Below are 288,358 nucleotides of genomic sequence, written 5' to 3' on the forward strand. Positions count from 1 at the left end.
GGAGAATACACAAAGGAGTGCTCGAGCAAATGGTCTCCCACCTTGGTGAGGAGTGGTTTACAAACAGGGAGTCGAGTTTGCATTCCCTCAATCCCTTCTACAAGTACATGCTGTTCACTAGTTCCTGCACAGGGGGGGTTTTCTGGAATCATTGAAAATGTAGCCCCAGTATCCACCAAGGCTTCAAAGTTTTTGCCACCAACCCTAATAGTTACCATGGGATCTTCTCGGGCTCCAACCCGAAGGGTAGTGGTCTTAGATCCCTGTCCCCTTCATTCTGAATCCTCACCCTTGTCTTCTGCCCGCATGAGGTGACCTCTCGGTTCCCCCTCTCTCTTCTCCTTCAACTTCGGGCATTCCCTCTTCCAGTGTCCTTTCTCCTTGCAATAAGCACAAACATCTGCTCCCACTCTTTCTCCCTTCCTCTTCTGTATCCCAGCCTTTCCAGGGTTCCCTCCAGTTATAGCAGCTGCTAGTGCTGCCATCTGTCACTGAGCCTTTTTATCCTCCTTGCGCTCCTGCACTTGCTCACGATTCCCATACACCTTATATGCAATTTCCACCAGCTCTGAAATCGGTTTCCCAGCACCTCCCTCAGTTTTCTGTAACTTCTTACGGATATCAGCAGCAGATTGACCAATGAACATAAGATTTACCATGCGCTGGTTATCTGGGGCTTCTGGATCCAGATCCGAAAACCTGCGAAACGCCTCATACAGCCTCCCAAGGAAAGCTGAGGGATCCTCCTCTCTTCCCTGTCTCACCTCATACAATTTAGACAGATTGGTAATCCGAGGCACTGCCTTTCCCATTGCTTCCACTATAATTCCCAAATACCGTGCACTCAGCTCTCTGCCCTCTGCAGTATGATTGTCCCATCCTGGCTCTTCTACAGGGTAGGTATCACGCAGAGTACGACCAGCAGCACCCTCTGACTCAACTCTGGCTGCCGCAATACGCTCTGCTGTACCTAACACTAATCTCCTCTCCTCCGGGGTTAGGAGAGTCTGGAGCATCATCTGGACATCAGCCCAAGTGGGTCGATGAGTCTGCCCAATAGATCAAAACAAATCCCTCATCTTTTCAGGGTCTTCACGAAAAGAGGGGCTCTGATTTTTCCAGTTAAATAAATCTGAAGTGCTAAATGGGGTGTAGACAAAAGTTGCAGTGCCTCCTTCCCCAATAACCTCTCGCATCGGACAGTTCAACACCGGCTGTGACTCTACAGGCTTGCGCAAATAATAACCCTTATTTCCTGATTCAAATGAGGCACTTGGCTGAGGCTCACGCTCTAACTCATTAGGTATGCATTGGTACATCGGTGGTGGTCTCTCTAAGGGAGGGGGCGGTGGTGCAGAAGAACTGGATGCCGAGGAGGCGTCTGACTCATCTTTGCTACCCGACAGGGCAACCGGAGCACGGGTCCGGTACTCAGCCAATTCAGAATTCCCCCCCTCATTAGACTCAGGAAGTACAGGCGGCCCCCCCCGAGCCTTTTTCTTAACAAGCATCACATGAGACTTTGCTAAGTAATTCTTAATCCAAGGTGGCTGATTTTGAACCACCCACAACCAACAATCAATATAAGGAAACTGATTCCAATACCCATTTTGCATAACAATTTCATGGATAGCTATCACTTCTTTTAGCACAAACGATCCTTTCGGGGTCCAGTGGACCCCAAATGTTGGCCACTCGAGTTGACAAAACTTAGTTAAATCACCTTTTTTCATTTTTATTCCATAATCGGCCGGCCTTGCAAATTTATTAAAATGACGTAATAAGACTTTTAGAGGGGTATCAATATTGTTTTCTACACGAGAGCTACTCGTACCCATTTGCCCACAAAAATGCGCCCAATGCACACCAAATACCAAAAAGATCTCAACAACAGATGATTTACAATGAGAGCGAAGCCTAGAATTTCTCAGCAAACTTACACATCCTTTGTTTTAGATCCGTACACCAGATTGAGCAAAGGGAATTCGTATACTCACTCAGATACCCCAGAGATCTCGATCCAAATTCCAAAGTGTGTCTGCCTCTCCAGAAACTCAGAATTTACATAGGATACTTCCTTTAACTTCCCGGATATTTGGACTTAAACCTCAAATACCAGGGTGAGTCCAAAGTCGGCTCGGTGTGCACAAATCCCTGGTACCGGAGGTACTCCGTCACTGAATTCCGGGGTAGTCCTCGAGAAGCCCCACGTTGGGCGCCAATTGTTGAATTAAAAAAATCATGGTTCGTTTCTCGGGAGGTGGAAAAAACTTTCAGCTTCAGACACACTTTATTAGCAATACAAAAGGTATATATTTGCAAATAGGGTCAGAGAGAGAGACAAAAGATCAATCACTCTGCCCCCGGGCACAATCATTAGCAGGCTTTTATCCCCTCTCTCCTGACCACGTGTGCAGAAGGAGGAATTTTTACAACTCATTTCCGGTTCATACAAACATATATGTAAACATGTCGCTTCATACGTCCCATGTGCATTACAATTAACTACTTAAGTATGCGGGGCGGGTAGGCTTAATATGCATTAGGTTATCACGCGTGCGTGGATGGGACTCAAGGTTACTCAAGGTTCATCCTGAAGGCAAAAAATGGCATTTGCTCTTATCTTAGCCTTAGGAATGTGGGGTCATGAAAGAAAGTGTGATTTAGTGTGACAAAGAGATAGTAAATTTGCAGGACAGAGAGGGAGTGATACCTTTAGTACAAAGGGCTTTTGGTGGTTTTTCCCTTCAATTTCCAACCCCCCCCTTCCCTCTCCCATTAAGGAGACAAGGATGGGTAGCAGCTGTGTTCTTTTTTTTTTTTCTAAATCTGCTATTGATAATGCATTTTTAATAATATTTCTAACAATAGAATCAAAGTGGGGTGTGACTACATCACTCCTGCTTGGCTCCACCCCTGCTAGAGTCCATCTCTCCCTTTATGCAGCTGCTGGAAGGAAGAGAAAAAAAAGAGGAAGCAGTCATCTCACAGTATTCTCATGCTTCCATTCCACACAGAAAAATCAGTGTTCCCACTTAAGATATGAACTCTAATATTGAGAGGTTAATTTTTGGGGAAAAGGTGAGTGTGGTATGTGAGTAAATATGGTAACTTTATGAGCAACTTCAGCCTCTGGGCTGCAAGAAGGATTTGATCTTCTGATATGCTGTCAAAAGCTTTTTAAAAAGCTTTTGACTGAAAGAAGTATTTATAAACCAACTTTATTTAATAGCAATTCATATTTATCATTTTTATCTCTTGAGAAAATATTTAATAGAATTCATAGACATTAAGGCTGGAAGGGACCTCAGAAGATCATTGGGTCCAGCCCCCTGCCCAGGAAGTCAGCTGGGGTCAAATGATCCCAGCAAGACAGGCATCCAAGTGTTTTTGAAAGTGTCCAGAAGAAAGAAGTTTTTTCTTATGTCCAGTCTAAAATGGTTTGTGACTGTTGGGCCTTGTCCTCCCTTGGAGTGTCCTGGTGAACAGATCCTGATGCACCCCCCTTATGTACTTAGGCTGTCAAAGTATCCCGAGTATCTGAGTTCCAAAGTCTATCCATAAGTTTCTAAAGCATTTAGACTTTTTAAATATGGCTAGCTTATCTATGCTTCATATCATACACAGTGGAGTTTACTAATGGCCTGAATTCCAAGTGGAAAATATAAAATGAAAAGTTGCCTTAAACTGCTAAATTGGTCAGCAGCCTTCAGCTCCTACTGGATTCTTTAATGCTAAACAAATGCTAAAAATGAAATGTGTGTGTGACTGTCTGGAAGACTACATCTAACCATATCATTCAGGTTTGTCAGCAGTGTTCCATACATCTGTCGTTTGTGCAGAGGTGCCTACACAGAACAGAACAAAAGAGAACAGAATCATTAGTGCTGCCTATTGTTAAGGTTGCTTGACACTTCCCGTAAGGCTCTCCTTTTACTTGTGTAACTTAACCAAACATTACTAATTTATGCTTTAATTTTGTATACTGTGGGTCTGCCTTGCAATGATTTTTTTTTTGCTCTGTGTGTGTGTTGGAGAAGGGGGAGGGATGGGGGTGGAGGGATTTCCACAGTCACAGCAATAAGCACCCTTATATTAGAAAATGTCAGAATTGACATTTACTGTGCAACTTGAATTTGGTTCTCTTCTGCATAATCATCATGATACAGTCTTTATTTCCTTGATTACATCCCACTTTTCCACCTTATTCCCATCTCAGTCAGTGCACTGGATGAACCTCTGGGGATGAATCAGGGCTGAATAATAATAGAAAGTTGTCTCTAAGTATTGCCTCATTTGTTGGAGAAACTGGAAGTCATAAAGTGAATGAGATAGAAGATGGCAGGAAGAGAAAGCTCATGATTAAGACAGTTGAATAATGCCTGGAAAATTAGATGCTATTTCTGCCCCTGCCAAAAAACTCCTGTGAGGTCCTAGACAAGTCACTTAAAATAGACTTTGAGAGGCGGTCACTAATTGTACATTTGTCATTTTCTGCCCAACTTGAAACTAGGGGATCTGATTTGCAGAAGTGTTGAGCTGCAAAGGAAGTTAATAGAAACTGTACTGGAAATGTAAAGCACTATGTAAGAAGTCTGAAAAAATTGTTGCATAAGAAGGGACAACTAAAAGTTAAGAGATGTTTCTGACTTCAATTTCTTTGTGCCTCCAAATGCCCAACTATAACAGGGAAGGTATCATCCCCTCACTTCACAGGAACAATGTGAAGATAAACTTATCAGTGTTTGCAAAGAACAATGATACAATATTGACAAAAACCATAGAAAAAGCCCATGAGGAAATTAATGATTCTGTCTTCATAGCAGGGTTTGGACAGCATGTAGTAAATAAGACATGGGGACACATGCTGAGCAATAAGGAGAAAACAAAATATTGAATGTCTGCTCATTATCTGAACGCCCTCCAACCTTTGCAGTGAAATAGGAAGAAGTCCAATACAAAAAAAATAGTAACTGATCCTGGAATTAACAACTGCATCATAATGCACACACACAAAGGCGATGAAGTAAAGTGGCAGTTTGCTGTAGAATTATGGTAGTTCATGTAAGTAATAGAAAAGAACAGTACATCTAGAAATGAAGCTGAGCATCTTATCACAATTCCAACTGAAACAAAATACAGAAACTGATATTTTGCAGCCTAGGTAACTTTGAAATTATCATCCTTATGCCCTGCTTTTTGCATTTGTTCACCAGTTTTTCTCTTGATAAGCAAAATTTTCCATAGGAATGGCTCAATCATTATCCCCAGCCCATGGGATTGGCTAACTTTTCCCTCTACTTTCATTTCCAGTGCCAGTGCATTCCATGAGATCCAGCTGTTACTGAGGCCTGCTTTGGTTCATTCTGCTACCGGGCCTCTTTATGAATTCTATATGCACTAGCCGTGCCAATCTGTACTCCAGCAAAGCCTACAGAAGCCAGTGAGGGTCTCTCATCTCCACACTGGGAAGACAGAAAGAGAGAGAGACTGAAATTGTGATGGGGTACTGTTCCATATAGGTCCCATAACCCTGATCCTGTAAACATTTACATACATGCATTACCCTATAATCATGTGTCAAAAAAATTCAAATGTTCAGTCATGGTGAAGATCCTATCAGGTTAACATAGTTAAAACACTGTATTCTACAGTGTTCTGCATCCCTCTTGAAATGTGGTGGACACAGTACTCCAGCTCCAGCCTAACCAGTGCCACACAGAGAGAGAAAATCACCTCCCTAGACCTATTTGTGAAGCACCTACGGATGCATGACAAGGTGCGATGGGCTCTGCCAACTACTTCATCACACTGACAACTCATGTTCATCCTGGAGTCTACAGTGACTCCAAGATCTCTTTCTGCCTCAGTGGTACTGAGAAGGTCCCCCCCAACCTATAGGTATGGTGGCAGTTCCTTCTCCCTAGATGCAGCACGTTGCACTTTTCCTTATTGAATTTCATCCTGTTGCTCTCTGCCCACTTGCCCAACCTGTCTAGCTCAGCCTAGACCTGGTTCCTTCTCTCTAGGGTGCTAGCTTCACTTCATATTTTTGTGTCATCTATAAATTTGGACAGGGTTCTTCCCACCCCTTCATCCAGATCACTGAAGATGCTGAACAGCACTGGCCCCGGAACTGAGCCCTCCACTGCACACATCTTTCCAGGTTGACGCCAGCCCATTCACCACCACTTTCTGAGTGTGACCCTTGAGCCAGCTTGCTACCCAGTCTACTGTATAGCCACCCAAGGCAAATCTCAGCTTATCTATAAGGATGGTATGAGATACCGTGTCAAAGGCCTTCTTGAAGTCCAGATAGATAACATCCATCTCGACTCCTGCATCTAAACATTTAGTGGCCTTATCATAAAAAGAAACTAAGTTAGTCAGGCAAGACCTGCCTGCTATAAACCCATGTTGGTTATCCTTCTGCATCACATTAGCCAGAGGGCTCCCACAGATGTGTTCCTTGATAATTTTTTCAAGCATTTTCCCAGGGATAGAGGTAAGGCTGATTGCTCTATTGTTCCCCAGATACTTCTTCCTCCCCTTCTTAGTGATTGGGATGACATGGGCCCTCTTCCAATCTTCCAGGACCTGACCCAAGCTCCATGAGTGCTCATATATATTTGCTAGTGGTTCCACACTCACTAATTCCTTCACATTACCCATGGGTGGAGTCCCTCTGGTCCCAGTGGTTTGAATAGGTCCAGTCCCTCCAAATGTCTTTTTACTGTGTTGGCACTGACCGTTGGTCGGCTGATGTTCCCCTTGTTGGTGTCCGTGATGCATATTGAGGGTTCGTCTAGATTCCTATTCAAGAAGACAGAGGCAAAAAACTCATTGAAGAGCTCTGCCTTATCCCTGCTATCTGTCACTAAGCCCCACTGCCTGTCCTGTAGGGGTCCTATGCTACCCTGCACTCTCTTTTTGCTCCCAGTGTACCTAAAGAAGGACTTTTTATTGTCCTTAATCCCTGCCACTAGCTTGAGTTCTAGAGCTGTCTTGGCCTTCCTGGCTGACTCCCTGCAGGCACGGGCCAAAGAAGTGTACTCCTCCTTGCTAGCTACCCCCTGCTTCCACTTCCTGTATGCTTCTTTTTTTGCTCTTAAGGTATCCTGTATGTCCCTGGTTAGCCAAAGAGGCTTCCTGGTCCTTTGCCCCCTTTCCTCTGCCATGGGATTGTCTCACTCTGAGCCCAAAGGATTGTTTTCTTGAAAATGACCACCCATCCTGGACGCCCAGAGCATCTAGGCTCTTGATTCCTAGTACCCCGCTAAACAGTCCCCTGAGGCTATTAAAGTCAGACTTTTTAAAGTTAATACCTGTGTCCTGCTGGGTATAATGCTCGTCCTTCTCTGGATAATGAATTTTATCATTTGGTGATCGCTGTCCCCTAAGTTGCAGGTCCCCCACCAGGTCATCCCCTGTGGCCAATACCAAATCGAGCAAGGTGTTACCCCCAATGGGACTCCTTACCTCCTATGTTAGGTGGAGGTCCTGAATACAGGTTAAGAACCTGTGTGAATGGTTAGATATAGATGACTGTTCCTCCCAGCATATGTCTGGGTAGTTAAGGTCCCCCATGACTACCATATCTCTAGACCACACAGCCTCTGAGAGCTGCCTGGAAAATTTCCAGTCTAGCTCATCCTCCTGTAGTAGACCCCTACCACCAGGTCCCTTTCCCCTCAACTGCCTTGGAACCTAACCCACAGAGTCTCTGCTTGTCCATCCTCTGATCCCATTTTGATTAGGGAGGATGTGTACTGTTCTTTGACATAGAGAGCAACACTCCCTCCTTTTTTCCCTCCTGTATCTCTCCTATACAACCTATAGCCCTCTATTCCTACCACCTAGTCATGAGTAGAATCCCACCAGGTCCCAGTTAGTCCCACTAGATCAAAAGTATTGCTTGTTTCCCATGTTCCTGGTATTTGTATGTATACGCTTAATTCTCCTGGTAGCTGCCCCTGGAACCCCCTTATACTGCTGTCTAGTAGGTTCTTTGATACTTACCTGAGCTGATCTTGTGGGTATCTCATGATTCAGTGTTCCATAGATTCCTCCATCCTCGTCCTCTCCTTTCCCTGACAAACCTAGTTTAAAAGCCTCCAGAGGAGCTCCGCCAACCTGAAAGAGAACACACGCTTACCTTTTCGGGGAGAGATGAAGTCCATCCCATCCGAGCATGTCTCTTGTTCGGAAGTATGGGTCACGGTCCAGAAAGCCAAAGCCCACCTCATAACACCAGCTCTGAAGCCAGAAGTTGACCTCCCTGATGCAGGTCTCATGGCATTGTCCATGTCTGCTCATGAAACTTGCATCAGGGAAGTCAACTTGTGGCTTCAGAGCTGGTGTTACAAGGGGGGCTTTGGCTTATTTCAGCTTTGTGAATGAAGGCAGGCTAAAGAGATAGCTTAGGACTCAGACTCATGCTTGTAGTAATCATGCCACAATCTCTACCGTAATGGAGCCATACACCGTAGTAAAGCTAAACACACACATATGTGGTTACAGAACTAGAACATGAGATAGAAGGGCTTACAAAAGGAGGAAATGACTTCAGTTTTCATCAATATGTAGCAGGCTCACTTTTCAGAGCTTGAGTTGCATTCCAGGCTTGAGATCCTGCTGTTTTGATTGGTGGAGCCCATCCACCAGTCAGGAGGCAGCAAGAGAAATAAAGTCACACCCTTTCCTGTGGGGAGAGGGAGAAGAGCTCCCTCGGACCTGATTGAAGTCTGTAAACTGTCAAGTCCAGAAGACTTCAGGGGCAGAGCCCTGGAGTGTACAAAAGGAGCTGTGTGCCCAGCATGAGGGGCAGGTGCAGTGAAGGACTCAAGAAGAGCAGAGCCATGAAAAGATGGGGAGCTCTCCCCTAGCGGGCAATAGACCCAAGGCTCCTGAAGCTGCCACTGGAGGAACATCCTTGGGAGTGGTGTGAGACCACTCAGGCTACTGATGGTGCACAGGGAAGGTGAGTGGAGACCTGGCTCTGGGAGTGGTGTGAGACTGTTTGGGCCCATCACGGTGTGTGGTTCAGTGCACAGAACCCAGGCTCTGGGAGCTGCAAGTGGCAGCTCAAGCCTGCAACCCCAGAAGGCCAGCAGGCCACACAGTGTGCAGGGGGGCGCACAAGAGAGTGGAGCCAGGGAGCAGTGGGGGCTGTTTGGGTTAGCCACCTGGCATAAGGGCAGATGGCCAGAGCCTGAAGGGTCCAGCCTGTGCAGCAGCTGAGAGGAGCTGAGCCCTCAGTGCCCAGAGTGGGGCACAGGGTGCGGAGGAGCCCATCGGTGCAGGAGAGGCCTGGAGAGGCACTCCAGAAGAGGACACCCCATCAAGCTGCGCCCTGACCACCACCACCTGAGGATGAGTCATTGGGGCCAGGTGTCCCACAGGGGAAAGACGTTTGGGGCAGGCAAACCCAGAGAAGGAGCTGGGTGAGCAGCCCCCCACCTAGTCAAGGCCCTAAGGGGAGGGGCCCCTGGTGCTTCCTTGATACCCCCCAAGGGACCCCTTTGGAAGGAGGACTATCTCTTGCCATGGGTCAAGGACTATGTTAAGGAGTAGGTGTTATTAAGATTGTTCCTGTTTGCACCTTATATTTTGTAATTAAAATGTTGTATTGTGATGTTGTATTGTGTTGATGATGCTGAAATTGTTTTATTGTGATGGGTAAATAGTGTTATTTAGGGTTTGTCCTTGGTTATTGGTTAATGTTCACTGTGTAAATATATGTATATGTTATTTAGTTTTAAGATTATGTACATAACTCAGTAAATTGTATATAGTTAAGAACTTTGGGCTTGCGCTAACTCTATAGAGGAAAGAGGGATCTGCTTCAAATTCTGGCATCCCTCTCACAGCACCCCCTCCTGCCTACCCATCCCATGCAACTGAGAATAGGCCACACACATGGGTGTACTTGGGTTACAAATAGAATTGATTGTTTCCATGTTTGCCAGTGTTTGCCAATTTTATGTTCAAAACTTCCACTGTAGTTACCAAATTAAATCTTGAAAGACAATTTTGCTAAACAAATAATTTTTTTTCTCAATAAAATTTTTGATAAACATTGTGAAAAATATTGAAAATAAGCACATTTTGGTATGTGAAAAAATAAATATTTTGACAATGATAGTGGGGCTTTTTCCTCAAAAAGAATCATTTAAAAGTTAATTTCTGATTAAAAACCTTTAAGCTAAACTGAACACACTAATCTGAAAGATATTTTCCAGCAGGTTTTTTAAAGTTAATTTTACATATTTATAGGCCAGAAGTGCCAGAAGGGAAAAGGAAATAATAGAAAGCTGTGCTTTGCTTTAATAGCTTTTTTAAAGTTAAGTGTCAACAGATGCTTTGAACAGTTTTTATAATAATTACAGAGCACTAATGAATAAAACTACATGTAAGTAGAGAGGTAGTCCAAAACCAAAACCTCAGAACTGAGCAGTCTTGAACTTTGGAAGTTCTGTAATTAATTATTATTATAATTATTACAGAGCACTAATGAATAAATGAATACACAGATCTTATTATAATAATTACAGAGCACTAATGAATGAAACTACATGTAAGGAGAGAGGTAGTCCAATACCAAAACCAAAACCTCAGAACTGAGCAGTCTTGAACTTTGGAAGAAGTTTGCTGAGCTGGCTAGAAATGTGTTTTAAATGCACAGAAATCACAAATTTGTAAAGAATTTTTTAAAAATCCATAGAATATTCATATATAAATGCTCACTCTAGGGCACCTCCCCAAGTATTGTGGACATGCAAGACATACATGGCTACCACCTTCCTGGTCAGCAATATCATAAGCAATCCTATCTATTTCCCCCAAACTTCATAACCCAGCTCTCTTTCTTATTATATTGTACTTTTTCTCCAGTCTCCTGCCTAACTTTTTCCTCTGATGTCATTGATATATCAAGGCACTAGTGTGCACCTCTCCAGAGTGGTATGAATTGAAGATACTCTATTTCCTTTATTCCCTCCAGAGATTTTTTTCACCTTTTTCCACAATGCCTAAATATGTAGAACCCTCTTGATGACTGTCATTAACTCCTTTCTCTACCTACTTAAAATAAATTCCAGGTTTCACAAGAAACAATAATATTTTTGGCAATATCTTTTCTTGGGCCACCTGTATTGTTGGGAGAGATGCTCTATTTATTTTACCATTTGTATGTGGAAGATTAACTATCAGTAGGCAAATTGCCTAACCTGCTAACCTGACTACCTACTCTTTCTACTCAACCCTTGACCCCCTACTTCATAAGGGAATGGCAACAGGCACAGCCAGGGACTCCAAAGCTGCACTGCTCTATTCAGATGGCATTTGGGACTATAGCAATAGACAATGATCCTCTGCAGAAATCCTTTGATGGATATATAGAGAATGTGATTTATTAAAGAAGATCTCAGAGCATCCACACTACTGGATCACATTTCCTGTTAGCTACTCAAGGATACAAAACCTTCTGCACACTGATGAGTTTCTTGGGGGCAGGTAACCTGTGCCATCAAGCTTGTGGCACTTCCTCAGGCAGGTTTTTAGAGCATAATTTAGCTTGGTTTGGATAGGTTTTGGTTTGGATTTACATGCCTGGCACAACAGGGAGCCAGGGGGTCCTGTTTCTTTAAGAGAGAAACTGCAGCAGGTATGTCCCCAGACAGGTGAAGATTCTGGGATGGATGTAGGAGTATAGGCAGCCAGGGACCCAGACGCTGCAAGAGCCTGTTGTGTGGCTAACTGCCTAGCAATTGGACAAGAGGGCAGAGCCCTAGGTAGGCAGCAAGGTAATTACTGCAACTTGGCCGGAAGAACAGCAGTAGACTGCTCTAGAGGCTGAGAGGAACAACAGCAGACCTTCAAGAGAACACCTGACCAGAAGGCAAGGAGCCCAGGAGACATAAGCCTGGGTCCCTGAGGCAGAGGGGCTAGTGCAGCCCTGGACTATCTAAAGAGAAAAGTTTCTGCTGACTTGGCAGAGAGTGAAAGCTGCAAACTGGGTCAGGTATTCCCAGGAGCTAAAGGAGCCAGTAAGTGAGGAGATGACATCAGCGGCTGTGTGGTGACCCAGAAGAGGGAGCTTTGAGTTCTTGTGTTAGAACTGGTTGCTTATATTTTCATTCCAGTTTTAAACTGGAGGACCAGGTGACAAAGAGACCACACAAGGGTGCCTAAGGGACATACCAGGTGTTGAGACTTTTTGGAGGCAAGGGCATGAGACAGAAGCAGGCTGATGTTGAGAGGGACAGAGCTGGACCCTAAGAGTGAGACAGTCATCCAAAGGCCAAGAGGGCCAGAGACTGAGCCCAGAGGGGGAAACACAAGAGGCTGGAGGCTGACAAGAGGCTGGGACTGAAAAGCTAAGCCATAGCGAGTGGGCCTAAGCTATAAGCCTACAACCAGAGTAACCTCAAGGCTAAGGGTAAGAGGACCAAAGCCTAGGCAGGAAAGTAAATGGCAAGAGGGTGATACCCGCAAGGCATGAGCATGGCTATAGGGGAGGCTGGAGATCATGATTCAGTGCCAGCCAGGCAGGAGTAGATCCAGTGGGGTATGAAAGACACCCATGGAAAATCGTGAAGTTTTGGGTTAGTGGGCAGAGACCCTGAGAGGTCAGTTTGATTGCTTAGATGCAATGAGAACATTCCGAAACTCAGGGGCAGCCTTCCAATCTGTATCAAAAGAACATTAAGGCATGGCAGATGAGATAAACAAGGGAGGTTTATATAGAGAACTGGGAGTTTAGGTAGGATTAGGGTGGCCCATAGGGAGCTCCATGGCCACCTTAGGGCCTATAATGTTTCATATGGGCAAAGGCTTGATAAACTAGAAAACAGATTTGTATTCTGGACTTCAGAGGTTTCCTGTAACCAAAGAGATAACATTTCTCATTAGTAGAACCAAGTCAAAACAAAAAGAAAAAGTCAAGCAAAAGGAAATCCAGAAAACAGGGTATCTGTATAGCAGGCCTTGAGGCAAAAACAAAATCAACAGCCAACTGCCGTGGGGAACAGATGCTGGTACTTAAGTATTTTCCTTAGCCTGACACCTGCCTACTACAGTTAGCATCCAAAAAATAGGCCAGATACATGACTCATTGTTTTTAATTTGTAAGAATTGGAGAGATGAACTGAGATGACCATTCGGTTTGAATGTTCAAAGATGAACATTCCCTAGATGCAGGTTGGATGGCTAGATCCAGGTTTTTGCTCTGGCCAATAAGGACAAATTCTGAACCAAGTCTGTATCTGACAATTCCTAGACAATTGTTTCAAACTGGTCCTGATACATATTTATGTCTACTACAAATGCTTTTCATGCTCACCTTTTTTGTTCAAAGTAGAGGTGAAAGCATTTCCATTTATTCATTTCCCTCAGCTCAATAAAATAAATTGGAACTAGTTTCATCATTTATGTTTTCAAGTTAAGAAATCAGCAAAAATAAACAGGGAACTAGGCTGTATGCACTGTATTAACTCAAACTTATGAACAAGTGGTTCAGGTTTTAAATGATCTGTAAAACCATGTTCTTTATCTAGTACCATGAGGATGTAATGACTTTCATTTCTTTTTCACATTACAGTTACTATTATGGATTCTCCAATACTGAAGCTTTTGGGGAAAAATGAGAGCAAACTGTATCCTCTCTTCCTTTCAAATTGCAAAATGCCAAGTCCATTGTGATCAGTTCTGTAGTTAAAAAATGGGACAAAAATCTCATCATGGTTTGCCCTTTTATAGTGTAAAATGTTGTAGTGTTAACATTTGCAAAAGCATTAACCAACTTTATTTATACTAATGGATTGCTCACTCATATTTTTAAATGCTTACTCTGTGTCTTTTGGTTTAAAAAGTCTGCATACTTTACTCAGTACCTTAAGCAGATAGAGCATGCTGAAAAATGAGAAAATGTTCTTATGTAAAAAAACCCTATTTTTTCAGCATTTAGAATAGATCCACTTACGTTATTGTAAAATGTTCTGTGATTTTTTTAAATCAAAATTTAAGTACTTCAACTTTTTTTATTATCAGTAAAATAATATAATATAATAAGAATCAGTAATGTGTTCAATACATTTCTGAAGAAAACTTTGCTAAAAATTGTTAATAATGGGAAGTGTCAATAAAGCAAAGGGTTGTCGGTTGTACCTGTGTTGGTCTAAGGACATACAGACAAGGTTTGTTGGGTAAATGTGATATCTTTTATGACTAACTAAATAGTTGGAAAAATTGTTCTTTGTAAGCTTTTGAGCACAAACACCCTTCTTCAGGCATAGGAAGATTCTGTTGGTGTTTTGTGTGCTCTCCTGGGTGGAATATAATCCAAAATGCAAAATGCAGTTTGTGAAAATGCAAATGTGTGGTAGTAAGGATCAGAGGCCATGTGAAACAGTAGATTTGAGACAGGTAGGCTGTGGGAAGAAGGAGAGAATGTTGACCTGGTGATAGAATGTAGCTGGTAGAATGCATACAGGTTACCTGGGGTAATCAGATGTCAGGCAGGTTATAATGTGCTGTAAATCCAATGTCTATATTTAGTTCATGATTTCTGTATCCAGTAGATTTATGAAATGAAGTTCGTAGGCTTGTCTGTGAAATGTGTTCTGTAAATCCCTTTGAGGATTAGAACTGACAGACTGGAGAGAGAGTGGTTGTCTTGTGAGAAAAGTACACCCACAGATAATAGGATATTTTTGTGAAGGCTCTTCTGAGATTTACAAGGTGATGATTGCAGGTATTCTCAGGGCAAATCTGGTGGTACCAGAGGGCTTGGCTGTGTATTTCCAGAGGACTGAACATCTATAATCCTCTAACTACTACACACAACTCCAAATATGTTTCACAACTATGCAGGAGTACTTAAGAAAAACTTAGAAATCATCTCCTTCATGTAACCTACTCCAAAAGAGATCACCTCAAAAAGGAAATTGACATATGATACAACACCTTAAAAGAGATCAATCCAGATATCTTCCCATACATTATACAATGTATACGAAAAGACTACCGAAGATTTTTTACAACATCCAAAGAAGAAATGGAACCAATTATTATAGGACCAATTTTCCCAGCCACAGAACAACCATCAGAGAAACAACACCAATACCTTACAACATTCTAACCTCATACTCGTTGAAACTGAAGGAAGCAGTCAAAACTCAAATATTATCAATCTCTCCATGCATGCACTTACCAAAGCTGAAAAATCTGTCCTCTCTAAAGGACCTAATTTCTGTCCAGAAAAATACCCTAATTAGATACTACAATGTGGAGAATTAAAAGATTTTTTCTGACACCTCCATTTAAGGAATATTTCCACAACCAAAATCTGTCCACTTTCAACAACACTTCCTTGAGGTTGTCACAGGATAAAAAGATTAACACTAAAAAAATCCAAAAAAAAATCCATCAGATTGGACACCTCACAGTGGACAAAATTCAAAACTTGACTGCTATCTTGACTGCTTCAGGGAAAGAATGTACAGTGAAAGAATCAACAACACCAGCATAACAACCTCTCCCTCTCAGAGAGAAGGGCCATAGAATCACTAAGATCCAACTACCAAATAATAATAAAAACAGTAGATAAAGGAGGAGCTATAGTTATCCTCAACTGTGAAGACTACATATAAGAAGCCAACAGATAACACTCTGACACCAACTACTACAAAAAACTAAAGGAAGATCCAACTCCCCCTTTCACCATAAAACTCAAAACCACCAGCATATCATTTCCATCTGAACTACAAGAAAAAATATAGAACTTGATCCCCTCCACTACCCAACCCAGGGACTTTTTACATGCTCCCTAAAATCCATCATGGATGTTACTAGCTTATACACCAGCATCCCACACTTGGATCGCACCCAAGCCTGCCTTGCATATCTATAAGAGCAAGATTAGAACTCAGAGTACAAACTAAAAGATATTACTGAACACATACACTTCATCCTCACATACAACTTCAGTTTCAATAACCAACACTTCTTCCAGACCATGGGCACAGCTATGGGCATCAAAATGACCCCACAGTATGCCAACCTTTTTATAGGCCATCTGGTAGAAGAATTCCCCAAGAACTGCCCATCAAACCCATGCTATACTTAAGATATATAGATAACATCATCATCATTTGGACTGAAAACCTGCAGTCTCAAATTGATTTCCATCACAAATTCAATAATCATCACCCCTCCATCAGACTCTCTCTTGAATACTCCAGAACCAACTTTTCCTTTTAGACACTGATCAATATCCAAAATGGTAAAATACAAACCATCATATACTAGAAATCCACAGACCAACATACATATCTGCAGAGAACCAGTAATCACCCTAAATGAACCAAGAAAGCACCAAGCCCTTCAGTACCACTGGCTTTGCATTGAGCAGAATATCCATGATCATCATCTCATAAATCTCAAAAGGGCTTTCACCCAACAAGGACACTCCTCCAGAGAGATAGAAAACACTTTTGAAAAAGCCACCCAGATACCAACCATGAAGACTTGCTTCACTACAAAAAGAAAATCCCCATGAATTGCACACCATTACTTATGACAGGCCATCCTTCCCTAGAAATCTATATGGAAAATTCTCAAACATTTGCAACCCATACTAGAAAAAAAACCTGATTCTTAAGGAGATCTTTCCAGAACCACCCATCTTAGCTTTTAAATAACAATTGAACCTTGCCAACCTCATCAGCAAAAGCAAAGTTCTTATGGCACGCAGACCATGCCAAGACAAGAAATGTAAAACCTGCCATCACATCTCCAACACTTCCGCAATATACACACCCTACAACAGAAACATCACCATTCCTGGATCTTACTCCTGCACCTCCAGGATTGTAATTTATCTCATCCAGTGCACTAAATTCCCTGATGAAAAATATGTAGGAGAAACTAAACAATAGCCATGTACAAGAATGAACGCACTTCAAAAATCTATCAAGGACAAAATTTCAATTACCTGTAGGTACACATTTCTCACAAGACAACAACTCTCTCTCCAGTCTCTAAGTTCTAATCTTCAAAGGGAATTTACAAAACACCTTTCATAGATGAGCCTATAAATGTCACTTCATAAATCTACCAGATACAAAAAAATCATGGATGAAATATAGATATTTGATTTATAGCACATTATAACCTGCCTAACATCTGATAACCTCAGGTAACCTGTCTGCATTTTACCAGCTACAGTCTACCACCAAGTCAACATTCTCCCTCCCCTTTCCTACCCCCTCCTACCTATCTCACACCTATTGTCTCCCATAGCCTGGGAACCTAACCACATTGCAACTGCATTTTCTCAGACAGCATTTTGCATTTTGGCTTCTATTCTATCCTAGAGAGCACACAAAACACCAACAAAATCTCCCTATGCCTGAAGAAGAGTGTTTGTGCCCAAAAGCTTGCAAAAAACAGTTTTTCTGTCTATTTACTTTCTTTCTAATGAAAGATATCACATTTACCTGAAGAAGCTTGTCTGTTAATAAAGCCAACAATTTTGTGAAGAATCTTATTTTTGCAAAAAGCCTCTTCCTGAACCAAAATAACTGTTTAAAAAATTCAACGAGCATGATCCAAAGTGGATTTTTGAAAAGACCTGTCTGAGAGGTCTATGTCAATTGGGAGGAAATGCATTTTTTTTCTTTTCCACAATATATACCCAAGCACAGTTTTAGCATATTGCACCATAAAGAAATGTGTGGGGAAGAACGGCTTTCATCATTCAGCAGCATGCTGGTAGCACTAAGTTGTTAGCACTAAGTGATGTAATTAAGTGTTTCTCAGAGTGATCTTCATACATAATTACAGTTCCATTTTGAACTAAGCTTCACTAATAACACTGTACCTGCTCTGTAATTAGGTGACTACCTTGTATTTCTAATGTACATTGTACAGAAAAACTAGTTACACAGCTACACTGTAAAATGCTATCTCTCACTGAGACACAGTAGAACCCATATGGTCAATACAAACTATATTTTAATACCATTTACAGGACTAAAAAGGATTACAAGAACTTCTTTCTGAAAAGTGTAATTATTTTAAATTGCATATGTCCTATTTGGCTTCAAATAAACAATTCTATTTTACCATGCAGTCTTCTATAAATCTACAATCTATCAGCCAATCTTCTTTATTATAGGTACTATGTTATCGCCTAGAGGCCCAAGGGGCCTATTGTGTTAGCCGCTGTATGAATACAGACCAAGGTGTTGCACTCTTCACAGAGAAGGAGTCCAGGTGAGAGCTGGAGTGCAGAAACAGGCATAAGAGATATTTATGTGGGTCTGTATGTTTAATTTGTATTTTGTATCACTCACAGGCTGTAGGTACATTACAGTATTCATGTTAAACCATCTTAATAAATTAGTGAAGAAATGCACTTAGTGAGCCCAGTAACCTTAACTAGAGTTAAAGATAAATTCATGTTCCTCAAATTATTCTGTTCTGTCAAAGGCAAAACATTTAGCAGAACTACATTGATTTTGATTAAATCTTTTACCAGAAATTTTTTGAGTTACAGGGTGTGGCCTATGGTCACGTTGGATGAAACAGAAAGATAGGAAGAAAAACAAATGAGCAACAAACTTTGAAAATATGAAAATGGCAATTTCAACACAAATGTGTTTTTCCCACTGGGCAGGTATAGTTTTTTCTTTTTTTAAAAATTCAGAACAAATTTTCATTCCAATTTTGAAAGGCCGTCATGAAATGAACTGTCACCCTTTAACCATTTCTTTCCCTGGACCATAGTTCTCCACTACCTTACACTTTGTGCTGTCATTTACACCCATACAAATCAGTGGCACATTGCATTGATCACATGCCAGTAAGGTGGCTGAATAAGCAACTGACTGAAGATCAAGGAAGCAGAAATATTTAAGAGAGACCCACATTTGACAATTATGGAATACTGGACTACATGAACAACTGGTACAAATGTCCAGATGAAGACTTCCACTAGCACTAACCCAAGTAAGACTGGAATTGCCAAGTAAAAGAAAGTCTGCAGAAATTGGAGAGCCTAGAAAAAAGATTCTGTGGCTATGCAACAAAACATATTTCACATTCTGAGCTATTATTCCCTAATGTACGGATGCTCAGTGGCAACCCTAATGTGTTCACCCCAATGAAAAAGAACTGCTAGATCTTCTACTTGTACCCGTTGGACTTGACCTTCTGTGGTAAACATACCACAATCTGAATGCCATTTAAGTAATTTGTGTAAGTACCATTAGCACTCAGAGGAGCATTGAACATGAAGACACAGTGCTGCTCACTGGGTAATTATAGGTTTGCCAAGTAATATATTTTCCTCATTAGCATTAGAAGAGTGATTGAGAATTGCTGTAAATGTAAACATATAGATATGGGTGCCTCTTCCCTGATATCAGTGTTTCCTTGTGAGCAGCATAAATCGGAGAAGTGCAAAAAGGGATTTATTTTTAAAACATGTTTTCTGTGAGTTTCTATAGATCTGAAAAAAACAATGGAGAATAAATTTTCAGGAAAACATGAAGTGACCATGTCTATTTTCAAGGAAAGGTTTAGGACAATGAACTAGCCTCTCTCTAACATGCATATTAAATATAACTCCAGGTCCTGTTTCAGTACCAAGACTTCATGGAATCCATACAAGATCACTTGAGTTAAACAGGATGTAAATCACTATAGTATTTACACCCAACTAATTTAAAAACATAAGAACATAAGACTGGGCAAGTCCTCCTGGGTCCATGAGTCAAAGTGCAAGCACCACATCATATGCAATGATTACATTCTGGGAAACCAATCAAACTTTTTTATATTCTGAGGCAGATCCAGAGGCTAAGTTGCTACAGGCTAGGAGAAAAGGCATCATGGACTCAATGAAAAATAAATGATATCCATGCATCATAGATTAAGTGCAAAAAACATCTTTAAGCACAAAGAACGCTTTCAAGAGAAATTTGGATGCTTATCTTGCTTGGATCCTGAGACCCCAGCTGACTTCCTGCCCTTCAGGGAGGGGGCTGGACTCGATGATCCTCCAAGGTCCCTTCCAGCCCTAATGTCTATGGAGTCTATGAAATTTATGAGAACCAGAGCCTTAGTTGATCTGGAACCAGACCAAAGAAGCCAACAAAAAAGTATGAGTAAGCAGGTAAGCTCTACTAGCAATAGCAGAAACAATGGCAGTATCAGGCAAAAGTCCCAAAAGTCCCCTTGCAATATTGGCAATGCATGTCTCTCATCTTTCAGCTGCTGAGGGTTCTCCCTATATCCACTGTATGAAAAAGCAGAACAATGTGCATGTTGAACAGACACATAAACAGGCTACTTCAAGGCAAAAGGGGCAGGAATTTATGATGAGTCAGTTGTTCTGCAGAAATGCCCCATCTACTTATTTCAGGGATCAGTTTCTACTTAAGAGGACTTCTACCATCTTTGATTTCTCCTCAGCCTGACGAAGGGTGCCCAAAAGCTTTCAAAGAAACACATTTTTTGCTACTTTTTAGTTGGTCTAATAAAAGATATCATCTCTGAACCAAGAGTTTTGTTTTTCCCATCTACTTCTTATCCTTTAATAAATGGAAGCTAACCTGTGGTAGCTTAGTTCTGTTTTGCTGGTGAGAGCAAATGAAAGGTTGGCTTTCATTAGTTCAGGGCAAGAAGGCACATGGGTATTTACTGTGGAACAGTTCCTGGGTTGGCAAGCAAGTCAATCGATCAGTCAAAAAATGTCAATTAACTGGTCAATTTACTGCCTGTTATGTGACCTCAGTAAAAAAAAGTCACATATACTATAAATAACATCCTCGTGTAGTTGGCAGCTATCTTTTTATTGCCTCATAGTTCCATCAGTTAACAAAGGGTAGAGGAAGGGCTCCTTGACCCTCAAGACTAGAGGAGTTAGGGGACACACACTCCACTTAGGAGCAGGCACTCTGTGCCTTTTTGTCTCACCTGAGCTTTTTCCCCTTCCTTTCCCTTCTCCCCCATTAAACCATGTGGGGCTGCAGGAGTTATACTGTCCTGAGGAAAAAACCCAAACCAGCAACATAAAAAAAATTCTCCTACTGGCCATCTGCTGTGACTACAGGCATCTCCAAATGCAAACAGCAACATGCTTGAAGAGTTGGCCTCCTGCTTATTTAGCATATCTGCACTTTAATAACTGACTTTTGTCTTTTATACTTGTCATGTGTGTTTTATTTATGTTTGCTTTTCTTTTTGTTATAACTGTACCAGCCAACCCTGGAGTTTTGGTACTGCCATGTACATTGCAATTTATTTGACACTGATAGTTATAAAGTATCAAGTCAGCAAGTCAGCAGCCTGGAGTTGGGATGCCAAGGCCCACATCCCCCCTCCAGTAAGGTGGATGAGATGGGCTGGTGGTGCACCCTCTGTCCATAGTGGCCTTGGGATCATTCCTGGTGGAAGGGGATGGGGACCCCTCTCAGGGAGGAGGAGGAGGAAGAAAAATGAGGAGGGGCAGGGAGGGAGGACAGGAAGGGACTTTGTTACTCTGAAGTCTCTTCTTTTGTATTCTCCTTCCCTCCTGATGATTCCTGATTCGTGGCTATCACTGGTTGGTCCCTGCGTGTGGTTGTTATACATCCACATAGCTTATCCCATGCACACATACTAATTTGGTCTTTCTAGACCTTTTCCTAGTTTGGTCTGTTTCCCCTAAAACCGGGACTCAGGCCCCACTGCTCTGGGGCCTTGTGAGCTGGTGCCACTTTATCTCATGTTATGGGCAGTGTAGTAAATGTCCCCAATTCCCAGATTGTTTTCCATATTATGTGTCCTCGTTGACCTTGTTGTGTTAGACAGCTTGTCTGCTTCCAAGGCGGTGTGAAACCATCTGACTGTGTTACCCAGACTCTTGGAAATCAATTAACCCCTGCTGCCCATCCTGAACCATTCTAATGCATATACATATTCCTATAAGTCAATTCCCCCCAAAAAGCAAACCTTTAAATACCATTTTCTAAACTAACAGTTATATTATTTATTATTTGTATAGTGTTACCAGAGTGTTGGCGTCCCACTGACAAAAATGGCTCTGGAACAAACTGTCTTCTGTAATACCAAATAAAAATGCTTTGAAAACCTGAACAAGACTGACAAAAACTACATTACCAAAAAAAGCTACGTTTTCTTCACTTTGGTTTAGACATCACTCGTGTTGACCAGAGGATCAGGTAGGCAAAAGGACCACGTATAAACTTTTTCCTACCTTTACTAGTCATTATTTTTTCTCCAAAGAGACAGCAGTAATAAGTTTTAAGCACATTTGTAAAGCAATTTTCACCTAAAACTGGTGAAAAAATAAGAAGGGTGATATCTACAATTTTACCCACTGGCTTATTTAACCCCAATATGACTAACAGAAACATTCAGTGGATAAATGTGGATTTGTTATTAAGAAAAAATATAGCTTTTAGTCTGCCTTGGGGAAAAAAAGTGCCACCCACCTGCTGAAGACGAATAGATTGATGCTTTAATAGACACAGCTTCATATGACAAATCAATACCTATGCTTCAGAATAAAGAGGATGAACTGAGGACAGGTGGAAAAGATATCCTTTGATGCTTACTTCATCCTAAATTGAGAATAAATTCTGTTGTGGCCTGGCACTACTGAATGGCTGGAGAGCTTGAGAAGAAAATCCAGACCAAGGCAGTCAATGCGATATATAATCACCCCCTACCTTAACAGATATTTATGCAGTATGCTCAGCCTAAGTAGTGCTTTTGTAGCACCCTAGTATAAATGTTGGTGAGATACTATACTGAATAAATCAAGTGGCTTACAATGGGAACTCCTAGTTGACAGCTCTTAGCAAGGACCCATCATCTGGTAGGAGCTAGAGTTATCATGACAGAGATTCCTTTCTCTTATGGTGATGGGAGGAAAAACTGAGACTCACAGTGACTCCCTCAGATGAACAAAATACTTCCTGTCAGAGAAAAACTGGATTTAAGAATCTGAATTCACTGCTCCTCACTTCTAAAACAGTTCCAAAGGATTACTCTGATACTTCGTAGGAAACAGGTAGAAGAACATGGGATGGGAGGAGGTACAAACGCATTCATCAGAGACCCATTTCTAACAGATCCCTAACTTCCTGAGATTGCACTCCTGCCCAAGAGGCACAGAGCCAATCTAATCCTTTTTCACACCAACCTTGATCTTTCTCAGACTGGATCAGCCCTATGAGGAAGCTAGCTTATGGAATAATGAATGAATAATGAACACCTCTGGTTCCTAAGTGATCATAGGCTAAGACTTGTTCTTATAGCATTTCATCTAAAAACCATGAAAATAAGGCCAAGTATCTGCAAATATCCTAGCAAGTTCATAACCAAAAGCGTACAAGTAGGCCCATAAGCTTCAGTAAGATTATATACATGGTTTAAACTAAGCAGTAATGAAAATGTTTGCAAAATTGGCTTTGTGGCTGGAATCATAAAAACAAAGATACCATGGGTATTATAGCTATCCCCTTTTTCCTAAGAAAGCATTCAGGAAAATCCACAAGTAAGCATGACACAATCATTTAATTCAAATTAAATTTGCATATCTCGATTCTGATAACTATTGAAAGGGTATCTATTGTTTTTAATTTTCTCATAATAATATCATTTCGGCTTCTTCATGAAATTGTTCTGTTCATTAGTGAGCTGAAATATATATAGAAAAATAAAATTTACTGTGCCAATTCATGTAATTCTGTTACTGATTTCCTTCTTTCTGTCCCTTTGAAATGCTGCATTCCCCCGGCATGCACAAGTTTCTGCAAGATGCTTACTAATTAGTAACATTTTACACATACACCCAGAAACAGACAGCTATGGGATGAAACAGCGTGCAGAAAGATTTTGTTGGCATGAGTTTGGGATGGCTGCATAACTCAGACACTTCATCACCATTTGTTTAGATTTGAGGGCAATGATATATTGTTCAGTTCCTGGATTCCTGTGGTCCTATATTCATCAATTAAGTGTGAAATTAGATGAAGTCAAAAGATGTGATTATAAAAAATTAAAAGCAATATGTATCCTGTCAAATTGATATCCAAATCATTCCAAATTAGTTCAAAATACTCTTTATATGTCCTTATTTATATTGTATATGTCCCACATATTCTATACACAGACAATTTTAAGAATAATGGAGCCCTAAAATATTTCAGTAGTGCTATTTTTCATATCCCTCCTTTACTATCATAAGAAAATAGTTTGCTCAAGAACAGAGCAATGTCTTGGGAAAAGAGCATACTGGCCATGTCCACATGAGCCTGGACATTTGGTTCCCCAGGGAATGCCTGTGCCATGTGTGCATGGGTGCATGGCAAGTTACTCTGGGTGGAATAGGAGAGGATGGGGCCAGCACGCAGCCTTACCTGCAATCCTGGGGTCCTCCCAGGGCTGCAGCAGTGGAGCAATTCTGCCATGTGGAGCCTGGCTGGCAGTATGACTCCAGGCAGCCCTCTGGGTGGATATCCAGGGGTCAAAAAAACCCACAGAAAAAAAAATGGAATATCCAACGCAGGGCCAGCACTCCCTTTCAGTACAGAGACCATCTGAATGTGCGGTATGTGGCACCACAGACATGTTTGCAGTGCCACATACTGCACGGCCATGGTCATCTAGATGCAGCCACTGGGAACATCTACATGAGATGCTTTACTGCTAAGTAGTATAGTTTGCATATCTACATTTATGTGCACTGCCCCCTCTGCCTTTTTTCTGTGTGTTTTTTTTTTGACCCTAGGAGATCCTAGGGTCAAAAACCCCCCCCAAATCCTGCACTGTAAGGTAGCAGAATGGGAAATGCCTGAATGTGCAGTTTCTACAACAAGACATACCTTCAGGAGGGAGGACTTCAATGAGGTAAGGAGAATAGTAGGGGAAGCACTGAGGTCATGGAGAGGAGAGGAGTTAGGTATCCAAGAAGAGTGATCGTTCCTTAAGGAGACGATCCTCCAAGCCCAAAGGTATGTAATCCCAACATGGATCAAAGCAGGCAAGTGGATGCAAAAGCCCCCATGGCTCACCAAAAGCATACAGGAATGTTTCCTAGCTAAAAAGGAGGCATACACCCAATGGAAGGGAGGGGCCATCACCAGTGAGGACTATACTTCAGTTGCTCGGGGCTGTAGGGGTGTGGTCAGGAAGGCCAAGGTGGAGGTGGCACTGGGACTAGCTACCCGGATCAAGGACAACAAGAAGTTATTTTTTAAATGCATAAAAAGAAGGTACCTAGTAATGTGGGGCCTCTGCAAGACATGCTAGGAAATCTGGTCATCGCACCAGACAATAAAACTTACCTATTTAACAATTTCTTTGCCTCCATTTTCCTGAGTAAGGACCAGGTCATCCCCCCACACACACACATACTGGGACTCCCGTAGGCCCCAAGGGAGGTGCACCCAGGCCTAGGGTCAGTGAGGATCTAGTCAGGGAACTTCTGGAGGGACTGGATGTATTTAAATCAGCTGGTCCTGATGCTCTCCATCCCAGAGTGCTGAGGGAATTAACAGAAGTCATTGCGGGACCCCTGGTATGGCTTTATGAGCACTCATGGTGCTCTGGTGTGGTCCCAGAGGACTGGAAAAGGGCCAATGTGATTACCATTTTCAAAAAAGGGAGTAAGAAGGACCCAGGAAACTATAAGCCAATTAGTCTTACCTCAATCCTGGGTAATCTTTTTGAGAGAATTATCCTGGTGCATGTCCATGAGGGGCCAGCAGGGGAGATTATGCTTAGGAGCAACCAACATAGGTTCATTAGAGGCAGGTCCTGTCAGACCAACCTGGTAGCCTTCTATGACGAGGTCACAAAATCCTTAGATGCGGGTATAGCAGTGGACATAGTATTTCTGGACTTTAGGAAGGCCTTCGACACTGTCTCTCACCCCATTCTCATTAAAAAACTAGGGGACTGTGGTGTCGACTCCTATAAAGTCAATTGGGTCACTAACTGGCTGGAGCGCCACACCCAGAGAGTGGTGGTGGATGGGTCATTTTCGACCTGGAGGGATGTGGGCAGTGGGGTTCCCCAGGGCTCAGTCCTCGGGCCTGCACTGTTCAACATCTTCATCAGCGACTTGGACAAGGGGGTAAAAAGCAGCCTGTTCAAATTTGCAGATGGCACTAAGATGTGGGGGGACGTGGGCATGTTAGAAGGGAGGAATAGGCTGCAATCGGACCTCGACAGGTTACAGGGGTGGGCGGATGAGAACAGGATGGGTTTCAGCACTGAGAAGTGCAAGGTACTGCACCTGGGAACGAAGAACCAGCACCATACCTACAGGCTGGGGATCTCCCTTCTCATCAGTGCAGAGGCAGAAAAGGATCTTGGAGTCATTATTGATACCAAAATGAACATTGGCCAACAGTGTGGGGATGCGGTCAGGAAGGCCAACCGTACCTTGTCGTGCATCCACAGATGCATCTCGAGCAGGTCCAAGGAGGTGATCCTTCCTCTCTATGCGTCACTGGTCAGACCACAGTTGGAGTACTGCATCCAGCTCTGGGCGCCGCACTTCAGGAGGGATGTGGACAACATGGAGAGGGTCCAAAGGAGGGCCACTCACATGATAAGGGGGCAGCAGGGCAGGCCCTACGAGGACGAGCTATGGGACTTGAATCTGTTCAGCATCCACAAGAGAAGGCTGAGGGGGATCTAGTGGCCGTTTACAAACTAGTCAGAGGGGACCAGGAGGCATTGGGGGAGTCCCTGAGCACTACCAGGAGCGACTAGAAATAACAGTCACAAGCTGGCAGAGGGTAGATTCAAACTAGACATCAAGAGGCGCTACTTCACTGTCAGGGCAGCTAGGATCTGGAACCAACTTCCAAGAGAAGTGGTGATGGCTCCTACCCTGGGGGTCTTTAAGAGGAGGCTGGATGAACACCTTGCTGGGGTTATTTGACCCCAGTATTCTTTCCTGCCATGGCAGGGGGTCGGACTAGATGATCTGCTCAGGTCCCTTCCAACCCTACCAACTATGAAACTATGGCCATGCTTGTCTGGATGTGGCCATTAGCTTCAAAGAGCTACGTCAAATTACAGCACCTGAGAAGCACCTGTACTTTCTTTATCTCAGTTTGAATTCAGTGTATATCCTTAAGGTTTTGGAGGTGCTTCAAACATTCAGGCCACAGTAGGATTTGTACCTACATTATCCATGACTGAGGAAGGTCATTGCCCATTGTGATTTTCAATATTTCCCATTGGATGTCCTCTTTCTTTACAGAAGTTATAGAGTGGCCTTGCTTCAATAAATTCTTAATGCTGACAAAGTTACTAACTCCTAACCTGTACCAAGTATCCTTCACTCTCATTCACTCTTTTCTTTTCTTTCTTTCTTTCTTGTTTTTTTTTTTTTTTTTTTTTTGAGAAAGATGGCTAAATTTGTGGTAGGGCAGGTCTAGTGGATTCTGGTGCCCTCAGGGGTCAGTCCAGGATTCTGGTGCCCTCAGGGGTGAAAGATAGATGAAGGGGAATGGACATAAAAATCTCAAAGGTAATTAAAGTGCCTGAAGGCCTGGATAAACACCTAGTAAGGTAATTGGAAAAGTTGAACTACACCCACAAAATAAACCACAGTTTCTCATTTTAATATGAACTGGTTAATTTCCTTTATTTCTCACCTGCCACAACTTTGATGGAATAAGGTAGAGAAATAAACACAGTCCCGAGAAATGAAGAAGATATCGTGTCTGTGGTTCAGCAAAATAACTCTTCTTCACAGTTATTATGTCCCTCTTAGACAACTAACATCTTAGATATATTTAGTTTCCTCTCTCTTCGGGAACGCTCACTGTCTTGATTGCTTGCCCAGTTCTCCTCTGTATGAATCTCAAGCAACACAGGGTCACCCTTGTCACAAGTTTTGCTTGTCCGCAGCTTGAGGTGCAGTTTCCCCCAAACCCCTGCACCGATGTTCTTGAAACTTGACAGGCTTTTTGGTGTTACCAGGAGCTACCACCCCTGTAGTTTTGACCCCCCTGTGTTGTAACACATAGACGTGACATGAGTTTTGCTTTCAAGAATTTGGGGTACAGTTCCCCCCAAACCTCTGCACCAATCTTCTTGAAGCTTGGCAAACTTCATGATCTTATCAGAGGCTACCATCCCTGCAAGTTTAATCCAAATCAGATAAAAAACAACAAAGTTATAGATATTTCATTGATCCCCCATTATACCCTTTGGCTGAATCTCCGAGGCGGCTCCAAAGCTTCGCAGCAGCTTCAGCCAGATTGACGCAGAACCCCAGTCTGGAGCTCCAGATCAGATCCCTGGCATCTGAAGTGACTGGATCTGAAGCCAGATCAAACAGCTGCCGACTCGCACAGGCCTAGTTACCCATGTCCTCCTCCTTCACTTCCTTAAAGTTGGGCAGTATATTTTATCATTTCCAGTCATCCAGGACCTCATCTAACTTCCATGAGTTCTCAAAGAGGATGGCCAATGGCTCCAAAATTACCTCAGCCAATTCCTTCAATACTGTAGGGTTCAGCTTGCCTGCATGCCCATAGAATACACTTATACTCTTCCCTTGTACCATGACAAAGTTACCACTTCTTACAGGATTCCTTTTTGAGTTTCAACTCATTGACAAGATTGCTGTTTAGCCAGGCTTGTCTCCTATTGCACTTCTTATTCTTCTGTTACATCAAGATAGCTCGCTTCTGTACCCTAAGAGGGTCTCCTCAAAGTAGAGCCAGCTCTTCTGAACTCCTTCCCTTTCAGACGTGCCTTCCAAGGAATATTGCCACCAGTTTGTTAAAGTTTGCTTTTTCAAGTCCAGTGTCCTTGTTCTGGTGCTCTCCTTCCTTGTTCCCCATAGTATCTTGAACTCTACCATTTCATGGTTACTGGCCATGTCTACATGGCCTACTACTGCATAGTGGTTACTATACCTGTGTTTAGTACTTGTATAAACAAATACTAAATATGTACTAATGTACAAGTAATAAACAAGTACTAAATATGTGTGCAGTAACCGGAGTTACTGTGCAGTAGCACCAGCAAATGCTTTTTTTGTGACACTACTCCACAGTAGCCTAATACTACTACGCAGTAGCATTGTGTCATGGTTTTTGTCATGTGACGATACTATGCAGTAGTATCAGACTACTCAAGGTCCACTGTCATCCAAGTTACCTTCCACCTTCACTTTCTCAGCCTGCAATAAGTCAAGAAGAAATTCACCCTCATTCCTCCATTTGTATCAAAAAGTCATCCCAGTGCACTCCAGGAATATGCTGGACTGCTTGTGTAATGCTGTGTTGCCTTCCCAGCGGGTATCCTGATAATTAAAGCCCCCCATGAGAACCAAGTCCTGTGATTTGGAAGTTTCTATCAGTTCTATCAACTGACTGTCTCTGTCTTGGGGTAGTTGATTGTCTGTATTGATTATTTCCTCTCCTTAGTCTCTGCCTTTGTAGGTGTTAATTGATGGTAATTAACTGGTTACATTAGCTAGGTACTATGTATTGAACTGGTCCCTGAGTGAATCATGATTGATTGGTAACTGGTAACATAGTAGCTTAGGAGCGAGGCCTGCAGTAGTGTCTCCCACTCTGCAAGACAGAGACAGTCAGTTGCACAAGCACCCATGTCATGAGTTTTGTCTGTCAGCAGCTAGGGATGCAGGGCCCCCAAAGCCAGAACCCCTGCACCGATCTCCTCAACAGCTCGCAGGCTTTATGGCAGCAGCAGGGGCTACCATCCCTGCAGCTTTCACCCTGCTGCACCTTAACACACACAGTGTCACTCATGGCATGAATTTTGCCTGCCAGCAGCTTGAGGTGCAGTTCCCTCCAAAACCCTGCACCGATCTTCTTGAAACTTGGCAGGATTTGTGGCCTCATCCAGGGCCACCACTCCTGCAGTTTTCACCCCCTTGTAATGTAACACATACACATGACATCAGTTTTGCTTTCAAGAATTCGGGGTGCAATTCCCCCTGAGCACCTATACTGATCTTCTTGAATCTTGACAGGCTTCATGCTCCCAGCAAAGACTATAATCCCAGCAAGTTTCATCCAAAGCAGACAAAAAACAACAAAGTTATAGATATATCATTGTTTCCCCATTATACCCTGCGGCTCCGAAGATTTTATGAAGCACTTTGGAAGCTCTGAAGCACTTCAGAAAGCCTAACAAAGCCAGCACTTTGATCCAGACATGCTGCTTTGGACACAGAAGCATCCAAAGCTTCTCCGGATCTGGAGCTCTGTCCAAAGCCTCACACAGCCCTACTGACTACAGACCAGTCAGCCTGACCTCAATGCCTGGAAAGATCACAGAGCAGGTCCTCAAGAAATCTACAGTATTGTGAAGCACGTAGAGAAGAATAAGATGATTAGGAACAGCCGGCATGATACACCAAGAGCAGGTCATACCCGACCAATCTATTTTCCTTCTATGATAAAGTAACAGGCTCTGTGGACAGGCAGAGAGCAGTGAGTGTGATATACATTGACTTTAGCAAAGCATAATATGGGATGGAAGAACTATATAAATATTAAAAAAATAAAGTCTTGCATGAATACTAAAATACTAGAGAATACTAAAAATATAAACTCTTGTATGAACCAAAGGATCCACAACTTATGACATGTCAGCACAGTCATGCCTGAACTCAAATGAATTTCAATTCAACCTCCAACCCATAACATAACTTTAAGTTAAACTTAATCCCATTTCAAACCCTGACTCCCATTTCTATTTGATTAAGGATTGCACTCAGGGGTAAATGAGGCATAAATAATATCTGACTAGAACACCTGCCATTCATGAAAGTAGACTTACTAAGTGACATGGACTTTTTATGTGGAAGTTCCATTAGAAGACAGTACTATAACAAGTACATCAAGGTTCCCCAACCTTATTCAGTAGGAAGTGAAAAGAGAATAGGGATGATTTTCCTTTGGCAAAACATTTCTCAACTGCCAGATCGAACAGTGAGTATAATGTACTGACAGACTATAAACAAAGAATGGATGAAAAAGTCCCTCAAAATTTTTTTTTATGTCTAAACAGGGAACTATTCTTCATCCTTTTACCTTCATTCTCTTACAAAGGTGAAGGTCTTGCTTTGTAGAATAATCTACAATTATTGAGGAAAAATTGATGCCAACTCTTTTAGGTCATGAAGAATATCTCAGTCTATTTGTAAGCCATTTTGAATGAGAATAAATGGCATTTAGTTTTGCATTTTGTATGGTCTTCAGCACTATTTTATTTTCTCGAGATAAATGTAGATCTGGTTTTCAACTGTTATACAGTAAACTCTCTGGTAACCAGCATCTTACAAGCCAGCATGTTCTGTTAACCAGAATGCCGGCTTGTAAGGAAAAGTGAAACCGGAAGTGCCCACTGTAGCACTTCCAGTTTCTCCAAGCCCCCATGGCCTGGGGTAAAGCAGCCTGTGCTGCTAAGCCCCCACAGCCCAGGGGCATAACAGGCTGTGCACGGCTGTGCAGAGCCTACCTCCTTGTCCTGTAGGGCCTGCAGGAGGGGTGGTGATGCTGCAGGACGGATGGAGGGACACCCCAGACACAGCGGGAGAAGCATAAGCCAGGGGCCGCAAAATTAACCGGCATATATCGTTATCTGGCATCCCCCGTTCCTGGGGGATGCCAGATAACAGAGCTTTTACTGTACCACCAGAAAAGTGTTCTGAGGAGTTTCTATTAAAAATTAAGTAGAAAGCTTTAGGCTTCTGTACACCACTGGAAATTCCTCTTTGGCTATCAAGAATGTTAAATTTATGTATATATCCCAGTCCTTCTAGGACACATGTCGGTGGTCTTCTGTGCCTACATAGGCCACATTCACACATGTGCTTGTAGCAGTTCAAATAGCAGCAGCACAAATTTGTGCCAGAGATTTGTGCCTCAGCACACGTGCCTGAACACGCACTTTGGTGTGGGACAAATCGTGCTATTTGGGGCAAAATGACCCCGCCCACCTATTCCCGGATCTGCAGTTAGGGGGAGCTAAAGTGAGCACCTGTGCTGGCCCCAGCAGTTAAAAAAGCTAACCTGGTGAACAGCTCAGGGCTACTTGTCCTCAAGAGCTTCTGAGGCATGGTTAGTTGATATATGGAGACACTACTCCCCTGTGCTAGCTAGATGGCTGCAGCAGCCCTGACCTAGAGTGGCCCCTGAACTCTCTAACCACTACAGAAGTCTGGCAGCAGGGGCTGCTGCCTGGCTGTGACCTGTGACAGCATCTGGCCCCTTGGAACTGCAGCCCCATGTCTGTGTGCCTGCCAGACCTGGACAGGGACCGCACAGCTGTCTGGGCTGTGATATGGGCACTGCAGCAGAGCCACCTGCACCTCTGGCCCAGCTGCCAGTGGGTCGTGGTTGCACAGCTGGTCTTCATGCAGGTCTACTACCATGTGTGCCCCCAACCTGCCATTTGGGCACATATTGCCTGGAAGATGTGCTCATTGTGGTGGCCTGCTTTGCACTGTTAAAGTATGTCCTTCTGGCCCCAAATGGCCAGGAGGTCAGCCACTTCATTTGCCCTCCAGCTGGGTCCCCAGTGCCATTCCTGGGCAGGCACCTTTGCCTGGGTCCCACCATTTGCCTCACTAGCAAGAATCCTGGTGTTCCCTGTTTAAAAACTGCAAATTCTCTGATAAAAAATAACAAATTTTGTTATTGCATATTTTGAATCATAGTTTCATAGTTTTACTATGAAACTATGAAACTATGAAATTCACTAATTAAAATACCCCAAAAATCCTTGTTCTTCCATGATTAAAATGAAACTCCACTATATATACAGAGAGAGAGAGAGAAAGAAATCAGTTGGGTAATGTTTTATTGACGTATTTACACTTTTAAAACAATTGGGAAGTCTACTAGTGCTTCTATCATCATACAACCCCCACCCCCCACCATAAACCCCACAGTTCCCCTACCCTCACGTCCCTCCTTACTGGGGACACAGCCTGGGTCTGAGCCGCTGCTGCAGCCTTGCCCCGCTTCTGCTTCTTCAAGCACGTTGAGCCAGAGTGCTGTAGCAGCAGGGGCATATGGTAGCCATAGAGACACTCTGGTGGGTGCTAAAGCATCTCCTTGAAGGACGCAGCCTCTGGTTGCTTCAGGGCATGCTTTAGGAGTGTGCCCTGCACTGCTTCATTCTAGGGTGGGTTTTTTTATACCGGGATTTCTTTAATTAGAATGGGTCCAAGATCCACTTTAATTAAGGCACCAGGAGTGTTTTGTGTATCAGTGTCCCCACACTTAAAAATGTTGGCAAGGGAGCTTTATGTAAAGCTTATCAAACAAGTTTTAAATAACCCCACCACTATTTTTAAGCATGGAGATGCTGGAGGCTGCTGGAATGCAGTAATTACCACACTCCAGCAGACTCAATTAATTGAGTCTGCTCTGACGTGTTGTAATTACAGCACATCAGAGCAGACTTGCTGCACGTGTTTAGGTGCCCACAGATTTCTGGGGAAGCCAATAAAAATTCTCCTCTTATTGATGCTAATTAATCTGTTATTCAATGCAGTTTGTATTATATTGTAACTACAATTTTACTTACTACTGGTCCAATGCAAGACATTAGAAGTTGTCCACATGTTTCTTGAATCTCTGTAAATTGTTTGCAATATCAATAATTCACAGAGAACAAGTATTTTAGGATGACTATTACACTAAAAGGTTTTAGTCACATAGTTGCTAACTCTGTCTTCCGACAAAGAAACGTAAAGAGAAATGTAAAGTGCTCCACCTTGGAACGAGCAACCCCCAACACACCTATAGACTCGGTGTCACCAAACTAACTAGCACCACGAATGGAAGGGACCTGGGGGTAATAATAGACAACAGTATGAATATGAGCCAGCAGTGCGATGCTGAAGCCAGTAGGGAAAATAATACTCTGGCATGCATCAATCGATGGAGGACAGTCCTCAAGGAGAACTATGCGTTAGTGGCCAGCACTTGTAGGGAAATGATCAGGAAAGCTAAGGCAGCAACTGTGTTTAGGTTAGCCGTGGGAGTCAAGGACAATAACAAGTCCTTATTTAGGTATTTAGGCAGTAGAAGAAACCTTGAATGATCCTTAATACTTCTGCAACAGGGATGTAAAATGCCATTGCTTATGTTAGTGAGAGGAGCATTTTTACTTAACCATTACTCAACACTAAGTGTGCACTGGTGCAAATGGCTACATTATAATATATGGCAGTGGAGAGTCAGGCCCTCTATGTCAAGTATTAAGGAAGATGATGAACCTTGAAATATCAATAATATAGTGTCACTAGATGTGTGTTTCGTTTGGGGTTTTTTTTAACCAATCACAGTGGGCCAAGCACTGCAATTCCTCTTCCTACAATATTAACACTAACTTCATGGTGTACGAAGAAGTAGCAGAAATAATTTTTTGACAGGACTATGTAAAAAGTCATTAAAAGAAATTGAGAAGAACATTTACAGCTAGCCTGTGGATGGGGATGAAATTTACACAACAAAATGAACAGATGCCTGAGAGAGATAGATTCCATGGAAATATTTTCCCAAAGACACGTCACACATTTTTAGGAAAAATACGTATATAATTAGAACCATTACTAATATATAGACATCTTGCTGCAGTGTTGTCTATATATGTAAATCTGTTGTATTCTGAAAAGCTACTAAATAGTACAATCCTTTCTAGTACCAGACGTATGGACAAAGCCAAATGTGAGTAGTAGAGTAGTCCAAGCAGAATACTTCTAACCAGAAAAATTAAACTACAAGCAGGGGAAGAGAGGTACAAAGTCTTAATGTTGGCTTCACAAATTCCTTCAGTAGGCAAGGACTAGGATTCATCAGTGTTTACAACCAGAGCCAGATTTTCAAAAGCTTTCAAAATATCAGATGCTGAGATTTCTTAGCTCTCTATAGATTGGTGTCTTAATGGGAGCCTCTGGGTGTTAAGTACTTTGGCAAATCTGTCCTTCATTTATATTCCCAAGTGAGAGCTAAGTTCTTTGGAAAATCAGCTGCAACTGTGGGTGCTGACTACTTGAAAAGCTATTTGAAAATGAATTCATTAGGTCTCTAAAGTAACTCTGTACACACACAAACATATCCAAAAAGTATCATTAGCACTTATTTCACAGCTACCAGAGACTTTGTCACTAAAAAGAACCCTGGTTAATAGTCTCTGAGAAGTAGACAGATAAATGATCTTTCTCTCTATAATCCACTAGTCTATGTGGCTCTAGATTGAAGCATACTGGTAGAAAAGGTGAAGAAGCTACAGCAAAGTGGCATAACTATACTAGCTATCCTACCATGTGTGTCAGTGAAGAGCTTCGGGGATCACTGGATTTAAGTGATAAGTAATATTAATTTAAGGTCTGTGGACAACAAAATTCACTCTCTAGGATTGTCAGTCTGACACATTTCATCAACATAAACTCCCTTCATTTTTTTAAAGCAAGGACAGAAGGGAGGACCATTGGCATTGTGCATGAATTACAAATTACAGTGGTAAGGACTTGGATTGAAAGAATTTGACTACAGTTTGATGTAATGTACTTTGTTGGATAAGAGAGAGCCTAGCTAATAAAGTGCTAAACTCATACTGTTAGAAGCTGGGCAGCCTCAATCCCAAATAACTTCAGTGGAAACAAATCTATTCAGTCTCTCACAGGGATGGCCTTGCAGAACTTTCCATTTTCTAATCCCTCCCCCACTTCCCCTTTCAGCCCCATTCCTGTCTGCTTGTACCTTCATTCTCTTACAAAGGTGAAGGTCTTGCTTTGTATAGAAATAGTGTGTGTTGAATATAATATGAAATAAATAAGCAAGCTAAAATTTTCCACTAAGTGCTGCTGATAAATTAGAAGGAGAAGAGTAGGAGACAGGGGCCACTGTTGACATCAGAACCATTAACAGAGCTAGAACTACCTCCAGAAAAAGGATGGGAAGGAGATATCAATGGGGCAACAGAATCAGAGAGCTTGCACAAGGTAGTAGAGAACTACAGCAAAGGGAACAGACCAGAAGAGGGATAGATGTCAAAGTCTCTGTTGGAGCAGCAATGGTCTTCTTCCTCGCATGTCTCTACACCACATTTGACCATTTTGTTACACATGCTTATGCTTGTTTATTGTACTTTGCAAGATTTTTCATTATATGTGCACCGTCAAACATCGGGCATTGCAGCAGGTGTTGCATAGTCTGAAGCTCTATGTCACAGTCACAGGTGGTTGAGCCAATAGTATAGCCCCATTTCTTCATTAGTTCTTTGGAGCATCCAGTTCCAGTACACAGGCAGCTGAGACATTGCCTCCTTTGTCATGGCTTGTTAGCCCCTGGTGGTAAGTGTTTAGCCACTGGAATGTCCATTTTTTCCAGTGTCAGTTATTTTCTTCATCCTCTCATTCCACATCTGTAGTCATGTCCCCTTGGGTGTGGCATTGAGAGGTTGGGTGCTGGTGGGGAAGCTCTTGAGTGACTTCAGATGTTTGTATGCTGCAGGATGGTTGTACAGTGGATACCTCACATCTTCAGTTTGCCTTGATCATTATATCCTGATGGCCACTGCTGTTCTGATATCAGATGGAGTGATGCCAGCCAGCAGGTATATACTGTTTAGGCTGGTAGGCTTCAGACATCCTGTGATGCATTGGCATCTAGCATTCAGAATGGGATCAAGGCACTCAGCATGGATGGATCTCTCCCACACAGGGCATGCATACTCAGCAGAGGAGAAGCTAAGAGCCAGAGCAGTGGGTCAGATGGCTGAGGGGCTAGCTCCCCATTTCAAGTTGGAGAGCTTGTATAGAATGTTGTTATGAGTGCTCACCTTTGCTTTTGTCTTCAAGATGTGTTCTTTGTATAAGGGGATTCAATCGAGGGTGAATCCAAAGTAAATGGGATTTGGACAGTGAGATAGTGGGGTCCCGGACCATATAATGTTGAGCTGGCTGTTAGCCTTGTGGTTTTTCAGATGGAAGGCACATATTTGTGTTTTTTCTGGGTTGGCATGTAATTGGTTTTCAGTGTAGTATGAGGTTAGGCCAAACAGTGCCTCGCTTGGCCAATTAGTGCATTGCTTCCCTTTCCAATGGTCAGAGTCAGTGTTCTGGGCTGCTATGCACAGGTCATCTAAATAGATGAAACGTTTTGTTTCCAGATAACTGGTTGGTCGTTCATATAGATATTATATAACAGCAGTGCAAATACGCTTCCTTGGGGGAGGCCATTAATCTGTTGCTTCCATCGGCTTTGTTTCCCATCCAAGTCAAGCCAAGTCAAGTCAGTCTTGAGGCCACTGCAACCATTGGGGCACCTTAAATGCTGTAAGGTGGTGCTCCTAGGTTAGGTGAGTTGCTTTGCATTATTGGTTATTCTTCGGAGTGACCTGGTATGCTTATCTCCTTCCCAGGTATAGATGGTTGTTGGCTTGCAGGGAACTCATCTGCCTTTTGACAGGTCTTGCTTTTAGTCCTGCTTGGTGTCTACATACCCCGCTTACCCAGGCTAGCCCAAGTGGAGGGGGCACGATTTAGTCATGGACATCCTGACCATGGAACAGGCTGTATTGGTTTACATGGTACCAGAAAGTGAACCAAGAGAGGCCTGATCTGATGAGGACTTCCCATCCAGTTTGATAAAATAAATCTGGTTTTGAGCAGGGTTCATATCACCTCTGTATAGATCTTCTGTCATTTCCAGGGTCTTGTGGAGGACTCCTCAGTGGTTAATTGTATTGTTGTTAGGTCAGCAAACACAGCTCCTGTTATTTGGCCTCTTTCAAAAGTGGCAGCAATGGTGATGATTTAAATTTCTCTGATTTACCACCATAGATGCAACCTCAGAAGACATTCTAGAAGCCATGTTGAATAATAGGCAAGCATGTGGAAGGAATAGTACAGGAAGATTTGGGGCACAAAAGTTAAGGAAAAAGATATTAAAATGATCCTTCTTCAAAAAAGAAGACAGTACCTCATATTCAATATAAATCATAACAAGTAAATATTTCCCGGAGCATTTTCCCTTATAAAGCAGTTACGGCAGGCATGGGGAGTTACTGTGTTTAGAAGGGGACAGGCCATTCTAGGAAAAAGTTGGGCAACTCCTGATTAGCAGCAACTTTTCAACATTCTCTCAGGTCAGAATGACCCTGCCATGATTTGCTTTGATTTCCCCTTGAAAATCCTGTTCTGTACATACAGCTTTTTGTGCCTGTGTAGCCAAGACTTGGGTGATGATTTGTGATTGCAGCCTCATAACAACACCTACATGGCGTTCATTATCTCAGGCACTATTTCATGCAATGATTTTTGGCAATAATCTCCATCATACTCATGGTGTTAGAAAAAAGCCAAAGACATATCACAACTGGAACTTTATTAAGGAAGATTCATAGACTCTGGGCAGCTTCCTAAATGTCAAAGATGTTTGCTTCCTCTGCTGTTCTTATGCTAGCAAACATAGAATCAATTTTACATTATTTCTGTTTACTTGAAAATAAATATACAATAATAAACTCACCTGACCCTCTCTATATACTATAGCTTCCTTAGTTACTGCCACTATCAGGGCACAATAGGAATAAACGACACATAAATTGATCATCACAGGTGCAGCCTAAAAAAATACAGTGCAACAGGAAATGATTATTGGCTTCATATAACCTTGCCTATTCTGGCACTCAGTTAAAATTCCCCCACTTCTAATATTCTGTATCTTGCTGGCTCATTTCTTCTGTTAGTTTTTCACTCCTCTGGAACTACTGTTTTGAAATGTTTTCCCATCACTGCAGGTTCACAAAACTTTCTTCACCTCTTTTTTCACTTGCATCCTCTAAGGACTTTTGTCATCCTAGTCACAGAATATATTTTTCAAGAAGATACTGATGCTCAGGTTGTTCATTTTAGCCTGGAACCAAGCACCTTATTGTCACATATTTGTTTCCAGAAATAGGATGAGAACAGATGAAAGTTCTCACCTGTTTGTGGCAGCCCACCAAACTCTACAAGCCATCTATAATTTACCATCCTGAAATAGAAAATGATTTCTGACAAATAAAAATAAATAATGCATACCTTCAGGGAAAAGGTTGATGGGACGAGACGCACTGCTTTTGCAACAAGTCGTAAACACTGCTGCCCAATTAAGAGGCTGTAGATACCATGCGCTGTTTGGTATAATAGACTCAAAGGCTGGATCCAGACATGCAGCCATGTGTGTTTTGTGGTGCTGCAAACCTCTTTGCAGCACCACAAACCACATGAGTTGCACATTTATCAGTGTGCGTCACTGCTAATTTGCAGTGCCAGGGCAAAATTTGCTACCCAGTAGCATTTCCCAGTAGCTACCCAGGATTTCTCAATAGCAAAAAAAATGGTGCAACCCACACCAAAGTGGTGAGCACTGGGACAAATGCAAAAGTGGTGTTGTACATTTTCATTGTACCTTGGGAGTGTGCAGGTTGAACACATGCAGTTTCCTGGGCTCTAATAACAAACTGGATGACCAGAGAGTAGAATGTCTCAGAACTGATTGAATTAAAGTGCCCCCCCCCCTCCACCCCAGAGCATGTGTATAAATAATTAATAAATTAATAAAATAATTTGGGAACTTTGTCACAGAAGGCTGATGCAAATTGACAGGATTAGGCACCTAGAATCCCTGAACAGTAGATGCGGAGAATTAGGTGGTTCTCAAGGATGATGCTGAGCAAGGAGATGCCTGAAGGTAGCTATTAGGAAATGCCAGGCACAGGAGAATGTCTGAACTCCTGCTCCTCTTCAGCAGTGAAACATGATAGGTGCCTCCAGCCCATTAGGTGCCAGAGTGTCCTGCAGGGAGTCACCAACCTGAACCCAGATTCCTAACTTATAGCAACATTATTTTCAGTATATGACACAGCACTCCTGTTCACTCTTGAACACAATTCATGACTAGAACCCAGGATTCCCCCTCTCTCACGGGAGGATCCTTTTCATTTGGCTACAGTCATGCTCCATTTTATTTGCATTATAATGATCTTATGAACTCCCCACTCTTGGCTATCCAGGAGCCCTACTTCACCAGGGGAAGTTGACGGAGCTCTACTTAGATGAACCTCTAACTTCATGGTTAAAGTCCTCTCCTGAAAATTAGAACTTCTTGAGTTTAAGTGTCCTCCAGCGAGGCATAAGGCCTACATCTCACATTCCTGGGCAAGTGCTGTAATCACAAGGTTATTAGGCAAAAGCTGGGCACCACTAGCACTCTCATGTAATGAACTGCATACATTACATGAGTACTGACAAGTATGCACATGTGGTTTGCAGTGGCTCAAACCCATTTAAGGCACTGCCAATTGCACATGGCACATGTGCACTCATTTGCAACACTGCAGATTGTCAAATCCCAGTTTTTAAAAAAAAGTCTCAAAAAGCCAGAGCCACACTCAGGATGCCATCTAGGCTCGAAGCAGCCAAATCACCACTGCTGCTGCCTTGGGAGGCCTGCAGCACCACAGGTAAGGGTGCAGGGGCAGGCACAGGTTATGGTTTCAGCCTCCCCTACCTCACCAAAAAAAATTTGCCCTGCATTAACCCCATATGGAAGGGCATGCAAAGTGGCAAAAAGCAGTGGAACAAATTTGGGCTGCGGCTATTTTTGCCATGGCAAGTGCTTGCCCCTGCATGGGGGGGTGGAAAACCCATGCTGTCCATGCTAGGCATAGTTTGTAGCTGCCTAAAGACTGGGCTTTATGTGGACTATATACACCTTCCAGAACCTGTAACTTCATTAGAGACACTTAAGTATCTTTTAAGGTGAAATGGAGGATCTTAACAAATCTGGACAACTAAGTTGCTTTGCCAGTACTGAAGAGGAGTATGTGTGTGGGGCGGGGGGGTAGGGGGTCAATCTGGATCACTTTTTTTTACATAGGCACTCACATTCTGCCCAAGTCCCCAGGCACCTGCAGGGTTGTTTTAAATCTGGTCCTAGACATAAATCTTGGGGAGATTCATGTGATATGGAGGAAAGTAGAATGCCAGGGATTGTACTTCAGAATTAGTTAGAAGTCCAGGGACTGAAGAGGTAGTAAGTAGAATAGTTTTTATCACAGAAAGGCCCCAGCTTAAAGAAAGAAATAGATAAAACAAAGGGCTTGTGTGCATGCCACTTTAAAGTGGGCTAAATGCTTTTGCACCACTTCAGTGGTATTGGTGTTTGCATGCCTCAGCGGTGTATTGCACATTAATTCCAGCCGCTGTAGGAAAATCGGAAGCATAATTTGCCTTAAATGACTTGGGGCACAGCAAACTAAAACTCCTTTGAGGAGTTTTATTTTGCTGCCCCTACAGCCACAGAGCAAAGTACCGGACTCCATGCAGCTCCACAGCTCTGCAGGAAGCCCTGCAGGCAGCCTGGCAGCAGCCCGGGAAAAAAGCCTCTGCCCAAGAAAAGCAGGGAGCCTGATCACCACCCTTGCCAGAGCCTGCCTGCTTGCCTGAGCTGCCCAGGAGCACAGTGCTTCCCTCCGCAGCTGCGGTGCCCACAGGGACTGCCTGAGCCGGGTGCCTGCGGGCGGGTGGCACCTGGAGGGGATGCTGCTGTCACGGAGGAAAGCACTAGCCCCATCACAGCCCAGGGACTGCTCCACCTGCCAGCAGCTCATCCTCGCCTCCCCACTGGAGAGGCAGGTAAAGTGCGTGCACAACATGGGGGTTTAATCAGCCCTAAATAGAAGTGGTGTTTTTTAAAACCCACTGCTTCAATTTAGGACCCCTGTTTCATCTACACATGCCCATATATTGTAGTAGAGTGCATAGGTCTTAGAAAGAAGATTGCAATGTGCACAGGTGTTTGCTGGTGCCATTTTACCCAGACCTAGATTAAATTTTTAAGGCACCAAGTCACAGCCAGATTTTTCAATCTCAAGTCCAGGCTACTCATTAGTGGTTAGATCTGTGCAACCAAGTGCAACTGACTGTTACTTTCCTCCCGGCCATTGTGAATTATTAATTGCTATTTATTTCTGAATATGTAGCTCCTTGGAGAGTTTCCTTAAAACAAGTGTCACAGTAGGAAAAGATCCTTGAGCCACCAAGTTTCTATTTCCAAGCTTGTCATTCAAACACATCTGTTCACATGTAACATAATTTCATTGGCAATTAAGCTGTCTACAAGATCAACTTTACAAATATGATTCTCTATGACAATAGCAATTCACAGATGTGATACAAAATGTATTTAGCCATAAAAAGAATCCATACTCAGAACCAGGTTTTCAAAGACATCAGCTCTCAGTTAGACAACAAAATAGAGAGTTAAGTTGTCCAAAGAGTTCCTTATTTCAGGTGTGGATGTTTTCTGAAAATCACAGTAACAATCTGTATGTCAAGTACTTTTGAAAAACCCAGTTATTTCAGCACCTGAACTGGAGTTGGGTTCTTTGTAAAATCTGGCTTTATCTATGGGCGCTGATCATTTGAATATCTGGCTTGTTGCATGAAAACCCCTTTCCACTCTCCTAGAATTAGGAGTAACACTTTGAGAATAAGATTCTATTCACCCAGTACGATTTCTCCTGGTTGAATTCATGGCTGTTTGTACCTCTAGAAGGTGATTAACATGAAGCACTGAAATAATGAAATGCTATCCCTTTTCTAGACACATTCCAAACAAATCAATTTATGTCCAGGAAGTCAATATAATTTATTTCAATTAATATATTAATATAATTTAATCTTCCCAGATGAAATAGAGATGCCTCAGCAAAACAGAATGATTATAGTTTAACATATGACTCTCTCATTAGAAAAGAGAATATTAATAGTAGTTCATTTGTGATTTATAGTCAATGAACGATGTTTTGAAAAATACAAGACACTAATTTCTTTATCATGTAAGTCCCATAGGGTGTGTCTATGTGAGACATTTTACTGTGCTGTAGTGTAGTTTACTGCAAAGTAAGTGTGTCCACCTACACATGCATACACTTAGTTGCACAGTAACATTTGCTAATCACAAGTAAATTTACTACCTGCAAATGCAACTAGCAAATTTACTTGTGATTACTAGCTGTGCAGTTGTGCTCACATAGACACCTGATGAGGATCAAATCTGTTTCCGATCAGCTGACCTTTGGGGGCCAGGGATTGCTCCCCACTTGTGGGAGCTGCCTGCTGTGGGGCATGCTCTGCCACTGAATGCCAGGTGGGGATTATGACCCCCTGCCCTAGCACCAGGGAGCTCCAAGCCCCCCACTCTGAAATTGCGATCTGGGACCTGGGAGATCCTTATCAACCAGCCCCTGCTTTACCATCATGATCATGGAGTTGGGGCTGGAAGTTCCTTATCTCCCATCCTGAGCTCCGCAGCTGTGGAGCTCAGGCTGGGGGATAAGGAAGCAGGCTGCCTGCAGCCAGCATCCAGTGGCCCACCTGCTTCAGGGGATTAAGTAGAGATGATGGGCTTGCCTGGCAGCTGCCTGGGCTTGGGTACCTGTGCACACCAAACCCCTAATCTGAGGCTTTGCAGTGCACGTCCCCTGGTACAGAGCATCTTATCTCAGAAATGTTGCAAACTCTTACAAATAGCTGCACATGGGGGAGAGGCCACAGTTGGCAGCCAGGATACAAGCTCAGGGTTGCTGCTGCCCACAGCCAGGGCCCTGTGGATGTGCTGGCTTCGCCAGAAAAGAACCCAGAACTACATCATCCTTCTGGAACAGCTGGTGATGGTATTGGAGGACCATCTGATGGATGCATGAGTCTGGTGGGCAGAGGACAAGGTCTGGTGGGCCCACAAGGAGGCGTGGGATTAGTGCAAGAAGGTGCAGGACTAGGTGGATCAGGAGTTCTAAGCTCAACTCCTGGCCCATGAGCATGAATAGGTAGAGACCCTATGGAAGCAAAACATGGTCCTGAGCAAGGCAGTGCAGGCCACAATGACTGCTGGGTGTTGGACACCATCCAGGCCTGGTGATTGACTTCATGCTGCCTGCTGCCCAGCCCCTGAGCCTAGCCCCATTTGCCCCCTAGCAGCTACCCCCTCCCAGCAACAGGTTTCCCCATGGGCCTGGACAGAGGTCCAGTGCTATCTCCATCAGCCAGGAGTCCCTGTCTTGGCCCCCACCTTGGGTGCCCCCACCATCCCCTCCCACCTGGGACCAGGCCCACTGCTTGCCCTGGCTGACTGCAGTGGGGACAGAACCACACATTGACCCTACTGGCCCTGAACACCGGCTGCTGGAGGGGAAGCCACCCATGTCAAAGGACCACTGGCTGCCCTAGCTCCTGGGAAAGTCCCTCACCCACTGGGCTCACCATGGCATGCACACCCATACGGGAATGGCCATAGGATGGGGTTCTAGCTGCCTGTTCCCAGGCTTTTCCCCTTAGGTGCCCACACCCCACAGCCTCCCACCCTGGGACAGCACACAAATCACATTGTAAATAGTTTGCATAGGGAAGAGGATGCTTTATTTGTTGGTGGGTGTAGTAAATTGTGGAGGGGCTTTGTTTGTTGGGGAGGGAGTGGGGATGGGGGGCACAGTTGATGTGAGGGGAGTCAAAACTGTTCTTCTGAAACATGTCTGCAGAGAGAATTGGGGTAGATGGGAGGACTGGGGGTCCATGGGCAGCTCTCCAGGTAGGCTACAGTGGGGAGTGCAAGAGGAGGTGGTCGGCCAGCACCTCTCACACCTAGTACCCTGGCCCCAGGGACAGGTGTACAGCTCATGTAGGACCCTGACAGGTGGGAGCCCACCACTGCCACGGCTGCCACAAGTGATGCTCCCCCCCCTGCCAGGCATCCTCTGCCCACACCTCCTTCACCAAGGCCTTCTAGAAGAGCTCCCCCCAGGCCTCACAGATATGCAGCATGCAGGTTGCAACAATTACCTGGGGATTGTTGTTCTCAGTGAAATCACTATGGATGGTGAGGGTGCATCAGCATCTGTGAGGTGGATGAAGGCATGCTCCATCAGGGTACAGGTCTGACCGAGGCACCAGTTAAAGTGAGCCTGGTAGGGGTCCAGCTGGCCTGTGTAAGGTCGCATTAGCGAGAGCAGCAGTGGGTAGATGGGGTCTCTGATAAGGAGGGGTGGGACCACCACAGCTGCAGGTCCTATGCCCCCAGCATGAAGCAGCTGCTCTCCATCAGGACTGGCCACAGGACCTAGAGTGTCTTGCCAATATAGGTGTGGCTGGAGCAGCTCTAGGAGATCCCAGACAGTGGCCCAGATCATCTGGAATGCCTCCAACCACTGATTCTCATCCCAGGTGGTTTGGACAATGTGCAGCCACCAGCCCTGGCTGGCTCAGCAGGTCAAGAGGCAGCAGGGCTGGAGATCCAGGAGGCCAAGGGCAGCCCTGGTGGTGGTATTCAGCAGCCCATTGTCGGCATCCCTGCTGGGGTCTAGCCAGTTCACAGGGTTCAAGTGGCAGCTACGCAGTGGTGGCACTGGTGGTCCTGGTGTGCTGCAGCCTGGCAAGTGGTTGCTGCACTTAGGGGAGCTGGAGAGTTCAGATGAACATGGGAACACTTGCTTGCCTTTACACTAATGCCAGAAGCCTGGGCAACAAGCAGGAGGAGCTCATCCTCCTGCTCAGTGCAAAGAATTATGACGTCACTGGGATAACGGAGACCTGGTGGGACTCCACCCATGACTGGACCACGGGGATAGAGGGCTATACCCTGTACAGGAGGGATCGTGCTGACAAAAGGGGCGGGGGTGTAGCTCTCTATGTGAAGGAAAGCTACATGGCCCTGCAAACTGATGTTGGCAACCAGCATGGACAGCTAGAGACCCTCTGGGTAAAAATTCATGGGGAATACGGTGGGAGTCTACTACAGACCTCCCACTCAAAGTCCTGAGCTTGACCAGGAGTTCGCCCGGGAACTGACTGAGGCTGCTTGCTCCAGGGCCTTGGTTGTCATGGGTGACTTCAATTACACGGACATCTCGTGGGAAGATCACTCAGCAAAATCCAAGCGGTCGCAAAGCTTTCTCTCATGCGTGGATGACCTCTACCTGACTCAACAAGTCTATGGGCCAACGAGAGGCAAAGCGCTGCTCGACCTGGTACTGACTATGGGGGATGACCTAATCGGCGACCTAGTGGTTGATGGGAAGCTGGGTGACAGCGACCATGAGCTGATCACCTTCACCATCTGCCGTAAAGCTGGCAAGTCAGTCAGCAACACAGAAGTCCTTGACTTCAGAAAAGCTGACTTTGACAAGCTCAAGAGGCTTGTCGGTCAGGCCCTCAGGGACCGTGACCCCAGAGAGAGGGGAGTTCAAGAAGAGTGGCTGCTTCTCAAGGAAGCGATCCTCAATGCACCAGCTAAATCTATTCCAACATGGAGGAAAGGCAGCAAGAAGGCATAGCAGCCCTCCTGGCTCTCCAGGGACCTAGCGGACCTCCTGTGGCTAAAAAGGAAAGCCTACAAAGGATGGAGGATGGGATTCACCTCCAAAGAGGATTATTCTGCGCTGGCCTGGTCCTGCAGGGAACAAACCAGGAAAGCCAAGGCTGCAACTGAACTCCAACTAGCTTCAAGCATCAAGGACAACAAAAAGTCCTTTTTCAGATATGTGGGGAGCCGGAGGAAAAGCAAGGGCAATGTTGGACCCCTGCTAAACCAGATGGGGCAACTGACAACTGATGCCCAGGAAAAAGCCAACCTATTAAATAGGTACTTTGCGTCAGTCTTTCATCAGTCACACGGGACGCCCATGCCTGCTATGGGACAGGGAGATCCGGGTGCTGGGGATCCCCTACCCTCCATAAATGCTGACCTCGTGAAGGAACACCTTGAAAAGCTGGATACCTTCAAGTCAGCTGGCCCTGACAATCTGCACCCCAGGGTACTCAAGGAGCTGGCGAGCGTCAGAGCCCAGCCCCTGGCACGGATCTTTGAAAACTCCTGGCGCTCTGGTGTAGTGCCCAAAGACTGGAAGAAGGCCAATGTGGTGCCGATCTTCAAGAAAGGGAAGAGAGTGGATCCGGCTAACTACAGGCCCATTAGCCTGACTTCTATCCTGGGGAAGATCCTAGAAAAGTTTATTAAGGAGGCCATCTTTGATGGACTGGCCCAGGCTAACATTCTAAGGGATAGCCAGCACGGGTTTGTTGTGGGTAGGTCTTGTTTGACCAATCTCATTTCCTTCTATGACCAGGTGACCTATCACCTGGACGAGGGAGAAGAGATTGATGTCATATATCTTGACTTCAAAAAAGCTTTTGATGTGGTATCCCATGATCACCTGTTGGCCAAACTGCCCAGTTGTGGCCTTGGCTCCACCACGTTCCGCTGGCTGGGAAACTGGCTCTATGGTCGGACCCAGAGGGTTGTGATTGATGGCAGTCACTCATCGTGGTGCCCTGTGACCAGTGGGGTCCCTCAAGGCTCTGTCCTTGGACCCATACTGTTCAACATCTTCATTAATGATGTGGACATTGGAGTCAGGAGTGGACTGGCCAAGTTGGCCGATGGCACCAAACTTTGGGGCAAAGGATCCACGCCAGAAGATAGGCGGGTGATCCAGGCTGACCTGGACAAGCTCAGCAAATGGGCGGACAAGAACCTGATGATGTTTAACACCGAAAAATGCAAGGTTCTCCACCTTGGGAGGAAAAACCTGCAGCACCCCTATAGGCTCAGCAGTGCTCCAGAAGAAAGAGCACTACAGAAGAAAGAGACTTGGGGGTCATCACTGACCACAAGATGAACACGAGCCTCCAATGCGATGCTGCGGCTAGTAAAGTGACCAAAATGCTGGCTTGCATCCATAGATGCTCCTCAAGCAAATCCCGGGACGTCATTCTCCCCTTGTACTCGGCCTTGGTGAGGCCGCAGCTGGAGTCCTGCGTCCAGTTTTGGGCTCCACAATTCAAAAAGGATGTGGAGAAGCTTGGGAGAGTCCAGAGGAGAGCCACGCGCATGATCAGAGGTCAGGAAAACAGATCTTACGATGACAGGCTGAGAGCCATGGGACTCTTTAGCCTGTAAAAGCGTAGGCTCAGGGGTGATCTGATGGCCACCTAGAAGTTTATTAAGGGTGACCACCAGGATCTGGGGGAACGTTTGTTCACCAGAGTGCCCCAAGGGATGACGAGGTCGAACAGTCACAAACTTCTGCAAGACCGTTTCAGGCTGGACATAAGGAAGAATTTCTTTACTGTCCGAGCCCCCAAGGTCTGGAACAGTCTGCCAGTGGAGGTGGTTCAAGCACCTACATTGAACACCTTCAAGAGTAAATTGGATGCTTATCTTGCTGGGATCCTATGACCCCAGCTGACTTCCTGCCCTTTGGGCAGGGGGCTGGACTCGATGATCTCCCGAGGTCCCTTCCAGCCCTAATGTCTATGAAATCTATGAAATCTATGGGCCAGCAGAGCCAGTTCTGTAGTCAGCAGGAGCCTGGGATGCTGGTCATCACTGCCAGGGTAATGGGCTGGAGCAACCATAGTATGGGGAGGCAGAGGCAACAAGGAGAGAGCTGCTACATACTGCCTCTGTGCTGTGCACACTGCTTCTGGCCAGGAAAGTGGTTGGCCAGGGAGCAGAGAGCAGGACTGGCTTTTCAAGATGGCTGCTGGCAGCTGCAGCCACTGCCTCAAGCTCCCTCCAGTGGCAGCAAGGGCCCATTGCAGGGCCACAGGAACTGACACCAGTTTGCTGCTAAGAGCAGGAAATCTGCTGCCATGTCCCTGCATACGTAGATGCCTGCCTGGAAGCATCTCGCAGGTAAACTGATCTTGAAACAAATGCATATGTAGATGTGCCAGGTATGTGTCAGTGGCTAAGTAAACCTTAAAAATGTACTTCAAGGTGCGTTATCAGAAAAGTAGTCAGAACAATTCTAATCCAGTACCATATGATCCTTAAAAACTACTATATAAGATATCAGATCACAATTACTTTAGATTCCCTTTGCCCCAGTTATGCCCCAGTAATACAGTTATGTTGCTGTGATGAGATTACCAAAGCAATCAGGTAACACTATGAATGCTGAAATTATACTAATTTCACTGTGGCTTTATGATCTTAAATTGTGTTTTATACAATTCAATAGAAGGCGGTTTCCTCAAGATATCCAAGGAGATAGCTACTAATTAAATCCTATCTGTGGTAAAAACGTTTTATACATGCTGTGTCTTACCATATCTTAGACAATTCTACTAGAAGTCCTGCTTGCAACCGATATGATGTGCATGAATAAGCACCTATATTAAGCATACAAATTTGTATCTTCACCTCTAACATGGAAATACGTGGGGGATGGAAAGGGTTCTTCTGTGCAGCATACTTCCCTTGAAATCCATCAAAGAATTCTTTGTGGAGTCATTGCCTTTTCAGGAAAAGGGGTGTGGCCTGACAAGAAGTAAAACAAACAGAAGCATTAGCCATAGGGCAGATAGACCATAACTGCTTTGTAATGCTCTGGTGGAGTGGGCCATGGAGTTGATGGCATGCCAGTAGCATAGCCCATGGGAAGAGACAAAGCCAGACTACTAAAGATTTCTCACCTGTCTCAGCTACCAATTACAGCTACTTGTGGTGCAGTTGGACATAACTCAGAGCATCTCTGAAGATGTGTTAATTGTTTTGGTCCCAGGAACAAGGAAGTATTAAAGTATCGGGCACAAGAAAGTTGCACTTAAATCAGCTTTCAAAGATGTAGTCAAGCCAGGGGTTTTCAACCTTGTTTAACAAGTGTACCCCTTTATCTTACAATTATTTTTCCCTCTCTCCTGCCCTGCCATCAGGTAAGTCTGTGGGGGAGGGGAAAATGTTGTGGTGGGGTGGTGAAGATTGAGTCCCCTGCGGTGACAGAGGGAGTGGGGCACAAGCTGGGGCAGCAGCTAGAGTGAATGGGGCCCTGGCCAGGCCAGGTCATGGGACGATCAGAGCCCAGGCAGCTCATTCAGGGGCACAGGGTGTGTGTGTGGGGGGAGCTTTCACTGCTGCATACAGAGGTCCAGGGGGCATATGCCGCCTCAATCTGTGCATGGGACAGAGGTGGCTACCACTGTGCACTGCCCTTTGTGCACTGCTGCAGCTATGCTGGGAGGGGTGCAACACCACATGTATCGTACCACTGGGTGGGCAAGGGGCAATGCAGCCTGGCAGCGGCAGGCATGTGGCATCACACTGCTCCTGGGGCAGCTGCAGCAGCACACAAAGCCCAGCAGCCACCTCCACCCCAGGGGGAGGCACATTTCCCACGGACCTCTGCCAGGATGCACAGAGTGGTGAGAGACCTCCTGTAATCCGTATGACCTTTTTAGGTACCTCTAGAGGTACGCATACCCCCTTTTGACAAACACTGAGTTACACTATTACAAAAGGATGCATGGACCATCTAATTTTGCTTTTAGAGTAGCTTGTTTCAATTCATCTTAAACCATTTTGTAATCAGCTCCCACTAAACTCAAATAAGCCACTCCTAAGCTTGTACAAAACATTTAAAAGTAATTTAATTTTGTAATTTTAAATTCTCCTATCAGTTTATTTTGATGCAAAGGCTTGTCAACTTGAGCACAGCAGCTTAAACAGGCTCTTTGGAAATGGAAGAATTAAAAAAACAAACTTCCACTGCAAAAATGTTCTATAAAGAAAAATTCTCTAATCATTGTTCAAACTGTCCTGGGTTGATCAAAGGTAAATCTATTCATAAGTCATTCATAGTATGCAGTATGCTATGACAGAAAGAATGAGTCCTAGCAGCGATGTGTAACTTGTAAAGGGTTCTTGTGGCCAGAACTAAACTGAAGGAACCTCTAAAGTATTTAAGTTGCTGAGGCGTGTTAAGGAGGGAAGATGAAAAAGCAGGATTTGGCAGACATTTTAATGAGAAGGATAGCTCAACAGTGTCTTTTGACTACATGGTTATAAAGCATATGACGAAAAGGAAATAAAAATTTTTAGACTTTTTCACATTACCCAATTAAAAAAGAGATCAAATGACAACACCTGGTTCAGATTATCTATTGTACTACAGATTCTTTGGACCATTCAGGCCATGCAAAACCCAGCCATAAATGCACAGTAGAGAATGACAATCTTAAAACTTTCTGCTGGCCCAAGTGTACCATAGCCATATCTTGCGCTTGTGGCCTCACCCTGATTGTCCCACATTGGAAGTGTACGAAGCTCCACTGTACCAAGCCTTTTAGCACCCTGTGTTAATGGTGTATCCTTGAACAACGCCAACACTACTCTAATTCAAGTCAAGATTTGGGCTGGCCCTGAGACTTAGGGGGCCATACTAGTTTTATCATACTTCCCAACCCTCTGGTTCTGAAGCAGGATTTAATAAGATAATTTTTCTCTATTCCACATAAATAAAGTGATGCACTTTTTATTCTTGAAAAAGATAAGCTGAGCTATTCTGTAAATAATGAATAGGGGTAATCAGTCATAGCAGGAGAAAGATGATGTAACCACAGAAATAATGAGAAGAGCACAAGAAATCTGTCATTTTTAAAACTCAGAATCACTTCAGCAAGAGAAGTTTCTTGAAAACAGGAGTAATACTTTGGACTTCTATAGTACTTTGCCTGTGAAGAAATCTCTGGGCTGTTGGGGAGTGTTTTACTACAAGCATTGTGGCCCCAATTTTGTCTCTACTATCAGTTCTGCATGGGCATGGACATACAACACTTAAAACAGTTTACAAATGGTTGGAACCTGAAGGGGACAAGCATACAAGCCTGATAAAAGATTTTAAAGCAGCCTGGAATCATTCAAAGCGTACCTGGAAAATCAAGTACTATTTTGACCCAGTTTGTGATGAACCAATTCTGTGTTATATGCAGACACACAGCATTCTGGGACATGGATCTGGTCAGTCCTGCAGGCATCCCACACTGCATCACTTCTCTCCCTCCTGCTCCCCACCACCTCTGCAATCAGAAACCGACTTTTTCCCCATTTTTTGGCATTTTTTAAATCAATGAGCTGCCCTTCACTGCTTCTTCAATAAAAACTAACTGCCTACTTGACTGCAGCCCCTCATCGTGCCCCCAAACCAGCCTCTGGGAATTAAAATGTTTTCAAAAAATCACCCCTCCCCCACAGTCAGGCAAGCACATTATAGACTTTGGTCATTTGTAGGTTATTGAAGTTTATTTTACTCATGTTTAGGAGAGAAGAGAATGCAGAAAAGGAAAAATTCTGGGGCCCCAAAACAAGGGTGCAAGCACAACCCCACCACTACAAGGCTTGCTGGGCTGCATCCCCTGGAATCAGAGCCTTATCTCTTCACATGACTATGAGCTAGTTAGTTCCCAATCAGTGACATTAGGGAACAATTCAGTTGTTACATGTGCCTGCATTCTGTTCTGCAACCATTGTAAACTGGTTCTTAATCCTCAACATTTGAGAATGGCTCAATTTGTTACATGTATCTGCACCTAACAGTGAGTTCAATGCAAGCAAGTCCATGATAGTACCTTCATTTCTGTCAGAGGGTAAAAGAGACAGAAAGAAGCCAAGGGCTCAGGGCTTCAAGGCAAAGCATGCCCTCCCTTCCCAGTGGGGGAGTGAAGCATGGTCAACACATGGCAGGAGCAGGCATTGCCATATCTGAGTGTTTAGCCCTTTGGAGGAGTAGGTGGCCTGTGATTAGCTGTAGCTCATGGAAATTCAGTGACAGAGCTAAACACAATAGTTATCCCCACTAACTCCCAAACCCATGTTCCTATGACAGTACAATATAGTGAAACTAACGTAAGTTAAATAACTTGTCTATCATTAGGATGCAAACTATGTCCAGAATAAAGCTGTCTTCCAGAAAACTCCCTCAACATACACTGGTGTCAACAGCAGTAACAAATATCTTGCCCATAAAGTAGCAGCAGTAGACAGCAATGAGATAACCCAAAGAGATAACCTAACACAGGGGGTGGGCAACTATTTAATCTGGAAGGCCTCTTAGCGAGTCTTGGTGAGCTGTCAAGGGCCACAAGGACCACAAGGGGCCCACCCCTTGACAGTCCCACTCCTAGCCCCTGAATTCTGTCACCAGAAGTCCCTACCCTTGCCCCCAGAAGTACTCCTTTTGGAAAGGTGGTTTGCCATCTTGGGACCAGAAAAAAACAAAAATCAAACATCCACAATAACATTTTAATTTTATTTCAAAAAATATTTTTGTCCTGATTTGTATGTATTTGCATCACATATATAGAGGTGATTGCATAATAACTCAAAAGGAATTTTTACACTTGTACTGGGGGGGTGAAGGAGTGCAGGGGTATGGGTAGGTGGGTATAGTATTTATGGGAGGCTGTGGGTGTATGTGTGTGGGTGGGTGTATATGTGGGGTGTGGGGAAGGGTGTGAGTATATGTCTGGATGTGTGTGGGGGATTTATGGGGGATGTGTGGGGGTGGGGGTGGTGTGGGTATGTGGGTATAGAGTTTGTGGGGGGCTGTGGGTGGATGGGTGTGCATATGTTGGGGCGAGAGAGGGTCTGTGTGCAGATGTGGGGAGTGGGTATGGAGGGCTTGCAGGGCAGTGTTTGTGGGGATGTGTGGGTGGGTATGGGGTTTGTGGGGGGTCTGTGGGTGTGTGGGAGGTGTGGGGTATGTGGAAGATGAGGGTGGCTAGGGGAGTGTGTGAGGGGTATAGTGTGTGGGGGGGTTGTGTGTGTGTATGGTGGGAGGTATGTGGGGGGCCACCCTACAAATGCACCTCCTATTGCAAAGACCCCCAGTGGCACACCATTCAATGAGACCCAGGCCTGCACCTGGCTCCATCACACAGGGCTCACATTCCCAAGCCCCACACCATCAGGGGAGAGCCCTGCACAATGAAGACAGTGGTGCAAATCCTGGGACTTGGCCTGAGGTGGCAGAGAGAGGGGTAGAGCCTATGAAGAAATCCCCTCCCACTCTCTCTGCCCCTTAATTGAGTCAACCCAAGTGACCCCTCTCTTTCCTGGTTTTCTTTTTGGTTCAGGCTGGTCATTCAGGTAACCTGGCCAGATAAATTCCTAGTGGGAGGAGAGCAGCTCTCTTCCTCTGGCAGGCATTTTGAAAGCAGCAAGCAAAGACCCCTGGCTGCTGCCTGGAGATTTGCTGTAAGTAAAAACCTGGAAACTAGCCAGGAGTTAGGAATTATGTGTAGGCCAGTCACATCTTAACTGGACCACTGTTTCAAAGTGTATTCTCACTTCCTCACTCTAACCCCTTCCCTTCTCTCTCTTACCAATAAAGGGTTTGGGTTACAGCTTGCCTTGCTGTGTTACTGTGGAGGGGGGAGAGAGAGGCTTTCCACCCCTTTGCTTGGCCAGCAAAGCTTTTTTTTTTTCTTCAATTCTACCTGATGCTTTGGGCTGAAAGAAGCACCCAGAAATATTACTTTAGGCAAAGCACCACCAAGGTTCACAGGATCTGTGTGCCCTGGGCTGCACACCCTACCAGAAATCAGTACCCAGGTGGTGGAAGTGTTACTCCAGGTTTGCGGGTGTTCTCCAGGAAGCAGGGCAGCCAGCTGTAGGCTCCCTGAGGTAGACTCCTGAAACATGGTTTGGGGCCTGACACAATGAGATGGGTGGCTCTGTGTAGTAGCACCCCATACTGTGCACATCACAGAGTTGGCCCGGCTTCATAGCGTAGAGCTCCACACTATTTCCCATGACCAGGGCTGGGCTGCCAGCTCCTAGAGATGCACAGCTCAGGTGGGGAACCTGGGAATTGCATGCAAACCCCATGTGATGGAGCCAGGTAGACCCTGTGCCCCTGACAACTTGGCCTCCATGCTTCTGCTGACCCATCCTGGGTCCCTGCCAGCCCCTTCCAGCAGCTGCTCCTACCCATCTGTTGCTTCTCTCTCTCCTGCCTGCTGCCACCACCACCTCCCCACCATCATCACTACTGCTCCCATGCCCCACTACCACTACTGCAACCATGTCCCCTGCTTGCCTGCCACCCCTCTCCCCTCCCCTCCTCTCCCTCCACCCACCTGCCACTGCCACTTCCCCCTCTCCCACCTGCCACTGCTGCCACCACCACTTTCCCCACACACCATCACTTCCCTATCTGTGGGTTCACGGTCATGGCTATCCCATGGATGACGGTGGGAGTGGAGCATGTGCTGACCATGTGGAAGTGAATGGGGCTTGGCCCCATGTGAGCACAGCAGAGGCAGCCCAGGGCCAGGCCAGATACAGTGAATTGGTAGGCACCCACCTGCAGGCTGGACAAAGTCACCCGTTGGGCCAGATCTGGCCCACAGGCTATATATTGCCTACCCCTGCCTAACAGGAAACAATCTAACCTCATCTAATGAGTTGCCCATTATGCTAGATGCCATTCAACCATGTGCCACCCATAGAACACCACACTGGTTCTGACATAACTTGATGTTAAACCTTTGGGTCTCCAACACTAGTTTCCATCAGTTGTAAATTCTGCTTTTCCACTTCCACTTGGTTATTTTTAAGCAATTTATTTTGTATGGTATCTAAAACATATTTCAAATATAAAGGGCTTCTTTGATCACTTTAGTAATTTTGTATATCCATCTCACATTTATAATATGAAGTTTCCTCTACAGGACACGGCAATTCTTTCACAAAATGTAAAATTCCCATCTACCAAGCCTGCACCCCAGTAATTAGATTTAGATTCTGATACCCTTATTCCTATCCAATAGTCAGAATGAATACTTGAAAAGTCAATAAAAGCATTTATTGAATATGATAATACTTGATATGTACAACAATAACCTGACCTTAAGACTGCTAACTGGTTTAACAAAACGAAGCATCATTTAGTTTGAATAAAATGCTAACTTCCCAGTAAGCAAGCAATTTATTAGCAACAAAATAAGGTTAAATTCTGCCCTCGTAGCCTCATGGGAGAAGCTTAGTCTGATTTTATACAGCAAGTCTGTTTTCATATTTTGTCAAATCAATGTCTAATTTAGGGCAGCTAGGAAGATATCTGAATATTTGGAATTCAACCAAGTCATAAATAGAATACTAAATTGATTGACAGCCGTATTTTTTACATCAGACAATGACTTATTTTGTTTGTCATTATTTTTATGTTTTAAGAATTTATCATGCCACATACAGTATGGATATTTTTGGAACAGTTACATAACATTAACTTTGCCGTTGGTGAATTTTGTTAAAAACTCTCTCTCTCTCTCGCTCACTATCTCTCTCTTTTGACTTGCCATTGTTTCACTTGAGTTCAGCTGAAATGACAGATTCCTAAATGCCCAAAGGCCTTTATACATTAACTAGTTAATAGAAGATGTCACCATGATTAATGAATGAGAGTTCTTTTAAAGCACTACTTTAAATTACCGTTTTTCATGTCAGTAGTCTGACAGCACACTATTAAAAGTCACATAAGGACAAAGACAAGAAAACTTTTTTTGAAATATTAGCTAAATCAGTAAAACAAAAGTATAGATCAAACTAGTTATGTTACAGCATAAAAAGAGAGTCAGTGTGTATTTTAAACTTGTTGAGCACAGGTAACAAAATGGTCAAAACTGGAATATTATAACAGTATTGTTTCCTGTCATGTTCCTCTGTGAACAAACAGGAAATATACTTTCAGCCTTAATTCCTTTTATTTAAATGATTAATGTAACAAGGAAGAGTAGAGTATCTCTAAAGGATGCTAGGCTGAGACATGCTGATGTCATCAGGCCAGTCTTCAATCCAAAGAGGATCACAGTATTAGTTTGAGCCAGTTAGTGTGTCAAGAATTCTTTCAAGTGTAGCAGAAACCTGGTTTTGTAGCACAAATAGCTATAAAGAGTGGGGAGTGACTGCCCCAGCAGTAAGACACATGGCAAGCCCAATCTGACCCAGAGGTAGAGTAGCAAGACTGTAAATGAAAGGGCTAGGAATTTGGTTGTGCTTGCTGGGTAAAGTCACTGAGAAGAGAATTTGAAAGTATGTCCCTGAGAAGAACCACAGCTTCTTTGCACATACTGTTTGCTGGAGAGACACACATGGGGATTTGGGAGAAAGGAAATCATCAGTTGCTTCTGTCTGTGTGCTCATGGGAACAGGACACAGTGCTTTTTTGTGTGTATAAAAAATGTTACATCAAGACTATAATTTGCTTATAGTGCTGATTTCTCAATCTCACGAGAAATAACCTTTATTTTTGACTCTAGGTAATAAGGTATAAAAAGATACTAAATATATTACTATCTTCCAAATGTTTCATTAAAATGACCACAAAACATCTTCTATAGGCTTAGTTCAGTCATTAGGGTTGAACTAACATGCACCGAATATTTCGCCCAAGAGGAGAAAGCAGCAGGACTTTCACAGGGGGGAACTCGGATAATGAATTTAAAAAACTGATCACTGAAGAACCCTGCTGCAGAAACACATTACTGACAAGAAGTATTTCAATAGTAAATGTACTATACAAAGGGGAGAAGTACAATAAAGTATTTGAGCATATCCAGCTCTGGGACACTAAAGACCAGGAACCTAAAATGAAAAAAAATGTTTAATACAAAGAAAAATGATAATTTTTTTTAGCTCTAATGTCCAAAACTCTAGAGCAGTGATTTTTCAGCCAAGGTGATGTGGCACCATGGGGCACTGTGAGATCCTTTGAAGGGTACTGCCAAGTATGAGGAGGTAAGTTCAGTTCTAGTTGTTCCTCCCACATGACTTCTTTGGGCCTTGTGCTTCAAGGACGTAAGCACTACAATAAATAAGGTAGTTCTTCAAATGGGGCACTGCTCAATTCACAAAAAAGGTTATGGAATGGTGTCTGGAGTCTAAAAAGGTTGAAAAACACTGCTCTGAAGCATGGGCAATCTTTTTCAAGCAGCAGGCTGGAAAAACCCGGAACAGCCATTTCTAAACTGTGTTAACTGATTTGCATCACACAGTTCATATCAAATTTCAATCTGAAATAAGGGTTCATAGACTATCACTGACCATCAGGGAGGTTTTTATGCATTTCTTCACTTCGGCAGTAGAAAGGGCGGGGGGCGCCTGACGGTCGGCACAAGCAACAGCAAGGCCTAGATATTTACCACATATATGTGTAGATTAATACAGTTGAAATTGCCTAGTTTGGACTGCTCTAGTCTGCATTAACTTTAATCCTCATTCAATAAGGATTAGTTCATTTGGACTGGAGCCAATTTTAATTTGGACTACTGATGTCCACGCATATATAGGGATGACTGTAGTCTGGATTAAGCCTAGAAAAATGTAATGTCTATAAATGCCTCCTGTGTCCAGTCTGACATAGGCTGAGTACCTCTGGCAGCACATCAGTGGCAGAAGGGCTTTCCCTCGCCCCTCCAGAGCCATTCAGTTGGATGCTGTGTCTTTCCTACAGCTGCTTCTCTCAGCCTCCCACTCCACGGCTGAGGTGCAAACACATCTTCCAGGTGGAAAGGAGCTACACCAGGGCTGGCCTAGCCATGGGAGGGGGTAGGGGCAAGGAAGAGAATAGCAGCATGGAAACAGCTTCTAACTCCCTGGACCTGGTGCAGCTACCCGCACTGGGGAGCTGTGCCTAGATTGTCACTGCTTCTCTCAGCCTGTCCCCTCATTCCCCACCCACCCCCAACTCCCTGGCTGTGGTATGAGCACAGCTTCCATGCAGAAGGGAGCTGTGCCAGGCCAAATCATCCCAGCCCTGGCCCAGCTTCACTCTGGCTGGAAGCTTCCTGTGCAGGCCAGATCCAGTGACTCTGTGGGCCAGATCCACCCCATGGGCCATATGTTGCCAACCCTTGCTCTAGAGCAGGGGTTCTTAACCTTTTTTGTGCCATGGACCCCTTTGGCAGTCTGGTGAAGGCTATGGACCCCTTCTCAGAATAATGTTTTTAAATGCATAAAATAAAATACATAGGATTACAAAGGAAACCAATTATATTGAAATACAGTTATCAAAATATTAAAAAACCAAATCTGTGATATAGTAATATATGTGCTTCTTTATTAACGCATTTAAAAAATAAAATTTAACTTTAACTTGCTTATATTTTAAATGTATTGTCTTATTATTTAAGACATATCAGTGTGAAGGCTGTTGTTGCTTAGCTTGAATAAGAACATTAAACTGTGGGGTGGTCTTTGACAAGGCAACACGCATGTCATGTTGGATATCCAATCGATTTCGCTTTTTTGTTTTGATGGTTATAAGTGTTGAAAATCCTGATTTGCAAAATAAATTGTTGCAAATGGAATTAAAGCTTCCATAGCTTGCTTTACAAGGTGAGGATAGGCTTCTATCAAGGAACACCAGAATTCTCCAAGGCTTTTTGCATTAAACTCCAATTGTAGTAAAGTTTTTTGTCCTAAGATCAATGAGTTCATCTTTGGCTAGGTCAACATCTTTGATACAGTTTATATCAGAAAGAAAAGGATTGTGGATCCATGGTTCAACTTCAATGCCATGAAGATAGAAATAACTTTTGAAAGAGTTCTGAAGAGTTTCTAGGTGTTCGCAGATTTGTCTTTTCAAAGAAATTGACAGAGAATTTTGTATCTCAACTCTGTCTTGGTAAAGCACTTCCTCCAGCATTTGAAAGTTTGCAAGAATGTCGGCCTCTACTCTCTTCTTCCATATCAGCAGCTTAGCCAAGAAAGCTTGTAATTTTTCAGTAGCATCCATAATGGTGACTTCAGGACCTTAAATTGAAAGATTTATCTCATTCATATGGTTAAAAATATTTGCCAGGTAAGCCAACCCATGGATAAAATCCTTTCTTTCAAAGTGTTCCAAGAGTGGGTTTTCTTTTTCTTTCAGAAAAAGTGAAACTTCTGCCCTTAGTTCGAACAAGCGCTTCAAGACTTGTCCTCTTGAAAGCCAGCGAACTTCTGTGTGGTAGAGAAGCACTTCATATTCTGCTCCCATTTCTTGACAAAATCTTTTAAAAATGTGATGATTCAGAGACCTGCTTCTGATAAAGTTGATGACTTTTATGGCTGTTGACAAAACTTCTTTCAGGGCTGTTGGAAGAGTCTTGTTGATACTGCATGTCTGTGTAAAAAGCAATGAGTGACGATGACATGAGGAGCTTCCTTTTTCACTAAAGTAGCAAAACCAGATGTATTACCAAGCATCTCAGGAGCTCCATCTGTGCAAAGAGTATGAAGCTTTTCTTTCCAGTCAAAGTTTTGTTTGGCAAAAAAACTTTTTACCATTTCCAAAACATCGACGGCCTTTGTAGTTTCCAAAAGGGACTCACAAAATAAGAATTCTTCTTTGATGGCATCAGCATGCACATAGCGAACAAAAACAAGGAGCTGGCTACATTGAGAGATGTCTGTAGTTTCATCCAGTTGCATACTGAAGGGGAATGGCGAGGCTGCCAATTCCTCGATGACCTGCTTCAAAATGTTAAAAGAAATATCAACTATTCTAGAACGTATCACATCATTTGACAAGGAAACTGCTTCCAGTTTTTTCCTGTGTTCCAGTCCACAAACCAGTTCAACCATTTCCAGTGAACATGGCTTTACTAAAGTCTCTCCAATAGTGTGGGGATTCTTTTGTTTGGCCATCTGGTAAGCAACTTTACAGGATGCTTCAAGAAAAGGTTTTTGTGAAATGGCAAATCCAAGTTTTGGAAGTGTCCCAGCTTTTTCGAATTGAGCTTTCTTCACACGAAAAAAACCCGCATCTTTAGATGCATTTGCAGGATAGACAGACGTGAGGTGCTTCTTCAGTTTTGCTGGCTTCATACTTTTGTTTGCAAGAATTTTTCTGCACAAAAAACACTGGCTTTTGTATCCCATCATATTCATTAATGCAAGTGAAACCATATAATACATAGTCTTCATCATACTTCCTTTTCTTCAACATTTCAACTTAAATTGGGTGACTTATACTTATTGTCTCCCATGGCCTCTGATCCTCACTGCCACACTTTTGCATTTCACAGACCTGTATTTTGCATATTAGCTTCTATTCCATCAAGAACACAAAACAACAGCAGATTTTCCTTATGCCTGAAGAAGGGTGTATGTGCCTGAAGCTTGCAAAGAACATTTTTTCCAACTATGTAGTTGGTCTAATAAATGATATCACATTTACCCAAAGAACCTTGTCTGTTTATGCTGTGTAGTGTTTCCAGCTGCAGTGCAGTGTAAAGATACCTGAACTAGCTTTAACCCAGTTCTCTAGTGTACCAGAAGCAGTCTAGCTGGCAGCATGGAAGCCAGCATGCACTAATTTACCCTGTTTCTTGGCTAGGTATTAACCTGCATTTAATTCTATTCTGTTATTTTGGGACTCAAATTGTTTACAGCTAGCTTGGGTATCTATACATTATACTATAATGTCTGATGTAGATAAATTCTCATGTAGCCCTGAGTAACTAAAAGGAGACAAAGCTGGAACTCAATCTGTATGGAAACCTGTTAGCTTGTCCATGGTTGTAATTACTACTAAATGCCACTGCCTCCTCCCTTCCCCACCCCCAATTTAAGGAAGACAACGGTACCTCACAGTTTGAAACTAATGACCTAATGATTTGGTCTTACATATACACACACACTATATTGAAAAAATGTAAAATTCTAGTTAAAAAAATGCCAGACTTAAGGTTGGGCAAACAAAGATTTGTTTGATATTACAGGTAATGGTCAAGCAGAGGGAGAACTGACAATGGAGAAAGAGGCTCCTTTTCCTCAGTTTATAGATTCATAGATGTTTGGGTCAGAAGGAACCTTAGCAGATCATCAAGTCTGACTCCCTACCCTGGGCAGGAAAGAGTGCTGGGGTCTGATGACTCCAGCCAGATGTATGTCTAGCCTACTCTTAAAGACGTGCTGAAGGAGATGGGTGCACAGGTGGTTTTCTCTTCTATCCTGCCAGTGAGTGGACGAGGCAGACAGCATGAAATGTGCATCGCGGAGACCAACTGGCGGCTGCAGGAATGGTGCTTCGAAGAGGGCTTTGGCTTCCTCAGCCATGACCGGCACATTAGGCGAGAGACATGCTGGGGTGGGATGGGATCCACCTTTCCCCTAAAGCTACACGTGTGTTCTCTTCTAGGTTGACGGACCTCCTCCGGCAGGCTTTAAACTAGGCTCGTCGGGGGAAGGGGAAGATGAAGGCGGAGGAAACATAAGCCTGCCAGACCAAACAGCACCCACAACTACAGCCCAACCCAGACCAATGAGTGAAGCGAATAAACAGGTAAGAGATAGGGGCAGGGTAATGCTGGGACTAGGGGGTCAGTACACAAATCCACAGGAGGCCTCAAATGCCTCTATACAAACGCTCATAGTACGGGTAACAAGCAGGAGGAACTCACCTCCTGTTGGTGGATACCAGCCCGGACATAGTGGGGATTATGGAAACGTGGTGGGACGCAACATATGATTGGGCGGTGAATGTCAAGGGCTATAGGCTGTACAGGAGGGACAGAGAGGTGAGGGTGTGGCACTCCATATTAAGGAGGAATACATATCCTCATCAATTAGCAAGGCGTCAGGGGAGGGGCACTCTGAAGTGCTTTGGGTTAGAGTACAAGGCAGTCGAGGGGAAAGAGACTTAACGGTGGGAGTCTACTACAGACCTCCCAACCAGGGAGAAGAGCTTGACCAGGAATTCCTGGGTCAGCTCACAGAGGTAGTGAAGGCTAAGGATGTGGTAGACATGGGGGACCTGAACTTCCCAGACATCTGCTGGGAAGAACAGTCAGCCAGGTCTGAACACTCACGTTGGTTCTTGGCCAGAGTGCAGGACCTCCATCTAACCCAGGAGGTGCACAGCCCCACCAGGGGAGACGCCTTGTTGGACCTAGTGCTGGCCACGGGTGATGACCTGGTGAGGACGCTGTGGGTGCTCGACCACCTGGGCGACAGCGATCGTCGCCTGCTGGAATTCACCATCCAGCGCAAGGTGGCAAAAGCATGCAGTAAGGCAGCGGCCCATGATGTTAGGAGGGCAAACTTCAACGAGCTAAGGAGGATAGTTGGAGAAACACTGAGGTCCTGGAGGGCAGGGAGCCAGGTGTCCAAGGAGAGTGGTCGCTCCTTAAGGAGACGATCCTCCAAGCCCAAAGGAAGATAATCCCAACGAGGATCAAAGGGAGCAGGAGAGCACACAAGCCTCCGTGGCTCACCAAAAACATCCGGGAAGGTCTCCTTGCTAAAAAGGAGGCTTATACCCAGTGGAAAGAAGGGGTCATCACCAGGGAGGACTATTCTGCAGTTGCTTGAATAGGGGGGTAGTTAGGAAGGCCAAGGCAGAGATGGAGCTGGGACTAGCTTCCCAGATTAAGGACAATAAGAAGTCCTTCTTTAAATACATAGGGGGTAAAAAGAAGGTCCCAGGTAATGTGGGGCCCTTGCAGGACACGTTAGGAAATTTGGTCGTCATACCAGACAGCAAAGCTAACATGTTTAATGATTTCTTTGCCTCCGTCTTCCTAAGTAGGGACCAGAACAGCCACCTCCCTGCTGGGCCCCCTTCGGGCCCCGGGGGAGGCACACCTGGGCCACGGGTTAGCGAGGATTTAGTTAAGGAGCTTCTGGAGTGGATGGACGTATTCAAGTCAGCCAGCCCAGATGATCTCCACCCTAGAGGTCTAAAGGAACTGGCCGAGGTCATTGCAAGTCCCCTGGCACGGCTTAACGAGCACTCGTGGTGCTTTGGTGAGGTACTGGAGGACTGGAAGAGGGCCAACGTGGTTCCCATCTTCAAAAAAGGCAGGAAGGAGGACCCGGGAAATTATAGGCTGGTAAGTCTTACCTCGATCCTAGGCAAGCTGTTTGAAAAAATTATGCTGGCACACATCCAGGAGGGGCCAGCAGGGGACTGCATGGTTAGGGGCAACCAACACAGGTTCATCAGTGGCAGGTCCTGTCAGACCAACCTGGTGGCCTTTTACAATCAGATCACCAGATCATTAGATGCAGGGGTAGCAGTGGACATAGTCTTCCTGGACTTCCGGAAGGCTTTTGACACTGCCTCTCACCCCGTTCTCATTAAGAAACTGGGGGGGGGGGGCTGTGGTGTAGACACCCACACAGTCAAATGGGTGGCCAACTGGCTGGAGGGCCGCGCCCAGAGGGTGGTAGTGGATGGGTCCTTCTCAACCTGGAAGGACGTGGGCAGTGGGGTTCCGCAGGGCTCGGTCCTCGGGCCCACACTGTTCAACATCTTCATCAGTGATTTGGATGAGGGGGTTAAAAGCACCCTGTTCAAATTTGCTTATGACACTAAGATGTGGGGGGACGTGGGCACACTGGAAGGATGCAACAGGCTACAATCAGACCTAGACAGGTTACAAGGGTGGGCGCATGAGAATAGGATGGGTTTCAACACAGACAAGTGCAAGGTGATGCACCTGGGGAGGAACAACCGGCACCATACCTACAGGTTGGGGAACTCCCCTCTTGTCAGCGCGGAGGCGGAAAAGGATCTGGGAATCGTCATTGACTCCAAGATGAACATGGGCCGGCAGTGTGGAGAGGCAGTTAGGAAGTCCAACCGCACCTTGGCATGCATCCACAGATGCATCTCGAGCAGATCCAAAGAGGTGATCCTCCCCCTCTATGCGGCACTGGCCAGGCTGCAGCTGGAGTACTGCGTCCAGTTCTGGGTGCCACAGTTCAAGAGGGATGTGGACAGCATGAAGAGGGTCCAGAGGAGGCCACTTGTATGATCAGGGGACAGCAGGGCAAGCCCTACGAGGAGAAGCTACGGGACCTGAACCTGTTCAGCCTCCAAAAGAGAAGGCTGAGGGGGGATCTTGTGGCCTGTTATAAAGTAGTCAGGGGAAAGAGTGACTTCCCCAATGCCTGCTGATCCCCCCTGACTACTTTATAACAGGCCACAGGCCACAAGATCCCCCCTCAGCCTTCTCTTTTGGAAGCTGAACAGATTCACGTCCCGCAGCCTGTCCTCATAGGGCCTGCCCTGTTGTCCCCTGATCATATGAGTGGCCCTCCTCTGGACCCTCTCGATGCCGTCGACATCCCTCTTGAAGTGCGGCGCCCAGAACTGGATGCAGTACTCCAGCTGTGGCCTGACCAATGCTGCATAGAGGGAAGGATCACCTCCTTGGACCTGCTCGAGTTGCATCTGTGGATGCATGACAAGGTGCGGTTGGCCTTCCTGACTGCCTCCCCACACTGCCGGCCCACGTTCATCTTGGAGTCAATGATCACTCCCAAATCCCTTTCCACCTCCGCGCTGATAAGAGGGGAGTTCCCCAACCTGTAGGTATGGTGCCGGTTGTTCCTCCCCAGGTGCATCACCTTGCACTTGTCTGTGTTGAAACCCATCCTATTCTCATCTGCCCACCCTTGTAACCTGTCTAGGTCAGACTGTAGCCTGTTGCATCCTTCTAGTGTCCCCATGTCCCCCCACATCTTAGTGTCATAAGCAAATTTGAACAGGGTGCTTTTAACCCCCTCGTCCAAATCCCTGATGAAGATGTTGAACGGTGCGGGCCCGAGGACCGAGCCCTGCGGAACCCCACTGCCCACGTCCTTCCAGGTTGAGAAGGACCCATCTACTACCACCCTCTGGGTGCGGCCCTCCAGCCAGTTGGCCACCCATTTGACTGTGTGGGTGTCTACACCACAGCCCCCCCCCAGTTTCTTAATGAGAAGGGGCTGAGAGGCAGTGTCAAAAGCCTTCCGGAAGTCCAGGAAGACTATACCCACTGCTACCCCTGCATCTAGTGATCTGGTGATCTGATCATAAAAGGCCACCAGGTTGGTCTGACAGGACCTGCCACTGATGAACCCGTGTTGGTTGCCTCTAAGCATGCAGTCTCCTGCTGGCCCCTCCCGGATGTGTGCCAGCATAATTTTTTCGAACAGCTTGCCTAGGATCGAGGTGAGACTAACCGGCCTATAGTTTCCCGGGTCTTCCTTCCTGCCTTTTTTGAAGATGGGGACCACGTTGGCCTTCTTCCAGTCCTCTGGTACCTCACCAGAGCACCATGAGTGCTCGTAAAGCCGTGCCAGGGGACTTGCAATGACCTTGGCCAGTTCCTTTAGAACTCTAGGGTGGAGATCATCTGGGCCGGCTGACTTGAATACATCCAAGCCCTCCCTAACTAAATCCTCGCTAACCCGTGGCCCAGGTGTGCCTCCCCCGGGGCCCGAAGGGGGCCCAGCAGGGAGGTGGCTGTTTTGGTCCCTACTTAAGAAGACGGAGGCAAAGAAATCGTTAAACATGTTAGCTTTGCTGTCTGGTGTGACGACCACGTTACCCATGTCATCCTGGAAGGGCCCCACATTACCTGGGACCTTCTTTTTACCCCCTACGTATTTAAAAAAAGGCTTCTTATTGTCCTTAATAAGGACATATTGCTCCTTCACATAGATTCATATTGCTCCTTCACATAGAGAGCCACACTTCCCCCTTTTCTCCCTATTCTACTTCATCTGCACAGCCTATAGCCCACAATGTTTACTGCCCAATTGTGGGTGGGTGCCACCAAGTTTCAGTTAGCCCAACTAGATTGAAGTTTTTGTTTACAAGCAGGAGTGTGAGTTCCTCCTGCTTGTTCCTCATGCTCCTAGCATTAGTATAGGGACATTTAAGCCCTGCAATGGGTGCCCTTGGTGCCTCCCCAATGCCCACTGGGCCCCTTGGTATTTACATGGGTTGTTCCAGTGCATGGCTCATGGTTTTTTGATTCTTAGTTCTCACTGTTGTCTGCATCCCCATCCCCTGATAAACCTAGTTTAAAGCCCTGTGTAGGAGATCAGCCAACTTGTAAGAGAACAGACCCTTATCTTTTGAAAAGGGATGAAGACCATCCTGTACCAGGGTGCTCCTTTCATGGACGTGTGGGTCATGGTTGAAGAAGCCAAAACCAGCCTGATGACACCAACCTTGGAGCCACAGGTTGACTTCTCTGATGCAAGCATTGTGATACTGATCATGACCGCTGACCGGGAGGATTGATGAGAAGACCACCTGTGCTCCCGTCTTCCTAAGCCTAGCCACCAGAGACCTGTAGTCACTCATGATATGGTTTGGACTATACCTGGCAGCATCATTTGTACACACATGGATGAGGAACATGGGATAGTAATTGGAGGGCTGGATGAGGTTGGAAATACTCGCAGTGATGTCCCGGATTCAGGCTCTAGGCGAGCAGCATACCACCCATACCATGGGGTCAGGGTGACAATGGGCCCCTTTGTTCCTCTCAGGAGGGAGTCACCCACCATGATGATTCAACGTCTCTTCCTTCAGCTGCCTGGCTGACCCTCAGCCTCCATGGTAGTGGCTTTGGCAGTGGCTGTGGATTCCTACACTGCACTCTCCTCCAGGGCTGCCAGGGCCTCATATCTGTTCCCCAGCTGCACTGGGGATGCTGTCTCAGCAGCACGATGTCTGGCTCTGCAGGTGACCATCTTCTACTCCTCTGCATTGGGTCCCTCCTGTGTAGGCTCTCCACCAGATGACTGATCCTGCAGAAAATGAAAGTACCCAACAATCTCATCCTTTGCAGCCCCGATCCCCCACAGCATGCTAACTTCTGCCTGGAGTTCCCTCACCTGCCCCTCCAGGGCCTCAAGCAGGGCACACATGGGACAAGTGAGGAGGCTTCTGGCCCCATCACCTCCAGGCCCCAGAGGCCCTGCCAGACAACCCCTGTAGACAGGGAGGCAGGGTGCCACTGACCTATCCAAGGGCCCTGTCTAGGTGGAGGCCTCAGAGGAGCCCCACATAGAAGGCAACACCAGGGCAGGGTCCCTGGCTGAGCATCATGTCATAACCCCTTTGAAAGAATCCTCCTCTTTTACTCACCTGAGGTCTCCTTCCAGAGGTGCCACCTCTTAGCGTTGAGGCCCCTCCTGTGCATCCTCCTGTGCGAACTCCAGCACAAACTCCAGCTTGCCCCTGAAGAGTGCACCTGTTTGCTAGGCCTGTTTGCGCAGCTCAGGAGTGCAGCTCCCTCCTGGCACCACTATATGGGGACAGGAGGGTGGAAAAATTCCAGTACCCAGCTCCAGTGCTGCCTGCAGCACCCTCTCCATCCATTGCCCAACTTAGACCTTGCTTGAAACATGCTCAGAGTTAACAAAATCTTTTGGAGATTTTAAAGGCAAAGGTCCAGCAATGCTCAGTCACTTAGCGTGTGAGATCTATAACTTTTCAAGTGTGAAAAGGTTTTTACAAGGACTGCAAAAGTTACACCTAATTTCAGACCCTCCTTAAGATAAGGAAAACACTAGACCATCTTAAATAAAGGTAAACAGATTTACTTTTTAACATAGGCCAATAATTTATCATTCTCAGAGATGTCAGAAATGTTCTTACGAAATGTATCAAAGAAATTCAACCTAAGATAGATAACCAGTATGAGGAATTTCAGCCCAAACAGTTGTTTTGGAAAAGTTATACGTAAGGGCCTATATTAAGATGTGTAAGGCCACCTGAATAATTTATATCTCTACAATCGAGCAGGTCACTTAATTCCTAATAGAATGTATCTTAAATGGAAATTCTACTTCATCCTAATCAAAATTAACCATGTGATAACTTATGTAGAAAGAAACTGAAAGAAAATTTAAAATTTCAAAAGATTTCAAACAATTCTGTTTCATTCTGATTAACATTGAGACCATTTCCAAATGTCAGCATTCCCTTCAAAACAAAAATGTTATGTTTGGATCAACTCTAATCACCATACCAGCTTATGAATGCCAAATGGATGTAACAATATCTGCCATTATAGATCTCTGTAGATAAGGGTACATTCTTTATATGCTATAATCTCCTCTAGGAAAACAAAATGTTATTAATGTTATTGGTTTGCCCTATTTTCCTTTTGAGCCCCAGGTAGAGAAAAGAAATGAAAAATTAAAAAATACTGCCTCCCTCCCCCACAAAGGATCCTAATCCATAACTAAAATCATTCTGTTTAAAAGCTGAAGAGTCATTCAAATCAGACAGAGCTAGGTGAGTTTAAAGGAATATCAGACTGAAGTGCTTACAAAGGCTGAAGACTGTAACAGCCTAAGGGATATAGATTGCTTGCAGAAGTAAAATCCCTAGACATAAAAATAAGTAACTGCTGCTTTATAAAACTTCTTATTTGTCTGGCAGCAACAGGTAGCTATAGCAAATTTTCAGTACATTAAAACCCATTTCTGAATGCACTGCCATAGATTGAAGATTTTCACCCAATCAGTTATTTTTGAAGCTGTCTGCAGGTTTGCACTTGCGTTTGGTCATGGCTATAAATGTCTTTCTATGGCCAGATTGGGCAAAAATTGTCTCTTCTGTCTTCACCCATAGCCTGGACAGTAGTGGCATTTAAGTGCTTTATACCATCTGGAAGAGCAGTGTTCTCATGCAGAGGGCTGTAACCGAGACATAAGCACAGACATTCAAGAAGACCAAGGCAGAAGAACCCTAGCTTTCAATCCAAGGTTAGGTTGGAAGCAAGCAGAACACACATTAACCCTTGTGTGAGGGTTGGAGGGGTGGGGGAGGCCTCAGAACCTGCCTGCACAGCCCAAGTCCAGCAGGTGGGGGCTCTCGTGTGCCTTACAGCATGCCACATGGGTTCCCCACGCAGCTGAAAACTTCCAAGCAGAGCCAAACAGCTGAGCAACTCCTGATTGGCTGGCAGAGACATCATGGCCACCAATCTGGACCTGAATATGGCAGCAGCTCATCATGGCATGCACCGTCATGGCCACCAGCTGGCTGCCCCAAGCGTGCACACACAGTGTGCCCTGGTCCCACCAAGTCTGTGTGTGTCAGACACATGGGTTGTGTGTATGTGTGTGTGAGTGTTTAGGACACCTCAGTTCTGTATGTGTGAGTGTGTGTGCTCTACACACACACACACACACACACACACACACACCCCATGCATCCTGGACATGTGCGCACGCGCACACACACACACACACACACATACAGAACCCAAGTGTCTGGGGCACAACTGGGCTACCAACTTTCACAAAGGCAATGAAGGGGATGCCCACTTCTTGTGCAGCTCTCTGTTCCCTGGGGTGATGGAGAATGGGTGCTACACTCATGGGGTCACCAATTTCATCATAGGTAATATCATTGCTCCCCCAATCCTTGTCAAGGGGCTGGCCTACCTATTTTCCTGGCTCATTAAGTTCTACTGGGGGCAGATGGACCGTCGGAAGGAGCACTGCAGGTATAGGCCAGGCCTGGCACTGAGAGCACACTCAGCACAGGGATGGGGGAGAGGGTGGGACACACACATCAGTGGGGAGCTCCAGTCCTATACCATGGAAGTCTGTCCAGATCCATGAAGCCATGGCCAAGTGCCTCCTCACCTGCCTAGACTGGAAACCTTACACAGATGAGTGGGGCCAGAGGCCTTGGAGTGCCCATTCCCTGACACAAGCCCATAGGTGTCTGGTGTCCTGCCACAGGCTCCTCCGGCCCTGTGTCACAGGCTCCATGGCCCACAATCCAGGCTTCTAGGACACCATCCCTCTTCCCTTCTCTCTTCCCACCCTGCAAGGTCACACAATGGGGTGCAGGGGAATGCAGCACAATAAAGAGATTTGCCTCAATTTAAAATGTTACAGTTGTCAAACTTTTCCTGCATTTAATAAAGAAAACCTGTTGAACACTGGCCATGTTTCAGCCTGGTCCCTGCTCCCAATTCACACAAAACAGCAAACTTTTGGTGGAAGGGGGAGGGGGTTGAGAATGGGGCAGCAGAACCTGTATGGGGGTTTGAGATCGGGGGGAATGCCACAGGGCGTGAACTCAACAAACAGGAAAGCTTGGAGGGAAGGCACATAGTAGGGAGCTTTTGACCTAACACCTTACTTCCAGGGGTCCAGAGTCAAGACCAGGGACTTCTCTGTGCAGGAGCTGAACAGCTGCATGATCCCAGAACCAATGTCTCTCTAAGATTTCTGAAGACCACAAAGCAGCTGCTGGGCTGGGCGTGGGGGGAAGGTGGGAAAAGGGGAGGGGGGAGAGGGAGGGTGCGGACCAGGAGATATCACCACAGCAGATGATGAACACTGCTAGCACTACCAAAAAGGACCCCAGGCCCTTAGCTTCCATGGCCATGTCTCCCCCTTTGAGGACCATAGACCTGCAGCCCTCACCAATGTCTGGGGCTCATGCCAGGCAGATTCTGCCTATCCCTACCAAGGCTGCACTGCTCCCCTGCAGAGGGACCCAGGCCAGGCATGGGGCAATGGGGAATGGAAGAGCTCCTCTGCAGGACTCCCAGGTGGGTGGGTGGATGAACTGAGGCTACTGGGTTCTGTTGCCAGAAGCTGCCCCAGTGACCACCTAGCCCAGCAGGCTGGTGGGACACACCCTCTCACCCATTCTGAGCACTCCTGTGCCCCTTTGGTACTGGCCTGGAACTGCTTAGGGGCCGGGGCATACAGGGCAACCACTAATGGTTCAGGAGCAATGTACATTAACTCCATATCCTGGTGCTGTGACATTCTCAACTCTACTGCACTGCAGGCCATCTCTTTCAAACAGTGTTTGGCCATCTGGAGCCCCCTATTGTGTGACTTGGCAGCCCAGGTGTAAGCACCCCCAACTTGTCCATTTCCCTTATACATGTCCTGATTCATCCCTCCTGCCGTTCTCACTGCCTCTGGCAACAGGAATTTCCAGTGTGTGGCCTGAGCTCAGAGAATGCTGCCAGAGCTTGTAATAATGCTTCTTCATTTCTCCAGCACCTCCTATGCAAATCTTTCATTCACTCAGCAGGTGTTTGGTCACATGTCCTGGACCCACCATGCTGTCCACTGCAAGCTGGCCTTCTGCGCACACATATGGAGCCTGCAGACATGGGGGAGGCATTGCATAGCTGCAGGAGTTGGTGGGGAGGGCAGGTCCATGGCTGGGATGGGCCCTTGACCATGGGAAGGGGTTTGAGAGTTCTGAGGGGGGTCCCAAGAGGTTGATACTATGAGCTCCTGCACCATGTGAATTGGATTAAGCCAGTGCCCATTGGACTTCACCCATGGATTGGATCAGAGGGGAGGAGAAAAAATGTTGTTGGGTCACTTGCCAGCCTGTCCAGGTACAGAATCCAGGAGTCACTCCAACAGCAGGAGCGAAGCGCTGAGATAACAGCTCCCACATGGGAATCCTTCCATCACACATGTCCCTTTCCTGGACTGGGAGGGAGGGATTTTGTGGGGGAAAGGGGTCATTTTTATCTCATTCCTTCAGAGGTTGCCAGACAGCTGTGTCATATCTACTGTCCTGGACCCAGATGGTTGCTCTCTGCCAAAACTGCTGTTTACCTTTTTGTCTGCTGAGCGCAAACACTATCAGTGCCTTTCTGTGAGTGCTTTGGAGGGAGGGGAAGTTGTTTACATCCAAGTGCTTGAGGTATCTGTGCTTAGGCTCCAATGTCCCATGGAGCACAGCATGGCCCTGACAGAAATGGCAAGGATATGTTAATTAGGCAGATTTATGATCTCACTGAATAGGCACCCAAGATTTATGATCTCTCTTAAGCACCCAAGAGTGGAGGTGGGGTGGAGGAGGACTGGTGCCTTGGCTGGGCTCCATGCTTAAACAGGGGAGGGCACGGGTGGTGGGAAAGCAGATGATTCACCCTCCTCCTATACCCAAGTATTCTTGCATCCCCGCCCCAGCTCCTACCCCTTTGTGGGCTTCTTGGCCATAATGGCTTGAGAGGGGGCCATGACTTCAGGGAGCAGCCTTTGGTAGTCTCATCTCCACCTGCTTCTCCTTTCTCCCGTCCCCCTTCCAGTGGCTCCGCATTCACTGCAGGACCTGAGTCCCCATCACAGTCACATAGAGCTGGGGTAAACCTTATAATACCGAGTTACACGGCATCTTCACATATCGCCTGACTTGTCAAAAAAAGTGTTGGGAGGAATGGCCTTGGGTTCTGTGGGTCATGCCTGGTACATGCTTTGGGCCTCTGAGAAGGGCATAGAGACACGTGATAGGACTCACTTTAGAACATCTGTGGCCCCTGTGTGGAGAATAGCGTGCTCCCACCTCCTCTAGCAGGATACCTGCAGACAACTTCTGTGGAACAACCCTGGTCCTGTGGGCATGGGGAGTGGGGGAGGCATCTGTCCTGTTCTTGGTGAGGAAGTGAGACAGGTGCTCATGCTTGTAGAAAGGCATGATCTACCTCCAGCTCACAGACTGTTTTGTGGCATCAAGCATGAGGCAATAATGCCTTCTTATCCCTGTGGATCCTGGTTTTCCGGGATAAAAAAATCACAATTCTCTGATAAAAAATGGCAAATCTGATAAAAATCCCCAAGTCCATGGTTAAAATTAAATGTCCCCCACAGCCCTGCTGGTGTCCCTTACCCCCCACAACAGCCCCCCAGCTCTGCTTGTGCCCCTAGCCCCACACCCACAGCCCCTGCCCTGCTGGAAGGGGCCCCCAGCTGCCCCTGTGCATGCAGAGGGGGCATGGAAAGGGCAGCACAGAGCTTGCAGCAGTAGGCAGCATTCATGCATGGCCCCGCTGTGCCCTGCAATGCCAGTCTGTGCTGTGCTCTGGAGGGTGTGGGGCAGGAGAGCAGGGTGAGGAGTGCAGTGTTTGTGACCAAGGGCTTGCAGCTGGCTATGCACTCCAGTCAGGGGGATGGAGGGAGCAGGGAAGGGTTTGCAGCCTCCCGCCTCCTGGCTGGAGTGCCCAGCCGGCTGCAAACATCCCCACTCCCTCATTCCCCAGCCAACTTGGGCACTCCCTGGCTGGGCACTCCGGCTGGGAGGTGGGGTTGCAGCGGGCCAGGAGCAGTGGGGGTTTGCAGCCAGCCAAGCACTCCATCAGCAAGTAGGGAAGCTGAAAACTCCCTCCTGGCTGGAGTTCCTGGCCAGCTGTAAATCTCCCCGCTCCCTCAGCCCCTAGCCAGCTTCCCCCACCCACCACCCTGCCCCACAACCTCCAAGCCCCACTTACCTGCAGCAAGAAAAGTGAGCCTGAAGCAGCCTCTGGTAAGTGCAAGCCTTGGGTCCCACCCTTTCCTCTCTCCCTTCCCCTGTGGGCAGGGTTGAGGGTTTCCCCGCCCCTTTTGCAAACAGCTCTAATAGGCTGGAACTCAGCCAGCCTGCAGAGCTCTTTGCAAAAGGGGGAAATGTGCGGGTTTCTCTTCAAAAGTGGAAAATTCACATTTTCACTGATAAAAATAGGGAGATCTGTGGTTTTCTCTGTTTTTCTGTGCAAAACAGAAAACCCAGATCCCTGCTTAACACCTTGGTCTTGGTGAGGCACTGTGCCCAGTTTCTGTTGTGCCCCCTTGCCTGCATCTGCTGTGTCATGTGCTTGAAGACATCTCTGATTCAGTGTCCTATCTGGAGCTGGCACTGGATGTCCTCCTTACCCAAGATGGCAACAAGATCCTTCCCCAAACTGCCACTAGTGTTCCCAGACTTGTCTGATGGTGGCAGGTGGGCCAGGTTCATCCATGGAGGACCCTGTGGAGTCTTAGTTTCCATGAGTGCGTGAGGGTCTGGCTGCAAGGGGGTTGGTTGAAAACTGAAAGGCTAGATGGATGGATGGAAGCAGCAGATGTGTTGGGGTACAGTTTCCAGCTCAGGGTTCTCATTCGCACTTCAGAGGCTTGGGGCCGCACTTCACCTCGGCTCCACTGCTCAAGTCACCTTCTGAATATCAGATTGTCCAGGAACTTTGAGCTGACACCCTGTGATTCTGGCAATGACACAGTCCACACCTGGGCTGTAAAATTCAAGGGTCCACATCCCACATGGTCCCTACAGTTCCAGGGGTGTGTCTGTGCTCACCCTGGCTTAGAGGTTCAGTGCACCCCACCAACCACATCTCCCCAGACACTGCACTACTTCTTGGATCCTCTACTAGTTATCTGATCAGTGAGAAAGAAGAGCGGAACTCAATGTGCATTGAATGAGACTGAAAGATGTGGCAAGAGTCTGGAGAGTTTGCGATGGAAAGAATATGGATTGTAGGTACCATAAACAAGAAATACAATTTGCTTTTTTGTTATTTTCTTCCCCACAACAGTCAGATGCAGTAAGAAAGTGGAATGCTATTAAAATATTTCAGACAAGATTTTGTTTCCTAATTTACACCCCCTACCCCCCACAGCTGGTTATTCTTCTTATTTTCTTTACATGTGTATAGAACTCAGACACTACACCTCGTAATCATTGGTTGGCTTAATTCACCTCTAAAATAGCTGTGTTCCCTTCTCCCTAACTATAGATTTTTAAAAATATTTGTAACTGCTTCGAGGAGGGCTTTGGCTTCCTCAGCCATTACTGGCACATCACGACGAGAGACATTCTGGGATGGGATGGGCTCCAACTTTCCCCTAAAGGTAAGCGTGTGTTCTTTTCTAGGTTGGCGGACCTCCTCCAGCGGGCTTTAAACTAGCCTCATTGGGGGAAAGGGTAGATGAGGGCGGAGGAAACATCAGACTGCCAGACCAAACAGCACCTAAAACTACAGCCCAGCCCAAACCAATGGGTGAAGCGAATAAACAGGTAAGAGATAGGGCCAGGGTAATGCTGGGACTAGGGAGTCAGTACATACATCCATGGGAGGCCTCAAATGCCTCTACACAAACGCTCGTAGTATGGGCAACAAGCAGGAGGAACTCACCCTCCTGTTGGCTGACACCAGCCCGGACATAGTGGGGATCACGGAAACATGGTGGGACTCAATGCATGATTGGGCGGTGAATGTCAAGGGCTATAGGCTGTACAGGAGGGACAGGATAAGAAAGAGAGGTGGGGGCGTGGCACTCCATATTAAGGAGGAATACATATCCTCATCAATTAGCAAGGCGTCAGGGGAGGGGCACTCTGAAGTGCTTTGGGTTAGAGTACAAGACAGCCGAGGGGAAAGAGACTTAATGGTGGGAGTCTACTACAGACCTCCCAACCAGGGAGAAGAGCTTGACCAGGAATTCTTGGGTCAGCTCACAGAGGTAGTGAAGTCTAAGGATGTGGTAGTCATGGGGGACCTGAATTTCCCAGACATCTGCTGGGAAGAGCTGTCAGCCATGTCTAAACGCTCACGTAGGTTCTTGGCCAGAGTGCAGGACCTCCATCTAACCCAGGAGGTGCACAGCCCCACCAGGGGAGATGCCTTGTTGGACCTAGTGCTGGCCATGGGTGATGACCTGGTGAGGGGGCTGCGGGTGCTCAACCACCTGGGTGACAGTGATCATCGCCTGCTGGAATTCACCAGCCAGCGCAAGGTGGAAAAGGCATACAGTAAGGCAGCGGCCCATGATGTTAGGAGGGCAGACTTCAGCGAGCTAAGGAGGATAGTTGGAGAAGCGCTGAGGTCCCGGAGGGCAGGGGAGCCAGGTGTCCAAGGAGAGTGGTTGCTCCTTAAGGAGGCGATCCTCCAAGCCCAATGGAAGGTAATCCCAACGAGGATCAAAGGGAGCAGGAGAGCACACAAGCCTCCGTGGCTCACCAAAAGCATCCAGGAATGTCTCCTTGCTAAAAAGGAGGCTTACACCCAATGGAAAGAAGGGGTCATCACCAGCGAGGACTATTCTGTAGTTGCTCGGGGATGTAGGGGGGTAGTTAGGAAGGCCAAGGCAGAGATAGAACTGGGACTAGCTTCCCAGATTAAGGACAATAAGAAGTCCTTCTTTAAATACATAGGGGGTAAAAAGAAGGTCCCAGGTAATGTGGGGCCCTTGCAGGACGTGTTGGGAAATTTGGTCGTTACACCAGACGGCAAAGCTAACATGTTTAACGATTTCTTTGCCTCCGTCTTCCTAAGTAGGGACCAGAACAGCTACCTCCCTGCTGGGCCCCCCTCGGGCCCCGGGGGAGGCACACCTGCGCCAAGGGTTAGCGAGGATTTAGTTAGGGAGCTTCTGGAGGGGCTGGACGTATTCAAGTCAGCCGGTCCAGATGATCTCCACCCTAGAGTTCTAAAGGAATTGGCCAAGGTCACTGCAAGTCCCCTGGCACGGCTTTACGAGCACTTGTGGTGCTCAGGAGTGGTGCCAGAGGACTGGAAGAAGGCCAACGTGGTTCCCATCTTCAAAGAAGAGAGGAAGGAGGACCCGGGAAACTATAGGCCAGTTAGTCTTACCTCGATCCTATGCAAGCTGTTCGAGAAAAGTATTCTGGCACACATCCAGGAGGGGCCAGCAGGGGACTGTATGCTTAGGGGCAACCAACACGGGTTCATCAGTGGCAGGTCCTGTCAGACCAACCTCTTACGATCAGATCACCAGATCACTAGATGCAGGGGTAGCAGTGGATATAGTCTTCCTGGACTTCCGGAAGGCTTTTGACACTGCCTCTCAGCCCCTTCTCATTAAGAAACTGGGGGGGGGGGCTGTGGTGTAGACACCCACACAGTCAAATGGGTGGCCAACTGGCTGGAGGGCCGCATCCAGAGGGTGGTGGATGGGTCCTTCTCAACCTGGAAGGACGTGGCCAGTGGGGTTCCGCAGGGCTTGGTCCTCGGGCCCGCGCTGTTCAACATGTTCATCAGTGATTTGGATAAGGGGGTAAAAAGCATCCTGTTCAAATTTGTTGATGACACTAAGATGTGCGGGGACATGGGGACACTAGAAGGAAGCAACAGGCCACAATCAGACCCAGACAGGTTACAAGGTGGGCAGATGAGAATAGGATGGGATTCAACACAGACAAGTGCAAGGTGATGCACCTCGGGAGGAACAACTGGCACCATACCTACTGGTTGGGGAACTCCCCTCTTGTCAGCACGGAGGCAGAAAAGGATCTTGGAGTCATAATTGACTCCAAGATGAACATGGGCCGGCAGCGTGGGGATGCAGTTAGGAAGGCCAACCGCACCTTGTCATGCATCCACAGATGCAACTCGAGCAGGTCCAAGGAGGTGATCCTCCCCTCTATGCGACGCTGGTCAGGCCGCAGCTGGACTACTGCGTCCAGTTCTGGGGGCCACACTTCAAGAGGGATGTGAACAGTATGGAGAGGGTCCAGAGGAGGCCACTCGTATGATTAGGGGGCAGTAGGGCAGGCCCTATGAGAAGAGGCTACGGGACCTGAACCTGTTCAGCCTCCAAAAGAGAAGGCTGAGGGGGATCTCATGGCCTGTTATAAACTAGTCGGGGGGGATCAGCAGGCATTGGGGGAGTCACTGTTCCCCCGAGCACCGCCAGGAGTGACCAGGAATAATGGTCACAAGCTGGCAGAGGGTAGGTTTAGGTTAGATATCAGGAGGCGCTACTTCACGGTCAGGGCGGCTAGGGTCTGGAACCAACTTCCAAGAGAAGTGGTGCTGGCTCCTACCCTGGGGGTGTTTAAGAGGAGGCTAGATGAACACCTTGCTGGGGTCGTTTGACCCCAGTACTCCTTCCTGCCATGGCAGGGGGTCGGACTAGATGATCTGCTCAGGTCCCTTCCAACCCTAGAAACCATGAAACTATGATTACCAAGATGGGAATGTGATTTGTCCCAGCTCAGGCAATTTCTCTAATTCATTGCTAGGTGACAAAACAAGGGAGGGCTAGAACTATACCTTCTAGATTAAACAGTGCAGTACAAAGACCTAATCCTATTTCACTAAAATCAAGGGAAAATACCCCAATTGCAGAATTCAGCATTAGTACTTTTCAACAACTTGCATGTGACTAAAGGACTGTGCGATAAACTTTAACCCCCAGCTCCACCCAAAGTTCCCCGCAGCATCTATTAGACCACTTCAGAAAGCACACAATGGGAGTGTTGTTACCCCCATCAAGCAATCAAACAATATCTTTGAAATCCTTCAAAGAATTTCTTCTTAAGCAATGCATTGTCCTGGCACTGTAGGTAATGATCCTACTGCCTGTCTTGGAGACACACAATATCTCCTCAGCTGGTAATAGGTCATTAGCTAATTAGGCAATTAAAAAAAAAGGATGGAATTTTGATGCAGTACCAAGTACCTGGTAATCCTAAATCAATCAATCATTGAGATGCAAGCCAGCAAATGGAACAACCTGACTGCCTGTATTCACTAGGGCTTTAGGAGGGTGATCCTGTTTGTCTCTTCACTTCCAAAATTCTGTACAGATTTTAGGAAATCTACTGGGTTCAGAAGGGAAAATGGCATCACTGCTTTCTTTGCAGGCAGCAAATTGGGAAGGTGGGGAAAAAGGTAACTCTCCTCCCACTGGAGAATGAGAGGTGTTTCCTAATAGGAACATAATAGACACTGTGTCCAAGAGGGTTGGGGGGGTTTTTTGTGGTTGCTGAGTGTCTCTAAGAAAGGAACATTACATTAAGGCTAGCAAGACCATTGGATATTTTTATTCATATAGCCAGGAAAAGTGACAACTATAAAATGGTAATTCTGAACCAGCTTTCTATCAAGTGCACATAGTTCCACATCATTACTTGAGTGACCAGAATTATTAGAAATTGGCTTTGAGACAAGTGAACGGAGAAACGCTCTCTGCTCCTTTATGGGCTATTGAATGAATCTGTGGGACCTCAGATCTGCGAGGGAGACTCATGGGTTTCTGGTTCTGCAACCTTACTGAGCACAGGCAGCATAAGGGGTTATCACAATCTATATTTCACACATGCATTTGGTTTCCCCAGACAAGTTGAGAAGTAGCGATGCTACATATTAGTGTGCACAGGTATGCTGATGCACATTTTGGGCATGTTCAAGTATGTTTTTTTACTTTCAGAGGAAACTTGCCCATTGCCAGAAATCAGTGCAAATGAACCAATTCTTAAGGCAGGTTAACTGTGAGCAGAGGCAAAATAGCAGCTGACCCACATTCAGCACTTGTTCAACTGCACCCATGACAATATGTAATAAGAAAAATTCAGCAATAAGCAGTTTTCTTTTTGTGGAAGGATTATGCTACCCAGAGGGAAGAAGCCTGAAAGCCCAGAGACAGAGGCTTTGCTGACTCTTATCAGTGACAGCCTGGGGGTGAGGCTGGCCCACTGCTCATACAGACCACATGAACTCATGTGTTAACATCCTTCCCTATCTTTTTCCTTCTTGACGCATCAAAGCACCTATGCAGTTTACATAATCCATGATTGTGATTACTTGGACAGTAGGAGAAGAGGATAGAATAATCCTTGGGCTTTTTGTTTCTTAAATATTTTATTCTTATTTTTACAGAAAGTTTTAAATGGCTTCAATTTCTGTCCATTTGTGGGAACAATGAAGGAAAAAAACTTTGAGAAGGTGAAAGCAAGGGTCAACTGATTTATTTACAGGTAAAATTATGGGGAATGACCAAAAGGCAATAATATCACCATGGAAGTGAAGCAGGAGTGAAGCTATCACCAATAAGAAGCAACCTGACAAACAGGACACATCTGCACAAGATGTTTACTGGGCAGTTGACTAATTAACTGTGCATTAAACAACACATCTACATGTGCACCCCTATTAGGGGACATGAAACTAATAAACTCTGGAGCAGGGTAGGACTTCTAAATACAAGTCCTACCCTGCTGCAGAGCTTTTGTGCGCAGCGGTGCACATGTAGACACCGACTGGCTGGCTGTGGCACGAGGGTGCTTCAATGCCAGGCCTGCCCACACTGAAGCACCCTCATGCCCCAGCCAGACCCTCTGTGGCACACTGAGCCAAGTTAGAGCAGCCCCAGGCAGGCAGGCCGACCTCCCAGGCCCCCTGCCAACTGGGGCTGCTGCAACCCAGCTCAGTGTGCTGTGGTCTGGGCACATGTGCAGATGCATACCCAGGAGCTTTCTGGGAACAATAAACTGAGGAGCAATAAGCTATGCAGTTTATTGTCACCCTATAATTGCATGTGGAGACAAGCCCTCTACCTGTTAACCAAGGAGTATACTTTCCTCATAGTTACCCAGATATCAAGCAGAACATTAAAGTGTTTCTCAGCATAACTCAGATCACAGGGTCTCTCAATTATTTGCAGTGATGTCTTCATAAAAGAGTCTGTAAAATATAAGCTTTGACTATTTGGATATTTAGCCTCTTTCTGCAGTGGAATAGCAACCAAACTTCCTGTTATGTGGTGTTTGTGGTCAAACAAGTCAGAAATCCTAGTGGTCAGAAAACCGCTTGAAAACAAAAAAAAACGGGACGCAAACAAATCTAAAGCAAAGGTCAGTGACACAGCACAGTTCATACGAGATACAAAATCCCAAAGGGCAAAATAAAGGTACATGCCTACTGTCATCCCCATTGAGAATTATACTTGATAGACAGGCATCTCTCAGGGAAAGAGCAATCTGAAGATCTACAAAGAATATCTTAGATATCCTGACTTTGTCTAGTTCCCATGAATACCTAGGTATAAAATATGGAGGTGATCTGCACCGTTGGATTGGTGACAGTGTGTTTCCTTGCCTTACTGATATTTTTATGCACAGAAAAAAAATACAACCTCAAAGAGCAGATCCTCTTTCTTATTCCCAGGTCTCTTCATGCATACTTCAACTCTAATGAGTACTTTACTTTTATGCATCAATTATATTTTGTTCCCTCCCTTTGTCACTGTGCCAAGGGTGTAAAATGAAGCTCTTTTTTCCCAGTGCCTGTCACTTTCATTTAGTCCAGACCAGATGAAAAATAACTAGTCAATCCCTACTTCCTTCCTTGACAGAAGCTTGCAGTAATAACCTAGAATTACAGCTCAGCATCAAATCATTTTTAGCAGATGGCTTTCCGTAAGAAAATATATTCAACTCACTGAGCTTTTGTCCTGAAGTACAAAACTATCTAGATCAATTCAGCATCTTAAGAGTTTTCATTTGCACTTTGCTGTTTAAGCTGTGCTCATGTGCCAGAGTCCATGGAACTTGTTCAAATCCACATGATTTTTAATGTACAGTTAAAAAAAATATTTGACTTGCCTTGAATTTCAACATGAATTGATATGGCTTGATAGTGAATTGTGTACCAAAAACAGGAAAAAGTCTAAATGAGTCACAATCCATAGCTGTAACTAAAAACTGCAAAATAAATAACTACATACAATACATTTACTACAGTGATATGGTAGAGATGAGAAATAAATGCACCCAGGCAGTAGTTACATACATGCAAAACAGTAATACCAGGATTAAAACAGGTATTGAAGCAAGTTTATCACATGGCTGAAAATAGGTGCTTGGTAATTAGCATAGGGAGCATTACATGTCTAATAGTTCTAACCCAAATTCAGCAAAGCATCTCATGAGCGCATTCTTAAGTATTACGGAAGTGCATTGGATTTAAGCATATGCAATAATGGGTCATTGATAGTACCTATTTGGTGGACCTGGCAGTTTGCATTCTTCATGTATAGTCTCTCTACTTCATTTTCTTTTTCTTTCAAATCTTGCAGATATTATTTGTATTACAACCAGGTGAGAAACTTTACTTATGGTCTAGCTCTATGCAGATAGAGACAGATATTTATTTGAACTTGTCCAGACTTCATTATAGAAATGAGTTTCATAGTTTCAAGCCTGAGGTAATTAACCACTGGAACAAATTATCAAGGGATGGATAATTCACCACTTGGATTTCATTAAATCAAGATTGTACATCTTTCATAAACATAATGAATTGTGATTTAAGGAGCCCAGGTGATGGAGAATTTGCTACACCCTGTGGTAATCTGCTCTATTGATTAATTAACTATCCTTGAAAATACTGAGTCCTTACTCAGGATTTAATTTTTCTAACTTCAGCTTCAGTTTTATATCATTGGATTACGTTATGCTTTTATCTATTAGGCTGCAGATCTCTCTTGTATCTGAAGTCCCTATATTGTGCATATGATATGCACATACAATGATCACACCCAATAAAATGATAATTATGAAGGACCATCTTTTGGTTCTTTGTACATATAGTGACTATCCTAAGAGCAGTATAACAAAGTCTGGACAAGTTCAAATAAATATCTGCCTCTATATGCATTTCCCAAGCCACATATATTCCCAAAGCTTCTAAACATTTATCTCTCAGCCATCTCTCCCACAGCTATGCACATGTATGGTGTACCTCCCCTAAACTGATTTGTCTTCTCCTTTATTAGCCCCTCATTAACATCCCCGCTTTTGGCAAAACTTACAATAAATAACTCATCTAGGTAAATTACCTCGTTTATTTATGTGTATTTAAGTGTCTTTTCTTTCACCATGCCATACATTGTAGTCTCACTGATATAAATCTTGTCCCCCCACCCCACATGTGTTTTGTTTCTTCTCATTAGCTTACACCTGCAATTAGGTTAAGGGTGTTGGTTGTAGATGTGTTGGTCTAAGGACATAGGCAGACAAGGTTCTTCGGGTAAATACAATTTCTTAAGGGCAATTGTAGTGCAATGGTTTAAACTATTTTTTTTTTACACGGGATATGAATGCATACTTTGTAGTGAACACTTCTTTGATGGGAAAAGTGATCAGCTGCAGACCTGTAAGGGACCAGGCAAAAGGGCCCTTTAGTCTCTACCATCTCAAACATCCTCTGCTGATAAGATAAAAAACACCATGGAGAGATCAAAGCCTTGCAGCTTTGTTTCCTTTTGCCTCCTTAGGTACATCTATGACTATCACCACAGTTCTAGAGTACTCAGAAAACATCACTGAATTCTCACAACACTTTCATGAGGTAGGGAAGTGTTTTTACAGATAAAAAGAATCAGGTTAATAAATAATGACTTGCCTAAGGTCACTAAGGGCACTGACAAACATGCAGGCCCCCGCTCTAACTCATGGTATTTTACATAAAGCACCATGAGTTAAAGCACCCTGCCTCACCCAACAGAAGTTCACCTGTTTGGTCAGGGCAGGGAGGGGGGTGGTGAAAATTAAGCCTGGTTGCAAGGGAGCTGCAAGTTTAGGAGTGGCCCCTCTTTGCAGCCAAGGAGCCGCCTCTTTCCCCAGCCCCACCCCCAGTCTAATCCTGGGCCCCACTGCAAAGAAGACCAAACAGTGTAATTTCAAAATGCAGCATGTACAGAGTTGGAGCAAGTAGATGGGGCTTGTTTTTCATTGGCAGTTTCCAGATGACTATGTAGAAGGTCTCTTACATTGCTGAGAGATTGGCATTGTATCTAGGCACAGAAAATCTATGATAAACTGTAGAAAATCTTTCCACTTCTTCTAATTTAATGTTATTTCCAACCTCACCATGTCAAAAATCATGGGACAAACTCTTAAAAAGCAAGACATGTGGTATGTAAGTAACAAGATGCTGACTTTGAAGTACATATGTTGGGGAGGTTATTTGTGAATGTGGGGGGAGGGCTGTGGGTGGGTGGGTGGTGGGGGTTGGAGCCTGGGGAGGTGGGTTCCCTTTACACCCTGGCAGGATGTGGGGTACTGTGGATCAGGAGTGGGGCAGAAGCAGGGATGGAGGGCAGTGACTTGGGAGTGAAGGGTAGACAGACAGACATGCAGACAAGTTGAACCATGAGTTGTGTGATAGAGCCATGGGTGGCTCGTCCAGAAGTGCAGGGGCGGGGGGGGGGGAGGGAGAGGGAGAAGAGAGGCTGCCTGCCACTGAATGCACCCCTGGGGGAGGCATGAGGGGCATGTGCCTCCCAGAGCAGGGCAGATGTGGGCTGCCCACTGTGGGCTGGGGCTCTGCACCACGCTGCCTTAGCCCTAGGAGCTGCGCAATGCCACGTGTGCCTCCTGCCACCTGCCAGGCAGGCAGGGGACGTGTGGCACAGCCAGACTGTGGCTTCCAGGGAAAACTTTGCCCCAGGAGCTGGACACTGGCCATACTGTGCATCCCTTGCCCACCTGCTGGGCAGCAGGAAGCACACATGGCATCACGTGGCTCCTGGGGCAGCAGCAAACAGCCTACTTCTGCCCCACTTACAAGTCTGGGGGGCATGTTCCCCCTATGCCACCCCTCAGGGTGCACACAATGGCAGGGAGCTGTGCCCCCTCTCCCCTCACACCTCTGGACAAGCTGCCTATGGCTCTGTTGCATAATCTGCCCAGGTCCCGGGGCCCTATTCACCCCAGCCTCTGCCCTGTTCCGCATTCACATCTCAGAGGCCAGAACCAGATGCCCTGCAACCTGGACCCCAGCATAGACACTACCCAGCTCCCAAGCAGAAGCCAGTGCAGGCAGCTTGCCTCTGGTGGGCCAGGGTGGCTCAGCCAGTGCTGGAAGTTACCTGGGCCATGTGCATCTGGGATGCTGCAAAGATTTTTTGACCCACAGCTACAGGGTCCCAGAGTACTAGGGCTGAGTGAGGGGGGAACACTGAGGATCCAAGGTGGGGAAAGCAAATGCATGCCCCTGGAAACTTCAGGAGCAAGTGAAGCATGACCAGCTGCCTCACTATTGCAGATAGAAGATACTTGACATTTCCAGGCTGCGTTGTGGGGCATTGCCATGCTCCTGGGAAGCTCAAGGTCATGGGCATGGCCTGGTCAATAGGGCTGCACCCAGCTGAACTGAGAGGAAGAGCCGTGCACCAAGACCCACACCTTCATGCACCCACTGTTCCTTCCATCCATCCATCCACTCCCTTGCAGCTAGATCCTCACCCACCCAAAATGCCCAGAATCCACCAGCACCACTACACGCCATGGAAGAACATATTCCATCATCCTCCAGTACTGAACCCTGGTCACAAAACTTGGATTATGGGGAGATGAAGGTTCTTATCACCATCTGAGGTGAGAAGGAGCCTCAGCACCAGCTCCACAAAAGACACCGCAACAGGGACGTGTTGAAGCACATTTCCCCAGCAGATGCAAGTGAAAGACCACAACAGGAACTGGGTGCAGTCCCAGACCAAAACCAAAAGTATAAAGATCTAGCACAAGCACATACATGACACAAATAAAAAAGTCCAGGGCCAAGAGGTAGAGCATACCCTTCTACACCAAGCTGTTCTGCTTCCTTGCCATGGACAGGACTATCACCACTCACACACGTGCAGTACCACAAGGGGAGGACTCTCTGGGGGGGACCCCACTGAAGGAGGAGGTGCAGGAAGGCCCTGGGACAAAAGGACAATCAGGTACCCAGAAGCAGGTCCCCAAGGGCCACAGATCACAAGGTCTGCTGCCAGTGGTGACCCCTGAGGACTCTGGCTCCTTAGTGCTGGACCCTGGATCATTTCAGTATCTGAGAGTAGATTTGCACCTGCAGCTGGATCCAAGGTGTGCAAGTGGCATTCCAGCACATTCTCCCTGGCCTCAATCTGATCTGAACCCTGGGAAAAGCCTATGGATGCTGGGCGACTCCAAGTGCCAGGACACAGGCAGTCACTTACCAACCCCTCCAGCAACTTCCACCTCCTCTTCTCCTGCAGTCATGGCCCCATCCTATTCCCAGTCAGCACCTCCCCTTTCCTACCCCAGCTACTGAAAATGAAGCAACCCCTATCCCCACCTCCTCCCAGTGTACTCAAAGCAGAATGGTGCCGAAAAGCCAAGGGCAGTTCATGGCAGGATTCCTCTTAGGGAGCTGGGGTGTGGGTCAGGTCATGCGCTCCCTGGGTCAGGTCACAAGGTGTCAATGGCTGCAATGATTTCAGACTTGCCCATGGGTGTCAGCTCACCATAGTGGAGCTACAGGTAACACGCAAGCTGGACTTCCATATTGAATGGCAACCTGAGCTTCCCCTGTGTGCCTTCAAAGCAGATGGCACTCGTCTAGCTGTTGAACACCTCCCAGGGGACCAGGTCCTTCGGCAGGAGCTGGGTATATTGACTGGAACTACCCTGGGAATAGTGGTAACGCTCATGCTTCCACACCTGGCTGACTTTCACCAGGAAAATGTGGAAAGTGAAATACCACTCTTTCATGGATACAGCACTGAAATGTCTCTCCATTTTATTGAACCTACTAGAACTAGTCACTGTAGAAAGAGAAACACATGCATTCATTACAAGAACATTATAATCATTACTATCCTTTCTGTCTCAGAGTGGTTATCAGAGCATTGTTTATTGACAAGCTGCAACAGGTAGAAAAAAATAACTTGGGGTGGGGTAAAAATGTAATTGAACTAAAAAAAATGGTGAACCTACACCCATTTGGACCCATACAATGTATACATTGTAGTTTACCCTGTTTGCCAATTATTCACATTATTCACTCATCATTATTGACCATTCTCTGGGCATCACAGTAAAACGTTATAGCATTGCCCCATCTCTGGTAGTCAGAAAAACAAGCTACAGTGCAAATAGCTCATTAATAGCTTCAAAAGAAATGACAAATATCAACTTTCTTGGTAAATCCTATAATTACAAGCTTAGAGGTGATGTAAAATTAAAGATTCTATTTTTATATGCAGTAAATATAATCATAAAACCTGCCTCAATTACTTCAATTCTTTCTTCTCATTTTAATTTGTATCCCTCTGTCTCTCCTCTGTAGTTCTCTTTTGTGCTCCTAACTATTCTTTACCATTCTAATCTTCTATATCTCTTTGGCTCAATCTCCCTTTTTCTAGTTATTTGGATTCTCAACTTCTATCACCACCTTTCTATCCCTTTCCTTTTGTTTCCCTCACTTCACTTAGGCCTAAATTCTTTCCTCAGATGCACACATGATGTTGCTTGAGTGTAATAGTGATTAAAGTCTATCCATTAATAGTCACTTTGGACTCCAACTCAACATCTTTACTTACACCTCTGTAGCAATTTCTCATATGAGTAGCTAGAAAATACTAGTCACTCTTAGTTGAATTGTTTGCTAAAGATTCTTCCATGCCGACAATGATACTTTGAGATCAGATATTATCTGTCCTGTATGGGAGGAGGTATATACGAGAGCAGATGGAGACATTTCCATGTTAAGTAGAGACAAAATAGCCTTTGCCTTCCCCTGGCGACAAAGACTGCTTCAAGTGAGTGATGGCAATCATAACTAACAAGAAAGGGCTGGCTGAGAAGGATACCTATTGTTTCCCCATGACTCACATAGAAGAATTGGGTAAATTGGAAAGCAACTCAAAGCAACCATTGGTAAGGGATTTTGATTAAATGGTTTTACATCAGAAAATGATAATTTGTTGAAACAAAAGCTTTTAAAACAGATTTTTATGTTTCCATCACTTTTTCTAAGGACATTTTCCTAAGCCCAGAGTGGCATTCTTGGTCAAAAGCAGAAAGATAAAATAGTCAATAATCTGAGATGTGGGAGATCCAGGTTCAAGTCCTTGGTTTAAATTAAATACAGCAAATAACTGAACCTGAATCTCCCATATCCATGCTGCCCTGATCATTAGGCTATTGGCTATTATATGATGCATCTCTTTCTTCTTGTAAAAAATATGGAAATCCTTGATTTTTTTCCAGATATAGAATGGGAAAACTGTTGAAGCCTCAAAAATGTTTTGGCATGGGAAAGTCATTTGCTATTCTCCTCTGGTCCAGACATACCCTGTAAAGAACTAGTACAACTCTGATAACATTAAAGCAGAGTTCTTGGGGGAATTTGACTGCCTGACACAACACTTACTGGAGGTCTTGCTAGAATTAAGCTTCTCCTCCTTGACCAAGAACAAGGTCTGCATTTAAAATATTGACCACTGTATTATAATAAAAACAACTATGAGATATAAAATCAAATCATAAACCCTCACACTGCTTGTTATTAGTCAACTAAGACCTGTGTTTTAAAAAGCAAACATGCTGAAACATTATCAGTTATTAGTTACCCAGCATGAGATCAGGGAATGAGATTGCTATTTTACCAATTCTGAAAGAAACAATCGAGTTATAAGGTACTGGCATTGGTTGACCTCAGCACTCTTTAAGGGGGAAAAACTGATTTTCCAATCTGACAGTGAATCATAGAGTGAAGTAGTAAATGCTTCTAGACTTCTCATTTTTGTGCCCAAAGGAACAATTGACAGGATTTGAGTGTATTAAAAAAAAACAAAGCATAGACTTAAGAAGGAGGATTGAGATACAAGTTTACTAGGGGAAAAAAACCCTCTGCATTACCAAGTCTTTGTTAATGCACCTTCCACAAAATTTAATTTTCTGCTTTATTTGAAGAACCTAGGCATATAACAAAAATGCCACACACAACGTAGAACTACTTAAAAAATAATAATAGAATACGGAAAGGAAAAGAAATAAAAGTGTCCCTCTAGCTGTCTTTGTTTTACACATTTCATTCCAAATTGGACAATAATTTCCAACTGAAGCCTCAGATTCAGTGTAGAGAGAGCTACAGAGGATGTCAGAGGCAGACCTAGGAATGGCACAAGGAGTATGCAGCTTCCCATGCTGACTGTGATACACATGTGCAGTAACCACTGCCTAGTCAGTCCAAGCTGCTTCTGCTGAAGCTCTGGAGCCCAGAGGATGAATGTTGCTGCTGTTTGCCCTCTCTCCCCTTTCCCACTGAACTCAGCAGCAAGCGAAAGGCACGGATGATTGAAGGCAGCAGACCCCATGCTGAGAGTTCATGTGCAGCACAAAGAGGAGTATGACTATTCCTGAACCTGCCCTGGAGGATGGCTACAAACTCTGAGCGATATTCTAATGGGGCTCTGTTCTTGTTCAATGGCCAGGGCCAACAGAAGGTAGCGTGACAAGCTCTGAATAGGTTTTACTCTCTGGCTCATTGTGTATGTTGCCTTTTTGTAGGGCTACCAGTGCCTACTGAAGTCAAGAGAAAGACTTCATTCACTAGAATGGGCACTGGGTTGGGCCGTTAATGAATATCCACTTGGAATCAAAAGATAAATGATCACCGCAATACTTGCTTTGCAGAATGAATCAGTTTCTCAGAAAGGATGTTCAGGTCTTTCCTATGCCTGAGCAAACCCAGTCATAATGGAACTTTAATCAGGTATTTGTGCAGAACAGGCTAAGAAAGGGTCTAATTATAGACTTTTCTAGGAGCATCATCCATTTCCAATGGGACCTGGCCTATTTTCAGAGTAGAGTGACTGGAAAGAAAGGATTAGTTTACCTGCCTTCATTACTAAAAGCTAACATGACTGCAGGCAAGAGACTTTGCCCCTTTGTACTTGTTGAGGAAATTCACTTCAATTAAATAGCCTCTCTAGCCAACCAGAGATCAGTTTAATGATTTAAGTGTCTGAAATTATAAATAAAGGTGTGATTGAAATTCAGAGACAATGAGAAAGGCTGCTGAAAGAGGTACGTAAAAAAAGTTCATCTCAAACTGAAGTTGGGAAAAACTGCACTTTATCTTTTTAGCAGACAGAAGAAAAAACTACTTCAAGCAATGTTTTGTATTAATGTAGTGTCTCATTCCAAACCTTCTCACAGACTATTACATGTCACCGCAAAAGTACTTTCTCCAAGAGAGAGGAAATCAATTAGCAACATACCACACAGGAAAAGGAAGATGTTTGCCTGGATAGGCTACTACTCTTACTGAAAAGTCCATGGCAAACCGGATCCAGAAGGGGATTAGGGACCTACAAGTTAGGAGACAAAAAATATACAATCCTAAGTGCCTCCTTGGGGGGGGAAGGTGGTATCAAAACCCTGAGGTAGGCCTTGATACTGCTACATAATGCATGAAGAAAAAGAACTGCTCCAGAATGGTGATTCAAGATAGCCAGGCATGCTGGGGAAGAAGGTATGTAGCGCTAGGTACTGGGAAGTGATAAGCACATGGATGCATTTGAAATCTCTCTCCAGATCCATCCTGGGAAACTTAAATTCTTTATTGGACAGTGACACAACTCTAATAGGAAAGGTGGAGGATGTCCCAGCCAGATTATCTTATATCTTGGTAGTTAGGACAGTCCAGATATGTGGAAGATGTGGGTTTGAAAGCCCTCAGGCTGAGGTGGGAAATGAGTTCAGGTTCCACTTATTTAAGTGATATAATACTAACAATGATACTATATATAGCTATTATGTAAAAGCTATATATAACTAGCTGTGTGCTCTAACCATTACGCCATAATATCAAAGACAAAGGAAACACCTCCACCCCTTGCTGTACAGGTTTCCCTCGATTTATGTGGTAGATGTGTTCCCAGGGAATGACACATAAATTGAATTTGCATAAAGCAAACCCAGTTTACAATGAAACAGATAGGGATGTGTTCCTACAGTAGGGACGGAAGGAGGGAGGGAGGCTGGGGCTAAGGAAGGGATGGGGCAAGGGGCACTGCACAGCCAAGTGACAGCAGGCGGATGGCATCTGCCACTCCCAGGGCTGCAGCAGGGGTAGCATCGGGCTCTTTGCATCATTTGGGGTGGGTGGCAGCCCCACTCACCCCACTCACTGCAGCCCCTGCTGCAGTGCCCCTGAGAGCGACTGACACCAGCTGCCTGCATCCACTGAGCTGCACCATGCCCTGAACCCCGTGGTGTGGTGTGGCGCAGCCCAGCAGCTGCAAGCAGGCAGTCCCCCCCTCCCAGCACTGCTGCCAAGTACCAGGAAGAGCCTCGTGCCACTGCCGGCCCCAGCCTGCTCTCGTCCTGCTGCAAGCTGCTGCCCACCCCTGCTGCAGCCCTAGGAGTGACAGACACTCCACTCCATCCCCCCGGCTGGTAAAGTTATAAGGTGAACTTTCTACCTCCTGTTTATAAGTGACCTATTTTTTTATAGTGAGCATGCACAATTGCTACCCTGAAACAGTGTGAGCAGCAGCAAAAAGGTAAGTGGGTGAGTGACAGGGGGCATGGTTAGAAGGTTATAAATCCTGTCCAGAGACCCAGGAGGGCTTGGGCTCGTTCTCACTCTCACTGGGGCTGGACTCTGGCTCTGGGCTCCTGGAGTTTGTCAAATGCAGGTTCCTTGCTGTGACCTGTTTGTTGGGAAGCTACAGGTGGGTAAAGTATCACCCTTTCCCTATTTGAGGTGCTGAGTAAAGCTAGAAATCTTCGGGGACTTTCACATGGTTTCTCCTGCTGACTAAGCCCAGGGTATTCTTGCCTACTAACTGTAGTTTCTGAGCTGTCTGTGAAGTTGCATAGCAGTTAACTGTGTAGTGACTGAAGCTCACTGTAAGGTGTACCTGATCAGTTGTGTGACCAGGGACATTGGGTTAGGCTTAGGGTTAGTGTGCATTGGGTTATTGTCTCGTTGGGTGTATTTTATTGTGCTGCAGTTTGGGTTTTACAGGAATACTGCATTGGGTAGTTGTTGTGCGGGTTTTGTTGTGTAATGCAGCTTATATTGCTCAACCTATCTGTGTTGCAGTGTGTAGCTACTCTTTCTAACTATGAATGGGGTCAGGCAGTAGATCAATGCTTAGGGAAATTAACTTACTTTAATGCCCCTAAACCTGACTACCTGTACATAATAGAGGATTAGTGACCCTCTAGACTAATTAATTAATTAATTAGTTGGCATCCCCTTGGGCAGTCCTTCAGTTTGAGCATGAGAGCCAGGGCGGCTGAATCCTCTCCATATGTGGGTTGATTGTTGTCTGATGGATTAACCAGCGACTGATGTCTGTGATCCTAATGACAAGTTGCGGTCCAACCCAGTATAAACCAGTGGTCAGTTGGAGGAGCAGCCCAAGTGACTACTGAAAGTAACGTATTATCTCTCCCTGGGTTAAGAACTGAGTCTCTGAGTGAGAGAGAAGTTCTGGACATCAGGTGGATGTCAGAAGCCAGCATTTGATCTTTAAGCCTGTACATATAGTTGTGTTATTATTCTTCTTCTAAATATGCAATTTCTCTCTTTCACTTACCTGTTTGTATTGTATTTTGTTATTGAGTAGTGTTAGCATTTTAATATAGTCCTGTATTTTTTATATATATCCTTGAGTCTGTGATTATTACACCTACTCAATTCATTGTCAGCTAGAGCCAGGGTGGAGGTTTAGGTTGACAGACATAGTAGGCCGCCCACTTCCTTATTAGAGGCAATTTGAGAGAGAGGATTAACAACCCTCAGTTGTGTAATTAGAGTTTGCCCTCTACAATTTCAGGAAGAAGAGCTTGAGAAACTAGCTGGGGCCCAATTTGTCTCACAAGCTGTTCCCACCATTCTCAGTGAAGCAGAGTTTTCTGAAAGCCTCACCCATTTTCTTCATGCCGGGTTTCCATATTGGTGTTATAGGGTTTTGATATGAAGTTTCTCTTTTGCTGAGGACCATTTTTTTCCCCAGTCAGACAGCCAGGCTACCTAAGCAAAAGTCTCTGTGAAGATTGCTTCTTCAACCTTGCAGTGACAAGTCTTCCATGAAGACACCTTTGAGATTCAGTATGGAAGCCATACTTCAGAATACAGATCAATATACACGACTGTGTAGTCTCATTCTGTCCCATAAGTTATAGTGGGACCTTTGAGTCAAGAAAGAATAAAAGACACAGGGCTTTAGGATTTGGACCTACAATTACAAAAATCTTTGAACCTGTTTTAGTACAGTCAGTATCTCAGGGCATGTGTACATGTTCATTAATAGGCTTTTGCTAATGCACGTTAAATTTAGTACCTTGTTTACAGGGGTGTCGGTTGTAGCCAGGTTGGTCTAAAGACATAGGCAGACAAGGTTCTTTGGGTTAATCTGATATCTTTTATTAGTCCAACTTAAATAGTTGGGGGAAAAAAATGTTAGCAAGCTTTTGGGTTTAAAAACCGTTTGTCAAGCTGAGGAAGTCTCTGCAGTTGGTGTGTGCTCTTCCTGCAAGAGAGGGTTTTTAAACATGAAAGCTTGCTAAAAAATTTTTTTCCAACTATTTAAATTGGTCTAATAAAATATATCAGATTCACCCAAAGAACCATTTAGAACTGTTGGCACTTTTACACATGCTCCGGAAGTGGCAGGGGTGGCACTTCAATTAGAGCAGCTCCAAGAGCCACTCTATTTAAAGTGCTCCCGCATCTCCTGTATCAGCATTCCTAGGCTTGAAAATGGTGGTGGGGGTGCTTGAACTAAAGCTTGTTCGACAAGCTTTAGTTCAAGTGCCCCTACCACCATTTTTAAGTACGGGAATGCTGATACACAAGACACAGAAGATTGTTGGAGCCTGACAGCTATCACACTTCAACAGACTCAGTTAATCAAGGCTGCTCCATTGTGCTGGAATTCCAGAACATCAGAGCAGCCTCCGTGCTTCTGTATCGGTGCTCTCCACTATGAGGTATTAGAAAAAGCACACAGATTTCTTGTGATGCTTTAATGCTCATTATAATAAGCTAATATGCATTAAAGTGCACATGTAGATGTACCCTCAGATTCCAGCAGTTTTCTCTTAAGAGGCACTGAAGTCTTAAATACAACTCTTAAATGCCCACTTTTCTCCTGCACTGGTTACAGACATGAGTAACCCCATTAACATCAGTGGCATTAATCCCAGTGACACCAGTGTAAGTGCAATCATTCCCATCAGGAGTAATTGAAAGTGCTATCATAACCAGTTTACAGCTTATTTATTTTGGTAACGGTCTTTGAGCCAAGAATCAGACTGGCAGTGTCAGTAAGATAGGTGGCATTCATTAGGCTTCCTAATGCTGTAATAGGTTGCCCAATAGTAGTAGTAAATCACAATATTAAGTGCCAATTACTAAAAAAAAGACACTGTACATAACATTATTTTTTAATGATAATGAATGAAATTAGACAATTTGAAGTCAATGAATGCTTTGCAAAGAGAGTCTGCAAAACAATATAATGTTAGATTATCAGCACATTATTTCTGAATCACTAAAACAAAGTAAATATCCACTCTGTTATTAAACTGACAGACACAGAAACAGCAACATGCTTTTGCAAAAGGCCCTAACTAATGTTCCTACTGAGTGGGATCTTACAATTCTTTCCACAAGCTGTTGAACTGAGCAAAGAAATCCCATATATACTAGACTTTCAATGCCTCTCTCTTGAGTTCTAGAAATGTCCATTTCTTGTTAACTACTGATAGCGGTCTGGAAGAAAATAAGTTAGCAAAAGTACAGTGTCCTTGTGACAGAAGTCAGAACACTTACTGTGTTGGATCTGATTGACATTTTCTTTTCGGAAACACAGGGCTTTATTTGAGAGCACTGCTTCCCCCATCAGGGATTTTCGCTATAGGAAATGTTACCTAGAATACTCATATGGAAAGCCATGTGATCTCAAATATAGCTAGGGAAAAGCTATGGAATGAGTTAATAATTAACATCAACACCTTTAATTATTCCAACAATAGAAACAGAAAGTCTGCATCACTGACCAGAAACGTATGTAAATGATATCCTCAGATAACATAAGAATGATATGGGATTAACTGAAGCAGAAATGACCTATATCTTCCATCAAGAATCAGTGTTATTATGTACAAGATAATATGTCATGCTTGCAGTAATCTGAGTGACTTTTAATGGTATACTAAGCATTGTCACCAGTGTCTGTCAAGTGTTTGTTCTCTCATGCATTTCCCAAGGGAAGAAATGAGTGCAGTAGAAAACCTTGGGTTGAAGACTGCAAGACCCAGGATTCCATCTCCTGCTTGGAAAGTTCTTTTGTGGCAGAAGAGAAAAAACATTGAGCATTGTAAAGCCTAGATATTTAAGAGACTACTTAAACCCTCCTAGGCCAAGGACACAAAGATACTTGAAGATAAGAGCCAAAGACTAGATTCATGAAACCATCTTGGCGTAGTGATGCTGATGTTGTCCAGCCCAAAGCATGGGATTCACAGCAGACAGTATGCTACGCAGGGCCATGCAAAGGCCAGCAAAAAGGAAGCGAGTAAGGGGGAAGGAGTGGGGATTCTGCAGCCCTCTTGTGGGGTTAAGCAGTTACATGACTCTTTGACTTGTGCGTTACTAGGCACATCTACAGGTACGCTTTAATTAACAGTAGCCTATTTGACTGCACATTAGAGCATCATGGCAAAACAATACTAAGATGCTAATGCACAGTAAAATTAGCTACTGCATATTAAGTTTCACTAAAAACGTGTGTGTTTTTGCTACTGCACATTAGGGCAGCCTAATGTGCATTTAATTAGTACCTCACATTACAGATACTGAATTTAATGAGCAGTAGCAAAAGCACATTAATGAACATGTAGATACATGGTGGTTGGATTCAGTGGAATAACACCCCCTCCCCCGCAACGTACCCCCCATATCCACGGACACAAATTCACTTCCAAATGAAATGAGCATATGTTAATGCCCCCTGATGAATGATTAATCCTGAGCATAGGTGCAGTACCTCCAGCAATAGCAGCAAAGCAGAGCTCCACTTCTGAGCTTGCTCTCTTTCCTTTCATTTATTTGGGGGAGAGGAGGAGGGGTTGTGCACTACTTTGTTCTCGGTATTAGTTTCCCTGCTATGTTTTCACTAACCTAGTGAACCTGACCCAAGCACCACAAGCACTCAAACAGCCATGCCATTGGTTCTGCTATAACACCGGCCAATTCCTTCAGTACTCTCGGATGCAGCTTATCTGGGCCTGCTGACTTAAACACACCCAGTCCATCCAAATGACTCTGCACCAAGTCAGTGTCAACAGTTGGTGGGCTGGTGTCCCTCTGATGCCCATCTAAGAACCCATTAGGAAACTTATCTTGACCCCTGTTCAAGACCACTGAGGCAAAAAACTCATTGAATAGCTCAGCCTTATCCTCCCGTCTGTCACTAATTGCTCCTTCTTGTTCAGTAGGGGTACTATGCTGCCCTGCATCTTCCTTTTACTCCCTACACACCTAAAAAAAACCACTTTTTGTTGTCTTTTTAATTTGTGCTGCCAGGATCAGCTCTGTAGTTGCTTTGGCCTTTCTACCTGCCTCCCTGCAAGTGCAGGCCAAGTACATATTCTCCTCCTTGGTAGCTTTCCCCTACTTCCACTGCCTATATGCCTTCTTTTTTGCTCTTAGGCTCCCCTGGATTTCCCTGTTTAGACAAGGAAGTTTCTTGGCTCCTTTCCCCCTTTTCCCTCATACTGGGATCATCTCCCTCTGTGCTCGAAGGATCGCTTCCTTTAGGAACAACCACCCTTCCTGGACTCCCATCTTGCCAATACTCTTATCCTGCAGTGCATCATTGACTAAACTCCTAAGCACACTGAAGTTATCCTTCCTAAAGTCAAGCACTTCTACCCTATTAGTTATCTTACCCACCCTACGCTGTATGGTGAATTTGACTGATTGGTGGTCTCTGTCCCCAAGGTGACCACGAATCTGCAGCTCCCCTACCAGGTCCTTCCCCATAGCCAACACCAAGTCCAGTAAGGCATTCCCCCTAGTGGGACCATATACCTCCTGCATTAGGTGAAGGTCCTGTATTCAAGTTAAGAACCTTCATAAACAGTTGGACTTAGCTGACTGCTGTTGGGGTAGTTTAGGTCCCCCATGACAACCATGTCCCTAGACTGTACAGCCTCTGAGAGCTGCCTCAAGAATTCCAAGTCTAGCTTTTCCTCTTGGTCTGGTGGTCTGTAGTAGACCCTCACCACCAAGTCCCTTTCTGCTCAACCTGTATGTATCCTAACCCACAGTGCCTCAATTTTTGACTCCCCTGATCACATTTTGATTAGGGTAAATGCATAATGTTCCTTTACATAAAGAGTAACCCCACCCCCTTTCCTCCCTACTCTGTCCCTTCTGTAAAACCTGTAGCCCTCAATGTGTACCACCCAGTCATGGGTAGGGTCCCACCAGGTTTCCGTTTGCCCAACTAAATTGAAGTTATTAACCCCAAGCAGAAGTGTGAGTCCTTTCTCCTTGTACTTCATTCTCCTAGCATTAGTATAGAGGCACATGAGCCCTCCAAATGGTGCCTTTGGTGCCCCCTCCACCCTCCCATTCTGATGCCCAAAGGGCCCCTTAGTACTTACCTGGGATGTACTGTTGCATGTCTCACAATTTGTAGGTTCTAGACTCTCTTCATCTCCTGCCTTCTCGTATCCCATCAAATCTAGTTTAAAGCCTGATGAAGGAGATCAGCCAGTCTGTAAGAAAAGAGATTCTTACCTTTTGCGGAGAGATAGAGCCCGTCGTGCCCCAGGAAGTCCCCTGCATGGAAGTGCAGATTGTGGTCCAGGAAGCCAAAACCCTCACAATGGCACCAACTCTGGAGCTGCAGGTTGACTTCTCTGACACAAGCGACATGATGCCTACTACGACCACTGTCAGGGAGGATTGATGAGAAGACCACCTTCACCCCTGTCTTCCTAACCCTGCCCCTAGTGCCCTGTAGTCACTCATGATACAGTCTGGACTAGTCCTGGCTGCATCATTTGTTTGCACATGGATGAGGACTATGGGTTAGTTGTTGCAGGGCTGGATGAAGCCAGGAATCCTCACTGTGACATCCCTGATCTTGGCTCCATGTAGGCAGCAAACCTCGCACACCATGGGATCTGGATGACAGGTGGGTCCCTCCATTCTTCTCAGCAGGAAGTCGCCCACTACCATGGTGCGGCATCTTTTCTGGTTACCTGGCTGTCCTTCAGCTCGTTCGGTGATGGTTGTAGGCTCCTCCAGTGTGCGTTCCTCCACCACACACTCCTCCAGTGCAGCCAGGGCCTCATATTTGTTCCCCAACTGCACTGGGGGAGCAGTCCTTGTGGCGAGAGATCTGGCCCAGGAGGTGACCATCTTTCACTCTCCTGCATCTGCTTCAGGGCATTCCCTTGCCGCTTCTCTGCCAGGCATCTTGTCCTGCAGAGAATGAAAGTAACCATCAGTCTCATCCTCTGCAGCCCTGATCCCCCACAGGCTCCTCACCTCTACCCGAAGTTCCTTCACCTGCCCCTCCAGGGCCTCAATCAAGGCACATGTAGGACAGGCAAGGTGACTCCCAACCCTCCCGCTACCCCCAGGCCTCTGAAGACCCACCAGGCAACCCCTGCAGGCAGGGGGCCCAGGTGCCACTGACCCTCCCAACGGCTCCATCTGGGTGGAGGCCTCAGAGGAGCCTCAGGTGGGAGGCAGCATTGAGGCAGGGTCCCTGGCTGCACTCCAAGTCACCACCCCCATTAAGACTCCCTTACGTGCACTCACCTGTGGACTCTGAAGACTCTGTCTGAAGCCAACAATGTGGGCATGCAGAGTTCAGGCTCCTCCTGCTCTCCTCCCTGCACAAATTCCTGCACAAATACCGGCATGTCCCTGAAGAGCGCATCTGTCTGTGGGGCCTGTTGGCGCAGCTAAATAGGGATGGGGGGGGGACAAAAATCCTTCCCAATTCTCTAAAGTTGGTCCTCCTTGCACTTCTTCCCCCTTTCCCAGCTTACCTTTTCACTGCTGCTGCTGGCTGCTGCTCAGTGTTTATGTATTTATATACATTCCTATTCAATGCATATAAACCACTTTCAAAATGGCCAAAGCCAGTTTAGATAAACATGGATGGATAAAATTATCAGACTTAACTGATTTTGTTTAAATTGGTTTATTGAACTTCTATCCCAGATCCCCTCCAAATTCAAGTTAACTCACAGTCCCCAGCATCCCAGGATGCTTTGCACCTCCCCTGCAAACCTCCCCTTCTCAGGATGGGTGGCTCTAGCACCACTGGCTGGGGCTCAGCAGGCATGTGGCTGCATTTCCAGAATAAAAAGTGAATGTCTGTTCACTGGGTTATCAGTTCAATCTATGTAGTTTAGACTAACCTGCAAAGATTGAATCGATTCAGCCTTGGGCTTTTTGATTGTCTGTATTTAGCCCATATGACTAGTGAAATGAACAGGACTGCAGGGACAGATTAAATCTTCAGTGACTAATAAGGGTGTAGCCCAGGTATACATGGGTTTGTACTCCCCTCTTCAATTGAGGGAATTATTGGCAGCATGGTGTGCTGTGGAGGGACACAACAGCCAGCAGCCACCTCCGTCCCCTATAGAGTTAGGCCCAGTCAATCAATTACTTAACTATATACAAATTTATTATTACAATAAAGCTATTAAAGGGTAAGGACATATAACGTGTGTGTAAAAATTTACAAAACAACAGACCCTATACCATATATTTATATACACACACAACCAATTATTATTTAAAAATACAGGTGAATCATAGAACAACCCAGAACAAAGGATATTGATCAGGCAGCCTTATAACTCTATTAATATACAAATTATTACTTTAATTTATTCACATAAACTATAACACACAGTCTACAGTATAACCACCAATCTTTAGACTACCTGGGTGCCCTCCAGGGCAAGGGCCCACTCCCAAGGTACCACTACAGGAAAGAGTGGGGGGGAAAGAAAAGGAGAGGGACACACCAAAGACTCCTAAGTTCCCCTGCTATCACCCAGGAGCAGCCCACATGGTGCCCTTTCACAACCCTGGGGGGGGGGGTTCCTCCCCTTTTGGGACCCTCTCTCCAGGGTAATTTAGTACTCCACAGTCCCAGAGGGGCTGCCTCCCATTCTCCAGGTTGAGCTCTGTTCTCCACCGAGCTTTCCTGCTGCCTGACTCTGCTGCTCCCAACCTGGCTTAGGGTCACATGCACTGCTGCATGTAGTGGGCGCTTCACCTTGTGCTAGGGATTGGAGGCCCAGACAGCTTTGTGCAGCACCAGGGTTTGGTCTGCTCCTGGACCCTCTGGGCAGCATCATCTGCACTGACCTGTTATCCCAAGCTACCCTGAGCAGCTCCCAGGGTCTCTCAACCTCTGTGCAACACCGCCTGCGCTCCCAGCCTCATGCTGAGGGTTGTGGACCTGAGCCACACAAGGGGCTCCAAACATCCTGCTCCACGCATCATCCTGTGCACCGCGTCTCTGGCCGCACGTCAGAGGTTGCAGACCTGAGGCATCTCACGCAGCTCCCAGGGTCTGGACTCCATGCTGCGCACCAAGAGCCTAACCGCCAGAGCTGTCCGCCACTCCCTGCTGATAGAAGTCTTCAGGGGCTCTTCCTGGGCTACTGCTTCGCCCTGCTGAGCAGCTCTCCTCAGCTCGTCTAAGCCCCACTCTTCTCTCTTCTCTGTCCCAAAAGCATCTCCCTCACACTGGGCATGCAGCTCCTTTTATACGCTCCAGGCTCCAACCCTGAAGTCTTCTGGACCTGACAATTTGCAGTCTTCAATCAGGTCTGGGGAAGCTCCTCTCCCCCTCCCCTCAGAAAGGGGGCATGACTTTATTTCCCTTGCTGCCTCCTGATTGGTGGATAGGCTCCACCAATCAAAACAGCAGGATCTCAAGCCTGGGACTAAACCCAAGCTCTGAAAGGTAAGCCTGCTACAAGGGTTTGTCTACACTTGGTAGCTTCAGATTAAGGCACAGTATGAATTTAAAGTGCACCTACCATGTTTAGACAAGCCAGGGAAGGTAGAACTGAGTTTTTGAACCACAGGAATTTCATAGATTTAATCTTTCTCAAGAAGGTTATTATGCAGTCTGATCAGAACATCTTCTAAAACTCAATATTATTTTGAGAGAATACATTTTTAATATTATACCAACACTTCTAGAGAACTTTTTTCACACTAGACAAATATTTTACCCCAAACTTTTCAACTTTTAGTTATTTTGAAGCATTTATAAAGTGTTACTTTTGTTTAGAAAAGGCATTAACAGAGGTAGAAAAATAATCTTTTGCATCCATTTTTATACTTCAGTCCATGTCTGCCAGATTGTGATCCCAAATGTCTATGTAGCAAAAGAGCAAAAACAGGTACCAAGAAAAGAACGAAAGAACCTACTTCATCCTTTCTTAGCTCAGTCTAAATTGCAATCATCAAGCCTTTCATTAGCTCCAGCAATCAGCCCTGATTGGAGATGAGGTAATCAAAACATATATTTTTCTCTGAAAATAATAAAAAAAACAGTACCTCAACAATATAACCTGAGACCAATGAAAGTTTTGTTACATAAAACCTGTTACTGTAGGAACTAGCCCTCCCAAAAGATACAATACTAATTAAGGGTCCAATACCTGAGGGAAAATAACACTTATATATGTACTTTAAATGTTACTTAAACACTTTTCTGAATAGCAATGCTTTCTAGAATTAGGACCAATGAAATATAACTAATATCACAACAAATTTACATGGACAGTTTTTTTACAGACAGCGTAAATTTGCTGTGTCACCACTTCCAGGAAAATGGCAGTGATTTCTCCTAGTGATAAAAGGAGAAATTCATGGCAAGTACTTTTATATTCATATTTATTGCAAGGTAGAAGATTGGCAGCAAAAAATTGTATCATTTAACCAAGATGCTGAAAAATGTCATGCCATTGTGTACAACATAATTGTTGTACATTACTGTCATCACAAACTTTATAAGCCTTATCCCTCAGAACTTAAATACAAGGTGAGTTAATAATTAGATGTTGCTTCATAGGAGGACATGGAAAGAACATGCATTTAAATTAATTAAAATCCTCACATTTCAAATGTTAACATTTTAATACTCAGACCATTGTTCCTGACACCTGGGACACATTGATTTGGCTGCTTTAGCATTATGTGACATTTACTTTTGACATGTTCTTTAAACTTCTGCATGCTACCTATCCATTATAGGATATAAGCAACTGCAACCAAAGTCAGTAGGCAAACTGAGAATGGTTTCATAAGGCTTGTGTAGAAGCTGCAGCTAATCCATTTTCCTCACACTGGGACCTTCTGATGGTCCAAAACAGGTCAGTATAGTTTTCAGTTAAGTTGGTTAAAAAGTTCTGCAATCAGTGGGCAGTGTTTTCAAACCACATTTTCCTTCACTGTTATATTGACTCCACCTGTAAGTTGGGATATTGAGTATGCATTTGCCCAATTTTTGCAGGTAGCCATGACCAGGCAATTTGGGGTATACTTTGTGTGCATATACTCAAGCCTATTTCAACCTTTTTTGCAATAATTATCATTTATTGCCTCTTTCCATACAGCTTTTTCTGCAGCTTGCAATGATATTGTCACAATTCACAAAGAAGTGTCCTATTAAACATTGAGTGAATCTGGGAGGGGGAGGGGGCATATTTAATGGAGAACAAGTATTAAACTTTTGTTGTAGATTTGTTTAAATCCAAATAGTATTTTGCACATGTATTTAGCAGGTAAAGTGTCATCATTGGATCTCCAGGGTGCTTTTGAACAGCCCACTCACTTTTCTACTGCTAGAGCATGTTTCTCTGTTGGAAATCTTCCCTTTTGGTCTCAGATATATGAAGCATTCGGAGTTGAAATTTTATGTATTTTTACTTTTCTTCATTCCATGCCCTACTGGCAATCCACAGGTTCCCTCTTACTTTCTGTTGGGGGTGGGGGGGAGTCGTTTTATGAATAACTATCAAGATCTGAATTCCAGTCCATCACACAAAAAGAACATATATGTCTAGATGGCAGTCCAAGGCATCAAGTTGGATATTGGTGTCCCAATATTTCCCCTAAGAAAACTGAAGTGAATTGTTCCAGCTTGGCATAATATCCAAACAATCATTTTAAATCATCTTTCATATTTCACTTAGTGGAAAAAAGAAGAAAACGATTCTGAAGAGCTGAATGCAAATATGAATGGCATTTATTTATTGCATTAGCTTTATAGATGTGGAGGTAAATTACCTTTGCATTTTACAGTAACTAAACTGATTTTGTTCAAATGAAAGAATATTTATACGAGAGGGATATAAAAGTATATTTTCCTGTACAAGCTTCTACCAGTGTGAAGCTATCGTATGTACTCTTACTATACATAATCTTTAAGGTTTTGCAGAATCCCAATTTAAATTCCCTATAAATAATAATTCTCAAAGATTAACTAGTTTTTTTTAAGAAGACTAGCTGAGAACTGAAAATTTAGCAATTGTCCAGACATATAAAAGCATCAAGGCCTAAATCACAATATTCTTTTTATGTCTCAAATTATCAAAAAGCTTATGTGTGTAGCAATGGTTCTGTGATTAGTATCACTGAATCATTGGAACTGCTCATGTGAGCAGAATTACTCAAACACCTGAGTCCATGCCAAATAAGGCCCACAGGCTCTTTTCTAAACAAATCCTTGGTCAAGAACCAGGTAATGATCCTGTAAGGGTCTGACCTTTTTAAGATCTCAATGAGACATGGTGGGATTTTAAAAGCTGCTTATGCATCTGATTCTTAAGATATCTAAATCCTTTAAAAAGCTCTTGAATCACTATGAGCTGACTAGCTGATCTGCTAAAGCTCTGGCCTGAGTCCCTGCTTTTGCACAGCTCAAGAGCCCAGGGGGTGAGTGCCCCCACTGCTATCCCCCCTCATTTCCCCTGTCACTGAATTCAGGGAAACTCCAGTTAATCCTGTAAAACAAACAAACAAACAAAAAAAACATGCGGAAAAAAGTGGCACAGGAGGCAAATGGAGGCTGGGTCCTCCAAGGAGGTGCTCAGAAGAGGTAGAGATCCCCGGCCACCTGGAACCCAGCACCACTTGTGCCACATGGCGCAGGCCCAGCCTAGGCTGGTCTGGGGGCATGCGCCTTTGGGCAGGACCAGGCCGTTTTTTCTGTCACCTGGTGTGCCAGCACATGTAGGGACTGTATGTTCGGTCAGGCCAGGTCCTACCTCCAAGTGCCCCACACGCTGTTGGGCCAGCCTGGCTCCATACAGGCAGGATCTAGCCTGGCCTAACACATGGCCCCTGCTTGAGGTGCCAGGACCCCGAGAGACACCAAAGGTGACCTGGTCCTGCCTGAAGGTGCATGCCCCCAGGCTGGGCCCACATCATGTGGCACAGGCAGCACTGGTTCCCAGACAGGTGGGGCTGTGCCGCACCAGGCCATGGGGGGCTTTGCCAGTACCAGGCCCTGATATCCCTACAGCCACTGCTGCTGCTGTTGGGGAGTGTTCACTGTGCCAGGGGGTGGATGGGGGACCCACTCCTCCTGAGCAGTGCCCCCATCCCTACACAGTCCCCCCACACCCACAAAACCCTCCACAATCCATCCACAAACCCCACATCCCCACCCACAAAACCCATACCCCCAAACCACGCCAACAAACTTCCTGCCCACATGCCCAGCCACAAATCCCACACCACCCCAAATGCCCACAAGCCCCATATCCCTCATAAACTTTACATCTACTCCTACACCCACCCACAAACTCCCTGTAAACCCCGCACAAACCCATACCCACCCCTCCAAACTCCACAGTGCCCCCCCAACATAAATCTCACACCCTGCGTGCCCAGAAAGCCGAATGGGATAGGATGGGACCTGCTGGCAGGAGCCATAGGTGCAAGGGTAACTGCCACACTCAGCCCTGCCCCATGCCCAAATGATACTGAGACATGCAGCCCCAGCCTTGGGGACTCTTGGTCCCAGTAACCATTTAGGTGTGTGATGAGCTTAGAGGAAGGGTGGAAGTAGCAGCAGGGATGCATGTGAAAGACAGAGAGATGGGTAGGGTTACTATACATCTGGGTTTTCCTGGACATGTCCTCTTTTTTGGCCCACTGTTCTGCATCTGGGCAGGTTTTTAAAATAAGAGCAAATATCCAGGTTTTTTGTTCTTCCTCTGCTCTCCCAGGCTGGCTGCTTAGGGCTGGGAGCAGCAGGCAATGTGATTGGCTGTTTGGGGTCAAGTGCTCCCCATGCAGGACCTGGCAAGCCAGATAAAGAGACTCTGTGTGTGTGTGTGTGTGTGTGTGTGCGCGCGTGCGCGCGCGCGTATGCATTGTTGAACACGCACGCATGCAATGTGGGAGCTGCTTTGGCAGCATGGTTGGAGGGGGCAGGGGTCTGCAGATCAGAAGTGAGGGGCACTAGCAGGGCTGCGGGGGGCAGAGACTGTGGGTACAGAGTGCAGGGCACTGGCAGTGCTGGGGGGGGTAGGAGAAGAGGAGTCTGTGGGCCACCAGGGAGTAGTCCATCAGGATCTCCCTGAGGATGCTAAAGGGGTCTGGTTCCGCTCCCTGCCTGATCGGTCTCATGCATCTAGGGTGACATTAAAGCCCCCACCAAGGACCAGGCACTCACGAGGGTTGAGGATGCTTATGTAACTGGCCACGTGGAGGAAAAAAATCTGCCAATTCCAGGTCCCTTGCAGGGGCATACACATTCAGAAGGCTCAGGACCAGCCTCCGTACTTGGACCTGGAAGTGCAGCAGGTGACCTGGCACCATCTCAATGTCCTAGAGAACCTCCAGCTGCAGGCCTGGGAAAAACAGGGAGAGGTAACTAAAAAAGACCCTGCCTCCCCACTCCAGCCACTAATTAGATTCATTGGCTGAAGTTTCAAGGTCTCCTATAAAAATACCATAGGGTACCCCCCTCCTGAAGGAAGGAGAGCACCTCGCATCTCCGGAGACCCTTCCTGCAGCCATAGACATTGAGGATCATGATCTTAAATGATCTCATGGCTGGGAGGCTGGAGTACATGCAGCGGTGTGGACACTGTGAAAATCTCCCCAGCAGCTAAGACTCTGGCTGGGATTGGGAGAGCTCTGCAGCTCCTTGGGATGGGGGTGGGGGTAAGGGTAGGAGTGCGGTTCCCTTACAAGATGACAGGGCAGAGCTGGAATCACAGGGGTTCTGCACAGGTTCCTGAAAAGATCGAACTGTTGGTTTGGGGACTCCATCCCAACCCTCATGCCATCAGGCACTGGGGTAGCATCAGTGCTTATCTCAGGGTCTCAGGAGAGGAAACTTCCCCCCTCAGAACTCACTGGGGTGATCCCCAGTGTCCCTGTCTCTCCCAGATCATTGGAGGGAGAGAGCTGCACTGATAGCCATCCATTAGGTCAGCCTCAGTGCCCATGGTCTCAAGGGATAGGCCCTGGCCAGTGGAGTGAGGGGCCTCCTCCATGGGCTTTTGCTCAGGGCTGTCCAGCAGCACGGAAACTTCCTCCATGGGGATGAGGGGTGTAGGCTGTAGCCGTGTTGGTCTAAGGACATAGGCAGACAAGGTTCTTTGTATGAATCTGATATCTTTTATTAGACCAACTTAAATAGTTGGAAAACAATTATTAAGCAAGCTTTCAGGTTCAAAAGCCCTTTGTCAGGCTAAGGAAGTTTCTGCAGTTGGTGTGTGCTCCTGGATGGAATGAAAAGTACAGAAGCCAGAGGCTGGTCTGGTATGCATACAAGGTAGTCAGTGAAAAAGTAGATCGAGGAGTCAATGGGTGAGAGACAGGCTTGGGGAAGGGGGAGACAGCAAGAAGGGGGATGAATAGTGGAGAGATACTTGGGGAGTTAGATGTCAGGCAGGTTATAATGTATCATAAATCCAATATTTAGTCCACGATATTTAGTATCCTGGAGGTTGAAGTGCAGTTCATAGGCTCGTCTCTGGGAAGTGTTTTGTAAGTTTCCTTTGAGGATCAGGACAGAGATTGGAGAGAGAGTGATTTTCTTGTGAAAAATGTGCCCCCACCGGTAATTGGGTATTCCTGTCTATGATAGATTTCTGGTGTGCATTCATTCTGGTGCGCAGTTGTTTGGTCTCTCCTACATATTTTCCATCAGGGCATTTGGTGCATTGGATGATCCATGGGGAAATCACTCATTTGAACATTCCCAGAGCTTGGGTGTCAGGCATAGTCAGGGAGATACCCAAAAATTGGGCTGCTCCTTGAGCCCCCTCTCCATTGTCTTGTGTGGTGGCCTCCCAGGCAAGGAAAAAGAAACCCTTGCCGTGAAAGCAGGAGGCTGTCATGATTTTGGGAGCACCATTACCCAAGCCAAGGCCTGCACCCAGGTCTCAAAGTACAGGTTTTCCCACTTGGGAAGTTGGCATTTCACCCCATGCCTGCAGGCGAGTTCTAGAAGGGAGCCCCTCTGCCGAAGCTGCAAGGACCAGTGGTGGCAGGTCCAAGCCGTATGGCTTCAGGTTGCCCCACAGCTGCCTGTGGATCACTGTGGTTCCCCCACTAGGAGCCATGTTGGTGGAGCCAGGGCCAGGGCCAGGGCCAGACTGAGTGGGCATGCTGGCTGGTGTAGTGCACCTCGTCCCCTCAGGTGCCAGTGGTCTAGGCTTGGGGGCAGGGCCCTTGTCCTTCCCAGCTGTGGAGGAGGCTGAAGGAGCCCTTCCAACTGCCCTTGCCCTTGTTCCCTGATGGTGTGGGAGGGGGCTTAGGAACCCCTCCAGTGGGGACTTGGCCAGGGGAGAACCCCAGCCCTGTTGGCTCCCTGCCAGAGTCCCACCTGTCCCTGCAGCAGAGGTTGCAGGCCTCTCTATCCGCAGAGGATATTGGTTGGCCTCTGCCTCCGGGGTGGGGTTGCACGGGTATGCATCTCCATGTGGGCTTGGCCAAGATCTGCCCCCATAGTGGGGGCTGCAGGAAGCTGTGGGAGCATCTTCTCCTCCACCCCCACAGAAGTTTTCTGACCTGCCATTGCTTCACATGAGGGAAGGAAAAACAATCAAGAAAACCAAAATAGAGTCAGTCTAATACAGGCAGGATGAGGTTGTAGGGGAAATGGCGGGGAGGAGTCTGAAGCTCACTAAGCTACAGTCCGACAGGAAAAAAACTAAGAGGGCTATCTTGGGGAATGTGGGCGAGGGGGGACTCAGACACAAGAGCTGGGGTGACTCGAGGTAGCTTACTCAGCCACACAACAAACACCAGAGCAGGGGGAGTGGACCACAGGACTTACAACAACAGGGTGCTGCTGAGGCAGATGAAAAAGATGGCTAGAGTGGTAGAGGGGTTTTGTTTGTTGAAGGTCAGTCCAGGAGCCCCTTAGGCCTCCAGCCCCACATTCAGCAGCAGAGCAATAGCAGGATCAGATGCAGTGAGGGAGCTGTGGTGGAGTGCTGGAACAATTAGGGAGTAATCCAGTGCAGGTGTGGTGTTGAGTGGTGCAAGGTGGTGCCACAGGAAGTCTCCCTCTCTCCTGAGGGGGGGCAAGAGCAGAACAGATGACAGCAGTAGCAGCAACAGCAGTAGTAGTGGTAGCGTCCATCCACTTCAGCCAATCAGGGTGCGCTTCAGGTGAAAGTGGAGGCAGGGGTGGCCTGTCAAGGCAGCAGGGGCAGGCAAGGCACCTTTAGGCTTCAGCAGTGATGGTGGGGGAGGGGCCCACAGGCAGTGCAGGCTCCCTCCCCAGGCTGTCCCCCTACCATAGCTTAGTGGTGGGCTTGGGAGCAGGCCATAACAAGAGCGCAGAAGCTGGGGTATGGTGCAGTGTGGTGCCCCCCCAAGAGGGGGCAGCAGCATTCTTCACCAGAGGACCCCCCTCCCCTGTGGGGGGACAGCCAGAGTAGCAACAGCAGCCCAAGACAGGAAGGGGTGCGACCAGCCTACCCCCAAAAGTTCTGAGAACAAGCCAGCAGCTAGCAGTAGCCAGAGGCAGGAGGAGGCCTGGGATCTTCTCCCCAGAAGCTTCTGAGACCAAGCTTCCAGCAACCAGCGGAAGCAGCAGCCTGGGACAGGAAAGGGTATGGCTAACTTCCTTCCAGAGGCTCCTCCCCCAGAAGCTCCTGAGGGCAAGTAGCCCTGAACTGCTCACTAGGATAACTTTTTATATTGTTGGTGCCAGTAAAGGCGCTGGCCCCAGCTGCTAGCTCCCCCTAGCTGAAGATCTGGGAGGAGCTGTGCAGGGTCATTTTGCGCCAAGTGGCATAACTTGCCCCACACCAAAGTGCATGTTCAGGCACATGTGCTGAGGCACAATTATCTGGCACAAATTTGTGCTGCTGCTATTTGAGATGCTGCAAACATACATGCCTGCATGTGTGGACACACCCAGGTAGCTCACTGCACATGTTCTGCACAGCCAGAAGCAGTGTGGCTGTACCCCCTTGCCACCCACCTGGATCCACCCATAATCTAACCCAGAATACTCTGAAATAGATGAGGGCAAATAAACCAGGTTCGCTACCATTTTTCATGCTTCTGTCCAATGTTCAGTGAGCTAATACATCAAGTTTTTTTAAGCTGTTGCTGTTGGCAGGAAAAGATCTAATGTCACAATAAGAACAATTTAAATAAATATTGGAGTCTATTTCTGGTTTTAAAGTTCCCCTGGTGTGCAGTGACCTGAGTCCATTTTTTAAATCACTTTGTTCAGTTTGTAGGACCCCAAAAAATTGAAAAGGAAAATGCAAACTGTGCAGTAATTTATCTACGAATACCTTTTTATCTATTAGGACTCTTGCAGTTTGCACAGACAAGGGGAATTGTCTAACTGTCTTACCCTTCAAGTCATTATGAAACATTTGAGTCAAAGACTGTCACTCACCATGAGAAAATATAAGAATCGATTTTGCAAACAGAAGACGAGATGCTTCCACTCAGAAAATAATTGTAAGCAGTAATGTAGAAACTTTTATTATGGCACAAAGGGACTATGGCACTTCTGTGATGCTATCACAAGCACAGAATTTCAAAGATTTACTTGTTCTTTTCCCCCATAAATTCTAGAAGTTATCAACTCACTTCTTGAAAATCAAAGAAGTCTGCTTGGCTAGTCAGTCATTGCTCCATAAATTGAACCCAAATTTGGGGACAAGAAACAGACCCTCTCTTCAGATCTCATATTTTTCCTTAACCCAAATACAGCTGTCTCTCCTCTGACTCTTGGTAAGATGCACTGCTCCTAAACTTTACTAAAAGCCATCCATCAGGTTCTGAATCCTTTCCATGACATTTAAGAATTAAACCACTGATTTCTTCTGTTTTGTTTACAAGTCTTTAATTAACTGCCAACCTTATCTAAACTTAAGATATAATGTTTTTAAGCAAAAATCATGAGATATAAATGTAAAGAAAGAGCATAGGGGGTCTGAATATAGGAAATAGTATCTCAGCAGGAGAACCTTAAAAGGCAGGGATCATCATTTTTTTTGTATCTGCACAACATCTAACACAATCCATTAATAGTGATTGTAACTGCCAGAGTAATACCCAGATAATTCTTCTTTATCACTCCCCCTTGAATATTATCCCTTTTAATCTTAACAGCTGCATTCCAGCTGTTGTGGATCTTTTCCATTAGAAGAAGAATTTGGAGAATCAAGGTATCTTTATAATTAAACCAGATTGCATCAAAACACCTAGTCTTGGTTTCTTGAATGTAGCAGGAGTCAAACAAAACATAGTCTTTGTCCAGCTTTCAACAGCTTTCAAGCTAGCACTTAGCCAAATATTTCTAGCTTTTCTCACAGTTGTTTTCCTACTGTTTGTTCTGATGATATCCTTGGCTTTTTTGTTCCTGCTTCTTGTAGTCTTTGATATCTGATTTTTCTGTTTCTCTGGTCTTTTTGCTCCTTTCAGAGAAAAACTTTTACAAAACAGTTACCGATACTCCTCTGCTTATGTGTGTGCTGTGTATGCTTTTGTTTGGGCTGGTGATGTGCCTACCTTTGGGGACCACTGTTGTTTCAGCTACCTGATTGCAAAAACAAACTTACCTTCTTTTATCTTACCTTTCTAAAATTTCCAGGAGCAACTATACTTAACCAAAAATATTTTTCCTAAAAAATGACATACTGTTTAATACTAGGGATAGGCATTATAAAAGTGAAGAACACTGTATTTCTCTATGTTTTTACAGTTCAGAAGGTCTGGTTTGAGTTCTTTGCAGTCTAATAAGACCACTGCCACTGTTATACTTAGGTTTACCAGTTAATCATGGTTTAAGTTGTAACCCACCCATACGTTAAAGCATAAAACAAGAAATATGTGTAATACAAAAGATGTGTAATAAACTTCGTGGCTGGTTCTTATGATGCCATTAATTGAACATGTGACCAGGTGTGCCACTAGGATGGGAGTCCCAATCAACTCCCAGCCATGGAAGCTTACTACTTGCTCATGCAGGATGGACCTTGGGATCGTGATCTTGGGCTCCCCCTGAACTGGCAATGAGGCATGATGGGATCTGATACACTATCCCACAATCGCACTTTCTGTCATGAGCATGTGGCATAGCAGGAAGCATGATTGTACTGCTGACTATGAAAGCTGTGGAAGCTTGGAACAGTGCCTCTTGCACAAAAATGCAAGACAGTGGCTGGGGCAAAACTGGGTTGTGGTAACAAGCCTGCCACAAAGAAAATCAAACTCTGCTAATGGCTTGCAGCCCATTCTGTGTAAGAGAGAGTGGAGTTTGCACTACCCAATACCAGACACAGGCCATAAGATAATTACAGTTTTGAAAACAATCCTCTCAACCTTCTACCACATCTAAGGCAAAAAAAGTGATGGTTATAATTATTGGCAGAGACCTGACACACTCATTACATGTATATAACAGGAGTCAGAGAGTAAGCCAGAAAGCCAAATGGCCTGGGAAGAAATCTACAAACTACATTTACATCTTAATTGAGCCAAGTGTCACTAAAGAAAACAAAAGAACTAAAATATCCACTTCAAAGCAAAGCCTGTAAGAAATGAGAAAAGCCAAGGTGCACTGAAAACTTGACTGTAAATATATCCTAGTTAACACATTCCGCCTTTGATTAAGACCTATTTCCCAAAGCAGACATCTGATATCTGTCTTAAGTTTTACAAATGTCTAAATGTTTATTATGCTAAATTAGTGACTGCATCTAACCTACCTCACACCTATTGTTTGATCATCACTGCCTCACATTTGCATTCATTAAGGCATATTTCTCAAATTAGGAAGTCAATTTTTAAATGTGTATTATGCTAAACCAGTGTATTACCTGGAAGCTTGCAATTAAAGAATTTTTTTTTGCAAAAATCTTGTTGGTCTAATAGAGATATCATCTCTACTACAAGTCCTGATTGCCTTCTCTGGAAACTCACACTTATTGTATCCAATGGCCTCTGACCTTCACTATTCCCATAAGCCATTTCTTAGGCTGTATTGTTACAATAACTACTGAAAATAGTATTCTGTAATCAACTTCCTAAAGGTACCTCATTCAATCAATACCCATCCCATTTGATTCTAAAACAGATCAAAAGCTTACAAACTTCACACACAAACAAGTTACAATTGTAATATGTTAATGAAGTCCTTGCCTGCTTTGCTTGGACTTTAATTAATCAACTATCAAGAAGGAATGCTTTGAAGTGAAACAATTAAAACAGTCTACAAAGGAAGACAGAACTGTTAGCAAGGTGTGTGCAGTCCAGGGAAGATCAAGAAGCCATCCTGCACCACCCAGCCACAAGTGAAGGACCCAGGCTCTGTGAAAGCTGACATAAACTGCTTCCTGCTTGGGTAAAGATCTCTTGCAGCTGGGATAATACAAGGACTAATAGCTCATTTACTGAATATTAAGGAAAAGTATTTTGTTTTTTCTGTCATTTAGTTTTATAGTTTGTTGGTAGTTATTAAAGCAAGTCTTTCTGCTAGTCATCAACCAAATGTTGTGTCAATTCTTAAAGCACTAGGTTTAGAAATTTGGTTTCTAAGCACAACAGGAGGGAGCCTGTAATCATGATCCTGGGCTCCCCCGGGACTGGCAATGAGGTATGATGGGATCTGATACATTATCCCACAATTACGCCTTCTATCTTGAACACATGGCATGACAGGAAGCATGATTGTATGGATCACACATTAGAACCCATTGTGCTTTTACCTGCATATCTGGAGGGCCCTTTAATTGTGCCACACATTTTTGGTACCTTTTGTGATATTGAGCATGGCTTTTTTTTTACTTCCATTTATTCTGGTATGAGGAAAAATGCCTTTGTTTTCCCCTCAGTTTTAAAGAAACCTCTTAAATTGCTGTAGATGTCACCTGCTGCAAGGGGTTAATATTCTTCAGCAAAACACTCAAGAATCTTACCACCGATTGAGGTGCTAGAATTCAGTTTAAAATGTTGTTTATACCAGTGTGAAAGAACATAAAGTGTGTGCAGGAAGCAAACCACACTTCATTATGTGGGCATTTTTCTGCAACCACCCCCACATAACCCTGAGCTTGAATGGCATTTGATTCTCAGCAGTCCTTATTTGCACAGGTTGAAGCCTTTGCTACATACAAGGCTTCTTTTAAAATTTGGCAAAAGGTTGCCAGCTGCTATGAAGATTTTAACAGAAAAATCAAGCTAGGAGCAGAATAGTAACTCTCAGTCTTGCTTTTGCAGAAATTAACCATAAAGGGAGCCTGGCCACATGCTGATGCACCTCCATCATTTGTGAAAAGAGCAAATATGCTGAAAAGAGAGTTTTCAAATTCTAATGACCATACACTTGCAGACAACCCCTCTCACCGTTTCCTTGGAATAAAGGCTGAAATATTATGGATAGGAAGACATTTCATTTCTATATACAGAGAAGGGGGACCACAAAAATATTTCTTCCCATTTTTTAATATTTATTAGTCTCTTCCAGGTGGCCTTTCTGAGGTGGGCAGCAGGGATTCTTTCAAGAGCTGGAAAAGGGAACCTTGATGTCAGGTGAGTGGCCCAGACTTAAAACGCAAAGAGGAAAGAAGTCTTGCAAAACTGACCAGAAAGATACCTCTTTGAGAATCTCATATATATGCCATTATCCAATAAAACTGGGGTGTATCTGTTTTTAGAGAATGCAGGTGTAGGTATAAGAATTCAATTGGAATGTATCAATTCAATAGACCTCTGCAGAAACTTTTTACTAAAGTTTAACCTTCCTGGATTCTTGCCAGATTGTCCCCAATGTATGGCTAATACAGAATTGGGACTCGGGTAACCCCATCCTTCAAGGATTCCAGGCTCCCTGCCAGGCAGCCAAAAGTCAGAGGCCTTGGTGTATGCTGAAGCTGTTAGGGCTTCCAGTTCCCAGATTCCCCTCATTCTACCACGTTGGTGGATAACGCTCCTCAGAAGAGTTTAACAACACAAAGACCCTCTTCAATTCTGTTGTGAAAATACCAAAACAGAATCAAGAGGTTTGAACTACCCTTTACAGAAACCTTCAAATGGTAAGCTAATTTCAATCGAAAACAAAATGAACGTAAAAATTTCCAAATAACTGGAGTGGAAATGATGCATTCCAACTAACTCTACTGCTCAGCACTACCGCAAAATGGAGGAGACACATTTTCTTACTTAAAAATTCTGGCCATGACTCACATGCTCAGAATTGCTCAGAAATCTAAGCATCTGAGATCTAGTAGGCTTTCAAGCACATTAGTTACAGGTCATAAGAGTAGACTAAGTGAGCATTGCTGAGTGCAAGGGAATTCTACCACAAAGAAATCCTATTTAGAATTGTGGGACAACCCCTTTTTTTCATCACTGGAGTAAGCTGACTTCAACAGATCAGACAGCCTTGCTGACATTAGTAGCTAACCTCCATCCTACGTTGTCTTACAAAGGAAGTGAGGCTGCTAAATGAATGCTGCCTTTGGTTGACTTCACTTGTCAGAATGCAGCCTGAAGGTTACTGATGCTTATGCCAGGAGATGTAGTCTTGAGCAACAGACTGGGAAAAATACTGGAATACTCCCACAATAGCCTAAATTAAAAGAAGTACCATTCAGAGGTATCCTAACCTTTTGATATGTGATAGTCCAGTTGGATAACCTGACCAAGTCCTCCTCAAGGAAAGCAGATAGTCAGCTTTCTGTGAACAGTGGATTTCTAATGTGGTAAATATCTTGTTTTCTACATAAAGCATAGGAAATAGGTGGTGTACTTTCTTTATAGCAAACCATAAGGCAGCTGGCCAGGGAAAGTAACAAATCAAAAATCAGGGAAAGACCAGGAGGCTTTAGGAACCATATTGCTATATTTATTGTGAATTCTTTGTTCTTTGTTAAAAACAACCATCAAATACGTCCTAGAGAACCATATCTGCACACCATTGTGCAATAAATTTGGGGTTTTTCTGTCTTTTTAAAGAGCATAGATATAAGTATAGGTGCTGTATGTTAATCCTATTCTTCCCGCTAGCCATTGTTCTGCCACTTTTCAATCTTAGGGTGCAATTCTGATTTCCTTTAACTCCACTGACCTTAATTGAGTTTCTTTTTATTCAGAATTATATGAAAGTGAAATAAGAAATTGGGGACATTGAATCATAATTTACACTTGACCCGGATGATTCATGCTTTTGAGATCTCATAATTAGATTACTGCAAAATGCTTTATAGTAGGCTGCCAGAAAGGCTAATCCACTTCCTGAAGCTAATGCACAAAACAAGGTCTTGATTTTTATCGGAGACAGGCAGAGAGGAACTGCCTGCTCACTGCTTGTCTGTCAGCAATTGTTGCCTTTGGTGAGTGGATTAAATCTAAGGTGATGTTTTAACTTTTATAGCTATTAACAGAATGCAATTAATGTTACCAGGGGCATTGTAAATGTTCCTTGGGGGATATATAAATGCTTTCTAATGCTGAACTTCTCCAGGGTTTGCGAGCCATTGGAATCCTATCAGATCTTCTAAGACAGTTTTCAGTGAACCCAGCCAAATCTCACGCCTGTGTGCGCGCACACACACACACACAGTTTGCACACAGTGTTGAACTCTGTTACACTTAGTCTGCACTGATCCAGTTTGCTAGAAAATATTAATATATTAAGTTACATGTATAACCACAAAGAGAGGCCAAGAACATGCTACATGGACAGATTAAAATTAATTTGAAATTGGACTTACATTTTGTAACTTGGGTTTTAATTTTGCATCCTTAATGTTGTAAGACACTAGTTTTTACAATTACCTGTTATGTAAAACTGCCTAATATTGAATCTTACTGGTTTCATGCTATATTTGCGTCGTTCCAATTAGACTTTGAAATTCACTCCTTAGAGGGGTGAAAAAGATGACGGCAAATTTCTGCCTCTACTATTTCTACAGTTTGGCTGACGGGGCTTTCAGTAAGGCTGAGTGAGCAGGGCAGTGACACATCTTTTCTGTACTAAGAAAGGTTCTTAAAACACTAACAAAATGAACCAAAGCAAAATAAATGCATTGCAGTATTTGAAAACAAAACAAAAAAAAACTCCACAAACCCTCAGAACTGTTAATCAAAAGCTTAATTTTGTTAAAATAACTCTGTAGAGCTTGTACCAACCATTTCTAATTGTATCTGAAAAAAACCGATGGGTTTTTACTAAGACTGCTACGGTTTTACATTGCTATTGAATACAGAGTACATTCCAGTGAGCCCCTCCAACTACGTATCAATTTGAAATAATGTTCTAACATTCACTATTCCACTTCTATAATGTTAGAGAAGATTGATGACAAGTGAGTCCATTTATCTGCATTCATAACATTCCTGCATACTTTATTTTAATTATGGCTGTTCAACCTGAAGTGAAAACCGATCGTCTCATTTAGATGGAGAATTTTGTCTATCAAATTTTGTCTGCCAGAACGTTATAGCTCCAAATTTAAAATGCTTCTTTTATATTTTGGTCACTGCTTGTGTTCATTTAAGTTAGCATACTAGGACCAGGCCAATAAATTGACTGTTTCTTTATACCACTGTATATCACTGTAGCTATTACAGAGCTCATTGTATTTGCTCCATTTGATTACTTTTATTTATTTGATTTACCTAGTATACCTACATTAAACACAGTATAACTTGGTTAAAATCTAGCTGTGCACATCCTGCATAAGCCTCATTATCTGCCTATGTCCCTTGAAGACCCCAAACTAGTAGGTGGATTCTGAGCATGCCTACCAAACACCTACAGCATAAAACACATCAGTCATAGCTATTTTCTTTCAAAATCAATGGTGGTGGTGTCTGTCTTTTCTGTAATGGCTTATGGGTTAGAACCCAGTGGGTGTGTCTACATGAGATGCTTAGCTTCTATTAGCATAGTTTGCTGCAAAGTAAATGTGTTTATCTGCATGTGCACATGCTTCGTACACAGTAAACCTCCCTAATCCTAAGTAAATTTGTGCAAATTTAAGGCTTTTTGCCTCAGTGCACATGCCCAGACATGCACTTTGGTATCATACAAGTTGTGCCACTTGGGACAAAATAACCCTGCCAGGCTTTAGCTCCACCCAGATCTGGAGCCAGGGGGGGTCTAAAGCCTGGAGCAAGCACCTGTAAAAAGCTGCCCTTTCCTGGCCCCATCAGTATAAAAAGCCACCCTGGCAAGTAACTCAGGGCTACTCGTACTCAGGAGCTTCTGGGGCCCAGCCAATTGGACCTGGGGACACTACCCCTTGTGCCATCTGGACTGCTGATGCAGCCCTGAGAGTTCCCTACACCCTCTACCCACTGCAGGGGTCTGGCAGTGGGGGCTGCTGCCCAGCTGTGACCTGCTGCACGCCTGCCAGACCCGGATGGGGACTGCGCAGCCAGTAGAAGCATCTCCCCCTCTAGACCATCTGGGCAGCTATTGCCCAGAAGATGTTCCTAGTGTGGTGGCCTGCTTTGAACCGTCAAAGCATATCCTCCTGGCTCCAATTGGTCACGAGGTCAGCCACCTCCAGATGGGTCCAAGGTACCAGCTCCGAGCAGGCAGGGTCCTGCCACTGGCCTCCCTAGCAGGAATTCTGGTGTTCCCTGTTTGAAAACTGAAAAATCCCTGATAAAAAAATCCCCAAGGCACTCTGTAAAATACCCCCAAATCCATGTTCCTCCACAATTAAAACAAAAAGACCACTATATATAGAGCGAGTGAGAGACAGAGAGACAGCAATCAGTTTTTTTGCTATATCTACAGTGTTAAAGCAATGTGGAAGCCTACCAGTGTTTCTACCATCATAATAAAATGAATTCTAAATAGCTATATGTTTTGCTGTTCCTACAGCCCCCCCAATGGCTGCCTCCCCAGCCCCACTCCCCACTCCCTCAGGCCCCCTGATGGCTACACCCGCACCCCAGTCTCTGGCACTTAAAAAACAAACAAACTTCTATTCACCACAGCATCAGGGGCTGTGGGGGCTCTGGCGCCTCCTGGCAGAGCCCCCCCCCCAAGCAGCACAGGGCAGTGGGGGCAGTGAGGCCTGGGCTGGGGCCACTGGGGCCCTGCATTGTGCAGGGCAGTGACTCAGACAGGAAGCTGGAACTACGGGTTGTTGGTTTTTTTAATTGTGGGGATGCTGGGGTGGGGAGGTAGCTATCAGGGAGGGTTTGGGGGGCTGGGCCCAACTCCCTACTTACCCACACTGGAGCCCAGGTCCAGCTCCCTGTGGCTGGCATGCTGTCTGCCCTGCATGGGTAGGCATCATGCTTCAGCACCAGGGCAAGAGCCAACCACAGAGACACTCTGACTGCTACCACAGCGTCTCTGTGGAGGACCCAGCTTCTGGTTGCTCCACTTCTTTTGCTCTGTTTCTTTTTATCCCTGGATATCCAGGGGTCTAATTTTGCCCCTGCACTGCAAATCTGTAGCGGGGGGAACCTTCTCCCGTTCCCGCACATGCCTCTTGCAGTATCTTAAAGTGGTGTAAGACACTGCAAGAGGCACCTGCAGGCACGTCTGGATGCACCCTCAGACTCTTTTCCCCCTCAGAGTACTACAGAGCTGCAATTGTGATCCAAGATCATAAAAAATGCAGAGTCTGTAATATACATCAAGCAGCAGTAGCATTTGCTTAGAGAAAACGAGAAAAGGAATTTCTAAGAAAGGTCCATCACTAGATATTTTAATTCCAAATTCCTGTCTTGCTTCCTCTCTCCCCTGCCTCCCCCTCATGCCAATTCCTCCCTCCCCCAAAAAGTGGTGGTGGTGCTTCCAATGTTACACAATTTCGTTTCTGAAATTTCAACTGTGGCTCCTTCAAGAATCGTAGAATATTGCACCTCTTGTATCAATGAAGACTAAGCTTCATCTCTTTCAGCTGAAGTAGATATTAACACGCTTGTTTCTTAAAACCTTATAGCATCCTTATCTTTAAGTTCACTATTGACTTTGGAAGCTTTTACTGCTTTATCAATTAGATATAATTGGCAATGAATTTATCAAGGCAAGCTTCCTTTCCCAGTAAGTGTTTATAGTCTCCTCACTGCAACTATGGTATATTCCTATGAAATATATTGTGAGTGATCGGGCCATACTTTGCCAATAGGTGAATATACACAAGTCACAAAGCCACAGTGACATGTCCAAACAGAAAATAAGATTGCTCTAATGTGTTATATGTATTAGAGAACTAGTTACTAGGGGTGTGCAAAGTGGGCCGTATTCACTATGAATTCAGATTTGGCCCTGATTTGCAGGACTTTGATTCAATTTGTTGATTCAGATCACTGTCCTGATTCGATTCGACCAAATATGAATCTGAAGATTCAACGATGATTCAGAGAATCAGCGATTCAGCCATAGGCACAGCTTTAAATGTTTTTTCTACGTACCTCAAGGTACCAGGCATGTCTCATAAATGCTGAGATGGTGAGGCATGGGAGCATCATGCCGGAGCACAGGGGGCCCCCTGCATGCTCAGCTGCGGACCTGGAATTACTTGCGGTCTACTTCTGGGTCTGCCACAGAGCACGTGGGGGGACACCCCATGCTCACCTCAGCTCAGCAATTGGCTGCAGAGGGACCCTGGGTCCCCTCCAGATCCAGGAGGCACCAATGACTGAGCCAGGGGGTTGGGGGGCATCTCCCTGTATGCTCCACAGAAGTGGACTGGAAGTGGCTCTGGTCCATTTCTGAGTCCACCACTGGGTGCACTGGCGACCCCCACGTTCCCATAGGACGCTCCATCCACCTCACCATCTCAGCATTCACGAGCCGCCTGGTGTGTTGAAGTATGTAGAGAAAACATTTAAAGCTGTGTCTATGTCTGAATTGTCGAATCTTTCCGAATCGAATTCGCATTGATTCAGAAAGATTAAAGGGTCTCCTGATTGAATTTGGAGGTTCAGTCACTGAACTGGGCCAAATCTCTGCTGAATCAAATCAGCAACCAAAGCTTCACACAGCCCTACTAGTTACAAAGTGGAGAAAGGCTGAGTGGAGATAAAACAATGAAATATTCCAGTTATAATCCTCCTCTTCTGATGTCTCAAGCCCCTCCTGTAATGCAGTTTTCTAAGTTCATTATATTATCCTGTACCTAAACATACTGTTATATTATCATTTTCCCTATTCAGAAGTCTTATTTTGTTACAGGTTCTGTGCTGACCCATTTGGAGTTCCCCCACTTTCCTCAGAAAACTATTAAATATCTCTGTCAGGAAAACTATTATTATTACAACTCCATATTTATTGATAACTAAGGATTTGGGCTATTTTACAACGCTGACTCATGATGAGAAGGTAACCCACATCAAAATCATATGAACTGTTCATGGGAACAACTACTCACCAGTGTGAACAAGACATTCATAATTCATTATCAAACATCTTAATCTGTCTTTTCAATAGAGTCCTGGCAACAAATTATATTTTTGCAGTTCTGATTTCTTGTGGAAGTTCAATGTATGCCCATCTGTTTGTCAGATTTTTACAGCATGACAAATACATTTTGCACCTGCTTTACAAATGCATGCATTGAATTTACTTCTATTTTTGCCAATTAATGTGGTAAAGGTCATTTATTGACACACAGCATTTTACTTGTTGCAGAATAAATTTAAGTTACTATGGTTGTCCATGGTTTAAAAAAAACCTCTGTGTGTGTCAGGGATATATTTGCTAGCCATGTTGGTCTGAGACAAAAAAGAAACTCTAAAACTCTTGGTTCAGAGATGCTTTTTATTAGACCAACTAAGAAACGACCAAAAAAAAAAAATCTTTTTCTGCAAGCTTTCGGGCACAGGTGCCCTTCCTCAAGCTCTGGGAAAATACATCTCTGAAACATGGAAGATGCCAAATTGTAGCCAATTTTGGAATTATAAATTAATTGCTGAACAACAAAGAAAGATTTCTACACCTACCTGCCTTGTTGCCATCTGACACCTTATCTGCACATCAAAGGGCAACTTACACAAAGAAACTCTCACGGACCCAGAGGAACAGATTTCTACCTTCAGCTTCCTCTTTGCAAATAAAGTTTATTTTCTATCTATGGCAACATTTATCACCTTTAATTTTCCCTAAGCCTGAGGAAGGACATGTGTTCCCAAAAGCTTGAGGAAAAAGATTTTTTCTTTTTTTTTTTGCTATTTCTTAGTTGGTCTAATAAAAGGTGTCATCTCTGAACCAAGAGTTCTAGGGTTTTCCATTCCTTGTGTGTGTGTCAGTTATTCTAGTGCTGCTTTCATGGTATCAGAGCTTTATGCCAGTGGCACTGATTCATTTAATGACTGTAATCCCAATCAAACAGATTCCCATCAAAACTTCATATCTCAGCTGGGGGTATCTTGGACATTTTAAAACCATTTTTTGTGTTAATTTCCATGACATTGCATGAAATATATTCAGACTTTCCCAGTTCATGTTGGCTTGTTCTGTGTTCTCCATAGAGAGATCTTTTTGGCAATGGGTATGCATAGAAAAAAAGAGATTCTGTTGAGACTTACTGAAAACTTGCTCATTGAGTGACAAGTGGTTTCAGGATATTGTCCATGAATCCTGACAGCTATCAGGATATCCTGAAACCTAGCATCTTTACAAATAAACTTGGGAACAAAAATTCATGTAGCAGGCTTACCTTTTTGGAGCTTGGGTTGTGTCCCAGGATCAAGAGTCTGCTGTTTGATTGGTGGAGCCCACCCACCAATCTAGCGGCAACAAGAAGGCAGCAATGCCATGCCCTTTTCCAAAGGGAAAATTTAATAGTCTTTCTGTAGAAATTTTAAACCAACCAACAATTCTTTTAGCATTTTAAATTAAAACACATAATCTTCATATGTAATAGAATGGGCTTTGCTTTGTTTTAACACTAACAGAACCTGAGTTCATGAATTATTTATGTACTATTTTGATTTAATGATGGCTTTTTCCATGACAAAGAAGTGGTTAGCTTCATACAGTATTTATACAACCTGGGAAAAGAAAAGACATAATGTTACTGGCCTTTTCAGATGTATATAGTAAGTTGAGTAGACCTTCAGTACACTTGCACAGCTGTTCATTTATTTCTAGGGGTGGCTATGTTTGAGAAGAAGGCAAGTAAACAAAACAAAAAAAAAAGGCCAAGAGATAATTACATACTCTTGAAAATCCTCTTCTGGTTGTATGCCAGAATAGCCTCCTTGCTCCTTTAGCTTCTCTAACGTCTAGTTTATGTTCTGGAAATGTTCTTGCTTTCTTTACAACAAAAGAAACATAAACTAGAATTCAAGTGGATAACATAGAGTGAAAGTGGGCTATTTTTGGCCTTCTTTCCCATATGCCTAGGCACAGCAATACTAGGAAAATCAACTTTATGCAGGGTGGCTATAGAAGTCCTCTGAGCTTGTTAACCTGCAATTAAATTCACTAATTTGGGATTAGCTTTGCATAGAAGCTCTAATGGGCTTTATAAATATGAGTTCAGGCAGAGAGTCACTCCTGCTTTATTTTTAGAATTTGGGGGGTTACAAACATTTGCTATTGGGGTGTGCAGCAGGACACTAGGGTGCCTGCTACTGGATAACAGCAATGTGGGCTCAGCTGCCACTCACCAGGGCAGCACAGGTGGGGGTTGCCCAGGCAACCAGTCTGGTCAGCTGACCAGAAGGGGGCAGGGCCTGGCCTACATAAACAGAGAAGGCTGAGGCCAGAGGCCAGTTCCCCTTCTGGCAGCCAGGGAAGAGGAAGCTCTGTTGGAGCAGGCAGAGCAGAACATGGCAAAGAGGTCTGATGGCTGGAGAGTGTCCGCTTGACAATACTGGGTAGAGGAAACCCTGAGAAGGATACGTGAGGGATGGCCAGGTTGGCTTGGAGTTTAAGTTGTGACCCAGGAGTGGGAGTTTTCTGTTTTGGTTGTGATACTACACTGGAGGACTGGGTGAGGCTGTAGGGGTGGAGAAGGCCTCAGGGGAGCTTCCCAGTAGCGTGGGGGCTCCTAGCATCAGAGAGGATGCTGCGTTTTGGGGTGTCCTGACCCTGGCCCAGTGTGGGCAATTATTGGGAGGAGCCCAGGGTGGGTGCAAGCAAGAAGGCCTAGTGGGGTGCAAGACCCGGAGAAGGGGGTCCGAGGCCAGGTAAGGCTGAGGCTGCCTGAGCCCCAATTGGGAGAAGCCTAGTGGGCGTAAGACCTGGGAAGTGGGTCTGGGGCCCGGTAAGGCCGACTGCTTGAGCCCCAATTTACGGGAAGCGTGGAGCGAGGCCCCAGTGAGGGCAGGGAGCGTGGAGCAAGGCCCCAGTAAGGCGTAAGACCCGGGAAGGGGGTCTGGGGGCCGGGTGAGGCTGAGGCCGCCCGGGCTTCCCAATTCTGGGAAGCCCAAGTCAGGCATAGGATCTGAAAAGGGGTCCGGGGGCCAGGCACGGCTACAGCCACCTGAGCCCCAACTGCGGGAATCACACGGAGACAGGCCCCAGTGAGGGCGGGCGTGAGCGCAGGAGAGTACGGAGAGACAGGCCCCAGTGGGGCACTGTCTGGGCGGGTGAAGCCCCTGGAGGGGGTGAGCCTATGGCAAAGCGCCTGGAGGGGGCGTGTACATCGAGAGAAGCCCAGGAAGAGGGCGAGAGTATACTGAGAAGCCCCAGGAGAGGATGGGCATACGCCAAGAAGCCATGGGAGGGGTCGAGCACACCAAGAAACCCTGGGAGGGGGCGAGCATATTGAGCAGGCCCCCAGGGTGGGCAATGCGAGCGTGGGGGACAGGCCATGCGGGCGACGGCTGGAGTTAAAAGTAGCCCTAAGGCTAGAGTGCACCGGGGCAACTGGACAGATCGTTGACTAAGTTAAATCAAGGCACTGTGTCAAAGCAGATAGAAAAGGTAGCCTCCCTTAAACATTTAAGCATCAAAGACGTGGCGGGCGAGATTGGTGAGGGTGCATTGACACCGGTTTGACAGGGTAGCCAGGGGGCACTAGGGGAGATCATGGCACCCCTAGAGGTCGTTCTGCCACAGGGTGTCACAAGAACAAGAGTTTAGTAATTGCCCAAATACACCAGTAAAATGATTCCACATGTTATATTAGTACTTTAGCTTTTTTAATGTGTGTTTACACTTTGCATTACATTTTACCTTCTCAAAGCACATGCCAAGTTACCTGTCAATCCTCATGCTCTTCCCATTATGTATGTAGCTAATTAATGTAGATGATAGCTAATCCACCTTGGATTCTGGGCCCTATGATAACAGTTAACCCTGAATGTAGTTGAGGAAACCAATAATGTCAACATTTCTCCACGAGTCAAGGGAGTCTCTTTAACTGTTACGTGGTTTATTTATCCAGTTTAAGGTAAATGCTTTTAAAGAGAATTTTGTTTTTCTAAGATGTTTTGGGATTTTTTTTTTTTATTTTTTTTTTTTTTTTTACATGAAATCATTTCCTTCTGTTTGACATTACAATCACTCTCCCCAGCATCTACTGAGAATCTCCTAACCAGAAGCAGGATTATTATTCTAGATGATAAATAAGCAGTCAGTTGCCCCTAATAAGAATGAAGGAATACAAATATGATACTTGACCATCAATTAGTAAGGATAGCGGATCACTGGGTGAAATTCTCAGGCTTGGGTTATGCAGAAAGTTGAGCTAGGAAACCAGAATGGTCCTTTAACCCTCAAAGAAAATTCTGACAATGGAAAACAGCTTGTAGTAGACTAATTTCTAGAAAGGAGTTAAAATCTGTAGACATTTTAAAGCTTTCACGTTTTACTTTTAAAAGTTATATTAGGTTCCTCAATGTCTCCGCTTATGTCTTATAAATGTCTGTAGGAATCATAACCGCTAGAACTGTAAAGATCCTTGTAAGTATAATACAAGAATTTTAATGCCAAGATAATTATTGCTTTATAAAGGCCATGATGGACAAGGATCATTACTGATGTAAATCAGAGTAGCTTCATTGAAACATGCCGAGAAACTACATGCAGAGGATCTGATCTACTCCTGCTGAAGATCTTGCCCTCATACCATTCAGGGATCATTCAGGCCTACAGGTGCAAAGGCATTCAGATACTTAATTCCTATTGGTTTAGGGGGATGAATGCCTTTCTGGATCTGGACCTCAGTGTTTAATGTGCTTTCTGGGAAAATGGGTTATTCCGTGTCAAGCTCTACTCCACAGCATTTGGCCCAAATTCTTTCTTTAGGAAGTTCAGCTCTTCAAGGTCAAAGAATTGATCACTGAATAAATAAACCACTCTTACCCTGATTGAATAGCCCTTATTCCACAGTTGTCTCATTGAGCTCAGTGACACATGAAATGATTTGTTCTGGCCAAAAACAACATGCCTATTAGTTAGAATTATTCATTGGAATTTTTTACCATGATTCTGCATTTTAATAAAGGAAGAATACACTTTTGCACTAGTTTCCTTTCTATGTTTTAAAGAAGTATCATGACTAGTCAAAATGGATGGAATAGTTCATTTAAAAATTACGATTTTATCAGAATCAAAATGTTGATTTAAATTCAATTTTTGATTAAGAAAAAGCAATATATACATTGTTTTTAACAATGCCAAGGATTTCAGTTAAATTTTAATACATCAAATAGTAACTCAATATTATACTGTGTATTTAGTTTACTGAATAATAGTTCACCATTATAAAATCCCTAGAATTCCAAATTTATTAAATGATAACATCAAAATGGTATTTTTAAAACAAAAGTGTTCAGTGACTCTAAATCAATAACACCTTTCCAAATTTCTTTCTTGGTAATTTTTTTAATTTCAGCTTTTTGTTGCAATTAAGGACAAGACATTTAAACTGTTTATTCCAGAAGAAATGGAAATTCTGGTTCCTAAACAACTCAAATTCATCATTAATAAAATTTGATTAATCAAACAAAAGTAATTAGAAAAGTGACCGCTGGAGTCTTGGAGAAGGGAATACTTTTCCAAACAGCCATAATTACCAATTGGAGAAGGTTTGAGTATTTTAGGAGAATATATAGTAGTTGAGACTCTTTTCCAGTGTGTATAAACATGTACTTTTAGCATCTAAAAGGGTGGTTTTCTGATTATTTTTTTTTCCTCTAGAAATTAGGCTAATTATTCTCATATTGTGTAGGCTTTGTACTAACAAATATTAGGGTGTTTTCTAATGTAATTCACAGAAAGAAAACCAAGTGGTGTCACGTTCTTGCCTTCCTGGAACAATGAGACATTACACTTCAATGTAACGAACTAAATGTATTACCTACAGAGAGGAGAGCACTTAGTAAATGTGCTGTCCAGTTCATATTGAGATTTCCTTCATCTTTCAAAATGAGATGGTTTGGGAGGAAAAAAGTATTTTTTGAGTATAAGAACCTATTAATAGTGTGTAGGAAGATGATTGAATTAGCACAAGACACCCTCACAGCTTCTCACGTTTGAAGAAAAAAAAAAAACTTTCTGCAGAATTTGCTTGAGTTCTCTCAGAAACATGAGAGGTTTTTAGATGCATATGATGACATGATTGGTCTAAATCAATAATAAGCAGGATATTAACGCTTTCCTTTGGAACTGAGGACTTGTTAGGACTAAACATTCATCCTGTCTCATAAGAACTGGGGAATGCACAAAAGAGGGTGGGAAGTTTAAAGGCAGTTTTTGTACCTCTTGGCTATAGAATATATTCAAATCCAGGCCTCAAATACAGATACTGATACTGATGTAGACTGGCCACTAATAGGAACAAGATACTTCAATAAATAGAAACAGAACACTAGTCTCATCAAGAACAACAGCTTATATTACGATGTTATGCTGTTTGAGGGGGATGTATTTCTGTTCACTGTGGACTTCTACTTGCCAAGGATTATACACTTGGGGCCTGATTCTGCACAATTACATTAATGTCAATGAGTAACTCCAGAGTACAAGAGTCCTACCTGCGATGTAAAGCAGTGGTGCCAAACTCACCCCAGGCCAGAACTGGACCACAGAAGTTCCTCATAGGCCAGACCCCTGGAGCCAGCAGCAGCTGTGATGAGTTTAGGTCCAGGACATGGACCAGCGCACAGGTCCATGGGCCAGCTCACAGATCCAACCTAGGTTTGTATCAGACTGCATTGCAGGTCCAGGGGCAGGCAGCAGCATGGTCAGAGATCAGACATCAGCTATACCATCAGGGATCAGGAAGCAGTGTGGGTCAAGGTTTGAGCAACAGTGAAGATCCCCGAATTATGTGCAAAGCCACACACCATTGGCCTTGTGTCCCCAACTTTGGGTAACCTGCTGAACTAACAAGCAGGCCAGCTGGAATGGTTTCACCAGCTATATGACACAGCTTATGTAACAGATATTAGATCATGAACCATTGTTTTTTAAGTATTTTTTCCTTGGTTTGTTGAAACATAGACAATGAGATGTCCACGTGAGTGGACAATAAATGCAAATGAACAATTCCACAGGTGGCCTGGAAAATATATGCCAATAGAAGAAACTGCACACATGCTGCTCAGTAACCCAACACAACTTTTTAACAATGTTCCTGCTTCTGGTTCTGTTCAGCACCTGTAATACCTGCCATCACCCATTAATACTAATACAGTTATTTTTAATGATTTGTAGACAGCTTCTCACAACTCTCACAGTACACTTCAGGGATAACAAGCTATATGCAAGCGGGTATTATTACCATTCACCCATGTGTAACCCTGGCTGCAGGGCTACCAGCTAAGCCACAACCCCACTCCAGATCCCTGGAGGTCCCCACAGCCTGGAACGGCCCACCCTCCTAGAGTGAGGGAGGTTGCCCTTACAGAAAGGCACCTAGTGTCCCTGGACCTTCGATTAGACACCACATATTTTACAACTATATACACTTTATTTACAAAGGGTTAAAGAATAGGAAACTAATTAATACACAACTGATCAACTGTCGGAAACTAATTTACTTCCTCAGTCAATAACATTGATGATCTAAATTATATGTGTACACAGGTAGCCTGGACTGGATGCCCAGGAAGGCAGAGCTGCTTCCACCCCACTTCCATGGGAAGTGTGGGTGGATCCTTGCTCACAAGAAGGGTCTCATGAAGAGTGCCCCAGGGGTTGCTGTGCTGCAGTCAGGTGCTCCCTCACTGAAATTCCTGTAAGAGAGTTTATCCTGCCCACGCCCTCATCCCCAAACACACAGGGAACAGGTCTGGGCTGAAACTCTGGCAATCTCCCCTCCCAATATTTACACAACCCTGCTTGCCAGGCAAAGTTTGCCCCCTCCCTTGGGTCTTAACTCTTTCTTATGGGGCCCTGCCCTGTGTAAGGAGGGCTAATATCCCCTAGCTCTGCCTCCCACCCAGAGCTGATGGGGAGCTGGATCTCTCTCCAGTCCCCCCTCCCCTCTAATGCACCCCACACCACACAGGGGCTTGGGGAAGAGTCCTCCTTACTCAGGGATCTCCAGAGGGGCCAGGTGCTCCTCCAAGCAGCTCAGGTAGGCTCCCAACGGAAAACGAGCAAGAGTGGTGCTGCGGCTGGGCTTCCTAACTCTCTGGCCTGCAGCACAGCCCATGCTTCCTCAGGCTCCGACAGCTCCAGGGATGGGATGTGGTGCCTAAACTCTCCCTCAGACTCTGGGCTTTTCCAATGTCTCTACCTTTCCCCAGGATGGCTGCCTCCAGAGTGGACTTCATCTGCCCTTCTCCCATGATCTCCTGGGAACCACTTTCCCCTTTCCAAGACGGCTGCCTCCAGAGAGGGCTTAATTTGTCCGTGCCACATGGTCTCTGAGGAGCGACACTGTCCCATGCTGCTGCTTGGCTGAGTTCACCCTGGGACCTTGTTCTCTTAGGTAAGGTAATTTCATTGTTTGTTACATATGCAACAGTCTCTGGAGTGACAGGTGTCAGAATCAACAGTCAGAATAAACACTGGGCATGCCTACTGGTGCCTATTAATGTGCAGCAATAAACTCCAGTGCATATTACGCCAGCATTTATTGTTGCCGGGTGCATGTCTGCATGTGAGCTCCAGATTGCAGCACATTGAGCTGGGTCAGAACAGCTCTGGCCAAAGGAGGCCCCTGGGGGTCAGCCCACTAGTCTGGGACTGCTCCCCCAGGCTCATAATGCTGCGGAGGTGCTGGCTGGAGCATGAGGGTGCTGCAGTGCGGGGCTAGCCAGCATCCTCATGCCCCAGCCAGCCCCTCCAGCATCTACACGTGGAGTAAATTGGTTTACTCCAGCTTAATAGGTGTGCATGTGTAGATACCTGCTCACTAAACATCTCGGCAATTAGTCACCTATGCAGTAAACATCTCATGTAGATAGTTACGGTGACAATATTTGGATCTTAGGGACCACTGGATTTACAGCTGAATAAAGGTATAACCTGTGGCCTAGCAAAAGCTGCTAACCACAAGGCAGAATGATATCTAAGCCAGCCATTTGCTTATGCTAAGTAACCATCTTAACTGTGTCAACCATTTTCTGAGGAAAAAGCAGCAAGTGAATCTGTGCAAGTCTGTGTGCTGTGAATGAGATAGTTTTAGGAATGTGGAAGCTGGTACAATCCGGGACAGAAAAACAGACTGGAATGTGGAAAACAACACGTAATTGGTAACAGAAACCAAAATAAACATATGCAAAATGGTGATTGGTGAAGAAACCTCCAGAAGCTTCCAGGTTTTGGTCAAGGTCTACCCATTGACCAAAGAAGAGAAGTCAAGGTCATACGCTCTTAGCAGAAAGACATGTAAACGAATGAAATGCATAGGCAATTCCATGCTAATGAGGCAAACAGTAAACAGAGGTGGAGCTTAAGATGGGAAGAGAAATGGGTGAAACAGAACAGTGACATTTCATGAAGCCCTAGCTTCAGATAGCCCTAGTATATACAACAACTTAGTAGATAAAACTCACAAGCTCTCAGGATGCTAAATGAGATTAAATCACCTAAAACCCCTATCCTATCATATCCAGACAGATAGGCCTCTGTATTTCTGCCAATGCCCATAAACTTTAGGTGGACTCACTGTAAATGTACAAAATCATATAAATTCCTCCCATAGAATCAGCACCCTAAAGAATAAATCTTCAAAATCAAGTGTACTTCTCTAAAACATAAAGGATCAGCCAAATGTTTAAAATGATAGTACTTCAAGCTGTTACCAGAAAACCTACCCTGAGACTGGTCAAAATGCCTCTGTCAAGATTAATTTCAAAGGCAAACTGGGATATTGACAAAAAATATTTTTTTTTATCTAATTTGCCATCCAGCTGCCACCTACTAGTCCATCTGGATTTCAAGTGACATGTAGATGATTGTGCTTTGCCTTAGAAAACTCTCTCCAGAGTGGTATGAAGGGCGAAAACAGAAAGAGCTGTCTTCAGTCCAATGAAAAATATTTTGTGGAGCTGTAAATCGGTCAGTTCATAGGTGTGACTACAAAAAAAGTGAAAGATATCCAAGGGGCGGGGGGGGAGAATACTTAAATAAGAGGCCACAAGAGGCCACAAAAAGAAAGCATGAACAAAAGGCAACATAATGCAGCATAACAAATAAAATTTTTCTAATGGATTTTTTTCCCCAGGACATCTATTGAGTTGCAAAAATATGGAACTGTGATGTTAAATGATTGTTAGTGAGATGCCATCCCCCTCAAACAGCATGCAAATGAAAAGTAAATTCCAAACAGCATACACAAAATAGTCATGGAGTTATGCCCACTGGGAAAAAGGTGCTTCAATTAGATGTTACATTTATAATGTAATTAAATGCCTAATTGATTAAAGAAAATGCAAATCACGTCCATTCCTAAATGGCAATAGTGACATTTAAAGCAGCTATGCAACAGTTCTGTTTTAATAATTAAATGATATGTTCCCCTGATAACAGCAGTTTCAAAATGGCATGCTGATCTCTGCTCTCCTGAGGACTGCAATGAATATGAAAGCTGAGGAACAGAGAGTATAACGATTGTGTAAAAAATGGGGATTAACATCACTGAAATGCATTACTGAGTGTTGGATATTGTTGTGTACCTTTTCATATTTACATCACTGACTGAGTGCTTTGCTATTTTTCTGCACAAATTCATAACACTCAATTGCACTAGAGAGCAGGTACCTATAATCATCTTTTCTTTATTATAGAAGGGATACCCTCTAGTCCTATTCTGGTCCCATTAAAGTCAATTAAAGCTTTGTTTTAAATTTAGTAAGAACAAGGTCCCCTTTCAGATGCGGTTGTTCATAGTGCCAGATAGTCACTGTGGTGTGGAGGTGGGCATGTTGTTTATAACTACCATTTCTGCTGCAAGTCAAATTCACACTTCTTGTTACAATGATCAGTGCCATAATATAATGATAACTAGGGCTGTGCAAAACAGCACTATTTCATTTCAATTTCTGTTTCACCATTTCAAAGGGGCAGTGTTTTGTTTCATTTCATTTCGAAGCACCGTTCCATTTCATTTCGAAAACGTTTCGTTGTTTTGACGCATTTTGACATTTTGCCCATAGACTATAATGGGGAATCATGAAAATGCCTATAACTTTGCCATTGCTTGCCTGATTTGGATCAAAATAGCAGATACGGTAGCCCCTTCTGAGGGCATGGAGCCTTCCAAGTTTCAAGGAGCTAAGTACAGGGATTTCTGTGAAACAGCACCTCAAACTGCTAAAAGCAAAACTCATGTCACTTGCTGGTAGCAGCAGCCTCCTGTCATCCCACACGCAGATCTAGGGGCCCGCACCCCCGGAAGGGTTGTGGGGCTGTGCTGGACTCCTCCTGCCAGTGCGGGCCTCAGGATCTGCACGTTGGATGACAGGAGGCTGCTGCTGCTGGGCACAGCCCGAACCCAGTGCCAGGATGACTGCTGCTGCCACTGGCTCCAGGCAGCAGCAGCAGCTTCCTCTCATCAGACGTGCAGATCCGGGGGCTCACACCCCCAGGAGGAGTCTGGGAGCACTGGGAGGGCAGGTTAAGCTCCATGGGGCTGGCGGAGCCACTCAGAGTCCAGCTCTCTCCCACCACCCATCACTGGGCTGCACTCGAAGCTGAGCCCGGTGGTGGGAGGTGATGGAGAGTCAGGGCTGCACTCTGAATGGCTCCTCCAGCCACATGGAGCTGAGCCTGGTGGCGGGAGGCAGGGGAGAGCCAGCGCTGCGCTCTGAGCGGCTCTGCCAGCCCCACGGAGCTCAGCCCAGCGGTGGGAAACCCAGTGGTGGAGCTGCTGAGAGTGCAGCCCTGGCAAGCACAGCCCGGCAGCAAAAGGCTCCTCAGCCCCACAGAGCTGAGCCTAGTGGCAGGGGGCAGGGGAGAGCCAGTGGCCAGGGCTGCACTCGGAGCCAGGGCTGCACTCAGAGCAACTCCACCACCGGCTCTCCCACTGCTGGGCTGAGTTCTGTGGGGCTGGCCGAGCCTCTCGGAGTGCAGCCCCGGGTCTCCCTCGCCTCCCACCACTGAGCTGCTTCGAAACTCGAAACATGTAGAAAATTTTGAAACATTTTGAGTGCCCTCACTTCATTTGGAAGCTGTTCCAAAGCCTTTTCTTTCATTTTGATTTCATTGTTTTGAGCTCAAAACATGTCAAAACAGCTTCAAAATGAAATACCCATCGAAATTTTACACACCCTAATGATAACCCAAGGTGACATAATAACCCTTTAATTTGGCCAACTTATACTATGGTCCAGTAGGTAATTGTGTGTACTCATTTCAAAACACATGACATATGCCCCACAATTTGTGGGGCTGCTACTGTGTTATAGTAATATATACATATATGTGTGTATATTATATACATATCTATATATTAGAGAGAGAGACATTAACTAAAATACAGAAATCAAAGCAAAGGTACCTACAACTATCCAGTGTGCTGAATATATATACACTGAATATTTATCCATAATGGAATGGCAGTGAGCATACAGTTCAATAATATGAGAGCAAACATTAAACTGTATTAGATATTAAATTAATTTACTGTCTTAAGTTTAACCAACTCCTTTTTAATAAATCTGTACCCCAGAACCTCTTGTCTTTTGCTGCAATATTTACAAATGATACAGTGTCAACAATTAAATACTGCCATGAGCATAACAGGTGAATATATACAAAAAACTAGAACTCTTGTATGTCTTTTTGTCTCAGACCAACATGGCTACCAAGTACACCCGTGAAACAGGGAGTATCACACTTGATGTACCTCCATATATATTCTTGAATTAAAACTCCACAATGGACAAGAATGTTAACTGAATATTTATTTTTATATGAACAGCAATGAAATAGTCCTCACTGTTAATATTCATTGTGTGCTCATCAGATTTCAGAATTGAATCCTATGCGAGTAAAATGGGGCAGTTCTCACTTCTCAGAATTATGGTATCCTTTTCTTTTTATCTTTGCACTTAAGGGCAAATTTCATCATTTCCTGTCTAAAAGGTACTTACATAGCTGTGTCACTGCAATTCTATGATGCTTGTGCACAGTTTAGATTTCACATAGATATACTTGCTTTGCACTTCCGGGCATGCTTATAAGGCTGCACTGGCTGCAAAAGAGGCATGTACTCCAAATAAGTCCTGAAATTTTAGTCACAGAAAAATGCAACTAGTCTGGAGGGAATAGTGGGAGATGGAGAAGTACAGTGGCAGCTCCCACATTTTGGCCCAATAGCCAAGTTTTGGGGACAACAGTTCTGAACCTTTTCAGAATCAGGGTACCCTATACAACTTTTTGGAGTGTGGTGGCATTCCCAGTTATGCTCAGCTTACCTTAGTGGTTCTCAGCTAGGTGCTGTTGCCTCCAGCTAATAGTGCCCTACACGTCTCATGCACATCCAGACTAGCAAACTAGGAAGGGCTGTGCCACTCATATGTGCTCCTCCTGCATTAGGGCTCTTTGATAACTCTGAAGCAGGCAGGAGAGTTGGCTTGAGCTGCAGTTCTTCCTGGCCTGACACTGCATGGTTTCTCTGGGAAATAGAAGCACGTGGGACAGATGGAGAAGTCCCACATGTCTGTTTCTAGGAACAGTGTTAGGGGCTGGGGGAGGAGGGGCACAGTTGGACCAAGAAGACCTACAGCACAAGAGAAGGTTATCAGAGATCCCTAATGCAGGGGAATGCACATGTGCTGCAACCCTGAATGTGGGGAAATTTTATCTGGCTGCCACTTCTGTGGCTGTGCTGGTTGTGGCACCTTGGCACCTTCATTAAGAGCCCTTGATTTAGGGCATTGCACAAATATTTTCCTGCTCTTCTCTAGAAGTTGACCAGCTGGGTGGCCAGGAGGGAAAAATATGAGAAGCCATGAAGAGGAAGACAAGTCAAAGGGGCAGTGGCTCAATGACACAGATGTCCTAGATGGGAGGAGCCATGGGTTCTGGATCTGGGTACAGCTCCTGCCCCTAGTGGGGAAGAAACTCACCCACTGCTGTTTATCCAGTGAATATTAAATGGAAAGTGCAGTAGGCCAGATTCAGAGGGAGGGAAGGAGAGTGTGTGGGTTGGTAGCGAAAGCTCTTCACTGGAAAGTAGACACAAGTTCAAATTTCCAGCAGTGTTCACACAGGGTGACTGCTTCCACTAGAGGTGGAAACAGAATCCAAACAGTGTGTCAGTGCTAAAAATTACAGTTCCACAGCTGCGTAAGTGCCACTTCGGCTCGTACAGCAAAAATATGATTTAACTCTTGGAGACTAATCCTTCCAATTGAGATGTGTGAACCAGTGATTTGCACCTATATGGAACCCACTGAAATTAGGGGGACTCTACATAAGCACAGGGATACATCTGTGCAGAACTGATTGCAGGATTTAAGCTTTACGTCTATGATAACCTACAACAATCTTTCTCCAGCTGTTTTACTTGGGCTTTCCTATAGCACACTTCACTGCAATGATGAAGCTAAATTCTGCAGCCTGAGAAGAAAATACAAGATCTTTCCTTATAAGACAGTTTTATATTGAAAGCACTGAAAATGTTTACTCTCATCTACCTTCACTTGATAATTAATATATGGTTTAAAAAGTGCATAAAAAACCCCTCAACAAAAAGCTGATCAAAGGTTATTTTCCTTTCTCTGAATTAAACAACCATTTCTTAACATCACTATTGTAAGTCTCCTTCCCTCAGGTTATAATTCAAGTGTTTTATTTAAATGCGATAACAAACAATTTACTGCTGCCTTTTTTCAGGTGTTCAGCGTACTATGTGTTTTGCATCAGTTGAAGTGCTGAGTGTGTTTTCAGTTTCTCATACCTATGGAAACCTGATTTAGCAAAGAAATTGCTTTTTTCACTAGAAACAGCTACACAGACAAATACTTATTCTTCATTTATATACACTAACAAATATGCATTGCTTACATTTATACATTCAAACCTACTTATGTAAGGGAAAAATAATTTGCTTACATAGGCTCCTGGCAGACGTTATTTCCATCAAGTGACAGATAATATCGCTAGATGGAAACTGTCACTCCATGTGACCTGCTTCACATTCATAAGGCAAACTATCCAGAAAGGGGGGAAAGTGCCCTGGGAATTTGTTCTGCCAGGACGTGCCAGCAAAGGAACTGAACAGCTGCTGACAGGTGGTCAAGCCCCCACCACTTACTTCACTTGTGCTGCTGATAAAAACTCTAGTCAAAAGAGCTTGCACAGAGCAGGTGAGACCTGTGCAAAAGGAGGAGGGAAAGGCCATAGTGGTGGGACTTGAACTCCATTGGGACACCCTATGAGCTGGTATTTTGTATGAAACTTCCTCTCCCCGAGACATTCGTGTGTGCAAGCAAAGTAGGTCATGTACCTGGCCAAGGCTGGTACACACTGGCCCACACAGGAAAGAGGTGCTAAATGGGTCTTTAAAAAAACAGATTTGAAGGCTACTTGAGGAAAGGGAGGAGGGGCTATTAGTCATGATATCTCCTGATGAGGCACTCTGGGGTCGCAGATTTCATCCTGTGTCACATACACATAGAGTACTTACAGATGTTCAGAGCGCTGCTCTAACTCACGGGGCTCTACAAAAAGTGCCATGGGTTAGATACTCCCCCCTCACACTCTTACCCAACAGACATTTGCCTGTTCGGTCAGGAGAGGCTGAAGCCAGCCTGCACCAGCCTTGGCCAGCAGGTGCTGGCACTCCAGCACCCTCCTAGAAGGGGAGGGAGCTACCAGCACAAAGCTACCAGCTGCTTTTGACTGGCCAGAGCTGTGGAGATGGGCAGGGTAGAATGGAGCTCCCTTGCCTCGTGGTCCTGGCAGGGGTAGTGGGGGGCAGGGGACTGTTCCACTCTGCCCTTCTCCTTGGCTCTGGCCATTCAAAAGCAGGCAGCAGTTCTGTGTTGGCTGCTCCCTCCCCCACTGACAGCCCCAGGGATGGGGCTGCACTGGTGCTGCTGCTGCGGGCACCAGCCCAGCCCAGCCCAGCCCCCACATGACAAATTAACCTCAGAGGGAACACAAGTTCTTTAAGGTGCTCTGCTTTAGAGCACCTCAATCTAATGCTTCATTTGACCAGGGTTAGTTTTTCACATGATTGGCCATTTTAAAAGGACTCTGCAGTCATGTGCATGTGTTGTTACAGCTGTAGAGCACTTTCAGGGGCCTGATCACCTGCAAAATCTTACTTGTATAAGCACCCATAGAGTTCCCTTGCAGGAAGTGCAGGTGCAGAAGGTGGGGGGAAAGAGCAGTCCATCCTGGGATGCTGGAACAGCTGGCCAAACACTACCACCTATGTGTAATATGCCACGTTCAAATTAAACTACAATACAAATAAACCACAAAGATATTCTACATTTAAAAAGTAACATCTTTGTGTCTTGATTTCCGTTTTTGTGGCATGTTTTGTGGATGATACATTGCTTGAATGTGTGGCATGTTACAATTTGCTACTCCATTAAGCACACTTTAATTTTAACATCTACCAGAGGTGGGGGCATAGTTTGGGGCATATATCCAGTATAAAATTATTTGGATATATACCATTTTCTCAACCATTATTACCAAAATGCTATTCAAAGCCAGGACGCACCAAAGAGCCCATCTGGCTCTGGTTAAGGCACACCAGTTTCTACAAATAACAACACATAAGGGAACAATATTGCTTACTTTTCTTCCAGCCACCTTTGACTCCTCAGCCTGAATGATCAGCTGCCTGTCTACAGTTAGATTAAGAGGAGGTAACCTTTAGTACAAGTTTAGGACAAGGATCAAACTCATATAGCTGGAGCTGTAGAAAGACAGCTTAGCTGCTGTATCAATTTATGACAGTCGCATACTAAAATACTAGCTTCAGTAACAATACTTTTAGTCTCCTCTCCAATCTTCTGCTCAATCTAGTGACAAACCATGCCTGCTTAAGAAAGTACTAAATGTTATCTCTTCTAAAATATTTGTGGAGATCGATCTCGGTATGTTTGTGTAGCAGGTAGCCCAAATGCATCTTAACCCCGATTACAGTCAGTTATATAACTTTCTGGGCACACCCACACAAGACACTGTCACCCTGGAGATGAGCTACAGCAACATAGCTCATCGTTATGACAACACAGCATTGGCAGGCACAAACTGTGACACCACTGGTACTGCCCGGTAGCCACGAGCTACTGCACACTAGCTCATTGCTACTGCACTGTAGGTTCAGAAATGATCTGTGCAGCACTGGGACTACACAGGAAAAACTGTGCAGTCAAGCACACATGGAAACATGCCCTCTGAAACCAAAAGGGTTCCCTCAGTCTTCCTACTCCTACATCCTATTTTCCTAAGGGAGAAAGGAAACATCTTGCTAGAAGACAGAATTGAGAAGAGTTCTTCCAGGAGCTTAAAGAAATGAGGCAAAAAAGCAAGACCTGATTTTTAAAGAGCATATGCGCAGCCTCTGACAAAAGGTATTGCTAAGAGAAAACAGCTCTATGCTCTTTGAAAGGCCGGTACCAGTGAATTTTCCTCAGTGGCTCTGGGGGCATTTTTGCAAAGACCTTTTCCTTTGTTTTGACTTTCAGAAATAGAAACAGCATTGGCTCTTTCCCAAAATGTAGATTTACTCTGACCCCTCTATTCACTTTTTTACCTGAAAGTATCTCTGATTTGAAACTGGCCTTTGACACTGGACCTTACCAAAGTGCCTCTTTGCTAACTCTGGATGATACATACACAAAATAAGAATCCAACAGTAACACTGAAGCCACTTTTGCCAGTCATCTGCCCGGACTTCCCTTCTAATCTTCTGGCACTACCAGAAGCAAAGGATGTTACACATTATCATGCCAATATGTATTATATGTCATATTGCTGTGTACCAGAAAAATCCATGCATCAAGTAATAGATCTGGCACAATATAGCCAATCTTCCTTGATTGTGTTTAATTAAGCAACTTCCTTCCTGTTCCTGGATCAACATTTCCCTTGGGCAAGACATCATGCGAGCCCAAGAAACGGAATTGGCCAACGGAAAAATGTTGGAGATTGTGTATCTTTCTACTGCTATATAGTTTTTAAATTGTAAGTAGGCCTTTAGAAATTGGCTGGTCTACCATTGTGGCTTGCATAAGGAAGGTATTAGGTTCATATTTGAAACTCCTTTATTTTTTCTTTTGCCTTGTCAATCACTTGTTCTGAAAGTCAAGTCTTGTAAATCACAGCTTTCCTGGAAATGACTTTCAGACCTGCGAATGCTGACTCACTGGCAGCTAAATACATTTCCAGAAGTACTATTGTAATTTTCAGTGCCAGGAGTTCCAGAAATAACATTTAGGGCTCTGGATTGTTGACAGGTAAAAACTGTGTGCCAGGGTAAGATAAAGTAGAAGACATTTCATTACCTTCCTAAGCTGCATTTATCATCTCAAAGAATTCAGGGTGGTAACATGCTCTGGTGTATATCCTAATTTTAAGGCCTACCTATATTTCCTAAGAGGTATCCTTTATTGTCAGCTCAGACTACCAAAGAAATGAACACACAGGGTCATAGTCACTTAGAAGTGTAAATTATATTCCCCTGTACTAGCTTTTTTCCCTATCCCTAAAGATTCAGTTAAAAGCAAAGGAAGGAGGAATTTATAATACATCCCTTCTTAGAGCTTCCATTAAAGTAGGGCACTTCAAATTATAGCTAGCCGACTGAAGTCTGGCTAAAAGACCAGCTGTTGAAAGGCACACATGCACTGAATCAAAATCCCCAGCTTTTTGATCTGTGCTGCTCCTCCATGGCAGAGAGAAGGTTGTGGTCATGTGGTGAGGTTTTTCAACTTGACCCTGGTGGTTTTTTGAGAATTTCTGCAACAGGCTGTCCAGTCAGAAACTGGCGTGTAGATCATATTTAGCCTACACTTTGCAATGCGCTCATCTCAATTGTGTGTCTTTGTGGTTTTCTGTTCTTTCTGTGCAACTGATTGTATAATACATTTGTAAACTGCTGTGAAGTGAGGAAAAGTATGAAATCTCTGATTTCTATTATAGGAACCCAGTAAACTAATAGAATAATGATAATAGAATAATACTACTATATGTGACACTATTCAGAAAAATCCATTTATCAAACAGTGGAACTGGCACAAATAATGCACAGATACTGACTGCATGCTTCCTGGAATTTGAAATAACGGACAGCAGCTACTGCTCTTTCACGAAAGGAGAGAGGGAAAGAAGGATGTTATATCCAGTGATGTGTACTTAAAGATCTAATTCTGTTTCCAACTAAGTACGTACGATACATTTTTGTACTTAAAGGGCTCAAATACTGCCTTCCTCCCCAACACATGTAATGTTATAACCTGGGACAATTGCAGTTGGGTCATGATTAATGTTTCCTTAACCTGGGTAATTGGTTGGATTGAGGTGATTATTCACTTCAACAGTTTGCTTTACTAAATCTGAATAGAATTAGTCACTGATGGGTAGATTCTTAATAGCTCTGGTGGTGTAAGTACCTGCATCATGTAGAAGCTAGGCAGAATTTCAGCTGTGCTCAGTGGGCCCATCTACACATGCATTTGCTGCAGCACCAGCTTACTCGTGAGCCAATTACTCATGAGTAAACCATGCCAAGCAGGCATCCACACATTCAGAGAAGTGGGAACAGATTTGCTGCCAATCTGCTCCTGCTTCCTGGGGCCCTGCAATGGACCCCTGCCACCACCAAGGGGAGCTCTAGGCTCCAGTCACAGCTGCCAGCACCCAGCAGCCCTCTTCAAAAGCCTGCCCCACTTGCTGCACTCTGGTCAGCCACCTCACTGGCTAGGGGCAATGCGCGCAGTGCAGGGACAGAATGCAGCAGCACTCTCCTCACCACCTCTGCCTGCCTGCACCATGGCTGCTCCTGCTCCTGCCCTTGCCCCTGGCAACAAAAGTCAGCACCCCATACTCCTGCTGGCTCCACACTAGTCCTACTGGCCCACTTCACTGAATTCCACCTGCATGGTGCTGGCGGTGGGCGGGGGGGGTCCATATATGGCAGTGCAGGTGTGCTAGAGCAGGGAGTATTGGAGGAGGTGGTCAATAGACAGGTGCTCAATGCCTGCCCACCACATGCCATCCGAGGGCTGCCACCATGCACCTGATACCTCAATCCCATCCACCTGCCCAGACCCCACCAGGGACACCAATGATGGGCTCTAGGATGCCACTGCCATAACCTCCCTAGACCTTCTGGGCCTCCAGCCCCGCCACCTCTGGGCAGGTGGAGACTTCCCAGCAGCCAGAAATTTCCTGAAGCTGGGCCTGGCAGGAGTCTGCAGCAGTCTCCAGAAGCCTGCAGGCCTAGATAGCGTTGGCCTAGCAGGCAGGCAGCACTGCAATGCCAGGCAATGCAACTGAGGTGCAGGCAGGCTAGGGCAGCTGTCTTGTGGCCTTCCCAGGGGGACACAGGGGCCTGGAGTGGCCTCACGCTCTCCGCAGGTGTGCCCCAGGCTTTTAAAGGCCTGAGGCAGGGGCTGCCATATAGTCAGCCCAACCCCAGGGCAGGAGAGGCTCCCAGCCCAGAGATCTGGGGCTAGCCTCAGGCCTACCCCCTAGTGGCAGAGCTGACCTGGGAACAAATTTGCTTGTGGGTCACATCTACACATGTGTAACTATGCAGTAACTAATCACACGTAAATTTGATATCTGCATTTACTCATATTTAAGGGTTTTTACTGTGCCCTTACTGCACAGTAAACTATGATACTGCATAGTTAAGCATCTTGTGTAGACATAAACACAGCAGCAGCAGATAGGGCAGGGAGCAGAAATAGATCTGCAGCCCAGGCAGGGAAAGGGGATTGCAGTGGCACTCAAGCAGGCCATGATGCATGATTTGTGGCATGTCCATCAAAAATTTTGACCCACGCTGCATTAGTATATCTGCCAGAGCTATTTCCAAATATCCTTCTTGTGTGGCCACACAAAGAACACCCCACACATGCCCTAAAGAGCTGCCCTTGAGAGTCAGCTCCTTTAATCAGTTCCTCAAATCTGTTTCCCTATATACAAGTAGTCCCTTCTACTGCACTCAGGTTTCATTAGAGCTGGAAGATATTTTCTGGCTGAAGAGTGGATTCACTGAAAAATGAAATTTAAGGAGGAATATAATTATTTGAGTAAAAATCAGTAGTTAGTTTCAGCTAAAAATATGGGGGAAAATTTAAAAAATGTCAAAAGGAACCTTTCAAAATGATCTTTTGAATTTAAATTGATTTAATAAAAAGTTCAAAAATAAATTAATGAAACATTTTGTTTTGGGTTAGAAAGCCCTTTCCATTCTCCCAAACTGAAATTTTTGTTTGGCTGTATTGGATTTTACCAAAAAATATTGCTAATCATGAGACCAAGAAAAAAATGTGTGTGTGTGACATCAACAAGGGTAGATTGTTTCTCTTACTGCAGAGAGTAAGTTCCATGTGTGAACAGGCCAGCTGAATTACGTGGGCATGGAACTAGTTCAGCCTCATCCAAGTAGCAAAGAATTTTGCATCACAACTACTGAAATGGTCACAGTGAGACAGCTATTCAAAAGCCTTAAGAGAAATACACTGTCTTGGAATGCTTGCCACTGTTCTATTTTAATTACTTTAAAACACAGGGAAAAATGTTGAAATGTCAGCATTCATTTGAGTTACTTTAATATTTTTTAATTTCAAAGTAATTCAATTATGCTAGTCAAAAGGCATCTAATTAAATCAGTGGTTAGCAGGCAGAGGGATACAGACAGGACAGATAACAGCTGGATGAAGAGAGAAAAAGAGTATTGGCAAATAGAAGAGCCTACCAATTTATGGAGAGACGACAGATGGCTGCAAACAAAATCAATCTGAAAACACTCAGGTAAGCCAAATATCATGTCCAAAAGTATTCCCACAAATCAAGAGTGCTACATTCACCAGTGGTCTTTTAAATTCAGACTGGAGTCAATATTCAAACCAGAAATTATCAGAAGGCCATTTTCAAGGTTCTTTGTATATTAGAAAGGCATCTTTCCCAGGAAGGCATTTCAATCTCTTACTTATATGCCCCCCAAAAGCAAAGCATCTGAGTACCTCACAATATTTAATATGGGTAATTACCTTCCCATCCCTCCTGCAACATAGGAGAGTGCTCTTTTCCCCACATTATATAGTGGAATTGAGAATAGACAGACTAAAGCCTTGTCTATTTTGTCAGCATATTTCTCTCAACATAGTTATACCAGTGAAACCCTCCCATGCTGCATCCAGATGAGCGACTGGTAGAAGACTTAAATTGTACCTTTGCTACCAACATTTCTGAATGGAGAAATGTTTCTATCCAGGAGAAGCACAAAACAACACCGGACTCTCCCTACACGTAACAAGTGTGTTTGTGCCTAACAGCTTGCAAAGAACAATTTTCCAACTATTTAGTTTGTCTAATAAAAGAGATCACATCTACCCAAAGAACCTTGTCGCCCTATTTCTGAGTGGAAGCATTCATCCACCACTTCTCAGCTAGTCTGACTGGACCCTAACTTGTGGACGACAGGTTCATGGCTGCTAAGAAACAGGAAAGCCTCTCATCTACCAGAAGACTTAAATAGCTTGGCTACTTTGATCTAGTCAAAGAAAGGCTATTTACGTACATGAGAGGGAGAAGCTGGCACAAGGACAGATGGTTATAAAATGACCATGAATAAATTTAGGCTAGAAATTGGAAGAGGTTTTGCTAGCAATAGCAGAGGGCTAGACTCTAATGACTCAGGAACATCCTTTTCAGTACTGTGTTCCTGTAGTGCTGGTCCAGGAATTGGTGCCTCTGGGAAATGCTCAGTAGGTGTGGTAGCACCAAGAGAAATGCAAGAATCAGGAGAATTTGTGGAGAATAGGTTGAGCTTATGAATGCCTCAGGCACTTGCTGATGTGCTAGATCTTAACAGTGGTGCTACTATGTCATTTCCTGCTAGTCCACGTGTGCTTTTCAAGATGAACCAGGTAGGCACTAGGTGAGATTGGTCTCCACTGACATGGGGGAGAACTGTTCTGCCCAGCAGAGTTTGATTTCCATGTCATGGATTTCAAAGCATTCATCATTTTCCCAATTTATCCCCCTGAAGTTAGTAGGAGTTTTAATAAACGCCACCAATGGGAACATAGCAAAACCCCCAGTTTTTCTTTTTTCTTTTAAAATGCATTCCCTGCCCTTCCCCAACCATTTCTGACTTTTTCTCTCCCTCTCTATTCCCTATAGATAAGTATAAGTGAGCTTAGACTTAGGTCAATCTTTAACATTTGTATTTTGTTAGCAAGTTTTTGGTTTGGGATATCCACTGTTTTACACTTTATAATTAGTAGGTTTGTATTGATTTTTACTGTTGTATATTGTATTGTTATCATTTTGTATTTTTTTTTTATTGTTTCAAATGGATATTGTATGGTTTAGGCCTGTGTCTGTAAGTGAACCAAAGTCATGTTAAGTTTCCATTTTATATATCAAGACTCTGTCTTCTGTCCTCTGCCTGGGCATCCCCTGTGTTGCAACTGTATCACGTACCCCTCCCATGTAAATTGGTTCCCAGATGAATGAGAGTGATTGGGAATGACTGAAATACAATGGTAGCAGGCCTCTACTGAATGCCCTGTAATGACCAGGCCATCACCTCACATTGATTCATCCAGGAACTATGGACCTCACCCAGGAAGAGAGACAAGAACCCAGTATTTGAAAGACAAAAGACCCTGAAGAACGAGCAACTTTACCATTGTACCCCACCATTACGGACAGCCGAAACTGCCCATTCCTGCATGAAGCACACATGCTCAGTACCCCAGAGGCTGACCCTTGCCTAGGCATGCCTCCTGTCACTAGGATCACACAAGGTCTGTCATTATAAAAAGGGGCAATGAAGACAGACCTAGTGGGATGCCCTCTCCATCTGGACCAGTACCATGCTTGCACCTATCCACCCAGACGCCCTGCTGGCAACCCTCCTCTGGACAACACCTACTGGACAAGGATCCCTTTCCAGCTTGGATAGGTAGATATTATCTGCACACCTCCTCCTACAATTTGGACTCTCTCTCTCTCCGTCTCTCTCTTTCCTCCTGGACTTCAGCCCCTGTACCAAGCCTTTCTAACCCCTGCTGCCAGTGTGTGTGTGTGTGTGTGTGTGTGTGTGTGTGTGTGTGTGTGTGTGTGTGTGTGTGTGTGTGTGTGTGTGTGTGCGCGCGCGTGTGTGTGTGCGTGTGTGCGCGCGCGCACGCAAGGGAACCAATAAGACATTGTGTCACCATCTCCCCTGTTCAATAAAACCGCTGTAATTTGCAACCCTGAGTTAGGTCATGTTTTACTAAATCCTATTCCCTTCCTTATCTTAAATTCCAGCCTCATTCTCTCTCTCAGCTCTAGCCCCCACCCCTCTACACTAGTTTCCTGATCTCGAGCTCTCAAGTCCTACTGCCTTTTCCCTGTGACTTTCTGCTGACTTTCTCTGCTTTCCCACTACCCCTGCCACCTTTCAGTCTCTCCTGCTACTTTTCCTGTGATTTTCTGCTATCCGTTTCTCTGTTTTCAGGCTTCCCCCACACCTTCTTAGGTCATTCCTCCCCCCCACCGCAGCTTCCGAAATCCTCGTGGCTGTACTGCAGTTTTCTCCAGCTCCCAGCACCTACTGCCACTCCCTGCAACTTCTCTAGCTGCCCTGGAGCCATCCTTTGGCTCCCCACATCCAGAGCCCCTCTTTAACACCCACACTTTCCTTTAGTTCCATTTTCCCTCTCCTGACCTACCTTTTCAGCTCCCCCGTAGCTCTGGCTCCAGTCCCAGTCCCTGTGCCAGCATCACTTCCCTGTTCTGCAGACTTTGGGCACCGCCTTCTAATCAATTAAGATCAATTAACCTGAAGTTACCCCCAAGCCTCAGTTCTTCACCCCAGGCCCCTCTAGTCTACTGGTTCTAATCCCGGTCCCGGTGACTTTCATTTCCAGCAACTTTCACTCCCTACACTTCTACTTTCCTACCTTAACCTTTCCTCAGATATCCCAAGTACACCAAGCACATACATACATATATACAGACATACATATCACAATATCCAACTTAGGAACTCACTTGTGTGTATGTGTAGGTGGGTGGTATGTGTGTAAATTAGTGAATACACACATATATATACATATATAGATATCATTGTGTGTGGTATATAAATTAGTAATCCACATATGTGTATTGAATGTGCAGGTGTTGGGAACTGGTAACTGATTCTGTCTAAATTTGGTGTGTGTAGCATGTATGGGCTTAAATTGGTGACAGGTCTACATGAACCTAGACTAGTTATTTTGAACGTGTATGTATCTGAGTTTCTAGGGTCAGTGGTGTGTGTATATATATGGCATTGTGTGCATGACAGTGTCAGCAGTTGCCATGCTACAGATCATGCCAGCATCCCCACGGCATGCTAAGCCATGGGGACATGGCAGCAGTGGCAAGGCCACTGTGCTGCATGCCTTGCCAGCAGCCCCACAGCATGTGGCAGCAGCGAGGTAACTTTAACAACCATTGAACTATAGCTCCAAGCATTAAAACTAGACCATTTTTCAGCACTACATGCTGCCCAAGTGTGTGCTGCTATGGGTTTTTTCCAGCATTTTTTTTTATTCACCCAGAGGTATCCAGGGGTAAAAAAAAAAAAATATCTTAGATGGCTCTGCTGTTAATTGTACTTCTTTTTCAGTTTTCTTTCTCTTCAAGACACCACACAGCTAAGTACATTTGTCAAAGGAATGTGGGAGTTAAAGTTAGATTACAAGAGTCTTCTTCTTCTAGTCCATACTAAATCTCCATTCAGCTTGCTCACAGATGTTTTGGTCTTCTCCCCTGGGTCCTTCAAACTTGAACTTCCAAGAAAAAGATAGCTCAGAGGAGTGAAAGTCTCAAAAGAGTTCAAAAATCTCTCCTTAGAATGGTGGGGATTGGTTCCTTCCTTCAAGATCTCTGCCTAATGCAGAGATGGGGGGGGCTACTGCCACTGCTGGCCCGCTGAGCAACCCTTGCAAAGCCAGCAGACCAAGGCACTTAAGGGAGCCCACCCCTGTCCCAGCCCTGGCACAATCTGTGGGCAAGGCAAGAGCCCCCAAGGGCACACTTGCCTGCCTGTACACTAATGCCAGGAGCCTGGGCAACAAGCAGGACGAGCTCGTCCTCCTGCTCAGTGCAAAGAATTATGACATCATTGGGATAACAGAGACCTGGTGGGACTCCACTCATGACTGGACCACGGGTATAGAGGGCTATACCCTGTACAGGAGGGATCGTGTTGACAAAAGGCGGGGGATGTAGCTCTCTATGTGAAGGAAAGCTACATGTCCCTGCAAGCTGATGTTGGCGACCGGCATGGACAGCTAGAGACCCTCTGGGTAAAAATTCATGGGGAATATGGCACAGGGGACACAACGGTGGGAGTCTACTACAGACCTCCCACTCAAAGTCCCGAGCCTGACGAGGAGTTCACCCGGGAACTGACTGAGGCTGCTTGCTCCAGGGTCTTGGTTGTCATGGGTGACTTCAATTACCCGGACATCTCGTGGGAGGATCACTCAGCAAAATCCAAGCGGTCGCAAAGCTTTCTCTCGTGCATGGATGACCTCTACCTGACTCAACAAGTCTATGGGCCAATGAGAGGCAAAGCGCTGCTCGACCTGGTACTGTCTACGGGGGATGACCTAATCAGTGACCTAGTGATTGATGGGAAGCTGGGTGACAGCGATCACAACCTGATCACCTTCGCCATCTGCCATAAAGCTGGCAAGTCAGTCAGCAACACAGAAGTCCTTGACTTCAGAAAAGCTGACTTTGACAAGCTCACGACGCTTATCGGTCAGGCCCTTAGGGACCATGACCCCAGGGAGAGGGGAGTTCAAGAAGAGTGGTTGCTTCTCAAGGAAGCAATCCTCAATGCACAAGCTAAATCTATTCCAACACGGAGGAAAGGCAGCAAGAAGGCACAGCAGCCCTCCTGGCTCTCTAGGGACCTAGCGGACCTCCTGTGGCTAAAAAGGAAAGCCTACAAAGGATGGGATTCACCTCCAAGGAGGATTATTCTGCACTGGTCCGGTCCTGCAGGGAGCAAACCAGGAAAGCCAAGGCTGCAACTGAACTCCAACTAGCTTCAGGCATCAAGGACAACAAAAAGTCCTTTTTCAGATATGTGGGGAGCCAGAGGAAAAGCAAGGGCAATGTTGGACCCCTGCTAAACCAGATGGGGCAACTGACAACTGACGCCCAGGAAAAAGCCAACCTATTAAATAGGTACTTTGCGTCAGTCTTTCAGCAGTCCCAGGGGACGCCCATGCCTGCTATGGGACAGGGAGATCCGGGTGCTGGGGATCCCCTACCCTCCATAAATGCTGACCTCGTGAAGGAACACCTTGAGAAGCTGGATACCTTCAAGTCAGCCGGCCCTGACAATCTGTACCCCAGGGTACTCAAGGAGCTGGCGAGCGTCAGAGCCCAGCCCCTGGCACGGATCTTTGAAAACTCCTGGCGCTCTGGTGTAGTGCCCAAAGACTGGAAGACCAACGTGGTGCCGATCTTCAAGAAAGGGAGGAGAGTGGATCTAGCTAACTACAGGCCCATTAGCCTGACTTCTATCCTGGGGAAGATCCTAGAAAAGTTTATTAAGGAGGCCATCCTTGATGGACTGGCCCAGGCTAACATTCTAAGGGATAGTCAGCATGGGTTTGTTGCGGGTAGGTCTTGTTTGACCAATCTCATTTCCTTCTACGACCAGGTGACCTATCACTTGGGAAAGGGAGAAGAGATTGATGTCATATATCTTGACTTCAAAAAAGCTTTTGATCTGGTATCCCATGATCACCTCTTGGCCAAACTGGCCAGTTGTGGCCTTGGCTCCACCACGACCCGCTGGCTGGGAAATTGGCTCCGTGGTCGGACCCAAAGGGTTATAATTGATGGCAGTCACTCATCATGGTGCCCTGTGACCAGTGGGGTCCCTCAAGGCTCTGTCCTGGGACCCATACTGTTCAACATCTTCATTAATGATGTGGACATCGTAGTCAGGAGTGGACTGGCCAAGTTTGCCGATGACACCAAACTTTAGGGCAAAGGATCCATGCCAGAAGATAGGCGGGTGATCCAGGCTGACCTGGACATGCTCAGCAAATGGGCAGACGAGAACCTGATGGTGTTTAACACCGAAAAATGCAAGGTTCTCCACCTTGGGAGGAAAAACCTGCAGCACCCTTATAGGCTCGGCAGTGCTACGTTGGTTAGCACTACAGAAGAAAGAGACTTGGGGGTCATCATTGACCACAAGATGAACACGAGCCTGCAATGTGATGCTGCGGCTAGTAAAGCGACCAAAACGCTGGCTTGCATCCATAGATGCTTCTCGAGCAAATCCCAGGACGTCATTCTCCCCTTGTACTCAGCCTTGGTGAGGCCGCAGCTGGAGTACTGCGTCCAGTTTTGGGCTCCACAATTCCAAAAGGATGTGAAGAAGCTTGAGAGAGTCCAGAGGAGAGCCACACGCATGATCAGGTCAGGAAAACTGATCTTACGATGACAGGCTGAGAGACATGGGACTCTTTAGCCTGGAAAAGCGTTGGCTCAGGGGTGATCTGATGGCCACCTATAAGTTTATCGGGGTGACCACCAGGATCTGGGGGAACGTCTGTTTACCAGAGCGGCCCAAGGGATGACTAGGTCAAATGGTCACAAACTCCTGCAAGACCGTTTCAGGCTGGACATAAGGAAGAATTTCTTTACTGTCCGAGCCCCCAAGGTCTGGAACAGTCTGCCAGCAGAGGTGGTTCAAGCACCTACATTGAACACCTTCAAGAGTAAACTGGATGCTTATCTTGCTGGGATCCTATGACCCCAACTGACTTCCTGCCCTTTGGGCAGGGGGCTGGACTCGATGATCTCCCGAGGTCCCTTCCAGCCCTGACGTCTATGAAATCTATGAAATATACGTGTGTGTTTTCCTAAATTCATTTTTGACAGTTGGAAGAAAGACACAACATGTTAATACTTCACCATGCCACGCATGATGAAAATGCATCAGGGAGTATATGTAGAGATCTTGTTCCACATGATGAGCTGGAGGCTTCATTCATGGAACCTGATGCACAGTTCAATAAAGGAAAAGGTTAGGCCAAAGGAAGCATTTAACAGGAGGAAAGAAAAACACAGGATGCCTTTTTTAAAATTAACTCCCATTATTCTTAAGAGTTCAGATAGGACTGAAGACTGCATGGACTGAAGTAATGAAATGATTCAGCCTTGAGAACACTACAAGCTACCTTTTTTTTTTTCCATTTATTATCACAAGGGCCACAGGTGCATAGTAGCTTCATAAGATATTCAACAATAAAAGACCATCAGCGATTTGGTAGATGATGTACTAGCTGGTTTCATCTTTCAGTACAAGTTCTGTGACTATGAAATTTTCTTTGACTATGTCATAGAGAAAATTAGTTTCCTGATAATCAGTTACTTTCAGCAACTGACCTACCTAGATCATTTACTGAGATAAAGTAGACCCATCCCACCCCCACCCCAGGACATTTTCAGACAGAATCTCAATTGCCAATTATCATAAAAACAGCATGAGCTAAGCTTCTAAAAGCTACTTCAGGTTTCAGAATTGATTCCAGATCTTAAGCATTGTTTTAATGGTCAGTGCACTCATTTGGATCTCATATTCAAAGCAATGTAAACACACTACACATGAAATCAATTATAGTGTTCCTTCCTTTATGTTTTTAAACACTAAGTAAAAAATAATTATCTGTGAATCTGTATCACATGTTTATATTTTATTCAGCACTATAGTCTGCTGGCTTGTGTAGAAAAGTTCTTGGAAGGGAGTCAGCTTTCCTTACAAATAATAAATATATCATTTGGGAGATACCCAAAAAAATCAGATGCAAAATTTAAATAGCAAACCCATCATGCAAAATTGTGGTACCCAAAACAACTGTAATGCAATCTTTTTGCATATAGATTGCAGTTAACATTGTTTAAATTTATTACATGAGATATTCCAAAAACTGAGCACTGCCTATTACTGACTTCAGTGTGAGCAGGTAAGCTAATGCTTTTGAAAATTCTACTCATTCTATCACTCTCAAGGTCATATTTTAAAACAGAGAATATATACTTTTAAGTCATTATATGCAATCAAATAGGAAAAAAAAATTCTTAGGGCTAGGGACAGCAATTACACATAAACTGGTATAAGTGATTGGAAGCTGGTTCAAATCTGTAACACAATAGAAGTTCAGTGCACATAAACCACTTTCAAAATAGCTGAAACCAGTTTAAGATATACATGAATGGATGTAGTACCAGCTTTACCTGATTTAGGTTAAATCTGTTTGTTTATTCAAGTTCTATGTAGATTCCCTCCAGATTCAAGTTAACTCAAGCCCCCTAGCATCCCCGGATGCTTTGTACCTCCCTCCAGCTTCTGGCATGGGTCACTGCAGCGATGTGGCTACATTGCCAGAATAAAAAATAAATATCTGTTCACTTCCTTATCGGTTCAATCTACACAGCTTAAACTAAACTGCAAAGATGGAATTAATTTAACCTGGGGCTTTTTGACTATCTCTGCTTAGCCTAAAGGAACAGAAAAGAGATAGTGTAAGTAAAATAGAGGAAAAAAATTGAGCTTAAACATTTTTTGTGTTTTTTAAACTGAAAATATAGATGTTGGTAAAGTAAAATGTTTGGCAAATTCTCTCTCAATTCTTTCTATCAAGACTGTTTCTCAATACCTAAATGTTTTAGGTCAACAATTTTGACCTTATTTCTATTCAAGACAATGTTTTGTTCAGAAGCTTCTTTTATCTTATTAAAAATATACAGTTATATAAATATTTCTTTCTGCTCCCTGCTCCATCTACTACTGTGCTACTTGCTCCCTCCCTCATCTGCCCCATGCCACATGGCTACCTAAGCGGCTGGGCAGCCATGTAGCATGCGGCAATTCAGAGAAGGGGCAGAAAGCACAATAGCAGGTAGGGCGGGGAGCAGAAAGAACAGCAACAGATCCAGCAGGGGAAGGGAATTGGAGTGTCATTTGGGGAGGATGCAGGGTTACATTTGTGCCACACCTGCTAAAACAGTTGGTTCTCATGGATTTATAGAATATAAACATGATGTTGAGGGGAACCAGCATGGGTTCGTGCAAGGCCGATCCTGCCTGACTGACCTGGTCTCTTTCTATGACCAGGTAACAAAGAGCTTAGATGGGAAGGAGGAAGTCAATGTCATCTTCTTGGACTTCCAGAAGGCCTTCGACACAGTGTCCCACCGAATTCTGGTGGGCAAGCTGAGGGACTGCGGCATCGATGAATGCACGGTCATATGGGTGGCAAACTGGCTCCAGGTGCACACCCAGAGGGTGGTGATGGGCAGGTCGATGTCGAACTGGGAGGGTGTGGGCAGCGGAGTCCCCCAGGGCTCGGTCCTTGGGCCAGTGCTGTTCAACATCTTCATTAGCGACCTGGACGAGGGTGTGGAGAGCACCCTGTTCAAGTTCACTGATGACACCAAGCTGTGGGGTAAAGTGAATACACCGGCAGGCAGGGACCGCATCCAGGCAGACCTGGATAGGTTAGAAAACTGGGCAGATCTGAACAGGATGCAGTTCAACAAGGACAAGTGCAGGGTGCTGCATTTGGGGAGAGCGAACCAGCATTATGGTTATAGGTTAGAGGCTGACCCTCTCAGCAGCACAGAGGCAGAGAGGGATCTTGGAGTTGAGATTGACTCCAGGATCAATATGAGTCACCAATGCGACGAAGCAATAGGCAGAGCCAACCGCACCCTGTCATGCATCAACAGGGGCATCACTAACAGGACCAGAGAGGTCTTACTCCCCCTCTATGCGGCACTGGGCTGCAGCTGGAGTACTGTGTCCAGTTCTGGGGGCCACACTTCAAGAAGGACATGGAGAACCTGGAGAGGGTCCAGAGGAGGCCACTCGTATGGTTGAGGGCCTCCGTGGCCAGCCCTATAGGGAGAGGCTGAGGGACCTGAATCTCTTCAGTCTCTGCAAGAGGAGACTGAGGGGGGATCTTGTGGCTGCCTACAACCTTACTGGGGCCAGCAGCAGGGACTCGGGGAAAGTCTGTTCACCAGGGCCCCCCTTGAAGTCACCAGGGACAATGGCCACAAGCTGAGGGAGGATAGGTTTAGGTTAGGTATTAGGAAGAACTACTTCACTGTAAGGGTGGCCAGAGCCTGGAATAGTCTTCCCAGAGAAGTGGTGCAGATCCCTGGAGATCTTCATAAGGAGACTGGATAGGCATGTGGCTGGGGTCTTATGACCCCTGCCACCCCCAGTGCTCCTTCCTGCCCATGGCAGGGGGTCAGACTAGATGATCTGTCTAGATCCCTTCCGACTCGTTGATTCTATGATTCTACAATAAACAAATCTATAATACATCAGGGTTATCTTTGAAGAAGCCATCATAGACACAGATTTCTTTCCTCAAAATACGTCCCTCAAATGCATTTGCCAGGAAAAAGCAAGGGCAGATACACTGTATATTACACAAGTACTGTATCCTGTACATCATGCATGTGTCAAATAGGAACACTGCGTGTGTTTTGAGAGACCTGTAGCCCTGATGTAGCTCTCCTTTAAAGTAATTTCAGCTCTCATAAAGCTGGAATAATGCCAGCCTAAAAAAGGATAAGTGACATTATAATTAGGATCTCTACATTTGAATTCCATGCGAGGGGTGCATTTTTGTTCTAAATAATGTGTTTAAAATAACAGTTTGGTTTTCTTGTTTTAGCATCATTGTAGCCTTTAATATAATTTAATTGTGAATTAAAATAAAATTAAAAATTAATTTCTAAAGCCTTATCATTAAAGAGACTCTTTTAGTGTAACTGAATACTAATTCTACCAATCAAAATAAAATATGCCCCATTTGGGATTAAAAGCAATAGAGCCTTGACTCCAGTTTTTTTCAGTTGTTCAGTTGATCAATCTGTTATAAAGAACCTCACACCTGGGCCCCATAATATACTGAGGAAAATAAATGGACTTAAAGTTAACTGATAACATTGAAGAAGCAATGCCAGTGAGCAATGCTTTGGGAACTAATAACTCCACCACTGGATATCTTTAGAGCCTTTGAAATGACCTCTCTCATCTCATAGAAAGCATCTGTGTAGCCCTGCTAGAAATTTAGGAGATGAGAGACAATGGGATTGCTGTATACAGCAACCAAGAGTGTTTTTAATGGCAGGAAGGGTAGGCCCAAATTCATCAAATGCTCTAGTATGAGGCTTTCCATATGATGCCCCAAGGTAATTCACTATCCTACAGGTTTATTTGCTGTTCTGCCTACTTACCTTATTTGGTTGCAAGGTCTCAGATAGCCTGCTCTCTGCCTTGCACCAGATTATAGGTACTCTACACAGGGTAAGAACATGCAAAGTACATAACATTATGCCTTTGACTAGGCACATATCTATAATGTCCAAACATGAAATTGAAAACTCTTATGAAGTAATTGAGGGACTGCCCATGTGGAGCTATATACACTAAGTAATACATAATAAATGTATTATTATTATGACAAAAAATACATGAAAAACTTTTCATTCTTTTCTCTAGGTCACTAGTTCTTGAAAAGTTTGGGCTGCTTATCCCTTTTTAAGTTTGTTATATTGCTATTTACTACTATGAGTTTGTGTGATGGATAATAAAAAAGTAATATCTTATGTCACTACAGTCATACTGGAATCTCTCCAAAAACCTAAAAGTTATTGTAGAGTTGTTCTTCATTTTTCCTTTTTCCCTTCCTCTCCTTTTCCATCCTTTTCCCCATGCACCCTCCAAAAAGTTTACTACATAACTCCAGGGATTTACATACCCTATTTTGAAAAGCACTACTGTAGAAATTATTAAATTTTCATACGTCCTATCTTTACTACTAGGCTAGACAGTTTATAGAAACAATGCTATGCAGGAAACAGTCACTATTTGCAGGTTTGGCATTCACAGTTCCAAATATTCGCGAATGCCAAACCCGCTTCTTAAATACAGAGAACCTGAGGAGCTCTGTTTGCCACTGTCAGGCTCCCACCACCCCGGTGCTCCCACAGTCACCAGAGCAGCTGTGCCCCACTCCCAGCCACTGGGAGCACTGAGTTCATGAATACAGCCAGCATTCATGAATGCAGTGCCCTATTTGCGGATTTTGCCATTCGTGGGGGATACAAGAATGTATCCCCCGTGAATGATGAGAGTCGCCTGTACTAATAGTATCATGATTCAGCTCTTCTAAGACATTTGTAACTACTGTCATTCCCATAACCTGATAGCAAATCCTAATATTTGACATGAGAAAGTTACACAAATCAGATGATTCTGCATGAGCTCTTTAAAATCCATGAGAATATAAGGGAGCCTGAGACTATAAGGGAGCCTGAAATGCTGACTGAAGAAGGCCTTATAAATCCACTAACAACACACTTCATTCAACACTTTCATTTATATTGGGTTTGTATATTTTATGGTATAGGTAGAAAAATAAGAATCTCTATTGTAGTAAAAAAAATAACAGACACGGTGGTGATGCATAGGGGGTGCACATAGAGGGTGTGGGGGTGTGACACATGCCTCCCCCACTAAGGCAGCACCAGTTGCCCATGAACAGGCATAAACATTCCAACACAAATACCACCAACAGAAATAACAAATTTGTTTTGTCTTTCCAAATGTTTTCAAATTCAAGTCAGAGAATATATGCTTACAAAACTGTTATTAATAAAAATTCAGTGAAAAAATATGACCTGACTCGTAACAATAAGTAAAAGTTCAATGAAATGTGAAGCTCATCTAAACTAACCGTTTTAGAGTTCATAACAAAAAATGAAACAATATAATATACTTGTGGTTTGATGGCTGCAATAATGTTTAAATGCTGCTTTAGTATATAATACTGTACTTAAGAACTGGCAAATGGATTTTCATGAAGGGTTTAACAATTCTACTAACTCTAAGTCAACTGCGTGAAAAAAAACAACACTTGAGCTTATACCTGCTTCAGTCATCTATAAGGTATACTTCTTATTTTTCTAATTTTTTGTACTGCTCTTTCCACAAAATAACTGGAATTTAAGAAGTGTCATCTACACGCATTTTTAAGAAATGTATTTACTAGCTACTCACCAGATAATTCACTGTCTTTATAATGCATTCCAAAGTCCAATTTAGTCAGAAATTTTTCCATTGATTTCAGTGAGTTTTGGTTCAGACACTTAGGCTAAGTACAGATAGGCAAAAAGGCCAATGCTGAATTGACTCAGTATTTGTAGGGTAGTCCAAGATGTGGAGATTAAACTGAGAAACACCTCAACAGACATTCACTTTTGATTCAGTAAATGCAGATACATACCTGTAATGGCTCAGGCCAGAAGCTGGGGGACACTAGAACACAGATCTCTGGCATGTGGCCAGCATGGGTTGTGTGTTCACTTCCTCTTCCTGCTGCCCCTGAGATATCTGGGACTTGCAGTCCATACTCACAGAAGCAGGACTGTATAAGGTTGCTCATCACTTCCTCTTCCTGCTTCCAGGTGCCTCTGGGATTTGTAGTCTACAGTTGCAGCCAACAGTAAGTTATTAGCAGGACAGGGCATCTCTGTACTCAGGGGAAGGGAAGTTTAACCCCCGCTTCCTGGACCCAGACCACATCCAGGGTTTGCCTATTGGGAGAGGTAGTCCATGCCCCTGCCCCCCCCCAACCCCTCTCTGCTGAGGCAGGCAGCCCAGCCCAGCCCATGGCTGGAAAGCATGCTGAGATGCTGGGGGACTGTGATTTAACTTGAATCAGGAAGGGGTCTGGGACAGAAGTTCCATAAACCAGTTTGACCCAAATAAGTTTAGTCTGATACTACATTCAACCAGGTTTATCTTAAACCAGTTGCAGCCATTTTGAAACTGGCTTATATGCTCTGAACTTATGTTCTGTTACAGATTCAAACCAATTTCTGATCACTGAAACTGGTTTAAGTTTAACTTCTGTCCCTAGCCTTAGGGCTCCTATACATGTGCAGGGAGTTGGCTCCAGTGCTCTGGGAATCCAGCACATTAGAGCAGACTTGATTAATCAACTCTGGGCACAGAATTTAATGTGCTCCAGCAGACTCTAGTGTCATGTGTATAAGTGTGTATGTGTCCTCATGCTGAAAAATGGCAGTGGAGTGCTTTGAAATAAACCTCATTTGATGAGCTTTAGTTCAAAATGCCCTGCTGCCGTTTTTCTGGGTGCTGATACACACGATGCTCGGGCACTTTTAATTAGTGCGGCTTGCTAATTAAAGTGCCCCCACCCCATGATTCCCGGAGCACATGTAAAAACACCCTTAGATTGTAGAAACTCTTTTAAACCATGCCCTACAAATACTTGTGCACATGCTTAGTGCTATGCCTCCCCACACTGGAAGTCCATGGGATACTACCATGTGCAGAAAGTTAAGCAGATGCTTAGGTATTTGCAGAATCAGGACTTTGCCACAAATCTTGTTTCATCTATTAGGCATCTAAGTGCTGCTTATTTATTCCATTTTTCAGATGCAGAAGTAGCATTTAATGGCATTTACACAGATTTTAAGTCCATATCTACTTTGCATGACTAGGCTTGTCCTACTACAGGTGGTCAGATATGATTCAATATGGCCACCTAGATGTTTGACTCCACTTATGCCCTGTTGGGACCCCATTCCCCCTGGGAAAGCACATCTGTTCTGTAAAAGTCTCACATCACATCTCAAAATTTTAATCCAAGAAAAAACACAACAGGCAACTCTTTGACATAAGCTAGAAAAATGGCGAGAAACATTTAATATAATGGAGTGGAATGTGGAACAGGAGCCTTAGGGTAGGAGGACTTGAATGCAAGAAGCTGGTTCATCACCCCATCTATTCTTGTGCTTCCTCTAAAAATATGAAAACTTGCCCTGGGTGCTAAATACCACTTGTTGATTGGAGAGAATTAACTCAATACTATGAATTACTTGCAAGTGAAGTACCCAAAATATCTACTTACTCATATATTTTATTTTAATTTTTTTTATTCTGATGTCTCATATGATCACTTTCCAGTCCACAGAAATTACTTAAAACAGAATTTGATCCCCTGAGCAAGTTCATCACCATATGTAAAGTTACATCAAGAATTAATTTGGTGTAGCATAACTCTGCTTACTTTATGGAAGTTATTCCAGAATAAATTGACACACTGAGCATTAGTCCAGGTAATTCCAAACAATTTCCAAATAGGAAGAAGAAATAGTATTCAGGTATTATATGAAAGCTGATTTTTCCTATAAAACTAGCTTAACATTTCCAAAGAAATTTCCAAAGAAATTTCCAAATATCAGAATCATAGAATCTTAGAGCTGGAAGGGACCCCGAAGGCTCATCAGGTCCAGCCCCCTGTATGAGCAGGAAAGACATCTGGGTCAGATGACCCCAGCCAGATAACTGTCCAGTCTTCTCTTGAAGACCTCTAGGGTAAACAACTGCACCACCTCTGGGGGGCTGGAGAGCTTGTTCCATAGTTTGGACACCCTAGTTGTAAAGTTTTTCCTAATGTTCAGCTTGAAACTATCTTCCAGGAGTTTGTGGCCATTGTTTCTAGTTTTTCCCCAGGGCACCCTGGTAGACAGTAAAGCAAGCCCCTGATGTATACCTCTGATATAGTGGTAAACTGCAATCAGGTCTCCTCTTACCCTTCTTTTCTTTAGGCTGAAGAGTCCGAGATCCCTTGTATGGCTTGCTATGCAAGTCCCTGATCATATGGGTGGCCCTTCTCTGGACCCTCTCGTGTTTTAGCATGTCCTTGATGAAGTGTGGCACCCAGAACTGGACGCAGTACTCCACCTGTGGCCACACCAATGTTGAGTAAAGCAGAAGAATCACTTCCCTGGATGTTTTGGAGATATATCAATTGATGCATGCCAGAGTTTTATTGGCCCTAGTGGCTACTGCATCAAATTGCCGGCTCATGTTAATGCTGGGATCTATTGTTATCCCCAGATTCCTTTCATTTGTAGTGGTGGTCAGGTTAGTGATGCACAGCCTGTAGGTGTGCTGGGGTTTCTTCCTTCCCAGATGCAGCACTTTGCATTTCTCTATGTTGAACCTTATCTGGTTCTGTTCTGCCCAACATGCCAGCCTGTCTACATCTGTTTGTATCTGCAGCCTATCTGCAGGTATGTCCACACAACCCTATATCTTGGTGTCGTCCATGAACTTGGCCAATGGACTTTTCACCCACTAATCCAGGTTGTTGATGAAGATATTGAACAGCACTGGGCCAAGTACCAAACCCTGGGGTACGCCACTGCCCACATCTCACCACAGTGACAACGATCCATTCATTTGGACTCTCTGTGTCCTACCCCACAAGCAGTTTCGCACCCACTTGATGGTCTTGCAGTTGAGCCCAATATCTTCCAGCTTTCTGATCAGTACCTCATAGAATACCAGTCAAAGGCGCTGTGGAAGTGGAGGTATATAATGTCCAACACTTTTTTCTCATCCAGGTGATGTCACCTGATCATAGAATGAAATGAGGTTGGTCAGACCAGACCTGCCTGCAACAAAGTCATGCTGGCTGTCTGCAAGTTTGTCACATATAGCTTCTTTGATGAATGTTTCTAGGATTTTCCCTGGAATAGAAGTTAAGCTAATTGGCCTGGAGTTTGCCAGGTCTTTGTGCATCCCCTTCTTGAAGATGGGTACAACATTGGCCCTCTTCCAGTCCTCTGGGATTTCTCCAGAGGCCCATGATTTTTGAAAGACCTTTTCCAAGGGCTCTGTGATTACTTCAGCCAACTTTTGCAGCACCCTCAGGTAGCATTCATCAGGTCCTGCTGATTTATATATGTCTAATTTCTGTAATTTCTGTTCCCCTTGCTCTTGTGAAAGACTGAGGCAAAGTAGTCATTTAGGGGTTCCATTTTTTTCCTGAATGGCAGTAACCAGGTATCCTGAGGCATTGAGCAGCGGCCTCACACTCCCATTAGTTTTCCTTTTACTCCCTATGTAGCTAAAGAAGGACTTCTTCTTGTCCTTGATTCTTGTAGCTAGTTTTAGTTTGGTTTCTGCCTTAGCTTGCCGAATCTGGTTTCCACAAGTGTGGGCCATTGTCAAGTAATCTTCCATAGAGGCTGTCCCAAGCTTCCATTGTTTGTACACCTCTTTTGTTTTCTGTAGGAGGGCTGCAACTTCCCTGCATAGCCAAGAGGGTTTTTTGACCCTTCTGCTACTTTTTCTCCATAAGGGAATGAATTTTCTCTGAGCCTTAAGGATTGTATCCTTAAGGAACAATCATTCTTTTCATGCTCCCTTTACCTGTGGTCCTTGGTCTCCCAGGACATTCTCCACTGGTGACCTGAGCTTATTAAAATTTGCATTTTTGAAGTCTAAGACTTTGAGCTTGGTATCTGTTTTGTCAGCCTTGCAGTGGACCATGAATATAATGATTTCATGGTCACTATCGCCTAGGCTGCTCTCTATGTTTAAGTTGGTCATCAGGCCATCCCTTTTGGCCAGGACCAGGTCAAGAACTGTATTGCCTATGTTGGCCTGTGCACCTCCTGAGTCAAAAAAAGGCTCTTCAGTGCTGGTCAGGAAGGAGCATGATCAATCTGAGTTGGCCAAGCATTCCTCCCAGGAGATGTCTGGGTAGTTGAAGTCACCCATGAAAACTATGTCCCATGCCCGCACAGTCTCCATTAGATCAAGTTCCTCCCCTTGGTTAGGCAGTGTTAGGTTAACAATATTTAGTCTTGGTGAGCATTGGATTTGCAGCTGAATTCAAGACTTTAACCTGTGGCCTAGCAAAAGCTGCTAGCCACAAGGCAGAATGATATCTAAACCAGCCATTTGTTTATGCTAAGTAACCATCTTAACTGTGTCAACCTTTTTCAAGTGAGTCTGTGTAAGTCTGCTTGCCATGAATGAGGTGAAGCTTTAGGAATGTGGAAGATGGTACATCCTGGGACAGAAAAACAGACTGGAATGTGAAAAACAACACGTAATTGTTAACAGAATCCAAGATGAACATATGAAAAAAAGGTGAATGGTGATTGGTGAAGAAGCCTCCAGAAGCTTCCAGGTTTTGGTCAAAGTTTGCCCATTGACTGAAGAGCAGGAGTCAAGGTCTTAGACATGCGCTTATAGCAAAAAGGTATGTAAATGAATGAAATGCATAGGCAATTCCATGCTAATGAAGCAAACAGTAAACAGAGGCGGAGCTTAAGCTAGGAGGAGACATGGGTGGAACAGAAGGAGGGATGGAGGTGGAGTGAATATTAATGAATATAAACCAAAGTGTAGAAAATGTGGAAAAAACTATTGTTCAAGGCTGCTCCCCTGGTTTCATGGTCTATGTGTCTGTGAGGGAGCATGCCCAAAGCTGTCTCCATTCTGAATAAAGCTGTTGCGAGCAATGTGTGCTGGTGTTTGCTCCCTATTTGCTCTGGCTAATGAGTAACAGGATCCATGAGCAACTGGATCATTGTTTCCCTAGTCATTGGGTGCCACATGGAGTCATTGTCTAACAGGTGGCCTAAAGTGTGCACCTACAGTCAGGTCTGTCTCATCACACCTCCCCCAGAGCTTGACCCAGAGGATTTCAAGCTGTTCTTTGGGGCTGACATGGGCCTGTAGGGAGGTATACTGCTCCTTCACATAGAGGGCAACACCCTCATCTCTCTTCCCTACCTGATCCCTTCTGTGAAGGATGTAGCCATTGATGGCTATGCTCCAGTCATGAGAGGAATCCCATCAGGTCTCTGTGATCCCTACTAGATCATAGTTCCCTGTAGAAAGCAGGAGGACTAGTTCCTCCTGCTTGTTCCCCATGCTTCTCGCGTTGGTGTACAGTCACCCAAGTCCTTCTACTGAGGTCACTGGCTGCCTGTTACATTGAAGGGGAGCTGTTTTCTCAGCTTCCATAAAAGTGGCTTGCTTCGTTTCATTGTCAATAGAGCTTTACTGTATATTGGTCTCTGGGTAGGCTCCAGTTAGCATTTCCCCATCCCCCTGTGATCTTAGTTTAAAGCGCTATCTAAGCAATCAGCCATCCTGGCTCAGAAAAGGGACTTACCTTTCCACGTGAGGTGGATGCCATCTCTCCCCAGGAATTCTCTGTCCTTGAAGTGGGTGCCATGGTCATAGAAGCCGAAGCCTTCTTGGCGGTACCACTGTTGGAGACACCAGTTCACCTCATCAATGCATTCTTGCCTCCTTGGTGGCCTGGCCTCCACCTGCAACAGGAAGCACAGAGGAAAAAAGTACCTGAGTCCCTGATCTTTAAGCCCAGCTCCCAGAGCCTTGTAGTCACTCATGACATGGTCTGGATTGCTTCTGGCCATGTCATTTGTTCCCACGTGGATAAGGAGCATGGGGTAATAATCTGTGGGCTGGAAAAGCCTAAGCGTCCTCTCTGTGACATCATGGATCCATGCCCCAGGGAGACAGCAGACCTCCTGTGCTGTGGGATCCGGCAGCAGATGACTCCCTCCATTCCTCTCAGCAGGGAGTAGCCTACTAAGATTAACCAACATCTTCTCCTCCGGTTGCTCTGCTGCCTCACAGCCTACCTGGTGGTAGTTGTGGGTCAGGCCTCCATTGCTGCACTCTCCATTGCTGCATGCCCAGTGATGCCAGGGCCCCAAATCAGTTCCTCACCTGCACTGGAGGAGTTATTCCTGCAATGTGGGGTCTAATTCTGCATCATCTAGAACCAGAGGTGACTGTCTTCCATCCATTCATGTTACGTCCCTCTTGTGTTGCCATCCTGCCATTTGAGCAATCCTGCAAAGAGTGGAAGTACCTGTCAATCTCATCCTCAATGACTCTGATCCCATGCAGCCTTCTAACCTCTGCCTGGAGTTCCCTCACCTGCCCCTCCAGGGCCACAATCCAGGCACATGTGGGACAGGTGATGGGACTCCTGGCCATCCCACTGCCCCTTGACTGCCAAGGACCCCTTCAGGCAGGGGTCCTGGGTGCCACCAACCCACCCAAAGGCTCCATCTGGGTGGAGGCCTCAGAAGAACCTTGGGCAGGAGGCAGCATGGAGACAGGGTCCCTGGCTGCACTCTGAGTCACCACCCCCATTAAGAATCCCTCACATGCACTCACCTAAAGACTCTGGAGACTCTGTCTGAAGCCACCAACTCCAATGCGTGGAGTCTCAGGCCCCTCCTGTTCTACCCCCCATGCAAACTCCTGCACAAACTCCAGAGCAGCCCTAAGGAGCGCGCCTGTTTGCGGAGCCTGTTTGCATGACTTGGGAAGACAGCTCCCACCCAGTGTGGCTACATAGGGGTGGGAGGGAAGGAAAACCTTTTCCTGATTCCTTACAGCCAGCCCAGCTGGCCCAGCTCCTCCTCCTCCCTCTTCCCCTCTACTTTGCCTGGCTTAGCTTGATTCAGCTGTCAGCTCCTTGCTCACTGCTCCACTCAGTGTGGTCATGGGGAGCCGAGGGCTCACATGTGCTGACACATATGTGTGCCTTCTTTGGCATCCAAGCCCAACTGGCAGGGATTTTCAATATGCAAAATCCACATACATTTCTGTTGCTGGTTCCTGTGTGACTTCACTTGTACCTTTCCTTCCTCCTTACTTTTCTCTTGCGGTGACTTACTCAGAGTCAAGCACCTTCCCAAAGCAGTAGGACCTAAAATGCATATGAGAGACTCAAAAAGCCACTTATGCAATTAAAGGAGGAGATGGGTTTGGGATTTTGTGTCTTGGACTATTTAATTTGTCCTTATATACTGGTATACTCATCCTTCCTGATCTGGCATAGTTTCTATTTGCCCATGAGGCTCCCTCTCGAGTTTCAGGTCATCAAAGAGCTCATGATTTAACAAAATGTTTCTTTTCTTAGTTCAATTCCTATTTTTCTTTTGTACTGGGATAGTTTATACTTGTTCACACTGCTTCTTTGCAACATTGCCAAGACTTGCTTCCTGTGGTATTTTACCTATCAGTTCTCTGAGTTTACTGAAGTGGAACTAATGATAGTCTGCCTTATAAACATGACTAGAATTTCTTAGGGCAACTTCTAGACAGGGTAGATACCGCAAAATAGATAAATGTATTTCAGCCCAGGAAAACAATCCAGATGTTTATCAAGCTATACTACACTGATTTATTTTCCTAATGTAGATAAAGCCCAAGTCAGATGAACCATCTATGCTGGCTTATTAGATATTTTGGCCATTCTGAGAGCCATGAAAGCCAATTTATGTCACTTAGGATTCAGTCCCTGATCTCACCAGGACCTGTTTGGATTTTGACTGAAATAGTTATTTAAATTTCTGCCAAAATCCAAAAATTTTTCACAAGGGAGAAGTAGGTTAAGACAGCACATTTTCTAAAAATCTCTGCCTAATATACTATATTATGCCAGCAAGCTGGAGAGAAAAATGTTGGTTATAAGATGCATTTAATTTTCAAATTTTGAATTCAGCTGAAGAGAAGCAAATTATAAAACACTGATCAAACAGCTGCAACATATGCCACTGCACACAAGTACCCCCTCCCCATACTACATATGCAGTCATAGTACTTTATAAAAGTTAGCTCCCTTCACAAAAATACTTATTGAATAATAATGGACCGAATAGAAATAAGTCAGTAAAATATTCATAGTCCTTGTATGGCACAAATAACCACTTTAAATTCCTGGCTGTCAGAAATCTAATTCTGTAGTTTTGTTGGTCGTATGATTAAATCATGAGTGTAGATTTAATTATAGCATCTCCATTTATTCTGCTGCCTGCAATGAAATTCAGACACATTTGTAATTTAACTAATGTTGTACAGGTAAAGAAAACATGACATAATTCTGACAGGCTTGAACAGACAAAAATGAATTACCATGCCGAAATGCATTCAACGGCCTCAAAAAGCAACTTCACAGTTTGTAAGTGTGATGCATTTAAATTGTGCAACTTCCTACAGCAGCTTGAAATCCACAGTTGTGCTTCACAAGCTTTGTCACGTTCCTTGTCGGCTTACAAATGCCCACAACTTTTCATTCATATTTTCGTTTCAATTTTTAGTTTGATCCCCAATATTCAGGCAAACTCTTTACATTCCACCTGAACAACACAAAACTACACAATACTAAACAAAGTCACAAACATGTGAGTATTGTCTTCAGCACTTCACAATAATGACACAATAACCTCTGATTTAACGTTTTTTCTGTCCAAATCGCTGAAGGTCCATTCTGTCTTCCAAGTCTCCTTATTAAAACCATATCAAGAAACCCATTCCCAGGCTGCTCCACTGCTCCACCCCCACCCATCTTAGGACAACGGCAAGAGGATAACTTTGCAAAGGAAGTCCTCAACAGCACAAACAAAAAGCATGACAGGTAACAGTTTTAATATCCTTAATAGGAAACTGTATCAGGGAAAACTGAAAAACTGGAATGAGCACCATTTTCCTTCTAACCTGGAGAGTTGTAAATAAGTCTGGGAAAACTATTTGTCACTGTTAAAACATCTTCCTCTTTTACAAAGTGTATCTTGTCATGATGGTAAGGTCTACATACTTTAATGACAGTGGCTGGAATATAACTCACAGGTGGATTACCAATGCTTGACATTCCAGAGGTTTGGAGACAGTAGGTGATTGGAAGTGGGTTCATGTTGCATCCCTACATAACAAAATTGTTTCAAAAATAGCATCAACCTAAGAAACTCAAAACAAAACTCAGCTAAAAGGACACTCAAAGGAGATGCAAACTGAACAAACCAACGAGGAAATTATTCCACTGATTAATTTATTCGTTGGACATCAGTTACCAAAATCTGTATGCGGCATATGCAGACTCTAAATCATATTGGCAAAAAAGGCCAAATAACAAAAGACATGGGCCAAAAGAGTCTGGATATACTGGATGCATCTACACATGTATTTTACTTTGGAGTTGACTAATTAGCTCTGCATTAAAGCATCACCATTTATATATGCCCCCATATTAGGGTACCATAAATTAACTAACTCCACAGCAGGACAGTACTGTCTGGGACAAGTACTATCCCACAGTGGAGTCATTTACACTGCTGCAACAGACATGCAGCTGATGACCAGGGCTGGCTGGGGCAGGGGGGCGATATGGTGCGTGGCCTAGCCCTTCACTGTAGCACCCTTGTGTCCCAGACAGTCGTGATGCCACCATGTGGAGCCCAGGGATGACCCCCTGGGCCCTCTGTCAGCCTGAGGTTGCTTTGCCCTGGCTCAACATGCTGCAGACTCAGGAGCACATGTAAACACTGCACACAGGAGAAATAAACTCCAGCACAGACTTTGCTGGAGTTTATTTCTCCACCCTAATTGTACCCTTTGGGCACATCCACACATGCAAGCATGTGGGCTTGCAGCAGCTGAAATAGAAGTGGTGCAAATTTGAGCTGGGGCTTTTTCCTCAGCGGACATGCTTGGACATGCACTTCATTATAGAGCAAATTGTGCCACTTCACAGTGGGCTGCTAGATAGTCCCAAACAAAAGCCTGTGGAGGAAACCTCTCATTCTGCTGATCAGGGCCTATCCCCTAAACCCACAGGTGCTGAGGCTAAGGCCTACCCAAAGGAAGGCCTGGTAGCAGAGCCTCCTTCCTCTGATCTGGGGGATTTAGAGGCCTTGGGGATCACCCCAGTGAGTCCTGAGGGAGGTGGTCCCCTTTTCCAGGACCGTGAGGCAGATGCCTGAGCCACCCCAGTGCCTGGTGGGTCTCTTCCCTCCCCCTCCCAGGAGAACCTCACTTCTAGCCTACCCCATGGTCCCACACTAGAGGGGGTCATGGTAGGGTCCCCTAATCAATGGGCTGATGTCATTGGGGACCCTGCGCAGACCCCCTAGGGCTCCAGCTCTACCCCACCATTTTGTGAAGGAGCCCCATCCCCGCCCTTACCCCCACCCAGCAGAACGCTTCCAATCCCAACCAGAGTCCAGGGTCTTAGTGGATTGTGGGGTTCAGATGGTGCCCAGGGAGACCTCTGAGTCCCAGGACCAGGAGGAGGATGCTCAAGAACCAGCAGGCTCCATGAAGCCTGCAGATCTCTCGGTCCCAGTGGTCCCCAGGGATAAGTTACTTGTATTTCTTGACTGTGACTACACCTGCCAGTCTGCCAGCAAGGTACAGCTCGCTTTAGACCACTGGGGAGATTTTGACAGCATTCTTGCCACTACAAGGGCACTCATGGGGGAAGACAAGGGGCCCAAAAGCTTTAATGCCCGGATCTATAGGCGGGCCCACAGTTTCATAGATGCCCTCTATACTACGTGAACTGGCAGGGCCCACACCAGGCGTTGAGATGCATGAGGTCCCTGCTGAATCATCTACTCCACCCCTCCAGCCATGAGGTTATTTAAGATCACAATCCTCAATGTTCATGGCTGCAGGAAGGGTCTCTGTAGGTGCCGGGTGCTCTCCTTTCTTCAGGAAGGAGCGTACTCAATAGTATTCTTTCAGGAGACCCTGATGACTCCAGCCAAAGAACCAAATTGGCAGCTAGAGTGGGGAGGCAGGGTCTTTTTTAGTCACCTCTCAGCCACCTCATGTGGGGTGGCCACCTGTTCTCCCCAGGCCTGCAGCCGGAGGTTCTCCAGTACATTGAGATGGTGCCGGGCCGCCTGCTGCACCTCTGGGTCCAGGTGCAGGGGCTAGTCCTGAACCTTCTGAATGTGTATGCCCTGTGAAGGACCTGGAGTTGGCAGATTTCTCCTGCCAGGTGGCCACATACATCAGCACCCTCAACATTCGCTAGTGCCTGGTCCTTGGTGGGGACTTTAACGTCACCCTAGATGTGTGAGACCAGTCAGGCAAGGAGCGGAACCAGGCCACCGTGGGCGTCCTCGGGAAGATCCTGATGGACTACTCCCTGGTGGGTGTCTGGCATGCCTGTCACCCCACTGAACCCCCTGCCTTCACTTATGTGAAGGTGGAGGAGGAGCAGGCATGCCACTTCCAGTTAGACTGGGTTTATATTTCTTTGCTGCACTTTGCCTAGGCCAAACCCTTTCAGCGATCACCACTTTGTCTGGGCCCAGGCCATGCTGGGGCCTGGGTGTCCGGGGTCGGCCTACTGGCATTTCAATGCCACCCTGCTGGAGGATCTGGGCTTCAGGGAGGCTTTCCAAGAGTTCTGACTGGCCTGGTGGGAGCAATGGGCAGATTTCTCCTTGGCTCAGAGATAGTGGGATGTGGGGAAGGTGTGCATCTGGCTTTTTTGCCATGGCTACATTCAGGGGCACACCCAGCAGAGGGAGGTGGTCCAGGAGCAGCTCAAGTAGGAAGTGCTAGAGCTGGAGAGGCACCTGGCCACCAACCCAACCAACCCATCCCTCTGTGGAGAGTGTCAAGAGAGGTGAAAAGAGCTTTGTGCTCTGGATGACTGCCACGCCCATGGTACATTTTTCCACTCATGCATCCAGCTCCTTCAGAAGATGGACTATGGATCCCACTTCTTCTATGCCCTGGAGAGGAGGCAGGGGGCCAAGAAGTACACCACCTGCCTTCTGGTGCATCCAAGCAAGATGCGCCAGTGCGTGTGGGTCTTCTATAAAGAGCTCTTCTCCCTGGATCCAACCAATGCTGAGGCCTGTCAGCATTTGGGAGGGACTCCCACAGGTTAGCATGGGAGACCAGGACTGGCTGGAAGCTCTTCTCACTCTGGCTGAGTTTTTGGCCACCCTCTGTGCGATCCTTGGCAACAAGGTGCCGGGCATTGACAGGCTGATCTCAGACTTCTAACGGACTTTCTGAGATGTCCCCTTGCTGCAGTCTGGACTGAACCCAAGGGCAGTGGGGAGCTTTGCCTGTCATGTCAGAGGGCTGTGCTGACCCTCCTGCCAAAGAAAGGAGATCCCCGTGACCTAAGGAATTGGTGTCCTGTGTCCCTCCTCTGCATGGACTACAAGGTGGTAGTGAAGGCCATCTTCCAGTGCCTGTGGTCCATTCTGATGGACATGATCCATCCTGACCAGATGTGCACAGTGCCCAGATGTTCCATCTTTGACAACCTGTACCTGGTTTGGGACCTCCTGGAACTAACGCGCCAGGAGGGCCTGTCTTTTGCCCTCCTATCCCTGGACCAGGATAAGGCATTTGCCAGAGTGGATCATGCATACCTCACAGGCACGCTGCAGGTCTTTGGCTTTGGGCCCCACTTTTGCGGGCTCTCCAGGTGCTGTAAGCCTCTGCAGAATGCTTGGTCAAGCTAAACTGGACCCTGATGGAGCCCATCCCATTCAGGAGAGGGGTGTGTCAAGGCTGCCTGCTGTCAGGCTAGCTGTACGCGGTGGCCCTGGAGCCCTTTCTCATTCTCCTGCAGAAGCGGGTGGTGGGGTTGATGCTCCAGAAGCCAGCAGTGCAGCTGGTCCTGTCAGCATATGCTGACGATGTCATGGTCCAGGATTTGGGTGATCTGGCATAGATAAAGGCCAGCCAGGCATTGTACTTGGCTGCCTTCGCTGCCCAGGTGAACTGGGTCAAGATCTTTGGCCTGGCGGTGGGTGACAGGTGGCAGGTGGGCTCACTCCTACCCACTCTCCATAGGATCCACTGGAGTTTGCTCTACTTGGGGGTCTACCTGTCCCCCACAGACCCATCCCTGCCAGAGAACTGGCACCAGATGTAGGCAAGGGTGGTGGAGCAGATCCAGGCATGGGCAAGGCCACCCCTGAGATGTCTCTCCCTGTGTGGGAGAGTGATGGTGCTGAACCAGCTGTCCTGTCCATGCTCTTGCACCTGCCTGTGCCCCGTGAGGTCCTGGTGGGACTCCAGAGACGGTCTCTGGAGTTTTTCTGTCTGGGACAGCACTGGTTGCTACAGAGGTCCTAAGCCTCCCCTTGTGGGAGGGCGGCCAGGGCCTGGTTTGCCTGTGCAGCCAGGCCTTGGTATTCCACCTTCAGGCTCTGCAGCAACTGCTGTAAGGTGTCAGCAGCAACATGGCATGGGGCCACCTGAGGCACACTTTCCTCTGCCACTGTCAGGCGCTCCAATATGACTGGCAGCTTCTCAGCCTGCAGGGCTTCTGCCTGCAGGACCTACAAGGGCTACAAGATTTCTACCAGGACCTCCTCCAGGCCTGGAGGCTGGTTTCCACCTCCAGATCCCCTGGAACAGTTGCCCAGTATACCAACCTACTCATCGAACCCCTTCTCTGGAACCCCCAACTAGAGGTACTGATGGCAGAGACCCCCTGGTTGTGACAGAGATTGATCCTGGCTGGTCTCACCCATATTGGAGACCTCCTGGACTACAAGAGGCAGAAGGGGGTGGACCCCGCTGCGTTGGCCCAGCACATCGGTCTACCCATGATATGTGCAACCTGCTGTCTGGTCCAGGAGGTGAAATATCCTCTACCTCCTGATGTCCTTTCCTTTGTTGACCAGGTCCTGCATAGTGGTGGGCCCCGCCCCTCGCCCCGCCCCACCCCATGTCCTCCAGTTCACCGGAATTTGTCTTGGGGCCAGCACCTCACCCAGCGTCATGGTACTCCCTGCTCCAACAGCTGAGCCAATGGGAGGACACCAGACCAGTCTGCTTTTCCACTGTCCATCACCACCACACTTATGCACCGCATTGTCCATCATGCCACCCTTGTGTCCTGCCCAGACACCAAGTGGTGGGACCCTCTCAGCAAGGGTGTGGCTGGGGCACCCCAGTGGCTGAGTCTGTATTCTACCCTCATCCCACGAGCTACTGGGGACCTCATCTGGCAACTCCTCCATGGAGCCATTGCCACGGGCACCCCAGTCTCCTGCCCCTTCTGTGGGCAGAGGGAGACCCTGAAACACATGAAACTTGAGTACACCAGGCTGCAGCACCTGCACCTCCACCTCCAGAGCCTCCTCTTGAGGTTCTGTTTGAATTTCACCCCCACCTTTTTGTTTTTGGTTTATCCATCCGTGGCCCCACCAAGTCCCAGGACCTCCTGGTCAACCTCCTCCTGGCCCTGGCCAAGTGGGCCCTGTGTTTGACCAGGAAAGAGGCTCTGGCCAGGAAGATGTCCAGAGACTGAAGGCCTGCTTTCCTCTTACTTGTCTGTGCACGTCTCTGGGTGGAGCACCAGTGGGCAGCATCCACCAGCTTCTTGGATGCCTTTGAGGACTGATGGGTGAGGCCTTGGGGGCTCATCTCAGTGTCCCCCTCAGGTGCACTTATTTTCACATTTTAACCCTTTGACCCACATGACACTCCTATCCTGGTTTTTTTTCTTAGTTGTTCCTGAGGATCGAGGTAAGACTAACTGGCCTATAGTTCCCCGGGTCCTCCTTCCTCCCTTTTTTGAAGATGGGAACCACATTGGCCCTCTTCCAGTCTTCTGGCACCACAAGTGCTCGTAATACCATGCCAGGGGTCCTGTAATGACCCCAGCTAATTCCCTCAGCACTCTGGGGTATAGATCATCCGGACCAGATGATTTAAATATATCTAGTCCCTCCAGACATTCCCTGACTAGATCCTCCCTGACCCTTGACCTAGGTTAGCCTCCCCTGCAGCCTGAGGAGGGCCTGGTGGGGGGGCTAATTAGGTCCCTGCTCAGGAAAATAGAGGCAAAGAAGTCATTAAATAGGTTAGCTTTGTCATCTGGTGTGACAACCAAATTTCCTAGTGTGTCTTGCAGGGGCCCCATTGTCAAGTATTACAGTCACTTGCAGACCTGTAGGAAGCCGCCTGCCACTCGACTAGGATGTTACTGGTTCTAATTGATGATCTACCAACCATGTTTCATCTGTCATGACTTGATGTTAATGGAGGTGGTTCATTACCTGCACGTGTAGTCCAATTAGTAATCTCACCGTCGTCCCACGGGGTCCTGCATTCCTGAAGGCTCCACCACCCCTACACCCTTGCCTGTTCCATCCAGTTGGTCCTGCCACGTGTCCTCGGTTCCAATCAAACAACCAACAAAAGACCAAAAAGAAAACAAGAAAACAGAGAAGGCTCTCCTGGCCTGGGTCACTGTTCCTGCTATTTGCAGCCAAGATGTAAACCAAAATTGACCTTTGTGAGGTCAGTCTCTCTTTGGTGGCTCTCTCTCTCTCTCTCTCTCTCTCTCTCTCTCTCTCTCTCTCAGAGCCTCTTGTGGGGTCGCCACAATTTCTTTTAGCACATTGAGTCCATCTTATTGGCTTGTGCCACTTTTACACTTATTACGATACCACAAAAGTCTATAGTGCCCCTCTATTAGGGTTATTATGGTACCATTCTCACTGCCAGGCTCTGCCAGCTCCTGGCAGTAAACACACAGTTCTGCGCCCCGCAGGGCCAGTAAACTTGGGTCTAAATCCCCGCTGGGGGTTTTACTCTCTGCAGGAGTCTGCTACCAGCACTCCACGTTGCTTTCAGAGTTCCCTACAGAGTGTGTCGGTTCACTCCTCCTCCTCCTCCTCCTTCTCCTTTTTCTGGTTCTGCGCTCCTCCAGCTTTCCTGTCCCGGGCTCTTCTTTATACCAGCGCGGGAGTTCTCTGCCCCTCCCTCCCAAAACACCTGGGTAAGGGAGACTTCTGCCGGGCTCCTTGGGGCTGCGGACCTGGAGCCACTAAGCCTCTGTTTAACCCGGGTGCTTTGGAGCCCGGTGGCTCCTTCTTTCTCCCCCACACCCACATCTGGCAAAAAATACAAGATATTAAATCAAATTGATATCCAGCAAGTACAAGATTATAGAAACAGAACACAGAGGTTTCAAAGTGTACCAGGAAATAAAAATGAGGGGTTTGGGGGAATTTTTAATAGATAAAATGGTAGTAGGTACTGAATGCTTTGAAGCAAAAGGGTATGAAGTAGTATAGTAGTATAGTGTGAAGTATTACATCACTAAAAATCTCGATGGACTAGCCCTATGCAACAAAGACAACTTAATAATAAATAAAATCAGAACAATTCCATTCCTCAGTTTCTAAAGTAGGAAACTGACTGCACCATTTGAGTTGACCACAGGCATTATTTTATATCACCCATCACTCCCCACTAGTAATGGACTGGGTAATGGGAAGCACTATGGAAGAACTAAGAAGGATAATGGACCCCCATGCAGCATTTGGAGGACCTTGGCTTTGCAGATGACATCTGATGGGTGTCCACCTCTGTCCCTTTAGACATATGAAAGGTGAAGTCAATTTTCACTATACCTAAGCACAGCTGGTATGATTGAATCATTGACAAATGATAAATAAATATACCTGTGAAAACCAACACACAGTAAACAACGGCAACAATGGTTTCTAGGACTAACAAAGAAAAAAATCAGCATTTCACATATCCTGGCAGCTTCATAAGCAAAATAGCCAGAATACATTTTAGCCAGAATAACAAAAGACAGATGTGTTTTGTAACCCTGACATCAGCCTGAAGAAACAGAAATTTTACCTTCTAACTAACTCTATATATTGACACCAAAGACTGTTTTACACTGTATACTGCTGAAATTTAGAGGTTTATTTTGTTAGCTAAAATCCAAACCTTTCTAAACAGCTATCTTAGACAAACCATTAACATCCTCTGGCCAGAAAAATAGCACAACGAAAGTGCTATGGGAAAGGCTGAGACAGAAGCCAATAGAATCACAAGTAACAAAATGAAAACTGAGATGGCTGAAACACAGGAAGAAAGAGCAAAACAATATAACAGACCAGCCATTAGTCTGGAAGTCTCAAGGAAAAAAAGGATTGTGATGGACCAAAGACATCATGGGGACATATAATAGAGGCTAAATTGAGAACCATCAAAATGACATGGGCAATAGCCAAAACTGCTGTACCAGACTAACAGAAGACAAGAAAGCAAACAGAGAGCAAGTAACTTCCTCAGTGATCTCTCTCAATTTCTAACTTATTCAACTATTATTTGTAGCAATTAACACCTGGTAAAGCCAACCAAATAAGGCTTATCTAAGTACACTATGCACTTATAGCAAAAAATGGTCCCTACCCTAAACAGCTTACAGTCTAAATAGACAAAGCAAACCAATGATGAAAGAAAGGAACTACTGTTATCCTCATTTAAGATGTAGGAACCTGAAACCAAGAGGTAATATGTTATTTTCCCATAGTCTTAGCACAGTGGGAAATAAAACCCTGCTTTCCCAAGCGCCAGTACCTTAACCACAAAACCATTATGCTTTTTCTTTGTGCAATTTTTCTGTGTTACTCATTTACATATAGTTTTTTGTATTAGTAGAACTATTTCAGCCATTAGTCTGGATGTTTCACAGTATTTTACTTAAGAATACATTTTTTAAAATAGTGCAAAATTATACCATTACAAAAATGTGTCTAGAAGTTTCCTTTATTTCCCTTCCCAAATGGAAATAAATATAGCCATATAAAACATCTGCAGTACAACAGTAGGTGGGATGTATTCTAGGTACAGTAAAACCATGTCATTAAACTAACTACAGTTATACTTAAAGGTACATCTTTTATGCTTAGACAAACTTTTAATATGATCTGAGAATGGAATGCATGATACGGTTTCATCATCATACAGACTAATTCAGATTGTGAGTATTAATTATCCATGCAACCTGTTCAGCAATCTGATATTGACAAGATTCTATTCCTCATTTCCTTTATTCCTGCTTGCCTGCTGATTAGAGGTAACTGCAAGTAACATAGTGTATATAAATACCTGCAACCAGCTGATGATGATCCCGAGTGCCAAGATGATGGCTTGGCTAGGCAGGGAGTTCACTATCAATATACTGTATTTCACTATACTAGAAGAGTTCCATTGCATCCCTACCAACAAAAAATCATGCTTTTAAAATGAAAGGAAATATCAACAAAAGAACTGCCCTAAGAGAGAAAACTCAGTCTTTGAAAGCAACTTCAGGAGTAGATCAAACTTTCATCAAACGCACTTTCTTGCACCTGGAAATATCTTGGAAGACTGCTTTTGTAAAATATTAATAGATGAATGATAAATTTGCATTCTTGCAGCATGGTGCCAGCTTAAACTAGAAGCGCTAAGGGCCTTGTTATACCTTAAACTATGAGCTGCACAAATGTTGATCAGTGTTAGTGCTTGCTTGAGTTTGGAGCATTCACATGTTCCAGCCCGCAGGGACACAGAGGACTGAAAGGTAAGAATCCCCCTGTCCCAATCTGGGCTTCCCCTGTACTGTCCAGGGCTCTTCCAGTTCCCCCCTTCTCCAGGGTTCCCCCCTTATCCCTTGGGTTCCCCCTGCCTATACCGACCTAATGTTAAGAACTCCAGGAACTGCCCAAAATTTCCATGTAACAAAGCCTGAAGACATCAAAACACAGTGACAGAGAACTTTTTGGCATTTGAGTTGCTATCAGGCAACAAGCCTCACTAGTACCAGGGTTTTGTTCATTTTTACTCTGGACAACTAGGCAGATGAAAGTGCTTATTTTTCATCCTTTTTAAATCATGGTTTCAGACATACTTGAGCAGTGAGTGCAAAGGGAGGGGCCGTACAGAATTTTGAAGAAAGACAATGCCGAAAGTACCATTTAAGGGAGGACTTTCATAGACTCGACATGCAGAAGCCAGCAGTAGATGAGGAGTCAAAGCAAGGGGAGGTAAAGCTACACCATGTCCATGAAAAATTGGACATGTATATTGATAACAAGAGTTGTCATAAACTGATGATAACAAAAATATTTGGAAAAGGTATTAAATGCCATGCTTCTGGGCTTAGGCCAAACTGATTATTAGATATCAGGAGTTTACATGGCAGACTTATTATCCTAATTTGCCTACAACAGACTTCATCGACCTTCTTTCAAAAGCACTGGGCACTAAGCACTGCTGAAGACACTGTCTGATTGAGGTTATCAACTCCAATATGAAGTAAATGAGTCCTGAGACAGGAGACAAGGGAAGAAAGGAAAAGGAAAGATTACAGTTGCTGCTGATTAATGCTGGTGGATCTGGAAGGAGAATGAGAAACTTTGACTTGTAAGTCAATACACAAACTGTCCAAATTTCTGGACCAAGATATACTTTTTTTCTATCCAGGCTATCAAATGAGGGAGTAAAAGGGACAGTGACCTAAAAACTAAGGTGCAAAATATCTCCTTTACCAATAATGTACATCTCCTGCATTACATTATACTGTTATTGCTGAGTATCAACTTGTAAAGTCCTGGTTGTGGATGTGCTGAAGAACACATTACACTCAAAGCTACAGGCCTCTTTGTGTTCCTTTTTCTGGCACCTCACACAAGCATTTGTGCTTATAGGTGCAAAACAGCACGAAGTTCGTGTGAATAACAATCCTTTTGACTTGATAGTGGGCTGAAAGCTGTACTGAACATTACAATCTCTAGTTTGTATATGGGGTCCTTACAACTATTCAAAGGAGTAGCAGAATGCAAAGGACTGAGGAGGGGCATTCTCAAAAGGTCCCTAAAGTGGACACTAGAAGTTTAGGGCGACTGATTGAAACTAATTTGGCAGAAGAGTTTGATACCTGAATCCTTATGTCAGCCCCATTCCTGGGGCTCACTGCTTAGGTACTGCATACATATTGTGGGAGTTTGTGATTAAATTCCCTTTCTTATTCCCCATAATTGATCACTCTCTTAAATTATTTATACTTGCCACAGCAAATCAGGATGCAGCACAGAGGAACATGGCTCTCTTCTCCTTTCTTGGGATGTGATATATGATCCTGTTGTACTTACAGTATTCAGACAGACTCAGCTAAGGTGGATGGGCAGTGAATGCAGAAGTTGTATTGTTGCAGCTATTCACAGAATGACTACCCTGTAGTTGTAGCAAGGGCCTTTCCTGATCTCAGGAATAAGATTTTCTTCTTGTCCTTTTTATTTTCAGAGGTTTCAGATGAGATTCAACTAAAAAAAATCTACAGAAAACCACAATATATCATTCAAATACCTGATTTACTCAATTCGACTCAATTTACTCTGCCTATTTACTCAATTAGAAGACAAGTTTGCCCCAGTACATTTAACATGGGGGAAAAAAGCCCCCCTCACCCCCTTATAATTGAGCATGAGGTGATGGGTGGCAAGGGTTAGGGCTAGAGCCAGAGCTGCAGCTACCACCTGCTGCCTTTGCATGCCCAACCACTCCTCCCTCACAGACCCTACTGTCCTCCCTATGCAGCTTTTACCCCTCTCTCCCCACTTGCTGGACTCCTGCTTACCTTTGCTCTGCACTGGCAGGCTCCATCCTTGCTGCAGCCTGGAGCACAGAGCACAGAGTGGCTCCATACCAGTGCTACAGGGCTGGGCTGGGCTGGAGCCATGCTCCATGCCCTAGGCTGCAGCAGGGGTGGAGCCTACTGTGCAAAACAAAGGTAAGTGGGGGAGTGGAGGGGCAGGTAGTGGGAAGGGACTTTTGGGGAGGAGACAGGAGAAAAAGGGTGTGGGGACCCAAGCCTGCAGGGGGCAGAAGCGGCATGGAGGGGGGAAGACAGGGGGAACAGGGGAAAGAAGATTGGGACAGCGTGAGGCTGCGGGGGGGCAGGCAAAATTGAGGGCAAGTGGGGTGGGATAGGCAGCAGGGGGCAAGCTGTCTGCCATTTCACTGCCTGCCCCACTGTCTCCACACTGCCTGTCCCCTACTGCCTGTCCCCCACTACTGCCTTCACTTCCTGCTCCTTGAAGCCCCCACCACCTGCCCTGACACATGCCCCCCTGCTGTTTCCCCCCACTGTCTGTCCATCTACTGCCTGCATCATTACTGCCCCCCTCATCACCTCTCCCCCTGCTGCCTGCAGTAGTGTGGGGGACAATTTTAAGATGATCCTCCAATAATTAGATTTCATTAATGGAAGATTATAATACATATATAATTTTTCCATGTATAGGATCTAATTATTCGGGGGGTCATCTTAAATTCAGGGTCATTTTATATTTGGGTAAATATGGTACTTCGCGGATTGCAGATTGGCCAAGAGTTTAGAAGAGAGTGCATATGACTGGACTAGATGACCTCATGAGGTCCCTTTCGCCCTAGTTTCCTATGATGCTATAATGAAACAGGTAATCTAATTTTTCACAAATGTTGACTTCAAAGAAAGATGCTAAGTTCTCACTGCTTGGAAAAATGCTGAGGACTCTTTAAAAAAAAAAAAAAAAGAGCTGTACTAGTGCAAATTTCACATTTGCCATCCATGGATCCTCCTCTGAGACTTTCTGAATACTGAAAACTTTGTAAATACAACAGGATTGTATGCCCTGCCCTTACATGAAAGAATGAAGAATAGATTCTATATTCCTGTATGTTTTGTTTGTAATGATTTCTATGGAAGTTACTGGGTGTGTAGCACTTTTAAAAATTAGAGAACTTTATTTTGGGTCATAAATATTAATGGAGGTGTCCAACTTCGGGCATTTAAAAATCTTGGTCTTTCTGGTCCTTATTATTAATCACACAATAGTATTTTAATTGCAGAATCTTAGCTCCAAATCTTAATCTGATTTTACTGCCTTGAAATTAGTATGAGTTCACGTGAATCCTAGGCAACACTGAAAGCTGAGATTTCAGGCTGTCGTACTTCAGAAAAACAGAGCCCTTCCTTAAGTGTGAGAGATTATTTCTTACAACAAGCAGAAAAAAAAATTAATTCTGTTATCTTATGTTTAAGTCGGAAAGAGTCTCTGGACCTTCCCCAACTATAACTTTAGCCGTGAAATCAAAAGACAGCTCTTCCCATTGATTCCACATAGGAATGAAAATTGGGGATGAGAAAGGAGATTAGATCAGGAATATCTTTCAAATCCGTAATCTAAATTGCCATCAATTGGAAAATATGCAGTGAAATATGGTTTCAGCAGGATTTGCCCATTTGCAAAAATCTGATTGTTTTGGGAGACAGCCCAGTTTCACCAGCTTTTAGATAAAACCATCATCCAGCTCTTACCAGAATCCTCCCAGGATTCCTTCCAGCTCCCCCATCAAGATTCTCAGCAGCTCACCTGACAGGCTGCTAGGAAGGTTAGGCTTTATGACCCCAGAGAAATTAGTAATGCCAACTAATCCAGAAATTTCCTAGGGCTCTAACTCTGGGGCATCCACGTGGCACTCTTCATGAAGAATTTCAAAAGTTTAGATTTTTGTTCCTGGGTGTAAAAGAGAAATTTGGAAATGTCAAAAGCCTCAGTGAAACTCTTCCTTCTTTTTTTCTTTAATTTTAGACCTTGTTTCCTAGCCCATGTGTGTCCATATGTAAATAGTACTGTGCAATAAATTCAAAGTTAATGCTGGATCATTTGGAGGAGATGGGGTAGTTTTTCAGTAAAGACTGCAGCTTTTTCTGATGAAACGTCTCTACCTTCTTGCTGTCCAGCTGGCAGCCTGTGGCTTGCATGCTGCTCCCAAGGGATTAAACTGCACCCCCTGGGGCGCCAAGTCCCCCACCACTCTCCTGGTGCTGCTAGCCTATGCAGCATGCAGCCCAAGGTACATGTGTGCTGCATGACATATTGCCAGTGGGCCTGTGATCCCTAGCCATACAGAAGTTGGACAGCCCTAGTGTAAAAAATATTCTTTGGCCAGAGTAAGAGAGAAAAAATTACTCAGAAGCTGTATATGGTTAATGTAGTCTCCTGAGAGGCCCAGGTCCCAGACCCTGCTCCACTATTTATCTATTTCTACAGTGAGGAATAGCTATGAAAAGAGAAATACCCTACAGCACAGGGAGCAATATTGGTTTTGGATCCCTGTGCTGAATTAGATAGAAGGTGGATTTGAAGTCACATGCATCCCAAGGCAGTACTTAATCAGTGGGCTATAAAGGAAGACACTATTCTTCGTGGTTTTTGTGAATTTTGCCTAAGTCCCTTTTGTATTTCTAGTCCTTCACTTTTATTAAGCATTCCTAGAAATAAAATTAATTGTTTAATTTAACCTGATATTTTTAATTTTCCAAACACTCTGTACTGCTTTGTTTTGGATCAGCCTCAAACAAATAATAGTAAGCAAGTCTTCCAAGCAAAAAAAGAAGAGAAGAAATAACCACATTATTTGTACAGTCCTATGTAAAAGCTGTATTATGTAGGCTCACCTGATGGTAGGAGTAAAAAGAAACAGGACAGCTGCCTAAGATTTCTAACCAGACCCCTGTGCCTGGGTCTGTTAATGTTGCTACTATATTTCTTGACCTTATTTTTCTACTGCAATAGGGTTTTTTTGTCTTAGGATTCTAGCTGCTGCAGAATGCGACATAAAATATGCAGGGAATGTTATGCCATTGTTTGATCTGAAAAACATACTTCCAGCAAAATATATATACATAAGTCAAAGATGCACAAATTGTTCACAAAACACTTTTTTTTTCAAGGAAAGGGAGCTGTTGCTTTTGAAACCAGAAGTAAGAATTAATATAAGTAAAGTGAGGACAAGATTAAATCTCCACCTCCAGCTTTAATTCCAAACTGTCCTGTGTTTTTACAGTGGAAAACAAAATACCTACCAAGGCTGGACACAAAAAGCTACAGCAAACTTTGCTCATGGTAAGTAAAAAACACTTGGCTGCGTTCAAAAGAGCTCTTTCACAGATGGCATGTAGAACTATATCTTTTCCAGTTAAATAATGATTCTGAAAGTATACTTTGGCTGACATGTCAGGTTTCCAGTTTTGCATACTGGGCATGTAGAAATTAATGCGGACCTGGAATAAAAACTAGAAAACAGATCACTTGAGGCAAATCTTTCAGTCATTTGGCCATGTGCTCCTAACCAGCATCATAAGGAATTTGTGCGTGGCCTTGGGAGGAGGCTGGCAAACTGTAGCAGCTCCTAGAAAGGCTTGTATCACCTGAAAGCTATGGAGTGGTGCTCTTCAGAGCATTCATTCATAGGCCCCTTCTGCAGGGATTTGGGGGCTGGAATGGGTGGAGGTACAACCAATGAATGTATTACACACTGCTGAGTGTGCATCTACTGCACAACCCCTAAGAGTAGAGGCTGCTATAGTCCCCCTCCCTTCTTCTCCTATATATACATTTAGTTCTGGAAATCTCCAAGTCAGGCATTCTGTACTGGCCAAGGGAATGGTTGCAACGTGATCACCCACAAGCCAAGCTTGGCTCCTTCCCCCAACTCCACCATTCCCACTACCAACTGAGAGAAATACAAGAGCTGGACATTTCTATAACCTTAAGGCAGGGACTGCAGCTTTTCCTCTGCCACTCACCTGAGCCAGAAACTCCCTCAGTTTGCCAAGGAACCTCCCTTCACTCTGTTCATGGACTGGGGATAGACACTCACACCGCAACGGTCGGCTATGGAGCAACAAGATGAGGGGTGACAGAGTAGGAAATGTAATAGTGCTGCCTGTGATAGTTAAAAATATACCTCCCCAGCATCATGTTCCCAAGTTGGTATCAAAGGCATCCTGAGATCAGGATATTAAGATGTTTTGCTTTTTTAAACCTAAAAATCTAAATAAATTAAATACAGCCTGAGGGTTTCTTATTGTTTCTGGGTGCCTCAGAAAAATGCTACAGGTTTTTTTTTAATTTGTATCATGACCACGCAGAAAAATATGGTCCTTTAAAATATCCAAGCGTCAACAGGTTGTTAAGAGTTAACTGTGCTGCACAAAGCAACCTCCATTTGCTTTATATTAAAAAATCCTCAGCATTTGCCTATGCTGGGTAATCAAATATCTTTAAAATAATGAAAGCTAGATTTGAAATTAATGAGCAAAAATGATTTTACAAAGCAACATAAATTCATTAAAATGAGTTGTTAAATACAGCTTATCTCCAGACTGCAAAGCTATTAACCTTCCTTTTGTGAATGCTATTGAAGAATGTATATGATGTCTCATTATCTATTTGGTTTCGGACAGAAGGATTTAAGCATTCAAATTTGATCTCATGTGGTTTCTTATGAAAAAAAGATGAGATTTCTGTGAAATGCATTTTCAGATAAGAGAAACCAATGAGTTATTTTATATGCAAATATAACTGATTTCATTTAATTGTTTCTAAGGGAAGCAGCAGATTTGTATGCAACTGTTTTGCAAAATGTTACTAGTTACAGCCTCCTAATTTCCTCTCTCAAGGTATTTAGTTTGTCTCTGAGCCCTTATAATGGAGGATAGCGCCATAGCTAAAACTTGATCCCTATATCACCCTTGATCCCTATGTAAATCAAGAGGAGTTAATGGTAATCACAGAGTCATAGAAAAGTAGGGCTGGAAGTGACCTCTGGAGGTCATCTACTCAAACACCCTGCCTGAGGCAGAATAATTCCTGTCCAAATTATCCCATACAAATCCTTCTTTAACCTATTATTCAAACTACACAATTAGTCCTGTTGCACAGCTATACGGCATAGCTCCTCAACTGCCATGGTAAAAAGCCCAGAGTCACCAGCAGTCAGTGTCCTGCTACTGTAAGGGTTGGTAAAATATGCTCAAAGGGGCCATGCCCCTCACTACAGAGGAAGACAAAACCCCCAGTCCCTACTGATCTGACCACAGGGGGAAATTCCTTCCAAATGTTTCAGTTGGTCTAAGCCTATCCCCCCCACCTCCAACCCACCAAGACCAGACTTTCAATTTGGTCCCTGGCTTGTTTGTACAGGTAAATATACTCAAAGAAACAGGAATCTATGTACAGCAAAACAAACTTCTAATATACAGAACGTACCAAACCTATTATCAGAGGATCCATTTTAAACCGACATGAAGTAGCTGGTACAACCATTCTAATGCTCCTGTACGAAACACCCTCAGTTCAAACTATTATATTTAGGTGCTGCACCACAGAGTTGAGGATACAACAAGGGATCTATCATAAAGCAGTTCTCAAGTCCTATCTCCACCTATCACCTGGTGGGAAAGCCTAAGCAGTGTCTTCTTTGGGAATCTGTGTGTTTGAAATGCATTGTCACAAACACAGAAGTCATATTACTGCCCAATGGGCAGACTTGCCATGATCTGACACTGTTGGCCATTTGCTTTCCCCAGAGATCTGAGGCAGCATTTTTTATGTTTTCTGAACCCACCAATCACCTAAGCAATTCTTACCATTAAACTCATTCTTTCTCTCTCCCTCTCTCCATCTCTCTCCCCATCGAATTATAGGTAGAGTGCTTATCATGTGATCCTAGATTCCTTACACACTTTACATTCTCAGTGGCTACAGTGGGAATTTTGAGAATACTACAAATCCAACACTAGTATTCAATTCAACGAGTACGAGCTCAAAAATAAACATGTTCCTACATGAAGCTTGTAGGTAGTGCAGTATCTTGAAAAATGTAACCATATAAGCAGTGCTGGTTAGTAAGGAGCAATCAGACTTGAACAACTGCACAAGCACTCAGCTCACGCTGAGTCTTGCTAGACTTCTGAAAACATGCAAGACGCAAGGATTTCTTACGGTGCTATCTTTTATTAGACCAACTATGTAGTTGGGATACAGTTAGACAAGTTTTTGAATTCAAGGTATTCTTCCTCAGGTCTGATGCCAGGCACAGAACGCTAATTTGTAGGCTTAGAAACAAAAGCAATGCAGCCCCTGCTATCACAGGCAACCACAATATGCACACACTCAGACATTCATGGAACTCCTCCTTTGAGTTATGCAAGTGTTGGAGTGATCTTGTAGCCATGATGGTCCAGTAAAACTGTAAGAGGCAAGGTATTTTGTTGGTTATATCTTTTATTGGACAAACTGCATGGTTGGGATAGACATAGACAAGCTTTGAAATACAATGCATTCTTCTTTTAAGGAGTTATGTCATTTGGCTCCACTATTCAATTGTGCGAGCATTCCATAACCTTCTCCCTCTAATAGTTAGAAACTTCCTTCCAACTCCAGCCTAAATTGACCTGATCATACCCATTTGGTTTTGTACAAACGATGTCCTTTATGTTTAAAAAGGCTCTTCCCTTTCCCCTGCTGCCTTCTTTCCCCGATATCATTATAGATAGTGATCATGTCCTCTCAGCCTTCATTTCTCTAGGCTAAAGAAGCCAACCCTTCTTAGTTCTCATATAACTAACTTGCAGGCCAACTTGTCATGAACTAGCACTGTTTGACTTCCTCAGAGAGCTCTAAAAGTGTTTCTGATCAGCCCACTAGGCTTCTTTGCAGCTGTTCCAGATATTAAGGCAGATATTAAATTAACTTCCTACAATCTATCCTTAGTATGTCATGTTGCATTGTATCCTATTTTTCATTTAACTCCAGATCTGTAAGATATTATTTCTTTCAAAATGTCGTCTAAAGTGTTGCATCCTGGTGAGTACAAATGAATGGATCTGTATTTGCTAGGATCACATTTTCCCTATTACTTTCCTAGGTAAAGATCCTACATTGTCTATTCTCATATAGTACCATCATTGATTTGATAACATTTTTCAATACCTTTGCTACTAAATTTGTGAACTTCTGTGCCAGTTCACTGGTATTTTTAAAAAAGGTAAGTATAGTCACTCTCATGCTAATACTACATTGTATTTAGACAGTTACATCAATATTAGTTACTTCATTTTTAATTATACAATTAATATAGTGCTGTGATTATCAGTTATTTTTCCTGGACACAACACAATATTGACTGTAAATTTATTGCCATTTCTAAACAGAAATGAAAGCAGAGGCCTATTACCACTGTCCTGTGATTCTAACACCTACTGCACACCCAAGGCAGGAGTCATTCCTATTGCTGTCTGATAATATTTCCTAGTCTACTTAATACTCATTTCATATATTTATTATTTATGTGTATATTTTTCATGAAGCTGAGCACAGTATCAGTGCTGAGCAAATATTATTAGTATTATTATTAATGATTAAGATCATGACCATGATAATCAATGCAAAAGTAATTACAATATTGTGGTACATGCATCAATGAAACTGTGAAGCTTTTTGTCATGAACACCGCATGCCCCCGGAGGCTGAGAGCCACGGCGAGCTTCGCAGGTGCCGGCGGCACTGTCAGCAGCAGGAGCATGGTGCCAGCAAGCAGGAGCTCCCGCAGGCAGCTGCAGTGCTGTTGCAGGCGAGGGGGAGTGCTGACCAGTGGTCGGCGACAAACTGCAGACACCACTCGCAGTATCAACAGTGGCCAACAGCAGCAATCATGGACTGCCTGCAAACGCTGCCAGTGGTGTCGGCGGGGGGGGAGAGGGGAGGACGGGCGACCATCCACAGCTGCCGCCTGCAGTGTCGGCAGCATCTTTTCACAGGGGGTGCATCACCAACCTCAGGCAGTGCACGTACACCCCCTACACTTCATCAGTGCTTTTGGTTTATGTGTAGTGTCTGTGTCTGTTCAAAAAAGCCATTCAAATGCTGGGCATCATTAAGAAGGGAATTGAAAACAAAATGGAGAACATCATCATGCCATTATACAAATTCATAATGCACTCATATCTTGAATATTGTGTGCAGTTCTGGTCTCTACATCTCCAAAATAATGTAGTATAATTACAAAAGGTACAGAGAAGGGCAACCAAAATGACCAAGTGCCTTGCCAGAGGAGACTAAAGAGACTAGGACTCCTCAGTTGGGAAAGGAGAAGGCCAGGGGGTGAGGGAACATGATGGAGGTCTATAAAATCATGAAGAGAATGGACCAAGTGAGCAGGGAGCAATAGTTGTTCACCAAGTTCCAGAATATTAGAACTTGAAAGCACCCACTGAAATTAGTACGAGACAAGTTTAAGCTTAACAAGATAAAATACTTTTTTATGCAACATGTAGTTAACGTGTGGAATAAACTGCCACAGGAAATGGTAGAGGCAGGTTCATAGAGGCAGATAGCATACCCAGAAGGGCTATGTTCAAAAAGAGTCTAGACAAATTCATGGATGATGGATCTATTAATAGATGTTGAACAGAACAGTTGGAGACATTTTCTCTGGTATTCAGAAAGCAATAATGGTGGATGCCATGGAGGATAATGAATAGAGAATATATCACTGTAGATATATGTGTTTCAATGTGTTCCCTCCAAAGCATCCACCACTGCCACTGTTGGAGACAAGATACTGGCCTAGATGGACCTCGGTGTCACCCTGCCACTTCTTGTGTTCTTACCTTTGTATTTCTATGGGTAGAGAGAAGCTGTTTGATTCCTAGATTTGCTGTATGTTCTAGAGATCTCAATAGAGGAAATGTGTTGCACTCTGTAGCTCAGTGATAGGAGACCAATGTTCCTCCTGGCACAAGCTACAACACCCCATCATTCAATATGCATTGGACAATTCAAAGCCCTTATGTGCAAAGGACCGCCACAGACACATTTGCACTTACCTCTGGGATTCTCCTGCCTGCCCTCAAACATACCCTAGAACATCTAGTTCACTAGCATCTCTATGCATCTCAGACTATGAGTCTGATGGAGAGGTATTCCAGCATTGAGTAACTCTGGGGAAAGGCAGAAGTGATGTGCATATACTAGCTTTCTGGCTGCTCTGCACCAGCTCAAGGGGTCTGGCACAACTGTGAATTAGGTCTACAGATGGTTTGTTCTTGGGAGGAAACACTGCTGTTGCTCTTTCCTGTTGTTTTCTTTATTTTGAAATACAAATTGCTCAAATGGAAAGAACAGGGTTAGATTCTATGCGTGTAAAAACATAACAACAATTATACTCTTATTAAATCTTTTCTTTCCCTTACAGGGGCTGACAACAAGTGCCCCACTTGATGATGATTTTTTTACATTAAAAAAATCAGTAGGTGAAGGAGGAAAGAGCTTCACAAAAGGTCTCAGAGCTCTAAGCCCAGGTAATTAGTACGTTGAATGTATTTAGCGGAACAGAAAGATAAAAGGTGTGGGCAGAATATTTCTGGTTGAGAAATCTTTTTGAAAGGGAATTTCCTTTACTTCTCCCACTCCTTACAAAGAAACTGTTGCCATAAAGACTGTTTTTTTCCTATTAAATGAGCATCAGGTTCAGGCTCCAAACCCTTCTTTCATCTAGGTCTGTTTGTTATGAATAGTAAGGATGCAGGTTTGGGGGGGTTATAGCAGTGACCTGGTCAATGTTCACAGCACAGAGTATATAATTAAAATTATTCTTGTACAGCTTGATAAAGCAGCCTTGAACAACCACACAAACAATGTAAAAAGTTTGCCTAAGCTAGTCCCAGAAACCCTGAACATCCTTGCCCAGAACAGCTTCTACAGGAGCAAGACAGGAACTCCAGCTACCCAAGAACATCGTCATTAAAAGTGGCAAATATCATGGAGGAAAAGGCAGTGCAGGTTACTACTTTGCTTCATACTGAATTAACTTGGGCTGTACCTGACTGCAGGTTGAAGCAGGGAATCAGAAAAGCACAAAACACCTTCTCCGGCTGCAGAGAATCCTGTGTAGGCCAAAAGTGTCAGGGCCTCTGATCAAGCACGCCTAGATGGGCCAAGCCCCTGAATTACCATTCTTGACCCTGATTTTTGACTAATGCAACCACTGCAGCTGAATTGGCTGCCAAAAGTGCCATTCACCCCTTATAAGCACACCTATAGCCTCAGGCTGCAGGCATGTCTTGGCACAACCTCAGTCTGTTCTGGCAAGCTTCATGTTCATAGCTCTCCCCCCTGCTAACCCTGGTTTTCTCTTTCCTGACCCTGATTTGGATCTCCCCTGAAATTCAGCACTGGCTCTTCCCTCTCCTATTTCCCTGACTCAGGTTGGTTTCCTTGATCCTGATCTTGGATTTACCTTGGAACTTGGCACCTGATCTTGGATTTACCTTGGAGCTCTGACCCCTGGCTCCTGACCTCAGCTTACATCTCAGACCACATCTCTTGGATTTCCACTCTTGGTTCCCCTGGAACTTGGTCCCGTGCTCTCTGATCGGCCAACCCAGGCCGTGACCTGATGATCTGGTAACCCGTACTTCCAGCCTACTGACCTCCTAATTGTCCCTCAGTGCCTACCCGCAGGCCCAGCCACCTACATCTCAGCCGAACTCTCACATATGGTAGGTATTAGGAAATTGCAAAATGTGGAGGTACCTTGCACCTCCAAAAATTACAAGTATACAAGAACCTCAGTGCTGAGGACTAAAATCAGGACAGAATATAAAAATAAAGCCATTTTGCAGTTTAATACAACCTCCAAAGTGACCCAGAAAGCTGTTCCAAGCCCTGTGAGACATTAACATGAGAACCTTAGAAAGTTTTCCCCAGGATGATTTATGATTTTCCTCCATGATGATAACATTCCTTTTCTTCAAAAGATAAGGCTGACAATTTGTATTAGGAGCACACCAGTAATCTAGTAAATGTGATAAAACTACTCATTCTGTGCAGGGAAATAATTCATTTTAATTTATTATTTTTATTCTTACTATAAACTTAGCAGCAGAAATGCCTGCAGTTAGAAAAATAGGAGCCATAGACTGCTCAGTGCTGTACAAATATATGGACTGTAACTCTGGCCTCAAAGATTTTCTATCCATTGCCCATCACTGCTTCTTCAGCTTCTTAAGTTAAAAATCGTTGAAAGCTCTTCCTCTGCAATTTGAATAGGACTTCACTGCTGCACTCAACTGTGGCCACTACATGGCAACACTACACTGGGTGTATCAACATGTGTACTTTACTGCAGAGTTGACTAATTAGTAGGGCTGCATGAAATTTCACCCAGCATTTCATTTCAAAGCTGTTTCAGTGTGTTTCGAGCTTGAAACAGTGAAGTTGAAATGAAACAGTGAAGTTGAAATGAAACAGAAGCCTTTGAAACAACTTTGAAATGAAACAAGGGAACTTGAAACATTTTGAAAGTTTTGAAACATTTTGACTTCTGTTATCCCACGCACAGACTGGGGGCATGCACCCCCGGGAGGACTCCAGCACAACCTCCGCCGCCCTCCCAGTTGTGCCAGTCTGCACGTGGGATGACAGAAGCCAGGTGCTGTTGCCTAGGACCAGCCAGCAGCAGCACCAATCTTCCAGCACCAGTCCCAGCCAGCAGCACCCGGCTCCTCCCATCCAACAAGCAGATCGGAGGCTTGCCTGCACCCCCAGAAGGGCTGCAGAGGCTGTGCCAGAGCCCTCCTGGGGGTGCATGCCCCCAATCTGCTTCCCAGATGACAGGAGCCAGTGCTGCCGCCTGGGGCAGTGGCAGCACTGATCTTCCCAGCGCCGGTCCCAGGTGCCAGCACCCAGCTTCTTTCATCTGCCAGGCAGATTGGGGGGCACGCACCCCGAGGAGGACTCCGGCACAGCCCCTGCAGCCCTCCCAAGGGTTCAGGAGAGATCCTGATCTGCCTGTCTGTCGCATTTTATGATTCCCCATTATACCCTATGGGTGAAACAGTGAAACAGCATCGAAACAGTCAAACAGTTTGATGAAACGAAATGGAACAGTGATTTTGAAACAAAACAAAACTCGAAACTGAACACCGTTCCATTGAAACGGAAGGCGAAGCGGAACAACGCTGTTTCACACAGCCCTGCTAATTAGCTCTGCAGTAAGGCAATGCCGTCTACACGTGCACTGGTATTAGGGAGCAGTAAATTAGTTAACTGTACTGTAGGATAGTACTGTCAGGGACATCCAGATGCCAGTGCAAGGTTGACCATTGATTCAAAGAGTAAATCACAGTATTACCTTACTCAGTTTACCTGTCTACAAGGTAAAAATTATTATAGGGTAATTGAAGTATTACTGCCTAAACTAAAGTTTGGAAAGTGCTTGGAGAGCCCCAGGAGAAATGGAAATGAGGACTACTCTATTTTAAGTGCTAATAAGTAGCTGAAGTTATTTTTCAGCAGACATGAGAGTAGCGGTGCAGATGTGATTTTTGTCCTGTGCATTTGGCTCCAATGAAGCAGTTAAACCTTTTAGAAAAGTAAAAGGTTATTTTCTGAAATCAAGATCCATTTTTCTGTAACCACAGCCTTCTATTTGAAACAACTCTCAGGACTTCCTTGCTGTTTTCTAAAATAATAATTGTCAAGATGTCATTGATAGAAGAAGGTAAGCACGCAAAGAAATTATAACATACTCATACCAAAGAACTCTCCAGTTTAAAGTTCCCGGTCAACTTTCATTCTAATTCCCACTTACTGTCTCATAAGAAGAAGCTTATCAAAATGATATATTATCTCTTGTTAGTTTTTACTTAATGTTGCCAGGCATTGGATGCACCTCATAGAAGCAAAAATGAAAAATTCTGTCACCCAACTACTAATCCAACACAGGAATCTTGGGAGTTCATCATTTACTGAAACCTTTGCTGAAAAGTAGTAATTATGAAAGCCATGTCATATAATTTCTGGTGACAGATTATAGTTTCAGGTGACACTATAAAAATAAATTGCCCCTAGAGTTAAGCAGTCACATAACTAGGATAGGTCAACTAGGCAGCTGCCCCAGGCAGTGAATAAGAGTGAGTGTGTATAGAGTACGGACGTGGGGGTGGAAAAAAAGCTGATGCCGCAGCCATACAATTTTGGCAAGCAGCACAGTGGCAGCCAGAAGTCACTTCTAACCCCATGCATTATAGCTGCCTTGGGGGCCTGGCTGTGTTGTAACACCTCTGGGTCTAAATACTAAATGCTGTGAAGAGTTTAAACAGTTGAATATCAACTCAATAGATACAGATTTTCCAAGGTGTTATCTTAACATTACTATATAATGTAATGTAATGTAAGTCATGCACTTTTCAGCCTAAGCACATTAGTCTGATATCAATATCAATTTTTAATCAATATCAAAATGAAGTGTCCCTTGTTTTGATCCCACTATATTCAAGGAGAGCCATTGGGTTCTTTGCCACTGATTTCACCGGAGAGCAGATCAGGTCCTATTTAAATATGTATCCATTGTTTTTTGCTATTTTTTTCTCCAATCTCTTTCATTTGGGGGATGGAGAAAAGGCATAATCTTCCTGCAAGTGCTTTTAAAGATCTTGATTTCATTTTGGTAGGCAGTTTTCTGGGCTTATCTTCACTATAGAGTTCTATTACTATAGCTACACTGACAAACTTAGCTGTACAACTCCCACAAGTGTAGACATAGTTTTATCTGTGCAGAGGTGCTTTATATAGTGCCATGGCTATTCTTGTACAGGAAAAAAACTGGTAAATTGTATTCACTGTATTCATATGCAGGCTTCTACTGGAATTATTATCATACCCCTAAACAAATTAGATTGTTAAAACTTTGAAGTGTAGGACCATGTCCTTGAGGGGAACCCTAAATCAAGAGACATCTCAAATGATTTACTTTAACTCCTTGACTTTCCTGATACAGGATTCCTCCCTTCATTTGCTGATCTTCACTTGTTTTAATTTCATATGAATGATAAACAAACAATCTCTTGTAGATCCTCTCTATATAGTTTCTCAGTATCACAATACTCAGAGAAACAATAACTCAAATTATTCCAATCGCCAGCAAACATTACTCAATGTACAGTGGGAACCCAAATTTAAGTCAGGTTGTCGACCATGGCATCATCAAGAACTGCATGTGACATCATATTAGGTAGGCAAAGAGATTGAGATATGAAGTCAGTGCAGGAAATAGATGATGATGAAGATCCAGAAAGATCTGACAAGATGCCAAAGTACAGGGGAAGGACTGGGACTGGATGAGCAAAAAGAGAAGCAACAAGCTAGGGAGCAAAATGGAAAGTGAATGAGCAGCCCAGAAGTGAAACTGAGCCTAAGAGTCAGGCTTAGGTGAGCAAGTGACAAAAGGCTGAGAAAGGGAGGAGAAAAACTAAATGAGCAGTCAGGAGAGGAAAACTAGCCAAATGGGCAAGTTGTCTGGATCTAATGGCAGGAAACTGGAAATATGTGGCTAGACAGGACGGAAGACAGGACGCGCAGAGAGGCTGAGATAAGGCAGGGGAGCCTCAAGATGGAAATTAGAACTGAGTAATCGAGGCAAAGGAGACTGGAATAAGGAGGCAGGGATGTAAAAGAGACACAAATGGAAAGCACAAGTTAGAGTGAACAGGCCAGAACACTCCATGCCTGTTAGAGCACACTCCCTTCCAAAGCTTGCAATTAACTCAAGATTTCTCACCAGCTATTTGTTGTCAACAAGAGCATGGAAATATCTAAAAATGTTTCTCATCTTCTAGAACTGACATTCCTTAATTCCATGGAAAGGATGATGTAGTAAAGATGGCTCTTGTGTGTTTCCCTGCTTCCTGCCTGCCACTGCTGTCACTCCTCTCCACTCCCCACCCGCTGCTCCAGCACCATGTGGTTCCCAGCTGCAGCACTGGGCTGCAGGACACAGCAGGAGCCTGCCTGGCCCCCATGATTCTTGGCTGGCTCCATGTGGTACTGGCTGGACTGGGCTGGCTCCTGCTACATCCTGCAGTCTCAGCCATGCAGCTGGGACATGGTGCCAAAGTGGAGAGGGGGAGCGGAAAGTGACAGGAGAAGTGGCAGTGAGTACACAGACCCCATGCTGGTTCTCTGGAACCAGGAGCAGCAGGAGTGCAGAGCCTGGGCGTGGAGGAGTGTTGGCAGGTGTTCTGCCTGCCATGGGCAGGGGGCGTGCCGTGGGCAAACTCTCCCATTCCACACATGCCACGACCGTCCCCAGCCATTCTGCCCCCCACACCCACAGACCCCCACAAACCCCATACCCACCCACACCCTGCACATCCACACACCCACATGCTCCCCCACACCACATACACATATCCTATCCACCGCCACAAACTCCACACCCTCCCCCACACCCCACACACCTACAGCTCCATACAAACCTATACCCACCCACCACAATATACAAGAGTAAGACTTCATTTTAAGCTATTATACAATCACCTCTATGTACACTACACAAACACATGTAAATCAAGACAAAATATTTTTTGAAATAAAATTAATGAATGTTGCAGTAAATGTTTGATTTTTACAATATAATTTGTTATTTGTATGGTTCTGAGATGGCAAACCCCCTTGCTGAAAGGAGTACTTCTGAGGGTGGAAGGGGAAGAACTTCTCGTGACTAAGGTCAGGAGTTAGGGGGTGGGAATTCCAGCCACAAGATGGCAATGGGAAAGGCGGCACCTGTTAAGGGGCAGGGCCACCCTTTGGCCCTTGACTGCTTGCTAAAACTTGGTAAGTGGCCCTCCAGCCAAAATAATTGCCTGTCCCTGGTTTTGACAGACTACATGACCTCCAGAGATTTCTTTCAAACCTACTTTTTCTATGACTCTGTGGTTGTGAATCACTCCAGGCCTTTCTCAGGTGATCACTGACAGTTCGTTGAATACCCAGGTTGAAACCCTGGGATCCAATTTCAGAAGTGCCTGGTGTGATGGGGGTCATCATGAGGCCAGTCAAAATGTTGGCTTCCCCACCTGTCTTGGGCAGTCTGCCCTTATTCATCTGCCACATCTTGCTGTTACATTAATTGTTGTAAAGTGTGGGAGGCTGCCCATTACGTGTCCTGATGCCTAGGGCATCATACACAGCTCTGACCTTCCCTATACCATGTCCCATGCCTCTCAGATGGCATCCATATTGCTCCAGTACTCCACACTGTGATTCATGCCCCTGAGTCTCACATGGGACTCTCGCTCCCCACTAGAGATCACAGTCACTGTGCCCTCACACTGGGCTCTAAACTCACACCTCCACACTGGGGCTCATTCACTCATTCCTCCCCTCACTGGGGTTACTCCTCCACCCTCTCAGTAGGGCATCAACTCATGACCCCTCATTGGAGCTAACTCCCTGTACTGCAGGTCACCCTACTTTCCATGCCCCCAGTGCAGCCCCTCCGGTTACCCTTGAGACCCTACTCTGCACCCACTCTGTGCAGCTCTTCAGGATGCCCTTTGAGGCCCTACTCTATGCAGCCCATTCTCTCACTATGCCCCCTCACTGGGGCCAACTCCTCACCCCGTCACTGGGGCCATGGGGTCTTACACTCCATGGGCTCAGGTGTCTGAAGATGTGCTTGGGCCCAAAGCTTTTCCCTGCTACCCGCTAAGTTGTAGGTGCTGGGGCTATAAGGCACCCCTTACTCACCTTTCACTGGGGAGGTAACTGGCACGGCATTTCCTGGGGACCACCCTGCCAAGCGTGGACCTGCTATGCTATCCTACCTCAGCAGGGTGCAGTTTTACATCATGCCCCAGAACTAGGAACCTCCTGCCATCCCCATAGCCCCTGTCCTTACCTCCTGGGATGTTCTGAGCAGCAGCTCAGCTGAGTGGTGTTCTTCTGGCTGCCAGCAACAGACTGCTGGCTCAGCCCTGAGTTCACCATGTGAACTCTACTTCAGGAAGTCCCAGATGCTGTGCACTGGGTGCAGTGGGCATCAATCTACTGCATTGTCCCAACTGTTTGATTTAAAGTATTGTTTAGTCATCATTTTGTTAGCCTGTGAAGCCACAGTCATACTCCTGTAGGCAGCTGAAGGACCAGGTCCTAATGAAGGAATGAAACAGTACCCTCATCATGCCAGGCTACCACCAAAGTTGAATTTATACCACTAGAGCAGAAAGGGGTGGAGTGTTAGGGAGGAGGAGCCTCACAGAAGAAGTGCCAACAGATTGACCCAGGATCAAAGGAAACCAGTGGACTGATGTTGTCTGAGGTTTTACCCCCAGGTAAAACCTCAGAGAACAACAAGTCATGGCAGGCACATAGACCCCCATGTGGCAAAGTCAAACAGGCAGGGCATGACATCACCAGTGCAGTGATTGTGAGCTTGCTACAGTTTTCTTGAATTAGGACTGTAGTCACATGCTAATTCACCTAATAATCCTCTTTAAAGTTATTAAAATTAACTTGTAAGAAGTGAATCGTCACAATTATCATCTAGTCAGGTCATATTTTCAAAGGGTTGTTTTAAATTTTGGAGATTAATTTCACTATATATTGTATAGGCTATATTATATAACCTTTACTCCCAAAACTCATTTTCTTATATGAGGAGTCATGTTAACTTCAACTGAACAATCCCTTTAAGCACTCACCAGTTTGAGTAAAGGTTGTTTACCTTTGAGTAAATGTGTGTATTAGCATACCCAGTCCTGAGTATGCTAATACACACATACTTATAATTCACACAAACTACTTTAAAAGAACATAATTAAGGTTGATGATTAAAACACTCAAAGGTTAAGATATGCCAGAAAGTGCAACCTTAATTCAGTCCCCTTGTGTGATTGCATTATGATCAGGTCTGTAATTACATGATCATACTCTATTTTTTCCACATTCAATGTCTCATTCAGTGCCTGGATTTATGGTTCTCAGTTAATGAGCAGCTATTCAATACTTGGTTTTCTCATCACTTATCAGTAAGTAGCTCCATGCTTTGAAGGAAGAATAAATAATTTTCCTGGTAGGTTTTCCATGGTCACAAACATCATTTATTTTTTGAACCTGCTAGTCATGTAAGGGTATTACCCACAATTTATAGATGGGAGACTTGCATACAGTGAGTATGCTATCCAGAAGTCTGAAATGACCAGATGCTTTAAAAAAAAAATATTATATGATATTATATAACACTTTGTATGTTAAGAGCACGGCTACCATGGATTTCATTTGCAGCTGTGAATACCTGATGTGACAGAGCAGCTTTGGTACCTGCCACTTTAAGGGGTTAGAGCAGGCAGCAGGGTAGCCCACAGGTGCGACCAGCCCTGATGAGGCAGTCATATGACCACAGAAGGGTCATGTGAATGGAGGAGGAGGTTGAGTAGCCTCCATTTTAACTCAGCCTCTCAGGGAACCCCAGGTTGGAACTGAGCCTTATGCTCGCTAGCACCTGGCCACATACCAAAGTGTCCTGTGGATCCTTTCTTCATGCCCATGCAACACCCACAGCTTGGATAACTCCCCACTGATAGGCTCTGGCTCCATGGTTGCCCAGGCAGGGTGAGTAGGTTTAAAGGGATCCCAAGTGGGGTCTTTCCCCCTGTGGGCCCTGCCAAGACCCACCAGGCTGCCCTCTCCCAACCTCAGCTGACATGCAAGTTCCTGTAGGCATCATGGCAAGTAGGTATGAGCAGAGTCAGACCTGAGTTCCCTGGTTCATCAGCCACTGCTCTGACACTGCTACTCAATCTCAGTGCCATGGGGTTCACAAAATTTTCTTCCCCAGGAAAAGTCTCTGATTCCTGGGTGGTACTCAAGCATATACTCGGACCCTCCCTGGCTGCTTCAGTGGTTGGCCAAGCAAGCTCCACTTCACTAGGCAAAAACCCTTGACAGGGCTTCACTGGCTCCATTCTAGCTGTGAGGGGGAGCCTCTGTTTCTGCCACCAGTACTCCCCCTCTTCTCCTCCAAAGTTCATCTCCCAGGCTTCTTTTATACCTGGAGACACTACGACCTGGACCAACTGGCAGGAATTCTTCCAACTGCATGGTGCCAGCTGACTCATCCACAGACTGGCTGCCTGGATGCTGGCACTGTGGTAAATGGGAGCCTGCTACAAAGACACTTAGAATGTATAAATATATAAAAATCAATAGCTAAATGTTGCTTTACTTTCCTTGAATACTCAATTACCCTCTGTCTGTATCTAAACATTTCAGGGTAAACACACAGAACACCAGAGCAACCACAAGACCACTTTTCGGGGACACTACAGTATATGTCACAACGATTCCATGCATGGCACCTAGGATGGCACCAGGCCCAGCAACAGCCAGCGAGCCCAGACCAATGGTCATAACGGAGAAACAGGTAAGCGATAGGGGACGGGGCATTGCTGAGACTAGGGGGTCAGTGGGCACAACCGCTGAAGGCCTCAAATGCCTCTACACGAATGCTCGAAGTATGGGGAAGAAGCAGGAGGAACTCGCCCTCCTCCTAGCTGTCACCAGCCCTGACATAGTAGGGATCACAGAAACGTGGTGGGACTCATCGCATGACTGGGCGGTGAGTGTCAAGGGCTATAGGCTATACAGGAGGGACAGGATAGGAAGGAAAGGTGGAGGAGTAGCACTCTACATCAAGGAGGAATATACTTCCTCGTTAATTAGCATGGGGGTAGAAGGGGGGCACTCTGAGGTGCTCTGGGTTAGAGTAAAAGGCAGTCCAGGGGAGAGAGACTTAACGGTGGGAGTCTACTACAGACCTCCCAACCAGGGAGAAGAGCTCGACCTGGAATTCTTAGGTCAGCTTACAGAGGCAGTGAGGGCTAAGGATGTGGTCATCATGGGGGACCTAAACTTCCCAGACATCTGCTGGGAGGAGCAGTCAGCCAAGTCTGATCGCTCACGTCGGTTCTTAGCCAGACTGCAGGACCTCCATCTAACCCAGGAGGTGCACAGTCCCACCAGGGGAGACGCCTTGTTGGACCTAGTGCTGGCCACGGGTGAGGACCTGGTGAGGGGGCTGCGGGTGATGGGCCACCTGGGAGACAGTGATCATCGCTTGCTGGAATTCACCATCCAGCGTAAGGTGGCAAAGGGCTGCAGCAAGGCAACAGCCCTAGACTTTAGGAGGGCTGACTTCAACAAGCTAAGGAGGATAGTTGGGGAAGCGCTGAGGACCCAGAGGGGAAGGGAATCAGATGTCGAAGGTGAGTGGTTGCTCCTTAAGGAGACGATCCTCCATGCCCAAAGGGAGGTAATCCCAACAAGGGTCAAAGGGAGCAGGAGGGCACATAAACCCCCATGGCTCACTAAGAGCATCCGGGAATGTCTCCTTGCTAAAAGGGAGGCATATACCCAATGGAGAGATGGGGTCATCGCCAAGAAGGACTATGTTATAGTCGCCCGAGGATGTAGGGGGGCAGTCAGGAGGGCCAAGGCAGAGTTGGAGATAGGACTAGCTTCCCGGATTAAGGACAATAAGAAGTCCTTCTTCAAATACATAGGGGGTAAAAAGAGGGTCCCGGGTAATGTGGGGCCCCTGCAGGACACGATGGGCAACTTAGTCATCACGCCAGATGACAAAGCTAACATATTGAACGATTTCTTTGCCTCTGTCTTCCTAAGTAGGGACCAGTTCAGCCACCTCCCTGCTGGGCCCCCCTCGGGCCCCGAGAGAGACACGCCTGGGCCAAGGGTTAGCGAGGAGTTAGTTAGGGTACTTCTGGAGAAGCTGGACGTGTTCAAGTCCGCTGGTCCGGACGATCTTCACCCTAGGGTTCTACAGGAACTGGCTGAGGTCATTGCGGGACCCCTGGCACGGCTCTATGAGCACTCGTGGTGCTCTGGCGAGGTGCCGGAGGACTGGAAGAGGGCCAATGTGGTCCCTATCTTCAAAAAGGGAAAAAAAGAGGACCCGGGAAATTACAGGCCAGTTAGTCTGACCTCAATCCCGGGGAAGCTCTTTGAAAAAATTATCCTGGCACACGTCCAGGAGGGCCTTGCGGGGGAATGCATGCTCAGGGGCAACCAACATGGGTTTATCAGTGGCAGGTCTTGTCAGACCAACCTGGTGGCCTTTTACGATCAGGTCACCAAATCATTAGACGCAGGGGTTGCTGTGGATGTAGTCTTTTTGGACTTCCGGAAGGCTTTCGACACTGTCTCTCACCTTGTCCTCATCAAAAAGCTGAGAGACTGTGGTGTCGATGCCCACACGGTCAAATGGGTCGCCAGCTGGTTGGAGGGCCGCACCCAGAGGGTGGTAGTGGATGGGTTCTTCTCGACCTGGAAGGATGTGGGCAGTGGGGTTCCGCAGGGCTCGGTCCTCGGGCCTGCACTGTTCAACATCTTCATCAGTGACTTGGATGAGGGGGTAGAAAGCACCCTGTTCAAGTTTGCTGATGACACTAAGATGTGGGGGGATGTGGGTGCACTAGAAGGGTGCAATAGGCTACAAGCTGACCTTGACAGGTTGCAACGGTGGGCGGATGAGAATAGGATGGGGTTTAACACTGACAAGTGCAAGGTGTTGCACATGGGGAGGAAGAACCGGCACCACACTTACAGGTTGGGGAACTCTCCTCTTGCCAGCACGGAGACGGAAAAGGATCTTGGAGTCGTCATTGACTCCACGATGAACATGGGCCGGCAGTGTGGGGAGGCAGTCAAGAAGGCCAATCGTACCCTATCATGCATCCACAGATGCATCTCGAGCAGGTCCAGGGAGGTGATCCTCCCCCTCTATGCGGCACTGGTCAGGCCGCAGCTGGAGTACTGCGTCCAGTTCTGGGCGCCACACTTCAAGAGGGACGTGGACAATATGGAAAGAGTTCAGAGGAGGGCCACTCGTATGATCAGGGGTCAGCAGGGCAGGCCTTATGAGGATAGGCTACGGGACCTGAACCTGTTTAGCCTCCACAAGAGAAGGCTAAGGGGGGACCTTGTGGCCTGCTACAAACTGGTCAGGGGGGATCAGCAGGTATTGGGGGAGTCCCTGTTCCCCCGTGCGCTGCCAGGAGTGACCAGGAATAACGGTCACAAACTGGCGGAGGGTAAGTTTAGATTAGATATTAGGAGGCGCTACTTCACAGTCAGGGTGGCTAGGGCCTGGAACCAGCTTCCAGGGGAAGTGGTGCAGGCTCCTAGCCTGGGGATTTTTAAAAGGAAGTTAGATGAGCACCTTGCCGGGGTCATCTGACCCCGGTGCTCTTTCCTGCTAAGGCAGGGGGTCGGACTAGATGATCTACCTAGGTCCCTTCCGACTCTAGCTACTATGAAACTATGAAACTATGGCTTACTGCTGTGCATTCTATGTGACACTAAAGTAGCTACATTGCACCTGTTTGGGGAGATAGCACAAGAACAGGTATGTCATATTTCACTCCCTAGCATAGTCTTCAGGTGGTGTGGACATTTCCATACTTTGTTTAGCCTCTACAGGCATGTCCCCACATGCAGCGGCATGTTTTCCCCAGCACAAATAGCAATGGCACATATTTGTGCTGCTGCTTTGTCCCATGTGAAGTAGGGGAGGCTGGGGCCAGCACAGATCCTGGGGGCCTCCAAGGGCAGCAGCAGTGCCAATACATTCGTATAGAGCCTGGCCAGCATCCAGAGTGTGACCCTGGATGGCCAGGCTCCATTTCTGGCAGCACAAGCTACTGCTGCGTGCACCACACTGCTTTTATTTGTGACAGACTTCTTTGACATCAGGCTCTCCCAGTGTCAAACTTTGGTGCCACACTGCAAATTAGTAGCATGGCAAATGGGTGTGCATGTACTGTGTATAGTTTTTGGCAAACCACATGTGCACACTTGTTTAGAAATGCCCTGTGATTCTCCTCTCACATAGCATGTACCTATAGGGCTTAGACCACTTTAGAAGAGGGAAAGTCATACTCATGTTACACAATGAGAAACAGAAAGGGGAATCGTATTGAAACTTATAAAGCAAGTGGATGGCAGTGTGTAGTTATGATATGGAACAGATTGTGTTCCCACAAGCCTACTGTTCCCACAAGCCTATTCCTAATTTTGTGTTAATTATGTCAACAAACTGTGATTTCCACATTACTTATCCTTCTCTCCACTAATACATATATTTGAACACTAATGTTCTTATGCAGAGAAATGTAACATACTTTTATTCTATTTTATCCCTTCATCTATTTTCCTTTGTTCTCTTCAGCAGCTGTTACTTCTGCTGGGAAACTTATTTCTAAAGATGACTCAGCTTCTACAATTTGACTTTCTTTCTAACAGTACTACTAGCACTGTTCCTTTTCTTTCCTTTTTTAGTGGTTTACTTATTCTCCAGCCTAAACAGCCTAGTTCTTTCACCTTTTCCTCATAAGTCACACTACCGAGGCCTTTAATCATTTTGTCACTCTCCACTGGACTCCTTCCAATCTGTCCACATCTTTTGTGAAGTGTGGGTGCCAATATGGTCATAGTACTCAAGATGAGGTCTCACCACTGCCGAATATTTCAGTGTGAGTGCAACCACATGTACAAATAAGCATGACTAAAGTTAATGTGCATGAAGTGATTTTTGGCAGGTGTCTACATGTGCAGGGACTTGGGACATTAAATGTCCAATCCTGCCATGTACCCCTGTGGTCACCGAGATGAGCTCCATCCTCTGGCCACATGGCTGGCAGCACTTGGCAGCCATGTTGAAGCCAGAGCCAGCTGCCAGCACTTGTCAGCCATCTTGGAAACTCTGATGCCTGGCCAGCCCCTTCCCTGCCCAGGTGCCACATGCCCAGTGCAGAGGCAGCATGCAGCAGCTCCCTCATTGCCCACCCTGCCTCCCCATAACAGGGATGCTCCAGTTCCTGCCACTGCTAGTGATACCCAGTGCCCCACCATGGCTGCCAAGCACCTGGGGAGGAAGAACCAGCAGCATACCTACAGGCTGGGGAACTCCCTTTTCATCAGCACAGAGGCAGAAAAGGATCTTGGAGTCATCATTGATGCCAAAATGAACATGGGCCGGCAGTGTGAGGATGCAGTTAGGAAGGCCAGCCGTACCTTGTCATGCATCCACAGATGCATCTCAAGCAAGTCCAAGGAGGTGATACTCCCACTCTATGCGGCACTGGTCAGGCTGCAGCTGGAGTACTGCATCCAGTTCTGGGCGCCGCACTTCAAGAGGGATGTCGACAGCATGGAGAGGGTCCAGAGGAGGGCCACTCGCATGGTCAGGGGGCAACAGGGCAGGCCCTACGAGGAGAGGCTACGGGACCTGAACCTGTTCAGCCTCCACAAGAGAAGGCTGAGGGGGGATCTAGTGGCCTGTTACAAACTAGTCAGAGGGGACCAGCAGGCATTGGGGGAGTCCCTGTTCCCCCGAGCACTACTAGGAGTGACTAGAAAAAATGGTCACAAGCTGGCAGAGGGTAAATTCAGGAGGCACTACTTCACTGTCAGGGTGGCCAGGACCTGGAACCAACTTCCAAGCAAAGTGGTGCTGGCTCCTACCTTGGGGGTCTTTAAGACAAGGCTAGATGAACACCTTGTTGCGGTTGTTTGACCCCAGTACTCTTTCCTGCCATGGCAGGGGGTCGGACTCAATGATCTGCTCAGGTCCTTTCCAACCCTACAAACTAGGAAACTATGAAACTATTAAACTCCAGTCCATCCCCTGCCAGCAATGACCAATGCCCCATGCTCCTGCTGGCTATGGTGCTGCCCCCCCCCACACCCTAACAATGTCCCAGGATAGCCAGGCATCCACCAGCAGGAGCCAGGGCACTGGCTGTGAGAGACCCTGGCCGACTCCCTCCTGTACTCCCCATTCCAGTCCACCTTCCCCGGCACACACACAAACCCCCTACCCCCTGTCCATCCCCAGCACCACTCTGAGGATACACACGTGTTCAAAACTAAAAGCTTTATTACTCTTACAACACCCACCCCATCCCTCCTCCCTCAACAAACAGAACCCCCTCCCCCTCAAACAACAGTTTCTCTCCACCACCCTCCTCACCACCAACAATAAAAGAACCATTTACAAGTGGGAAACTATATACAGGTGCTAAACTATATAAAATAATTTGGGTCTTCAAGCCAAGAGTGGGCAGCTGTGAAGGAGGTGGGGAGGGGACAGAGCCCCAGGGCAGGCGCCCAGCATCCCAGCCCCTGGATGTTCCCCCATGGGTCTGGGGGTTGTGGCAATCTCAGCGGGTGGCAGCCTCATGTGCAGCCAGATCTTCGATCATGTGGTGCAGGGAAGAGTGGTCGGTCTTGGGCCAGGCAGGTGGCAGCAGGAATAAGGTCCCAAAGACCTCCTCCCAGGGCCAGTGGGGGCCTGTTGAGGGGTGGCAGGAAGGACCCCAGGGCACTATGGGGCTGTGGTCAGGGACTAGGTAGTTGAAAACATGTACAAGGCCACCAGGCAAAGGCTGGGTGGTTAGCATCCTCCAGCTGCTAGAGCTATTCCAGACACTCCCACTTCAAGGCCTCCATTTGGGCCTAGTGCTCCTTCTGCACCTGGTCCTGTGCTTCCACCTGGGCAATGTCCTTCACCCACTGGGCCTGCTGCCATGCCTCCCACCCTACTACCACCACCACAAGCCACTGGAGCAGGAGGGTCCAGTTCCAGGTGCACCGCTGGTGCAGCCAGCACATCTGGATGGCTCCAGCAGTGGATGATGGTGACCCAGCACCTGCACGCCAGCTGGGTCAGCTGGGCTCTCCTTTTCCCCCTTCCCCTTCCCAGGGCAGGACAGGCAAAGCTGCTGGCAGCACCTGCTGCCGCAGCTCCAGACCCCACTGCCCCCTCTGCCTACAAGCCAGTCACTCTGTTGCACTGCCACCGAGCCCATGGCACCCAGGCTTGGGGCATGCAGGGCTCCCAGACAACTAAAGTGAGGGGCTGGCTGTGTCCCTGTTTTCCATGCGGGGGGTTCTCTGGGGAGGTGCCACAGAGTCAGCCTCGCATTCTTCTGCTGCACCCCTGCTGATGATGATCCTGTTGGTGCCCTGGGCACACCTGGGCTCCTGGTTTGGGACCCCGAGCTACAACTCTGTGGGGGGCAAGCCCAGGCTTCCCCACCACCTCTGTTGCCAACTGGAGGGCTATCTGTGGCAGCACTACACATCCCTGCCCCTCACTGCTAAGGAGGGCATCACTGCTTTCCTCAGTGTGTGAGAAGCCTGTGCCTGCCCAGCTGTGGGGACACAAGCTGCTGAATGCAGTTCTGAACTGTGTCCCATCTGTCTCCATGCCGTGGTCTCCATGCCGTGGCAAACCTGGGGCCAAGGGAGCATAGGTGGGCTGGGGAGCAATTTGCCTAAGTTAATGTATAGTAAGGGCACACACCTGTACTGCACATTAAATTAGGCTAATGCACCTTAAGGTGTCTCATGTAGACACACCGTGTGTGGATAAAATGGGGAAGTTACGATCATTTGCTAAGAAGGAAATGCTTAAGCTTTTCAAGAAAGTGGAAAGCAAAGTTCTTGGGGGTATGATGCTATTAATTTTTTTTGTAAGCCTGCTCCTTTGATTTTAAAATGCATTTCATGACGTGTAGAAATAGGTCTTACAGCAAACCTAACAACAGTTGTTTAGCACTGAAAACAGACAAGCATTTTCCAAGTTTATTTTGCTTTCATTCACGAGCAGAAAGGAGATTTGATTAGTCAATTTTCAATTTACTTCATGGAGTTTTTCTACTCTGAAATAGCACCAAACATACTCAGGCTGCAACAATCCGCCTATAATTTGTTTGCTTAGGGTGTTTTGCTAGAAAATATTACAGGGCACAATCACCAAGCCAGACACAGAAAAGTCAAGCCTAGAGACAAGCCATCATTTGAATGAAGAACTATAAATTTGGCCTCTCTGGCTGACATTGCCAAAAGTCAGATATTAAATCTGGTTGTTTTGCAAGTTTAAGAATAGGTAGACAAGCACTTGTCTAGCATAGTTTAGATAGGATGATCCTGCCTTAAGCAGGTAGTTGGACTAGATGACTTCCTGAGTTTCCTTCCAGCCCTACTTTTCTGTGATTTTTGTAGGCCTGATTTAATTCCATCTACTTTAAGTAACAATGACACTTGTTCCTCTGCAAAATAAAATTCACCCACATAGCTAATATATCAGCAGTACTACTAAAAGCTGAAAATACATGAAAGTTGAACCAGAAAAATATTTTTTTAAAGAGTTTCTGGAAGAGATGCATTGTTTTCTCATGTAATTTAGTTACCAGTTTTAACGTCCCAGTCTCAGTCAGGAATAGATTTCTGATTCAGTACTGAAATGTGCCAACCTACTGTCTTGAAGTTTTTACCTTCTCTTGAGGTGAAAAGGTGAGTGAGATTTTAGCAGCATTTCCAATAAAATATAGGCATATTGAATGCAAGGTCCCAGGATGAAGGGATGGATTTGATTCTGTGGTTTTGCACTGGAAATTACACACATAGAGATTCAAAACTATTTAGGGTTTTATCTTTGCTTTGAGTAAGTACCATAGCCAACATTTACATTCACTGCAACATGAGATCACTGAGATCAGGAGACTAGGGTAGACTAATGAACAAAGGATTAAGCAATTAGACAATAAGCAATCTAAAGTAGTAACCATAAAAAAAAAATAAAGGAAATAGCTACATGTGAGAGTTATGGAAGCATAGGTGATGCTCAGGGGTACACGGGGATGCATGTGCACTCCCTGAGAGTGCTAGTGTCCCCCCTGAGAGTGAGTGCTCTCAGCTTAGGTGATAGACAGGGGAGGCCTGGTGCCCTTCCACCCCCAAGAAGTGCTGGGTTTGGCATCTGACTGCAAGGGACCCTCCCCCTGGTTGGTGATCAGCCCCTGCCATTGGCAATCTCCCCCTGCCATTGACACCCCCGCAGCCACCTGCAGATGGTCCCCACTCAGCCTGCCCTTGGTGCTGGCATCAGCATGGCCACATGCAGACGGTCCCCAGTCACCACCACCATGCCCCCACCACTGAAACCACTGCCACAGCCACAGGACGCATGCATCGCCTATGTCTAGAAGAATGATAAATCATATAGTTTTACATCATAGGTTGATCTCCAGCTCTCAGATTTGGAACATCTGGCAGAACTGGATCCTCTGAAGCAACTTACTCTAGTCACTATCAAAGTGTAAGTGGTCTGATCCAGCATGGCAGTTCATATGCAGGCTGTCCTGTAAACGGCCCTTTGAAGACAGCGTAATGGTACAGGGGGATGAGGTATACATTTTAAGGCCAGAAGGGACTTCCTGAGTAGAACATGTCATTTAATTTCATTCGGTAGTTCCTTTGTCAACCCCTACCTTCTATATAAGCTACAGAATATCTTTTAGAAAGACAAAAGTCAGGGAGGCAAGTCATTTCAATGTTTCATGATGAAACATTTGTATTTTTATTCTAAATTTATCTAGCTTTAACAAGGTCTAAGAGTTGGAAGTTATGTCATTGTCTGTTACAGTAAAAAACCTTTCAGGGTCATAAAACTTTTCCCTGCATAGGTATTTATAGACTGGAACCACATAATCAGTTAACCTCTCTGTTGTCTAATCAATTAAGCCTCTTTATTATTTCATGGTAAGGCAGATGAGACTTATCCATTTAGGCTAGGGACAGACATTACACATAAACCAGTTTAAGTGATCAGAAACTGGTTAAAACCTATAACAGAATAGATGCTCAGTGCACATAAACCAGTTTGAAAATGGCTGAAACCAATCTGAGATAAACCTGGTTGAATGTAGTATCAGACTTAACTGATTTGGCTCAAACCGATTTTGGGTCAAATGTCTGTCCCAGACCTCTTGCTGCTTTAAGTTAAATCAGACTCCCCCAGCATCCTGGCATGCTGTCTGGGCAGGGCTTGTCCCTCCCCACTGCTCCCTGTCTACAGCTCTGGCAGAGACTTCAGGCATCTGCCTGGCTTCTGTCTCCTCATCCCCTGCACCCTCTAAGCAAGGATTCCACCATCCCCTCTGCCTAACACAGACACATAGCATTAGCTAGCAGACCATGTGCTGGCTAGTCTGTGCTGTGGTAGATGGGACAAAGGAATAGGTAGCTGGTAATGTCCCTCTGCTGTTTTCTTAATGGAGTGATAAACACTGAGTTAAGGGTGATAAACACTGTTATCAATTCTCTTCTGGGCTAGTGGGGGGAGGGGACCCCTCCCTAATCAGAACATCTTGATGGGGCCCGGCCATGCCCCCTACTCAGCTGAGCAGTGTGACAGGGAAGGGAGGGCTGCTCTAGTGCCCCCCAGTTTCTAGCCTGAGCCACTGCAGGCATATGTCTGCATTTTTCAGGCCAGAGGGGAAGTCTGCACAGTTACAAACTGGTTTAGCCTAGCCAGGTTAGCTTATCTGCAAAGGTTGAATCAATTCAGGATTAGGCTTTTTGAATGTCTGTCCCTAGCCCTAATGCTGTTTGCAGGGCTCTTCAAATCCTTAGTAAACTTATTTTTAAAAGTTCTAAGTATTGAAAATTAGTGCTTCAGGTTTTATCTATCAGAGTCCCCCCACTCCCTCCCCCCCCCGCACTTTTCTTTCTTGTCAGTGCACACAAGTCCATTTGTCTGGCTGTGTATTGGTTACCAAGGCAACCTCTGCAGAAAGAAATTTGATTGCCTGTGTTGTCAGTCTGATTGGCTGAGTTGTGGGCATAGTGGTGGATGTGCATCTGAGCAAATTCCCCACAGCAGAAAGGGCTTGTTTGAAGGTGAAGGAAACAAGAGGCAAACCAGCAAATTTTACTTTTTAAAATGCTTGATTAACTAAAGTGGAGAAATAGCCCTGATTGCTGAAATGGGAGTTTTATTTAAATCTTTAGAAGGGAATGTTGCCAGCATACAGTGCTGAAAATGACTACATTTATGCACTCAATAAAAAAATATTCATAAATGAAAAGAAATATTAGGGATAAATCTTACATAGTGTACTTCTTATACTAGCCAGAATAGAAGGATCTGACAGTTTATGAGAATCATGCAAGAAATAGAGTGTAAAGCATATTCTTCATATAGAATCTGACTCATCTGCGTAACAGGCAGACACGGTCCTTGTATATTTGAGAACATGAATGAAAAATACTGGTTCAGACAAAAAAAAGCTCATGGAGTGTTCCAGAGTTTTTTTTAAATTTGTTCTGGGAGCATATTCTTTTTCTGAGACTTGGAATTCTCCAGCTAACTTTTCTTCCTCTTCTCTTTCCTACTTAAGACTGAGAGACAGAGTGTGAAATATCATGACAAAAGCACTCTCATTCCATTTTCTATGTACTCCATCATCTTTACAGAGCACATGAGGAAGCCTGCCTGTGCAAAATTTCCACTGCAACTTTGAAGATTAAATAAGGATTTTTTTTTTTTATCAAAGTCTGACTCTGAAACAATATCAAACCCACAAATTTGCTGGAAAATATAAAGTGTTGACCCAAACAATGTTAAAATCTATTCAAAGTCTTTGTCTATTGAAGACAAAAATATGATGGTCATCAAGAATTCCCTCTTTTCAAAATACAGTTCCATGCTTTGTAGACAATATGTTAGAGGTAAATCCTAAAGTATGAACTAGAAAACAAGAAAGTTTCACCACTATTTATGTGAGCAAATCCATGCACACTTGGGTAGACCAGAAATTGAACAACAGGCAATTTTAAAGATTTACGTATCAGCTTGTTGGTCATGGTCAGTTTTTATAATTTGCTTTTATAAAAATAGAGTAAAGTAAAAGTGATTAATGGATATGATAGAAGTAAAAATTAACTTAAGATATGAGCTTATTCCACCATAATGTAAGGTTCAGAGTCCTTGGAAAGCTTGCCTAGAACAAGTCACCAGGTGCCAAAGTCCCCTCTGAGTCAAAGCCACAGTTCCTAGGGCTGTGAGAAATTTTGCCAGCTGTTTCATTTAGACACTGTTCGATTCATTTCAAGCTTGAAACAGTGAAATCAAAATGAAATGAAGGGCTTTGAAACAGCCTCAAAACAAAAAAAAAGGGGGCAGTCAAAACATTTCAGAAGTTTTGAAATGCTTCAAGTTTCAAAGCTGAAGCTGGGCTTGCCTGCAGGGAAACAGAAAGTAAGGAGAGGGACGGGGAAGAAGGTGGAAAAACTGCTCTGATATTGACTGTGTAGCTGGCCAGTGACTGTGATCCTGAGGTCCCTTCCAATCCCAGTCTTCTCAGGGGGGGATGGAAAAAAAGCAAAAAAGGAAGCATTGTTTGAACTGGCCTGCTTTCTGCCTTGGGGTCATTTATTAGCTATCTTCCAGAACCTCAGGAACGTCAGACAACAAACGCTACTACTACCATTGATTTCCTACTTACTAGCCTAATAACTGAGATTCCATAATACCTTTTGTTTTCATAGTTTCATAGTTAGTAGAGTCGTAAGGGACCTGAGCAGATCATCAAGTCCAACCCCCTGCCATGGCAGGAAAGAGCACTGGGGTCAAGCGACCCCAGCAAGGTGATTGTCTAGCCTTGTCTTAAAGGCCCCCAGCGTAGGAGCCAGCACCACTTCTCTTGGAAATTGGTTCCAGATCCTAGCCGCCCTGACTGTGAAGTAGCGCCTCCTGATGTCTAATTTGAATTTATGCTCTGCCAGCTTGTGACCATTATTTCTAGTCACTCCTGGTAGTGCTTGGGGGAACAGGAACTCCCCCAATGCCTGCGGGTCCCCTCTTACTAGCTTGTAACAAGCTGTTATAGCCCCCTCAGCTTTCTCTTATGGAAGCCGAATAGGTTCATGTCCCATAGTCTCTCCTCATAGGGCCTGCTCTGCTGCCCTGAGATCATGCAAGTGGCCCTCCTCTGGACCCTCCCCATGTTGTCTACATCCCTCTTGAAGTGCAGCGCCCAGAACTGGACGCAGTACTCCAGCTGCGGCCTGACCAGTGCCGCATAGAGAGGGAGGATCACCTCCCTGGACCTACTCAAGATGCATCTGTGGATGCATGACAAGGTGCGGTTGGCCTTCCTGACTGCCTCCCTACACCGCCGGCCCATGTTCATCTTGGCATCAATGATGACTCCAAGATCCTTTTCTGCCTCTGTGCTGATGAGAAGGGAGTTCCCCAGCCTGTAGGTATGCTGCTGGTTCTTCCTCCCCAGGTGCATCACTTTGCATTTGTCAGTGTTGAATCCCATCCTATTCTCATCCGCCCATCCCTGTAACCTGCCTAGGTCCAACTGTAGCCTATTCCTTTCTTCTAATGTGCCCATATCCCCCCACATCTTAGTGTCATCAGCAAATTTGAACAGGGTGCTTTTTACCCCCTCGTCCAAGTCACTGATGAAGATGTTGAACAGTGCGGGCCTGAGAACCAAGCCCTGCAGAACCCCTCTGCCCACATCCCTCCAGGTTGAAAATGACCCACCACTACCACGCTCTAGGTGTGGCCCTCCAGCCAGTTGGTGACCCATTTGACTGTGTAGGTGTCGACACCACAGTCCCCCAGTTCCTTAATGAGAACGGGGTGAGAGACAGTGTCGAAGGCCTTCCGAAAGTCCAGGAAGACTATGTCCACTGCATCTAAGGATTTGGTGACCTGGTCGTAGAAGGCTACCAGGTTCATCTGACAGGACCTGCCTCTAATGAACCCATGTTGGTTGCCCCTAAGCATAATCTCCCCTGCTGGCCCCTCATGGACATGTGCCAGAATAATTCTCTCAAAAAGCTTACCCAGAATCGAGGTAAGACTAACTGGCCTACAGTTCCCCAGGTCCTCCTTCCTTCCTTTTTTGAAGATGGAGACCACATTGGCCCTCTTCCAGTCCTCTGGCACCACACCAGAGCACCATGAGTGCTCATAAAGCCGTACCAGGGGTCCCTCAATGACCTCAGCTAATTCCCTCAGTACTCTGGGGTGGAGATCGTCCAGACCAGGTGATTTAAATACATCCAGTCCCTCCAGAAGTTCCCTGACTCTTGGCCTAGGTGTGCCTCCCCTGGGGCCTGAGGGGGGCCCGGTGGGGGGCCGATCTGGTCCCTGCTCAGGAAAATGGAGGCAAAGAAGTTGTTATATAGGTTAGCTTTGTCATCTGGTGACAACCAAATTTCCTAGCCTGTCTTGCAGGGGCCCCACATTACCCAGTAACTTCTTTTTGCCCCGTGTATTTAAAAAAGGACTTCTTTTTGTCCTTGACCCGGGAAGCTAATCCTAGTTCCATCTCCACCTTGGCCTTCCTGACTGCCCCCCTGCAGCCCTGAGCAACCGTGGTATAATCCTCCCTGGTGATGGCCCCTCCCCTCCATTGGGTGTACACCCCGCTTTTATCTAGAAGACTTTCCTGGATGCTTTTGGTGAGCCATGGGGGCTTTTGTGCCCTCCTGCTCCCTTTGATCAGTGTTGGGATTACCTCCCTTTGGGCTTGAAGGATAGTCTCCTTAAGAAGCAACCATTCTCCTTGGACACCTGGCTCCCCTCCAGGACCTCAGTGTTTTCCCGACTATTCTCCTTAGCTCATTGAAGTCCGCCCTCTGAATCTAGGGCTGCTGCCTTGCTGCAGGCCTTTGCCACCTTGCGCTGGATGGTGAATTCCAGCAGGCAATGATCACTGTTGCCCAGGTGGTCGAGCACCCGCAGCCCCCTCACCAGGTCATCACCCGTAGCCAGCATCAGATCCAACAAGGCATCTCCCCTGTTGGGGCTGTGCACCTCCCAGCTTAGATGGAGGTCCTGCATTTGGGCTAGGAATCTTTCTTTCTAGACCCTTTTATTTTATTATTATATTCATTGATTGATTTTTTTCAATTTTATTTGTTATATTGCAAACATATTATAGTATAGAATTTACATAGGAAAACACACATATACATTTATATATTTTTATAAATACAAGACACTCTGAAACACACAATGAAGCATGCTAGAAAGGCAGCTGACAAGCCTTCAGGGAGGGGTGAAAGAGGGGATAGAGGGAGAGGGGTAAGTTCTCCTTCCCAGCCCCAACCTGAGTCCCTTTGCTACAACAAGCAGGCACAAGGCTTCCACTAGTACAGGCAGCAAGGAGAGGGGAGCAGTGCCAGTGCCACTGCCTGTGCCAGAGTCTGCATCCCCTCCAAGAGCACCAGCCATAACCCCCACTACCACCATGTCACAGCGCAGGGTCCTAGGAGCAGCCGTGATCTCTCCTAACGCCCCCTACCGTACCAAGGGCGCAATACAGCACACTTGTTCTCGTCTGCCATGTCTTTGATGGTATGTATCTTATAAGGGAGGCTGCCTTTTGTCCCCTTGGACACGGTGCTCTTGTTTATCCTGGCCCCTGTTCTGTATGGATTGACCTGGTGCACCCCAGCCTTATGGGCTATGTGTGGCTCCTACCACCGCTGATACCATGCCCCAAGCCTTGCATATGTACCAGCTGCTGTCCAGGCAAATCCCTTGCTGCACCCTCATGGTGGCCCCTTGCTTGCCTCGCTATAGCCCGTGTCCTCACGGACGTCCTCTGGGCTCGTCTTAGTTGCCCGCACCCTTGCGGGTTCCCTGGCCTCTCTTGTGGCTGTTTAGCCTGCGCTCTCTCACAAGCGCTCCCTGGTCTCTCTCCTCTCACCGATGCCCGCGTTCCCCACGGATGCTCTCTGGCCTCTCTTGTGGCCGTGCTCCACTGGGGCACTCTCACGATCCCGCCCACACTGGGGCCCTGCCTCACAAACAGGGCTCAGGTGGCCATAGCCGTGCCTGGCCCCCAAATCCCCTCCCTGAGGCTTCTATTCCTGTGCGCCCTCCCTGGGGCCTTTCTCCGTGCTCAGGCTCAGGTGGCTGTAGCCATGCCTGGCCCCCAATGCACTGTGCCCCTTCTCAGGGCTGGGGCAGTGCGACCCCTCCTCGGGTCTACAACCCACACCGAGGCTCAGGTGGCTGTAGCTGTGCCTGGTCCCCAGACCCGCTTTCTCAGGTCTTAGGCCCCACTGGGGCTTCTCGCCTGCGCCCGCACTGGGGCTTTTCCCTCACAGCACTGCCCCACTGGGGCTGGGGTCAATACACCCTAAACACAGCACCCTCTCCGATGCCAGGAACCCCCATGCTACTGGGGAGCTTCTGTGAGGCCTCCTCCAACCCCTATTAGCCTCACCTGGTCCTCCGGTGTAACAACAAAGCAAAACCATAAGCCAATCAGCTACAACTCAAAACCAAGCCTCCTGGCTAAAACGCAAACTCTAGCCCTCTGGCTAAACCTCACTCAAATCCCTACCAGGGGTTTCTCCTCCCAGTCTTCATGAACCAAAGCTGTTCAGGCCACCAAGCTGCTCTAGGCTGCATACTCTAGCAGAGCTCCTTCTCCCTGAGATGTTAGTTGAGAACAGCCTGCTTGGCCTCAGCCTAGGCTGTTTATATAAGCCAGACCCTGCCCCCTTCCAGTCAGCTGACCAAACTGCAGTTGCCCCAGCAACCAGCACCTGTACCTTTCTCTAGGCGCAGGGTACTTCAGTGCCCTGCAACACACGACAACAACAAGCAGCACCACCATCATGACGGTTTGTCTGTCACCCTCATTTCACTTCCCATGCTGACCCTTCCACTGCCAGAGGAAGAGCTATAGCTGGATCTGGATTTGAGTGCCTTAGAAAGGGAAGTTTTGGGGAAGGAGGGGGAATCAGCTGAGTTTGTGCTCCCCTCCCCTCAAGTTTCCCCTACAGCTAGATCTCCTTCCCCATATAAACTTCAGAAGAGGCTGAGGTAGGGGTTACAGAGGCAAGCAGAGTCCACTCCTCCTGTTGCTGTGCCTTTGCCTGGTGAGGAGGGGGAAACTGCAGCATCCACACATGCACCCACACCCCAGAAGTGAGTGGGTAGTGTGGTCTGGGATCATTTTGAGATGGCAGATGATCCCATGTATGCTATCCACCTGCACTGCTTAGCCAAAACCAGATGAGGCAAGGGAACAAAACACACAAGCACCACAGGGATGCTGATGCATCTCCTCAGGAACCATTCCTTGCCCTTCCTCCTCCACAGCCTGGCACTAGTGGGAGCGTGCACAAAGCAAAGTCCCCCTCTTGCTCCAAAGCTCCCATCCCCACAGAGCAGAGGCAGAGCACCCTGGAACAGTGGAGGAAAGGTGTACAGAAAGAGGGGCAAGTTGCAAGGGTGATCAAGATCACCCAGAGCATTGGGAAGATGCTTGCTGTGGATGGCCAGCCCTTCTCCTTAGTTGAGCAGCCAGGGTTCAGGCAGCTCATGGTGCTCATGGCCCCATCATACCAAGCGCCCACATGCACCAGTTTCAGCAGGACACTGGTGTCCTCCCTGTATGAGGCATGTAGGGAGTAATTGAGGGAGGAGCTGTTCAAGTCAGGTCCAAAGGTGGCCTTACACTTCATCTCAGACACCTGAAGCAGTCAGCATGGAGATCACACATACCTCTCCTGCACAGGCCACTGGTATGACCAGTCAGGCCATTGGTGGACTCTCCTTCAAGCGAAGGTGATGGATGAGTCCCACACAGCAACAGAGATCAATGGGGCCATTAACTGCTTGGTGCAGGGGTGGCTCATTGGGCAGGGCAAGCTCACCCGCAGGTCCATGTTCAATGATGATGGGGTCAATATGGTCAAGGTGGTCCATGGTGCCACCTTTGTTGGCATTCCTTGCGTGGCACACGTTTCACCTCATAGTCAGGGATGCATTGGAGGGGGACAGGGCTGCCAGCGATGGTGCCAGCATCACCAGCAACTTCATTTCCAAATGTAGGAAGGTGGCATGCTACTTCCCCCGGAGCTTCAAAGGTGGCAAGATGCTGTGGGGCAAAGAAGCAGAGCTGAACATCCCACAGCACAAAATCATGCAGGATGTGGAGACTCAGTGGAACTCCACATACCTGATGCTCGACAGGTTGGTGGAGCAACAGAAGGCCATCCATGACCTTGCTTGGGGAGATTGGGATCAGCAGCCCCCATAACAGAGCTGAGTTGGATACCATCTCCCAAATCTTGGTTGTCCTCAAGCCCTTTCTTGAGGCCACCAAGACCCTCAGTGCTGATGATGCCCTCCTTAGCCAGGTGATCCCTGTAGTGAGGGAACTTTACAGCCAAATGGAGAGCTTCCAGGGGATCAATGTTCCTGGCTGGGGCAAGCCACTGTCACCAGACATGCAGGCATAGGTGAGGTGGCTGAATGAGGGCATCAGGAAACAGCTTGATCCCTTGCAGTCCAGTACAGTCCATATGCTAGCCACTACATGTGACCTGAGGGTGAAGGGCAGTGTATGCAGCAGTCAAAGCCTGAATCAGTGGATGGAGGTGCTGGTGAAGAGTCAGGGAGGCAGAACGGTGGAGGTCTGGGGACGTGGAAGAGGGGAATTCACTATCCCATGCTAGCACACAATCCACCAGCCACACAATCCACCAGCCAGTCTCCTCCTCCACCATAGGCACTGCCAGTGTGGGCCAAGGGCATGGCTTCCATGATGGAGTCCAGAGGAACCAGACCCCACCCTCAGGCAAATAGCGCTCAGGCCTTGGTGGCTGCCTATCTCACTGAGGACACGGAGCTGCTGCTGTGTGACCCCTTGGCCTACTGGGCAAGCCACAGCCAGATGTGGCCAGATCTGGCCACGGTTGCCTGCGAGCACCTGTCCTGTCCACTGAGCAGTGTTCTGAGCAAGAGGGTATTCATCATTGCTGGGGATGTAGTGACACCTTACTGCACCTGCTTGGATCCTGGTTTGGTGGAGCAGCTGGTGTTCCTGAAGGTGAACCTCCTGCTGTTGGGGTTACCCAAGCTCTAGGTGCAGTTGGAGTGAATGCCACCCTCCTTACTCCATCCACACCTGTTTCCTTTTTTCATTTTTTAAAAGCCATTTAATGCCCTGCTCTCAGAGATGGAGGGGGAACTCACTGCATCGGGGGGAAGAACATGTCTCTGCTGAGCTTCCATGCCATGATGCACATGGAGGTATGAGCTGGGGCTTTGGGTAAGAAGGAGACCCCAGGCCCTGGGCCTGATCACTAAAACTGCACTCTGCCAGGGTTGGGAAGTCTGGAGGGACTGCCGAAAGCATGCCAGCCCCAGGAAATTCCAGCACTGAGGATCCCCCCGGTGAAAGGTGGGTAGGAGCACCATAACCTCCAGCCACCACACACACACATGGACACACACACACACACACACACACACACACACACACACACAGTCCTAGCTGGGGAAATCCCAGACCTGTCATGTCTTTGACAGGCCTGAGGCTTGCTGGTTGCAGTGGAATTGTGAGGCTCCATGTAAGCTCAGATTAGCTGCCTGGGATGCCAGTTTTGGGGTTGAAAAGCACCTTCGGTTGGTGTGTGTTCTGTTCCTGGATAGAAGGAATAGCTAAGAAGCATCAGGCTGGCATACAATGCAAGCAAGAAAGCCAGTCAGTGAAAATGGAAATGGAGGCATTAGGGGGTGAGGGACAGGCTCCGGTGAGGGGGAAAGGAGGATATAGCAGTGCAGGTAAAAGTGGAGAGGTACCTGGAGAGTCAGATATCCAGCAGGCTGTAGTGTATCAGAATTCCAATATCTCTACTGAGTCCATTAGTTTCTGTAGCTACTACCTAGGAGGTTGATAAAGTGCAGATCATAAGCTTATCTGTGAAAAGTGGTTTCTAAATTACTTTGAGGATCAGGCTTGAGAGACTAGAGACAGGTGGTGTTCTGTTGTTGTCTTTGATTTTGGTGAGCGCTCATTCTGGCGCGCAGTTGTTGCTTGGTGTCTCCACATATTTTCCATCAGCTATGTATTGTATTGTGAAACTATCTCCATACTGGAGATATTGTTGGCAGGTTTTATGTTTCTTGTCATGGCTTGGATCTATTTGGTGTGTTTTGGGCTGTAGGAAGTTTGCTTCCTTGTGTGTGGTTAAGCAAGGTTCAGTGCTTGTTTGAATTTCAAAAACCACTTTTCACAAATGAGCCTATGAACTGCACTTCATCAACCTCCTAGGTACAGAAACTTATGGACTCACTATAGATATTGGAATTATGAAACACTACAACTTGCCAGACATCTGACTCCCCAGGTACCTCTCCACTGTAGCCTGTGCTTCTACATCCCTCTTCCTTCCCCACCCCAGCCTGTCCCTCACCCCCTGAAGCCTCCATTTCCATTTTCACTGGCTTTCTTGCCTGTATTGCATGCCAGCCTCTGGCTTCTTTACTATTCCTTCCAGCCAGAAACAGCACACACACATAGCAACTGCAGGTGCTTACTCAGCCTGGTGAAGGGTTTTTCAACCCAAAACTTTGCTAAGATATATTTATGTAACTATTCAGTTGGTCTGCTCAAAGATACCAGATTAGATTGACCCAAAGAACCTTGTTTTCCAGTGCCATGTCTTTAGACCAACACCCCTAGCACCTGTCCCTAGACAGAAGACTGGAAGGACACAGGACCCTGAGCACATCTAATCCCCAGAAATGGGGCTGGCAGGGAGAGTTCTCTGGCAGCTGCTGGAAAAGAAGCTCCTACAGGAAAGGAAAGAAAGGCTCTGTTAGAGTTTGGCTGCCTGAGATGCTGCTGGTGCTACTGTACTGTTTACTAAGGTATTATTGCCTGTTGTTATTGAAAGTGGTGGACCAGGCTGAGGATGTAGGGGAGGAGGAGGCTTCATTTGGGCACACTACCATGTCATGTAGAGGCCCCAGCACCAGTGAGGATGTGCCTTAACACACACACACACACACACACAGAGTCACACATGCCATGAGTTTTGCTTGTCAGCAGCTTGAGGTACAGTTTCCCAGAAACCCCCTGCACCTATGTCCTTGAAAGCTGGCAGGCTTCATGGCCTGAGTGGGGCTACCATGCCTGCAGTTTTCACCCTGCTGTGCCTTAGCACACACACGACAGAAGTTTTGCTTGTCAGCAGCTTGAGGCATGGTTTCCCAGAAACATATCTAGGATATGAACGTATTTCCTATCTCCTTGAAACACGGCAGGCTTCATGCCTTCAGAAGGGGCTGTCATCCTTGCTGTTTGGTTTGGAAATATTGGGGAAAAATGCTTTGATGTTTCCGAGTAAACTGGAACATACAGACATTCTTGAATCAAAATACTGCATTTTCACTGGTTCTGACATAAAGTTACCAGCCCAGGGGTGCAGTGGCAAGCAATTAATGCATCTTGCTTTCATTCCAGGGATATGAGGTCAAATTGTGCTCTGGACTGGAGCCAAATGCTACCTCCAATTGATCCAGTTTTGCCTGATTTGGCAGGCTGTGATTTGAAAGGTGGCCAAATATGGAATGCAGACAGAAGTGACAATTTTTGCCTGATCAGGTAATAGAAAGCAGTTTATAGTTGTGACCAAACACTACTGCATGGCTGCAGACAGCTTTAAAAATGGCCAACTGAGTGAAAATCTGAGGTATCAGATAAAGATGTCTTTTGTAACTTGTGTCTGCAGAACTCTGAGCCAATCAGTGTTTTCAGAATGGGAAATGGGAAAGGGAGCAGAGGAAATTCAGTCTGGGGGGGGTTTCAGCCCTCCCCTGGAGGGTGGGCAGGTGTATTGGAGCAAGCGGGGGAGGGACTCCAATGCACCCACCCCACCCTTCAGCACCAGACTGGGGAGCCCCAAGAATGAGTCCCTCCACTGCCTTCCTCACCTCCTGGTCTGAAAACAGTGATAGCAGGCAGTGCAAACACAAGTTACAGAAGACCTTCTGTTTTGAACATCTTCATCTGACCCCCTTATGCAATGAGGGTTCATATTTTAACCCAATCAGCTATTTGTGAAGCAGTCTGCAACTGTGCACTTGTGTTTGTTCATGGCTACAGACTGCTTTTTGTGGTCAGATGAGGCAAAAATTGTCATTTCTGTCTGCATCCATGTGTTATTTGCCAGAGAAAGGTATATGCTGTCAATGCATTAGTCCTATAAGCCAATAGTAATAATAGGTGCAAGAGGCCCTTTGACCTTAACCTTAACCTCCCAGAGCTGACATACCTCTATTCTCTATAATCTCCAGTTGTATAGCATGGTCTTCTGCCAACTGTGGCTGTGTCCAGATGAGGGCAGCCGTGCAGTATGTGGTGCTGCAAACACATCTGTGGTGTCACACACTGCACAATCAGATGTTCTCCAGAAAAAAAGTGGAGCAAAACACACATGGGCAGTGCACACCACTCAAAAGCAGGCCTGGGCTGCCCTAAGCCATGCTGGAGCTTCCAGCTAGGCTGTGTGGAGCAAAAGCACCACTGCTGCAGCCCCAGAGGTCTTTAAATCTTTACAATTTCCTGTTGTGCAATTTCTGATCTTCATAAGTGTGTGTGGATCCACCCACATAAATAGTGGTGAAACTTTCTTGTTCCCAGGACCCCAGGTAAGGCTTTTGGAGCCACCCTAGTGCTGGCCCCAGCCTCCCCCCACCCCATGCAGGATAACTTGCTATTAGGGCTGTGCGAAGCTTTGGTTCCTGATTTGATTTGGTGTAGATTTGGCCCAATTCAGTGGCTGAATCTCTGAAGCCGAATTGAATCAGAGAACCCCTTAATCTTTCCGAATCAAATCAAAGCCTCCTGCTAGCTGACAGCAACCCAGACATTGTGGGGATCACTGAAACATAGTGGGACTCAATGCATGACTGGGAGGTGAATATCAAGGGCTATAGGCTGTACAGGAGGGACAGGATAGGAAGGAAAGGTGGAGGCGTGGCACTCTACATTAAGGAGGAATACCCATCCTCATCAATTAACAAAGAATCAGAGGGAGGGCACTCTAAAGTGCTTTGGGTTAGAATACAAGACCATCAAGGGGAAAGAGAATTAACGGTGGGGGTCTACTACAGGCCTCCCAACCAGGGAGAAGAGCTTGACCAGGAATTCTTGGGTCAGCTCACAGAGGTAGTGAAGGCTAAGGATGTGGTAGTCATGGGGGACCTGAACTTCCCGGACATCTGTTGGAAAGAGCAGTCAGCCAGAACTGACCGCTCACGTAGGTTTTTAGCCAGAATGCAGGACCTCCATCTAATCCAGGAGGTGCACAGCCTCACCAGGGGAGATGCCTTGTTGGACCTGGTGCTGGCAACAGGAGATGACCGGGTGAGGGGGCTGTGGGTGCTCGACCACCTGGACGACAGTGATCATCACCTGCTGGAATTCACCATCCAGTGCAAGATGGCAAAGGCCTGCAGCAAGGCAGCAGCCCTAGATTTCAGCGGGGTGAACTTCAATGAGCTAAGGAGAATAGTCGGGGAAGCACTGAGGTCCCAGAGGGGAGGGGAGCCAGGTGTCCAAGGACAGTGGTCACTCCTTAAGAAGACAATGTTCCAAGCCCAAAGAGAGGTAATCCCAACAAGGATCAAAGGGAGCAGGAGGGCACACAAGCCCCCATGGCTCACCAAAAGCATCCAGGAATGTCTCCTAGCTAAAAGGAAGGCATACACCCAATGGAAAGGAGGGGCCATCACCAGGGATGACTATACTGCAGTTGCTCGGGGAGGTAAGGCGGCAGTCAGGAAGCCCAAGGCAGAGATGGAACTGGGACTAGCTTCCCAGATTAAGGACAATAAGAAGACTTCTTTAAATACATAGGGGGTAAAAAGAAGTTTCCAGGTAATGTGGGTCCCCTGCAGGACACGTTAGGAAATTTGGTCATCACCAGATGACAAAGCCAACATGTTTAATGATTTCTTTGCCTCCATTTTCCTAAGCAGGGACCAGAACAGTCACCCCTCCGCTGAGCTCCCCTCAGGCCCCAGGGGAGGCACACATAGGCCAAGGGTTAGTGAGGAACTACTTAGGGAACTTCTGGAGGGACTGGATGTATTCAAGTCAGCCGGTCTACACGATCTCCATTCTAGAGTACTAAAGGAATTGGCTGAGGTCATTGCAAGTCCCCTGGCACAGCTTTACAAGCACTCGTGGTGCTCTGGTGTGGTGCCAGAGGACTGGAAGAGGGCCAACGTGGTTCCCATCTTCAAAAAGGGGAAGAAGGAGGACCCAAGAAACTATAGGCCAGTTAGTCTTACCTCGATCCTAGGCGAGCTGTTTGAGAAAATTATTCTGGCTCACATCCACAAGGGGCCAGCAGGGGAGGTCATGCGTAGGGGCAACCAACAAAGGTTCATTAGTGGCAGGTCCTGTCAGACCAACCTGGTGCCCTTCTATGATCAGATCACCAAATCATTAGATGCAGGGGTAGCCGTGGACGTAGTCTTCCTGGACTTTCGGAAGGCCTTTGACACTGTCTCTCACCCCGTTCTCATTATGAAACTGGGGGACTGTGGTGTCGACACCCACACAGTCAATTGGGTCCCCAACTGGCTTGAGGGCTGCACCCAGAGCGTGGTGGCGGATGGGTCATTTTCAACCTGGAGGAAAGTGGGCAGTGGGGTTCCTCGGGTCCGCAGTGTTCAACATCTTCATCAGTGACTTGGATGAGCGGATAAAAAGCTCCCTGTTCAAATTTGCTGATGACACTAAGTTGTGAGGGGATGTGGGCATGCTGGAAGGGAGGAATAGGCTCCAATCTGACCTAGACAGACTACAGGGGTGGGCGGACGAGAATAGGGTGGGTTTCAACACCAACAAGTGCAAAGTGATGCACCTGGGGAGGAACAACCGGCACCATACCTACAGGCTGGGGAACTTCCTTCTTGTCAGTACAGAGGTGGAAAATGATCTTGGAGTCATCATTGACTCCAAGATGAACATGGGCCAGCAGTGTGGGGATGCAGTCAGGAAGGCCAACCACACCTTGTCATGCATCCACAGATGCATCTCGAGCAGGTCCAGGGAAGTGATACTCCCCCTCTATGCGGCACTGGTCAGGCTGCAGCTGGAGTACTGCATCCATTTCTGGGTGCCGCACTTCAAGAGGGATGTGGACAGCATGGATAGGGTCCAGAGGAGGGCCACTCTCATGGTCAGGGGGCAGCAGGGCAGGCCCTACGAGGAGAGGCTACGGGACCTGAACCTGTTCAGCCTCCACAAGAGTGGCCTGTTACAAACTAGTCAGGGGGATCAGGCACTGGGGGAGTCCCTGTTCCCCCAAGCACTGCCAGGAGTGACCAGGAATAATGGTCACAAGCTGGCAGAGGGTAGATTTAGGCTAGGTATCAGGAGGCGCTACTTCATGGTCAGGGCGGCTAGGATCTGGAACCAACTTTCAAGAGAAGTGGTGCTGGCTCCTACCTTGGGGGTCTTTAATAGGAGGTTAGATGAACACCTTGCTGGGGTTGTTTGAACCCAGTAATCTTTCCTGCCATGGCAGGGGGTCAGACTAGATGATCTACTCAGGTCCCTTCTGACCCTAGAAACTATGAAACTAAGAATCCTCCAAATCAATTTGGAAAGATTTAGAAATATTCATAGATTTGGACATAGAGACAGTTTTAAATGTTTTTTCTATGTACCTCTAGGTTGCGGGGACTCATGACTGCTGTGATGCTGGGGCACATGGATTGTCCCACAGGAGCATGGGGGGACTCCCCAGTGTGCTTGGCAGCAGAAATGGAAGTTCATCAGAAGCACTTCCAGTCCACTTCCAGGTCCACAGAGGAGCATACAGGCCCCCCGCCAGCTCAGTGACTGGTGCCTTCTGGGTCGAGGGGGCACCTGGGGTTCCCCTGTGGCCAACTGCTGAGCTGGGGAGGTGTGGGTAGGCCCCAGTGCGCTCCCTGGCAGACCCAGAAGTGGTCCACTTCCATGTTCACCACTGAGCATGTGGACCCCCCCCCCCCCCCCCCGCACTCCTGTGGGACACTCCATGTGCCCCAGCATCACAGCAATCATAAGATCTTCAGATTCAGATTCAGCTGAATCAAATCAGGGAAAGTGCTCTGAATCAACGAATCAAATCACTGTTCCTGATTCAGGCTGAACCCAAATCCAAATCAAATAGGGCCCACTTTGCACACCCCTACTTCTCATGCACCAAAGCACAATGTGGCACAGCCATTCCCCGGGAACAAGTAGCAGTGGCACAAGGTATGCTGCTAATACTGGTCCTCGGGGAACCAAATGTCCATGTTCATATGGACATGGCCCATGATGCAAGTCAGTGGCTCAAGTAGGAGGGGATAGTAGTAGCAGTAGATATTCTAGGTTGGTCTGGTTCCCTTCCTTCTTGACTAAACAGAGTGAGGCTTTAGGCTTTTATATCACTGAATCCACACTTCTGTCACAACTGTCCCCAATCATGGATTCATATAATCATTTTGACCAATGTTAGGTATACAAAATCATCAACTATTATACCTTGTGATTTTTTATGATTTGTAGACTTTAGTGAATATGGAAGGGACCAAGTCTCTTTATTAATGTAAAACATTTGAAAACTATTTCTTTTAAAGGAAAACTTGTGACACTTGCTGTTTACCAACATTGATATAAGGGTTTTAAACATCAAAGGTCCCTCATCTTCTTGATTCCCCTGTATTTTCCTAGCATGACAGGTGATATAACCTGTTCTGTCACCTTCCAGCTTCCTGAAAAGTTCTCTCACACATTTCAAAGAGCTTAAGTTACAAACATTTAAAATATATGTTTTTCGATCTTTAAATCATCTCAAAACTTTGAAGCAGCAGAAAATGACATGTTCTTGAAGGATCAAGTAGGCTTTGTGGAAGATTATTACTCTTTTTTTTTAAGTGCACCACTCAGTAAAGCCAAAAAAAGAGGGGAGGAGGAGAAAGAAAATCCAATTATCTATGCACATTTAACTGGACCTTACTGCCATTTGAATCACTCTCCCCTACAGAGCATTATATTTTTGCTGTACAATGTAATCATAACTGCTTACAGTAGCTTTGAAAGCCATCAAAAATTCTTGACAGTATCTAAGCTAACAGACTTCTGCAGTTTGTAGTGAAAAAACACAAGGAAGTTCCAGCTGAGGCTTCTAAAGAAAAAAGATTATCTTCATTAAAAGAAAAAGAACTTCTTTTGAGCTGAGGCACTAAAATGCCTTAGGTCTAAACGATGTCATGTGATATTACCACAACACTATCGGAAGAAAAATGCAAAAATTTGACAATTGTTTTTACCATTATAGAATCAGATTAGTGTAGAAGTTTGCATTGCAATCAATTTTCTATTCTGTTTGCAGGGTAGTAATTAGGAAACTGTCATGGGAACAATTCAAGGAGAAAGGAAAAGGAAAAAGACTGACAGAGGGCAAGTGAAAGATGAGTATGCTATTAAGACAAACAATAGAAGATGGTTACAGACATCATTATATCATTGTTGGTGTTAAAAGTATGTCAGCACAGAGAAGCTAAGGTCAAATATAAACATAGTTTCCCTTATAAGCAGTGTTCTACCACCAAAATGAAGAGCGAATGCCAAAAGGGGAGAAGGAGGGAGAGCCATTGAAGTAGCTGGAATTTGGGCACTCCTCATTTGTGTACCCTCATTTCCACAGCATGGAACAGAAGTTCTCAGACACTTTTACTGTGTAGATTATATCTAAACACAGACACTGTCTTATGGACCACCTGCTTGTCACTCACCTCTTTCAACTCCCCAGTTCATCATTGCACAGACCATTTCTACTGACAGTTGCACGAGACCTTATGACAACTACAGCAATTATTTTATTAGCAAAAAATAACATATATATTTTAACATAATGTATATTTTAGCTGTACATAACATAATATACATATAATTTTAGCCGTATATAACATAATATATGTTTTAGCTGTACTTTCATGTGATTTGGCATTTGGAAGCAAGGAGGAGAGCCACCGCAAAGATTGGGGGGGAAGGGGCTGGAGGGAGGGGGGAGGAAGTGCTTTACTGGAAGCAGCACCACATTAATTCAGTCTGGCTCTTCAGTATCTATATAGATCGAACACTTCAGTGGGGCTTTTTGGCACATTTATTTAATAGCTGATTGGATCAGCTTTTGATAAAAGTGCCAAAAAGCCCCACTAAAGCATCCAGTCTATACAGGCACTGGGAAAGCCAGGTGCAAGTAACGCAACGCCTCTTCTGATCATGCACTGGGCTCAGCACAGGAGCATGTCAAGTTTAAAATAAAGTGCTGTTTTTTGTTTTTGTTTTTTCCACATCTGCAAGCAGCCAAAAAATGACAAAATCATACGCACAAACACACTGTTGTAGTTCATCACAGTCCTATTTCTACAGAGGTAGAGTCAGAAAATCCCTCTAGTGAGAGGAAAGACTGTTTTGTTCATGGCACTCAAATTAGCTATTTTATCAGAGAAATAGCATAATCACCCTTAAAAGTTCAAATGAAAGGTTTTTTGAGACAGAAAGGGCCATTAGTGTTTGAACAGAAGGTTGATTCCATAGTCAAAAGGCTGCTAACAGCTGAAAAGGGGATGGCTTAAAATTAATTCAAAATGTTCATAGGTGAACTGAGGTATGCCTTCTCAAAAGCCTCACATAATGGAGACACAGATATCTACAGGGAACACTGATTAAGAAAAAAGACAACTTCTTGGAACATCACTTTTCATCATCATAATACTAACGAGAACAGTTTTCAAGTTCTCTGAAAATACTACTAAAAAAGACCAAACCATCCCCATAAATGTCTGTTTCTTATATTTTACTTTAAACACAAAATTAAACTAGCAAAGGACAAATTGGTGCCTACTGCTGCAGTTGTTGTTCAAGAGCAATGTCTGGAGCTTCCTTTTCTCATCTGAACACCAACAAATCTTGTTTTATATTAATGGGAATTGAAAAGCTAAAGTAACTCTGCAAGTGCCAATCCTAGTTCTCCATGAGTTCTATCCCTCTTGATTTTATAAGTGCAGTGCCCTTATAGCAGTTTGCACGCAGATGACACATGGGTATATAACCCCAAAGGATCATTTTTACACTAATAAACACCTGAAAAAAGATGCTGACAAAGAATGTGCTCTCAATGGAATAACTATTGCTTTTCTTGTGATTATGACACCATATGATAGACACATAAACCTTGGAACTGGTAATTCCCATTTTAAAATTTGAAAAATTTAGGAAAACATTTCAAACAAGTTTACAAATTTCCCATACCTTGAATTCCAATGTAATCAAAAGCCAAGTCCAGTATAGTGGGTCTAGACTAAGGTGCACCAGTGAGAAGCAAGGGGTGGAGGCCAGGATGACCAAGGCCTTAACAAGGGCATAGGGGCCTGAAATGGATCAATATTGGATTGTGAGGGATGGGTGTGACTAAGGGGGAGGTCGGAGAACATGAATAGCCCATAAGGCAAAAAAGTGCTCCGGGGCATGGACAGGCCAGGAGGGCCTACCATGTGTGAGGGCAGGATTGGGACTAGCTAGGGATATGCTGGCATAGAGAAGGACTACAGCTCATTCTAGAACACTTGGGCAGCCTCCTTTAAAAATCAACCAAATACATCAAGGCATGTATAGAAGAAAAGGGACGGGGAGGGTACTCTAGAGCCAGAGCAGAGCAGGAGCCAAGTGCCCACCAAGTATGGCTGCTCCTGGGGCATGAACTTGCTACAGTAAACATTAGGGGTTGAACTGCAGGAATTACGTTCCAAAAACTCAAACTCTGAGAACTGGAGATAAAGAAGAGTCCATCTAACTGAGTGAAAGTAGCTCCATATTATTGGGGCATCTGGTAGAGGAAAATATGATCCCAAGTAATAAGTCAATCTATTATAGTAGGGTAATATTTCTACCCACAACTGTTTGTCCTTAGTGATCATCACATGGCACAATTGTTCAAGTGTATGGATCAAAAATTAGTTTCAGCAACTATATCTTCTTTTCTAATTGCTTATATTTCTTTGTAATTATCACTTTTGAACTACTTACTTTGATGTTTTCAAAGGTAGGAAAGGATTTCACACATTTTTTAGTACCATGATAAAAGGCAGAGGTTCTGGAAATGCTGTTTCAAGCTGATTACAACCCAACTACATTGTGTTGGCATAAAATGCCTACTAGTATTTTACTCCTCTTTGCAAGGTGGAGTCTTACTTCCTGAGGACATGCATGATTTAAGTTTACCTTTTTTTTCAGATCCAAATGTAGCAAGTATTCATATAGGTATTGAATCAAAAGTAAAATTAGACAAATATTCTTAGAACTGTTAAAATATTAAATATATTTTCTGAAATAAAAATCTCTCTCCATTTCTCATGGAAAAAAATTAAAAAACTATTTCTGAGAAAAAAAAAATTCAAAATCTCAAAGTAGTTGGGCTTGGTTTTGTGTAGACTCTGACCCAGCTGGCTGGGGAATGAGGGTGCTTCAGTGCAGGAGCTGCCTGTTGACTAACCCCACAGTGGAGCACCTTTTTCCCCAGTCAGCCCCTCCACAGCACCTCCTTCCACAGCCCCTCCACAGCATATTGAGCCCTGGGCTGGAAGGCTGACCTCTGGGATTGCTATGACCCAATTCAATGGGCTGCAGTCCTGGGTGCACACATAAACACAGTGCCTGAAAGCAATAGACTCCAGTGCAATATGTGCCAGAGTTTATTGCTGCGCATTAATATACACCTGTAGATGTACCCTGGGGGCCATGGGTTAAACCACTGTGCGTGTTATGTAGCCATGTTCAGTGAGTTGGACAGCCCTGCTCTGAAAAATTAAATGTTACTTTCCTTTAAAAGTAACACTATAGAAAATGGTAGTTTTGCTTCTCAAAGTAAATCCTGTCCTCTGTCCAACCCCCATTTTTTCCTGGAAACTTGAAAATTAGAGAAATGGTTAGAAAGTCTAGAAAGTTTCCAGTGAGAAAACATCAAAAGGGATTTTTTCCTGTATAAAAAGGTCACATGAAAAATCCCAATTTTCCAGCCAGCTCTGTTATTTTTATTAGTATGAGTTTTGTTTTCTTTACTATTCAAAAAAATGGTGACTTCAGTAAATAAATTATGCAGACTGTAATATGTAGGGGATTAAACTTTATAACAGCACACAACAGGTATATTTATGCCACCTATTTTGCATATAAACAGTTTAAAATACTCTAGATAATGTTCCTGGCATTTACCGATATTATGCTGGCTTTCCAATCAGATTGTGTTAGTCAAACTTGTCTAGCCATTCAAGTTTTGGTGGGACAAAAATAATGTATTTAAACCCTTCTAAAAGTTGTATTTGAAATATTTTATTTTAACCCCCCCCCCCACACACAAGTTGTTAGTTTAAAATATGTTAACTATAATTTTCAGGGCTCAAAAAAGTTCTTTACCTGTTTGCATGTGGAAATTCCCAGTGCCTTCTTCAATAGGAAAAAAATGCTCCTGCTTTGATTGTTCATAAGATAATGGGGTTTAATCCTGGCAGTATTCTAAAATTGTGTGGAGCCTGTGTAACCATTCAAACCAAAGTAATTGTGGAGACAAGAAATAAAGATCACTGGCAGATGTTACCTTTGTTTCACATTGTATCCAAGTATTATACAACATATCATAAGGTGCCAGACATTGAACTAGTTCATTCATGGATAAAAATGGTGGATCAGCCACAAAGATATTTCTTATTGTAATAGCAACTTCTTTATGGCATAGAAGTATCCCATGATAATGTTAATATGTGGCTAATTGCCATCTTACAATTTGTCCTGTGATACATAAAATGCATGACAATTGTAATGTTTGCCAGAGGTGAAATACTTACATGAGGGGAGTTTAAGTACAGGCTACTTGAAAACTGCTCAACAGCTTTTAAATGTTAGAAGTCCTAGTGAGACAATTGTAAGCAGAGTGCAGAGGAGGGAAGAAAAAGTCAAGATGAACAGACTTTAGCACACAGATATCACAAGCACATTCATTATCTGGCAGTTCAAAAAGAACTGGTGTTTCAAGTGTTAAATTGAAATATAATATATATATATATGTATGTATGTATTAAGAAAAAGTTCTTAGCGAGAAGTTCTCAGTGGATGAATCTACACAAGATGCTTTACTGTGCGGTAAAAAAGTTTACTATTCTTTCATGACTTTTTCCATATATTTCAATAACATTTTTATCCCACAGTTTGTAGAATTTCCTGAGGTACTCCTTAAAAATAAAAATGATGAACTGCTATGTACTGAATTGTATAATCTTGTTTCTTTCATTCTTCATTAATTCCATTTATTTATGTATTTATTCATTAGGGAAAAGTAAGGATGGCTAAAATAAATTCCTATGGGACCAGGATTTCAAAGATGAAAATTATCAGCATTCTAATTCCCTCCTGTCTATACACCAAGTTCAAACATACCAAATGTATATAGTAACTCTTCAGTGGAACTTAACAAAAATAGTATAACATTAACTTGATTTCTCTCCTTCTATTCCCCCTTCTTAATTACATATTTTTCTTGTAAATTCACTGTATTTCCTTTTTACCTCAGCAGACAAAACAGTGAAACATTCCATAGACAAAACATGTAGGTGTGTTGCCAAGGACAACAGCTTCAGACATAAATTACTTTTGAACCACAAACCCTTTTATTGCTCTTTATTGAAGGCCATCTGTATGTTGTGATGTTAATTTGAGGCTTTCAACTAACCCTTTTGCACACAGTAATTTAGTATTTTAGCAAACGTCTATATTATAACTGTTTTTCATGGAACAGACACATTAACTTTCAGACTGCAAACAGGTATGTCTTACTATAGCAGTAAGCAAATTACAATCTGACCTGGCTTGTCAAGTGCAGCAAACCAGTTTAAAGGTATTTTCTAAAATGTAAATACATTAACTTGATATAAAATTCGTAAGTATTTGCATTGGTTTATTGAGAAAATGAAACGTTAAGACACCCAAGTCATCTGACATCACAAAGAACCACAAGAAGAACTGGTTCAGTCTTAACCACCCCCCTCCCAACCCCCAATTAAAAAAACAAACAAACCTTGGCCTAATTATCACATAGTGAGGTATAAGGGGTGGCCGTGATGCCCCCTGGAAGTTCTGTGGCTGTGCCCACTCTGCCCCTAGGACACTTTCTAATCTCGTCTGTCATGCTTTGATGAAAATATGATGATAAGAGGGAGGTTGCCCTGATCTTGTTATAAAGACCACCCAGACTGTGGTCATGACCTTGTAGGCTAGTTACCTCCTCTGCACCATGCTTCACTGATGGCATCCTTGCAGATGTTATGGCAGTTGCTGATACACCTCCTCTTTAGGCTCGTCTCAGCCTTGCTCCAGGCCTCAGACCCCACAGTCTCTCCTCATATACCCTTCTCTGGTTGCCAGACTCCTTGGTCTCTCCTCTGGCCTCTCAGACCCTATGTCTCACCCAACCACTCCCTGGGCTACCAGGCCCATTAGTTTCTCTCCTGATCCCCCTCTGGGGTGTCAGCTCCTCTGTATTTTCTCAGCATCTATCCAGGCCTTTGGCTCTGGCCAGCCCTGTGCTCTATTCCTGGCCCTCACTGGACCACTGGACCCTCCTGGTCCTGGCCTTCCCTGGCCCCTCACTGAGGCTCTCTCTATTCTTGGCCCCTTGCTGGGCTACGGGACCCTCACAGTGCCAGTCTTCTCTGGCCCCTCAATGGGCCTCTGGACCCACATGGTCCTGGTCTTCCCTGCTGAGTACATTTCTGTTGTGTGCTCCCCTAGCCTTCACCCTCCACAGGTTCACCCACAAGGCAGTGGGAATTGAGGCTTTCTGGAGCCTCAACCTTGCCTTTCCACAGAGTGGCCCATGCATGGTATTTCATGGAAGCTGCCCCACCACAGGCAGACCCACCATGCCAAACAGTCAGCAGTCCCTTTGGACACCTGAGGAAACAGGTGTTCAAAAATGTGACATTAGATTCAAAACCAAGCTCATGTTTTATCATGCAGGCATGATCCCTATCTAACTGTATGGATCTGAGATGTGAACAAAATACAGTAGACATCTCAGGTTGCCAGGGAGGTAATATCAATACTGCCTTCAGGAGATCCTTCGAATCCAGTGGGAGACAAACACACCAACATTCATAGATTCATAGAATCTAAGGGGCCGGAAGGGACCTTGCAAGATCATTGTGTCCAGCCCCCTGCACTAGGCAAGTAAGACAACTGGGGCCAGGTGACTTCAGTGAGGTGACCATCCAGTCTCTCGTGAAGATTTCCAGGTTAGGTGATTGCACCACCTATGGAGGGAGTTTATTCCACAGTGTGGACACCCTAACTGTGAAGACATTTTTCCTAGTGTTAAACTTAAAATGATCTTCCAGCAGTGTGTGTCCATTACTCCTGGTTTTCCCCAAGGGTGCCCTGGTGAAGAGTTGTTCACCAAGCCCTTGATGTATTCCCCTGATGGAATGGTAAGCTGCTACCAAGTCCCCTCTCAGCCTTCTCTTTTTTTTAGGCTGAAAAGGATCAAGTCCCTTTCCTTGTATGGCTTGCCTTGCAAGTCTCTGATCATACAGGTGACTCTTCTCTGGATTCTCTCAAGATTTTCCACATCCTTGTTAAAGTGTGGCACCCACAACTAGACTCAGTACTCCAGCTGCAGTCTCACCAATGCTGGGTAGAGTGGGAGAATCGCTTCTTTGGTTTTCCTGGAAATGCATTGATTGATGCATGCCATAGTATTGTTAGCCTTGCTGTTAGGGTAGCTTGTCATATTTTATGCTTTAAAGTTGCACCTGTTTATAGAGTGGTGAATTATAGCACTGTTTAAAGTTTTCTTTTATATTCAGCCTTAAGTTCTGTACAGCCTCACTGTTACCTGAACTTTTCATTTTGCTGGTGTTTGCAATATCAGCTGGCCTTGTTTCTTGCAAGCAGCTTATGCCCTTGAGTTTGCTCCCATGATGTTTCTTTCCTTTTTCTATCACTGTGAGAAGTTTTTCTAACACAACATAGTAATAGTTTTGTTACTAGCTCAAATTAACTGAACTTGGCAGTAACCAGCTGAATCAGAGGGATGACATGATTGGATATGTTAATGAAAGGTGATAAAGGAGACCAATGGACAATGATTAAAGTAAGACACTGAAAAAAGGCCAAATTAAGTGGTGTGCTCATAATGGGTGTGTTGAACAAAGGAATATGGTGACAGGATAAAATATGGACAATATGCTGACTGCAGAGAGACCAATCTGAAAGCAAGAAGTCATCAAAGGAATCAAGTTAAAGAAAAGCATAAAAGGGGGAGCAAGAAAGTTAAGTGTGTCATCATTGTCATCATTTTCATCATGAATCCAGCTTTCAACACCTGTCTGGATCATCCCAGGAACGATGCACCCTTTGCTTCAGGAACTGATGGCTGTCTTTTCCGTGAAACAAAGTAACATCTGGGATTGGGTGAGACCATTGTACTAAGTGTTTTTCTCTCTCTGAATATAGAAACTGTTAAGATAATACTTGTTGTTCTAATAAAGTTAGACTTTGATTTTAGGACATATGAGTTGTCTGTGTTCATATTTCACATTCCACCCCAAAGAAAAGACCTGCCTGCAATGAAGCCATGCTGGCTGTCATTCAGAATCCTACCTTCTGCAAGCCTATTGCACATAGACTCCTTAACGAATTTTTACAGGATTTTCCCTAAGATAGAAGTTAGGCTAATTGGCCTATAGTTACCCAGATCTTCCCCTTCTTGAAGATGGACACATTGGCCCTCTTCCAGTTCTCAAGGACCTCCCTGGAGTGTCACGAGTTTTGGAAGAGACTCACCAGGGGTTCCACAATTACTTCAGCCAGCTAATTCAGCACTCTCGGATGAAGTTCATCTGGTCCTGGTGACTTATATACATCCAATTTCTTTAACTGATTACACACCACTTCTACGGAGATAGTAGGAAGGCGGTCATTTGAACCCTGTTAAGTCTGTACCCTAGCTGGAGTGATTTTCCCCTTGGCTCAGTGAAAGACCAAAGCAAAGTAGTCATTCAGGACTTCAGTTTTTTTCTGCATGCCAATGACTAGCTGTCCTGGATTGTTGAGCAATGGCCCCACACTCCCATTCATTTGCCTCCTGTTCCCTATGTACTTAAAGAAGAACTTCTTGTTGTCCTTGATTCCCGCTGCTAATTTTAGTTCATTCACCACCTTAGCTTTTCTAATCTGATCCCTATAAGTGTGGGCCATTGCTATACAGTTCTCCTTGGGGGCCGTCTCTAGCTTCCACTGACTATATGGCTCTTTCTTCTTTCTTAAGAGAACTATGTTTTCCCTGTTTAGCCAAGAGGGCTTCCCAGTCCTTTTGCTACATTTCCTCTGCATGGGAATGGAATTCATTTGTGCTTCAAGGATTGTGCCCTTTAGGAACAACCACTTTCATTGCACTCCTTGCACCTTCAGTCCCTGGTCCCTCAGCATATTCCCTACTAGTGACCTGAGCTTGTTGAAGTTTGCATTTTTGAAGTCCAAAATTTTAAGCCTGCTATTGAATTTGTCTGCCTTGTAACAGACCATGAACACAATGATTTCATGGTCACTATCAGCCACACTGCCCTCTATGTTGAACTTAGACTTCTAGACTTGGTCATCTCATTTGGCCAAGACCAAGTCTAGAAGAGTGTTACCTCTGGCTGGCCCATGCACCTCCTGAGTCAGAAAAAGCTCTTTGATGCAGGTCAGGAAGGAACACGACTGATCCGACTTGGCCGAGTGTTCCTCCCAAGAGATGTCTGGAAAACTGAAGTTACTTATGATAACCATGTCCCATACCCATACAGCCTCTGTTAGTTCTTGGGCGAACTCTAGATTAAGTTCCTTGCCCTGGTGTGGTCTGTAGTATACACCTACAGTTAGATCTCTCTCACTGTGCCTCCCTCGCTTGCAGCTTGACCCAGAGAGTTTCAAGCCGTTCTTCTTTGGAGCCAGTGTCGGCCTCCAAGGAGGTGTACTGCTCCTTCACATAGAGACCTACACCTCCACCTTTTTCCCTTGGTCCCTTGTATACAAGGTGCAACCCTTTATGGCTGTGCTCCAACTGTGTGAGGAGTCCAACCAGTTATCCATAATCTCTACTGGATCATAACGGCCACTGGTCTTTTGAAGATCTCCAAGGTAGGTGCCTGCATTACCCCCACTGGGAGTCTATTCCAGAGTCTAATCACATGTACTGTGAAGAAGTTTTTCCTTATATCCAGTCTGAAACCCTCTTCCAGGAGTTTATGACTGTTGCTTCTGTTTTTTCCCTGGGTGCTTTGGTAAATAGTTGTTTGCCTAGCCCCCAAAGCTCTCCCCTGATATATTTGTAAACTACCACCAAATCCCCACAAAGTCTTCTGTTTTCTAGGCTGAACAGTCCCATATCTGTCAGCCTTTCCTCATATGGCTTGCTCTTCAGGCCTCTAATCATACTAGTGACTCTTCTCTGGATTCTCTCCAGCTTCTCCACATCCTTCTTGAAGTGTGGCACCCAGAACTGGATGCAGTACTCCAGCTGTGGACTCACCAATGCTGAGTACAGCAGGAAAATAACTTCCTTAGTTTTGCTTGAGATGCATCAGTTGATGCATGTCAGCATATTGTCTGCTCTGCTAACTGTAGCTTAACATTGGTGGCTTATATTCATTTTATGGTAAATTATGACCAGACTTGGACACAGGCTTGGGTGAACCAGGTGGTTGCCTGGGGCCCAAACAGAAAGGGGGCCTAAAAATAAAAAAAAAATTACAATTGCAAAAAAAGTTTTAATATTGCCCATATACATATACCTAATCCTGCGTTTTTATTTCCATGAATTCGGTTGATATGTATAAAGAGTATTTTTTTCCATTGTCTGATTATTATTATCATCTCTGGTGAAGCAGGGGGTCTGATACTAAAAGTTTGTCCGTGAGGCTGCCAGGAGTTTAGGTACAGCATTGATTATGATCCTCAGGCCCCTTTTGGATGTGGTGCTAGCTAGCGTAGCACCACCAAGCCTGTAAATTTGTTGTGGATTTTTCCTCCCCAGATGGAGCAATTAACATTTCTGTGTTGAACAGCATCTGGTTCTGGTCCACCCATCTAACTAATCTGTCTAGGTCTTCCTGGATTGCCATCCTACCTTGATGCATGGCTGCACTTCCCCAGAGTTTAGTGTCATCTGCGAACTTTGCCAGTATGCTCTTCACCCCCACATCCAGATCATTGATGAAGATGTTGAAAAGCACTGCTCCAAGTATTGAACCCTGGGGGACCCCGCTGGCTACCTTCTGCCAGGTTAACACAGATCTATCTATTAGTACTCTCTGGGTCTGACCCCACAGCTCGTTTCCCACCCATCTGCCCACTGTTGAGCCCATAGTCCCCTAGTTTTACCTGCAGAGCCTCATGGGACACCAAGCCAAAGGCCTTCCTAAAGTCCAAGTAAATGGTGTCAACTTCATCTCCCCTATATAGGTGGTGAGTAACCTGGTTGTAGAAAAATATGAGGTTAGTCAGACATGACCTACTCGTGACATAAACAATTGCCTTCTACTAGCTTATCGCATATGGAGTCCTTGAGACATTTTTTGAGGATTTTTTCTAGGATTGAGGTCAGGCTGATAGGCCTGTAGTAGTTCCCTGGATCCTCTCTCCTCCCCTTCTTGAAGATGGACACAACATTGGACCTCTTCCACTCTTCTGGGACCTCTTCTGAGCAGTATAAATTCTCAAAGAGGTTCACCAGTGGTCCTGCGATGACTTTGGCTTGTTTGTTCAGCACTCTTGGATGGAGTTCATCCAGTCCTGATGGTTTATAGATATCCAGCCTCTCTAGCTGTTATTTCACCAGCTCTACATTGACTGTTGGTAGATCATCATCCCTGCTGTGACTATTCTGTGTCATATTTGTATTCATCAGGCTATCACTCTTAGACTGGGGGAATATAGATGTGAAGTACTCATTCAGGCATTCAGTTTTCTCCTAGGTGTCAGTGATCTGATGTCCAAATGCATTAAACAGTGATCCCACATTTCCACTGGTTTTACTCCTGTTACCTATGTACCTATAGAAAGACTTCTTATTGTCCTTGATTTCAGTTGCTAACCTGAATTTGGTCACAACATTTGCTTTTCTAATCTGACCCCTACTGGTGTTGTCCAAACTTATAACTTCCATCATTGGTAAGCCTCCCTTTTCTTTTTAAGAATATCTGCCACTTCTTTATTGAGCCAAGATGGCCTCCTGGCCCCTGTGCCACCTTTTTGTGTATGGGTATGGACAACTTCTGTGCACTGAGGATCATGCCCTTGAGACATGACCACTCTTCATCCACACATTTTCCCTGCTGTCCATGATCCTGTAGGGCATTACTCACTAAATTCCTTAGCTTATTGAAGTCAGCTTTTTTAAAGTCAAGAATTTGTACCTTATTGACAGAATTCCCAGCCCTACAATGGACAGTGAAAGTGATAGTGTAGGGGTCACTGTTGCCTAGGTTACCGTCTATCATCAGATCACTCATTAGATCATCCCCTTTGGCCAAAACTAAATCTAGGAGTGCATTTCCTCTGGTCAGCCTGTATACTTCCTGAGACAGGTAGAGCTCATTGATAATAGTCAAGAATTCATGCAACTGGTAAAATATGGTGAAGTGTTCTTCTTAGGAGATGTCTGGGTAGTTAAAGTTACACATGATGACCATATATCATGCCCTCACAGCCTCTTCCAGTTCTCTGGAGAATTCCAGATCTAGCTCCTCATCTTGATTCACATTCCCCCCGTATCTTGACCCTAAGGAAGGGTCTCAAGCCACCCTTCCTTAGTACCAAATTCAGCTTCCAAGGAAGTGTACTGCTCCTTTACATATAGAGCTACACCTCTACCCATTTTCCCTATGCAATCCCCCCTATGCAGGGTGTAGCCCTCTATAGCTACAGTCTGATCATAGGTAGCGTCCCACCATGTCTCTGTTATCCCTATGATATCATAGACCCTGCTGGAAAGCAGGAGGGCTAGTTGCTCCCATTTGTTCCCTATACTCCTGGCATTTGTATACAGGCATTTGAGCCCTCCACTGGAGGTCCTTGGTTTCCTGTCACATTGAGAGAGCTCCATGCCCCCATCTCATACTGTAGTGTCCTTCCTGTCATCTCCTGTTGTAATGGTTGGTTGTTTGTTGAACCCTGGGCTTGCTCCACTCATTGTCCCCCTGTCCCGCAGCAACCTCAGTTTAAAGCCCTGTCCAGGACGTCTGCCATCCTGGCCAAGAAAAGAGCCTTCACCTTCATTGTGAGGTGCATACTGTCCCTTCCCAGAAGACCTCTGTCTCTCAAGTGCATGCTGTGGTCAAGGAAGCTGAAACCCTCTCAGTAGCACCATCACCAGAGCCTTTGGTTCATCTCTTCGATACATCCTTGGCCCACAGCCCACAACTGGGAGGATGGAAGAGAGCATAAATACTGTTAATAAGGGATGTGTCCAAGGATAATGCATGTCCCACAGCTTCTGTAGCTAGTAATATTGTGTATTTGCTATTCTTTGGGTCTTCACTCCTCCTACCCCAGTCAACTATCATTACAAACAGACAAAAAAGAAATGATGCATAACAAACTCCCTCTACAAACACCCATACAACCTCCCTTCTGTTGCCTTCTGTTCACTGGCAATATTGGTTGGTTCTTAAAACCTTGAGAAAGCACTTTGACCTCTACCAATGATTAAAACTATATAAAAGAGTTTTGTATTATGTAAAATCAAGTTCTTGCATAAAAATGCACATACATAGTTCCCACTGAAGTCGACGGCATGTCTGTCTATGCACAGACAGACAATGGATGACTAGGGACAGAATGTAATACTTTTTTTTCCTCAGTGCCATTGCTTTACAACAGGGTGTCAAAAATATGGTCCATAGGCCAAATAGAGCCTGCAGAGCCATATCATCTGGCCCTAGCATAGGCCTCACATGGGCCCAGTTCAGGACTTCTCTCTCACATGCTGGATTCAGCACTCACAGCACTTCCTCCAGCCAGTCCGGGACAGAGCCACATGTGGCTCCAACTCTGGCTGGTCTGGGATGTAACCTGCACGTGGCATCCACTCCAGCCAGTCTGCAGCAGATACTGCCATCTAGTAGCAAGTCCACCATGTGTGGTGCAGTCCCAGCCCCTGGCCTGGATCAAACATGCAGGGCAGGAAAGGGAGGTCCATGGATTTCTTGCATGTCATTCCAGTACCTGCTCTGGACAGTCTGGGACTGTGCTGCATGAAGCATGTAATCCAGCCAGTCCAGTACCCACTCCAGACTGACTGGAGAAGGCACAGTGTGTGGTGCAATCCAAGACCAGCCAAAACAAGAGCTGTGGGTGCTGTATCTGGCATGCAAGAATGAGCAGTACGGGGTGGAGGGAGAGACCATGGGCTTGATCCAGCCAATAGGGCCAGCTCCATGCTGTTCATTCCCCCATGTACTATTCCTATGTCACTCATCCAGACCACGGGACCAGATGAGCTTAACACCTCTCCTTTACAGAAATACTCCTTAAAATCAAAAAAATTAGGGTTGGAAGGGACCTCAGGAAGTCTTCTAATCCAACCCCTGCTCAAAGAAGGATCATCCCCAACTGGATCATTTCAGCCGGGCTTTGTCAAGCCAGGTCTTGAAAACTTCCAAAGATGGAGATTCCACTACCTCTCTAGGTTACCCATTCCAGTGCTTCACCACCCTCTTAGCAAGAAAGTTTTTCCTAATATCCAACCTAAACTTCCTTGCTACAGCTTGAGACCATTGCTCCTTGTTCTGTCATCTGCCACAACTGAGGACAGTCTAGCTCCATCCTCCTTGGAACCACCCTTCAGGTTAGTTAAAAGCTTCTATCAAATCTCCTCTCAGTCTTCTCTTCTGAAGACTAAGTAAGTCCAGTTCCTTCAGCCTCTCCTCATAAGTCATGTACCCCAGCCCCTCATCACTTTCATTGCCCTCCACTGAACTCTCTCCAATTTGTCCACATCCTTTCTGCATTGGGGGGCCCAAAACTGGACATGTGGTCTCACCAGTGCAGAATTACCCCAACTTCCAGATGGTTAATGAAGATATTGAATAAAATCAGCCCCAGACCTGACCTTGGGGGCACTCCACTTGATACCATTTGATCCACTTACATTATCATTTTAGTACAGTGAGCCAAAAGTAAAAACAAATCCTGATAAAGCTGTTGATATATCATGGGCTATAGGCATTTACAATGACTGAGTTATTTATGAACCTAAACATTTACGTACACTATTTCAATCTGGTACTATTCATCAAACAAAGACAATCACTGAGAAATAAAGTCAGCTCTTTGGTTTGTGAAGAATGATCCTAGTATAAACATTCTCTTCCATCTGACTAAACATTAATCTCCTGTGGAATAAAATGTCTGTCCCTTTCTCCAGATCAGGAACAACAAAATGATTTTGAGCCACACAGCTTTAAAGATTCTCTATAGAAACCATACTTCTTTAAAATATTCTGTCCATCTTCCTTGGTCATTATGCATATATATTTCATTGGTCAATATTAAATGTAAAGAAGAATTTCCCATGCTACAGGAACTTTGTCATCGAAAATATAGCAATAATTTCCCTAATAGCTAGTTTTAGCTATTTAAGGCAATATTATCATTACTTTACACACAAGACCATCCTCATTTATTGGACAAGTCTTTTTCAGTGGGGTGAAAGTTCATCAAAATCTCTGCCAAAGAATCTAGAAACAAATAGAATAGCATTCTCTTGGAAGAAGGGCCTATTTATTATTGTGGGTGTATGTGTGTGTGCAGCAACTAATACAGCCCTAATCCTTTTCTGGGGGCCTATATGCCCTGCTTTAATTGAAATGTTCAATAGTCTGGGCTATTAACAATAATAGACCCAGGTTATATCTAGACCATTCCTCAGCCAAGCCTGTGACAGGTTTTTTCTCAGGAGAGCTTGAGAGTGGTGCTGTGGCATTTGTTCAGGTGCCCTCCCAGCCACCCACTCTTCTTAATTGTTGGACTTGGAGAGAAAAGGAGATTTTTTTTCTTAGCAGCATCCCAGCATTCTGCGCATCTCAGGTATAGTAAGGGTTTATAGTAACTGAACCATCAAACCCTTACTACACCCGAAATGCATAGATGACATCTTCATCATTTGGACTAAAACCCTGCAGTCTCTGACTGATTTCCACCAAAAATTCAACAACCATCACCCCTCCATCAGACTGTCACTTGAATATTCTAACACTAGCATTTCCTTTATGGACACCACGATCCATATCCAAGATGGCAAAATCCAAACCACCATATATAAGAAACCCACAGCCCAACATACGTACCTCTACAGAGAATCAGCAATCACCCCAAACACACCAAGAAACCTAATTTACAATCAAGCTCTCTGATACTACCCAATTTGCAGTGAGGAGAATATCCGTGATGGCCACCTCAAAAATCTCAAAAGAGCCTTCAAACCAACAAGGCTGCTCCTCCAGAGAGATAGATTGCACTTTTGAAAGAGCCACCTGAATACCATGTGAAGATTTGCTACAGTTCAAAAAGAAAATCTCCACAAATCGCACACCATTAGTTATGACATATTACCCTTCCCTGGAATCTACATAGAAAATCCTCAAACATTTGCAACCCATGCTAGAAGAGGACCCCACTCTTAAAGAGATCTTTCCAGAACCACCCATCCTAGTCTTTAAATAAGCACTGAAACTCATCAGTCTCATCACCAGAAGCAAACTTCCTATGACCCAACCTACACCCAATGGATCCAGACCATGCCAGGACAAGAAATGCAAAACCTGCCAACATCTCCACCACCCCCACTATAACTAAACCCCACAACAGAACCATCACCATTCCTAGATCTTACACCTGCACCTCCAGAAATGTTATATATCTCATTCAGTGCACCAAATGCCCTGATGTAAAATATGTAGGTGAAAACAAACAATAACTGCGTACCAGAATGAGCACACAACAAAAATCTATCAAACACAAGAATGCCCAACTACCTGTGGGGGCATACTTCTCACAGGAAAATGACTCCCTCTCTGATCTTTCAGGTCTAATCTTCAAAGGGAACTTACAAAACACCTTTCATAGATGAGCCGACAAACTTCACTTCATAAATCTACTGGACAAAAAATCATGGACTCAGTCTAGACTTTGGATTTATGACACATTACAGCCTGCCTGACATCTGATTCACCAGGTACCTGCCTGAACTGACCTCTTCCATTCTTCTTTCCCCCCACCTTTTCTCCCTTCCCCTCTCCTACTTTTCTGTCTTTTGTCTTTGTGATTTCCATATATTTCCTATCTCATTGACACCTCTTTTTCACCTGGTATTATTGCCTCTGTATGTTTCCCTTTGGCCTTTTTTTGACTCCTTCCCTCCTCCCCTCCTCCTTTCTCCCCCTGCCCTCCCTGCTTTACCTTTTGTTTTTCTTATTTCTACTTATTTATATTTTCACTGACAACCTGACACACGTTTAACTTCTCTCATTCCTGTTTTGCTATTCTTCAACTATTCCCTTTTTCACAGACAGCCTCTTTTCTGCCTTGTATTCTACCACTGTAATGTCTCCTTTTTCTTTCTCCTGCCTTCTTCCCACTCCCCTCTCTGAGTAGAAAGACAAAAGACTTTTTGTCTTTCTAATTTCTACCTATTTGCATTCTCACTGACATCTGGCCCCACTTTTAGCTTCTTGGAGTCTCAAACCAGCAGAGACTCCCTATGCCTAAAGAAGGGTGACTATGCCTGAAAGCTTGCCAAGAACTTTTTTCCAACTACTCAGTTGGTCTAATAAAAGATATCACATCTACTCAAAGAACCTTGCCTGCCTGCCTATGTCCTTAGACCAACATGGCTACAACCAAAAACCCAGCAGCAATTCTAAATGTTATTCAAAAGCCTATGCTAAGGTATTAGGCTGCTATTTTTGTAAACCTTGACATGTGAAGTATGATCGTGGGAGTTTCATCATCTTTACCAAAATAATTTTGGAGTTGTGCTTATATCTCTTCGTAGTGAACCTTGGTTCTCAGAGACATCCATCCAATTAAAAAATATGCAGTATGACATATTACCGGTGTGCCTAATTAAAATCACTTTAACTGAGAGGATTAAATATTCCAAAAAAAACACTACTGCAAAACAATCCATGTGCAATTAATCCATACACTGCAATGTGTGGACATAAAATATTTGGTGACCAATTCCAACCAATGAACAAATCTGGAAATTATCATCCTTTTACAGGCAACTAGGAGAACATAAAACAGCTAAAAGTCATGAATCATTTTTGTCAATAATTCAACAAGCTCTCATGTTTCCTTAGAACTAGGGTAAAGTGAACTCTTTTGATTTAAAATTTATCTCTTGGATAAATGGTTTTTCCAGAAAAATCAGCAAAGAAGACAATAAATAGTTTCCCAATAGTTTATTACAAATAAAAAAACTAGTTTCTGGATAACTTACTATTACAAAATAATGTATTTTTAACCCAGAGGTGCTTAAATAACATTATGGGGAACTGTTGATCTTAAAGGCTCTAACAGAAGACAGTTGGAAATGGCTGTTGTGTTGTACAGTGGTCCATATTAGGCAGTGCTGCTCACTTTGAACTTGGCTACTGATGCAAACAAACCTCTGTCAGACTACTTTGGTTAATTACTGAAGACTATATGGTGCCAAGAGGAAAAGAAATGAATAAGATACCCCGAGTGGAAGAAAACAGCACTTCAAAGCCACATTTGGAACTCATGGAATTTTGGAGGAAAATTTAATAGGATTTAAACAGAGTTTCTCTTCATATTAGCAAGCAAAGGATGCAAGCAAACAATGCAATAAGGTCAGAACTAAGCTTTATTTTTTATATGATCATGACTTCTAAGACACTGGATGTTTTTAATTATTTTTGGTTAACTCAAGTAGAGTTGGCCAGTATGAAATCAATTAAAAAAAACCCTTAAGCAAAATGGTATTCCATGTGAAAATGAAATGAATGTAATACGGTTTTGAGCACTAAGAGAGTGAAAAGCTAAAGGTTTGTATCAGATGAGAGGTTGAAAAGCAAATATTGAGATTTAGGGGCAGTAACTGGGTTCCTGGTAGGAGAACAGATCATAGGTTAGAAACAATGACAAAAATCAGAGAATGAGACTACTGGAGGACCAAGAATTCATTCTTTTCAAAGCAACAAGAATTTGTCCAAGTCATCCAGTGCCAACTGAAGCATATACAGTGTGTTCAGTGCTCTAAAGTGGTATGTGTGACAGGGAATCCAGTCTTCTACAAGAAATGAGACCTGAAGCAAGTCTTCATGCAGAATTCAATCAGAATCCACCAAAACAAGAGCTGAATGTGCTGCAGCAACAACACACAGTGTGACATTTAGAAAAAGAGGTATGGGCTGCAGTGGATTACATCAGAAGATTTCAGTGCCAGAACAACATATGTAGCACATGGGTGAAATATTTATTCATTGTAATTTGCACACGGGAGCACAAGCAATGTGGTGCCAGAAAAAATGATATTAACAGAGAAAGAAAAGCTACAGCCTGTAAAAAGATGTTAAGGGGGTATAGAGTTAGGCGTTTTGCCAAACAGCTTTCTGAAAGAACTGGAGAAGACAGAGATGCCCGAGCCCCAGAATACAACCCAGCTGGAACCAACAGATTTACTAATGCCTGGCAACAGGGGGCTCACGCCTCTGAGACTGACAGCTCCACAACCTAGGACACCTCAGAGATCAACTGAACACTTCTAGTTCATACGCTCACAGTAAGTATCCAGAATTGTGTATCGTATTAATGTTATTTGTTAATTGTTATTTTTATATTTGTTCAGTAAAGGGAGGTGCGTGTCCATTTAAGTAGGGTGACCATATGTCCCCAGCAAACCAGGACAGTCCCAGCTTCTGTAGTCCAGTCCTAGATGGTTGGTCAAAAGTCCCTGAGCAGAGTCTGGCAGGGATGTGAAGTGACATGGTGTTCTGGGCAGGTGTCACCTACCTCCAACCCACCCACCTTGCTCCCATGCAGCAGCAGCGGTCCTGCTCAGCTGCCTGCCTGGCGCACCATGCCACTCTGCATCTCCACCAGACTCTGCTCTTGGACTTCTGACCATGGGCCAAAACTGGACTACAGAAGCTGGGACTATGTCGGTTTGTCCTACTTTTTAAGGGAATTTGCTCGAACCAGCTAGAGTCAGGTTTAATGTAGTGCTATAGTTCATGTTATTCAATGCTGATCCATTAAAGCAGGTGGTCCAACAGGTGGCCTGCAGGCCACATGCAGCCCCTGAAGGGTTAGAATGAGACCCACAGACTCCCAGCATGGCTGCCACTGGCCCCATCCCACCATTGCTCCTGACACAGTACCTGGGTTCTGCAGGCTTTCTTGCCCATCTCCATCTCCTTCTTCTGGTCCCTGCTTCTGGGGGCATGGCACTGCAGCAGGAGGGAGATGGGATGCCCAAGCTATGTGTGCAGCATGGGGCCGAGTACTTGTGTTGCATGTGGGGTGGGGGAGGGAGTTGAGCTGCTTGCTGGTATGGGAGAACTCAGGGGGTTTGCTCAAGTGATAAGTTGCCTTGTCTGTGGCCCACGCCTCCTGCAGCCTCTGGGACGGCTGCCTAGAAGTTGGACAGCCCTGCATTAGAGCTCAAAAACAGAATGAAGCACACTCTTGTGACATTCCTTGGCTCTGAGTGATCAGTGAATACTACAACCACTAATAAGAGAGCTATTTAACTTTAAAATATCGTTATTGCAAATCTCAGATCTCTAGTTATGATTTGTCTTTGATATAATGGAAAGTAGATTCTTGACTCTTCATTTCAAAATCCAATTGTTTTTAAAGAACGGATATTCTCTTTCCAGTACTGAAAGTAATTTGTCTGCTGTGATAAAATAGGACAGAATGAAACGGGCTTCCCTGCTACCCATGTAAGCAAAGGATCTTTTTTTCCCTACATCTAATCTACATTTTTCACATAATGTTTGTCAGAATATCAGGAAGGCACTGTAAAAAAAAGTCTATGATTCATGCATTGTACTGCTGAGCTAACACTGAAAATGTGCATGGATAAAAACAGAGCTAATACATTAGAATTTAGTCCTGTTGTTGGATGCAGCTACTAATATTTTGATATGTCAAAATACCTTACGCTTTCAATCAAAAAACAACCCACATAAAAAGCCAAGCAGATTTTAGCACTGGCACAGAAAAACACAAAGTTTAGAGGGGAAAGCAAAGCATACCATAATCTGTTAATACAGAACCTGTAAATATGTCCTGCCAATCAATCCACTCTGAAAAAAATTACATGCATTAATAAGTTTCTTCAGTATGTGCATATATTAAAAATGAAATGCCCCAATAGAATTGCCTCAAAGATTGTATTTATAACTGGACTGTTGACAAACCCGATCAGGAACCTTGTACTATAGTTTACCTGCAGAACCTCACCCTTTAACACTAAAGAGTGCCATTTAGTGGCATTTCCAAGTTTTTTGTCATGTCAAATATTACTTTTTAAAGGGTGTCATTGCAACCCTAAAGGTTCCCTTTTGGAAGATCCAAAGATTCAGGAAAGTATTTAAACTGGTTGTCATGAAGATAGGACTGGCTGCTTTTCTGTGCCGTTTCTCATTTTCCCACCTCATATGTGGACCTTTAGCCCTTAGTTACCACTGAGTAGGGGCCTTGTTACACTTTATGCTGTGAGCCTCACCAATGTTAATCACTGTCATGCTAGCTCAAGTTTGGAGCAGTCTCACTTCAGGCCAGCAGAGGCCTGGGGAACTGAAAAATAAGAATCCCCCCCTGCCTCCCCCAGCCCCCATCCCATTCTGCGCTCCCCGCTGCCCCCAGGGCTCCTTCCCACCCCTCAGGGTTCCCTCTCCCTGCCCCCACCTACTTGTACCTGCCTGGCTGTGTGTCCAGGGGAGCAGGCAGGGAAGGGTTAACCTGCCTGCCTGGCTGCTGCTGACCTTGGGGATGAGCCTGCCCAGAGAGCAGCCTCTGCAGCAGCCAGGCAGGCAGCCACAAGTAAGCTGGGGGGATTCAGTGAGTGGGGATCTGGGGTGCTGGGAAGTAGGGCAGGAAGTGGACCAGACCTGGGCTAGCAGGGCAGAGGGTGGAGGCAGTGTGCACAGTAAATGTAGCCTAGAGTGGCCAGACACACCTTAGTGCAACCGGAGCTGGGTAACGTGGATCAGAGATAATCCTGCCCTGGAATGGTGTCACTTTAAGCCTCATAGCAAGCACTTAGAACCAGTTTCAGTTGTTAATGTGTGGACAAACCAGATGTTAAGATCTCCAGGACCCACCCAGAATTACTATGTAACAAGGCCTTAGGATTCTTCTATTCTCCCACTAGGAAACCGTGACCTGAATAGACGGTTCTGTGCACAGCACTCACACTGCTGGTCTGAATGGAAACTGAGTGGCTGTGCTACTTCCCTGTGGGAGCTCGTTTCCAAATAGATTGATTAAGACCATTCTTAAAACAAAAGTTTTTTTATTTGGCAGTTGAAGCAATGTGCCTCACATCCACTTATGATCTTATCTAAGCCATATAATTTGCTATCTAAGGTCAAATAAATAGTTTTGGAACAGGAGTTAATGCTATTTTGCAATGAGTTTTTTTTTTTCTGAACCCATTCTTGATAATCCTTTTTCTAATAATTTTCTAGCGACTGCTATGCTGCCTTGCTGAATTGATCTTTCTTTATAGTTGTTTGATTGCTAATGTCCTCTCAGATCATTACCTTTGTTTAAATGCTGGCAGACAGACAAGGGTTCCTCTTTTCATATAGGGTAAGTACACATATTCATGGAGATTAGATAGAATTAAAAATGGCAAGCCAATTAAGGTAAGTCGAAATGGGGAGCTACTGGGGGGCCTGGAAGGATCAGGTGGGGGCAAGAGGGGATTGGGTAGCTAGTGGGATCTGTGGCAGGGGGGAATCAAGGGGGAAGGTGGGGTCTACAGGGGAATCAGGCGGGCCTAGTGGGGTCTGTGGGGGAGTCAGGGCAATAAGGGTAGAGTCCACAGGGGGCATGATTGTGGGGGCAGGCAGCATCTGCAGGGGGAGCATCAGAAAGAACTGACAGGGTTTGGTAGGACTGGAAGGCTAGCAGGGTCCACAGGAGGGACTGGGGAATAGTGGGGCTCTCCTTCCTGCTCTGGACCAGGGGCTATTTTTAGTCTCCATGACACCCCTTCCCCTCCAACCTTAGATGAACAACTCTCCACACCATGAACCAATCCTGCCTGCCCCTCCCCCCACCCCAATTTACTTTGATCAGCTCCTAGTGCTGGTGAACACCAGTAAAACCAGCACTGGGAGCAGCTTGTGGGATGAGGGGTTGTGTGAGCTCTGGATGGGCTGGCTGGTCTAGAGGATGGGGTGGCTCTCTGTATGAGAGGGCCTAAAGATAGCATGGTTCTGGGGGGTGTAGGACAAGCGCAGCCTCATGGGCTGTACTAGGAACTGTACAAAAGTTCAGTTAGATCAGTCTTGCTGGATCTGATCTAAGTTAGGTGGCTTCTGAGGTAGGGTGAACTCAGATCAGGTTGGCCATTTTTAAGATGATCTAAACTTCTGGAACTTCTGCACAGCTCATTCTTAGATCCCTAGCTAGGTCAATCTAAGTGCAAGGTCTGCACCTGGGCATATCAGCTATGCCTCACACACTTCCAAGTGTACCCCTCCCCTTCAGGCTCTTAGACTTAATCACTCTTCTTTGGGAACGTTCACCTCTATTCACATCTAGAGAAGGGTCACCAGTGTACTGAGAGCAAGGCTCCGACTCCCTCTCAACCTACTCCCTCCCTACCCCCCCCCCCACTCTAAACGGCATTTGTACAAGAGACATTAAGGCTTTAATATTTAGTATCTCTTTAATATCAAGACAGGAGGCACTTTTAGAGCTGGTCCAGGGCTGAGTCAGAGAAAAGGAGCTCTAATACAAGCACCTGAAAACAATAGTAATATTCCTGCCATCCAGTGATGGCTAGACAATGATAGTTAAAGATTTGGTCCAGGGGAATGGCAAAGGTTAATTGGTTTTTTAAAGTCTGTTTGTGACAAAATTTCACATTCTCAGCCTTCGTGCCTGAAGCTAGCAGACAAACAGGCTGGGAAAATTTAAAATAGTGTACTGTAGTATACTGTTACAAATTTCTACCATAGTGTAGCCTTAGGTTTCTTTTATTCAGTACTGTAGTGTACTGTAACAAAGATAAGGGAACCTGCAGTGTTGGCATTAAGTCACAGTGGCTAGATGCAAAGCCTTGGGGATTTCCAGTTTTGGTGAAATGACCAAATTAGGAGGCTAGGCATGCCCAAATTAAGACACCAGTAAGTGACCAAATTAAGGTAAATGCATATGATATGTCTGAGAAACAAAGGGATTTGCTGACAGGATGGAACGTGAACCATATGATGACCACAAGGAAACAAGTCAATGATGCCTAGAAATGAAGAGCCATAAGGAGAAAAAGAATACAAAAGGAGGATTTTCAGAACAGCAAAGGGGAGATCCTGAGGCCAATGGGGCAGATGGCACACCACAAGTCTATCTCACCCACCCAGCTTGAGGCAGTGGCAGGGAGGGAGGCTAGGCACCAGCCCTCAACCTCTAAGACTGCTGACATTCAGCAAAGAACCACAGGGTGGTGCTCGCATAGTGGCCAGATGTACTTTCTCTCTGTGAGAACCCTGGAACTGGTAGATATGTAGAATTGGGTGGAGGGGTTATTTTGTTTGTTTGCCTGCATAACTCTTTTCTGCTATCACTGCGTATCAATACAATGTGCCTATTATCAAATGGAAGATGTCATGGTCAGTCTGAGGGTTTGGGTCCATCCAGAACAAGGTATCAAGACAGGGTCATAAAACCAGTGCCAACGATTAGCAACTTGGCCAGGACCAATGCCAACATCCACCAGTACTACAAAAGTGTGATGCTAGACCTGAGTTTTGAAACACTGACACCACCAAGCCTCAGAATGAGATGATGGATATTACTCAACAAGTTTCCCAAACAACAGAGCAAACACCCCAAAAATACCCTCATAGCACTCTTGACCTATGAGCACAGTGGCCTCCAACTGAATAGGACAGCTAGGAAACATATGATCTGGCAGGTATGGACATCACACAAGAATTCCATTGAGCTGCCTCCTCTGGACCTACTGTGCTGGAGAGTTTTACCAACAGTCAGCCTGAAACTGCAACAGAGGGGGGCTCTTCCAAAGAGTACTATCTGCTATATTACAACCCAAATATGTAGGGGGATTTAAACAGCTTTTTCTGGGCAATGGCTGTCAGCCAGCTTGTTGGTAGAGCTATAAGACTCTCTGTTGCTTCTTGGCATTTAACTCTTCCTTTCCCCTGTGATGTACTCAACATGGCATCCATGCTAAAGACCTGTACCCTTGCTGCATAGGAAGCTATCTGACTTGCTGCTACCATAGCTGATCTGCCACCAGCCCCCTCTTCCTCCCACCTACCCACACTCAAAATGGCAGCCAGGTCAGAGACATTAAAACCTTTAGATTTAATGTCTCTCCAGTGTGAAATCATCTGCCACACTTGCCACCTCCAGAACTTCCCAAGCTGCTTCCTGCTTGCTTTCCTCCCCCATCCGTCATTCCCCGTTCTCGCTCCTCCTCAAGATGTTCGCACTACAAGGGTTTAAAAAAAAATCAAACATGTCGCTCCGTGTCTGCAGACATATGAACAGAAAAGCATAAAATTCCATTTAAAAAGGCCACCAGTTCACTCTTTTCTTAATCCACTCTGTTTTTACAGATGCTGAGATTTTATGAGGTTAACGGCTAAGCCAGCCTATAGAGACATTTTTAAAGGCATAGAAATTATGTATTAAGTACCATCATTTGTGTTAGGGGGAGTTACTGCAGACTTCTATTAATTTTATATTTTATGCTTATCTGTAAGTATCATAAATAAAGAACAAAAGGCAAAAATACTATACTGTTTTGCCAAACATTTCAAGGCAAAACAGCTGACTCAGGACTGCAAATATAACTGAAGCAGTGATTTTCAACAAGGGTGCCACAGCACATTAGGGTGCTTGAGATCCTTTAAAGGATGTCTCAGGGTGCCACACAACATGAATTCTGCTAGGTGTGCAAACACCTATATATGATTCAAATATGTAGTGTCAAAAACATTAATAATGTCAAATTAATAGTGTCAAAACATTCTGACCTGCTTAGGTCTTTCTGATTTCTTTGCACCAGAATTGCTCTATTATTTTTCTATAGTCAAAAAGTGAATGAAAGCTAAGAGTTGGCTTTTTCTGAAGGGTACCTTAAGTCTAAGAAAGTTTGAGAACCTCTTACCTGACCTCTGCACCAGCTGGTAGGGCATCATCCTCATATATAGCAGGACACCATCCTGGTTTCCCAATTTCCTTCAGGTCTCCAGAGACTCACCTCAAGTTAAAAGGTTTTTTAGAGTAAGGATGGGTGCATATTCAAATCACTCCATCCTTCTAGTAAAAGCCCAGCCACCCAAAACTTCACCCACCTGAAACCCATAAAGCATCCCATATATCTGGGCAATGCTACTGGGGACCTAGGCAAATAAAATCATTTAAAAATATTATTACATAAAATATCCCAGACTAAAAAGATGAAAATGCTATTGAACCTTTTGTGGGTAAAATAACATTTTCATTTTGACGTGGTCACCAGGAGCAGGGCAGAAAGTATGTACAATTTGTTTGGTTTTTCCCTTAGCACTCGCAAAGACAGGTATCCATTTCTACCTGCAAAGACAGAAAACTCTGAATGAAGATTTGGAAAAACTAGAGAAGACCTGTTAAAAATATTGAAATCATCCCAACAGAGGGTCAGAAGTTAGAGTTACAGAGAGATGGTTTTCTGGAGCATTCCCAGAAGATCGAAGTGATATACCCTTATAGTTTCACGCCCGCTCTACACAATTACCTGGTTAATTGAGCAATTACCTGGAGACAGCTATGGGTGCAAAGTAGCTATTAAAAAGCCCCAAACAGCTATAAAAGGTAGACCTTGAAAATATGTACTGATTTTATAGCTGGTTGCCATCGAGGTTTAATTTGTAAGCATAGCAGGGTCTCCCCAGCTACTGGGAGCCCCGTCAGCTGATGGGACTCTCAGCCACTGGGGTGCACCATGGTCAGAGTGAAACCACTTGAGCCCTAGGGATGGCAGCAGCTGTGATACCTAGACTCAGGGGAGGCCAGAGGATCTTTACAGGAGCAATTCCCCTATCCTGGGGGTGCAGGAAACCCCTGGGGCCAAAGAACTGCCACAATCCGATGGCCCCAGGGGCTTCTTGCACTCCCAGGGTGGAGGGAAATCACCCTGCAGCAATCCTCCAGCCCCATGGTTTTCCTCGCATCCCTGGGGTAGAGAGATCACCACAGCAGTGATCCTCTGGCCCCAAAGGTTTCCTGCACCCCGGGTGGGGAGATTGCCACAGCAGCAAATCTCTGGCTCTGGGGGTGTTTGAGGCACCCCTGCTGCTGGGAGGGGAGCCCCTCAACTGCGGTGTCTGGGGCTCCCAGTCATGGGAATCAGCTTCTTGCTGGTGCTTCTTGCATGTGTGACATGACAGGAGGAGCAATTGTATGAATCACACATTAGATCCCATTGCACATTTACCTGCATGTGTAGAGGGGTCCAAAGGGAGATATCCCATACTGCACCACAAGAAAAATTACAGAGCCTGCTGCTGAGTGGCAGAACAGCAGGATATCTTCCTCCAAGTGCACAGAAGCTCATGTGATTGAACACAGATACAACAATGGTGAGCAAGGAAAATGTCTTGAACCAGCATAACAAAGTGATGTAGATGCAAGTTCAGCTCAATATGAATCCATTCCTCTAATTAGAGCAAACTAAACAAGCTAAACTGAAGAAACAATGATGAATCCTGACCCCACATTCAATCCAGTTTGGGAGCTGCTCAAAAGGTCAAGGAGAAGTCAAGAGAACCATTTGCTGTAACATTGTCTCCTACCCAGGTGAAAACATTTAGGTGACTATTATACAAATGGACTCCTCTTCCCCACACTAATAGGCTCTGCTACCCAGAGGAGTGAAATATTGTCCCGTTATATCATACAGATATACAATGCTAATAACAGATTCAGATCCATAAACAGGAATTAGAGCATACTACATGAATGGTACCTAATTTTAACCATGCACTATTGCCTCACCCCTGGATAAAAAATACTTTCCTGAATCAGGACTTTATTTTGAAAGATCTGAGTCAGTTCTAAATATTTCATGGTGTACTAGTAAGCATACTCCTTAGTGATCCACGTCTCTACAGTATACTATCTGATATTATAAAAACACTGAGGTCTTAGTAGCATGAGAGCTTACTATAGCACTGCTATTCAATGATTTAGAAATGAGGAAATGTTGTCTGTTTGTAATTTGTTTGTTTACAAGTATTGAGTTTTCAATTACTTAACTATAACGGTTCTACTTGTATTTTTAAACTGAAATATTTTCACAATTTCCAGCAAAGTAATTATTATGTGTCAAAACCATTGCACCAATATTAAATGATAATCATGTGGCACTTACTGATCTAATGTCATTTGAATGAGGTTCTCAACCCATTTCACAAACATTAAGAGCGCATCAACAATTTAAAGGAACATACATTTTTGTATCCTGTTGTTTCTGATAACATCTGCAGTTACTATAACTGAAGTAGAAAATCAAGATGCAGCTTTTCTCAATTTTCTTCTCTATTTTGTGCTTTGGCAACAGACTATATACTGCATAGCCTTGTTTGTGAGACTCTTACAGGACATAAACCTTTCTTAATAAAAAGAAATATCATTGTAAAACTATATAAATTGACAGAGAACCTAGATGACATTTTTAGTTGATTAGATTCATATTTTCACTTTAATGTAACATGCCTCATTACACCATTATAAGGTTGATAAAGTCTACTAATGGGGTGTGTCTACACATGTCTACATGTCGCCATAGCAATGCACTACAGCAGTGTAGCATCCGTGGGCAAAAACTGTGATGCCACAGCTGTCACCATAGCGGCACACTCTCTCAGTATAGTGCGTCACTACGGCAATATAGCAACTAAAAATAACTGGGCACCATGAGCACAGCGCAGTACTTCCAAAAGGAAGTACTAAATGATGGTGCAGTGGCAAAAGTGCCACAGGGACACATTATAAATGGACCCATAGTCATTTTATAGCACATTAAGCTTACCTACAATATGGTTAAATGCTTTAAGCAAGGAGATTTCTATACCAACAGATACATTGAGTATTGCCAAGTGTTCAGAAATAACAAATCAGCCCTTCCTCAATCAGGAGACTGACTTTGAAAAGAAGATTTAAAGAAAAATAAATATCTCATTTTTAAAATTTGCGTCCCATGTTTTCAACATTTTTCTCTATGACCATGTAGGTTGAAAGCTTACTTGTTTAAAGTACAAAACTGAAGCTCTCACATATTATCATGTCTCTAGAGAAAACGTCCTATAGAGAAAAAAACTGCCAAGTATTGCAAGTCAAAAATTGAGAGAGTTGGCAAAACTGAGTATTTGTATCCAACAGTATTTTCTTGGCCTGCATATCTAGCTTTAGCCCAGGTAAAGCTGAATTTCATAAGCCAGATTTAACATTGGTTTCTAAAACCACACTACAGATGGAAGATCTACCAATGTGACTGCTGCTATTGTAGAAAGTAAAAACAACCACTGTGGAAGCCAGAAGTTCTCTTAAGTTCACTATCAACATCATAATACCAGCTTTACAAACATGGTAGCCTACTCAACTAAGATGGCAGTTTCACATCTCAACTTGAAAAACTGTATTAAAGAGTGTGTTATTTTTATTTTGCATTCCTATCAACTTGTTGACAGTAGTAACCACTCCTTCTGTTCATACACACAAACTAATAGCCCCTTTAGTTTAAACAAAACTAAACAATAACGTTACATGATCTAAAGTGTTTCAAGAAAGCTATAAGCTTCATAAGAGAAATGATCTCTTTTTTAAAAGTAAATTTAAATGTTCACCAGAAAGTACCAATTACCAGTTGCTGAAGCACGTGATTGTGGTGTACAAGGTACATTATTACAATTATATATTACAATATTTAGTTATCACTTGATCTGATTACAGAGATTGCTGATTATCCCCTGGTATTCTATAATCTCTTTGGAATGAATGAGCAAAACTACCATTAATAAGAAAAAAATATAGCTTTTCACAGGCCACGGATGGTGTGCATGACTGACAGAGCACTGTTGAGTAGGATATGATTTCCATAATCCATTAGTAAGAGACAACACTTGCGGGCCAGCAGACATTTTGTCCAGGACGCTCCATAAAGTTCTGAGCAATAAGAGATACTATTTGCACCTGTTTCTAGGTCATTCGTCTGAGTCCACCAGCTGTCCTGGACTCCTTTTCCCCTCAGACTGGCCTCCCAGGGGATCCTGCCCCTCAGTTCCCTGAGCAAGTCAAAGTCTGCTTTTCTGAAGTCCAGGGTCCTTACTCTGCTGCTCTCCTTCCTTCCTTTTCTCAGTATCCTGAACTCAATTAATTCATGGTCACTGCTGCCCAAGTTGCAATTCTCTTCTACATTCCCAAACAACTCTTCCCAAATTGTTACCTGTCAGCTTTGTGTTCCTGAGACACCCAGCTTGCTGGACTTACAAAGGACTTTTTCTTCCCCTGCCCCTCACCTAACCAGAACTAAGCAGAAGAAAAGTTTAATAGGCATCTCAGGCCATACATTCCCCAGTCCCAGTATGGGAGGCCTGTTTAAACTTGACTGACTAAAACTTGGTTGCCGGGTTAGGGAATGCTGAGGCAAGAGACCGAGTCAGAGGGGGTATGGGCAACATTTGAACAATGGTTAACGGTTCATCACAATGTCCAACCCGTTGGAGCCCTGACCACAAATGCTGTCATACTTTTTCTAGGATGACTGGTGGAAGTCCTCCCCACAAAGTTTATGACACTCCAAGTAATCCCTTTAAGTATGTTAAAAGACTACAGTAAGATCTGAAAGTCACGCTAAGCTGAGGCTTATTCACAACAGGTAAAATCCAGTTATTCCTTAAAACTTTGTTTTTCCTGGTAGTTAATCAGTTTCTTGAGATGTTCCAAACCAGATAGCCCCTTGTCACTGAAAAAGGTAATTCATTTAAATTGAAACTGTTTAAATAACAGAATTTTCCCTGTCAATTACAGCTTGGACCCGTCTTGATTTACACAATTAAAAGAATGCTTTGAAGAGGCTGGACTAAGGGTATAAGAAAGCTGTAAAGCAGCAAACAGTGTGCTTCAAGAGGGAGAAATCTCTGACACCGCCCACTGTTGTTCTCAAAAAGCTGGGAGAAACAAATCGTCTCTTTGGTCACCTGTTTAGGACCTTTGCCTGTCAACAAAACACCCAAGTGCCTTGGCACTGTGAGATCCCAATTCTCGCTCTCACTCTCTCTCTCTCCCTTTTTCTCTCTAAGCACAGCTTTCTGAACCTGCACTTTATTAGTTAAGCTTGACCTAGGCTTCCCCAAATACTAAATTAAACCAGGGTAATATTTTAATTGTTTTTGTTTGTTTTTCCTTGCATGTCTATTACTACTAGTACCATCATAAATTTCATATACTTAGCAATACATAACTTTTAGAGTCATACTGGTGGTAACCGGGTATATTTTTCCTTCTCTACTTCCCCTTCCCCACTTGCTCTGCAGCAACACTTCTTTTACCTAAGCCAAAGATCCCTGTAAAGCCCAAAAATACTGTGGGGTTCATTCATCAAGAGGCTACCACTATTAGGACAGATAGGGCAAAAGATTGGGACGTGCTGAGTTTGAGACACATACGGGGATCAGCTTGTACAGGCTGATTGACCCAGTTTAGCTCAGACGTGCCCTAGCGAACTGAATGCTGGCCCAAGAGGGTGTCAGCTGTACACCCAGCCTGATTCAGAGGTATTCTGTTCATCTGTGTGCTTGTATCTGACTGCATTTTGTTACCTTAATGGACTGATTCCTAGCATATGAAGGTGTCAGCCTGTATGTGCTGATCAACCCATCCAGGTCAGGCATGTCATGTTAGAGTGTGTGTGTGTGTGTGTATTTGACTGATTTGGTGGCAGGAGGAACTGAGCCCCATTGAAACTGAGTCCTGCAAGATAGCTCCACTGCGGGTGAGGACGTGCAGAAGGAAAAGATACAGCTCCATATAGAAACACAAGTAACACAAGAGCACATTGATAGAATTACAGAGACCCCAGAAACATACCCCCTAATAAATGAGCGCACCCCAAAGTTATGGGCAAATCTGGTAACAGTTTGTGAGACTCTGATCAAGAAGAGCATGGCTGTGAGGTGGCCTCTCCAACACTTGTACCAGGAAGTTGTCCCCAACACTCTCTAAAAACTTCCTAGATTGTCTGTACACTGCTGTATGGCTTTCCCAGAAGATGTCAGGGTAATTCAAGTCCCCCGTGAGAATCAGGCCCTATGATCAGGAAACTTCTGTTACCTTTTTGAAGAAAGCTTCATTTACCTGATCCTCCTGGTCTGGTGGTCTATAGCAGACCCCTCACTGTGAGATCACCTTTTTTGCTCTCCCCTCTGATGCTAACCCAGAGACTTTCAAGAGGCCTATCTTTACTGGAGCTCTGAGCAGTCATACAACTTCTTTACATAAAGTGTAATCCCTCCTTCTCTTATCCCCTACCTGTCCTTCCTGAACAATTTGTACCCATCCACAACAGTATTCCAGTCATAATAGCTATCCCATCAAGTCTCTGTTATTCAAATCACATCACAGCTCCATGGCTGTATGGGGACTTCCAATTCCTCCTGCTTGTTTCCCAGGCTTCATGTATTTGCATACAGACACCTGAGGTAACTAGCTAATTCCCCTACTTTTTCAGGAAAAACAAGAAGGCCTTGCCCCCTCCTTCTTGTGCCTCCTCCAGGTCACCACTTCCCCACTTACTTCAGGGCTTTGGTCTCTATAACCTGGTGAACCTAGTTTAAAGCCCTCCTCACTAGGGGTGCAGACAGAAGTGGCAATTTTCGTTCAACATGATGTCAGAAAGCAGTTTATAACCATGACCAAAAAACAAGTGCATGGCTGCAGACTGCGTAAAAAATGGGCAATCAGGTGAAAATCTGACCCCTCATTGCATGAGGCATCAGATGAAAAATGTTTCAAAATGTAGCATCTTCTGTAACTTGTGTCTGCAGAGCTCTCAGCCTGTTGCTGTTTACAGAATGGGAGGGGGGGAAGGGACTGAAGGGAATTCAGTCTGGGGGGTTTCAGCCCCCCTCGGAGGGGGGTCAGGTACACTGGAGTCCCACTGAGGTGCGGGGACTCCAATTCAGCCACCCCTCCCTTCAGCACCAGCTGGGGAGCCCCAGAAACAAGCTTCCTCTGCTGCCTTTTCTACCTCCCATTCTGAAAACAGCAAGCACTGGCAGAGAGCCTGGCTGTTATGGGAACCTGGCTGCAGGCTCTCAGCCCCCAGCTAGATTCCCCTCCCCCTTGGAACTAAGAGTGAACTTCTGTTTGGTGTAAGGGTTACGTTGTAACTCAAAAAGCTTTGTAGAAATGATTCTGAGTTACAGCAGGGAGCTGCACTTTTGTCTGCACCGTAGGTTATCCAGTTCATTTTCAGATTCTTTAAGAATTCTTGAAGATTGGCATACTACCAATTTGCCACCTCACTAGAAAAAAGAAAGAAAAAAAATTACTCACCAGTGACTGGAGTTTACCAGATGAAAGTGTAGAAGCTGTAGCAGCCAACTCTAAGGGTTGCAGCTGTGGCTTTCTACAACTTCTAAAGGGCCAACTACCAGAAAGAATTGCTGGGAAAGTTAAAAAGGATGGTAGTTATTTTGCAGTCCCAAAGAAGGTGACTTTTGTGAAATGGCTGAATTTCCTGTTCTGTTCTTTTGGGAAAGCAATTGGAAAAGGGATAGGGTTACATTCATGTATTTAACGGAACAGCTTCCCAGGCCTTTAAAGCTGGAGACTGGCTTTTCAGAAAAAAATCTGATTTTTCATTTCCTTTTTTCTGTGAAGATGAGCTTCTTAAAATGTTCTGAATTTCAAGATTTTTACAACATATTTTTCATTGAAGATTTTCTAATTTAAAACCCCCAAGCATGCTGGTTTTTATGCTATTTCCTGTTATGTTTCCATAATAAAAAGCTGAAATGAAAGGTGATAAGCAGCCAATGCCTCTTCTCCATACCTGGTAACTTCTTTAACTTGCCAGTGGGTTCCAACATGACAGTCTCCTCCACCCCCATTTCACTTCCCATGCTGAGCCTTCCAGTGCCAGAGGAAGAGCTGAAGCTGGAGCTGGAGCTGAATGCCATAGCAAGGGAAATTCTAGGAAAGGAGGGGGAATCATCTGAGTTGTGCTCCACACCCTTCAAGTTTCCCCTACATCCAGGTCTCCTTCCCTAAAAGGCACTTTGCAGGAGGTTGAGGTAGAGAGTATGGAGGCAAGTGGCTCAGCTGAGTCCACTTCTCCTGCTGCTGTACCTCTGCCTGCTGAGGTGGCGGAAAAGGCAGCATCCACACATGCACCCACATCCCAGAAGTGAGCGGGTAGTGTGGTCTGGAACCATTTTGAGCTGGCAGATGATCCCATGTATGCTATTTGCCTGCACTGCTGAGCCAAAACCAGCTGGAGCAAGGGAACAAAACACATGAGGACCACAGGGATGCTGATGCATCTCTTCAGGCACTACTCCCTTACCCTTGCTCCTCCTCAGTCTGGCACCAGCAGGAGAATGCCCAAAGGGAAGTCCCCCTCTCACTTCAAAGCTCTTTTCCTCCCAAAGCAGAGGCAGGCCACACTAGAACAGTGGGGGAAGGACAGACAGAAAGGGGGGCATGTTGCAAAGGCAAGCAAGATCACCCAGAGCATTAGAAAGATGCTTGCTGTGGATGGCCAGCCCTTCTCCTTAGTTGAGTGGTCAGGGTTCAAGCAGCTCATGGTGCTTGTGGCCCCATCGTACCAAGTGCCCGCACGTACCACCTTCAGCAGGACGGTGGTGCCCTCCCTGCATGAAGCATGCAGTGAGTACTTGAGATAGGAGCTGTGCAAGGCAGGTCCACAGGTGGACTTACACTTCACCTTAGACAACTGGAGCAGCCGGGGTGGAGATCATGCGTACCTCTCCCTCACAGGGCACTGGTATGACCAGTCAGGCCATTGGTGGGCTCTCCTTCAAGCTGAGGTGATGAATGAGTCCCACACAGCAACAGAGATCATGGGGGCCATGAACCGCTTGGTGCAGGGGTGGCTCACTGGGCAGGGTGAGCTCGCCCACAAGTTCATGGTCACCGACAATGGGACCGATGCCAATTTTGTTGGTATCCTGTGTGGCACACAAGTTCCACCTCATTGTCAGGGATGCCTTGGAGGGGGACAAGGCTGTTGGTGATGGTGCCAGCACCACCAGCAAGCTCATTTTGAAATGCAGGGTGGTGGCAGGCTACTTCCACTGAAGCATCACAGGGGCAAGATGCTGTGGGACAAACAGGGAGAGCTGAACATCCTGCAGCACAAAATCATGCAGGATGTGGAGACTCATTGGAACTCCACATACCTGATGCTCGAGATGCTGGTGGAGCAACAGAAGGCCATCCATGATGTGGCCTTGTTCGGGGATCAGCAGCCCTCTTAACAGAGCTGAGTAGCATATGATCTCCCAGATCTTGGTGGTCCTCAAGCCCTTCCTCAAGGCCACCAAGACTCTCAGAGATGATGATGCCCTCCTCAGCCAAGTGATTTCTGTAGTGAGGGAAGTTCAGAGCCAAATGGAGAAGTTCAAGGGGATCAGTGTTCCTGGCTGTGGCAAGCCACTCTCACCAGATGTGCAAGCATGGTGAGGTGGCTGAAGAAGGGCATCAGGAAATGGCTTGATCCCTTGTAGTCCAGTATGGTCCATGTGCTGGCCACCATGTGTGACCCAAGGCTGAAGGGGAGCATATGCAGCAGTCAAAGCCTGAATCAGTGGACAAAGGTGCTAATGAACAGAATCAGGGAAGCAGAACAGCGGAGGCAGGGGGATGTGAAAGAGGGGGATCCACTGTCCCATAATAACATGACATTCACCAGCCAGTCTCCTCCTCCACCACAGGCACTGCCAATGTGGGCCGAGGGCATGGCTTCCATGCTGGAGTCCAGAGGCACCAGACCCTACCATCAGGCAGGTAGCGCTCAGGCCTTGGTGGCTGGCTTTGTCGCCAAGGACATGGAGCCAAACTTGTGCTGTGCAACCCCTTGGCCTACTGGAAAAGCCACAGCCAAATATGGCTGGATCTGGCCACAGTTGCCCAGAAACACCTGTCCTGTCCACCGACCAGTGTTCTAAGTGAGAGGGTAAAGAAGCCAGAGGCTGGCATGCAATTCAACCAAGAAAGCCGGTCAGTGAAATGGAAATTGAGGTATCAGGGAGTGAGGGACAGGCCTGGGTGGATGGGGAAGGGGGATGTAGCAGGTAGAAGTGCAGAGGTACCTGGAGAGTCAGATGCCCGGCAAGCTGCAGTGTGTCAGAACTCCACTGTCTATACTGAGTCCATGAGTTTCTGTACCTAGGAGATTGATGAAGTGCAGTTCATAGACTCGTCTGTGACAAGTGGTTTGTAAGTTCAAACAAGCACTGAACCTGCACTTATCTCCTTGAAACCTGGCAGGCTTCATGGCCTGAGAAGTGGCTACCATGCTTGCTGTTTTCACTCCACTGCACCTTAACACACACACGTGACATGAGTTTTGCTCTGAACAGCTTGAGGTTTAGTGTCCCATAAACCCCTGTACCTATCTCCTTGAAGCTTGACAGGCTTTGTGGCCTCAGCAGAGGCCAGCCTCCCTGCTGTTTTCATTCAAATCAGGCAAGAAAGGACAAAGTTATAGACAGTTTCATGGTTCCCCATTATAGCCTATTGGTGAAATGTTGAAACAGCATTGAAACAGCAAAACAGTTTTGATGAAACAAAATGGAACAGTACTTTGAAACTAAATGAAAGGCAAAATGAAACATTGTCCCATCGAAACAGCGAAACGGAAGTCGAAACAAAATGGTGCTCTTTCGCACAGACTTAATATTTTTCTAATTCAGTCTTGCATTTTAACAGACAAACATATCATTTTTCTGTACTATACTGCGAAGCAGCTATAAAATATTACAAATGTGAAGTTTTGCAATCTGCGTTCCACGACCGACAGCCAAACAGGAATTGCTTTCATACCTCCCATTCCACTTCTACAGTATTTGTTATTTCTAACTGATGCATAACTTCTTTCTTTTGAAACTATAATACAGGAGAGCGAAAAACAACTGAGGCTGCCAGTGCAGAGCAAGCAGTATATATTTCATTTAGGAAAAACAAAAAGCAATCCTTCAAATAAGAAAAAAAAAAAGGCTTCTCAAATTTGAGCTATCCAGTTTTTGTACAGTATAGCTCTTTTAGTCAGGAGTTTAATTTCTCAGTGCAACCCCTACTTTGAGCATAGCTATACCAATATAAAGGTACAGTGTACAAATATACTGATACCCATAGGAATCTTTTTTTTTATAATATTATAACTCCATTCATGAGGAGGGAGCAGGAGCAGAAAGTGAGGGAGAGAAGAGATGGGAAGCTGTAAAACACTAACTACCAAAAGTATCATAACCTGAGGGAAAAGCCTGAAAAGCTTCACTCTCATAATTTAAAAGAGCATCACCGCAAATGATACAAACTTGTGGTGAATTTCCCGTATTTTATTAAACAGTATGCTGTATGTGATAGGGTGAATACCCTGTCATGAGTGGTGTACCAGGAGCATACAGATTCTCAAGGAGTTTTTGGTGTCTTGGAGCGCTGTTCGTTGACTTTAAGGGTCACTAAAAATGGAGTTCCAACATGTGTGGGGAAAGGAGTGCCCATTTCACCTGTTCCTTATAGCAAGCGAAGAGGTTGGGCAGGCCCTTATATTATTTTAGTTACCTCATGAGGATTGCATATGGAAGAAATCCAAAAAAGGAGCATGTCTGGGTCAACACACTTCTGATAGTCCATACTGCCAAGCTGTGAAGGAAAATCACTGACAAGTGTTTATGCAACTGGATCTCTGGAAGCAATTGTCATAAGAAATATGGCCACAGGCAGGGTGGCAAAAGAATTAAATATATGTATTTAACTTAGGCTAACCTAATCAATCACAGCCCTAAACATTCTTTCTAGATGTTGAAAATAACTACAAGTCACAAGAACTCTGTAGTAGATCTGGCTTGCTGGCTCCAGCTGACAGTTTACTAAAAAAAAATAACTTTTCATGTTAAAAATTTATATCTTCAAAGCAAAAGCTTATAATCTTTTGTCAAAAGAAGGGATATTTAGCAAAATATAAATGTTGTTGGGTAAAAGCCAACGCAGCTGTTTATAATAACTGCTAAGTAAGGCACTATTCCTACAAAGGTGTCCATATGCAAGGCGCAAAGATCTGCCCACTTGAATCCATTAGTATGCAGAAAGTACATAATATTGGTCTCTTTCAGCATGCAGGGAGAGTCCATGAGCACCCTTGAGGTTTTTTCCCCTTGAGTCAATGAAGTGGCTCTGAGGCCTGTTCAGTGCCACTGACAAGTGTCAGGAAATTCCAGTTAACATCTGGAAGTAGGATAAATCGTTTAGCTGTGTTGGAGAGAAATCCTCAAAACACCTTGAAACCCAACAGCAATCAAGGGGGAGGCTTGCACACAGTGGCTGCCACTGCCTTTCACCACCCCACACAACTGCTCCACGTGCAGCCTCTGCTCTAGGACTGGCTGCTGCTGCTTCCCACCCCTGCTGCACAACCAGCCGACACACCGGTTTAAAAAATCCATATTTTCAAATTTCCAGCAAGTGCTCAGTCCCAAGCGGACAAGATTTATGAGGTTATACTGTACTTCGTTGCTAAATTGACCTCCCAAAGTAGCTGAAAATTTCTTCTGCAAGACCACATATCCCACAATCATTTGCTGTTGTTTTGTCATAACTTACAACATTGTTATTTAGACTTGTTCCAAAGGCCTTTAATGGCTTTTGACCTGAAGAGTAAGTTTCTGTTCAACACTTGGTCATTATGACCACAGGAAAAATATCTAATAAAAGCTTGAATATCCCCCCATTGCACACCAGTGTGACTCCATTGTTTTTATAGGAATTACACAAGTGTAACTAAAAGTAAAATTAGGCACTGAGTCTCATGGAGAACTAAACGTACTTGCTTACCATATAAGAGCATATTTAAAAAGAATTTAATATTTCTGTTCTACATGATCACTCTTGCTAGTTCCTAAATATATCATTCTAATTGTCAGGATCCATGATGAAATAAATAGTGTATGAGTCACAGGGAGCTTAGCTGCTTCAAATGCTAAGCTACTATAATAAAGACACTGGAAATTACTTTCAATTTTCTCTTTAGTGACTGTAAAGACTGCATATATGTAAGAAAAGTAAGTCTGCTACCTGAGGGAACAGTACAGATGCAGCTTCTTATTGTCTGTAACTTATCTACCATTCTGTGTTTCTCCTACTTTGGTTCCTTTCTTTGGCTTTTTCTTTCAAAATTGCAATAAAGCATATCATAAGTTTTAATCATAGACTTTCTGTATGGGCTATGAGATAATCATTTTCTGTCATATTATTCCTCCTTGATAACTTTGCTATAAAGTGAAACCCCACACAATGTCCTTTGTTCAAAATAGCTAATTCTTTATTATCTGAGGAACAACAACACCCCATAATAATCTCTCTATACACCCTCATACCTGAAAACATCCTTAGTGTTTCTCATATTCTGAGGCAGGAACATTCAAGTTCTACCGTGCCTGGTCTTTTACGGAAGGGCTAGTCAATCATAGAAAAATTGGAGAAAGGAAATAGGAAAAGATTTTATCTTTGGAGATTAAAACTATATTGGGTGCATCTACACAAAATGTTTACTGCAGAATTGCCTAATTAACTTTGCAGGAAATGTTGCATTTTCTACACATGGAGTGCTATTAGGAAAGAATAAACTAATTAACTCCACGGTGGTACTTGTAAACACAACTAACCTATGGCGGAGTTTTTTACTCCACAACAATGAACATGCAGATGCTGACAGGGCTGGCTGTGGCACAGGGTGCTTCAGCATGGGGGTGCCTGCTGACTATCCTCCATACTGAAGCACTCTTGTGGCCCAGCCAGCCCTTCTGCAACATGTTGAACCAGACTAGAACAGCCCCAGACTGGCAGGCTGACCCCCTGGGCTCCCTGCCAGCTGGGGATGCTTCAACCTGGCCCAATGTGCTGCAGTCCTGGGTACACTGTCAAACATGGTTCCCGGGAGCAATAAACTCTAGCGTGATACATGCTGGAGTTTATTGCTGCACAGTAATTGCATGTATAGATGCACCCATTGAGTGCTAGAGTACTTTGAGTCAATCTTTACCTAGAATCAGAGGATAAGAAGAAATCTCAAAGGTCATCTAGTCCAATTCCCTGAACCAATCCTAGACAAATGCCAATCTAGCCTCTTCTTGAAAACCTTCAGTGAAGGAGATTCCACAGCTTCCTTAGGCAGCTTGTTCCATTGTCCTATGGTTCTTATGGTTAAGAAGTTTGTCCTGAGATTTAATCTAAATGTGCTTTCTTGAAGATTAAATTCACTACTGAGCTCCCTGCCCTTTATGGTCAGAAAGAATATGTTTCCATTTAACCTCCTTTTCTCCTACTTCTTTCAACTTTTCCTTTTTCAACTTGCATTCTAATTCCTTTTTATCTTTTTTTGCTCACCAATGTATTAACTCCCATTTCTCTATGTTTTTTTAAATGTGGAGCCCAGAATTAAACACACTACTCAATCTGAAGCCTATTCAGAGCTGAGTAGAGTAGCACTATCACCTTTGGCAGCATTCATACAAAATGGCATTTACTTTTTTATGGCCTGTGTTGCATTGGTGACTCATGTTGAGTTTGTGATTTACCTTGTCCCTCCTGGTTACTGCCAGCCAATTATCCCTCACAAAATCATAGAGAAGTAGCGTGTTCCTGCTGGGGTCTGAATTTTCTTGGAGTAAACACAGAAATCATCCATTTGGACTAAACGTAAGTTGTAAATTCTTGGCTATGAAGAATGACCAACACAAAATATTGGTCCATATAAAAAATGTTAAGGTCCTTGGGCTTGTCTACACAGGAGTAGTCAGGAAAGTTAATCCATATTAACTAGATGTATGAATTTAATGTATATTCACTGACCTCTATTAATTAATTAGAGGTCCTGTGTAGATGATCTCATTAACAATAAAAGTAATCTTAATTCAATTTAGCTTAATTAACTTCTAAGAGTATGAAGCTAAACCAAACTAAGGACACTTAAATGATGAAGACCATTTACACAGGAAGTTAAGGCAGTTTAATTAATCCCCTTCTAAAAATTGTTCAGATTAATTTTTTGTGTGTGTGTCCTTGTGTAGACAACCCCTCTGAAATCAAACATGCAAAAGTAATTAAACACAAGTTGACACTGACAGTACAAAATTAAACTTTCTTCCATGTGTTTATCTGCTAAAAATGGTATCACTAAAGCATTTTAAGTTGCCTGTCAGCCAGGACTATAACGTTAAAAAAAAAAAAACAGATTTGGGAATACATCCTTTTAGTTTTGGGTGGTTTTGCTTTTCTTAATCAAGTGTAAACTGGCCGTGAAATGCTGAACTGTACTTTTAAAGTGTAAATGGATAAATAAAGGTTAAAGAAAGAAAAGTAAATATCAAATACAAATGAAAAGCAGTGCGGGTTATTTTTATTCATTACAATCTTTTTCCAGTTTAAGCTTGTGTGAGTTTTGTAAATGGCATCTTCTAACTGTTTAACAAGGATAATTGGCCTTCCACTGAGTGCCTCAGTAAAGAGGTTCTACCATGTGAACTATGAAAAATTAAACCTACTCTATGAAATGAAAAGGAAGTGACTGCTCACTTTAGTAATAGCATTGTAGATAATGTCTGGTTTTTGTTTGGGTTTTTTTGTCTATGAAGACTGACGCAACAAAATATATAATTCCCAGCTCAGATACTGTACTGCAAGGGTGCGTCTACACATGAATTTAATGTGGGACCAGTTTACTTGCAAACAACATACTTAGTGGAGATATGTAGGGGATGCATGGGAGTGAACATGCACCCACCTGAGAGTGCCAATGCACCCCCTGACTGGCCACACTTGCTGCTTAGGCAATGACCAGAGGGGGCAGGCAGGAGTGCTGGTGACCCCCCTGTGAGTACCAGCTAGGGAACAGTGTTCCTGGAAGCAACCACAGCCACTTCCAGAAGCAGCTGCAGCCACTTCTGGAACCAGTTGCAGTGATTGGCCACCTCAGAATCAGCTGTGGGGAACCCCGCCTTCCTGGTCACTGACTGGTTGCTTGGGGGGCGCATGTGTCCCATCACCCCCCAACTAAGGTGGCACCAGTTGCCCATGAACATACTCATGACTAAACATTCCCAGGCAGGCATCTACATGTGCAGGGATGTGGGAGCAGATTTGCAGCTCCTAGTAGCAAACTGATCCTGCTTCCTGGGGCTCTGCATCAGTCCCCTGCCACCACCAGGGAGAGCTGGGGGTTCCAGTCACAGCTGCCTGTGGTCAGAGGCCATCTTTAAAAGCCAACCCCACTCCTGCTTCCTGGCCAGCTGTATTTCTAGCCAGAAGAAGCATGCACAGCATGGAAACAGCAGCCAGCAGCTCTTGTGCCACAGTCTGTGCCTCCTTGCACCATGGCTCCTCCAGCCCCTGCTGCTGGCAGTGACGCATAGAACCCCAGGCTCCTACTGGCTGCCATGCTGGTCCTGCTGGCATGCCACACAGACCACTGACTGGTCCACAGTCATCTGAGCCCTGCCAGATTCCCCACGTAGCAACTGCCTGGCTGGCTGGACCCCAGTAGGCACATTGATGATGGGCTCCGGGACACCATTGCTGGGGTCATCCTCACCCTCCTGGACCTCCAGCCCTGCTGCCATTGGGCTCACTGGGCCAGCCAGGACTGGTGGATGCACATCATCCAGCAGATCTGGGACAATAAGCAGTGGCTGGAGACATTCCACATGACCTGGACCACTCTCCTGGATCTCTTAAAGTGCTCTTCCTGCACCTAGAATGGGAGAACACCACCATGTGGCCACCCCTCCCCCCACAAACACCCAACTGGCCTTTACCATGCTGAAGCTGGCTACACCCACCAGCCTCTACTATGGCAGCCAGCTCTTTGGTGTAGCAAGGCCATCCTGGAGGTGTGTGGTGCCTTCTAGGCAGTGCTTGGAGGGTTCCATGCCCTGGGATTCCCTCAGTGTATTGGGACCCTGGATGGGACTCACTTCCCTGTCACCTGCCACTCCATGGCAATTGCCCCTATGACACCCAGAGGGGCTTTCACTCCATTGTGCTCAAGGCCATCATTAACAATTGTGTTGCCTTTACCAATGTGAATGCTGGCTGGCTGGGCAGGCAGTGCCTACAACACCCATATCTTCCAAAACTCTGCCCTTCCAGCCCTCATGAAGAGTGGGCACTTTGCACTGGGGGTGCCAAAGCTCCAGCTGGGTTCTATGGTGGGTCATTGGGGACCCCATCTACCTGCTCCTCCTCTGGGTCATGCAGTCCTATGCTGGCCAGCTGGACCCCTGCCAGGCATACTTCAACAGATACCTGGGCCAGACCTGTGGCCTGGAGAAGTGTGCCTTCAGCTGCCTTAAAGGACCCTGGTGCACCCCCACAACCCACCTCAAGTTCACTGAGGATAACATTCCACAGATCATCATCACAGCCTGCATGCTGCATAACATCTGCCAGACTTGGGGGGAGCTGTTTTGTAAGACCTGGAAGAGGCTCAGTGGGCAGAGGACACTTGGCAGTGGGAGCAACAGTGGGAGAACCCTTCCACCAAGGCCCCAAGTGAGCTCCCAACAGAGGGGAGCACATCTACCAGCAGGAGCCAGAGCATCAGGTGCAAGAGGCACTGACTGGCCATTTCCTCCTGCACTCCCTGCTGTAGCCTGGCTGGACAGCTGCCCATGGACCTCCACACCCCAATGCCCACCCCCAGAACCGCAGTCACTGTAGACAATTCTCAGGAAAACACTTTATTGCCCTCACAACAGACAGCCCTCCCCCCCTTCCCCAAAATAGAGACTATCTCCACTCCATCCCCACCAATCGAGTTTCTCCACTGCCCACCCCTTTTTAAGGTTTTTTAAAGAGCCTGGGACTGAGGGTGCCATAGAGGCAGCCCAGCCCTTGGACTCAGCTCAGGCTGGTCTCTAGTGGCAGGACTGACAAGAAGTAAAACTACTCCTGGTTGGCATCTACATATGTGTTACTGCACAGTAAGTTCTTGCAAGTATATTTGCTGTTTGCATTTTCAGTAAAGTGTCTCATGTGGACATATCCAGAGAGCCAAAGACTAATGCTGAGGTGATGTCAGAATACAAAGACTTCTGTGAAGTCACAGTCTCATCATTTATTGGGCTCCTGAGGCCTTAACAAGGTTCCCAACTTCCTACTGACTACTTTCCAGTGCTAATATCAAGGGGGGGGTTGGTGAAATGGCTTTACTGTTTACTGTTTTTCTGGGTGGTGGGTCTCTGTAGAACCTTCCTCACAAAGGCTAATTTATTACATTGAAAAGAAGCACATATATCTCCTGGAAGACATCCATATTCCACATCATAGCTTATTGGGCAAACATCAAGACACACAGACCCATGTATCACATATCTGTTTAAAGGTCTGCTTTCCTGCACACAAGTCTCTAAGGGTTTTGGCAGGCAAGTTTTGAGACATATCAAAGTAGTTTAGGAGCACAAATCCCACTGAAAGTCTTTTAGCGGGCTTGTGCTCCATGGGGAATTAAACAATTAAAAAAATCCCATCTGCCATCAACACAGACATAATTCCTTGGCTCACAGATGTCTATAGAGGCATCTGTTCAGAAAAGATTTGCTTTATAAGCTGATGCCAAAATGTAACACTCTTTGTAGTCTCATGGTTTCCCCTCTGAGTTGCTAATACCAAAGTATACGCAACTACATGACACAAACTGTTCATACAAGACTGTTTGTTATGTCATCATAGAAGACCCCTGTGGTCAGTAATTCATTTTTGGCTGCTTTTTAAGCTGATGTCATAGTTTGTTTAGGTTAAGAATTTTCTAAAAAAAAGAGTCTTTGGATAAAATTGTTATGTCAAAACAAAAAAAATCCACTGGGACATATGACTTTCAACATGCATGGACTTTTCAGTCAAAATGAGAACTTCACTCACCCTTAAGTCAAAGAGTAGAGAAGCTGTCTTATTAGGATACCACCTCAACTGGCATGTCAAAAACCAAACTGCAAGTCCTTGCTCTAATTGGTTCAAAACAGGAAGCTAAACCTCAGTTTCTCACACTACAGGGTCATGTCTTCGCCAGCAGGCTCTTCCAGGCAGGTTTCTCCCAATTTTTCCTTGGAAGCTGTTCCACATTGTGCAAATACATAAATCACCATTGGAATGAGGGAGAAGCTTTGTCTGCCTCTCTCTTCCATTTCCTCTTTCCCCACCCTATATCCCAAGGAAGTATATATACCATAGGACTCTGCTTGCTCAATCTCTCATGCTCTCTCTGACCATATTAATATTTAATTATTTAATCAAAATGAGAATATCTTAAACAGGAGAATCTAAGAATCACCCATGCTGGAATACCCAGTAGGTGATGTGTGCCCCACTTAATTGACTATTTTTAATTCTCAAACTTTCATGGGATAGGAGAACCAGTTCCTGCCCAATTCTAGCAATGGCATACAGGCCTCTCAGGTCTCACATGGCCCCAAACAGATTCAGCTTCTATGATCCAAAGGGCTGCAATTACTTAGAAAAAGAAACTTTTATTTTTAATATCCTTTAATTCATTCAGTTGTTCCATCACTATTTATCTCACCTTGATGCCCCTACCCAAAGTTTTGTTCAGCAAAGCTAGATCTATAAGAGCCTTTCATTTCTTATCTGTAGCAGACAAAATCCTTTAAAAAGCTCATATCAGGTTTTGTTTCATTTGACACTAATACATTAAGCTAGTGTGTGTCTCTCAGAACTCTTTGTATTGTGCTGTCAGCCTGCATTTCTCAATGTTAGAGGATTGCAGAGATGAAAATTAAATGGCATGTCAAGACTCACTCAGTCACAGTAGTGACAGCACAGGTAGGTAACTGCAAATCATTCTCATCACTTGAGTACCCTTTTCTAAGGATGCTGAAGAGTTATTCCACACACATTTGCAAAACTTTATTTCTTTCTATCACCATAATAAATCTGCACTCTTGGGCTCCTGGGTCACAGCATGTGTCATGCAGGAACACCTGTGGCTCTTAAATGTAGAGGCCAACTACCAACTCACATCAAACAGAAGTTACACTCTGTCCATGCTGAGGGAAACACAACAGTTCCTAGCACTTCCTAATCTTCAGATCATTGCTCAGCACCAACCAGACAAGGCCACCAATCATGACTGCTGCTGTTAACCACAAACATCAACCTTCTGCTGATAAAAGACCACGTTTTCCTCATGTTTTCTTCAGTGTCAAACTGACTTAATAGCATTTACATCATGTTCTCATTTTCTAGCTAGGCCAGTAGGAGGTATAGTGGCTCTTTATAACAGCTGGTGGCTCATGTAGTCTCACTTAACTTCCTGGGTTCAGATTGTGTACTGTCTCCCAACCACATGTCAGTTATACAGCATTGCATATAAGTGCAAAACAGTTTCTCGCCAGAGTGGCAGTAATTTATATCTCAAGTGCACAGACATTACGTTATATTACCCAAGTTGAAAAGCACAGAATAGTCTTCCCCTCTGTAGGTTTTATATATATTTTTTTATCTTGAGAGGTGTCTACTCCTGCATTTCCAAGATGAACTGGTCTGTCTACCAAAACTATGTGATGGGCTCACCATAGTATACAGTGGGCAACCACTCCAACCTGCAGTTGAAATGTCAATTTTCTGCTAAGGGGCAGTTAAAGGATGCATCAGCTTACTTTAATTTCTACTGCTGTAGTAAAAAAAATGGGTGTCCATTAAAAAGTATTCTTATGCAAAAGGGAACATCTTTCATCTACTGCTGAGCATTCTTTTTTCTGCTTTACAAGCTGTTTAGAAAACAGACTTATTACCATGTGATTCAAGGATTTTGTTGCCCATTGTTGTGAATGGCAAACACAGCCTAGCACAAGTGGATTGTATGCAGCTCATTCTATGACAATTGGTTGTCCAAAATTTGAAAAAGGAAAGGAATTCACAGAAATCTAGATCTCATCACAAAACAGAAAGAGAAGATAGATTTGTCTGAAGCCTAACAAATAATGCATACGTTTCTTCTAAAACTTACTCTCTGATTGTTTGACCTTCAGCCCGGATGGTTAAAGTGGAGGGCTGAGCATCAGAATATCTGGGTCCTCTTTCCATATCTGACACTGATTTACTGTGTAACCTTGGACAACATAGTTCCCCTCCATCTGTGCCTCACTTTTTTCTGCACAGAAATAGGGTAAAGAACATTCAGGATATAATCAAACTGTAGGGTAACCATAAATCCCAGATTGGCTGGGACACTACTGGACTTTGTATGCCATCCCTGTGTCCTGGCCAGTTAGTGTAAATTGAAGCAAAGGGCCCCAATCTGGTAGCTGGAGACAGAAAAAGAGACTACTGCCACACACAGTGCCCAGCCTGGCTCCTGGTGAGCAGCAGCTGGAGGCAGGGGTGAGGTCTGGGCTGAGCGCGGCTCCTCCTGCCAGGGGTGGGGATCAGCAAGGGTGGGGAGGGATGGAGGAGAGGGCTGCAGCTAGGGCTTGGACACATACTCAGGAGGCCAGGGTGGTCACCAACTGCTGGTAGGCTCGTTCCCTTCTGCTGAAGCTGAGGCCTGGACTACCTGCAGTAGCCCTGGGAGGCTGCCAACAGTAAGGGGGACGGGCTACTCCCAGTCAGGTCTAGTTTTGGGGTGTGGGAAATGGAGCCAGGCCATGGGCTTCTGCACTGTTCCATCTTGCCACCAGGGCTACTGGGAACTGTGGGGTGGGAGCGGTGATGTATGTGCATGCATGGTGGATATGCCCCCTCTCCTGGATTTCCGTACCCCATCCCTGATTCCACTATAATATTGTCACCATGCCATACAGTGTCCCTTCTGCTGTTGGGGATGTCCACTCCCAAACATATACTCTTAACCCACTCATGTTCAGGGGTGCCAAACCTAAAAATGCAGGGGTGAAGACAATCCCAGGCATCCCTTTGTTGCAAAAGACTGCGGTCCGTTTCTTGGAGGCCACCAAAATCACAGACACACACTTATTAGCAGCACAAAAGGTGTATTTGCAAATAGGGTCAGAGCAGAGTCAAAGACTCAGATTACTCCGAACCCCTGAGGAATTTTTGCAGGTTGTATTTATCCTTCTTCCTCCTGGGCACGTGTGCAGAAACAGGAACTCTTACAGCTCATTTCCGTTTCATACAAACATATGTGTGGTTACATCACTACGTCCATCGCATGTACATTATAATTAACTACTTAAGTATGCAGGGCGGAGAAGTAAATATGCATCAGCTAATTGTGCATGTTCAGAAAGTTCTTTAGGTCACCAAGAGTTTAAACCCCCCCCCCTTTCAAGGACACAGTCAGTTGAATTCCAGCTTCTGTAATCTGTATGAGAAAAGCTAGGGGGAGGCTGGGGGAGAGTGTGATTTAGTATATGAAGAACTGTGGCAAGGCTGGCCAAGAAAAAAAGTCCTTGGCAGTGTTTTTTCTTATCAGGTGCGAGATGCAAACTGTGCATTTCTAACAATACTCCATTTCTAACAACTTCATAGCGATTCTTGAGTCCTTCGTCTCCATTGTGCTTGAGAGCAGCCATGGGGGTTGCTTCTAAAGGGGCTTCAGGCCATGTATAATAGATGTGGCATGTGTAAGCAGGGCCAAGTAATAAGCATGCACCCTTAGGCCTAGCAGTGTAGACACCCCTAGTCTTTTAGTGGGGTGCTAAAAATTAATTCCAGATACTCATTTAAATAGTCCAAGAAAGATTGTGCAGAAGCATTTACAGGGTTACAAAGAGTGAATAAGCGCAAAGAAACTCGATCCAAAGATTTAGTTTTTACCAAGTTAACCTGTTTTCAGATTTTATTAAAAAAAGTTCCCATTGGGATAATTCTTATAAACTGTGTCTTGTTTGCATTTAATTTCCCTAAGATCTTTCTCAGTCAGATTTCCAGTATTGTTTTGTGAACAGTGTTTACACTAAACAGAGAAGCAAACTGCAAAATAAAAATATTTATGCACCTCTGAAGAGAACTGAAACAGTTTTGCAAGCTGGATTTTTCTTGGATATGTCATGGGTTTGCTAAAACTCCGGCATATGGTAGTCTTAGAGAGATGTTGTAGCCATGATGGTTCAGGAATTATGCGAGAGGCAAAGATTTCTTTAAAGATAAGCAGAAATTCATGGAATTTGGTTAGGCAGTGTACGGAAAAATTAAAAAAAAAATACTGTTGCTATGAATGAGCTCATCAAGATTGAAAATGCTAATCCAATCTTTGAGCATGACTTCCTGATCCAGAATGCATTCCAGTGCCCTTGTAATTGTTGCTGTGGATGACTAATTCTAGGGGGGGAGAAAAAAAAAAAGCAAAAACCCTACCATCCAAGTCCTTTATCCTGTAGTAATGTAATATAAAAAATTTCCACATGTAGTGGTACATTTTGTGCTGGTGGTTTTATATCATATTTAAATATGTCTTTAAATAAATAGAGCTGTTGTAATTAATGTTATTATTAACCATAGAGAGTTCACACAAAGAAATAAGATATGCAATATATATGACATCAATCTATTCATGTATATGCAGGAGTGGTGCGGGGGGGGTGCTATAGCCACCCCAAAATTCACCTTAGCCCCCCCATAGCTATGTTAGAAATATTGTTAGAAATGCGCAGCTTGCATCTTGCACCTGATAAGAAAGAAATACTGCCCAAGGCTCCTTTCTCCCCCTCACCCGCCTTAGCCTTTATCATGCTGATCCAGAAGCTGGAATTCAATTGACTGTGGCCTTGGGGTATGAACTTTTGGCGAACTGTTGTAGTTTCTGGGCATGCTTAATGAACTGTTGCATATTCATCTCTCCGCCCTGCATACTTAAGTAGCTAATTATACTATACATGCGATGTATGTAATGATGTAACTACATGTATGCTTGTATGAAACGGAAGTAGCTGTAAGAGTTCCGGTGTCTGCACACGTGCTCAGGAGAGAGAAGATAAATTCCACTTGCAAACACAATTAGTTTGTCAGAAGCTGATTTGGGCATCAATGCCCCACTCTGACCTTGTTTGCAAACAAATACATCCTTTTGTGCCGGCTGGTGTTTGTGTGTCTGTGAACTTTGCGGGCCTCCAGAGAAACGAACCGCTTTTGTGCAACAGCTATGCCTCCCAGTGCCACCACCACCACCCACCCATTCACCCCGTGGAGCCACCTGAAGCCCACAAAGACGTGGTACTGCTGACCCAGCTGAGCCCAGGCCTAGCCCAGCCCCCACACTGGGACAAGGTTGGCACTGCCCCTGTGTATATGTGATTTAGGCCCCCACTACAAATTACATCTATTATGCAATTACCTAGCTAATTGCACAATTAATTTAAACTGGTTACATGCACGAATTAACTATGGCACCTTAAAAAGGACCAACCAGCTATAAAATTATTGCTGGAAAATGTGTAATTACTGGTTCTATCCAACTTTAATTTGCAATGAAACATTTAACTCAGTTACATAGACATTACTTAATCTATCGGACAATCTATACCAAAGTTTTCAGAGTGTGAAAACAACTTAATCCCAAACCCATTCTCAGTCACACAGACAACCTCTTGTCCCATTGATAGTAAATGCCTAAAAATAGGAAAAACAGTTCAATACTTGAAATGCCAACTAACAGCTTGGGGGACACAAGTTAAAATATTTGGTCCAGCAGCCGGATATTAAAATCCAACTTCATAAAAGTATGTAGATAACCATATCCAATTAAAATCCATGGAATCTTAGGTACCTAACTATATCTTGGAAGAGCTATGCTTATCTGTGCCTTACGTTACCACCTGTAAAATAGCATTTCTGAATTGAACAAGTCAGTTACGTGGATAAAAACTTTGATGCACTCAGGTACCATAGTAATGAGGACTACAAGTACTTTAGCCAAAGTGGCTGGATTTTCAAAGGAATCCAAAGGGTTATACATCCAACCCTCACTGAATTTAAATGAGATTTGGGTACCTACCTTAGGTCCTTATCTAGTTTGGAATATAATTTGAAAAAGGAGTATAAAAGAACAGAAGCGAATCATGAAAAATGTGTCTAGATCACGGGACATGAAGACCAACTGCCTAAGCAGCAGCTCTGCAGAAAAGGACCTGGGGGTTACAGTAGACAATTACATGAATATATGAGCCAACAGTATATGCCCCTGTTATGAAGGCTAATGGCATACTAGGTTATATTAGTAGGAATGTTGCCAGCAAATCAAGGAAAGTGATCCTCTCCCTTTATTCAGCACTGGTAAGTAATGGATCCAATTTTGGGCTCCCCACTACAGAAAGAGTATAGACAAATTGGAGAAAGTTCAGTGAAGGGCAATGAAAACGGTTATAGGGCTGGGGCACATGGGCTGTGAGGAGAGGCTAAGGGAACTGAAAACTTAGTCTGCAGAACAGAAGACTGAAGGAGGGATTTGATAGCAACCTTCAACTACCTGAAGGGAGCTAGACCATTCTCAGTGGTGGCAGATGACAGAACAAGGAGCAATGGTCTCAAGCTGCAGCAAGGGAAGTTTAGGTTACATATTAGGCAAAACTCTCTCACTAGAAGAGTTTGTAAAGCACTGGAACAGGTTACCTAGAAATGTTGTGGACCCATTTGTAAGAATCAGTCGTCAGTTCCAACCCAGTAAATAGTTTAATTAGAAAGCAGCCCCATGGCCTTGCTAGTGCCCTTCACTCCCAACCTATTGCCCCTCACCTCCTGGCCCCTGCCCCCCAGTGTGTGGGGCAGGGTGGGATCTGGGGTGAGGGGGGAGCAGGGCAGGTTCCCAAAGAACGACAAGCCCCTTGCAAGCTTAAACTCTGCCAGTCTGCAGGGGAAACCCATGGTTTCCCACAATTTTCTCCTTTAAAGGTGAACCCATTTTAAAAGTTTGTTGATCCATTTTTAACATTTGTTCATGACCTTTTCATATATTTTTGTGACCCACTTTTGGGTTGCAACCACAGGTTGAGAAATGCTAGATTAGATTAGGTCCCTCACAACCCTAATTTTCTATGATTCTAAGATCAGTCTCGATTCAGGTTTGTCCTGTAAGCTTTATAAAGAGATTATCTGTGGCATATGATTTGGGCATTAGATGTCTGCAGTACATGTATCAAGTATTAGTCAGGATATGTTCCTGCCAAATTAGAGAAACCCAAAATAAAAATTGTACAGAAGCCCATTGATTTGTATAGAAGCCTGTATTTCTTTAATGAACTCTTGTTATTTAAGGAAGTCTTTGACTCTATATATTGTGACATTCTTTTAATAATTGGAGGCACCATCCACTGATCTATTTCAAATCTGACTGAGGTTTGCTAGAGACAGTCACATGAGGGCAGTTACAGTTACTTGCAACAAGTTTTGAAATCTAGGATTGTCCTAACATGAACCTTTTCAAACTTCTAGGCCTGTGAACTCATCTCAATTGGCACTGCTACTTGAAAGAAAAATCAGTTTTGAAAGATTTTGTACAGTCTAATGGACACATTAAAATATTTTTCTCTTCATTCACTATCCTTATTCGCGTTGTCCAAAAATGTATTTAGTTTGGCTTTGAAGATGTTTTTACTTCGCTCAAGTGTATCGAGTAAAGAACTAGAGCAGCAATAACACATTTCCTTACCTTCAGATGTGCCATGGGCCACAGTTTTGCCTGTCGTGGCAGCCTTTTATGGGGCTTCATACACATAAGGCCATCTGCTTAGCTGACTCACTAGATTGTATGCCAGATTTAATATTGTGTAGGTGGCAGCCTGTTTAATGCTTCATGTATCGTATATTCTTAAATAAGTGCCTCCTCTGAGAATTATTGCAGCAACCCCAGCTATAGCATGTGAGGTAAGGATTTCCTCTTGCTTTTTGTCTCTTTTCTCTATACCACAGCTTGTTATTTGGGTCACAGAAGTCAGAAAATACATTCATACCATTGGCAGAGTAAAATTCCTGTAATGTGACATTGACTGCCAAAGGACAGGCTCAGCATCTTGTGAGAAGAACGCTGGACCACGCTCTTGGACCATGTTCAGAGGTAATTTAGTTTGGAAAGTGATTGTAACCCTCTACAAAAAGGGCCAGATTCACCTTCATCCTAATACAATCAAATAATATTCAAGCCCGCAAAGAGATACCTGGGAAAACCAGTATGTCATTATCTAGGTACTCATGATGAACAATATTTTTCCACTCAGAAGCAATGAGTTCCAGGGGATAATCCCAGATCAGGCTTTATCAAAGGAAAAAGAGAAATACAGTGAGGCAGCAACTTGGGGAAGCCTGAAAAATAAATTGAACAGCAAGTAAAATTAAGCTCCCACTCCAAAGGTTCCTTGCTAATAGTTAAAACCCAGTCCTCTTCACACTGCTGTGAGTGGTTGTAACATAGCCAGTCACTACCTTGGTCCCCATATCTATTCTCTGTTCACTTCCCTGGAGTGTTTTAAACTTTCTAGGCCATCTCTTCAACAACTTTACCACACTTTGGAGAGGAATCAGTAGCCATCCAACTAGGCCCCAGTGAAGTCATTACAGTAAGTAGGAAACATTCCATGGTGAAACTTCTCCTCCTTCTTTATTGTATCAGCCCTTTTAATAGCTCTTCGCCCCCCGCCACTGCAAACAACAAGACTTATTAGGGTGCTCCCTGGCTCTGGGTACATTCATTTTTAAATGTGAATTTGATCTTCTACACTATCCACGTGACGTCAGTATTTTAACAAAATTGTCTCAAAACAACAAACAACAGGAATGCAAATCTACAGAGTCCACCTACCCGTATCCCCTTGCTCATAAATATATGCCAGAAGAAAGCCCTCTCCTCTGTAGGACCTCTATTCATTTAGAGGTCTCAAGCAGTTCTAGCCTCAAGTTGTCCCCACTCTGTTAGGGCTTTGGGCCACAGTAATAGAAAAAGCAATTAGCAAAAGAAAGAAAGAAAACTTGGTTAGGAAATCTGTAATGTGTTAACAGATTAAATACCACCTCTTCATTTGCAATGGAAGTGAAGAGAAGCAGAGAGATGGAAAAGTGCAGTGTGCCTAGAGTGTGAATCTGGGGGAGTAGTATGGGTCTGGGAGAAATATGTCAGAGTTTATCATGCTCCACATGAGCAAACCTTCAGTTAAAACTTGTCAACCCCCAGCACATACACCTGCATCCTGCAGGTCATCAACAGATGACTAGGGACTGGTGAGCGCTTTTCAGTGAAGTTAGTGAATCCCATTCCAAGAGCAATTGAAAGTAGGGAATTTAACTACCTAATGACTTATATATTGGACCCCGTAACCTTATATAGGCATGCAGGAGACGCTTATTTTCTGTTCCCTTATTAAGATGATTGATGAGAGGAACTTGAGTCATTGGGGCAAAAGGAAGAAGTCATTATCATTCCTCATGCAGCATATGTGCATATGAAGATCCCACTAAAGTCAGTCAGCCTTCTACAGGCTCAAGGCCAGGCTTTCTTGCTCCTTGGAAATCAAATCCCAGAGCTTCCAACAGCCTGAGGTCTTGCTGACAACAGTCCTAAGATACATACTATTTCTATTACTGTTTTCTTTTGTCCTCTAAGCTGAATACATTCAGCTCCCTGGTCTCTAGTTTCACATTTGTGTTGGCTGAAATATCACTGCAGTAGTTAAATAAATTGCCTGTAACTTTTCATTGATGTACATTGTTTCACTTTAAAAACACATCATATACATCTATCCCTTTTCTGTAGCAATGGTGTTAGTGTAAAAAGTGCTTTTGCCCAAGTAAAGCAGTTTTGTGTTCTATATTTTTTCACCTCAAGTAATAGGACCCATGTTCAGCCTTGATATGAGGGCGTAACTCAGTTGTTGTCAGTGGAACTGCACTAAGCCTGCATTTGGCCCTTGATGTTGAAAGCTAAAAAGATTAAACTGATTAGATGAAAGAGAATGTCATTGTTTGATGTATAACCATCCCACTCACCCCATTCCCTTACCATCACATTTATAATCTGTAGAAAATCTGAGGATTTTCAAGTACTTTACCAGATAAGATCTTCCTATACATTACCATACAGAGCACACAACAGATTACGACATCAATATATATTTCCTATAAATCAATGATATGCTTCTTTTAAAATTACAAAATGTTTAGTAGAATACATTTTAGAAGGGAATAAGTACCTTTAGCCCAATGGTCTTTACTTTTCATACACTAATCATCTACAAAGTCACTTAAATGAAATCAAAGAATGACCCTTTGAAGAATTATTCTCTTTAATACAGAGGCCTAGAGTGTAGCCAGCAGTCCATCCCATGACTGATCAACCTTGGCCAAGAATTAGACAGACCATTTGTATTAGGTCTGCAATGGGAACTGTGTTCTCTAAGTTGTATGTCAACGAATGCTAATATCCCAGTGAATGGCAGCCCAGAGACTCTTCCTTTTATTGGAGAAAGGACATAGGCTCCTTATGGGACACCTAAATTCCCTGGAACCACCTGGGGACTGGAAAGCAGATCTCTTTTCCATCCTGCTTACCTAGATACCTTTTTTGTACTCCATAGGAGTTGTAGTTACCAGTTCAGATCTTGAAAGACCAAGTTCTTTGGCCTGGTCCTCATTAATAGGATTGTCATGCTGTTTTAGATGTAGTTTTCAATGGTGGCTTTGGTTTTAATATTGTTTAATGCAAATTTTATAAATTGCTGTTTATTATTCCAGTTGTGTATTCTATGTTTCTTAAGGGATCCGAGCCTCTCCACTGCATTTGCTGAACAAAATCTGACAGCATTTGTATCTCAGAAATCTGTGACAAACTGGTTTTCTTGGCTATGGCTTTCAAGGACCAGAGCATGAAAGGAATAAAAACTCTCTGGAGGGGTCATCTGGTATCTACCACTAATGGCACATGTACCCTGATATTTGGAGTTGATTCTGAGGGTTGTAGTCAACCAGCCTAGTCAAGCCCTTCACTGTTTGTATCATATCTTGAGGCCCACACCAAAACTATGTACCCTCAGCTGCTTGTTCTCCAAGAGGAGCCATTGTAGAAATCACACAGAAGACTACTTGCATCTTCTCTGGCTGGCTTTGGTTATGAGCAAAAATGACAGGAAGAGGGGCCCGGAAAGGGTGAAAGTCACCCTAACCAAGCTTAAAGATTCCTTTTGGTGGCCTGCTATACTTTTACTACTAGATTCTACAGAAAAACTTGAATACCACAACTAGATCTTGAGGTTGATGAGAGCTACTGGATGTTCAGCATCTTCAGGCCATCTATTCATATGACTAAATATTAATTTATAATTTTTTTTCTTCTTTTAAATCTTAGCTATATGGTTCTTTCCACTTTGCACTTGTCCTTACTGAAATTCATCTGATTGATTGTGAACCATTTCTCTAGCCTATTCGAGTCATTCTGAACCCTAGCCCTACTCCGGAGTATGTGCAACTCCACCCAACTTGGTGCCACTGTAAATTTGCTAAAACTGCACTCAGTCCCACCATTTAATTTATTAATGAAGATATTAAACAATGAGTAACAAGGAACATGACTAATTCTTGCCATAATTTGCTGTCTCTTTCCTAGAAAGGAAGACTAGTCTTAGACTCAAGATCATAGATTGAGAACTAAGCTAGGGCCAGACATCCAATTCAAGAGCTGCAAAGTTTCCGGACTGGAGTGATAGGGAGCTGCTCTTTTACCCTGTTCCCTTTCTCCCATGGCAGGCAAGCTGTCTCCAGCTACTGCCATGTGGGCATCAGCAGAAGGAGCTGGTCTACTTCTGCTTCCTGCTTCTGGTGCAGAAAAAGACCACCCCCATCTGTACAAAGGGTGGGAGGCAGAAGAAGCACAGCTGGACCTGTCCTGATAAGGGATGGGTTCAGCTGTGAGAGAATCCTCCCTGTCCCATACAAAGGTCATCCCAGAGAATGTCATGGCAGAATGCTCTCCTGTCCTATAACCCAGAGACGTGCACATGGCAGGAAGTAGATGTGTTCACAGCTGGAACCCAGCTCCCAGAGTCCTGGGACAGTAATAATCAAGGGAGAATGCCTTTCACAACCCCACCCTGCCAATCCTCTAGGAATGTCCCTTCATCCAGTGCATATATCTGGAATGACCCAGGTCCATTCAGTGTGTGTGGGGGAGATGGACACTGGCACTGCTGCCTGAACAGTGCAGTCCCCCAGAGTGCTCAGGTAGCGGTAGAGTCCCTACAGGCTCTCATACAGCTTGGCCTTGGAGTGTTTTCAGGGAGCCAGTGCTCTTCCTCCCTTTTGCAAGGATGACTGGGATATTGGGAGTATCCCAGTATTGAGAGAAAATAAATTCATTGAAGCTGTCATGACAGAATAAAGATGTTACTGGTGGGTAGTGCTCACATTTTTTCCCAGAAGAGCCACTTCTCTTCTGTATAAAACCCCTTGAATGCTTGTATGCTCTCTTGTTGTTCTGACAAATTACAAATGTAATGCCTGTAGATAGCCATAGGCAATGCAGGTGTTTTCCTAGCTCTGCTAAGCAATCTTTTTCACCCTTCCTCCTGTGAGGAGTGAAGCTCTACCTCTGCACAGTAAGGGCTCTCTGACATCTTGGGTTTAACACAGCAAGTTTCTACTCCTGAGAATGTTCATCTCCTTGCAGAACTGAGCCATAAATCCCTCTGAGTCAGTATAAAACAAGGGAAATCATGTTACCCTGTATTACCTACTAGGATATGCTACAAAGATAAATGCACTTACATTTTTGAGGGGCATGAATACTAAGTGTGAAACACTGGGCATGTCTACAAAGACACTTTACTTGAGATTAGGGCAACTTACTGAGCAGTAAACATCACCACTTACTGTGCAGTAATTTGCTGTAGTGATGGGTGTCTGGTGCCTCTTGAGTCAGCGACCGGGGGGGGTCCCCCAGCAGCTGATCCTGCTGACTGGGGGTGGTTCCTTTGCAGCCAATCCAGCTGACTGGGGGAGGGGTCCCCAGTGGCTGATCCCACTGACCAGGGGGAGGGGACCCCCACGGCGGATCTCACTCGCTGCAAATGTGGCCGCGCTGCTTCCAGAACTCCCAGCTTTTGCTGGTGGCCCCGCTACTTAGCCGGCGCTCATGGGTGGGCGCTGCCACTGGAGCCAAGGCAGGGACAATGTCCCCCAGCCCCAGCAGCAGGGAGCTCCCAGCTTCCACTCCACAATTGTGGAGCAGGGGCTGAGAAATAACTGGTCTCCTGGGGATGATTGTTCTCCATGATCATGGAGTGGGGAGTGGGAGCTCCCTGAATGGGGACAGTTCCCCACCCAGTCTGGAGCTGGCTGGGACCTGACTGGGACAGTTCCTGGTCAGCCCTAGGCTGCATAGGGAAATCTGCATGTGCAGCCTAGAGGTGGCTGGGGACTGTCCCACTTCAGACAGTTCCCAGCCAGCTCCAGGCTGGACATGCAGATTTCCCCATGCAGCCCAGGACTGGCCAGAAACTGTCCTGGTAAGAGGCAGGTCCCAGCCCCATGCCCTGATCAGGCATAGATGGTAAAAGGCCAGGGCTAATGGGGCTTAGCCCCCACAAGCACGGGGCAGTGGTGGCAGCGCAGAGAACCACAGGGCAGCCGAGGTACGGGCTCCGCATGGTTACAGAAGTGTGGGGAGGGGCGTGCAGAGACATAGACATGCAGCCGCAGCCTGCAGGAAGCCAGGAATGCAGGCTGACAGTGTGGAGCAGTACCTAGCAGGCAAGTCTATGAAGGGAAAGGGCCATGGGGGAGCAAATCAAGGACCCCACAGTGGAGGAGGGAGTGGGGCAGAAGCAGGGGCAGGGACTGGGGTGAATGGGGCCCCAGGGTAGGTCATGGGACAGTCAGAGCCTTGGGCGGCTTGTCTAGGGGCAGTTTCCTGCTGCTGCGCGCACCCCAGGGACGCATGGGGGGCACGTGCCCTCTGGATTTGTGTGCAGGGTTGAGCAGAGGTGGGCTGCCCCTGGGGGCTGGGGCTCTGCACCCCGCTGCCATTGCCCCAGGACCCATGTGATGCCATGTGCCTCCCACTGCCGGGTGGGCAGGGGATGCAGCACAGCCTTTGTGCAGCTCCTGGGGCAACAGCAGCAGTGTGAAAAGTCCCAGCCCACAATGACAGCCAACCTCTGCTCTGCCCCACACACAAGTCTGAGGGGCACATACCTCCCACGCCTCCTCCAGGGTGCGTGCAGCGGTGGGAGGCCCTCCCCCCCACCACCACCGTGCCTCTGGACAAGCCACCTGGGGCTCTGCCCATCCTATAACCTGCCCCAGGGTCCCATTTACCCCAGACCCTGCCCCATTTTCTCCCACACCATAGCAGCCTTGATCTGCTTCCCCACACCCCTTCTCCCACACACACTTACCCGCTGGGCAGTGCCTGTGTAGCAGAACAGCAGAAGTATATTTTAAGTTTTACTCAGGCCCCCCAAGTAATATTTTTTCTGTCTGCCTATGCAATTGGGTGTTCGAGGCATGGGACTTGGAAAGACCTGCAAATGAGAAGCAGGTCCCAACCCCCAGCCCACATCCACTAATGGGGCAGCTAGCAGTAAGCCCCCAGGACTTTCCCCTCCCCTGAAGCTCTTTCCAAGCCTCTTGCCCCCTATCAGGGATCCAGGGCCAAGAGCTCCCTGCTGCCAAGACAGGGGGACATTGTCCCTGCCCAGGCCCTGGTGGTGAAGCCCACCCTGGCAGTAGACAGCTCCTGAGGGGGCAGGGAGCAATCTCCCAGGCCCCACCAGGAGATGGCCATCTCCTGGCCCTGTGCTCCCTGTCAGCCCATGGGCTAGCACCTAGGAGGAGCCTGGAGCTCCCTCTGGCTGGTGCAGGACCAGTGGGGGCAAAAGCAGATGGCTGCCATGAGCAGCAAATCTGCTTCCACATCCCCACATGTGTAGAAAACTGTTGTGGAGTAGGTTTACTCTAGAAAAATTTACTGTAGAGTAAACCCACCACAGAGCATTTGCACATCTAGATGCCCCCTCTGTTTAGGGCAACCTCTGAATACAATAGATAGATCTGTTTCTGAATTATTATGTTTTCTAGATTCCACTGAATAATATATGTTTTGGCTTAATTTACTTTTCCACTCGTGTTTGTCCACGACTCCTTGTATTATATTTATTTTGAACCTGTCAAGTTTCCTGCTGAAGTATTTTTCCCTTTCCTGACTGTCGTTCTATTCCGCTTTTCAACTGAATGTCATCTGCAAGCGTCAATAGCATGTGGGAAATACACAACAGATATACTGGTCTGTCAGATTACAAGAGATTTTTTTCCCCCCAGAAATGGTATGGAATATTTTTCAGTGCGTAAATGAACATATTATTTAAGTGATTGAATAAGAATGCTAATGGCACATGTTATTGACACACACAATAGTCATGGGAAGTATATGGCCTAAATTCTTCCCTGATAAAATCTTATATAAATCAATCGAATTACCCAGGGATAAATTTCATCCAACAGAACAATTTTTTTGCTGACTTTTACTGAAATTTTTGGGTCATATATTAACCATCTGTTGAAATAATTTAACAGAGATAGGATATTCAAAGCTTCTAAGCAGCAACATATTAAATTTATCAGCACATATGTTCAAAGAGCTTGAGGCCAACATTTTGTAAATATTGAAAGCATATTTATCTAGTGGATCCAGTGGCACTTATTGTTGTTATGTTTTCTTTCAAAATCTATAATCCTCCAATGCCAAAATATGCAGTTAAGATTGTGTTTGTTTTGATACATACTTTTAGAAGTCCTTCTGTTTCACATTGCAGATTGTCAGGCCAAAATTGAGAACAGACACAGCATCAAGCCATTTTCACATACGCCTGAAACCAATTAGCAGATGAGTTTTAGTTTGTTGATTATTTGCCTTGGTAATTCTGCTATAGTCTGCTTGGTAATTTGAATTCATTAGTTCAGGTTGGGGACAGATAGACAGAGTAATGAAAACAAACTTCCTTCCTATAAAAAAGCAGAGACTTTACTCCCAGAAGAACACAATAAGAAATATTTGTATGATACTGGTTTTTCAGTTAATCTCCCAGCTCCTCCGCTCCTCCCTTGTCTCCCAGCTCCCGCCTGTCTTACCCTGTCCCACCAGGGATGATGAAGCATGGCAAAGGTAGTGATGTCTTAACCGCCTATGTACAACTATGGAGTTGGATGCTTCAAGGAACTAATGAAGAAGCAGGGTTTGGTTCAGCCACCTGTGACTGCAGCACAGCGCCTCAGACTATGCAACACCTGCTGCACTGCCCACTGCTTGAAGGCATACATACAATGAAAAAGTCTCACAAAATACAATAAGCGAGCACAAGCATGTGTAACAAAATGATTAACTGTGGTGTAGATGCAAGAAGAAATAAGTGTTTCAGGTGTTTTGCTGAAAAATTCCTATAAGTTGTTTCTATAACAGATAATCAAATAGAATTGAAATGAATATAACTGAGCTAATTGTTTAAGTTCAAAACTATTACCTTTGGAAGCTTCCTGAAAATATGATGATGTGCTGCAAGATTTGAAGAGTGTGCCTTAGGCACAGCCAGAAGCATAGATAGTGTACCAACTTCAGGACCAGCCCTGGGATGTACAGAACTTGAGACACCTTCTGTAGAACAATTGCCTCTCCAGTTCTCCTCGCTTCCAGAGAAGAGTAGTCATTTACTGGCCAAACCAACTATAATTTATGTCATCCCCCACCTCTTACAATATTTCAGCTTTGCTAGTGAGCCCTGTTCCAGAAGGAAGCAGGAAGGTGCATGTGTACTCAATAGGCCCTACTCTATGGATAATCAAGGGTGCTAGTTTGTTCAGCAGAAATTAGAAAGCCTATTTCTTTAGCTCAGGCTGTACAGCTCACTATCTAAGCCAGTGATTCTCAACTCAGGTGTTGTGGCACCTCAGGGGGCTGCAATGTCATTTTAGCACTAAAATTAGCACTATTAGTTATGGAAATACAACTCAAAATAAACCTAAAGGCCATGTCCACATGACCATGGTTCTTTTTTTTCTTGGGGACGACTAGCAGTGGGACATCTTGTGCCACTGCTATTTGTTCCCAAGGAGCACCCATGCCATGCACCCTCTGGCATGCGATAAGTTATTCTGGGTGGGTAGAGGAGGCTCAGTCCAACACTGGGCTGACCCCACCAGCCTTACGTGGGGTCTTGGGGGCCTTCTGAGGCTGCAGCAGCGGTGGTCTTGCTACTTTGGGCCTGGCTGACAGCTGGATTTCCTGGGGTCAACCCCCCCTCCACCACTGCTACCTTGCAGTGCGGAGAACACCCGAATGTGTGGTATGTGGTACCACAGACTGCATGGCCACACTTGTTTGCTTGTGGCCAGAGATTTCAAATAGGAATCCATTGTGTCAAAACCATTCTGACCTGTTATGGTCTTTCCAAGTTCTTTGCAAGCAAAAAAAAGTTAGATCCAATTATTCAAAATTATAAATTTCACATGTGACCTCTCAACATTAACATTTTAGCATAAATTAACTGACATGTCAAAAAAAAAAATTCTTTCAAAGCCAGGAAACAAAACCGTTACTTTAAAAGTGTTAGAATAGGACAATTAACTATGTATAACCCTTTTCCCCCCATTGTTTTTAAATCAGAGGATTCATCAAAATTCACCCTTCAAATCAACAGTCTCAACTGGTATTTTACAGTAATATAATAACAACAACAACAACATTCATTTCACTGTAAAATTTTTAACTAGCTCTAGCAGCAGGATCATATTTTTTATTCCCGTGTGTAAGCATGTAGGCTAAGCCTCGATTCTCATGCTGTGCTTAAAACTGAAAACAATGCTTTGAAAACTGTTCTCTTCTCTTCTTAGAAAAGAGAATGCTACCTTTACGCATAAACTGGGGGCTTATGGAGGCCTGCCCATGACCTTAGAATCAGCCAGGTGGGATTTCTGACTTTATTCATTTCTATACCCCCATCTCTAGTTCTGTTTATAAGTTAAATGGCAATTCACTGGAGAAATGTCATAGCTTAATTGTCACTTTTCTCTCTAACTGTGATAAATATAGAGTAATATAATTAATGCACCAACAACAGAAAAGGTACTGTTCCTTGGGAAACAGAATTCATAAGTTCACTGATGTTGTCCTAGCAACTTGGCAGAGTTGACATAGATTCCTTACTTTGAAGGAGGAGTATGTACGTGTCAATGCTGAAACAGTGGTGCTGCACACAGTCAAATTACAGAGAGCACTGAATAGGATAAAATACTGTTTTTGCTATTTCAGTGACTCAAAAGTGTCCTGGGTGCTAAACTCACTGAGATTGCTAATGAAGCAGATTAATTTAGCGCCTGATCCGAAGCTCACTGAAGTCAACAGAACAACTCCCAGCAGTTTTATTGGAATTTACCCCAAGGACAGATTTTTAAAGGTATTTAAACACACAGGCTGGATTCAGATGTGCAGGCACCCACAGTTTGCAGTGCTGCAAACTTCTTTGTGGTGCCACAAACCACATGTGCTGCATATTAAACCATGCATGGTGTTGCTAATTTGAAGTGATGGGGCAAAATTTGCTACCAGGAGATTCAGGAACAGTACTATCTTACAGCAGAGGACTTAACTGCACTGAAACACATGTGTAGATGGTGACCAGGGCTGCCTAAGGCACAAGGATGCCTTCTGCCTAGCCCCACACTTAAGTAGCCTTATTCCCCAGCCAGGCCATCTGCTGCCGAACGCCACCACCTGGAGCCTGGGGCTGACCAACCCTGGGGCTGCTCTGTCCCAGCTTTAAGTGCTGCAGTCCCAGGTGCACATGTACACCCTGTGCCTGTGAGTGAAAACTCTAGTGAAAACTGAGCTGGAGTTTATTGCATCACATTTATTATATGCACCCACTCACTATTTGCTCAACAGCAAATAGGTAGAGCCCTTTTCTCCCCAGCACCACCTGGGGTGACAAGCTGGTGGAGAATAGGTTTAGGTTAGAGATCAGAAGGCAATAGTTTACAGTTTGGGTGGCCAAAATCTGGAACCAACTTCCCAAGGAAGTAGTCCTCGCCCCTACCTTGGGCAAATTCAAGAGGAGGTTGGATGATCACCTGTCTGGAGTCTTGTGAACCCAGCATTCATTCCTGCTTGCGGCAGGGTGGTCAGGCTAGATGATCTGTTCAGGTCCCTCCTGACCCTAGCTACTATGAAACTATAGACATATCACTCCCTTTGATTTCAGTGGAAATGTGGTACATAACTACTTTTATATATCCAACTCAATGCTTTGATGAAACGACAATTTATTCACTTATCCTCCTTGTACCAATAGTGGCAGATGGCAGAAACGAATCTCTTCCTCTTCCCTCTATCATTTGCTACTTTTTTTTCCCCATCTTCCCTATCGTAACAGAGACCGACTGCTCTGCTGTCCTCATTATGGGCCCTTAGGGTTTTCTCAGGCAGCCTCATATCTTCATCTCATTTGGCTGCCACTTGACAGTTTAATATGGACATGTGTATATTGACATCCAAAGTACATGGCCCAAATGCATCTTCCTTGTGATTCTGCTGGAGACAGGTTGCCACTGATTGGTGATTTCTAGGACTTTTTTGTCAGTGAGGTCTTTCCATCCAACTCCCAGAGTCTTTTGCAGACATCTTCAAAAACAAGCACCAAATTTTCAGGTAACATTTTGGTAGATCATTAGCTGTATGTTAGCTTTCAGGGTATGCTTTGAGCTGAACATTCTCAGATTTTTCTAATGCTCCCTATTATCCTGTGCTGGACCTCACTTCCTTCTTGAGGTGTCCTTTGGCCTATTACAGTGCTGTCCAGACAAACGAACTGTTTTTCCCTTCTAATGTGACATAACATTAGTTACGTCTAATGTGACATAACTGTT

General features: G+C 44.9%; 1 protein-coding gene across 1 annotated transcript; it reads right to left on the reverse strand.

The window, feature by feature from the left end:
- Positions 1-59,307: 59,307 nt before the first annotated feature.
- LOC149870054 (protein ZBED8-like) lies at positions 59,308-60,728 on the reverse strand. The gene is made up of 2 exons (XM_090034490.1): positions 60,101-60,728; positions 59,308-59,672 (listed from the first exon to the last, which is right to left on the reverse strand). The coding sequence occupies exons 1-2, from the start codon at positions 60,726-60,728 to the stop codon at positions 59,308-59,310; spliced, it is 993 nt and encodes a 330-aa protein (XP_089890616.1).
- Positions 60,729-288,358: the final 227,630 nt, after the last annotated feature.

The sequence above is a fragment of the Crocodylus siamensis genome, chromosome 2 (genome assembly GCF_052110815.1).
Source record: "Crocodylus siamensis isolate JL-2025a chromosome 2, ASM5211081v1, whole genome shotgun sequence".
In the NCBI taxonomy this organism is placed as follows: Eukaryota; Metazoa; Chordata; order Crocodylia; family Crocodylidae; genus Crocodylus; species Crocodylus siamensis.

Bases quoted from the DNA above. Each gene is read 5' to 3' on its own strand.
- LOC149870054 (XM_090034490.1), bottom strand. From the start codon at position 60,728: ATGAAGCCAGCAAAACTGAAGAAGCACCTCACGTCTGTCTATCCTGCA. The intron at 59,673-60,100 runs GTAATACATCTG...TTTCAATTTAAG, and splicing joins TGGAGCTCCTGAGATGCTTG to GTCCTGAAGTCACCATTATG.